Genomic DNA, 234,901 nt, shown 5'->3' with positions numbered 1-234,901 from the left:
AAGGAGGAGTGTTGCAACGGTCAATGATTCCACATACATTAGAAACCGCCGGTGACTGATTTTCTTTTTCTGGTAAACTGATGATAGATCTTTTTGACTTACCCCCGTATAAGGGTTTAGAGGAGCGTTTTCCGTCTAAGTTTAATCTGTACCTCTCAGAATCTGACTCACTAGAGGACGACACACTTGAAGTAGACATATCACGTTTGGAATGTCTTTTACTACGGCCCATCGTAACAGGAAGTATCCAATTAAAACTTACAAGCAAAACTATATATACCTAACCACTAACAAAAATCCAAATCCCGTGAAAGTCCAAACAAAAACAATATATACACGTAACGTAACACGGAATTAATCAAAGTCAAAAGTCTATACTAATAAACGTAACAAATTATAGAAAATATTAGTTAACATCGAAGTTCAACCCCGCACCTGAACTGTAAACGACCAAAATTTTATAAATAAGACACGAGTGCTCACAACAAATATAATTATATTCCAGACTACCGAGCTTTTCCTTATTCAATACATTCTACCAGATCTAAAGTTTGTCCAAACAGTTGGATAACAGATGTGGCTAGATTCCCACCATAGTTCGAAGGCTCATTAGTATTCTTATCACGTCCCAGCCTAGGGTTGCTTTTAGCACCATGTGGTCTCATTTTGGGCTCGGTACTTTTCCGTAGATTACATTTTCAATATTGCCAAATACCCTATCAGCTGGCAAGAAGGAATTACCAACTACCGGAAAAATTACCTCTATGGTCTCAACATGTTTTGGCTCTTTTAATAAGAGTAGTATTCTTGTTTTGGCCACTACAACCATCTGTCATTAATCTAACGGTGTGGACCTCAGGTTTAAAGTCAATTTTGTTAAGCTTGTCGAATACTGCTGAAGAAATTTCGTTGGAACCTTTGCCGAACTCGTTCTCCGTCCAATAATACGAAAAGACATTTTTTTGAGTAAGCTTCGATTTAGATGTCTCCTGGACTATGGTAAAATTATACAAATAGAGTTGCCTGGAATAATACGCAGTTTGATCTGGCACCTTTGGAAGCACGAGGTTTTTTTGGCAATCGAAAGATAGTGGTATTAAATCATCCCGTGACTCCTTAAGCAATTCAAAAAAGGCGTTAGCTCTTAGCTTATGAATTTTTTTGTCAGTAGCTAATTTTTTTTCCTCCTCGTCTGTACATCTCTTAATCTTTTCTTTTAGCTCTTTCTGTTAGGCCGCTACGAGGCGTCTTCTTATTGTCAAAGTGGAGATTGGCGCTTTTGATTCTCATGACCACCTTTTTTGTAGAGAGCTTTAAAAAACGATGAGTTTGATGTAACTAACTCATTTTTCAATAATTTTTTAGGACCTCTCAATTTTTAGGCTCATTGTCAACATAATTAACACATCATTGAATTCAGAATTTTCATTATTTCAGAGTATAGCGGATGTAGTATCGCAGAAAAGTATTTTCACCCGCCTAGGACTAAATGTGATCATCAGACAAACAAATTCTCAGCCCCTGGTCAAAATGACCGCCAGGGAGTTTATGTTCGGATACAAAAGTGCACTGATGACTTTGGGAAACACTTTTATGCCCTCGTGGGTTTACTTTGACAATTAATTAAGATAGGTTTTCACATATGCGTTCACTCATAAGTCTGAAAAAGTGTTAAATTTTAAGTTCAAGTTCCTGTACTCATAAAAGTTTATGTTTGCTAATTTTACAATTTTAAGATGAATTTGTAAATTTAGGAATGTTAGGATGGAATTTGAGTTGACGGACATATTGTGTTATTTTGTAACTTTGGCCACACCAACCATTTTTATTTTTGTATAATGAACCAAACCTAATTTACTTGTACTTGTTCTATTGTTGTAAAAACGGAAAATTACTTTTTTAAAATAAAAAGTCAATATAGAGAAAGAGGCAGGTAAGCTGGGGTTGAAAATTCATTTATCAGTAGAATAATAAGATGATCGTAGGAGATAGAGACGCAATATTGAATACGGCTTAGACTCACCGAGAATTGTAAGTCCCGAAAATAAGAAGAAGAAAAACAGGTTTATATTTTTGAGATATTAGGTAAGCCTTCATCATATTGGATCAACGCATTTGGTGGTAAAAAGGTAGAATCTAGATCCACTATACAGTTTGATCCAGGTCAAAAGATGCTAAGACAGAATCACCCGGCAGTATTAGTTTGCAAGTGCAATGAAAAAAAAACGCCTCATAAGAAAACGGGAGCTAATATTTAAAAAGCGAGAGATATGTAATGAAATAACATCAGACAGTAAATGTTTAAAGCCTATTTTATTAACAATTATAAATTACCCTATTTCTGTACACTACGTTTCCTTAAAACTGGTGCAACAACACTTTTATTTATTGAGCATTTTCGAGTTATTAAGGTGAGGTCACTTTTAGAATGAAAATATACACTATTTTTTAACTTTCGACACTTTTTACAATAATTAATATAAAATCTCTAATATTTAAAATATATCATATATATCACTAAATAAGTCACATTTCGTTTTTAAGCTACCGCTTGTAGCCTGGCAGTGTTGTATTCCCTATCGAACCTCTTCAGGGTTTTGATCGGTGTGGCGAGCACGTTGTCGATCCAATCTACGTCCGGAGCTACATAACCTCCGATTTGACCTTGTTGTTTGCATCCGGTGTCCCAAGTGTAGATGCCGCTTAATGTGTAACGGCCCGATTCGTCTGCGCAGGCCATTGCGCTACCATAGTCAACCTAGAAGATGTGAATAAAGTGTTATGTGAATTCACCTTTAGTAAGGTACGCTTGTGTCAATGATTATACTGCTCTGCTTAGGCAAGTTGTCCTAACTGCTTAATAGTAGTTTGGAGAAATCTCTCATTTTAAAGTATTTGTATGCACTTTTTTTACTTATTTAATCCGATTTAATTTTTTTTTAATGAAATATATGGTAAAAAATAATAATATACGTCAATTTAAGGTTAGGTTTATTAACTCTCTTTATTCTCCAAAATATTTGTAGTTAGGACAATTTAAACTAGAGAAAAATACAAAATCCTAAGCTCAAATATCACAAGTGAAAAACAAATAATTGCAACTCTAGAGTCTAAAACAACTTAAACAAAAATAGATGACAAGGTACATATACAGGGTGTTGGGTTCATTAATTGCTAAATTGAATTGGCTAAAAGAAGGAGACGTTTTTTAACTCTTCTTTCAGCCAATTAAATTTGTCAAATGATACACCAAACACCCTGTAATTTTTAAAACTATTCATTTTCAGTTCATGTCACCAGTATCATCAATTATTGAAATCGGTAGATTTTCCCAAAATAAAAGCCTGCTTGGTGGTATATGATCCTTTAATTTACTGATTAAATTAATTCCCTTAGGAGCATTTCTTTGTTTTGGCGTGGTTCACTAATATTTGCAAAACTTAGCCAAAAATATATTGTCTAACTGTTTAAGTTCATCAGAAAAATTTTCTTTATAATATAAAAATTTACAACCTCTTTCAAAATTTATTTGAATTATATTTTTTAAATAAACGCTGTCATTAAGTTTCTGTAGCTTCTGCTTTGAAGTACAATCAGTAAAACTAAAAAAACTATTTAGAGTCATTTCCAAGACATTAACCTTCCTTGAATTGGCATTTTGAACTCAGTCTCTAAAATAAGACAATTCGTTTTAGGAATCCTTGCAGTTTTTGCAGTCAAGCCAAAATGAATAGTACTGTTTCGGGTATTTCAAAATAATACACATAGGATTTTCTCGTTTAGTAGGCCGAAAGATTATTGCCATTTACGTGCAACCGTCTTAACCTTAAAAACCATTTTTTGCAGTTAGGGGACAACTTGCCTTAGCAGGGCAGTATACTAGGGCAAGATTATGACGAATTATGTTTAAATGAAAGGTTTTCAGTTATTAAAGTGTGTTGTTAAAGTTAATTACTAGCGTATTATTTACCTTAAGACTAAAGTAAAAAGTCTTCCATAAAAAGAGTGCTTTTTCAATGATTTTAAAATTAAAAAGGCTTGTGGCTCACATTTGGGAACTAAATTTTGTGAAATTATTACGCTTTAGTCCTAGGATTAAATCAGATTAAGAATCACAGTCAAAACCTGGGACAACTAATTTGTCCTTATTTTCCAAAATTTTCTAATATTATTTAACACTCGTATTTTGATGAAAAAACTGCTGAGATAGCCAATTATGAGAATAGTAAATTGGTTTTTATACAGTGTGGCCCAAACTGGGTGTACATGTATGGGTATCTTGGAAACTATAAGAGATAGAAAATTGGTTAAACGGGGAAAGTTGTAGGGCAGTTAGTTACCAATTTAGTGCCGCTTTTAGAACGATTTTATCTTTTTCCAATTTTGAAATATTTGGAAAAAATCAAAATCAAAAAATCAAATTTTTGAAAAAGCCTTCCATTTTTTTTATTTCAACGTATTTTTAAAATCTGTAAAAACATTATTAGGACAACTTTTTAAGGACAACACATACCTGAATTCAGTTTTTATTTTCGACGTTTCGGTTCTTAGATTCCATCCTCAACTTCTTTTTTTTTATGTCGGCCATTTTATTTTTTTGCTAAATTAAAAAAAAAACCTTTTTTCCTCTTTAAAATGATGTATAATACTTTATGACAATATTTTATTCTTATGTCAACTTTTTGATTTTTAATTCAAATATTTCAAAATCGGAAAAAGATAAAATCGTTCTAAAAGCGGCACTAAATTGGCAACTAAATGCTCTACAACTTTCCCCATTTAACCAATTTTCTATCTCTTGTAGTTTCCAAGATACCCATACATGTACACCCAATTTGGGCCACACTGTATAATGAAGCAAAATTAGTAAATATAGTCGTATACATTTTTAGAAGATGGTGCAGTGTAATACTTTCAATCCATTCATATCTCCATATCAACAGTAGAACCCCCAAATTTATGGTATTTCTATTACTCTCTCTTGCGTCTACACTACTATTAAGTACCAGAGCATCCCATATTTTCAAACACGATATCACGTTAACCCGTTTTTTCCCAGAGTTCCGATATTGGAAATGTCATTATTGTGTCGCGGTCGTGTTGGTGTCGTTCTGGCTAGCATAAGAGAAGATTTGATGTGCGTTTTTGCAAATTTACCGCATTTAGTGTGCTAATTACTGATTTTTTTTTAATTTCACAATATGGCGTTAAAAAAGTAAGTATAATTTTTATAGTTTTGATATGATTCAAGATATTTTATATACCCAATACGAATATTATTGAAAGTTACTAAATGATTTGATCATTTTAGGTTATTCCTATATTGGAACACTGGGAACAAACGGGGACATAATTTTTTATTTTTATTGTAGGTATTACGCGACCCAAGAACTAACTGATTTAGTTGAAGATGAGCAGTTTTGGGCTGCAGATGTTTTTATCACACCTCCAAATGATGGAAGGGATTCTGAAGAGGATCCTGATGATGATGAAGTTCCTTCAGCTAAGATAAATCACCTTAGTGGTCGTCAAATGCAGTCAGAAACTTGTGCTAAAATAAAGAACATGATGGAGTAGTTTATATTGGAGATAAAGATCAGGATAAAAATATTGAGGAAATCTTCGCAATCGATTCGCAACCAGGAATCTCAGGCCATTCTATCGTAAACGATAACTCTCCTGAATTATCTGATGGTAATGCAAGCGACGATAGCGATAATATACCTTTAGCTCGCTTGGTAACCCAAGCTAATATAAACAGAACAAATTTAGAAAGAAGCTGGAAAAAAGTGGAATTGAATAACTCCTTCCCACAATTTGTTTTTCCGAAAGAGCCTGGCGCAAACGTTGACCTATTTCCAGATGCTGTTGCGTGCTTTGAATAATTTTTTGATATGGAAATATGTAATTATTTAGTAGAAATGTTTAATTTGTATGCCAGACAAAAAAGCAATCATAATTTTAGTACTGATGCAGGAGAACTAAAATGCTTTATTGGTATTTTATATTTATCCGGGCATTTACAAGTTCCAAGATGGCGTATGCTTTGGGAGGTGGATACATACAATCCATTAGTAGCAAACGCAACGCGAAGAAATCGGTTTGAATTATTAAAAGAATTTGCGCAATACATTTGCGAAGTTGCAACCACTTTTCAACATGTTGAATGACCGATTTTTGTCTTATGCTCCGCTTAACGAAAAACTGTCTATTGATGAAAGTATGGTACCATATTTCGGAAGGCATGCAGCGAAGCAGTACATAAAAGGTAAACCTATTAGGTACGGGTATAACAAGCAAATAGGCGCTACATGGACCTAGGATTGGAAGCATCTGTACTGATGACCCTTTTGGAGAATCTCCCAAAAAATGTCTCATTTCAAATTTATGGCGACAGATATTTTTCCTCTCTAAAATTAGTCAATTCGCTCCAGAAGATCGGAGTAGGATATACAGGTACAATCGACGGGAATAGATTAGGGAATTGTCCTTTGCGCAATAAAATGCAAGAAAAAAAGGGTACAAGAGGCAGCTTTGATTATTCTACAGACGCTAATTCTCAAATAACAGTTACCTTATGGAATGATAACCGTCCTGTTCTAATTGTAAGGAGTTGCGATCCGGTGAATCCTGGTGGTCAAGTTAGTCGGTGGATTTCCAGTGAGAAAAAAAATGCCTGGTTCCTCAGCTTTTTGTAGTCGTGCAATACAATAAATATATGGGAGGAGTGGACCGAATGGATCAAAATGTACAAAACTATAGAATTGGGGTCCGTTCCAAGAAATGGTTCTTCAACCAAATGGCGAAAAGTGGATTTTTTAAAGTTTCGAAGAGAAGTGGTGCAGGTATATTTAAGAAAATATGGAAGGCCTATTTCAACTGGAGGACGCCCTAAAACATCAAAGCCGTTAGAGGCTCGGAACCATAATCAAATTAGGTAAATTTTAATTTATATAACATAACAGGTAATTTTAATTTATTTAAACTTGGGAAAAAACGGGTTAAATCTTACGATTATTATTATGCTGTCTTCGTTCACATGGAGAGTTATATTTAAATTTGTTCGTATGCTAATTTATTTATTAATTGAGATTGATCCATTTAAGTTCATATGATTAATTTTGTCTAATCAAACGAGTTAGATGAACCATTAATGTAACTCGTTATGCTGATTCAATTGAAATAAAAGCGACATTTAACAAACATGCTGTTTATCTGGAGCCACTTGTTCCAGGCCATAATGTTCGTCATTCATGCGGTTTGTCTAAGATCACTTTCTCGAAATCGATTTGCAATTGACTCTCGGGTTCTGATAAGGAAAAGGGTTGATGATATCGAACAAATTTTTAGATTTTTTTGATCCTTTTTTGGAAATTTTTGGTAAGGAATATGTAATACAAAAAATACTAAAGCGTGAAATAATAATAAGCGTAAGTTTAGGAAAACATGCCACAGTAAAGTTGCTGAATTTTTTAAGCGCCATAGTTAAAGGTCAACTTTTTTAATTTACTGAAACTTCACAATTTAATCTTTATTTCTCATTATCTTCGAAAAACGAAAACGAAATCTTAAAAAATGAAAAAACATTTGCAGTAAAGAAGGATCACCAAAAAAGCAAAAGTTACCTAACCCAAATATTATTTATAATTTGAAATAGGAATCCTTAATGAATTAAATCCAATAACCAAATTGAATGCCAAGAAGTAAGAATTAGATTATTTAAAGAAGAGGTACTATAAAAGACACCTTGTATTAACTAGGAAACTACAATTATGTACGAGTTATAAGAGTTTTGGGCAATAATTTAATTCGAAGAAAGCATCACCATGTATACAGGGTGTGCCAATAAGGTGTTCGGGTAATATAGCGCCCTAACTATACGAGGTAGAGCAAAAAGTTCTACAGCAAAGTTGTAGGGTTGACAAAAACCTATGAACTAAAAATATTTTTATGTATACTGGGTGTGTCACAAAAAAGTTACTATAAAATATTATTTTTTTTTAAATGGTACTAAAATGTGAGGCAAAAAGAGTACTTTACTTTGGTACAACGTTTTTAAAATTTCCGTGCGGCGTTGCAACGTAATTAATTTTTTTATGTTATTTTTTGTCTTCTAGAGGGTTCGTTTAAAAAAATCATAATTAACTTAAAATTTATTCTGCGCCTATGAAACTTGTACCACAGTTAGTCTAGGGTACCTCGTCTAGGCTGACTATGATAATTTGTAATTTTTCAATACAGGGTGTTTTTAAAGAACTTTCAAACTTGCTGAGATTAAATACGCAATTTCTCAAATTTTTCAAATGGAACACTGTATATTTTTATCTAATTAAGTTTGTCCCTCAAATACCTTCATTTTTTATTTAATATCTTCTATAGCTAAACCAAGTACTTTTTGAGATATTTTAACTTTTCTGTAAAATACTATATGCATAAAACGAGTTTTCTTTAAGTTTTGATCAAGATTGCTTAGAAAAAATTATTGAAGAATTAGAATTATTACTTTTCCTACAATTATTATTATTATTATTATTATTATTATCATTATTATTATTATTATTATTATTATTATTACATACTTGAAAAATTAACCAACACAATTATTCACCTAAACTACTAAAAAAAAACAGCAAAATTAAATTACATACTAGGTAGGTACTTAAGTATTTTTGCATAAATGTACATCGTTACACTAATTTTAAATATCAATTACAATTATTATAAATTTTGTTCAATATGACCTCCTAAATTTTGTACGCAAGCGTTTACCCTTTTTGAGAATGAGTCATTAACCTTTTCCAACATAATTGGCGTGATTGTTTGAAAAATCTCCCGAATTTTATTTTTCATATTTTCATATTTCATATTTCATATGTGGTAGGAGTTGTTTGATAGACTTTTCCTTCACATATCCCCACAAGAAAAAATCCATTTATCTTGAACATGGTCTTATCTCGAACATGGTCCGGCAACGTTTGTAGAAGGACATTAAAATCGTTTTGTAAAAAGTTTAAATACATTTAACCTGTAAGATGTCCATTAAAAAAGTGCGGTCCAATAACTAATGTCCTATTATTCCTGCCCAAACATTAAGCGACCATCTATGTTAATGATGAATTTCTCGGATGAAAAATGAATTGCTGGTGTCGTAATAATGAAAATTATGTTTATTAACACTGTCATTAATATGGAATGTAGCTTCATCCGAAAAAAGCCCAAAATTAAAAAATTCAGGCTGACGAATCTTATTTTGCGCCCACTGACAGAAAGCCATTCTTCTTTCATAATCCTGCGGAAGTAATTCCTGCAACAATTGAATATTATGGTAAGGATGGAATTTTTCGCTTGGAAGCATGCGAGATATTGATGTTGCACTAAAGGGTAATTCTTTAGCAAGCTGCCTAATGGTTTTATGAGGATATTCAACGACATTTAAAGCCACTGTCATCCTGTTTTCCTTATTTGTAACTGGCTTCACCCGTTCATGTTTTTCATAAATTATACTTTCTGTTCTCTCAAATCTTTCTTTTAGTTTTTGAAACACTTGTGCGTACATTTTAGATGCCAAAAGGCTATTTCTTTTATCAGCTCCAGCGCCATATATCATATCAACAAATTCCTCACGAGGAAAATTCATATTGATTACAAAATGCACAATAAAAATTAAAAATCGATTAACTAACTCACTGATAATAATTTCTAAAATGGTTTTTGAAGAAAAAACATTGATCTTGTCTATTGCTGTCATAAAACTCATAATCTGACAATTATTATTTGACGTTTCAACCAATGTTTCTAAGCGATCTTGATCAAAACTTAAAGAATAACCGTTATATGCATAGCATTTTACAGAAAAGTTAAAATATCTCAAAAAGTACTTGGTTTAGCTATAGGACTTATTAAATAAAAAATGAAGGTATTTGAGGGACAAACTTAATTAGATAAAAATATACAGGGTGTTCCGTTTGAAAAATTTGAGATATTGCGTATTTAATTTCAGCAAGTTTGAAAGTTCTTTAAAAACACCCTGTATTAAAAAATTACAAATTATCATAGACAGCCTAGAAGAGGTATCCTAGACTAACTGTGGTACAAGTTTCATAGGCGCAGAATAAATTTTAAATTAATTATGATTTTTTGAAACGAACCCTCTAAAAGGTAAAAAATAACATAAAAAAATTAATTACGTTGCAACGCCGCACGGAAATTTTAAAAATTTATACCAAAGCAAAGTACTCTTTTTGCCTCACATTTTAGTACCATAATGTACAGGGCGTACCACTTAAAAAAATCATATTTTATAGTAACTTTTTTTGTGACACACCCAGTATACAACAAATATTTTTAGTTCGTAGGTTTTTGTCAATCCTACAACTTTGCTGTAGAACTTTTTGCTCTACCTCGTATAGTTAAGGCGCTATCTTAGCCGTACACGTTGCTGGCACACCCTGTATATTTAATCAACTTCTGCTGTAGAACTCTGTTCTAGTCTAGTTTACCGTAGTATAGTCTAGGCTTTAAATAATTTTTCAAAGTTTCTTTTTTTTATCATTTTTTCTAATGCGCGATGCGTAAAAGTGCTAACAAGGAAGTAAGTCCGTTCAGCACAAACCAAAGGAATTTAGAAATTTAAAGGTTATCGTACACACGCAGATTTGTTGTTGTTAAGACTTAAAAAAAATATTAATTAAATTGGTTATAATTAAATGTAGTTAATTAAATTAAAATGAAATGGTAGTTTTAATTTGGAGAGAAAAACGAATAAATATTATAAAAAGAAAAAAATTTAACTATTTGGACATTTACAAACCAAATGTGGACGGACCACATTGACTTTCAATAAGATGGCATTCAGTTAAGGTGACAGTTTTCGTAAATTGTTTCTGGACTTTTTGTACAAAATAATAAAGCATTTTTTTAAGTGATGGTATGTATTTGAAAGTTATTTCGGACAAGAGCATAATGAGTTTCTTAATTTAAGGGTTTATTATTGGCAATGGGATTATAACAAACCTATCTAGAGTTTATTTCGTCACAATGGTTAAACCATAAATTGGTGGTGGTAGAAAAAATTTAAATACCTTTAGCTCTTTTTAGATGATCAATTGTAAACTGGTCTAGATATAAATCTCGCATTTTTGAACTAAAATTTTGATCATTCTTTTGTGGGTTCATAGATATACCTAACACTGATTAACCCTAATAGCAGAGATCATTTAGAGAACACCACTACCGCAGTACTAATGATCAACTGTTTTAAACCTATTAAACCTTATAATTAATATGTAATAATAAGTAAATGTATGTAAATAATAATAAAAATATAATTATAAATAATAATAATTACCGGCAGGTGACTTGCATTAAATAAAAAAAAATCAGACACTTTAATTAAAATAGTGCCTCAATCGCCTGGAATAATTAATTAATGACATTTAAATATTAATAACAGATAGTTTACATTAATTAATTGTATTTAAATAATAATACCAGGCAGTAAACTTGGAGCAAATTTTATTGAAAATTTCAAGCATTTTAATTTCAAATTATGCAACAACTGCCTGGAATAATTAACTAATTAATTATTGATATTTAAATAATATTTAATTTTAATATTATTTACATATATTTTATTATTTATATTAATTATTATTTAAATATCAATAATTATTAATTAGTTAATTATTCCAGGCAGTTGTTGCATAATTTGAAATTAAAATGCTTGAAATTTTCAATAAAATTTGCTGCATGTTTACTGCCTGGTATTATAATTTAAATATAATTAATTAATGTAAACTATCTGTATTTAATATTTAAATGTCATTAATTAATTATTCCAGGCGATTGAGGCACTATTTTAATTAAAGTGCCTGATGTTTTTTTTTTAATTTATTGCAAGTCACCTGCTGGTAATTATTACTTTAATTTCATTAATTAAAGTGCATGAACTTTCGAAAAAATTGGCATGACAACTGCCTGTAATTAAAATTTAAATATCAATAATTAATTAGTAATTTACTGCAGGTAGTTGTTGTATAATTTTAATTAAAATACTTGAAATTTTCAATAAAATTTACTGCAAGTTTACTGCCTGGTATTATTATTTAAATATAATTAAATAATTATTACAGGCAGGTAAGGCATTAATTAAAATTTTAATTAAAGTGTCTGTCTAAAATGGATTCGGTTAATTTCCAAAGAAATATTCCAGGTATCTCCAATTTCCTGCAACCTCATTTCAAGAGTAAAAATATTAATACATTTTTTCGTATTCATTCAACATTCACTAAATTCATGGAACTATTTAAGCAGATTACTTACCTTACATTGATCCGTATTGGAGAACCCACATAAAGTGTTTGTGTTATAGTTGGGAACCATGTTGGTAAAGTGCTCGTTTAATACTTGTTGGCATTGAGCCACTTCCATTACGTTTACGTCGATTTTGTGCATGAGGGCATTCTTCGCATGTACTGCAAAAGAAATCAATTGGTAAAGAATAACATTTATAAATTTTACAAATCTTGCAAAACTTCTCGTACTGTAGTAATAAAGACTAAAACGGTCAAAGACTTTTTGATACTATAATAATCAGTTTAGGTAGATTTGCGAAAGAGTTTTAAATATTAAATGAATATGCGTCTCTAAGCGTCAGTTCAATTAAATTTTTAAATTAAAAACACAGAGTGTCTCAGATATATATTCGTTTTTAGGGCAGTCCATCTGGTGGAATTTCGGAGAAACGAGACAGTTGACAAATGTTGGGCAACATTGTTAAATTTTGGACTTGTTTTTTGTGTCCATTCAGAGTTTTATAAAAATAATAATTCTTACATTCTTGTACAACAAAAATCATTATAATATAGCATGAAAGAAACTGCAATAAAGCGAGGCAGGAAAATAAAGCGGACTGGAAAATTCCACCAACCTGGAATTGCATTTACAAGAAAATGTTGCCAACCTAGAGATTAAATTGATAAGAAATTCTGTGAAACTAGAAGAAAACTCTGCTACACTAACTTATTTAAAAAGTGAATTTGGGGAAAAACTAAGAGATTTTAAGTCCAGCTTGTTCCAAAACATATGTAAGAGGCTTGGAATCAAGAAAACGAGAGGTACCTCATTACACCTGCTGTCCATCCATGCCATCTATGAAAACACAGGCCAGTTTCAGTAGTGAGTTGTCAGTTCAGTGAAGTAGAGTTTGGAATATTGGCGCATGATTTAAATACTTGTAAATAAATACAGTATAAATAAATATCTCTAGTAGTCATGGGCGATTGTGTTTTTGTAGCGTATGTATGCGTGAAAATAAATTAGTTGTCGATTTTTGATTGAAAAAACCCTACGTTTGAAAATCAAAATTTTAAGTTATACGATCTAAACGCAAATTTTAAATAAGACAACGTTTTTGTATCTTATTGTAATTTTTAATTATTACTGAGATAAACTAAGCGTTTTCGGTTAATTAGACCTTCTTCAGAGCTGCTCTGGGATAACAAGCGAAAGGATTATAAAATGCCCTAATATAAACAAATTTGTAGAATGACATTTAACAAATACACAAATTATTACTTGTAACTTATAAATCCATAATTTCGTATACATATGTAAATTAATCTGCTAATCGAGTCACATCATAATCTCTACTTGTCAATTCACATCACTCATGCCAACCTAACAAAACGTAATAACTGTCAATTCATATGACGTATAGCTGAAGACGGGAAATTCAAATTTTAAAATTAAATACTTTAAATTTAACAAAATTACTTACTTGTCAAAGAGTATACAGGAAAACACATCACATAAAGATAGGGACGCAAAAAAAATGGACTGATGTACAAAGGTTTAAAATAACAGAATAAACGGAGAACTGGTAAACATATTTCGAAAATAATTAGAAATTGAGAATGAGATGTTAACGTTTACATTGGTAGACAATCCAGAAGTAAATGAAAAGAATATCTCATCTCGTCATGAAAAAAAAACAAAAAAACAAGAACAATGTTATTGCAGACTAGGAAGAACATGGAGTCGTTATTTATGTAAGATCAAGTTTAAGGGTATGTAAAGTGGAATTGGTAGAACCGGTTGAATTTATTGAAGAACGATGGTTCATTTTAGAAATAAATAAAACTAAAATAGGCTTTGGAGTTTTCTATCGTCCGCCTCAGTTTAATGTTTTTGTAGCATTGCAGCATTTAGAAAATAGAGACAATAGAGAATACATAAACAATAATAATGGGCGAGATCAACATAAATCTTCTAGAACATGAAACTGTTACTGATCAGTTTGACGTTCTCTTAGACTCTTTTAATTTTAAACAAAACAGTAATAAATCCAACTAGATTTTCAAGGCAGAAAGCGAGTCTGATCGATGTCAAGATTCTGTGAAATGAAAATTTATTAATTGGTAATATTGAACATAGAGACATGCATGAGCACTCAAATTATTTATTGCATCCTTGGAATAAATATTCCTAAAATTTCCCCAAAGTTTGTTGATTATAGAAATTTTAGGAATTACAGTAAATTGGGGAGAGGTATTTAGTTTTACAGAACTAAATGATAAGGTACAAAGTTTTACGCATAATCTGACGCAACTATTTTATAGTTGCACAGTTAGGGTCAAAAAGCCAAAAGCACCTCGGTTCACAGACACTCTTAAGGAAATGAAAAAATACAGAAATTCCTTGCTTTCTAAATATAAAAAAACAACCTGCCTGCTGACTGGGAAGGTTATAAAAGTGTTCCTAACATGTTTACAACCGTAGTTGTAGGAAATGAAAAAAGAGAATATCTGAATTTTTTAATCAGTTTTTTATCGAGTCTGTATGTCGGGTGTCTACGTCAGTTTCTCCAGATACCCTTCGGGAATACCTGAGTAACAGAGTAACAGATCAAGAGTTTGATTTGGAATTGGTGGATACTGATGGTGAATTTGAAGCTATTTCGTAAATAAAATCGAATGCCAGTGGGATGGACAGTATATCATTGGAAATGGTTAAGATGTGTTGCCCTACTCTTACACTGCTGTTTACTCTGGTTACTGGTGCTGTCTCTGCCCATCAAGGTATCTAACCCGAATGATTTTTCTGATCTGCTGTCAGTAAGTCTACCATCTGTGTTTGCTAAGATTTTTGAGCAGCTTATATATAAGCAGATGATTGAGCATATTGTAAAAAATAAATTACTTTCAGATAAGCAGTCGGGATCTGAAGCAATTGAACAAACGAATAAATATGAAGCTTTTTTTTCCATAAAATATGATATTATATAAAGCAGTCAACAGTTAAAGTTAAATAAATGTAGATAACGTCTCTATATTAGAGAAAATGGTAACTCTTTTGAATTATTAATTTGTTTATGAACTCTTTATGCATTTTTTTCGTACGCACTTCAATAGAGTAAAGGTACTTATTTAATAAAAAGCATTTATATGGAAATTAAATATTTTATGTTTATTATAAATTTCTTAATAAGTTTTTTTATTCTACGTTTATGACGACGGTTGTTCTTTGATATGCTGTTATGACAATAACGGTATTTACTTGTGAAAAGTTCGATTTAAATCGCTTTTTTCCCATAGTGCGGCACAAGTTTTTACTATTATCACAAATTAATTTATTAAATTAATAATAATTATTAAAGTAATTTACAAAAACACTGAAATGACTCAACTTCATCCAAAAATTAAAAAAAAAAACACAGAACTTCTCAAATGCAGAATTTGCTTTGAACATATTATTTTTGCGCTTAGAATAACATATATCTATTTCTTCTTTATTTTTAATCTAAAATCTAACATCAATAAGTTAAATTAACATTATGATATGTATAGCTAAAAATTTCCTCTATTGAAAATGCTTGTAAACTTGACAACAGAGAATCGATGAATATGTTTGTAAACAAAACACCCCTTTTGCCCCTGTGCACATGTTGAACTCAAACAAAGTTGTTGTTTACTAATTCTAGCCTTTCAATGTTCTATGGTTGATAACGTGTACTCTGAGCCGGCCGATTTAAACAGGGGCGTCCCTCAGGGATCCATTTTGGGACCTTTGATTTTTATACTCTATATAAATGACTTGAAAAATAAAATTCAAAACTGTCGCCTAGCTCAATACTGTGATGAGGCAGAAATTTATAATCGCAATTTACTAAGAATAATGTGAATGTAGGAATGGAATCATTAGGTCGAAATTTAAATGCAGTATGGTCTTGAATGAACTGTGAGATTCTAATAGATCATGAAATAATATTAAATGTAAAAGAAGACAAAAACTTGGAGGTTGTTTTTGATACAAATTTGAGATTCAACGCACAGGTATGTAAAGTAGTTCAAAAGACATACATGTCCCTAAGAAACTTGTATAAGAGTAAGGATCTATTAGATGTTGCGTTAAAAAAGCAGCTTTGTAAAGCTCTTATTTTATAATATTGTAATTACTCCAATTTTATTTATGGCCCAATGACTTGATGTTTCCAGTAGGTATAAATTACAAAAAATACAGAACTCTTGAATTCGCTTTACTTATGGCTTAAGAAGACGGTATCATAGGGAAAAAACGTAACTACTGCTGTTTCATGTTCTCTTAAAAAACAGTGATCCTCCTCATTTATATAATAAACTCAAATCAGGATCCACTAGACATATTCAACACGCACGGTTCTAAAGTTCGATACACCTCGACATCGCACTCCGATTTTTCAGAGATCATTTTGTTTTTGTGATCCAAGATTCATAAATAATGATATTGATCAGGGGATTCCTTTTTACTCCTTTAAAAGAATTTAAAGAAAATATTGCTTGAAAGCCAACAATAAATAGAACAGTACATGCAGTAGCTTTTTAGTGATTTTGTTTCATCTGGTATTTTATTATCATTTTTTAGATATTTTATTTTATTTTTCTTAGTGTAGGTATTTTAATGAACTGTAAAATCCGTATGTTTAGTAATTGAATGTTCCAATAATTATTTTTTTATATTTTAAATTATTTGTAAATTTTATTGTCTATGCGCTATATTACCATTCTGTAGAGTTGTTTTTATATCCCTTTTTTCACTTTTTTTAGTAAAAGATTTAATTAAGAAGTTGTGGTAGTTCTTTGTAATTCACTTTATAAGATAAGACCTGTTGGTGCTCTTAGCCAACAACAGAAGTTTGAACGTCCCTATAACAAGAAAAATGCAATTTTATAAATCCCTTTATTGCTCCATAGAATTGTTTATATTGAGCGCTACTTTAGGATATCTATTTGGATTTCCTCCTTAAAACTTACGTTGTAAAATCCGTTTTCCCCATCCGGTGGCTAAACAGTTTTGCGTAGGTATCAAATTCGGTTGCGGCAAACAAATCGACCCGATATTCTTCGTAAACCGAAAGTTTTCCTCCAACACCAATACGGCCAAGTCGTTTTGTAAATTGCCCGCCTTAAAGTCGGGATGTCTCGCTATCGCGGCCACTTTCACTATTTGGAACGGTAAAGGCTCCTCGTCGATTCCTAGTTTCCATTCGCCCCCTTTGGTCAAGATATCGGATGTTTCCAGACTAAAAATGTCAAGATTGGTTGTTTTTTGTTTTTGGTGAAAATGACTAAATTTACCCTTCGACGCAATGCGCGGCCGTCAAAACGGCATTTTTGGCAATAATTGCGCCGCCGCACAACAGGCTCTGGTTGGACTGTCTCAAGATCATCGCCTGCCAGGATATTTCCGCGAAATCGGCATCTATGGGGATACGGCCTTGGGGTGTTGAGTTCTATGTGAAAAAATATTTTTTTATAATGAAACTTTCTTGTTCAGTATAGCAAGATTAATATTTTCCAACAAGCAATAATAAAAATGATTAAATATTAACTTACGATATTTCTAACTCCACATTCTTCTGTCTGTCGTTTTGTTCTGGATCGTTTGGCCTTAGCTGACCCAGAGAATCGGTTATATTCGGCTGAAACAATTAAACTATTTCAATTCAACTATTTTTCTTTGGCTCTCTAATAGAGAAAGTGAATAAACATCCACTAAGTCAATATGCCAAACGAAGAAAATGAAGGGACAGAATAATACAAAATATATCCATGAAACCTATAATTTTAAACGCATTAACTAGTTTCAGAACATAGGAACAGCTATAACCTCAGATAACAATAATAATATTTTATTATTTAAGTGTTGTTGCATGTTAGATTTGATTTAATTTTAATCTTTCGCTTTTTTTTATCATGTTCTCTATGTTAGACTTAGTTAATGGTTAAGTAGAGTAGCTATGTAAAGCTTAACTTCGCCTTTTTTGTCGAACATATATGTTTACAAGAATAAAGACATTTATTATTATTATTATTAAATGCTGATGATCAAAAGGCACTCCAATGATAGAAAATTACTAGATTATCAAGTTAACTAGTAATTTTCTGTGCTTAGGAATCTAGCAGATTTCTTGTCATTAGCAATCGAGTTAAATCATGTCTGTTTTGAATAAAAGGTATTTTATTAAACTGGCTTTAGAAAACTTCTATCTGAAACGAAGATCCTTGACATAAAAATATGAAATCAGATACCTAAAGTAGGAATAAAGCAGTCATCAAAAATGTGGAAGCTGAGTTAAAAGACTGGCGGTTAATAAATTGTTGTAAAGAATTATAACATGACCTAGAAACCGAAAAGGAAGACCGAACGTTCGATCAAAGTAATTGTTAAGAGATAAATGTATAAACAAAACTTATAATAAAATAAAACTAAATAAAGAAGAAAGAGGCTTGCACACGAAGATGGCTGGAATGAGCTAAATATATTAATAATGAACGAGTTTTTTTTTAAACTTCTACCTGCTTACCCAAATTTAATAAGCTTACGATAAATAAACTACTACTATTGTTTAAGTGACTACAAAACTCTAACTTAAATTATCCTATCACGATTGTAACCTATGCCCCCATTAGATCATCCGAAGAAACAGCCTGACAATAAAGTCATTAATCTGTCAAAGAAATTACGTAATTTCAGTAAATTTTTGCATAATTTCAAGGCCATTCTAAGCGATACAACATGGCTTTTGGTCATTCGTTATTTTCAATTTAATAACTGCCTCCAAGCGAAATCTTAGCTTATTAATCTATTGGCCATTAAATTATTTCACGGTGATAAAAATATCACGAGTGAAATAATTATAAAAAGTCGTTTCTTTTTATGGCAGTGTTATAAAAAAAAGTATGTAGGTAAATAATAAAATAAATTATTTTATTATGGTATAAAAAAACACATATATTACATTACAAAAGTTACAGCCATTTTTTGTTTTGTTTAAATTACTATTGTAAGGGCAGTGACTACAGGTAATGACAAAAAAGCCATGTGCTTAATATGAAAAATTACACTTTTTTGCTTAAAGTGCCATTTTAACAGACCTGACCACTAAAGACAAGAAGCTAAACATGTACACAAATATTTCTATAAAATAACAATATTTATATGTATATAAGTACAAAAATATGAAAAACATTTTCTTTCTAATGCTACAGCTCTTAAATACTAAATATTTCTACGATATTATTATGTAACTAACACACTCCTTATTTTCTGTTACCTTTGTACTGGCCTATAGAATCATCCTCGGCATACTGTCCATCATCGACACCATCGACCAAATTCGCTGAGGGCCAAGCGTCTTGGTAATCCTTGTCTCTGCAACATTTTCCTAAAGTTCCAGATTCGAGGTCTCTGCAAACCTGGAAAAGGAAAAAGAGAATTTTGACAATAAGCAAACAAGATCTTACGTTGATAAGTAACACAATTTTTTGACAAGAAGAAAATCTATTTTCTTTGATTTAAAGCCGCAATAGTCCGGGCGCTCATGACCTTCTAATGTATTTGGTAAATTTAAACTTCTAGTGCCCAAAAGTGTGACTAACGTTTGACATTTAGGTTAAATGCCGTAAATTAATAAATAGGCATTCATTGACAAAAAAAAGGCAATTTCGTGTGTATTCGGGAATTTCGGGATCGACGCACGGTTGTCGAGTCTCGGTTAAACTATTTAAATTCCAGGACTAAAAAACGTTTGACAACGTCGACTATGATAGATCGTTTCGATTTTCTAAATACAGGCAAGCAGATCTAAAAAACACATTTTAAAAAGGAAAAATGTCCTGTTAATAATTATAATATATCGAATCCAAAGAAATCTACACTTTGACTTCGGACTAAATAATAAGCAAATTGACAATTTTTGTAAAACCCTTCAATTGTTGCATTCTCAAACGCTCACGATCTTTCTCGTAATTAGTTGTGCCTGTAATATAATGAATTATTTATGATTTTGATCTGAATGCCCGGGCCGCCACACTTAAATTCCATAATAAAAGTAACTTGTTTCAAGCATCCTGATAAAATATTGTGATCCTCAAAAACCTAAGCTCTAATGTAATCAGAATCTTTATGACTTCACAACATTATAGTATCATCAATAAACTGAACCACTGTGCCCTGCAGTCTCAATGAGCCTAAGTCATCGACATACAACAAAAACAATAGTGATTTTAACACCTATGAACCTTGAATTACTCCAGACACAGATTTAACTAGCTACGCTCCAGATAACCACTCCAATGTATTTCATTTGTCCCCACTGAGAAAGCAGCCGCTTGCTCGCGATTCAGCCGAAAACGGATATTTCGCTCCGATTGTGGCCCTGCGTTGCAAATTTTAATTTTTGTCGGTAGGTATGCTTCCGGGTCTTCGCTTCAATCATCGCATCGTAGCGTAGCATCGCTTTCGTCGACCACTGACGCACTTTTTCTTCCTCGATGCGACGCCGACGCGACGGGGTTAATTTTATTGACTAAGTAGGTACTGTCACAGATTTTACATTTTAAATCTGTAGTACTGTGACAATAATAATTGATGAATTTTTAAAGAGGTTTGTTTTACTTGAAATTTTTTTTTTTGCGATTAATTATTCGATAGTTTTATATTTTACAGCAAATATAAAAAAATTAAATGAAAAGTATAAAAACGAGCGAAAAAGCTGTTCTTTTATTTTTTTGCTTCTTTACTGTATTATTAATAAAAAGATCTTTTTTATGTAAGACATTTTTTTTTTATGTAAACAATAAAGGATATATCCGAAATATTTAAACTATAATAATGTAAGTTTTATGGTATATTAAAGATAATTAAAAATTCTTAAACGATAAATTCGAAAATAAAAAAAAATTTTTTCGTTTTTGTTTTTAATCTATAGATTGATAAGATGTATAGATTGATACATTATATAGCTATATAGATAGTAGTACTTTTTTTTTAATAGTTAATAAAATAAATTATTAGACTGAGGTAAGATAATCTTTAAACTATATACTTAAAATAAAGTCCAAAATGTTGTTTTTATAGAAAACGAAAAAAATGCTCTCGGGAAAAAAATATTTTAGTACTAAATATTGGGACACATATAACAGTAATGTTTTTAAGAGGAGTGAATATTTGGGGTGATAGAGTTCAGTGTCTTTTATATGATGAGGCCATAATCGCGTTTTCGAAAATTTTGGACTTATGTTGTTTTTAAAATAAACGCCTCAATTATTTAATTTTCGTAATTAGTTTTTATTTCAAAAAGTATTCGCTATTTTAAAAAAACGGCAAAACAAGTCAATGGTATTTTTAAGTTTTTACCTTATGTAGCAAATTTTTATATTCAGGAGAGGATGGCAATGGCTGAAACTAAAGGATGATGGTTACTTTTTATGTTATTTCTTATCTTAATTTCATTGATAAAATACAAATTAAAACACCGTACCAAAATGTAACTTATAGCTTATATAATTATATTTTTGCAAGCAGTTACATTATAATAATTGATGGCTACGTACACCTATTATAAAATAAGTAAAATTTTTTAGAATATCGTATATGTACATACCTAATCCTAAATAATAAATTTGTGGTCGATAATAATATAAAATTGAAAATTCTTATAAAACTGTTCCAACACAAATATATAGCTATAATAAAATTTAATTTTACAACTACTATTAACAAGAGATAGAATTATACAAGATCTTTTAACGAAGAGGAAAAATGGTATTATTTGATTCCCCCTGCCCCCAGTAGGTATTTCTCAAAAAAATCAAAATAGCTAATCGATGTATTTTAGCTCGGAGAATTCGAAAAGCATAACAATAAACCAATTGCATGAGAAACAAAAGACTTTTTGTTCAAGATTTTCTTCAAAATTTTTGTCCAATTTTAAAATTTTTTGACAATTTTTTTTTACTAAGTTATTTTTAATTATTATCAAATAAGTGCCCAAATAAATAAAAATTTAATTCAAAAATATAATGAAAATGTGCTTTCTCCTTCATTTTTTTAATGATTTTTTTTTATTGTACTCGAAAGAAAAATGCTGTCAAAATATTTAAAAAAAATTGAGGGTGCCATTTGAAATAAAAAATAGGGGTAGTTTCTCGGGGGTAAAATACGCAGGGGTAGTTTTGAATACATTTTTAGAAATAGCATTGTCTCCCATAAAAACCGCATTTTGGGTTTTTTTTTCTTCAAAAATGTCCAAGTTCTACGCTGTTAACGTTGTCGTGAGACACGCTGTATAGGACACAATAAAACTTTTGTTGTACGAAATAACACTGTTACCAGCAAATACCATTAAAATGTGCACGGTGTTATTGATAACGTACATCAAAAGTTATATGATTTTTGCTATAGAAAAATTTTGCATTACATTTTTGATACGTTAGAAAGTAAATTGAGTGTAGGGCATCAGACATGCTCACCATTGGACATTGCTCACCATTCACCATTCACCAACGGAGAACTTTCTAAACGGAGGGAAAAAGAGACAGAGAGAGTGACAAAATCGGAGAAAAAGTTGCGTAATTTTAAGCTCAATAACATTCCATTTAAAATTTTTTTAAAATTCGCACGATTGTGAGGATCGAAAAAAACCGAATCTTTGAAAAATCTATTTTACTTTTTTCTGAGCCTATTTTTATTCGATTTTAAAATAAATTACAGTTTTGCATTGCCCCTTTTTTCCGTGCTACATGATGGTATTTTTAGATTTTCAATACGACGTTTCGTCTTTTGCTGACCATCATCAACTTTCTTTTTTCGTAGGGACGCCATATTGGATTTTTGAATTTTTAAAAAGTACATACCTACTTTTTATTACCATTTTATAAATGTATCACACTTATATATTATTGAATATGCGATTTGGGTACTTGGTGTCATCAGTCTGATATGCAGGTACGATACATCAATGAAAATGTATTAAAAAGTACTTTTTAAAAACGCAAAAATCCAAAATAGCGCGCATAAGAAAAAACAAAGTTAATGATGGTCGACCAAAGTCATATTGAAAATCTAAAAATACCACCATGTAACACGGAAAAAGTGGCAATGCAAAAGTGTGAATTATTATAAAATCGGAGCAAAAATAAGTTTAGAAAAAAATGTTATATACATACTTAAATGTTTCAAAATTTTTTTCCACCGTAATTTTTATTTAAAAGAAATAGTTGGGTAGGCTCATTTAAATGGCCAGTTGACCTGAGGGAAGTTGCACAAGTTGCTCAATTATATTTGTCCAATACTTTTTTGCTTAAATACCCGGCGTAATAAGTATTTGCACAGTCCTCCAAGGGATTGAATAATAGAGTACGAGAGGTCCCCGCCGTATTTTTAATTTCGGGTGAATCCTCAAGATTTTCAGCACCTGTGCTACCTGTTTCGACAACTTTCTCTTGGATTTGACCTACCTCTGTTACAAGCTCTGCTTCTTTTTTTCTTCTATCGTCAAAAAGAAATTGTTCATCCATATCGTCAACTTCACAATTTGACCTTTTTGAAGGAGTTAGTAAACCACTAATTGTTTTAATACGGAAAAATAAACGAAACGACCTTGCTGTTGGGTTTAGGTTCCAACCCCCACGCTGTCGAGCCATGGAAAAAAAAATTTTAAGGAAATCTTGGTTTAACCGATTTGTCAGTAAAAATGCATTATTTTGGTTTTTTTGGTCTTCATATAAACCTAATATTGCGTTAATGGTTTGAACCAGTCCATCGAAACAAGGTGGCCTATTTCTAACCATTTTTTTTTGTTTTTTTTTTTTTTATTTTTCACTATACTCAATTTTTCTAACGCTTCAAAAAGGTATTTGCCCCTTTGCAATGTACTTAAAACCTGCATGTTTTGAGTACTAATACCGCAGTTAAAGGGATTCTTAGAATAGAGTCGTTTACTATTCAAAGAATCAAATAAATTGTTCATGTTTTTAATAAAATCTGTACTATTAGTACCCATTTCATCATTAATCAAACGTTTTGTTACACACGTCCTCTGTTGTTACTGCCCTGGTCACAAACTAAGGCAAGAGGCAAAAATCCCATGGAATTTAATCTGGTTATTACATATATAAGTAATTCTTTCAAATTATCTTTTACAACCGAATTTTGAGAAAAAAATTGGTCAGAGGAAACTTCCAATTGGAATAAATACCCTTAATACAAAACACAAGAGCATGGTTTGCTGTTTTTTTGCTCCTCCCTAAAGAACCTAAATCCTCAAAACCCTCTATAAAATCTAACTTCTTGTTAAACTCTAAGTTTTCCTTCAAACTCATTTCATCAAATGACACTAAGCATTTTTTTTCGTTTTGGGTCATAACAGCACATTTTTGTTTTAAAAAAAAAATCAATATTTTCATCTATACCCGTAAGTAAAACCAAAGAAAATAATAGTAAACTATAGAAAATCCATCCCGTGTAAATTTTTTGACCACCTAAAAGGATCCCCGCTTTTCGAGCGAGGATCCATCGGTGAAATTACGCGTTGAAATCTGGCCGATCACTTGGCTGTGTTGCAAAATTTAATTCGGCGGCTGCGACTCGGCTGAGCAACACAATATTATTTTTGTTATTCGCTCTTGTGACGGACGTAATTCTGTTATTTTTTTTAAATTTTGTCATTGGTTCTGTAATACATAATGTCGGGCAATGTATGACAATATTATGACTATAGGCGAACTAGAAGAGAGAATCCTACGTTAAAGATGTTTAAATTTCCTTATAAAAATCCAAGTATTTGCGAACGTTGGATTTTAAATTGCGGTAAGTCCTAGAGTTCTATAAACATACTCAACCTTAACAGTGCCTTAGTAAGTAAGTACAGGGTGTTCCATTTAAGAGGAAAAACGGCATATTTTTTGACTTTCCCGGTATATTTTTAAAAAAATTGAAGATAGCCAATCGACGTATTTTAACTCGGAGAATTTGAAAATCGTAATAAGAAAACAATTTCATAAAAACAAAAAAGACTGACGACATTGTTTTCTTATTACGATTTTCAAATTCTCCGAGTTAAAATACGTCGTTTGACTATCTTCAATTTTGTAAATATACGGAAAAAGTAAAAAATATGCCGTTTTCCCTCTTAAATTGAACACCTTGTACCTAAAGTTCGTTTCATGGGTCTTTAACTGTGGCTCCTAGAAGAGCCAGGTATAAATACGTGGATTTTTACGCAAAGTTACAGCTGAATACCTGTGAAATGAACATCACCTACAATCTATATCTATCTCAAGTTTTAATTGGGAACTATTCGGCAATGAAAATTACAGTTAACCAAAAACTATAATTTTCTGACTTTTAGGTAAATGAAAAATGTCTAAGGTGGTAAAACTATGAGGTGATGTACAAAGTTAATTTTTGAATACTAAAAATTAAATTTAAAGAATAAAAATAAATAATACCGATTTAAATAGTCAAATTACTAAACAATAATTACTTTGAGATAAAACCTTAAAAATAGTACCATAACAAATAATAATAGTTATTTATTAGAGTAAAATAGGGGTTTTAAAATTACTGCCTTCGCTAAAGCTCGTGTAGTAAACTTCATCATTTTACTCCCTATTAATCATTTTACTGCCTCATCTGTAAAAGTCAATAAAGTGAACTTTTTGAGTGAAGGCGAAAAATATATTATTTTATTTTAATATACTGAATCTTCTAATCTTGACCAACTTTAAAGTATACAAACTCAAAAATTAGCGAATCGTCGAATTTAGATCATCAGGTTGACAAAAAATATAAGTTACGCTTTTCTTTTTAAATAGGTAGGTATTTATATGATACCGATTTTGGGGAAGTTTGAGGATCGTTGATATAAATATTTTTGATAGAATTTCTCTTTTGCGCGCCATCGTTTTTTTGTGCTCATGCAGTTTTGTATACTTAGTGTTGCCATTGCTAAGTGGGACACAGGAAATCCCATGTTATTTTTTATAGGGATTGGCTTTCCTCTTTAACTTAGAGAAAAAAGTATTACAATTTATTAAAAAGCACTGAAATCTACAGCCTATAAAATAGCACGTCACGCACAGACATTTTTTACTTATTTAAATAGCTTAAATCTCTACCACTTATTACTTTGATAGTCAAAATACCTTTGACACATATATCAATTCACGCCGGTTCTGTGAGCTTTATTAAGCTTTATAGCCAAAAATCTATATAAAAATTAACAAATTATCTTTTTTTATTGCAATGTATTTACAGGTAACAACCAACATTTTTTTATCTTGACTAGTGGACCGTTAAATAAGTTTGTCATTTTATACATGACTACTGTATTGGTAGTAAATATAGTAGTTCAGTCCAAAAGATGTTTATTTTGTCCAAAAAATATTTTATTGAATATAAAGCGCAAGATTGTTTGAGTCTCAAAATAAAGAACAAAATTATTGCTCAAAAAGAGATTTCTACTTGGCTAGGAAGTAAGGACGATTCTTGTTACTCACACAAACTTTTTTTAGTGCATCATTTGGTTATCACCAATATATTTAAATTTTGCAAATGGGACGAGCCTTTAAAAAAAGAACAAAAACAAAAACTAAAAAATTTAAAAAATAAGTAGTTTTTCGTACTATTTGTTATTATCAAGCTTTCTTCATTATACAGGGTGTCCCACGAACTGACGCGATCGATATATCGAAAACAATTTTTTCAGTTGGTAACATGATAAGGCTAATGGAGACATATGATTAAAATATGTTCACGATGATGGCATTTCCGGTTATACCATAAGTTGTTGCTAACTTCCTTATTTTAAAAGGCACGCTCTACACTTCATTTAATTTTTTGATTCTACGTTAAATTTGATCTACGAAAAACATTCATGAATGAATGTTTTTTACTATTGAAGGATATCTCTAAATTTTGTGTTCTTAAGACGCATGCCAATTAGCCAAAATATTTAAAAAATATTCGTATTTGATTAAGGATGTTATTGCGCCTGTTAAAAATTTGACTCCAATTTATTTCAACACCCTGTACCAAATTTGGTACACTTATGTTTTAAGTGGTCCTGAACAATAATCCAGTACCATTTTTCAAAAATAAATATCGCTAATACTACTTCCCGATTTTTCGCACTTCAAACTTGAATACAGTAGGCCATGACCTGCTTTCATTAAATGTCAAACTTGCCATTTTTGACCATTTAACCTCCCTATCCAACAAAAAAAGCTTTTGAAAATTGGTCAAGAAACAAAAATTTTAGAGGGGTGGCTAACCTTTAAGTGGGACACACTGTATAGACATAATTTAGTATAAGCTAATGAGCATTAACTTCCTGTGTAACCGGAAGTGCCACCAGCATAAAAATATTTAAGTCGTATGCCTCCCCATCCTTATCAACCCTATCAAATTGCGAGATTTTATAATTTCTTGTTTTCGAAAACAATTCTTTTGTAAATGGTTTTCGACTACGTTCATCCAGGGACACGCTGTATTAAAAATGTGCATATTTTATTTGCAATTTTTTTGTCAACCGCTCATTTTTTTAACTAGTTTGTGGATTTTTTAGGGAGAAAATTAAGAAAACAATACCCATTAATTGCATCAAAATGTATGTTTTTTTAATCTGAGACACCCTGTATTCTCATATTTATGAAAAATCCTACAATTTGAGTTTGAACACTTAACTGTATCAATTATATAGCTGTAAATTAAAATAATTCGTATTTCTATTGTATTAGATTATATATACAGGGTGTACAGGTATATTAGAGTATATACCTAGATTATATGTATGTGATGTACATATAAGTATAAGTATTAGAATAATCTTTTTTGTTATAAAATATAGGCAATTATGCACCAAAATTCAACCAGGCATTTTGTCCTGTTTAATTAGCTTTAAACCATAACTTTAAGCTTTTTCATAAAAATAATATAGGTACTAGTAATGTTTCTTTGATTTTATTATTTAAAATGTTTGTGAGATATATTTTCTATTAAAACATATTAAAACATATTCCTCCACTTTGTTCCTAATTAACTTCAAATGTCAACTTTAAAGATTAAGGCCTTATCAATAATAATTTTGCGATGCGGTACAAAGACAAATCAATGCAAAAAATGCCAAAAATTAAGTCTTTATAGATTTGGAATCATTTCATTTTTCTAGGCACGTGCATTTTTTTTTTAATTTTAGCGTTTGAAATAATAATGGAGAAATTTTAATGCGAACAAAATCAAAATGATGACTCAACAATTTTTCGCGATTTTTACAAATTTTTTCAATGCAATAATATGGTAGGTGTAAGATTTTATGTAGTTTTACAGAAGCAAATAATGTAGGCGACAAAACCTCACTATATATTAAGGCCGAAGCAATTTTATCTCAGTGTATCTAAATAAATAAGGTGAAAAACATAGTCACAAGTTTCTAATAATAGGTTAAATCAATATGTTAAGAATAAACTAAAAATTAATTAAAACATCCATTTTCTCAAAACTTAATTTTTGCGAATACCTCGTTCTGCCTTTATATGGCGCGGCGCGGTTCAAGAAAATTATTCACTAACAGATAAAATTTAAAATGTTATCAGTAATGGCAACGTCGCTTCGATTCTTACACGGTTAGCGCATAAAATATTCTTATTTAAGGAAGTATTGATGTCTCCTTGTCGGTTCACAGCTTTCCATTTACGTGGGTTATCTATTCGTTAGTATAATTATCTTTGGTAAAACCACAAAACAAAAAGTGCAACACTGCAATTTACAAAATAATAGTCAAAATCAATTTAAATGAAGTATTACTGGATTAAATTAATCAATAATGATTAAATTAAATTAAATTAATGATTAAAATTAAATCTGTGATACAAGAGGCTCACCGCAACCCCCTTAAATCCTTAAAACCCCTACCGCCGTACGCCGTAATAAATTTATGGTCGCCCGAGGTGATCGGTATGGGCGCCCGGGTCTTATTACATTTGGCAACAGAGCGCAACAAAACGTGCTGTTGGTCAACCGGCTTGAAAAGTCGGGCGATATTTCGGGTGACGTTTCTGCCTATGCGAGTGTTTATCTGGAGCGTAGCTAGTTAAATCTGTGCTCCAGACTTAAGAACTCTAGAATCAGACCCAGTAACTCTCTGAGTACAGATTTGATAGAATTTCAGCCACTGCAATGCCACTACGCTCAAACCAGTACTTAGACAACACTTACAACAACTTGCATTCATACTCATCAAACCTGAATCGAATGGACAATTACTCTTAATAATAATTTCAAATTTTTACCGTAGTGGGAGCTCTCAACAGCTCCTGCTCCTTAGTCAACACCACCGGTACGGGACTGATAAATCCGTCAACGGTACAATAGATTTCCTGGACACATTTTAAAGCGGCAGCACACCCGACAGGAATCAAATCCTGGTCATGCTGGGTCTCACCGGTGGTATGGTTGGTTGGTGACCTCACGGGTAATGTTGGCCTCGGAGGACGTTCTGTAGATGGTCGGTTTGTGCTGGGCCTCAAATAACTTGGAACGTGACTGTCTGGTTCACCGGTCCTATCTGTTAATATTCACACAATATTCAATCAAAACATTGTCCAATAAAAATAATAAATTACCCACCTGGTTCGCTGACATCATAGATATCTTCTCCCTCAGTAAATTTCGGTGTGGGTGTGGGATAATGATATCCGGGCCTCGGCGAAGTCAGCGATGACGGTCTAAAAGTTGGTTTCGTGGGTGTTACATTCGGTTTAAATGTAGATGGTGGTGAGGATGGTTCGAATGTCGTTGTTGCTACGCATGCATTTTGTACAAGTGAGTAAAACTGTCCGGGCGGACAGCCTTGTGGTGGTGTCGGTGTACTTGGCCTCTCGCGGCGTCTTTGGCAGCCCCCTGAGGGTGTGGGAATGGTTCCGGGAGGACACGAGGACAAGGTAGGAGGTGGTGGTAGTGTACTAGAGGTGGACGGATAGTAGCATCCTCTAGGGCCAGACACTTGACCCGGAGCGCAGCTTAAAGTAGACTCGACCGGTTCGCAAATTTTCGATACGCGATTAAATTTAGTCCCCGGAGGGCATCTGCGTGGTTTCGGGGGTACCGTGGGAGTGTCAAAGGGGATTGACGGCTTGGGGTAAGTATATCCGGTCCTTGAACGTTGCGTAGTTGTTTCGATCGGTTCACATTCTCCTGTGACCGCATTTAGTTGAGTTCCAAAACTACATTTTCGTGGAGGTGTAACTGTTACAACCTTTTGGCAGATTCCAGATGGTAAGAGAGTTTCACCTGGAGCGCATCCTCTTGCTGATTTACGTTCACACTGATTTGTAGCTGGGTTCAAGACTTCTCCGAAGCCACATGCTGGTGCACTAGGAGTGCTTGGCGTTTTTGGTTCACATTCTTGAGTGTTGACATTGAATCTTAATCCATAGCCACAGGCCTTTGGGCGTCCTGGAGTGTATGTCACAGTAGGTATCGTTGGTCGGGGGTATGGTAACTCACACCTTCCAGTCAAAGGATTTCTACTGGTTCCTCTAGGACATGGAACTTTTGCGGTAGGAGTTACAGATGATACTGTCGTGCCAGTAACAATTTCCACACAAGTTCCTGTAACCGAATCTCGTCTTGTACCAGATTTGCAGGGAGCCACAGTTGTCGGAACGAACTCGCAATTACCTGTTTCTGGATTAAATGTGCTACCGGGACGACATTGTGCTTTTACTTGAGGCACACATTTATTACTAAATACGTCAAACCTCTCACCAGCGCGACAGCTAAGTGGTGAAGGTTTTGTAGATGTCTCTATTAATTCACATTCACCTGTTCCGATATTCAGTTTTTCACCAAAGCCGCAAGTTTTGGGTCTGGATGTTGCAACTCTTTCACATTGACCTGTAATTCTATCAAAAGTTTCACCAAACGCACAAGACTGTGGTGTGGGTATTGGTCTGGTAGGTGTCTGAATAGAGTCACATCGACCAGTAGACGGATTGAATCTTTGTCCGAAACTACAAACCTTTGGCCTTGCTGTTGTAACTGTTTCACATTGACCAGTAACTGCATTTAAAGTTTGACCAAATCCACATGATTTAGGTGTAGGAACTGGTCTGGTCTGCGTTGTAACAAGCTCACATTGGCCCGTGACTGAATTGAATACTTCGTTAAATTTGCAAATTGGTCTAGAGCTTTCTACTGTTTCACATTGGCCTTTAATAACATTATATCTTTGACCAAAACTACATCTTGGCACAGAAGGTGTTGTACTAGATTTTTCCTCAAATGATGTTGAAGGTTTTGGGTAAGTATAACCGGTACTTGGCCTGAAAGTTGTACCAGCTGCCTCACATTCTCCAGATTGCGGATTCAATATTAAACCAAAGGCGCAAGATTTTTTTGTTTGCGTAGTAGTTACTGACTCGCATTGACCAGTGATCCCGTTAAATCTTTGGCCAAAACCACAAGATCTTTGAGTGGTTACCACTGGTCTTGGAGTCGTAATTGATTCACATTGGCCAGTAAAAGAGTTGAATGATTGTCCTGATTTACAAGTTTTCTTAAAGGGTTTTGTTGTTGGTTCCTCAAAGGGAACTTTTGGGGTGGGGTAACTGTAGCCAGTGCTAGGTTTAGGAATTTCTTCGCATTGTCCAGTTTGATAATTTAGTCTTTGACCAAAGGCGCATGTTTTTTGTGTCGGTACAGATGGTCGAGGAGTTGTTATAGAGTCACATTGACCAGTAATGAGATTGAGACTTTGGCCAAAGCCACAAACTTTTTGAGTGGCTGGAGTGGGTCTTGGGGTGAGTTCTCTTTCACATTGGCCAGTAAAGCTATTCAATTTTTGCCCAAAGCCACAAGTCGTCTGAGTAGGAATACTTGGGCGTGGCGTAGCAACGAGTTCACATTGACCAGTAAATTGATTCAATTTTTGTCCAGTTCCACAAACTTTTTCAGTTGGAGTTGGTCGTGGTGTCGTTACAGATTCACATTCGCCAGTAAAAGAATTAAGTCTTTGACCAAATCCACAAGTTTTCTGAGTCGATACTGTAGGTCTTAGCGTGCTTTCTGTTTCACATTGGCCAGTAAACCTATTCAACTTTTGTCCAAAGCTACAAGTCTTGTGGGTGGGAATATTTGGGCGTGGTGTAGTAATGCGTTTACATTGACCAGTAAATTGATTCAATTTTTGTCCAGTTCCACATGTCTTTTGAGTTGGAGTTGGTCGTAGTGTCGTTACAGATTCACATTCGCCAGTAAAAGAATTAACTATTTGTCCAAATCCACAGGTTTTCTGCGTGGGCAGTGTGGGTCTTATGGTGCTTTCAGTCTCACATTGGCCAGTAAATTCATTCAGCTTTTGTCCAAGACCACAAGTCTTTCGAGTAGGAATACTTGGGCGTGGCGTAGCTATGAATTCACATTGACCGGTATATTGATTTAATCTCTGTCCAGCACCACAAGATTTTACTGTAGCTTTGGTGGTCGGTCTTTCTTCAAAAGGTATTGAAGGTGTTGGATAGGTATAACCGGTACTAGGTTTTGAGATTGGCTCACATTGCCCGGTTCGTATATTCAAATTGTACCCAAAAGCACAGGATTTTGGTCGGGGCGTTGTAGTAACTGATTCACATTGACCTGTTATCGAACTTAACTGTTGTCCGAAGCCACAAATTTTTTTGGTTGGAACTGTAGGCCGTGGCGTTTGGATTTGTTCACATTGACCGGTTAAACTATTCAGTCGTTGACCAAATCCACAGGATTTTTGAGTGACCACGGATTCACACCTGTTAGTTTGAGAATTAAATACTGTGTTTGCGGGGCATTTAATTTGCGATCCGGAAGTTGTAGGGCGTACAGTTGTAGTAACCTCACATTGACCGGTAAAAGTATTCAAAGTTTGTCCAAACCCGCAAGTCTTTTTAGTAACAAACGTTGGCTTTGTAGTTGGACGTTCTTCAAACGTTACTGATGGAGTTGGATAGGTATATCCTGTAGTCGGAGTTAGCGATTCGCACTGTCCAGTTCTAACATTTAATCGCTGTCCAAAACCACACGTTTTTTGAGTAACAGTAGGTTTGGGAGTTGTCAAACTTTCACATTGGCTAGTAATGGTGTTAAATCGTTGACCAAATCCACAAGTTTTTTGGGTAATAGCTGGCCTAGGTGTAGTTACTGCTTCACATTGACCTGTAATTGTATTTAATCGCTGACCAAATCCACAAGTTTTTTGCGTTTGAACCTGCTCACATTGACCAGATTGTGGGTTAAATTTTGAACCAAATTCGCACGATTTTTGAGTTGGGGTAGGTCTGGGAGTAGTAACTGATTCACATTGACCTGTAAAAGTGTTAAGTCTTTCTCTAAATCCACATGTTTTTTGAGTAATAGTTGGCCTGGGGGTAGTCACTGCTTCACATTGACCAGTATATCTATTTAATTTTTGTCCAAATCCGCAACTCTTTTGTGTTACAATGCTCGGTTTTGTAGTTGGGCGTTCCTCAAAGGTAACAGATGGAGTGGGATAAGAATATCCAGTGCTCTTAGATACTGATTCACATTGACCGGTTCTTGCATTCAATTGCTCTCCAAAACCACACGCTTTTTGTGTGGGTTTCGGAGTAGTTACGGCTTCACATTGACCTGTAAAAATATTCAATCGTTCTCCAAACCCACATGTTTTTTGAGTAACAGTTGGTTTTGGAGTAGTAACTGATTCACATTGACCCGTAATTGTATTTAATCGTTGACCAAATCCACAAGTTTTTTGCGTTTGGACCTGCTCACATTGACCAGATTGTGGGTTAAATTTTGAACCAAATTCGCACGATTTTTGAGTTGGGGTAGGTCTTGGAGTAGTAACTGGTTCACACTGACCAGTAAAAATATTTAATCTTTCTCCAAATCCACATGTCTTTTGAGTAACAGTTGGTTTTGGAGTAGTAACTGATTCACATTGACCTGTAATTGTATTTAATCGTTGACCAAATCCACATGTCTTTTGGGTAATTGTCGGTCTGGGAGTAGTTACTACTTCACATTGACCAGTATATCTATTTAATTTTTGTCCAAATCCACAAGTCTTTTCTGTTACAATCGTTGGCTTTGTAGTTGGGCGTTCCTCAAAGGTAACAGATGGAGTGGGATAGGAATATCCAGTGCTCTTAGATATTGATTCACATTGCCCAGTTCTGGCATTCAATCGCTCTCCAAATCCACAGCTTTTTTGAGTAATGGTTGGCCTGGGAGTGGTTACAGTTTCACATTGACCAGTAATTGTATTTAATCGCTGACCAAATCCACAAGTTTTTTGCGTTTGAACCTGCTCACATTGTCCAGTTTGTGAGTTAAATCTTGAACCAAATCCGCATGTTTTTTGGGTAATTGTCGTTCTGGGAGTAGTTACTGCTTCACATTGACCAGTGAGTGTATTTAATTGCTGACCAAATCCACATTTTTTTCCCGTAACTACGTATTCGCATTTATTAGTTTGAGAGTTAAAAACTGTGTTTGCAGAGCATTTAATTTGCGATCCGGAAGTTGTAGGGCGCACAGTTGTAGTAACCTCACATTGACCGGTAAAAGTATTCAAAGTTTGTCCAAAGCCGCAAGTCTTCTTAGTTACAATAGTTGGCTTGGTAGTTGGTCGTTCTTCAAATGTTACTGATGGAGTGGGATAGGTATAGCCTGTAGCCGGAGTTACCGATTCGCACTGTCCAGTTCTAACATTTAATCGCTGTCCAAAACCACAAGTCTTTTGTGTAATAGTTGGCCTAGGTGTAGTTACTGCTTCACATTGACCTGAAAATGTATTCAATCTTTCTCCAAACCCACACGTCTTTTGAGTAACAGTTGGCCTAGGCGAAGTTACTGCTTCACATTGACCTGAAAACGAGTTAAATCTTTCTCCAAACCCACATGTTTTTTGAGTAACAGTTGGTTTTGGAGTGGTAACTGATTCACATTGACCCGTAATTGTATTTAATCGTTGACCAAATCCACATGTCTTTTGGGTAATTGTCGGTCTGGGAGTAGTTACTACTTCACATTGACCAGTATATCTATTTAGTTTTTGTCCAAATCCACAAGTTTTTTCTGTTACAATCGTTGGCTTTGTAGTTGGACGTTCCTCAAAGGTAACAGATGGAGTGGGATAGGAATATCCAGTGCTCTTAGATACTGATTCACATTGCCCAGTTCTGGCATTCAATCGCTCTCCAAATCCACATGTTTTTTGAGTAACAAATGGTTTTGGAGTAGTAACTACTTCACACTGCCCAGTAAAAACATTTAATCTTTCTCCAAATCCACATGTTTTTTGAGTAATAGTTGGCCTGGGAGTAGTTACAGTTTCACATTGACCCGTAATTGTGTTCAATCGCTGACCAAATCCGCAAGTTTTTTGCGTTTGAACCTGCTCACATTGCCCAGTTTGTGAGTTAAATCTCGAACCAAAACCGCATGATTTTTGTGTAGGAGTTGGTTTTGTAGTAGTTACTACCTCACACTGTCCGGTTCTGATATTTAACCGCTGCCCAAAGCCGCACGATTTCTGAGTGGGTCTTGGACTGACCTGACATTGACCAGTAAAACCGTTAAATATTTCTCCCAATCCACAAGTTTCACGGGTAGGTATTGGCCTTGGTGTAGTCACTGCTTCACATTGACCGCTAAAGGAATTTAACCGTTGCCCTGACCCACAAGTTTTCGGTGTTGTTACAATGCTTGGTTTTGTCGTAGGACGTTCCTCAAACGGTACTGACGGAGTCGGATAAGAGTATCCTGTACTCGCAGATTCGCATAAGCCAGTCCTAACATTTAATCGTTGTCCAAAACCACACGTCTTCTGAGTCGACGCAGGCCTTGGAGTGGTCACCGTTTCGCATTGGCCAGTAAAACTATTAAGTCTCTCCCCGAAACCACAAACTTTTTCAGTTACAGTAGTTACGGCCTCACATTGACCGGTACGCGCGTTAAATGTTTGCCCGAACGAACACGATCTGGGTGTAAAGGGTGTAGTTGGTGTAGCAACAGGCTCGCACTGGTTAGTAAACTGATTCAACTTGAATCCGACTCTACAAGTTTTAGATGATGGCGTGGTGGTGCTAAATACCGGCTGACATTGGTTAGTAATACTATCGAACTTAGATCCGAAGGGACATGCTCGGGATGTTGGAAAGGTGGGTCTACTGGGAGTAACTGTCTTTTGACAAGTGACCCCATCGAAAGCTAAAAACGACCCTGGAGGACACTTAGTGGCACTAGGTGTGGTTAGTCTACCGGTGCTAGGTGTTGTGGTAGTGGTAAATGGTGCAGGTGATGGGCGAGTGATCGGTGTTTTGGTGGTGGGTACATACGTTTTAGGCGGAAGATAGGTTCCTGGGGTGGTTGAAGGTGGTGGGGGTCTTACGCATGTGCCGGAGGGTCCTAAATAACTTCCCGGTGGACAAGTGATCGGTCTTGGTGGGGGCGGGGGTGATTCGCAACGTCCCGAAGGAGATTTTACGGTGCCGGGAGGACAAGTTCTGGTGGGCGCTTGAGTTGGTGGTGGCGGTGGTGGTGGTGGGCGTTGGCAGCCACCAGAAGCTGTTGGAAACGAGCCGGGAGGGCAAGTTGGTCTTGGTGCTGGCGTTGGTCTTGTTATATCAATGCAACCTAGAAAACAATTCAAATTTTTTCAAATATTTGATAGTCGGGAACGTAGTCGGTATACAAGTGTTAAAGCCGCACATGTTTACAATTGACAATGGAATGGAGTAGTTGCGTTCTAATTTTATAACCAAAAATTTCGAAATGGAGTACGACATTTGTAAGCAAGCTGTGCGAACTGTTTAAGGAGCTTGTGCAAGGGTTGTGCGATACTTACGTCCTCTAAAGTGAAAGTAATAGAACTAAAGGATCGTATTATGAAGTTCTTTTGCAATGACTTTCATACACTTAAACTTTTGAATGATCTTATATAAAGCAAGCAATAAATAATATTAAGTAAGGATGAAATAATTCCATTCCTTAGGCAAGAAGTGAAAAGCTCGAAACCGTCCAAACTTGACTAGTACAATCATTTGAAGAGGTTGTTAACAGCAAATACAACAACTCAAACATACCAATAAAAACAAAAAATCGACACAAACCTAATTATAAAACCAAAGGGCACACAGGACTCTGAAGATAAAAAAAGCGATATAATAATAATAATAATAATAATAAATATTTTTTATTTGCATAGAAGAAACAAAAAAAATACAAGTTTACAAAATCTAGCAATAAATTTACGCAAATAAAAGGCCTACAAATTCAGAATTCTGCCATGACAGATTCTGGTTTTTAACATTGTGGCCCCACACTTCATTAAAAAAAAATGGTAATTTCAGTAACGCTCATTAACAGTAACGCTTAACTAATAACTGATTAAATACAGCTTTTCCTTTAATCATATACCTAATAAACCTACATATAGGAGTTCTAAATTCCAAATTTGACAGTTTAACATCAAGCAAAACAATACACACTGCAAATACCCAAAAAACAGATTAAATTTTTTGTTAAATAACAAAAAATAGAAAAATTATTGCAGACAATAAATAAATAAATAAATAAAATGATCCCAATACCAAAAATTGTAATAAATTACTCAAGAAAACAACCATTCAAAAAGTTAAAAAAAAAAAAAGAACTTAAATTATATACCCTGCTGATTCATTAGATTCACAATCATCCTCCTACGAAAAGTATTACAAGAAATTAATAATCGGTCCGGATCCAAATTTAAAGAATTTATTTGATAAGCAAAATTGTAAGAAAATGATCGTTTAAATAACTGTGTTTTATGTCTCGGAATGAGAATAGTATTTCTTCTTAAATTTAAATGGTGTACATCATTTCTAAAAGTTATTTTTTGATAGAGATAGGGCGGACTACGATATATTAAAATTTTATAAAAAAATGTTAAAGAATGAGCAATTCTTCGATTATGCATATTAAGCCAACCAAGTTCGTGAAATTTATGGGAAATGCGGTTTCTCCTACGAATGCCAAATATTAGTCGAATGCAAGAGTTTTGGAGCTTTTGCAGTCTACCCCTATCCTCATAATCAAGACACCAGCCATACACTGCATCACAGTAATTACATTGTGAAAGGACCAATGAATCACATAAAAGCTTCTTAATATCTTTACTTAAATAGTGTCTATGCAAATAAATTAATTTCAAAGCAAGATATGCCTTTTTAAGAATATTAGACACGTGATATTTAAAACGAATATTATTATCTACTATAAGGCCCAAACTCTTACATTTGTCAACAACTGGAATTCTTTCGTCCCCCAATTTAATGTTTATACCATTTAAAATATTATTTACATTAGTTCGATTACCTATGAACATTATAGATGACTTCGAAGGATTTAATTTTAATAAATGCTTTGAAGAAACATCACAAATAGCTTGTAAATCTTGATTAATTTTAAACTCAGCCATTTTAAAATCTCCTGGTAAAAATGAATAATATAACTGCGTGTCGTCTGCGTAAAAATGATGGGCACAATGCTTTAATTGAAGATAAAATCTAGACGTGTAAATGATGAAAAACAAGGGTCCTAAAATACTACCCTGAGGCACACCACTTTCAACTTCCAAAGGATCAGATATGTCGTTATCTATTTTAACACGTTGAATCCTATTATTTAAATAAGAGGCAATTAAATTAATAGCAGCATCAGAAAAGCCAATATAATGAAACAAAGACTTTAAAATTGAGTGGCTAACGAAATCAAAAGCTTTAGCATAATCCAACAACACCAGAGCAGATCTTACCCTCATCCCTAGCCCGAATTACGTCATCAATAACGTCCGCCATAGCCGAAGTACAACTATAATTTTTTCTAAATCCAGATTGCTTAGGTGGTAAAATATCATTATTATTAAGAAAGCTATGAATTTGAGAGTCTAGAATGCGTTCGAGAATTTTTGAAAACGTTGGTAAAATACTGATAGACCTAAATTGACTAAAATCTGTTGGATTATGCACTTTCGGCAATGGCAACACAAAGGCTTCTTTCCAGCATTTGGGAAAGTAGTTTTTATTAATACACTCGTTAACAATATGTAAAATAAATGGTATAATAAAAGGACAGCATAGTTGAATTAACGTAATATTAAGATTATCCACCCCGAATGCTTTAGACTTAATACGTAATATAATTGCAGAAATAGTATTATAATCAGTGGGATGAAAAGAAAACTTATTTAAGGTTGGTAATGCATTCTGATCATAAAAATTAATTAACTCATCACAATTATCAATATTTGTCACTCTTGTACTATCTATAAAATATGAATTAAAATTGTTGGTATTTACAAAAGATTTAGGAATTTGCTTCTGCTTTGATGGCAATATTTTTCTTAGTTCACGGAGAACATGGAGAACATCAAACCTTGCAGTTATTCATATAAGTATTGATAACACCTGAGCATCACACCATGGAAGTTTAATTATTAAATACAATGATACAGAAAGTATCACGAAAATTAAAAATGAAATACAACAAAAATTGAGCGATTAGTATGAGGTAGAGAAAACAAAATTACTGAATCTGCAAATCAAAATAGTTTGATATCCTGCCAAGAATAAACCAACAACCGAAGAAATTGAAAAATCTATAAGAATGCAAAAAACTTATTTTAATGATGAAGATTCATTTAAAATTAACTTTATAAGAAAAAACTAAATTAAATACCTTAACTATATTTGTCAACTGTTTCTAGAAACATGATGTGGAATAAAAAATATACATGAAATGATATTCTGCATATGAGAATCTAATAGTAAAAAAAAAATGGCTTGATGTACACAAATTAACTTTAAATGTCCAAAAAACTAACTACATTAACTATAATAAATCGACTATTATTTTCGTACTTAGGTATTCAAAATCTACTAGATAAAATTCAAGTATCAAATTTAAAGTATTTGGGAATCATCATCGACAGTAACTTAAAACGGGATTTACATACTGCACATTTAACAAAAAAAACTAAATTTTACAGGAGTATGCTTATACCCATATACCAAAGTCTAGTGGAATCAATACTCGGATATGGAATATTACTCTGGGGCAGTGTGTATCACAACTCTTTAAGTCCTCTTCAGATAATGCAGAATGAAATACTAAAAATAATTCTTAAAAACCATATTTATACCCTACTTAAAAAATTTATAATAAAACCTATATAAATATAAGAACTTTATTCTGGATAACTGTTACAAAAAATTAGATATCCAATAAATCATAGCCAAAGCACTAGATCTAACAAAGATAAACAACTGATTCTTCCCATATGTTATAGTGAGTTCGGAAAGAGAACTATTGAATTTTTAGGGCGAAAATTGTACAATTTATTACCTAGGCACATCAGAAACATCAAAAGTAAAAAAATTACTAGAATAGTAACCAAAAAAATGGAAATTGTACTTTTATGTATTTCTTCCCACACTAGTTCAGATCCTACTATTATAATAACTTATAACTATGATTTAATAAATTGAACTCAATTGAATTTACTTAATATTTTAATGCTTACCGCCATAAGGTCCAAGTTTTTGTCCAGGTCCACAACTAGGTGCGGGTGTTACATCGATGCACTCTCCATTAGGCCCCACTCTTTGACCACTAGCACAGTACTTTGTTGTTGGACGAGTTGGTGGTGGGGTGGGTGGTTGTACCGGAACACACCCTCCATAAGGCCCCGGTTTTTGACCCTGTGGACATTGCGGAGACGGTGGTCTAGTCGGTGGTTGCGTTGGAGGAGGAATACATTGGCCGAATGGTCCTTGAGTATAACCTAAAAACATGAAAATATATCGAATGAACTAACTTTTCTTTTAAATCTTTACCTGGGGGACAAGTCTCAATTTTAATACATTGACCGTTAGGACCTTCACGTTCACCAGCTCCACAATACGGTTTTTCCGGCTGTTCGGTAGTGATTGGAGTCCTCGGGATATCTTCACATCCTCCAGAAGCGCTGGGTCTTTGTCCGAATCCACAGCTAGGAGTAATTGGCTGACAGCTTCCATAAGGTCCCAGCTTTTGACCAGGAGGACATTGTGGAGGTCTAGTTGGAGGTGGTCTAGTGACAATATCTTCACACGTACCGAAGGGAGTTTCTCTTTGTCCGGGTTTACATCTCACTACTGGAATGCATTGTCCGTTTGGTCCCTCGCGTTCTCCTGCTCCACAATATGATTTTTCTGTTGTTGTCGTGGGTGGGGCTACTGGCACGCAACCTCCATATGGCCCTTGTTTTTGACCAGGGGGACACTGTGGTGGTGGTGGACGAGTTGGAGGCTGAGTTGACGGTGGAACACAAGTACCATAAGGTCCTAGTTTTTGACCAGGAGGGCATTGTGGCGGTGGTGGACGGGTTGGAGGTGGTCTAGTGGCAATATCTTCACACGTACCGAAAGGAGTTTCTCTTTGTCCCGGTTTACATCTTACTACTGGAATACATTGTCCGTTTGGTCCCTCACGTTCGCCTGCTCCACAATAGGGTTTTTCTGTAGTTGTCGGGGGTGCAATTGGGACGCAACCTCCATATGGCCCTTGTTTTTGACCAGGAGGACACTGTGGAGGTGGAGGACGAGTTGGAGGCTGGGTTGGTGGTGGTGGTGGTGGAATACAAGTTCCATAAGGTCCCAGTTTCTGACCAGGGGGACATTGTGGAGGTGGAGGTCTAGTTGGAGGTGGTCTAGTAGCGATATCTTCGCAAGTACCGAAAGGAGTTTCTCTTTGACCAGGTTTACATCTCGCTACTGGAATACATTGGCCATTTGGTCCTTCACGTTCGCCTGCTCCACAATATGGTTTTTCTGTAGTGGTCGGGGGTGCAATTGGGACGCACCCACCATATGGTCCCTGCTTCTGTCCAGGAGGACACTGTGGAGGTGGGGGACGGGTTGGAGGTGGGGGTGGTGGAATACAACTTCCGTAGGGTCCTGGTTTTTGTCCAGGAGGGCATTGTGGTGGCGGTGGACGGGTGGGAGGCTGAGTAGGCGGTGAAATACAAGTTCCATAAGGTCCCAGTTTCTGACCAGGAGGGCATTGTGGTGGTGGAGGTCTAGTAGCGATATCTTCGCAAGTACCGAAAGGAGTTTCTCTTTGACCAGGTTTACATCTCGCTACTGGAATACATTGGCCATTTGGTCCTTCACGTTCGCCTGCTCCACAATATGGTTTTTCTGTAGTGGTCGGGGGTGCAATTGGGACGCAACCTCCATATGGCCCCTGCTTCTGTCCGGGAGGACACTGTGGAGGTGGAGGACGAGTTGGAGGTGGTGGTGGTGGTGGAATACAACCCCCGTAAGGTCCTGGTTTTTGACCAGGTGGGCATTGTGGTGGCGGTGGTCTTGTTGCGATATCTTCACACGTTCCAAATGGAGTTTCTCTTTGTCCCGGTCTACATTTTTGAATCGGAATGCATTGGCCATTTGGTCCCTCGCGTTCGCCTGCTCCGCAATACGGTTTTTCGGTAGTAGTTGGTGGTGCTATTGGCACACAACCTCCATATGGCCCTTGTTTCTGACCTGGAGGACATTGAGGTGGTGGTGGACGAGTTGGCGGTGGGGGTAGAGGTACGCAGCCTCCATAGGGTCCCGGTTTTTGACCTGGAGGGCATTGTGGGGGTGGTGGACGAGTTGGTGGCTGGGTTGGCGGTGGCGGTAGAGGGACGCAGCTTCCATACGGGCCTAGTTTTTGACCTGGGGGACATTGTGGTGGAGGCGGTGGAATTGGCACACAACCGCCGAACGATCCGGGTTTTTGCCCTGGCGGGCATTCGACTTTAAGTTTTTCGCAACCGCCAGAGGGAGTTGCTCGCGTGCCAGGTGGACATTCGGTTCTAATGCTCTCGCATCTGCCATAGTTGTTAACGTATTGCCCTGGTGGGCATGTTGGCGCCGGGGGCTTAGGGGTGGGTAGGGTACCAGCTAATATTTATTTGTTTAAGACAAAATTGTTACAGAGAATAGATGTAATACTTACGAACTGGGGGCAAGTAGTCTAGACCGTCAAGGTTTGAAAACCGGGCTTCGCTACCGAAGTGAACATCCGAATAATCTGGCGTGCTTGAAAACACTGGACCACCTGCAGCTGTTACATCTCTAACTGGTTTAATGGTGGAAGAACCTTCGAATTCACCGATAGCGTTAGGTTGGATTCTGATGCCTTCTTGCCCAGAATGAATGATCTAGACGTGTTGACTCATTAATATATATCTTTTGTCATACAAGGAATGTACCTACTTGAACTTGCTCTGGAGTTAAACCATCTTTTCCAGCAATCTTTGATTTTCCAGGTGAAAATACCAGTTGGTTAATGTGATCTGCCAAGGTGCTCTTGCCACCAGATAGTTGACAACAAATTTCGTTTGCCGCGCATGATTTACCCTGAAAATTAAAATATGCGGTGATTTCTCTCGTCGAACCGAAATGCCAACAAGGTGTTAACTTCTTATTTGTCTCGTAATAACATGCGTAGGAGTAGCGAAAACATGTAAGACGTCCTATTTACCAAATAAATAAGAGATTTTTGGTTTTTTATGGGTTCGTTTTCGGGCCGACATAAAAGGCCTTATGACCTATGACCACTTTCCCATATCGCGCCTAATTATTCAAACTTTGTCATGCTCGAAGAAGACACGGATGTCGTAACAAAAGCCGAAGAAAGCGGTAGCGCAATATATTTCTTTTTCGCGGTGATATATTGGGAAAAGTAGCGATGTTTACCTAAAGGTTACCGAATATTTTATTATTTCGTGACATTCCGAAGGCATATGCGTTTTGTACCGTTTTCGTTGTAATCGCACGTTATCTTCTTTAATGTAAAAAAAAAGAACCGTGGATCGTTTTATTGTAAATATACTTCCTTCTTTTTTTTTCTCTTTAAATGAGAGGTAGAGTATAAAAAGATAAGTTGTAACAGCCGTCAAATATACAGGCTGTCACAAAATTCTGTCTAAATAATTTAAGAGCGTATTATTGGAGATAATATGCACATTTTTAAAAGATGTGACGCATAACTGTAGTTAGTGTTCAAATAATCGATTTTCTTCAAGCAATTTGTACGGGCTGTAGCTCTGAGGGGGTGCATTTTAGGATACATGTTTATAGGAAAAAAAACTCTTATTTTAACGCTTTTAAAATATTTTGCACGGAATTTTGTAACACCCTGTATGCTATACCGAATGATAAAAAAACCGCATCCATCACGAAATGAATATTCTGAAGATGAGCGTGTCAAGTGCAAAACATATATAATAAGCACCTTTCTCTTCAAACTAAATTATTAATATTGTTTTACGCGAGTCATTATGACCTACACACCTTAAAATGTGAGACCCTGTAGCCATATTTTTAGCAGGTTTTTTTTTTTTAAAGTTATAATGCGAGGATCTTGAAATTATATATACAATAAATAATTCCGGGTTGGGTGTTAATTCGCTGATCATCGAACGTAAGAAGCTGTTATTCGTTGTTAAGCAATCATATTTTATTTTTTATACCGGGTGAGCCTTTTATTAATATTTAGTATAGGAATGTTACACTTTAGAGCAGGTAATTGAAGTTTTATGAGTACTATTTTGCTTTCTTTTTAAGGTCACCAAAAATAATGCCAGTTTTTAGAACAAGTAGGGAGGTTTATTTAGAAATTTAGAAATGTTTTTTCTGGATTAGCTAAAGGCAGTTTAAAAAAAATTAGAAAATCAAAGGAAGTTTCTACTTAGCATGAAGGAAATGGAGATCATAAGTAGAAATAAGGTTGACGATCCTGACAACAAAAGAAAGAATCATTTCATAGAAATAGAAAGATTGTTGATTGTTCAAGAACTACAACATATACAATTTTTATTACCAAAGCCTGAAAGACATACCTATACAATATTAAGTTCTATAAGATATACCATAAAACAATAAAATTTTATAGGACTCACAAGAGAACACAGAAAAGGTTTTTGCAAACATTTTAAAATTCTCAATACAACAAACACTCAATGGCAAGTGGTTATATATTTTAATGCCTATATAAATAATGTAGTTCTTGATGTAACTAAAGTGAGAAATAGGCAAACATAAGCCATGTTCCTAGCGTGTTTGATAAGTTCGGGCATTTGAGAAATTAGAAAGATGTTTGTAAACAATACATAGTTTCCAAAACAAAAAGAGTTGCTCAGGTCCTTATTTTCAAATGTGTACATGGATGTACCAGAAACAATGACCGAACAGTTCTTTTTTGTAGAACGAAAGAGGAATGAAAAAGATATTGGGGACAGAAACCCCAGAATGGAATATAGTATCTTAAACGTGATTCCATCAAGGCAAATTAACTAATTCGTGCAATAACGAGACCAAGTTCAATTACCTTCACGCTATAGCAACCAGAAGCCAGCTTCCTATTTAGACAGCTCACATGACAGTCAAACTTCAACCTGTAATCTATGTTCAAACCCAGATATTTAGAGTTTTTAACAACCTTCAAAATTTCTCAATGACAATATTTTCCAAATTAATATTGTCTAAATTTAACAACATGGGTTTTTGATAGGTTAAGAGGTAGTTGATTAAGAGTAAGTTGTTATTAATGTATTGGGTTCACTACACTGCAGTTGGTGCCATCTTCAATTTTCGAGTTCACTACCTTTTGTACTTAATGCGATAAATTGTTTACTTGATGAATTCACGTTTTAATAGGTTTCTTAAAATCGTTTAGTTGACTTTCTAATAAAAGCTTATCATTATTGTAGTTGTATTATTCTGATGCAGTCAAATTTATACCATCTGCACAAGGTTTGCTTTCACAGCCATCGCATGGCCAGAGCTGACTTTGGGTGGTCAAGTGTAAAACATCACATGTTTGACACTTGCTCATGTTTTTGGGATGTTACATTTTTCTTATAGCCCACCAACATTGATCACAAATCCTTGATCTCTTGAACGTCAAAAGCAACAATATATTCCAGATCGAGAGGGTTGTCCATGTCTAGTGACCAAATCATAAGCAAAAACTCCAATCTCTCCTGAAATATCAAGGTTTAGCAAATCATTGATGTAAATCAGGAAGAGAGTTGAGCCCAACACAGACTCCTGAGGAAGACCACAAGTAATAAATTTGCTATCCGATGTTCTGCCCTTGATAGAAATTGACTGTGTCCTGTCTGATAGATAAGACTTAATTTATACAAGCTCAGCACCTTGGAAGCCATACTTATAAAGCTTAGACAGCAATATACTGTGACACAATCGAACGCTTTTGATAAATCATAGAACACCGCTGCCGAAAACTTACGCTGGTTCAAGAAATAAGAAGAGTCTTCATAAAGTGGAAAACAGCATCTGTAGTGTTCTTTGGACAGAGTAGAAAGCAATGAAATTGGTCGAATTGGTTCGACGGATCAGAGGAGTTAGCACCCTTGTTAAGGCAAGATAGGATTTATATTTTATCATATTAGGATTTTTAGAGAAATACCATCATATCCTGAAGCATGCTGATTTTTCAACCCACTGAGAACTCTACAAATTTCAATTGAGTTGGTGGGTTGAAAAAAGAATGGTACATTTACATTAACTTGGTAGTCAAGAGGATCTTTTTTAGTGTGAATAGTCTTAGTTAGGCTATCACTTATTGAATAGTAAAAGTTCTTGGGATCATTTGGATCCAATAAAAATATCCTGCTAGTTTTGGCTTGTTCTACCTGGCAATTCATTCACAATTTGCCAGGATGTACGGAATTTGCTACTTGATTTTTTGAATTTAGAAGAATAGAATTGTTGTTTGGCCCTTTGCAATAGCTTCCTACATGTCCTACGATATTTAAAAAAGTATGTTTTTTAGAAAGCTGTTTTACTAAAATGCTTACGCAACGAATTGAGGCAGCGCAGATTTTTTGCAGATGTGTGGATACCCTTAGTTACTTACGCATAAGTTGGAATAGGATTGATAAGAGATTATCTTCAAAAAAACTAAGATTCAATTTTCGTCTATTGCATTCGTTGCGAAATCTAACATAATTGCCACGACTGAAGATCCATTTAAAAATAGTGTGAATTACTTTTATAATTTTGAAATTAACTAAAAAAAATCTATCGATGGCACAGTGGTCAGAGATATCAGCATCTACTAAATTACACAGTATATATTCATATAATTTAGAACAGATGTAATCAATAGTAGTAGCAGAATGCTGATGGTAAGTAAGTAAAGGAATTTATATGCATAGTGAGGTTGAATGAACGTTGAAGAGATTTGCAAGCATAGTTATTGCATATATTAAAAAAAATAACTAAAGATTTTCTATCATAACACAAGAGCCTAATTTTTAAGCAGGGAGGTTGAGGAAATGGAGGAAGTCATTAAAGAAGAAGATAGAGAAATGCTATTTGTTAGGATATACAGGATGTTTCAAATTCGACCCTTAACATGGGGAGCTCGGAATCTATAAGAGATACGAAGACGGTTAAATTAGGGCAAACTTAAGAATTTTTAAGTTTAGCAATACGCCGTTAATAAAAATTTAAAATTTCGAATGGTTTCGAAGATATTTGAAAAAATACAAAAAATCGATTTTATTTTTTTCTGAGAATATTTCTTATTCGATTTTAAAATAATTTGCACTTTTGCATACTCCACTTTTTTCGTGCTTGTGTTTTTAGATGTTTACACACGACATTTCGTCTTTTGACGACCATCATTAACTCTGTTTTCTCTTATGGGAGTCATATTAAATTTTTACATTTTTAAAATTACCTTTTTAACAATGTATCACAAGTAATATTGATTTTTTGTAAAAACACAAATTTTTCAAAAAAAACTAAATTTGCCGCAGTAATAATAATAATAATAATAATAATAATAATAATAATAATAATAATAATAAGTCTTCTTATCCACCAGGATAAGCGACTAAGGAGAACCACGCTGATTGACGTTGCTATACCTAATAACAATAACCTCCAAGGAAAATACAACGAAAAGATCATCAAATATCGAGATCTTGAAGGGCAAATCAAACGGCAATGGGAGATGGAGCATGTTCAAACAATTCCGATAATAATCTCGTGGATCAACTGGACTTATACCAAAAACCCTTGTAGAGAACCTCAAACAACTGGGACTAAGTGAGCACCACTACAAAAACATGCAAAAAGCGGTGCTACTGGGGACAGCACGGGTCGTCAGAAAGTTCATGGGTACAGAAGACCGAACACCATCCAGAGCCCGACAACCTGGAAAGGGTCCCCTCAGAGCTTAATCCTTTTGATATCTTAGATATCTGGGATAAGTGAATATTCCCCGTAAAACGGGAGTGTGATTGCCGCAAGGCAAAAATCATAATAATAATAATAATAATAATAATAATAATAATAATAATAATAATAATAATAATAATAATAATAATAATAATAATAATAATAATAATATTAATAATAATAATAATAATAATAATAATAATAATAATATTAATAATATTAATAATAATAATAATAATAATAATAATAATAATAATATGTCTTATTCAGCAAATGTTACAATAATGCCTATTTGCTTATAAAGGCCAAGATTAGCTACAAGCTACTCTTAAAGTCTTAATCTTCATTCAAAAAATTAAAAAATAAATTTGTTAATTAATTAAATAAATAATAATTGCTACGATACTTAAAATAATACAACTCAAATGTTGTAATGTGATCTGTGTAGGTCCAGGCCTGATGATGCTCCGATAGGAGCGAAACACGTGTAGCTTTTAAAAAATTATATGGATTTGATGAAACCGTGACTTTGTGTTCTTACCTTTGTTTCATCTTCGTATCTCTTATAGATTCCAATATATCCATGTTAAGTATACATGTAGACCCAAATTATGGAGAGTAGTTTCAATTATAGGCTTGTAAATCACTTAACAGTTAGTGTCAAATTTTTCCAGTTGTTTTAACTGGAAAACAACGGAAAGACAGTCGGCCACTACTTGTTCTCAAGTGATATGTTCTACGATTTTTGAAAAAATATCGAAGATACATTTACATAATACCAGAATCTAATTTTCGGCCATAAAGGAGATAAGGGAAATTAAAAAAAAAATTATACTAATCTTAAGAAACAGAAAAAACATTCTGAAACGCCCGCGTAAAATGTTCCTAAATATTGGTCTGGTATACATCCATACAATAATCATGTTTATCTTTTTCAATACTGTTAGTTATTCTAGAAAAATATCCTTCCGAGTACTTATTTGGTCAAACTTTTACCGATTTTTTATCAAATCTTACATCAATTTATCATCACGAACGACAATCAATTATATACTCGATATCAAACTTGCTTAATCACGCACATCTTCAATTTCATTGTTGACCCCCGTGGTTACTTAGAAAGTTGACACACAAGAATAATAATTCGTCGTGCGACCTTTAACCTTTCTCTTTAGACGAGTTTAGTTTCGATAAAAATAGCTACTGATAAATCGTCAAGGTCCTCTTTTACCCATCATTATTTTTATGGACGATGACAAAATACGATTTTATAAGAGGCCTTCAAGGACGACTGGCGGCCATCTGACCAAAATGCGGTTTTGAAATTTTCCATTTTAGTATCGTCTTCGTTTTTTTTATTCTTGTTTTAAGCTATCGACTATTACTGAAAGAGCTTTAAAGATTAAGTTTTATGATTATGTGTTTAAGCAAAATGTATTGCCAATGAAACTCCAAGTAACACATCATACAATCGATAAATATATATTTATTTGATGAATTTTTAGTAAATTTTCGGTTTTGGTATATTTATTAATCGTATATGGCCAAGGCATATTTAATAAACTGTAGAATATACGTATACGATACACGATTCTATTTATAAAGAGGAGCAAATTTCAGCATTTAACCAAATTGACACGGCATACTACACCTCAAATATTTGATAAAATTTTTCAGAAAAATCACTCTTTTTCGTTCATATTATCCAATCTAATAACGCTGTTTTTATACTAAATATTTATATATAAAATTGTATCAAATTTAAATAAACAGTGTTATTAAATTAAATATTGAATATATATTTTCTGCAAAAACATTGTTTTTTTTATCGACATAACCCTTGCAACCCCCCACCCACCCCGCCCATTTGATCAGTAAGAAATTCATTTGAATAATCACCGTTTTTCGTCCATATTATCCAATCTAATAGCACTGTTTTTTTGTATTAAATATTTAGTAATATACATATATATAATTCTATCAAATGTAAATAAACAAAATGTGTTATTAGATTAGATATTAACGAAGAAACCGTATTGGTGTATGCGTATTATTTTGGAAAATAATGATTTTTGAAAACAATTTCTTACTGGTAAGTTATGTGGGGTGGGTGGGGGGGTAAGGGTAGGTAGAATAAAAAATGTTTTTTTTGCAGAAAATAATTGCCTGAGAAAAAATGCTTTTTAAGAAAATTATAGGTGATAAAAAGATCTATAATTTTTGTACTAATACCTTTTTCACATAACGCTTACGCTACCCGATGTCACAATTTTATTGTGACTTTCTTATTTACTAGTGTTATAAGGATCAAAAAATACGTATCACGTTAAATTTTACAAGGAATATTTATACCAATTTTCAAAATTGTATCTACTAAAATTTTTTAATTTTGGTCAACTTTTAAAACTAAAAAAATATATTTTTTCAAAAAAAAAAAATTCCTAAATTTCTGGACATTTTTTGAAAATATATTAACTTTGTCTGAGGCACTAGACGTTTAACTTTGACAGAACCCCTTAATCGTTAACCCTGATGATGGACATGTTCTATGTCCGAAACATGTTGGATTAATGGTTTTTAAATAAATTTAGTGAATGAAGATGACCGGAATAATTTCAGTTATCCATTGATAATTTTTACAGTTAAAATTTACAACAAATATTTGTTTAAATTTTGAAAAGTGTATCTAGTCAAATTAGCTTATCGCTTACGCTACCCGATGTCACAATTGTCACTTCCTTATTTACTAGTGTTATAAGGATCAAAAAATATTTAATCTGGGTGGAGGACCGTGCGACATGATTGTGAATAGTGCATTTTATATCGTCAAATCGTTTATTTTGCCGGGAGTGCATTCTTGTCATAACCTGAAAAGTTTCAGATTATTTTCAACAATGGCTCGTGCAGGTAAGTTTTTATTTACTTACAGAATTAAGGGGAAAAAAGAAGTGCTTAATATTAAATAGGTATAATAAACTTCAATTAAGTGTATTGTTTTTAGAGATTGAAAATATCTTTAAAATTATTGATTTCAAGAATGGTTTTGTTATGTATATCACAATTGTGAGCCACGGGAGTTAACGTGGTTTGGTTTTAATTAAGTTGGATACAATTAATTCTTTGTTACAGGAAGAAGTAAGGAAATTATTGATTTGGACCATCTAAGGGATGACGAGGAGGCATTGTTCCAACTTCTAGACGAAGTTGGGTCGGATTTAGAGTCCGAGGATGAAAAAGATGAGTTTAAAATTTACGAAAAGATCCCAATTGTAGCACCAAATGAAGCTGATAGCTCTTTAGATTCAGAAGATTATTTACCCCTCATACATTTCCAGACTCTCCAGTGGAAGCAAGGATTTTCCTGTAAAAGAGGACTATACTCCATCCATCGTAAAAACTCCAAACGAATATTTTACTACATATTTGGATGATGATTTTTTTGAGTCAGCCACAAATTTCACTTCCCAGTATTTCTTGAGAAATAAAGGAGTTTTTCGGAATTAATGCTTTGATGGGATTTATTCATCTTCCAAGGATACATATGTATTGGAATGGAAAATATAAGTTCCCATTAATTGATGGGGTCACCCGACAAAGGTTTTACATAATACGCGTAAATTTACATGTCGTTGACAATCTTAGCATATCAGAACAGCAACAAAAAAAAGAATAGATTGTGGAGAATATAGCCGGCAATTGATTTGGTTCGCAATAGATGTAAAGCCATTGAAAGAAAAGAAAAGACAGCTTTTTCTATTGACGAACAAATGATTCCTTTTTTGGGAAGATGTCCGTGTTCGACAATTTGTTAGAAATAAACCAAGACCAGTGGGACTAAAGAATTTCGTTCTTACGACGTCCGACGGACTGGTATTGGATTTTGAAATCTACCAGGGCAATACTACCCCAATAAAAGATAGGGATTTAGGCTTGGGACCCTCTAGCAGAAACATTACCTCAAAATAGTTACCTGTATTTTGGCAGATACTTTTCAACTATTGCTTTGATGAACAAATTGACGAGTTTGAATATAGATGCAACTGCTACAATTATGTCCAACAGAGTGAAACGGTTTGATTTTAAAAAAGACAGTTTAATGAATAGGGGAGAGTCAGAAGAAGTCGTTAGAACCGATAATAAACTTTGCATTATAAAGTGGATAGATAATAAATCTGTTTTAATGATATCCACAGCTTTTGGAAGACAGCCGGAAACTGAGGTGCAAAGATGAAATAAAATAGAAAAAAAAATGTTCAGGCATAGCATGCCCAGCTGTTGTTAAATCATACAACGAAAACATGGGTGGTGTAGATGTTTGCGACCAAATGATGGAATACTATCGATCTTTCTTTCGAACCCGGACATGGACTCTTAAAGCCATCCTACATTTGTACGACTTAGCAATAGTAAACAGCTGGATGGAGTATCGAAGGGATTGTTATAGTCGAAACCTTCGAAGCAAAGATATTATGGATCTTTTGGAATTTAGACTTAATCTTGGGGAATATCTGATTGCCGGTACTAAGAAGCGTGTATTGGAGGAAACAGAATGCTAAGAAAATATAGAAAAAGAGACTAGCGTTGAAGGATATGAAATAAAAAAAAGAAGAATGCCTTCCAGTTTGCCTTGTGCAGACAAACGCTTTGATGGTTTTGAACACTGGCCAAAGAATGAAGAAATGAAGAACCCAGTTAAATGCAGGTTAGAAGGATGCAAAAGTCGGTCCAGAATGCGTTGCCTAAAATGTAATGTTTTTCTTTGTTTAACCAAAGATAAAAACTGTTTTATTTCATTCCATACGAAGTAATAAATTTTGTTTCACCATTGTGCTTTTCTAATGTTGGCTCCCTTGACACACAATTGTGTACTTCCTAAATCCCTCCCTTAACCCTTTCGAATATTTTTTAAAATAATTTTCCGTACCTTTTGACCCAACTTTATCGGCGTAAAATAAATATAAACCCCAAACTCGATTTTTTTTTATCTCGGTACTGTAAGGGATAACCTTAAGGTTTTCGAGTAAAACGGAAAAAAAAACCCTATTTTATTTTTCGAAAACTGCAACAGTTGTAGGTACCATTTTCTATTACAAATAAGTGAAAATTAAGTTTTTTTAAAATAAATTCAGTGTTTTTTTGTTCTAGACAACTTTCCATTATCTACGTTCAAAAATTGAATTTTTAAATTAAAACTATTGGTATATTTATTAACCGTATAGGGTCAAGATATATTTATTAAACTGTAGAATATACGTATATCATATACGATTACAAAAGGGAAAAAATTTCGGCATTTAAAAAAATTGACACAGGATTTACATAATTATATAGATTTTATACTCGATTAATACATCTCAAATATTTGGTGAAATTCTTCTGAAAAGTCACTGTTTTTCGTTCATATTATCCAATCTAATAACGCTGTTTTTATACTAAATATTTATATATAAAATTGTATCAAATTTAAATAAACAGTGTTATTAAATTAAATATTTAATATATATTTTCCGCAAAAACATTGTTTTTTATTGACACAACCCTTGCATCCCCCCACCCACCCCAACCATTTGACCAGTAAGAAATTCATTTGAAAAATCACCGTTTTTCGTTCATAATATCCAATCTAATATCACTGTTTTTGTATTAAATATTTAGTAATATACATATATATAATTTTATCAAATGTAAATAAACAAAATGTGTTGTTAGATTAAATATTAACGAAGAAGCCGTATTGGTGTATGCGTATTATTTTGGAAAATAATGATTTTTGAAAACAATTTCTTAGTGGTAAGTTATGTGGGGTGGGTGGGGGGGTAAGGGTAGGGTTAATAAAAAATGTCTTTTTGCAGAAAATAATTGCCTGAGAAAAAAATGCTTTTTAAGAAAATTATAGGTGATAAAAAATCTATAATTTTTGTATTAATACTTTTCTCCCATAACCTTAAGGTTTTCGAGTAAAACGGAAAAAAACCCTATTTTATTTTTCGAAAACTACTACAGTTGTACGATTTTTCATTACAAATAAGTGAAAATTCAGTTTTTTTTGGTTCTAGGCAACTTTTCATTATCTACGTTCAAAAATTGATTTTTTAAATTAAAACTATTGGTATATTTATTAAACTGTAGGTATATCATATACGATTTTGCTTACTAGCGTCGGTCGTCAATCATCCTGTATACCTAGCAAACTCTCATACACATTATCAAGCGACGAAATGCACCGTTGCCGCATCATACACTCATTAAATATAAGACTATTAAAAACGCATTAGAAATACCGTGAAAAATAATTGGATTATTGAAGAATGCGGTTCTATTGGCAACGTTATCGCTGGTTTCACGGTTTAGAGCAAATAATTCTCGATGAATCCTTAAACGGGGGTCCGAGCCAATTTGAAATAATTGAAATATCTAAAATATGCCCGGCACATTCGCCAACTCGTTTACGATTATTTTAAATGGCATCTTAGATGCGGTTTTGTCGCGTTGAAATATACGCCTTCGCCAATCTATTAGCATTATTATTTCAAATTATTGTTCCAGATATAATTATGTAGGTTTAAGGTTTTTGCTTGATGGTGATGAGTCACTCGCTTGAAATTTATGCGTTATGTGATTTTATCTATTTATTTATTTAATGTAAATAGTAACTTTGTGGGTGTTTAGTGCGTATTTGGACGGGCGGTTTTGTTTGTTTTATTCGCGGGGAATTTTGCGTTATAGTAAGATGAATACGGTGTAAGTGTCTTTGTGATTTACTTTTATGGACTGGTTTAAGTTAGTTGGGTTTAATTACAGTTTATTTCTTAGTCCAGAGGCTCGATAAATAATATCTTGAATTAAAAGGTTTGTAATCGCTATTATAGGCTTTAGGGATTTTAAAACCAAATGCCTTTAATTAATCATTAATTTCTTCAAAAATGTTTAGTTAAGGCATTAAGCGAGATATTTTTGATTATTCTTAAAATAAAACATTGTTTTCGGTAAAGGTCTAGTATAGTCACTTTTCTGGAAAAAGTACCTAAAAAATTGTTGACCTACCCACAAGACAGTAACCAACCTAATCCATCTCAACCCAACTATAAAAGCATCGAAAAACGATTGCTGACCCTATTTTCCCATAATTTTTCCTGTGTTCCTGTGTACACTATAAGATATACTGTACGTGTATGATTAGTATATCGTATACTACACAATGAAATATACGTATATATGGTATCGGGGTCACTTTATCACACATTCGAAATGTGTGATAAAATGACAGATCACAATTCAGATAGTGATCAAATTTAAAGACTGGATATGTAAATCCCTTGTTGATTTTTTTAAATGCCGAAATTTTCTCCGATTTGTAAAAAAAATCGTATATTATATATGTATATATTCACCTTTAATTTTCCTAATAAGCATTTTTCTCTCGGGCAATTATTTTCTACAAAAAATTTTTTTTTTTTATTAACGGTACCCTTACCCCCCCACCCACCCCACACAACCTAACAGTGAGAAATTGTTTTCAAAAATCATTGTTTTCCAAAATATTATGCATGAATAATAGCTGGTTTCGTCGTTACTGTTTACACAAAGGAGAAAATTTTGGCATTAAAAATTTGCAAGGCATTCACTTAGTTAGTCTATACACTCGATCACCACACCTCAAATATGTGATAAAATGACCCGATATGATTTTGGGTACATGCCACTGTGTAGAATATGATATACTTTTCATACATGTATGTTATATCAGTGGTCTAATAGGACAACCTTGTTATATCAGTGGTCTAATAGGACAACCTAAGTTATCCCTACAACGCAATAGATCTTCAAAACATCAACAAGTCGCACAGATATTAGATTACTTCTAGAACAAAGGACTATTGTTCTAAATCATAAACATCTTTAATTACTTCAATCGTAGAAGAACTAGTAAACAGTAAATAAGGCGTAGTTTCCCACGAAACCCAAGAAGCTTGTTGACGATAATTCCATTTATTTATCCACAACGCCACCAGGACTCTACGTGACCTAAAATGCAGCATCAGCACCACAGAAACTATTTAAGCTTGACCATGTCTCCATTATTATTATTATTATTATTGTTGTTGTATTGTAGTAATAATCATATCTTTTGTTTAACTCTTAATTGTTTTAAAATCCAAAAGTTATAATTGTATTTTTTTTTTATTTTATAATGTAATTAAAGTTTTTTTTTAAAAAAGTAAATTCAGTGATTGTGATTTAACATGTATATATCTTATACTGTAATAATAGAATATCATACACAAAAAAAAATAAATGCATTAACGTGTATGAAATAATAATTATACCAAATAAGATATGGGTAGGTACAAATAAAAAAACTCAAGAATGCAAATTTGCTCAAAATTAAACAAATAATTAAAAAATTAAATTTATTTTAAAAAAATGCAGTGGTGTATTTTTTTTATTAAATAACAATTGCAATAAATCATTTATGGACACCATTGGAAAAATTAATTTTTTTCTTTCCACGTCGAAAAATGCCTCATGATTTGCAAATTTAAAAAAATTATCTACATTAGATAGAAAGTTATTTAAAAAAATTTCATTCCATTAAACGCATTTTGTAAACATCTTTAAATAGTATACAATATATCATACTTAAACGTATATCTTTTAAGAAATAATAATTGTATATTATTAACATGTAATAAACCTTCTTGTTAAACGCGAATAAAACATAATTATAATATTAAATTCCTCAACGTAAATCACGCGGACATTTAATCCGATATTTATAGTTCAAGTTCAACCACAAATGTACGTCTGCTGTAAACCAAAAATAAACGTTTATTTAAATATCGTGTGCTGAATACAACTTATATGTCTCTTTTAAACAAGCCCAAATTGAACAAAATTTTTTAAAAGTTATTGCTATGTAAGCAATGACACTTTCACTACCTTCCCATATTTATGAAAGCCTTTCTATTACGCCTCATAGTGGTCAAATTTTGACTTAAAAAATAATTTAAATTATTACTTTTTAATTATAACTAAAAAAACCTAGACTTAGGTAAAAAGTGTAATGTATGAAAAATATTTTTTTTTTTAACGGATTGTACCTGAATGTAATTTTAATTGTGTCGTGGTTTTTGTTTTTTTTTTGGTTGTTTTCATCTTTGTACATACACGTAAAGAACATTTATTTTAATAGTGTTATTTATGTACTTTGTTTCATCTCTGTGATTACTTGAATCCATTTCAGTGTCCTGAGGATGACTTGATATAAGTCGCAACGGCGACATTTAAGCAAACAGGTTTCTGTTTTATTTCTGACCCCACCCAACAACCCTCCGCAATATTGAAGATATTGGGTCACGAACACGAAACTGAAAATTAAAAAATAATTTACAGCAGGGTCAGATTAACCACAGTTTCCAAAATATAGGCGCAATCCATGATTGGTGAAACATGTATTTAAAATTTGCGTTTTTACCGATATTTTTGGTAAACAGTTTTAAGAGGTAATGAATCTGTAGCTTGCTCTAATATTCCCTTTGTTCTTTTCAATTTGATAATTCCTACCAGTTATTTCTGGTTTCTTGGATTGTCCTTAGGATAGGATCATTTGCTCTTCCACGATGATTAATACATTCTGCTTTAAAACGTTTAGATTTACTGCATATCGTATGAGAGAATCACTTTAAAAAAAACAAAATTTCATATTTAAATAACCATTGGTACACCTACACTCTAGGTCACACCAACAACACGTGGAGCTAACATAATTTAAACACCGACCTCACTATACGTAACGTATTGAATGCATATTAGAAACTTCGACGTTTTTTAAAACATTTTGAATCTAGACATGTATTACTTTCAAATAAAACCCAAATCATACATTCAGTTTGATCAATAGAAAACAAATAACTTAACCTAATTATTTTACATTAAACGTGTTTGTTTTCAAATCTTGTTCTTAAGGCATGTTTTCGTGGTTTACTTGAGATCGCGTGAAAACCTTTTTTTTTGCTTTATTTGCTTTATCTCCTCTATCCCTATAGTTGAAAATTACGGTTTGTGTTCTAATTTATTTCAGACATTTCCAACATGATTTATTATTAACAATGAGATTCATATCATCTAGTCGCATTGATAAATCAACATATTCTTACAAATTCTCTGCTAATCATTCCTCTAAGATATTTTACACCTAACAAGAATATTTCGTTGCAATATGAATTATCTTTGTAGAAATGAACAAAAATCTTACTGCTTACGTAGCTTAATAGCTCTTCCAGTTATTAAAAAAAAAAATACTATTATACTACTGTGTGGCTCTTAATTGAACTTTAGGTAACATAGAAATGTAAATATTTCACTACAACAAAAAAAAATGTGCATCATGAACCTTAATACAGTAAAACAATCTATTGGAGAACTCTTTATGAACATTTTGGAAAGTGGCCACATCAATATTGCGACATGCATCAATTATTCTTTGTCGATGTTTCAAGTAGCCCCATAAAAAGTCAAGAGGCGGAAGATCGGGTGATCTGGCTGGCCATTCGGAGACCAATCCACCGATTATGCTACGTACATCAGTCAAATATTTCTGCTTAAGTGAAGCGGTGCCCCATCTTGTTAAAAAACTCAAATTCGTGAGGATTTTCTTCAATAATCTGAAGGATCAGTGGTTCTACCGCATTTTTCATGGTTAAGTTTTTTTTTTACACCTAAAGAGGTGAAGTCTCAAAAAACCTATTGGTGCTAAATTTGTCTTTTTATCCAATACTTGCTTTCTATTTTTTGATGTTAATTTTTGTTTATCGCAGCCTATACATATAAAAATATCATTTGCTCATCTATATACAACTTCCACTTTTGCTTAGGGTTTAAAAAAAATTATTCATTAAAAAAAATCGCAATTTATTCACCTACACTCTAGGTCACGTCAACAACATAATGTGTGGCGTTAACATAATTTAAACAACGATCCCACTATACGTAACTTATTGTATGCATATTAGAAACTTTTTGTAAAGATTACAATATTCCGTTTTTTTCTGCAGCCGTATCAGAAATTTAATTTAAGCAAACCTAATTATTTAATTTTACTTTAAAAGGGTCCGTTTTCTGACCTTTGAACTTATAATATGATTGAAACAACAATAGCAAAGATCGCAATATAGAATTAGATGATGTTGTGTCCCACATAGATTTGCAATTAAATGTTATCCTTAAAGTCGATTGAAGACATTTTATAGTATATTTAACAAGCGAGGACCTTTAATTGTAGAAAGCTGCGTTGGGCAATTGAATATAATAATAATTATTATTGGTGGTTGCGTAATGCGGTATATAAGTAAGTATACTTTTTATTTTGTGATCAGGTGTAAATAAGAAAATAATTGAAAAACTTTTAACATTGTAATCCTTATTGAGCATTTCTCGTTAAAAATAGATTTTTTTAAACAGTTTTTTTAATTTTGTAAAGAAGTTTATATGACAAAGGTGCATAACAACGGAGTGGTTAAAACCAATATATTTTTGATAATCCATATTTTTTGATTTACACGTATTTTTAGTTATATCGTACACTTTTAGATTATTTTGATTGCAAAAAAAGAAAACGTCTAAAATGGCTATTTTTAAATTAGCTTATAAATACGTTACGTTAAATTATTAAGGGTGAATTATTTTGTCCACCCCGTATATTTGCTGTTCTCTCCTTAAGGTGACATCATCTATGTTTTTCTTTGCATTAGAAAGCAAATGTAGGCTCACGAAAACAGGTGATTCCAATGCAAAATAAATAAGATTTTTCCTTGATTAGCGAGTTACGTAAGTAGTAAAGCCGGAGGCTGTATGCTAATGATAGGTCATGAAATTCAATGGAACATCCATATATACACAAGCCATATCCAAACTGCTCAGTGATGTTATTTTTGCAAATTATCAAAGTTAAATATTCTCTAAATAAACTTCGACTATAAATAACTTGAATGTACATACATCGAAAATTGGTCTTTTTAGCGTATGGACGAATTAGGACGTCACCTTCGCATATAGTTATCACGTCCGCAAGTTTTCCTTTTTAATTATTATTTATCGAGTATCGCATTCTTCGCTTGGGATGATCGGTATAGGCTCTAAGGTTAAACCAGGTATGCTAATTTATTAAATTATTATTTGCCGAACTAGGTCATACAGTTAAAGGATTATTTTATAGATGTAAACAAGTTTTTGATCGTAAGGTTAACCGTAGAACTCGACAAATCCTCTGTTACCATTTTTAGGATGTATTATTATTAGTAATAATTTTAAAATATTCAAAATTTTTAAAGGTATTTGTTTGGGTCCTTTTATATACATACTTCCATTTTTATTCCATGTAATTGTAGTACTCTATTTTTGGATCTATTGGAATACCTATTTTCTATCTTTGGATTTTTAACGTTTTTCCATATTTATTTCTGACAGTAATCGCCATTTTTTCTGTTACAGGTGATATTTAAAGTACTATTTTTTCAAGGCATATGAAATCATGATTCAGTATTTCCTTCAAAATTCATACTTAAGATCATTTGAGATTATCCAGGTTTCTAAACATATTTTCTTATCCTTGGAATTTTAACGTTTTTCCATATTTATTTCTGACATTAAAAGCCATTTTCCCTGTTACTGCTGATATTTAAAGTATAATTTCTTCAAGGAATGTGAAATCATAATTCAGTATTTCCTGCAAGTACTCATAAAGGTCATTCGAGATTATCTAGATTTTTGAAAATATTTTCTCATCCTTGGATTTTTAATGCCTTTCCTTATTTATTTCAGATATTAGAACCTGCTTGTCTTTTATCTCTGGTACTTATTGGTATATTTGAAGTATTCCAGGCTCCTGGACTGATTTTTTTATTTATTCCATATATTTCAAATAATTTCTAATGTATTTAATTGAAATCATTTAAATCTTAAAGTCATTCCAAATTTTATTCTTGTTTATTTGCTTGTTTTTTTTTTTGGTGGATATAGATCAAAGAACTATTTTAGATGATCAATTATATATTTTTGTCGACGTTTCGGTCTCTATTTCGGTCTGGATTTCATTGATGAATACAATTTCATTGAAACATTCCCCTTAGAAAAAGTCTATGTGGTACAAATCAGGTGAGCGCGGTGGCCATTGGTTGCCTAATCTCCTTCCAATTAATCGATTATTAAAATTAGTATCGAGATGTTGCGGCCACATGTCTTGGCGTGTTACTAGAAATACGTTTTCAAGTAAATCGTTCAAGTTATTTGACACCCGCCCATAGATTGACTAAAAACTGATGCTGAAAACGATAATTTCTCACTATTTTAGGGTAGACTCAGTTCTTAAAGTGTCTATTAAATATCCTCGTACTTTTAAGACTGCTTTCGTCACGACATAAAATATAAATTAAGGATCTTGTCTATTACGATGTAGTTTTCCCGAAAAATCTTAATCGATATCTATAAGAAATTAATTTAAAGAACATTTAACTTAAGGGTGCTGAAATCAGTGCCAGAATGTCCAAATGTTAACTATAGTCGAAAAATTTTACTATGTGTACAATTTAAGTTCTCTTAAGTTCAGTTTGCCATATTTGCTAGGATGTCCCCCGGGACGCCACTGGACCTTATATTTTAATCTAATTAAGGCTAAATTAGCCTCTTAATACAACAAGTAATACTGCCAGATTTCAAGAGAATCGAATACATATTTTTTTTAATATTAATAAAAAATGTATCACCCTGTATCTTGAAAACTGTGCATTTCCGGACCCATGTTTATAGAAACTTTTTCTCATAATTATTTTTTTTACAAGGAATCACAATTCAGAAATTAGTTCTAGTTAAGTCACTATATAAATAAATAAAGTTACTTACGTTACTCCTTGGGGCACCCTCCTTGGCGACTCCGTTGACGCATTCCTCCTTGGTGACGCATGCGCCCGTACATCCTTTAGACCCTGAAACAGCGTCATTGCGTGACTTCTGGTTGTTTTTAAACGGGATCCGGGGCTGTACCCCGATAAAGCCGTTCTCGTTACGGATTAAATCCCCATTGGCTGTTGACAAACAGACCAACTTTATTGGATTTAGAATGAGAGAGAGAGAGAAGGCAAGAAGTTTTTTTTTTTTTGAATCATGTTTGACAGAATTTATATTTTAGCAATTTATTGAAAAAATCGCGTCGTTTTACGAACGAATTGCTAGTTGCTAGTTGCAACAAGTCAACAGACAGATAAGCCCAAAGAAATGATTGAAAGAAGTCGTCCATATTCTCAAAGAGACAATGATATCGATAAATCAAAAGAGAACAACACAAAGTCTCGGTCTCAAAAAATTCGTTTATTGGTTAAAGTGGTGACACGTGTTTCGCTCCTAAGAGCATCATCAGACCTAAAAAATAACGCAAACAAAACCGAATAAAATTAGAAAAAGACCTTAAAGTAAAACGAAAAAGTATATCTTAAGAATGTTAAAAACACGCCCGACTGGGTCAATTATACACACACACACACTGAACTGTAAAATATAAGTTTGAAAAACTTACGTCACAAATATATAAAAAACTCAATAACATAGAACTTGAATAAAAGAAAATAAAGTAAAAAAGGGAACTATCGATTTTCGAACCTAAATTTATTTTTTTTTACTTTTTTATTATTCGATGACAATTCTCTGAATGTGAAAGTCAGAGATTCAGTGATGAAAGTATCTCAATTACGCAAATACAAAATAATAATTATTAAAATGTGGTTGTACATGCCCATTCAACGATGCGTCTCACAACCCTTTAAACGTTCCTTAATAATCACTGGATCCACCTCGAAAATCAGGATTATGAAGATATTTGTACTAATGTCAATTGATTAATTATGAGCCGAATATGTAGCTGAAACGTGTGCTCTAGATGCTGCTTCTTGGTAAGAAAATACATATTCGATAATAGCAACTGAAGAATTTGTAGCTGAATCTGTTTTATTATTAATTAATTTTACTTTGGTAATGATTGAAGGATACCTTTCGCTTGAGCTATTTTGACTTGATCCAAGACGTCTAGAGAAACCCGAAGTATTTCATAAAGTGGAATTTAAAAGTCCACTCAGGACTGTTTCCTTGGTGGTTATATTCCTTGACTCAAATGACGAATTATTGTAAGTTGATTCTCTGATTTTGAAGCAAAATCAGGCACCAAAATGAGCATTTTTACAAAATATGCTCCGGATTAATTTTTTTTCTGGTAAAAGGCCATTCAAAAACTATTAAAAAAGGTTCCATAGGAATCTATGTATGATGATAAGACAACCGGGTTTTTTCGTCAATTTTTTTCATTTTTCAGTCTTATCTTACAAGGAAATTGTAATTAAATATAAAATGAACTAACAGGAGGTGAAACAGGAATAAAAAAAATCATCAACGAATTGAATCGAAGCTATAAATGCCGAGATATTAATAAAAATGAGGGAAAAACTCGTATTTTCCATGGTACCATTTTTTTCTTAAAATGATTATTGACAAATTTTAAATTAAGCCCTAAACTGGGGACGTTTGCATTAAAGTTCATGAACAAATTGCAAATTTTGAAGTAAAAAAACTCATTATGGGGAACTTTGAGAAAATACTTAGATGCTAGACTTAACATTGTGAAAATGTATGAAATGTTTACAAGCGACTTGACTTTCTTCAATTTGACTTGAAAATATATATTTGGTAATGATCACTGAAGCAATCGAATTTGAATCTAATTCAGGGTATACAGAAACATAGTTTTCTTTTATTGGGTTACCTTGGTCATTTAAAATCATATATTATCACTATATTATTTTTAATTTGCACAATTTGATCAAGGGAGTTATTTACTATATTTGGGTAAAAAATATTTATTATGTAGAATGTTATCTAGATCAGCATTAAAAAATTTGCCATCTATAACCACGGATTTAGTAACAGTCACTGTCTTTGTTGCTATATTATCCTGAATTTGCACTGTTTGACTTATTTACTCTTATTGGTATGCCGATGTAGCTCTGTCAAAGAGCATATTGAAGTAGATTCTGATTTTTAATGACTGTTACTATAGATTTTGGTGTGAACATGAACAGTTCTTTTTTGAAAACCTATTTAAAAATTGTTTTTAAGATTCCCTAATTTAATTAAATTAGCAGAAGTAAGAAACCTAATTATTTGATGCAACCAAGGGCCTATGAGAAACATTAATTTTATTACTTAAACTTACTGGGGTGAGTGCATTATTTTCTTCATCTAATACAACGGCTTTCACTAGAACAACAATTAAATCGAGATCAATTATAGAATTGTATAAAATATTGTTTAAAATTTTATAGAGGTAATTTCCGTAAAATATTATTAAGTTTTCTATAGCCTTTTCTTATTCCAATATTAGATCAATAGTGCGAATGTATTTATAGAATCTTGTCAATTCAAGGCTTTAACAGCCCTTTCTTTGTGTAAAGAATGGAAGCTGAAAATGCCCTTTATTCCATGGAATTTTGGTTTTTTTTTGTATATAGCGTATTATTATTATCTTTTTAATATTGCATTATTTTTATGGAATAATAAAAGTATAATTATTATTAATTTTTTAAATTGGATCTACACTTTCATTTTGGTATTCATTCTTTATTGCTTTAATTGCTTTTCTGAATAAATAAATCCAGTATTGGACATTTGCTCATTGAAGAATTAACGCAGAAGTATGTAATTTATTATTGTTCAAAAAAGTGGCATTAAGAATTGTTCTGTTTGGCTGTTTTTAATATTGAACCTTGGCTTAAATATAACTGTGTGATAAAGTCAACTGAATCTGTACCATATTTAATAGCTGTGACTCTTTCTTCATCATTTTCATAATTGAAGTTGTAATACTACCAGAACCATCAAAATGTAACTGCCATTTTAAAATTGTTGAAAAACTCTTAGCCAGATCATCGGAACCTAACGGAATCGTGACATCATTAGCATTAGCAGAAGTAAACACGGGTACATTCCGCTTTAAGGTGGAATTAGATTGTGGAGGAAAGGAATAGTTCCTTGATGGGGAATAATAAGAACACGTTATTGGGTTCACTGGATCCTGTGAAATAACGTTCGTAGAAGGAATGGTGTGAATGTGCGACTGAACTAAAAGTGTGGTCACAAAAAGTTGGTGCGGTTCGAGTGAACTGAATTGAAGCAGGCCGAAACGAACAAGAGGGACCTGGATTTACAGATACCGTCGAAGGAATCACATTGGGTGAAAGATGGTGTGAGACTTCTGTCTGAGCCTAAGAGGATGATCCAGAAGGGAGTCCTCTCCAGGGGAAGCCTCAATAATAACCGGCACCTGCAAAATTTCTTCTACACTCGTTGTCGAAGTTCACTTAGCCATTTCTAACCTATCAATAATAGAATTTAACTGAGTAGACAAACTCATTACTTCTTCAGAAAAATCAGGGTGAAATTCTAATATTCTAACTTCTTGAAACGACCTTGGATATGTAAGGCCTTAGACCGCAACCTACTATACTCTTTATTAATATTTAATTCACTTAGACCTGAAATAGTACTTTCCAATAAATTACACTTTCCTGTACAAATATCAACTTCGTTATCAGGGTCCACTTCTATTACCTCAAATATCGGCAAGCTATTAAGTTTCTCTAATTTCAAATATAACCTTAAACGTTGACACTTTTTTATAAGAGTACCAGCAGTGGTAGCACCTCGAGATGATAGCTCGTAATCAAGCTCGTCCAGCTCCAATTTATTTATATCCATTTTCCCCAAAAATATCTCCGCCAATAACACAAACCAAAAAAAAATAATAATAATTGTTTTTTTCTTTTTTAAATTTTAGTAGTATAGTAGTCAACAGTAGTTGGTAACTGAATTTTTATTATGACTAAAATTTAGGAAGATAATTTTGTTTAAATCACTTAATTTCGTGGATATAAATCTCAAAGACCACTTTAACTTAGTTGCTTTTTATGGTGAGGATATATTTTTTATATTATTTAGAAAGAAATATTTGCTAATCTCAAGCTGTTTCCATTACTGAACCCTTTACTATTGCTTGAACCTTTATGTTTTTTATTGAAATTAAAGTCTATCTAAGTAGTTTCTATTAAAAATAGAGGTTTTTGAGCACTATATTTCAAATATGGTGCTAGGATCATATTTCCTATTTATCAACATATGTATTATTCCAAATTATACAGTTAATACTAGCCTTGATCGAATTAAGATATCTCAGCATGTTCTTCAAAATTTTTATTTATTTATTTATTTATTTAATAGACGGGATCAACCCCATTACAAAAAAAAATATTACAAAGTTCAATAGTTACACCCAATCATAACTTAAAATAGCTAAAATACAAATATGTTTTTACAGGCAAACCAACATAAAATCAACAGAAGAGTGCATAATCTCTCTAATTTGATTCCTGAAACTAGACAAGCCAATGTCCACAACTTCGATATCCTCATGGTCGATAATATTTAAAGTTCTTTCGATAGGGGAGTGAGTGGCATAGTTGGTATTATGAAAAGGCAAAGCAAATAGTTGGTTTCGTCTCAAGAGTCTTGAGGGCACATTGAAGCTAATTCTACCGAGAAGGTCGAAGCATACAATCAGACCATTAAGAAGCTTAAATACAAAGGTTAAATCACCACGAATACGTCTTTCTCTCAATGTTGTCATAGCCAGTACTTCCCGTGCATTATCATAAACATGATCGTTCGGTATTTCCAAATTTAATTTAAATAGACAAAATCTTAAAAACTTATTCTGAATCCTTTCAAGGGCCAGATAGCTGTTCATGTAATAGGGGGACCATATCATTGAGCCATACTCCAATATTTACATGCCTGATAGAAACTTTATCTTTAATGGAATTAATATCAGAATGAGCTTCAACTAATTAATTTTATTGCAATAGTTTAAATTCCATCATGCCTATATACGTAATTTGTTAACCTTGAATTATTTAGGGTATTAAACAAACTCACCCTTTTTTAAATAATTATTTGGTAACTAACCGATTTAGAATGCTTACTTACCGGCATGCGCAAATTGACCTTTTAAGAAAGGATTGTTGCTCAGATCACTGTGGACCGACTCGGTTTCTCCACCTGATGCTGAGACGCTTTCTGAGAACGAGGCTGATCCTTCTGAGGAGGCGATACCTCCGTTAAGGAAGACATTCTTTTGCAGATCGATTGATCCCGAAGGACATTTACCTGAAAAGAAAATTGGGTCTTCATACAGTTTTTAGAGATATGTCTATGACGAATAATTTTACTGAAATGATAGTTGTCGTGTGAATGTCAAGTATGTCTTTTTTGCCTATATCTCTCTCTCACTCTGATATATGACAAATATTTTTACTGAAATGATGCGTTTCGTATGTGACCGCATGGATTACGTGAGAAAAACATTATTTCCAAATATTCCGGAGAGTAATAGAAATATTATGCAAGTATGCACGTTATAATCGATGATGATATAGGAAATGGGTGGAAAATTGGACTCCCATTCATATATCTTTATCTCAGTTTAATAAATAGAAGATTATGGGAACAAAGTGACGTTTTCCTGGTATAATTGGACAAATCATGCCGAAAAAACACTATTTGCAGACGATCCAAATACTATTAAATAAATGAAACGATGATATAGGAAATTGGTGAAAAGCTGGACTCCCATTCATATATCTTTATCTCAGTTTAATAAATAGAAGATTATGGAACAAAAGGACGTTTTTCTGGTATAATTGGACAAACCATGCTAGAAAAACACGATTTCCAGGCGATAATTTATTTGGCATTTTTTTGCCTATATCGCTCTCTCACTCTGATATACGACAAATCATTTTACCGAAATAATGCGTTTTCTGTGTCACCGCATAGATTACGTGAGAAAAACATTATTTCCAAATATTCCGGAGAGTAATAAAAATATTATGCAAGTGTGCATAACATAATCGAAATTGAAGCAATTAATTTAATAAACTCTATACTAATTTTATTAGGAGGAAGAAGAAGAAGAATCGTCATCAGGAGATGACTCCTGATGACGATTGATAAACTTGTGAAAATCTTACTAGCACCAAAAATCATGCCTATAGTGCATTTACAAACAATGGTGCTAGACATAAACAAACTTGCAACACTTCTGGTCTGAGCGGTCAATATATATATATATATATATCCTAAAGCTACTACTTAAAAACAAATTATATTATAATTAGCGGTAGTTATAAGAGACCTAAATAAAGCGAGTAACCACTAATAATTAATTTTAATAGATCAAGTTTCTATAAAACTCACAGTGATATTTCTATTCCGTTTTTTCAACTTAGGACTGACTAGATCAAATCAGACTTTATGTGAAATTAGGGATTTTTTTCAATTTTGAGGCACTTGTTAGAAGTTGTGAATATATTTGCGAAGCTTGTTGCCTCACCACAATATGTAGTCTTTAATTAAGCTCGGGGACTATTTTACTATATCACGGGGTGGTAGCCCCGTAAGCGCACATGGGACTATGTGGTTAGCGCACATGTGGAGTTGGGATTGTAAAAAGGGATTGGAACCTTGGGTTGACGCTAAATAGTGGGTTAGGTAGTCGTTTGAGCCCTATGTAGGGACTGGGATAATAGTTAAGAAAAGAGGAATTATCGGCACAAACACGTGTTTGTGCCTGTGTATACACAATTAGAGGTGTGCTTGTATATGCGTGTATACATACAAAAAAAATGATTAAAACACAATTTTTTTTTTAAATTGTACTCGTACAGTTGCCACTCCCAATAAATAATAAAATAATATTTTGTTGACGTGACATTAATTTGACAGTCTTTGTTTATTTATGAATTAATCCGTATTTACATATTTGAAATTCCTAATGTGTTTATGACCTAAAGAAGCTATGTAAATTCTTCTAAGTTATAGAATTTGGTTAATTAAAGCTTTAAATTTGAATTAATAGCGTATATAATGATCAACGTGATGGTTAGTCGCTAATAGAGTGCAGTTAAGCGGGCTCAAATTGTGCATTATACATAAGTAAAAAATCCTTTATAATTTTTAAAATTTTGCATTTTTTCACTTCATCCTCACTTTTTTATCAATAAAACGTTCAAATTCAACATTCTATATAAACATTTTCAAAAAAAAAATCGAAAAAAATTGAAAAATGTAAAATTATACAGTGTGTTCCATTGAAAATAACGAAGTTGACACCTACTTCCGGTATAACCGGAAACGTCACAACTGTCAAAATATTTTAGTTGTGTGGCCCCCATCAACTGTGCCATGTTGCCAAATTTCCAAAATTTTTGAATAATTAGTTTCCGAAATATTGATCGCGTCTATTCGTGGTGAGACACCCTGTATATCAATAAATATACCAAAAATCTTACCTGTAGCAGCACACTTCTTATAATACTCATACGAAGCTTTCAAGGGACTATCGTCTTGCATCCACCAGAAATCTTTTGAGGTCTTCTCAGCGAAGGCCCCATTGATCTCGTGGGGGTCTGTGGGAGGTTGTGCTTGCCCTTGTAGGACGTGACTCACGTCCGCAAGGACACTCGTGAGGAGTGTTATCCCCACTAATATTAGTGGAGACATTATGGCCTAATCTGAAAATTTAAAAAAAAAACAGATAAGTCCTCTATTTTTTTCAATATATTTAAGAGTAAAGAAACTAGTTTAAATAAGCAATAATAAAAACTAATATTAGACACAAAATATTCGCTATGTGGAACAAGCTAGTGATTTTTATCATCCCGTGCATTTTGCGTCCCTGTTCGAAGGATCCTTTTCATATCTTATTGCGAAAGGTCTAAATGACTTTCCTGCATGTCTCCAGTTAATTTCAAAAATATGTAGTTAACAAGTTACGGGCAAGGTGTATACAGTGTCCCAGGATGAGCGATTTTATACGTAAAAATGACAAAAAATTTTATAGTTGAAATGTTACCATTTTGCATCCAGCCCTGCTTGATTAAAAATATAATTTAGCAATTTTTTTATTTTTTTAAATCAAGCATGCCTTGATACGAGCATTTTTTGAATTTTATGAGTAGGGAAAGTAGTATTTCTAGGCAAGATATAAAAAAATTTAATAAGAAAAAGTTGTTTTAATGCAAAATTATGCCCGAATACCGAATTTCATAACCATAGACCTACTTTGATTTTTACGTTTTGTGTACCAATTAATTTTTTTATTCATATTTAATTATTAAATAAAAACTAACTAATTTATTTATCTTATAGTTAAATCACTGATCTAAGAGTTACAAACCATCCTCAAAAATATGTTTGTAATAAAGTGTACATAGTACGTCTAATTTAACAATTTTATTTACTTATTTTAAATTTATTCAATGTAGATAGAATGATTGTAGAGAAAGAATAGAATGTAGATGAAATGACTTAAACTGGCTGGAAAAGAAAGAAAATTGTTCTAAGGGCCTAAAGGTAAATAGTAAATGACTTCAGTTGTATGGAAGAAAAAAAAAACAATGACGAAATTTAGGCAGTTTGTTTTTAACAACCTGAGAAAATTACTTAAATTACATGAAAAAAAGAAAAAGTGACTTCAATTGCATCGAATTTAGTCCTGTGAGAACAAAATATGCAGAAATGGAAATGACTTTTGGAAATGACTTTGGAAATGAATTTTTTTGAGCATTGTAGGGCAAAAATTGTTATTATCATAGTTTTTTTTGTAAAAAAATTAGTAGATATTTTTGGCTTTTTTTTCGTACATTCGTATTTTTCTTTGACAACCAAAACTGCAGCATAAGACGACTTTACTACGTTCATGGTGGTTTACTGGTGCACTTGATTATCGTTTTCACACTAGGAACCTTTACTTTAAGACCTTGATTTTATTCCATTAAAAGATCAACTTTTTGGTTCAATTCGTTTTTTCAACTAAAAATCTCAAAGTAGCACTGACCTCATGCGCAAAATCAGAAAGTTTCCAAACTGTCAAAATTTGACAGGTAAAAAAATTTAATGCACAAAAATTCTTTTGAAAAATCACTATTTTTCGTTCATATTATCCAATACGAATTTATACGTTTTTATACTAAATATTTATATATTAAATTATATCAAATTTAAATAAACAGTGTTATTAAAATGGTCTAACAGCACTGTTTTTGTATGAAATATTCATTAATATACATATACATAATTATATCAAATTTAAATAAACAAAATGTGTTATTAGTTTAGATGTTGACGATGAAATCAGCTATTATTCATGGGGATTATATTGGAAAACATTGATTTTTGAAAATAATTTCTTACTGGTAAGTTGTGTGGGGTGGGTGGGGGGTAAAGGTTGGGTTATTGAAAAACGGTTTTTTTGCAGCAAAATATAGATGATAAAAAATCTTTAGTTTTTGGATCTATTCTTTTCTTACATAACCTCATTAATATTTTAAATGCATTAACTTGTATTAAGCAATAATTGATGCATAAAACATATCTGCAAATTTAAAAAAAATCTACATTGGTAGCGTATTAAATGCATTTTATAAATGTCTTAACTTTTATGAAAGAATAATTGTACATATTATTAAATTCCTTAACGTATATCACCTGGATATTTTATCTGATATTTATATATTAATCTTTCTGCGAATATGAGCTTTTGGCACCAATCTGTTTTTATTGTATTGTAGTTAGAAAGGGTTTGAGACTCGATATTTCGATCGTAAATTGAAGTTTTGAATGAAATTTATTAAATGTGTTAAGAAGAATATCAATTTCAACCTGCTGATCAATAAGTAATAATGTCATCAATATATCGTTTGAAAAAAGGTAATTGATCAATGCATGTTTTTGAAGTTCACTGTTATTGCACACAATTACCCATGCCTAATCCAAAAACTTATTGGTTGGTAGAAATGACTATTAAAATTGGAATATTTATTTTAAAAAGCGAAATTAAAGAGCTCTATAACTTCTTGCAATGATACTGTACATCAGTTTTTTATTAGGTCTCACTTTCTTATTAAAATTAAGCAAGCTTACAAACTGAGGTCACTAGAAATAATTTACATTACATATACCAAAAGGTATTTTTTTATCATCTAGTATAGTGATAGTATTAAAGAAATATATTTTTTGAAAAACCTGCGTATCAGAATCGGTTGCGTAAAATTGTCAGAAAATGCGTCCTTTAAAGATTAAAAAACATCTTCTAGACCCTTACAATCGCATCATCAGATTTTCTTATTAAACAGTGTTTTACTTGAAAAGCTTAAACTTTCAGAAGTTCTTTACCCCAATAAAACCAAACATTATGAAAATATTGCCGGAACAATTTTGAGATGAAATTACACCATTTGTCGTGAAACAAGATTCGTCCGAGAATATTATTTTTTTATGAAAATCCCTGTTCTCTAAAATTTTATCGCCTAACCAAGCAGAAAATAATAATAAATGCAAGTACTTTGGTTTGAATGATTTAATATTATTGGCATGTTAAATTCTTTGCAATTCAGATTTGCGTATGTTTAGCACCGCCGACCTAGCTCTCAATGACATCTCAACACTACCAGTGGCCTTAAAAAGTTTAATTAGTCATCTCGGAGAAGATATTGTTACTTCGACTTGCGGATATTTTTCACGAAAAAGATTCAAAACATACCTTCAATTCAATTCAAACGTATTTTCTGCTCCAAATTTAAAATTTTTCTCTAAATTCTAATAATATTACAATAACTTTTTTATACTTTACATAAGTACGTTTTTTGAGCATAACTTTGACAGTGACAATGTTTTATAGTAGCTGCCACATTAAATTGAAAATGCTTACATTTTAGAAAGTTTGACAGAAACTGGTAAATGCAGCAAAAAATAACGCAATATAATAAGCGGCATGCATTTAAACGTAAAAATCAAAGTAGACCTAACTTTTTCTTATAAACTTTTTTTATATCTTGCCTAGAAATACTACTTTACCTACTCAGAAAATTAAAAAAATGCTCCTATCAAGGCATGCTTGATTTAAAAAAAATAAAACTATGATAAATTTTATTTTTTAACCAAGCAGGGCGGGATGCGTATTGGCATTCTATACCATTATTCAGATCGGCACTACATTGAATCGTGGTAGACTATGGCCATATGCATTATCTAATTTCATAGGCCATCCTATACTACAATTCAGAGCTTCGCTATTACTTTAGCGCACTGAAATACTGAAATGCAGTACGCATGGATGTCAATTGCTGCGCCTCACGTAGCCGATTTATACCGCGACTCAGATTCGGTGATGCATGTGGGATAAAAGTTGGGTTATATTATTTGTTATTGTTTTGTTTTTTACGTGATCAAACAAGGTTTATCGGGAGTTTATCTTTCGTTTTTTTTTAATTTAGAATGGATCATAAAAATATATTAGTGGAAATGTGTAGTGAGGACGATTCTATAATCGAATATCTTGAACTCACAAATGATGGTTTTAAAGCTAAAATTCGATTTAGAAAACCAGATGTTGAAGACAATAGTATTTGTTGTGGCAAATGGTTAGCTATATTTAGTGATAAAACAAGTACTAACTGGATTGTGCGTTATACATACCCATCAGCAAAGAGATACGTATATTGAAAAATGTTTAAATGCCAGCACAGCGGTTTTAATAAAGCTAAAACCAGAAAAAGGGAAGACACTAGAGTTAGAGAGATTTTTTAATAAAAATTATCTACAAAAACACTATAAAAAACGATCGGTATGTGACACGAGGCTAAAATGGATGTGTTACGGTAAGTGTTATGTTAATTTACTTTACCTATGTACATTCACACTAAATTACCCTTAGTATTAGCCAATGCACAAGTAAATCCCACGGAACGGCAAGTAAAACATTTGTATGAAAAGTGGAGGTAAGTTATTTTTTGTATATCTACATCGCCTTGCCTTGAAAATATCTATAAATTTTACCGATTTTACGTAGAACTTTCTCCTTGTTTTAGAAATTTAAATTTTGGAGGCCGAGATGAATCTTTAGTGGCCAGGGTCCTAAAAGAAAAGGCTGAATTTTACCATAAAAAAAGGACAGAACATAATAGCGGTTAAGGAGAATCCTTTGATTGTAATTATACTCACACCAATCATGATGCGTACTTATAAGGAAGATTTTTCTAAAGAAATTGTGTTTGTGGACTCTATATAGTGCGCTTCCAAAATTGGAGCCTTGCCATGAGCTTGTGTATTACATACAGCTCAGACGGAAGCAAATTAAACATTAGCCTTTAACTTGCTTAAAGAAACATTGGGTAATGAAGGTTTTGGTAATTCTGGCTGTCCTAGTATATTCATGACCGATGAAGTTCAGCAGAAAGAAATGCGCTGACATCTGTGTTTTCATCGGAAAATGTAAAGCCAAAGCTCCTTCTTTGTATCTTTCATGTTTGCCAAGCTTTTTGGCGTTGGTTGTGATATAGCCACAATGAAATACCCAAAGAAAATAGGAAGACTGTAATGATTTTATTTCGTGCCATAATGTATGCATCAACTTTAGAAGAAGCAGAAGAATCTTTAAACGATCTGATGAAAAATGATATTGTTTTAAAGTACCCACATTTCAAAAATCATATTAGTGCTCTTTGGCAATGAAGAGAAGAGTGGTGTTTATGTTTTCGGGCATCATTAATCACTAGGGGAAATAATACAAATAACTTTGTAGAAGCGTCAATTCGTATATTTAAAGATATCGTTTTGCAAAGATGCAAGACATTTAACATATATGTGCATTATGAATCTTATCATAAGAGACGTTTGCTGTTATTTGCTAGTAGTCGATCATCGAAAAATTAAATTCTGTATAGTAAATTTTGCGATAAAACTGAAAAGCTCTACTGTGAAAAAAATAATGAAAATATATATTATGTAAGAAGCAGTAATGATAACACACTTATCTACACTGTAGATACCACTTTGGAAACGTGTGATTGTACATTCGGAATAGGCGGCAAATTTTGTAAGCATTTTTGTGCTGTGCAACAAAAATTTGGACTTTTTCTTTTAAATGCTCCTTTACTTACTGCAACTGACAAAAAAATGTTAGCAAAGCTAGCTCTTGGACACAGTGTTTCAAACGGTTTTTTTTTGAAAATATGGATTTAGGTGATCATTCTGAAAGCCATTTAAGTAATGTACCATGTCACAGTGCAACGCAGCAGAGCATTGCAGCAACTGAAAAAATATATGAATCTAATGTTCTTGACAAAGAATCAAATGATTCAAAAGCTGGCAAAAAACACTCTTCAGCTCTTAATAATTTAAAAGATAATTTCGACAGGCTGCTAAAAATGGTATCTGAAAATGAGTCTGTGGAGTTAACAAACTGCATTATCAAAGGAAATGCTGAGTTAAATAAAATTACCACACCGACAAAACTGGCGACATTTTTCTGCAATTTAAGAAAGGGCCTTTTTTTAAAATATATAGGCGTGCAACCTACTTCCATTAGTAAAAGAAGAATAAGACAGGGATTCGTAACAAGGAACTAAAAAAGACCATTAAAAGGAAACATAAATTAGAAGAAAATATTTTTAGGAATCAACCAAATGCAAAATGTCACGAAAGAAAATAAAATGTACATTAATTTTTTTTGTCATTATTTTTATAAATTTTCTTTAGAAAACTGAGTTACAGCAGTATATGTTAATATTTCTATTAAAATGCCTTACATTTTAATTTTCCTTTGTAGCTAGTTTTGATAGCTGTTAATTTTTTTGCTCTGTTGTTATTCTTTTTTAAGGCAGAAAACACTATTGATATCTAAAAATACCATTTTAAGGTAAATACATAGATAACATAGTTTAGGTTTTCTTATAAGTACGAAAATGTATATTTTATTAAAAGTTTCAGAATTGAAAATTTTTGCATTTTAAATTGTTTTATTTACATTTGATCGAATAATTTTTTTTTCAGATTTCTCCGAAGAATAATGAATGAAAAAAGTTACATTTTAGTTACCTAATAGTTTCATAAATTAATATTTATGTTATTTTACTTAATGTCATTTGTAAATATGAATAAACATATTTACAAATAAATTTAATTAACATTTTTTAACAGAAGAAGAATAATTTTAATTCATGTTTTATGTAATAATTTTAAAATAAATAATACTGTTTTCTTACTTTATTCAAGATGGCAATATTATGGGTAATAAAACATAACCCCTAAAACTATTTAGGAAAACAGAGCAGTATTCTGTATCGTCATAGGAAAGAAATAAATATCTTTTTATGCCATATAAATTTGTATTGCATAGAACGAAATTTCCTTCCTAGGAGAATACAGAACACGCGCTCTGTTCTTGTTTTTCTGAGACGTAGTATAAATTGAACTACAAAACTGCTTTTAAAATGAAACCTATTATATACTGCATTTCAGAATACTAAATATTACCTACGCTCTGAATCGAAGTATACAATGGGCTTTAAAATTGTGGTATATCACGTAGACATAGTCTACCACGATTCAAAGTAAGGCCGATCTGAATAATAGTATAGAATGGCAATACGCGGGCGGGATGCCAAACGGTAAAATTTCAACTACAAATTTTTTGTCATTTTTACATATAAATTCGCTCATCCTGGGACACACTGTAGACATTTGAGAGCGTTTATAAATAGTAATCTTCTTCTTTCATTTTATTGTATACTTAAGAATTATAAAATTATTTATATGAAAATTAATGAAATCAAAAGATTTTTTAGTATTTACTTTTGTAGTCTTCAATTTAGGTATTAGAGTTAAGTTAAGGTTAGTTGAACAGTTGTAAGATTTATAATCTGACAAACTGAACCTCGCCTTTTTGAATATTCACTTTTATTTTGATTTGTCAATTTGAAATGTGAATGTACAAATAAAGTCATTATTATTATTATTATTTGAAGCGTTTAATCTTAACGTCACTGGTTTGTAAACCTACCTAGACACGGTTATCTTATTTTACAATTTTTTTACCATCTCTAAAGATATAAGTAGTAACTAACGCAAAAAAAAATTAACTGGTTAACCTGTCGCTTTTTTTTCTCTCCTGCTCCCATATTATAGAAATCTACTTTCGCCGATAGTCGTGATCTTAATTAAGATAGGCCCGGGGTATCAATTTGGACGATCGTAAATTTGTGGTCATCATTTTTTATCACGTATTAGATGGGCGAAAAAATATTATTTTTAGCGTCGATCATAAATTCTTTAATGGTATGCGGATCTTCTTATAATAATTTCAACAGGTGCTTACGTAAGAGGTAATCTTATGGGTTTGTGTGGGTTACTGTTTGTTTTATTTCATTGTTCGGTATTTTTATGGTTGTTTTTATCGTACGGTGGTCACATCTAGATTTTTTTGTATGTACAGGGTTATTTCTTATATTTAGATAAAGCCTACCTCGGTTATTATTATTATTATTATTATTATTATTATTATTATTATTATTATTATTTTGTGCAGAATTAAAGACATATGCAGGGCATTCGACAAATCTAGTTGCTCTTTTTCAAATAAATTTATTTTTTCCAATATGATTTGTTGATTAGACTTAATTTTTTCTAAATTTTTAGCAAGTTTTTGTGTAACAGCAGATAGGATTGACTGTTCTTTATTAATTTTTTTTTAAAGATTTCTTGATTTTTTGTCAGAATCTCAAAGTAATAGAGTGCCACAGCGCTATTTATCAACAACTTTGCCTAGTAGTGCGTTAAGTAGTCCTCTTTTTACTCGATTAAATTTGTGAAAAATTTTAGTATTTCTTAAAATTGTCTGCAGTAGTAAGTCAATTCGTAAGTTTGATTAAATTTATAAGAAGTAAGGATTGAAAAGCTTTCGGATTGTTGGGTACTAAAAATGGTTTTGTTTACCTGAATTAAGATGTTTTGTATATTAATAAAAAAATTTCTATTTCGGTTAAATTTATGGAAAAAAACTTTAAATATAAAAGTTATCGAGTTTACCTCAAATCGCCAGGAAATGTTCTAAAATATAATACAGGGGTATCGCAAAGTTAATAAAAAATTCAAAGTATGTATTTTTTAAATGGAACCTTATATATTTGTCTAATAAATAAATAATATTTTTTTCCTGAATAAAAAATATAATATAATAAATCTACGAGAATAAGGTATACAAAGTATTTTTTTTAAAAGTGCTATAAGAATCATTAAATCTGTTCTAAAAACTTCATGATTACTTTCAGTCAAACTCCACAGGGCCACAATCTGTGTATACTATATATTGTGAGCTGTCTGAGGCCTTCGACAGTGTATCGCACCCGATAATTAAATCACAGTAAATGGTTACTGCGTTTAAATATATAAAAAATGCCTGGAAGCTATATGGTAGTAACCCAAAAAAAAATTACATTAAAAAAGCGTCTGGACTAAGTGCATTCTTAAATATTAATCCGTCCCTTCAGAATTTAAATTACTTAGAAATTATTTACAGGCACTTAAATTAAGTTAACTAATTAAATACTTATTCCCGGATCTCGGATCTTTAAATTAATAAATTTAAAATCTTCTTGAAAATTTGCTTTCTTATAGATTTCGACCCGTACATTACAAAAATTGTATTCATTTTTTCCAAAAAAATTATCTTTTATTTTTTTTCTGACCTCAAAGTTTCAAAGTTACAAAAATAGGTCATCTTCTGATAGCCATATTTTTTGTTTCTCATCTAGTTGGATGAAGCCGAGTATACTGGCATCTAGCTTCATCCTTTCACTATAACTAACCGCAAACCGCATTGTCGAAGTCAGCGATGCAGCTGAGTTATGGCTATCAGAGTGGGACAGGTTTTCACCATTTAAAAAAAAAACTTTGAGGTCAAAAAATAAGTATAAGATAATTTTTTTGGAAAAAATGAATAGCATTTTCGTAATGTACGGGTCGAAATCTATAAGAAAACAAATTTTCAAAAAGATTTGAGAGATTTTTTTTCTTCGAACTTTGAAAACTTTGACGACCAAGAAATGTTGCATTTTTTTTAATTTTCTTGAAAATTTGTTTTCTAATAGATTTCGACCCGTACATTACGAAAATGCTACTCATTTTTCCAAAAAAATTATCTTTTATTTTTTTTTTACCTCAAAATTTCAAAATTACAAAAATAGGTCAACTTCTGATAGCCATATTTTTTGTTTCTCAACTAGCTGGATGAAGCCGAGTATACTGGCATCTAGCTTCATCTTTTCACTATAACTAGCCGCAAACCGTATTATCGAAGTCAGCGGTGCAGCTGAGTTATGGCTATCAGAGTGGGACAGGTTTTCACCATTTAAAAAAAAAACTTTGAGGTCAAAAAATAAATATAAGATAATTTTTTTGGAAAAAATGAATAGCATTTTCGTAATGTACGGGTCGAAATCTATAAGAAAACAAATTTTCAAAAAGATTTGAGAGATTTCTTTTTCTTCGAACTTTGAAAATTTTGACGACCAAGAAATGTTGCATTTTTTTCAGGGAATTTTTTTTTTTAATTTTCTTAAAAATTTGTTTTCTAATAGATTTCGACCCGTACATTACGAAAATGCTATTAATTTTTTCCAAAAAAATTATCTTTTATTTTTTTTTGACCTCAAAGTTTCAAAATTACAAAAATAGGTCAACTTCTGATGGCCATATTTTTTGTTTCTCATCTAGTTGGATGAAGCCGAGTATACTGGCATCTAGCCTCATCCTTTCACTATAACTAGCCGCAAACGTATTGCCGAAGTCAGCTATGCAGCTGAGTTATGGCTATCAGAGTGCGACTAGTTTTCACCATTTAAAAAAAATATATTTTTTGACTTTGAAGTCAAAAAAAAAATAAAATATTTTTTTTTGGAAAAAATTAATAGCATTTTCGTAATGTACACCTGAAAGTAGCCTTTAAGTGATGCAAAAAAGGTGCCTGTAAGAAGAATTTATGAGCTTATATCACAAAAACTACCGCAGCTAAAAATGTCAAATCAACAGCTTCTTAATAAGAAAAGAGTGTGCTATAAACGTTGTTCCAGATTCAAATCCATACATGTAAAAGTTTCCAAGTTATGCAAGGTCCAAAAGTGCCAATAAAAATTTATTCTGTGTAGTGAGTGTAAGAGTCTAAAATGTAATTTTTTTCTGAGTTTTAACCGTATAATTTCCAGACATTTCTCATGCATTTAAAGGTAATTTTTAACGAACATTTCATTGATCACTCGTCCAGGCTTTTTAGATACTTTATCCAGAATGTAAGTTCTCCGAAAGAGTTAAATAGCCTGGACCAAGTGCTTTCCTAACTTTAATCGGTCAGAAGCTAAATTACTCAGAAATTACTTTAATAAATAAAAACTTATTCCAGGTTTTCGGATTTATCAACAAATTTCTTCCAGACATTTGTTATTGGTCACTTATTCCAGGCTTTTTAGAACTTTACTTAGCGGTTATTTCCAGGCAATTAAAGTAACTTAATATCCTGGACTAAGGATCTGACTAACTTAAATACCTGATCAAGTGACACAAAAAAAGAGTCAAATCCCAAAGTCCCACCTGATAATTAAATCACAGTAAATGGTTACTGAGTTTAAATATATGCAAAATGCCTGGAAGTTATATGGTAGAAACTCACAAAAAAAATTACATTAAAAGAGTTTAAGCGCCTGGACTAAGTGCATTCTTAAATACTAATCTGTCCCTTCACAATTTAAATTACTTAGAAATTATTTACAGGCACTTAAATTAAGTTATGAATCTTTTAACTAATTAAATACTTATTCCTGGATCTCCAATCTCTAAATTAATAAATTTAAAATCTTTTTAAAAATTTGTTTTCTTATAGATTTCGACCCGTACATTACGAAAATGCTATTAATTTTTTCCAAAAAAATTATCTTTTATTTTTTTTTGACCTCAAAGTTTCAAAATTACAAAAATAGGTCAACTTCTGATGGCCATATTTTTTGTTTCTCATCTAGTTGGATGAAGCCGAGTATACTGGCATCTAGCCTCATCCTTTCACTATAACTAGCCGCAAACCGCATTGTCGAAGTCAGCGATGCAGCTGAGTTATGGCTATCAGAGTGGGACAGGTTTTCACCATTTAAAAAAAAAACTTTGAGGTCAAAAAATAAATATAAGATAATTTATTTGGAAAAAATGAATAGCATTTTCGTAATGTACGGGTCGAAATCTATAAGAAAACAAATTTTCAAAAAGATTTGAGAGATTTTTTTTTCTTCGAACTTTGAAAATTTTGACGACCAAGAAATGTTGCATTTTTTTTAATTTTCTTGAAAATTTGTTTTCTAATAGATTTCGACCCGTACATTACGAAAATGCTACTCATTTTTCCAAAAAAATTATCTTAAATAGGTCATCTTTTGATAGCCATATTTTTTGTTTCTCAACTAGTTAGATGAAGCAGAGTATATTGGCACCTAGCTTCATCCTTTCACTATAACTAGCCGCAAACCGCATTGCCAAAGTCAGCGATGCAGCTGAATTATGGCTATCAGAGTGCGACCAGTTTTTACCATTTAAAAAAAAATAATTTTTTGACTTTGAGGTCAATAAAAAAATATAAGATAATTTTTTTGGTAAAAATGAGTAGCATTTTCGTAATGTACACCTGAAAGTAGCCTTTAAGTGATGCAAAAAAGGTGCCTGTAAGAAGAATTTATGAGCTTATATCACAAAAACTACCGAAGCTAAAAATGTCAAATCAACAGCTTCTTAATAAGAAAAGAGTGTGCTATAAACGTTGTTCCAGATTCGAATTCATACATGTAAAAGTTTCCAAGTTATGCAAGGTCCAAAAGTGCCAATAAAAATTTATTCTGTGTAGTGAGTGTAAGAGTCTAAAATGTAATTTTTTTCTGAGTTTTAACCGTATAATTTCCAGACATTTCTCATGCATTTAAAGGTAATTTTTAACGAACATTTCATTGATCACTCGTCCAGGCTTTTTAGATACTTTATCCAGAATGTAAGTTCTTCGAAAGAGTTAAATAGCCTGGACCAAGTGCTTTCCTAACTTTAATCGGTCAGAAGCTAAATTACTCAGAAATTACTTTAATAAATAAAAACTTATTCCAGGTTTTCGGATTTATCAACAAATTTCTTCCAGACATTTGTTATTGGTCACTTATTCCAGGCTTTTTAGAACTTTACTTAGCGGTTATTTCCAGGCAATTAAAGTAACTTAATATCCTGGACTAAGGATCTGACTAACTTAAATACCTGATCAAGTGACACAAAAAAAGAGTCAAATCCCAAAGTCCCACCTGATAATTAAATCACAGTAAATGGTTACTGAGTTTAAATATATGCAAAATGCCTGGAAGTTATATGGTAGAAACTCACAAAAAAAATTACATTAAAAGAGTTTAAGCGCCTGGACTAAGTGCATTCTTAAATACTAATCTGTCCCTTCACAATTTAAATTACTTAGAAATTATTTACAGGCACTTAAATTAAGTTATGAATCTTTTAACTAATTAAATACTTATTCCTGGATCTCCAATCTCTAAATTAATAAATTTAAAATCTTTTTAAAAATTTGTTTTCTTATAGATTTCGACCCGTACATTACGAAAATGCTATTAATTTTTTCCAAAAAAATTATCTTTTATTTTTTTTTGACCTCAAAGTTTCAAAATTACAAAAATAGGTCAACTTCTGATGGCCATATTTTTTGTTTCTCATCTAGTTGGATGAAGCCGAGTATACTGGCATCTAGCCTCATCCTTTCACTATAACTAGCCGCAAACCGCATTGTCGAAGTCAGCGATGCAGCTGAGTTATGGCTATCAGAGTGGGACAGGTTTTCACCATTTAAAAAAAAAACTTTGAGGTCAAAAAATAAATATAAGATAATTTATTTGGAAAAAATGAATAGCATTTTCGTAATGTACGGGTCGAAATCTATAAGAAAACAAATTTTCAAAAAGATTTGAGAGATTTTTTTTTCTTCGAACTTTGAAAATTTTGACGACCAAGAAATGTTGCATTTTTTTTAATTTTCTTGAAAATTTGTTTTCTAATAGATTTCGACCCGTACATTACGAAAATGCTACTCATTTTTCCAAAAAAATTATCTTAAATAGGTCATCTTTTGATAGCCATATTTTTTGTTTCTCAACTAGTTAGATGAAGCAGAGTATATTGGCACCTAGCTTCATCCTTTCACTATAACTAGCCGCAAACCGCATTGCCAAAGTCAGCGATGCAGCTGAATTATGGCTATCAGAGTGCGACCAGTTTTTACCATTTAAAAAAAAATAATTTTTTGACTTTGAGGTCAATAAAAAAATATAAGATAATTTTTTTGGTAAAAATGAGTAGCATTTTCGTAATGTACACCTGAAAGTAGCCTTTAAGTGATGCAAAAAAGGTGCCTGTAAGAAGAATTTATGAGCTTATATCACAAAAACTACCGAAGCTAAAAATGTCAAATCAACAGCTTCTTAATAAGAAAAGAGTGTGCTATAAACGTTGTTCCAGATTCGAATTCATACATGTAAAAGTTTCCAAGTTATGCAAGGTCCAAAAGTGCCAATAAAAATTTATTCTGTGTAGTGAGTGTAAGAGTCTAAAATGTAATTTTTTCTGAGTTTTAACCGTATAATTTCCAGACATTTCTCATGCATTTGAAGGTAATTTTTAACGAACATTTTATTGATCACTCGTCCAGGCTTTTTAGATACTTTATCCAGAATGTAAGTTCTTCGAAAGAGTTAAATAGCCTGGACCAAGTGCTTTCCTAACTTTAATCAGTCAGAAGCCAAATTACTCATAAATTACTTTAATAAATGAAAACTTATTCCAGGCTTTCGGATTTATCAACAAATTTCTTCCAGACATTATGTTATGGGTCACTTATTCCAGGCTTTTTAGAACTTTACTTAGCGGTTACTTCCAGGCAATTAAAGTAACTTAATATCCTGGACTAAGGATCTGACTAACTTAAATACCTGATCAAGTGACACAAAAAAAGAGTCAAATCCCAAAGTCCCACCTAATAATTAAATCACAGTAAATGGTTACTGAGTTTAAATATATGCAAAATGCCTGGAAGTTATATGGTAGAAACTCACAAAAAAATTACATTAAGAGAGTTTAAGCGCCTGGACTAAGTGCATTCTTAAATACTAATCCGTCCCTTCACAATTTAAATTACTTAGAAATTATTTACAGGCACTTAAATTAAGTTATGAATCTTTTAACTAATTAAATACTTATTCCTGGATCTCCAATCTCTAAATTAATAAATTTAAAATCTTTTTAAAAATTTGTTTTCTTATAGATTTCGACCCGTACATTACGAAAATGATATTAATTTTTTCCAAAGAAATTATCTTTTATTTTTTTTTACCTCAAAATTTCAAAATTACAAAAATAGGTCAACTTCTGATGGCCATATTTTTTGTTTCTCAACTAGTTGGATGTAGCCGAGTATACTGGCATCTAGCTTCATCCTTTCACTATAACTAACCGCAAACCGCATTGTCGAAGTCAGCGATGCAGCTGAGTTATGGCTATCAGAGTGGGACAGGTTTTCACCATTTAAAAAAAAAACTTTGAGGTCAAAAAATAAATATAAGATAATTTATTTGGAAAAATGAATAGCATTTTCGTAATGTACGGGTCGAAATCTATAAGAAAACAAATTTTCAAAAAGATTTGAGAGATTTTTTTTTCTTCGAACTTTGAAAATTTTGACGACCAAGAAATGTTGCATTTTTTTCAGGGAATTTTTTTTGTTTTAATTTTCTTAAAAATTTGTTTTCTAATAGATTTCGACCCGTACATTACGAAAATGCTACTCATTTTTCCAAAAAAATTATCTTTTATTTTTTTTTTTACCTCAAAATTTCAACATTACAAAAATAGGTCAACTTCTGATGGCCATATTTTTTGTTTATCAACTAGTTGGATGAAGCCGAGTATACTGGCATCTAGCCTCATCCTTTCACTATAACTAGCCGCAAACGTATTGCCGAAGTCAGCGATGCAGCTGAGTTATGGCTATCAGAGTGCGACTAGTTTTCACCATTTAAAAAAAAAATATGTTTTGACTTTGAGGTCAAAAAAAAAATAAAATATTTTTTTTTGGAAAAAATTAATAGCATTTTCGTAATGTACACCTGAAAGTAGCCTTTAAGTGACGCAAAAAAGGTGCCTGAAAGAAGAATTAATGAGCTTATATCACAAAAACTACCGAAGCTAAAAATGTCAAATCAACAGCTTCTTAATAAGAAAAGAGTGTGCTATAAACGTTGTTCCAGATTCGAATCCATCCATGTAAAAGTTTCCAAGTTATGCAAGGTCCAAAAGTGCCAATAAAAATTTATTCTGTATAGTGAGTGTAAGAGTCTAAAATGTAATTTTTTCCCAGTTTCAACCGTATAATTTCCAGACATTTCTCATACATTTAAAGGTAATTTTTAACGAAAATTTTACTGATCACTGGTCCAGGCTTTTTAGACACTTTATCCAGAATGTTATTCTCTAAAAAAGTTAAATAGCCTGGACCAAATGCATTCCTAACTTTAATCGGTCAGAAGCTAAATTACTCAGAAATTACTTTAATAAATAAAAACTTATTCCAGGCTTTCGGATTTATCAACAAATTTCTTCCAGACATTTGTTATTGGTCACTTATTCCAGGCTTTTTAGAACTTTACTTAGCGGTTACTTCCAGGCAATTAAAGTAACTTAATATCCTGGACTAAGGATCTGACTAACTTAAATACCTGATCAAGTGACACAAAAAAAGAGTCAAATCCCAAAGTCCCACCTGATAATTAAATCACAGTAAATGGTTACTGAGTTTAAATATATGCAAAATGCCTGGAAGTTATATGGTAGAAACTCACAAAAAAATTACATTAAGAGAGTTTAAGCGCCTGGACTAAGTGCATTCTTAAATACTAATCTGTCCCTTCAGAATTTAAATTACTTAGAAATTATTTACAGGCACTTAAATTAAGTTAACTAATTAAATACTTATTCCCGGATCTCGGATCTTTAAATTAATAAATTTAAAATCTTCTTAAAAATTTGCTTTCTTATAGATTTCGACTCGTACATTACAAAAATTGTATTCATTTTTTCCAAAAAAATTATCTTTTATTTTTTTTCTGACCTCAAAATTTCAAAATTACAAAAATAGGTCAAATTCTGACGGCCATATTTTTTGTTTATCAACTAGTTGGATGAAGCCGAGTATACTGGCATCTAGCCTCATCCTTTCACTATAACTAGCCGCAAACGTATTGCCGAAGTCAGCGATGCAGCTGAGTTATGGCTATCAGAGTGCGACTAGTTTTTACCATTTAAAAAAAAAATAAAATATTTTTTTTGGAAAAAATTATTAGCATTTTCGTAATGTACACCTGAAAGTAGCCTTTAAGTGATGCAAAAAAGGTGCCTGTAAGAAGAATTTATGAGCTTATATCACAAAAACTACCCAAGCTAAAAATGTCAAATCAACAGCTTCTTAATAAGAAAAGAGTGTGCTATAAACGTTGTTCCAGATTCGAATCCATACATGTAAAAGTTTTCAAGTTATGCAAGGTCCAAAAGTGCCAATAAAAATTTATTCTGTGTAGTGAGTGTAAGAGTCTAAAATGTAATTTTTTCTGAGTTTTAACCGTATAATTTCCAGACATTTTTCATGCATTTAAAGGTAATTTTTAACGAACATTTCATTGATCACTCGTCCAGGCTTTTTAGATACTTTATCCAGAATGTAAGTTCTCCGAAAGAGTTAAATAGCCTGGACCAAGTGCTTTCCTAACTTTAATCGGTCAGAAGCCAAATTACTCATAAATTACTTTAATAAATGAAAACTTATTCCAGGCTTTCGGATTTATCAACAAATTTCTTCCAGACATTTGTTATTGGTCACTTATTCCAGGCTTTTTAGAACTTTACTTAGCGGTTACTTCCAGGCAATTAAAGTAACTTAATATCCTGGACTAAGGATCTGACTAACTTAAATACCTGATCAAGTGACACAAAAAAAGAGTCAAATCCCAAAGTCCCACCTGATAATTAAATCACAGTAAATGGTTACTGAGTTTAAATATATGCAAAATGCTTGGAAGTTATATGGTAGAAACTCAAAAAAATTACATTAAAAGAGTTTAAGCGCCCGGACTAAGTGCATTCTTAAATATTAATCCGTTCCTTCACAATTTAAATTACTTAGAAATTATTTACAGGCACTTAAATTAAGTTATGAATCTTTTAACTAATTAAATACTTATTCCTGGATCTCCAATCTCTAAGTTAATAAATTTAAAATCTTTTTAAAAATTTGTTTTCTTATAGATTTCGACCCGTACATTACGAAAATGCTATTCATTTTTTTCAAAAAAATTATCTTTTATTTTTTTTTAACCTCAAAGTTTCAAAATTACAAAAATAGGTCACCTTCTGATAGCCATATTTTTTGTTTCTCAACTAGCTGGATGAAGCCGAGTATACTGGCATCTAGCTTCATCTTTTCACTATAACTAGCCGCAAACCGTATTATCGAAGTCAGCGGTGCAGCTGAGTTATGGCTATCAGAGTGGGACAGGTTTTCACCATTTAAAAAAAAAACTTTGAGGTCAAAAAATAAATATAAGATAATTTTTTTGGAAAAAATGAATAGCATTTTCGTAATGTACGGGTCGAAATCTATAAGAAAACAAATTTTCAAAAAGATTTGAGAGATTTCTTTTTCTTCGAACTTTGAAAATTTTGACGACCAAGAAATGTTGCATTTTTTTTAGGGAATTTTTTTTTTTTTTAATTTTCTTAAAAATTTGTTTTCTAATAGATTTCGACCCGTACATTACGAAAATGCTACTCATTTTTCCAAAAAAATTATCTTTTATTTTTTTTACCTCAAAATTTCAAAATTACAAATTTAGGTCAACTTCTGATAGCCATATTTTTTGTTTCTCAACTAGCTGGATGAAGCCGAGTATACTGGCATCTAGCTTCATCCTTTCACTATAACTAGCCGCAAACGTATTGCCGAAGTCAGCGATGCAGCTGAGTTATGGCTATCAGAGTGGGACTAGTCTTCCCCATTAAAAAAAAATTTGACTTTGAGGTAAAAAAAATATAAGATAATTATTTTTCCGTAATGTACACCTGAAAGTAGCCTTTAAGTGATGCAAAAACAGGTGCCTGAAAGAAAAATTTATGAGCTGATATCTCAAAAACTACCGAAGATAAAAACGTCAAATTAACAGCTTCTCAATAAGAAAAGAGCGTGCTATAAGTGTTGTTCCAGATTCAAATCCATCTATGTAAAAGTTTCCAAGTTATGCAAGGTCCAAAAGTGCCAAAAAAACTTATTCTGTATAGTGTAAGAGTCTAAAATGTAATTTTTTCCCAGTTTCAACCGTATAATTTCCAGATATTTCTCATACATTTAAAGGTAATTTTTAACAAAAATTTTACTGATCACTCGTCCAGGCTTTTTAGATACTTTATCCAGAATGTAAGTTCTCCGAAAGAGTTAAATAGCCTGGACCAAGTGCATTCCTAACTTTAATCGGTCAGAAGCTAAATTACTTTAATAAATAAAAACTTATTCCAGGCTTTCGGATTTATCAACAAATTTCTTTCAGACATCTGTAATTGGTCACTTATTTCAGGCCTTTTAGAACTTTACTAAGCGGTTACTTCCAGGCAATTAAAGTCATTTAATATCCTGGACTAAGGGTCTGACTAACTTAAATACCTGATCGAGTGACGCAAAAAAAAGAGACAAATGCTTAAAAGAAGGATTTATGAGCTTAAACTAGCACCTTATATCCAAAAAACTACTGAAAATAAAAACGTGAAACTAACTGTTTCTTGGTAAGCAAAGAGTGCCCTATAAATGTTACTTAAGATATAAAGCGATCCCGGCAAAAATTTAGAAGTCATTCAAAGCCGAAACAATAGTTGTCCGCTAAGAGCCAAATATTTTAAAAACTACTGAACTTAAAAATACGACACGAACAGTTTCATAATGAGGAAAGAGTGCTCTATAAAAGTTGTTTAACATACAATGCGATCCAGACAAAACTTTAAAAGTTATCCTGGTCCAAAGTGCTTTAGAACCATAAAAAGTCAACAGTTACTTTCACGATCCAAAGTTCTTCATCTACTGAAGAAAGTTAAATAAACGAAGTTTCTGTCCTAACCTCCCAGCAGTATCTAATGAACCACACAAGGCAAATAGTTGAGTAAATCATTAAATATCTTATATAAAACAAATAGCAAAAAATATCAAGTACATGTTTCTAATTAAGAAAATACATAAATGACACCGGTTCCTAAAAAGGCTCGATTAGATATTTCACAATATTTAAATACGCGTTATTGCACTTAATAATTGCAAACGACTGACTGGTGCAATCCCCCCAATGTTAGTTCAGCGTGTAAAAACTTAATTCGCATAAGAACTTAACAAAAGATCCATTACGTTTCGTTCATGAATAAATTCATAAATATCGAGTCAGACGAAAAGAGAGTTTCAAGTCATGACCATCCCAAATCAGAAGCACACGATTTAAAAAAATGAAACCCGAAGATTCGATGGGTTATTAAATACAACATCCTGTTGAACAACACCTTTAAAGGTTGAGCATTCAATAAATTTTAAACAAATTATTAGAAATTAACGATCGTAGGCTGACATTTACGTTAGAAGATTTAAGAGAAAAAAGGACTCAAAAATCAGACGTCAAGGTAACAACAACGGTTAAAGTATTCTCACGATTATCGTTCATGAAGTAACTTGTGTGTACATTAAATTATGATTAAAAATTTGATTTATAATTGTGAATTAATCAAAGGTTAATAAACGTAAAGAGACAAAGAAATTGGGACAACAAAGAAGCTAAATATAATGGCCTTAGATACGAGAATTTTTCAAATATCTTACTATTATTATTTAGCTATAAAAAGCCTTATAAGGCGCTATAAAAACATGCAGTTGTTGCTCGTTATAAAAAAGTGGAATGCTTCTTTTTGGAATGACTTATGGTCATTCGTTTACGAAAAAGGCTCGCTATAAGAGGCAATTTAAATACTTTTATGGCTTATGAAATAGTTCTTAGGGTGGACTTTTGTCAACTAATTGTTTTATTAGATCGATGTGGGTTTTCATAAATATGGCTATTGAAGATGTAGGTATGTGTTTTGTTGGCCATATACAGGGTGCGACAACAAGCCAAAGATAACGTGTAAAATATGAAACATAGAGTAAAAATTTCTATAATAAAATTGTAATGTTGCCAAATGAGTACAAGCTAAAAGTACTTTTACCTAAATAGGGTGTTTCATAACAATTTTTTATGAAATAATTTAATTCCCAAAGATTATTATCGTTTAGTAGGCATTTTTACTAGTAATTCTGTTTTTCTTTTGTAGTTAATCAATCTATTATACATTTTGAGCATCAAAGTTACACGCGTTTATTCGGCTTAAAATAGGTGTCCAGACGGTTAATTTTTATATATTTTATTCATTTTTAAAACGATCTTGTTGATTTTCTCTAGTGATAATTTTCGTTTTATTTCAATTAAGTTAATTATAACAAAGTTACAAGTATTTTTGATTAATTAAATGTTTGAAATAATTACAGGTGTCCAGAGAATAAAAACAGCCATAACTTTCTTATTCGTAAGTATATTTGATGAAATTCTTCTGAAATATCACTGTTTTTCGTCCATATTATCCAATCTAATAACAGTGTTTTCGCATTAAATATTTATTAATATACATATATAATTATATCAAATTAAAATAAACAAACTGTGTTATTAGAGTAAATATTAACGACGAAATCAGCTGTTATTCATGCGTATTATTTTGGAAAACAATGATTTTTGAAAACAATTTCTTACTGGTAAGTTGTGTGGGGTGGGTGGGGGGGTAAGGGTAGAGGTAATGAAAAACGGTTTCTTTGCAGAAAATAATTGCCTCAGCAAAAAATGACTTTTAAGAAAATTATAGGTGGTAAAAAATCTATAGTTTTTGTGTCTATACTTTTCTCACATAACCTTAAGATTTTCGAGTAAAACGTGAAAAAACTATTTTATTTCTCAATTTTTTATATCATGCGGACAGTTGGAGTTCAACCAAAAACGTACATCTGGTGTAAACCATAAAATAAACATTTATTTACCTATCATATGTTACTTGGATGGGGTTCCTTATGTTACTTAAAGCAAATTTAATATTACCTCAAATTTCTTATATAAGCTTTTGAGCTCTTTAAATCGCCTATAAGTCGCTATTTATTTCATGGCTGCAACTGTCATATTATAGCCACACAAAATTCCATTTTTCTTACAAGATTCTTGATTAGGAAGTTAGATCTTCAGGACATCTACTTCATGTTACTTAAAGCAGTGTCAATTTTTTTAAGCTTCTTATATTAACTTGAAACCTGTTAAATAGCTGATTAGATTATGTTTATTTCATGGCTATGGTTCTACCACATCTATAAAAAATAATGTTTTTCTTACAAAAGTTCTTCAATAAAGAGTTGGACTTTTGGGACTTCTACCTCATTTTAATTAAAGCCAATACATATTTGTAAACTATATTTAACATAAAAAAGCCGGCATTTGAGGAAAAATATTTTTAATTGTATATTTATCACTGAAATATATTTTCTTAATTTATTATAATTATTTAAATTTTTTCAGACAAATTCAAACAAATTATTTAAATCTCTAGTGATGGCCCTGAGGATCACTTTATAACCCGCGAAACGTCGGTATTTAAATAAAAAGACTCTGGTTTCATTTAAACCCCTGTGCAATAATACCTTTTATATATAGAATATTGGACAGCAAAAATACATTAAAAAAATATAGGTAATTTTAAAGTTTATTTTAAAATCTACGCGTGTTTCTACTCAAATCGGAGCACCATCAAAAGTGAAACTCTGATATCTCTTCGAAAGGAATGGATGACGGATGGATGACAAAGGTTTTAATGGCCTACATTTTACTTGACCCCATATCCAACTTAACCCTCAAAACATAACTTTAATATTTTATATATTCCAGTTTAACAATAGTTAACTAAAATATATTTCTTGATGGATGAATTGAGCAAAAACGGATAAATGAGGTGGCTATCCCGATTGCGCAATTTAATGATTCTGATTTTTTATCCTTAATAGCTATTTAAACCAGAATAATGGTCAAAAAAGGTAGGCTCAACTAAATAGAGCTCTAACGAATTATATTTTTTAGTTTGATTATAGATAAATTTCGTAGTGAATGAATTGGGGAAAGCAATGGCCAGCCCGACTGCACGATTTGACCCTTCTCGACTTTTTCTTTTATAGCTGTTTTAAATAGAATAACAGTCAAACGGGTAGACTCAATCAAATAGAGCGCTAATACATGGCATCTAAAAGTTTTAGAATGCTACTAAAATAAATTTCTTAATAGATGATTTGGGCAAAGAGGGGCAATGAAATGGCCATCTCGATTGCCCGATCTAACGCCTCTCGACTTTTTCTTTTATAGCTATTTTAAACCGAATAATGATGAAATAATTAGACTCAACAAAATAGAGCTCTATTATATTTGGCAATTTAACAATGGTACTAAAATTAATTTTTTAATAGATGCATTGGACAAAAAAGGAGAAATGAAATGGCCATCCCGATTGCTCAATTTAATGCTTCTGGATTTCTCCCTTTGTAGCCATTTTAAATAGAATAATGATAAAACCATCAGACTCAATTAAATAGAATTATAATCATTACAATGGCAGCATGAAATAATCAAAAGATACACCAATGTTCTACCTTATACTGTCAAACAAAAAGCCTTGATTTTTTTTGTTCGCCCTAAAGAAGGTCTAATATAAGCTGAAACGCTGGCAATAAAGAGACAAAGGTTTTAATGGCCTACATTTTACATGACCCCATATCCAACTTAACCCTCAAAACATAACTTTAATATTTTATATATTCCAGTTTAACAATAGTTAACTAAAATATATTTCTTGATGGATGAATTGAGCAAAAACGGATAAATGAGGTGGCTATCCCGATTGCGCAATTTAATGATTCTGATTTTCTTTCCTTAATAGCTATTTAAACCAGAATAATGGTCAAAAAAGGTAGGCTCAACTAAATAGAGCTCTAACGAATTATATTTTTTAGTTTGATTATAGATAAATTTCGTAGTGAATGAATTGGGGAAAGCAATGGCCAGCCCGACTGCACGATTTGACCCTTCTCGACCTTTTCTTTTATAGCTGTTTTAAATAGAATAATAGTCGAACGGGTAGACTCAACAAAATAGAGCTCTGATATATCATATTTTCTAGTTTAATAATGGTACTGAAATAAATTTCTTAATCGGTAAATTGGGAAAAGTCCATCTCTCTAAGGCCATCCCGCTTACATGAATTAATGCTTTTCGAGTTTTTTTATGTAGCTATTTTATTTAGTAAAATACATGTCTTATTATATGAATGGGGCGAATAGGAAAAATGAAATGACTATTCCTATTGCACGATTTATTTTACCAATACTAAACCCCAGTTCTGCGTACTATGAATACAGGATTTCTGAATCACCAGAGGTAATATCAAGTCATTTTTTATAATTATCAATAAGTTTCGATACAAATATTGTTAGTATATAGGATTCTTAAATCTTGATACCATGATTGTCGATCCTCTTACAGAATCCTACTCAGTTTGTTATCCTTTTTTGGCACTACCTACTTAAGGTAAGTATATTTAGTAAGCCTATCAGGAAATACCAGAATATTTCTATTATTTTAAAGTATTTTAATGTGTCCACTAGTAAAAGTTCTAATATCTAGAAGCTTTTCAATTACCTTGGTTTCTGGAACCTCAGAAAGAGAGGATTTGAAACGAGTATTGAACCAACTTGGTTATGGTGAATTTTTATATTGCAAGAAAGAGGGAAAAAAACCAGAGGCAGTAACTAGATCGCTTGCAAAGTTGATGTATTGAATGAAATTCCAAAGATCCGAGAAAACCAGAAAGTATTATATATTATATAAAATAAGAAGTATTGACAGTCAGCGAGAGTGTGGGAAGTATAGAGAAAAAAACACTTATTTTGAAAACGTAAGTTATCCGAGAAGTACTAAATATCCCATCATTATCGTTTAAATTGGATAACACTAAATACAGATTAGACAGATACAATAGATTCACTAGACTCGAATATTAAGTTGATGTGCCATGATTAAATCTAAATATTAATTATATAAATGAGAAGAACCCTGAGAATTAATTGAGTTGGATTATGCTAGATACTGAATAGATAAAGAATAAATCTTCGCTATGAAGTACATATGTCCTTATATAAAAAGAACTATGCTGCCAATAGAAAGACAAACACCAACATTGCATTAATTCAAGGCATCAGATCTTTACAAAATTTTCATCATAAACAAAATTTCTCTTAGAACCATTAGAAACCTGCACAATGTCAAACGAAGTGTCAAAGGCAAACGAGACCCACGCACCATTATTATCATCGTCGGCATATGGAAAAATTACAGATTGAAATTTCTCACTTTCGATTTCATCTCTTGTAAATGATTACGTAGGTACACGTAATGCCGCATCTGACCTTCCAATTAGATGAATGTATATGCGTTCCTCCTAAAATAATGTTTCAAAAACTGAATTCATGGTCGTATTAATTCATATTGCACCAATAAAACATCGGGAATAATAATTACCGGTTGAACTTATGAAACATATTTCTAATCGAATGAAATATCTTTGAAATTACATCGTTCATCACTGAAAGGTCGCATGTTTATATTGTATTTTTCCCGTATCACTCACTAGGTGGCATTTTGCCATTTATCAAACAAAGCGATCATCATCGGATATATTATGCAAATGCAAAACACATAAATGAGCTGTTATTTATAGGTATTTAAGAATGGATTAAGCACGTGCTAATGTACTAAATTCACTGTTAGAAATTTAAAAAAAAAGAAAGATTTTTGCGTCATTACTAATCCACAAGAATCAAGATACCATCAACCAATCGATATAGACCATCAAGCTTAACCAAACACAATGGCTCAGTGACATTGTGAATGATGATTAAAATATTCCATACCTGTCACTTAAATACTTTCACTTAAATAACATATTTATTGTAAATAATTGAGTGTGTAAAAATAAGATTGTTATTACAAGAGATCCTATAAGATGAAGTTTTTATGATAAATGGCTGTTTTAGACGAGGATATTTTTCTTAATTAATTAACATACTAAAAGCGCGACCAATCTGAACGTAACCAACGTGGATCATAAACAGAAGATCCTGATAAGTGTAATTACTTGGTAACAATTAGCGTGGTCATGTAGCTTTAATGTGAACTAACGCTCGTATCCGCAATTATTATCCTATTTATATCATTAATAAAACGTGCGGGAGCATGTGTGAATTTCTTAAAGGTTGTATAATAACTTTTAGCATCATATTAATGATGTATAATAAAGAGGTCCTGAAGGAAACAATAGCAAATGTATTAAGGTGAGCAGAAGTTATATTACGAGTATTAAGAACGGAGCTATATTAATTTACGCATTTATAAATTTACACATCAAATATAAAAATGTGTCTGCCGGTAATTGTGTTTTAGCTTATTTATGGAACATTTACGTAATAAAAAAACTATTACCTACTTAATCTCTTCAATATTGAATGCTCAATTCATTGCTAAATCTGCGTGATAGCCAAAAAATAAATTATAAATAAGTTTCCAATGTTCAGTGATTTTTTTTGTTTGGTACCTAGAAAACTAAATTTCTGTATGTGCTAATTCAAAAATGCTAGAATTCAGTTTACCTTGGCCTGGAAAGCCAGCTACATATGATACATTCTTAAGCTAATACAATAATTTAATGACTAGCTTATTAAGATTAACCTGAAAAACCAATTAATTAATTATTCAGAAAACTTATTACTAAGTAAATGGATTCAGAATAATATTTTTAAAAAATCCAAATTCCTACTAATATATCCCTTACAATTAAGCATAAAGGCTTTATTTTTTTTTTATTATTGCATCAGGTAAATTATTATAGAAACTAGGACCAAGGCATTCATTTGATTTCAACTTCAATATTTGTCATACTATTTGGTGTTCTTAAATTACGATCTACATTAGTCCTAACTGAAGATGAATAATCAACCAAGTTCCTAATAAGGGTTTTTGATATATGAAAGAACTCACATTTAAAATATACAATGATTTTACCGGTAGGATTTTTTCGTTATAAAATTTACACGTAGTTGTTCATATTTTATCTTTTCTAAATATTATTATTTTTTAAATGTAGTTTGGATAAATTGGTATGTAGCAGTGTATCCTCATATATGCTTTTCATACTATCACTGCATATCTAATCAAAGATTGTGTTGTTTTTCTAAGTATCCGATGCTTCACAGGGTGATTTGATTGTACTAAAATGCTTCATGTATGATGTTTGATGTACTAAAATACTGTTTACACAGCCGAAATGCATAATACATTTACCTAAGTGACTAACATGCATTTTTCTTGGAGATAAAGACTTCCCCTATTTGTAATCTTTATATGCACATTCTCCTACAAAATATGGACTTCTATTCAACTATATATGATTCTGTTTGTACAAGGAAATTTTTTTTAATCATATGAAATCATGGTTTTTAATGCCTCTTTTGATCTGTTTCAAGTTGTTACAGTCAATTCCTAATTGATTTCAGTCATTTGAAACCATTTTAAATATCTTTTTGATATTTGAAATAATTTCTTATGATTTAATATTTTTCTTTTTTAAATTGTCTAAACATTTTTATTTTTTGAAGGTTTTTGATCAATATACTGAATTATATACTGAATTACTATTTCACCTTAAAAATTACAATAAAAAATATGCGTATGAAGAACTACAAATACAGTACAAAAAAAAGTACTATGTACACAACTTATTAAATACTAAAATTTTTTGACATAAGAAGTTTGAATCTATCCTTAATTTAACTCTTACTTGTAGAGGACGCTGCCTATGTGCCTTTCAAAGGCTCATGACTTTTTGTACAACCTTTTATTAAACTTTTGGTCAAAGAAATTAATTCCTTAATCATTTTTACGCGAAAAAGGTACTTCATTAGATGTCGCCAAGAGCAACCGTTTTCGCAACATTTGAGTTTGAAACAATCGATCTTAATTCTGTAAAATTACTTTTTTAATCAAAATAAAATTGAACAGGCGGACACTAAATAAAAACGGGGTAAAAAGCCAGATTCTCCACGTTGATCCGCGTACTCTTTGGAAAATTCCTGAGAGCATTTTGAATCGTTCCACTATAGCATAGAATCTATTATAGCAATTAGGTAGTATAGATAGCAATTTTCGTTCAAAAATCGGCCTTATTTAGAAAATTATGCAGAAAAAATAAAAATAAATCTTTGACACTTCGATTACCAAAATTGAAAACTCATATAATACTATACAGGGTGTTTCAGGTTGTTCAGTGCAACAGTAGAATCCATTTGAGTATAGGAACCCATGTCCGGAAATGTGTCACTAGCCACTACGGCCCTAAGACGCGTTTAAATTTAGAAAAATATTAATTACAACAAAAATAACAATTGTTGTTATGGTATCATGTACAAAAGGTAAAAATAAATGCAGCAGATCCTATTTAGGTAATTAATGTTTTTTTTAAGGTACTGTTGGGTAATAAGGCCGGGCAGGTAATAAAGCCAAAGTTATCCCAACGGATACCTTAATATTCTGTGGTCCTAGTGGCACCATCTAGGTGTAGACAGATCTAACACAAAACAGTTGGCGCTTTGCGAGCTAGTATACATTCCTCCATTTACCTACATGCACGTGTTTAAAAATTTGGAAGTGTTTTCGTGCCCGTGTTGTAAAAAATACCTGCAAAAGGTGAGTAACATTTTTTGGTAGTTTGATTAGAGTATTGTTTGCATTATATTTTCCAAATTGTGTTGGTATATAGATTAACTTAACATAGTTGTTTCGTTTTATTTACTCTTTTTTTGTTACATCTAACCTCAAAAAGAAAATGGATGCCAGACTTGTAACAAGGCCGCGGCCTTATTACCTGCCTTACCATTAAATTTGTTTGCAGATAATAAAGCCGGCTACAAAATAATGCGTAATTTTTTGTAAATTTATCTTAATTGTTTACGCTGGCAAAAGTCTTAAAAAAATAATCCCACTACTTATATATTTTTTACTTACTTATATATTTTTTTAAAGAAATTTCCCACCTTATCTCAATGCAATGAGCTCCCGGCCTTATTGCCTGCCGAAATGGTTACCTTTAAGTTTCTAGCCAGGTAATAAGGCCTATTACAAGATGGTCTAAAAGTGGTTTTTCCATGTAGGATTCCTGCGGAAGTCTTAGAAAATAGTTTTTTATACCAACGTGTCAGCAACAGTTACAGCGCGAAGCAGTTTTCTAGCTTAGGTAAGTATTATAGCTGTAGCTATAATGTTCCGGCCATATTATCTGTCTCCTACATACGCAGTAGAAAATACTTTTTTATTTTTCAGTTATGGGGAAAAAAAATCGAGGAATACGAGCAAATTGGACCGAAGAAATGATGGAAGAGGCTCTGCAGCTATTAAGGAGTGGTCGGTCTCAAGAATGGGTGGAACAGCAATCTGGGATTCCGCGTCGTACCTTAAGGAATCACCTTAAATCCGGTTCCTCAAACAGGTCATTGGGAGCAAAACCAGTATTAAATATGGAACAGGAAACGGACTTAGAAAGGAAAATATTGAGATTTTCTAGCAGAGGCTTTCCGTTAACTTCGAAAGTTTTACGCCGAAGTGTTTTCAATTATTATGAGAAAATGAGCGTTAAACATAAATTTAACCGGGAAAAAAAATTGGCGGGTAAAGAATGGTACCGTGCCTTTCTAAGACGTCATCCACAAATAGCTCAACGCAAAGCACAGCAATTAAATCCTGCCCGAGCTCAGAAATTGAATCATTTCATTGTAAATGATTATTTTGATAAATTGGATGCTCTGCTGTGTAGAACCGGATTAAAACATAGCCCCGAAAAAATTTACAACATGGATGAGAAGGGTTGCAGATTAACCCTTCCTCACCAGCAGCTAGTACTAGCCCAAAAAGGTGCCAAAAGAGTGCACTTAGTGGCGCCTGAACATGCGGAAAACGTCACAGTAGTCGCTTGTGCAAATGCCCTAGGCCATGTCATACCACCTATGATTTTATTCAAAGGGCAACGTGGAAAACCTTGCTATTCTGATGGTTTACCAGCAGGCTCAGCTGTACACATGACCGCAAAGGGCAGCATGACGACTGAGATATTTATCAAATGGCTGGAGCACTTCTCACAATTTATGTCTTCCCCTCCAACAATTTTAATTTTTGATGGAGCGTCAAGTCACCTAGATGAGTCCATTGCTGAAAAGGCAGAAACTTTAGGAATTGAGCTTTTATGCCTACCCAGTAATACGACTCACGAGCTCCAGCCAATGGACAAATCCGTTTTCCGGTCTTTTGAATCCCAGTGGGATCAACAGCTTCTTGAATATTGGAGTCAACATCCTGATAGAAGGTTGAGTAAAGAGAGATTTTCTGATGTATTCACGCCAGTCTGGGGAAAGTGCATGACTATTAATAACATCTGCAATGGTTTTAGATCAACTGGTCTACCCGTTCAGTAGAAACGCCATTCCTGAACATGCATTCGCCCCAAGTCTTCCAACTCATCGTGGTCAAAATATTGCAGCTGAAAATAGTGAGGAAAGTGCCATAGTAAGGGAAGAACTTTGGGATTCGGAAGATGATATTCCATTAGCAACATTATTTAAGACAACTAAGGATAATTCAACAGTACATTCCAGTACCAGCCCTGCAGATCAGTCTCAGTCTCAATCAACTCAGTCAGAAGATTTAGCTGAAAAAGGAGAAACTTCACATCAAAACTCTTTCTCTGTAGTTTTAGTTACACCTGATATGGCACCAATAAAAACCTCCAATCGAAGAAAGGCTTTGAATTATCGTGCTCAAGAGGTCAAAAGGCACATATTTAAGGATCGTAGTTCTGGTAAAAAGGTTACCAATATCTCAAAAAAGGGTTCTGTTGTGAAGAGGAAGTCCGCCAATACGCCAACTACGAGCCTTTCAGCTGTATGGATGTGTTCTGTTTGCCTGCTTGACTTTGTAGCCGATATGAGAGCATGTTCATCTTGTGGTACTTGGGTTCACGAAGAATGTGTTGGACTAACAGTTGAAGATAAAGAAGCATTTATTTGTCCTGAATGCATGCCCTGAGGAAATTTTAAAAATCGGCCTTATTACCTGCTACAAATTTTACTCCGTGGCCATATTACCTGCCTATGCTGGTAATAAGGCCAAAAGAGTTGTTTTTATTTTTTTGCATTATGAATGTTTAAAAATTCTTGTTTTCATTTTTTAGTTATGTTTTTTAAAAGAATACATGTTGATTTATCTTTTGTATCTTACTTTGTAATAAAAATATTTTTTATTTGGTTATAACAAAAATATTTTTCTTAACCCGGCCTTATTACCCAACAGTACCTTATAAATTTTAACGCGGCCGTAGTGTCGTAGTGACGCATTTTCGGACATGGGTTCCTATACTCAAATGGATTCTTCTGTTGCACTGAACAACCCCCAGAATATTAATAAATTAATATAGTATTTTTTATTAATTTATTATATAGTTGTCAGAAAACCAATTTGGAATTATCACAATTTACAGAGAGACTGAGTACTAAACCTCCTGTCTACAAACTCACTTCAGAAATAACAAAAATTTGTGCAATGACTTTAGGCATATAAGGGACAAGTTATGCATTCAAAAGCTTATAATCAACATGGGAAAAACAAATTGCATTGCTCTTTCTTTGATAAATGTTAATAGATCACATTTCAAAAAAAAAACATTTTAGATGAAGTCAGTAAAGAAGGAATCTTTAAAGAATTTTAGAATTATTCTAGTTCAAAATCTTAAATAAGAAGAACATATTAATTGTCTTACAGGCAGAATCAGGCATTTAATTTAAAATATTTATCTATAAATTCTTAGTTGAATCTTTACTTACATAATCACTTGTGACTTAGGGCTACTTGTGACAACCCTTAAACATACTTCAGAACTACATATTAAAACTAATAAAAATAGAATGTGCCACACAGAACTTTTGTATAATAAGAACATATGTGACGTGAATCAGCTTTTTATACAACATGTGTACACTTTTGTCCAAAACACCGACATAGCTAAAACGATGCATAAGTCATTTAGGTGACACATATCATAGAATACCCAGACAAATTATAATAAAGATATCTAAATAATTATTTGTTAAATTGAATTGTTAAACTATAAGGAACAAGACTTTTTGAACGTGGCACTCTAATGAATGGCTATTGTTATCTTATTCTGACATTGACGATATTAAAATTATGAGTGATTTGCTCGAAAAATGAGTCTTTCCTTAAGAGAATTTGCAGCTGGTGTATTGTAAATTATTTTCATTAAACATAATTCTAAAATACGAACATCTAAAATTCTACGCTTATCTATTTTGAGCGAGTTAATATGATACAAGTGAGACACGAGACTAAATTTTTTATTTTTGGGGGTTTTTTAAATTCCAACTCCGAAACTACAGTCAAAAGTCTTCAAGTAGATCTATCATAGAACCAAACCTGATCCTGGACATACTAAAAAGAATAAAGAGTTAAATTATTCAAAAACATTTTTAAACAGATCGATTTGATATATTTAAATCATAGGTACAATTTTTTTATTATATCGCTTTTAATTATATACAGGGTGTCCCGGTTCATGTGGGAAATCTCTCGGATCCAGGTAGAACATCGAAAAATAATACCGAACGTTCCTATAAAAAAAATTCCTACAGGCCTTCTTCACGAAGATACAGCCTCCTAAAGGACGCTGCTGGAAATTGGTTTTTCATAAATTACTTTTAAACTACCCGGTAGAATTTAATAAAAATTTTAGGTGGTGAACATAATAAACTTCATATTTTGACGTAATTTAAATTAAAAGTTACCAAAAAATACAAAAATTAAAAAAATATTCTCAAATAAAGGATGAATATGTTGACAAAGATTAGGTTTAAACGATAGGTATTTGCTAAATTCGGAGTATAGCAACGTTTGTAACAAAAAATTCCGATAAATAAGTCAATTGGTTTACATTATTTTTTTAGTTTTTTTTATGTTTAGTTTTTATCTTAAGAATAACAAAAAAGAAATAAACGTATAATAAATAAGAAATATTTTGTAAAAGTATTTTTTAGGACACCACTGTATTTTTAGGAACATGTATTATTTTAAATTAAATGACTTACATGGAAATTTTCTGGTCTTTGAATAACTGGCGTACTTATCTCATTTAAAAAAATTAAAAAAAAAAAAAACATTGGCTCGTTTATTATTTTTTTTCTCCAAAACGGTTCATTTTATCGATAATGATATATCGATAAAATATACGCATTAAAGTGTACAACCTAGTCCGCCCCTGGTAAAGTTAACAAGGTAAATGTATTTTAAGGATGTCATTTTAAGAGGTCTCTAATAGTCTGTATCACATAAAATTTTTATTAGATTCTACCGGGTAGTTTAAAAGTAATTTATGAAAAACCAATTTCCCGCAACGTCCTTTAAGAGGCTGTATCTTCGTTAAAAAATTTTTTTATAGGAATGTTCGGTATTATTTTTCGATGTTCTACCTGAATCCGAGAGATTGCCCACATGAACCGGGACACCCTGTATAAAAAAATAATATATTACAAAATAATTACCTAATTAAGTGGTGATAGGTATATACATTTTTATATGCCTATTCTATACTACATTTCAAATATGTAGAGAGTAATTAAATGTAATTTAGAGCGTAGGTAGTAAACTTATAGTATCTAATTAATGAAGAAAGGTAGGGATCAAATTCTATAAAAAGAGTATGTATATGTTCAAGCTTAATGCCGCTAATTTTTTATTAGTTTATATTTAGCCTCGTTATAATTGTTTGGAAAAGATAAATTTGGATATCATAAGATCTTTAAAACGAAGAAAGGATTTATAAGTTGGAATAAAGCTTTTTTTAATAGAATAATTGGATACCAATTTCCGTATCTATGAAGGAAATGTGAACTATACAAAAATTGATGTTTCTGAGACAAAAGTATCAGATTCTTTTGATAAAATCATTGGGGCCCATTGCCTTTTTTTTTCAAAAATATTAAAAAATGACTTTAGTGATTAGAGTCTTTAAAAATCTAAAACCTATACAATAAATTTTATTACTTAATTTTATTATGCTGGCTCACCTGCACCAATAAAAAAAAACCCAAACACAACCCAAGACAAAACCAAATCTTCTAATTCTTCAAATTACATAATTAAAAATGATTACGAAGACCTTTGTGGGTCATTCGAGGCATTAACGATCGATTCATTATTCTAAATGCCACGAGAACAGCCGTGTCGGTTTACACACATAACATTATTTTTATATTTTTAATAACGTGTAATGTATTTTTCGATTCGATGCGTTTTTATTGTTATTAAATAACGTTTTGTAATCTTAATAACCGTGTTTATAAAATTTTTTAATTAACTTAATCAACGTTAATTCGCGACTGGTCATGAATGGCATTCACTTCACGATTTTTGAATAAACTAATTATTGGTTGTGCAGAATTGATGCGCTAAAATATTTATTGGGCCTATAAAAGTATTTTTTTTTAATGTTGTTGTTCAAGAATACATTAATAATTTTCAGATTAAATTTGCATAAGAATATTGTCTGGTATGTCCAAAAATAATATTTACATAACCGTGAATTGTTAATCGAAGAACTAATAAAGCTTCTGCGTGAATTTACATAATGAATACGTGATTTTTTAGGAAAAAAAACTGGTATTTTTGCTATAAGTGTCTGACGTAAATGATCACTTAAAAATAAGGATTTGTCATGAAAATAAGCGAGTTTGCGATTTGAATTTAAAAAAATAGTAAAAGTAGAAACCACGTATATATAGTACAGTAATTTGAGTATCATTACGAGAGAAGGCATAGCAGAATTTGAGGAATTTTTGTTCGATTTTTACTGGGTGCCTTGTAAGGGTCCTAATGTAGCAAATTTTTCCTTGGAGTTTGCAATGGGTATAATTTTTCTTAAATTTCTCTTAAGTATCTTAAAGTGAGAGGAATTTTTCTTAGATTTCTTTTAAGTGGAGGGATTTTTGATTGGATTTCTCTTCAGTATCTTAAAGTGGGAGGAACATTTCTTGGATTAATTTTAAGTATGTTGAATTTTTCTCAGATCTCTTTGAAGGGTCTTGAAGAAGAAGAAATTTTTCTTTAATTTCTTATGAGTGTCTTAGAGTGGCAGGAAATTTTCTTCTGTTTCTTTTAGGTGTCTTGAAATGGGATGAATTTTTATTGGGTCTCTTATAAGTGTCTTAAAGAAGGAAATTCTGCTTGGATTTTTCTTCAGCAACTTAAAGTGGGAGCCATTTTTCTTGGGTGCCTTGAAAGTATCTTAAAGTAGGGAGAATTCTTCTTAGAAATCTTTTAGGTGTCTTGAAAAAGGAAAAATTTTCCTTGGATTTCTTATAAGTATTTAAGAGTGGAAAAAAATTTCTTGGATTTCGGTTAAGAGTCTTGAAATAAAGGAAATTTTTCTAAGATTTTTAATTTTTTGAAAAGTGAGAAATTTTTCTTGGATTTCTTTTAAATAAATTGGTGTAATGAATTTCTTGTAAGTGTCTTACAATATCACAAATTCTTCTTGAATTTCTTGTGAGTGTCTTAAAATAGCACACATTTTTATTGAGTTTCTCCAAGGATTATTGGAACTGGAAGAAATTTTCTTGGATTTCTTTCAAGTGCCTTGGAGTGGAGGGATTTTTTCTTCAATTAACCCCTGGGTGTCTTGAAATTGGATCTCTTATAAGTGTCTTACAGAAGGAAATTTTGCTTGAATTTCACTTCAGTACGTTAAAATGGAAGGATTTTTTCTTGGATCTCTTGTTAGTGTCTTGAAATAGGCAAATTTTTCTTAAATATCTTGTAAGTGTCTTGATTTGATCGGATTTCTTATAAGTATCTTCGAGTGATAGGAACTTTTCTTCTATTTTTCCTAGATGTCTTGGAATGGGATGAATTTTTATTGGATTTCTTGTTAGTGTCTTGAAATAGGCAAATTTTTCTTGTATTTCTTAAAAGCATATTGAAAAAAATTTCTTGGATTCCTTTTAAATAGATTAATGTGGGGAGAATTTTTCATGAATTTCTTGTAAGTGTCTTGAAATAGTACAAATTTTTCTTGAGTTTCTCCAAGGATTTTTGGAACTGGAAGAAATTTTCTTGGAATTCTTTCAAGTGTCTTGGAATGAATGAAATTTTTCTTCGATTTCCCCTGGGTATCTTAAAATGGGATGAATTTTTATTGGATCTCTTGTTAGAGTCTTAAAATAGGCAAATTTGAAGTAGAAACAATTTTTCTTGTATGTCTTGAAGTAGGATTTTTTTTTCTTGGATTTCGGTTAAGAGTCTTGAAATGAAGAAAATTTTTCTTAGCCTTTTTTAATGTCTTAAAATGTGAGAAATTTTTCTTGGATTTCTTTTAAATAGAATAATGTGGGAAAAATTTTTCATAAATTTTTTGCGTCTTGAAATAGCACAAATTTTTCTTGAGTTTCTTCAAGGATTTTTGGAACTGGAAGAAATTTTCTTGGATTTCTTTCAAGTATCTTGAAATGGACGAAATTTTTCTTCGATTTCCCCTGGGTGTCTTAAAATGGGATGAATTTTTATTGGATCTCTTAGAAGTGTCTTACAGAAGAAAATTTTGTTTGGATTTCTCTTCAGTACCTTAAAGTGGGAGGAATTTTTTCTTAGATTTGTTTCAAGCATCTTCGAAACAAAAGAATTGTTCTTAGATGCCTTAAAAGCATCTTGAAGTAGGGAAATTTTTTCGTGGATGTCTAGAAGTAGGAAGATTTTTTTCTTGGATTTCTTTTATATGTTTTGGAGTGCCGAAAATATTTCTTTGACCCCTCTTAAGTGTCTTGGAATGGGTGAACTTTTCTTAAATTCCTCTTCAGTGTCTTAAAGTGGAAGGAATTTTTCTTTAATTAATTTTAAGAATTGAATTAATTTTGAAGTGGGGAGAATTTTTATTGGATCTCTTGTTAGTGTCTTGAAATAGGCAAATTTTTCTTGTATTTCTTAAAAGCATCTTGAAGTAGAGAAAATTTTTCTTATATGTCTTGGATAATTGGAAAATTTTTTCTTGGATTTCTTTTATATGTAATGGAGTAAATATTTCTTTGACTCTTCTATAAAGATTGTTTCTAAGTGTTTTAGAGTGAGAGAAATTTTTCTTGGATTTCTTTTAAATAGATTAGTGTGGGGAGAATTTTTCATGAATTTCTTGTAAGTGTCTTGAAACGACACAAATTTTTCTTGAGTTGTCTGTGAAGCAAAGGGTTTTATTTAATGTGTATCTGTTTATTTTTAAACTTAAACATAATTTGTTACCTAACTATTTGTGTGATGGATTGAAGGTATTTAGTGATATTCATAGTTATCATACGAGAAATCGTACAGATTTTATTTTATTGGAACAGTGCAATTCGAGCCAAATGCAAAACTCGGTTTTCTATAAGGGATTATCTGAATTTAACAAATTACCTGTGATAATAAAAAACTGTGATAATCTAAACCGGTTCAAAAGGTTCCTAAGAAAATTTCTTTTAGATAACTGTTAGTACAGATAGTTATATTTATTTATTTTAATTTTACAGATTTTAGCCCGTTTTTATTTATACATCTTAGCAATGTAGGTTTATTCTCGTTTCTTTTGTTTCTCGTCCTGTATATAAATATATTTTACACATTTTAGCCCGTTTTTAATTATTTTATTTATTATTTGTTAATAAGTTAAGTTTTATCTTTGTTTAATTTTATTGTTGCCCCCTGGTATTTGCATTAATAATGTTTTTGTTAAATTAGGTACTGTAGGTTTATTCTTGTTTCTTTTTGTTTGTGTCCTGTACCATACATTACTTTTTTTATTTTTATTTTTATTTAATTTTCACATATTTACTAATGTTGTTTTTTTTTTCTATTTCTACTATTCTAATAAGACTAATAAGACAAACTTGTACTTATATGTAGCTTTTTTATGCCAAATAAATGCTTTATTATTGAGTTTCTCCAAGGATTTTTGGAACTAGAAGAAATTTTCTTGGATTTCTTATAAGTGTCTTGGAATAAATAAAATTATTCTTTAATTTCCCCTGGGTGTCTTGAAATGGGATGAATTTTTACTGGATCTCTTGGTATTTGTTTTTGTATTAAATTTGTATTTGTATTAATAATGTTTTTGTTAAATTAGGTACTGTAGGTTTATTCTTGTTTCTTTTTGTTTGTGTCCTGTACATACATTACACTTTTTATTTTTATTTTTATTTAATTTTCACATATTTACAAATGTTTTTTTTTCTATTTCTACTATTGTAATAAGACTAATAAGGCAAACTTGTACTTATATGTAGCTTTTTTATGCTAAATAAATGCTTTATTATTATTATTATTATTCTTGTTAGAGTCTTGAAGTAGGCAAATTTGAAGTAGAGAAAATTTTTCTTGTATGTCTTGAGGTGGGAATTTTTTTTCTTGGATTTCCTATATTTTTCCTAGATGTCTTGGAATGGGATGTATTTTTATTGGATCTCTTGTTTTTCTTAAAAGCATCTTGAAATAGAGAAAATTTTTCTTGTATGTCTAGGGTTAGGAAAATTTTTCTTGGATTTCTTTTATATGTATTGGAGTGCAGGAAATATTTCTTTAAATTCTCCTAAGTATCTTGGAATGGGTGACCTTTTCTTAAATTCTTCTTCAGTATATTAAAGTGGGAGAAATTTTTCTTGGATTTCGATTAAGAGTCTTGAAATGAAGAAAATGTATCTTAGATTTTTTAATATCTTGTAATGTAAGAAATTCTTTTATTCCTTTTAAATAGATTAGTGTGGGGAGAATTTTTCATGAATTTCTTGAAATAGCACAAATTTTTCTTGAGTTCCTCCAAGGATTTTTGGAACTGGAAAAAAAATGTCTTGGAGTGGAGGGAATTTTTCTTCGATTTCCCCTGGGTGCCTTTAAATAGGATGAATTTTTATTGGATCTCTTCTAAGTGCCTTAAAGAAGGAAAATTTCGCTTGGATTTCTCTTCAATACCTTAAAGTGGGAGGAATTTTTCTTGGATTCGTTTTAAGCATCTTCGAAAAGAAAGAATTTTTCTTGGATGCCTTGAAAACATTTTGAAGTAGGGAAATTTTTTCGTAGATGTCTAGGATCAGGAAATGTTTTTCTTATATTTCTCTTATATGTATTAGAGTGCAGGAAATATTTCTTTGACTCCTCTTAAGTGTCTTGGAATGAGTGAACTTTTCTTAAATTCCTCGTTAGTTTCTATAGTGGGATAAATTTTTTTCTTGGATTTCTTCTAGGTGTATTAGGAAGTCAGGAAATTTTTTTCTATTTTTTCTAGGTGTCTTGGATGAATTTTTATTGGATCTCTTATTAGAGTCTTAAAGTAAGCAAATTTGTCTTGAGTTTCTTAAAAGCATCTTGAAGTAGAGAACATTTTTCTTGTATGTCTTAAAGTGGGAATTGTTTTTCTTAAATTTCTGTTAAGAGTCTTGAAATGAAGAAAATTTTTCTTAGCCTTTTTTAATATCTTGGTAAATATGAGAAATTTTTCTTGGATTCCTTTTAAATAGATTAATGTGGGGAGAACTTTTCATGAATTTCATGTAAGTGTCTTGAAATAGCACAAATTTTTCTCCGAGTTTCTCCAAGGATTTTTGGAACTGGAAGAAATTTTCTTGGATTTCTTTCTAGTGTCCTGGAGTGGAGGGAATTTTTCTTCGATTTCCCCTGGGTGTCTTGAAATGGGATAAATTTTTATTGAATCTCTTATTATCTTACCGAAGTAAGTGTCTTGGAATCGGTGAACTCTTCTTAAATTTCTCTTCAGTATCTTAAAGTGGAAGGATTTTTTCTTCGACTAATTTTAAGTATCTTAAAGTATAGAGAAGAATTCTTCTTAGATATCTTGCAAGTAGACACTTGCAAGGGAAAGGAGGAAAATTTTTTTCTTGGATTTCTTAAAAGCATCTTGAAGTAGAGAACATTTTTCTTGGATGCCCAGAAGTAGGACATTTTTTACTCTGATTTCTTTTATATGTAATGGAGTAAATATTTTTTTGAAGATTTTTTTTTAAGTGTCCTGGAGTGGGAGACATTTTTCTTGGATATCGGTTAAGGTTCTTGGAATGAGGAGAATTTTTCTTAGATTTTTTTAAAATCTTAAAATGTATAAACTTTCTCTTGGATTCCTTTTAAATAGATTAGCGTGAGGAGAATTTTTCATGAATTTTTTGTTAGTGTCTTGAAATAACACAAATTTTTCTTGAATTTCTCCCAAATGTCCTGGAGTGGGGAGGAATTTTCCTTTAACTCATTTTTAAATATCTTGAAGTTTCCAAAAAAAACCAAGGGAACATCAGAATTTTGTTAACACTTACCTATTTCTCAAAATTTACAAAAAATTTTTCAAAAGTCAAAATAAACTCATCGACATGATACTCATTTTTAACTGTTTTTTTCTAACTAATTTACTACTGCAATTAAACTTTTAGTGCCTTGAATTGAATAGTTTTCTCAAAATCAAAACCCTTTATTTTTAGTTTAAAATAAACCCTTTGGCATGATACTCATTTTTATCTAGAACAATAGTAGTAACAAGGAAACGACTTAATTTGGTGATTTCAACCAATTCAAATTAATTTTAAGATAGTAAAGTACCTGGATATCATCATAGATAACACATTGATGTAGAAAACATACATTATACAGATTCTAAAGGTAAAAACTTATTCACATCATATACTGTATAAGTTATACGGAATGGTATTAAATTGTGGATAAATAAAATCATTTATTATAAATGATCTAAGTGAACTGGCTTATTCATAGTCGCTATTAAAGATTAGCTAAAAAATTTAAAGAATTAGAGGGTTGTATCTCTTTTCCTTGTCGTTCAATTTATTTCCTGGATATTTTGGATCTTAATAAAATTATACGAAAGTTGTACAAATGTTTTATAAAGGAAATTTAATTCTTGCAAATTTTTATATAAACAAAGCTAGAAAAAAATTTCTAGGACGAGATTCCTCGCAGGAATTCATATTGCGCCAACTTAATTCCTGGATATCTTGGATACTGCTGAAATCACATTAAAGTCATATGAGGGTTTAATCAGGAAAATTTAATTCTTGTTAATTTTTATAAAAGATAAATTATCATACGAATAAAGGCAACTGCTTGCGTAATAAGGCAAAATAGTCATTAAGCACTCTGGAAGAATTTATTTGAATAGGAATTGGATATATTGGATATTGTTAAGACTACATAAAGGTTATATAAGAAAAAAAAAATTATTTTAAATTTTATATAAGATAAATAATTTTAGAAGTAAAAGCAGCCGGTTTATAGGCAACATATTCACAATGACGCCCTTGAACTGATTTTTTTTTTAAATATAATGCCTTAATATCTTGAATATTCTGAAAATTACGTGGAAATTTTGTAAGAGAAGTTTAATTTTTCTTAACTTTTATATAAGAGAAATTACCAGGAGTAAAGGCATTAGAGTTATGGAACAAAATAATTAAAAGGACACCCTTGGAAGGAAATCATATTGACCTAATTAAATGCCTGGATATCTAAAAGAACGCCTAAACTACATTAAAGTTGTATAAGAGTTTTATAAGGAAAATATTATTTTTGTTAATTTTCATGAGACAAATTGGTATAAGAGTAAAGCTAATTGAGGTATAAGGCAAAATATTCAGGATGAAAGCAACTTTATGTACGGAAATTTAATTCCTGAATATCTTGAATAATACTAAAATAATTAAAAAGTTCTATAAAGATTTTATATGGGAAATTTAATTCTTGTTAATTTTTATTTAAGTCTAATTATCATAGCAGTAAAGGTGTATTAAGAAATATTTAATATAAAAACAGTGCTATTAGATTGGATATTATCAATGAAAGACAGTGATGTTTCAAAAAAAATTCTTTATGGGCAAATATTTGGGGTGGGTGGGGGGTTAAGGGTTTTGTTGATGAAAAAAAATTTTTTTTTGGAAGAAAAATCAATATTTAATTTAATAATACTATTTATTTAAATTTCATAGAATTTTATATATAAATATTTAGTACAAAAACAGCGTCATTAGATTGGATAATATGTACGAAAAACAGTGATCTTGAGGTGTAGTAATCGAGTTTAAACACTAGATATGATCCCGTATCAATTTTGTTATATGCTGAAAATTTTTCTCTTTTATAAACAGAATCGTATATGATATACGTATATTCTACAGCTTAATAAATATACTAAAACAAAATTTTTTTAAATAAATATATATTTAACGATAATAATGGGTAATAATAATTGGGTCGACAGCTTCAAGAGGCATTTAAAGCACCTTCTGAGGTAAAAATATTTAATTAAGGCATTGAGTTATAAGTACCACATTTACACATTTATTTTTTCTTATATTACATATTCTTTCCTATCGTATATTATCACAGTTTCTCACTATTAAGGCGTGTATATTTTTTCTTATTATATTTAAAATCCGTTTTAAGGATAGGTTAAATTAAGTTTAAACTCTATTTGTCATTTTACTTTTTTCATTTCTTTTTCTCTTTTTATTTTTAATGGGTGGTTAGCTATAGGAGTAGCTTTAAGTTAAACCTCGCCACTAAATTTAACTTCTCTTTATTTATAAATATGTAAATAAAAGCCGTTTATTAGTATTACCATTATTACTATTAATATTTTTAACAATTATGAGCTCGTGCAATAATAATGATACTTAAAACTCCATTAAATATTTGCATTAATTTTTTAACAGTAGTGCCTCCTTGACACTCCTTTCACCCTCCAAAAATTACGAAAATGCGATGTAATTCAAAAATTAATCGGATCTAAGACTAAGTTTAAAAATATAAGAATATTATACAGTTGCTCGTCTAATTGTGTCGTTCAAAGTGCTAATAAGTTCCAAAAAAAAAAATCTTCAGGCTAATAATTTTGACAAATATTCTGCCAACGGATTTTCCAATAACATTCAATATATTATTACGACATTAATGTGTTAATAAGTGCTCTTTACGGCTTCTATTTTTGGCCATTTTCGTCATTTATATTATAGTTTTAAAATTAATTTATTTTTATGGCGATTCTATCAATCGATGAATATTTTCAGCAACCAGTTACGTAACCAGCAAAAATCCATAATAAAGGAATAAAAATAAATTCTTACGTAATACGTATAAAACCCCAAAACGGTCCGAATTTTAATAAAAATTCTCCCGTTTAAAATGTCAATGTATATTGAAGATCCGCTCATTTTAGCCATAAAATTTACATAATCGGGTGAAATTAACATTTCGGTTAAATTTACGATAACCGCAAATTGGGTTTTCATACTTTTCCATAGAACCTTGGCCCCTATAAGTTTAACAGAAAAAAAAACAACTTCATCATAATAAAGAACACAAACGTGGTGTTGCTTCGCGTGTTTTTTTTTTTAAATAAATTTAATTAGGTTTACTTAGTGTGTCTATGATTACGTTACGTAATCGAGAGAAGGGCAAATGTTAAGGCCGATTGGTATATTCTTGAAAAATACCTTAAAATCCACAAGTGAAACAATGATTAAATTGGGAAATCGTGTTTGTTTATGCAAAACAAAAAATACAGTTTTAGGGTAATTAAGGCTCGAACGATTTGTTTACTGATATAAATTGTTCGGGTTTTGAATAGCAATTGTGTTTTATGTATACTATGGTTTCGAAAGGCTCTCATGTTTCATTCATTTGTTTGTTTTATTTTTATTAACTAACGGTCTAACACTATTAAGTATTGATTTTAAGCGCATTTAACATATCTATAATATACACATCAAAATGGTCTAAGGAACACTTAGAAAAATAGTTTTTTTCGCCTTATAAATTTTTATATATTTATATTTTTATACGGAATACATACTACTTTTAATATTAAGATACCAAGGAAGTATTTTTAATATTAAGAACAGCGTTTTTTGCTACTTGGACATTTTGTCGAAATAACGCAGATTATAATTTTTAAATTCTAACGCAATATCGCATTTTCTGTGGTTCCAACCGAACAATTGTGATTTAGTTTTTATTCAATAAAAATAGAAAGACGACATTTAACTCGAGAGGAAGTGCTAAGAGCAGTCGGAATGCTTGAGACAGGAACAAATCAAAGAGACGTTGCAAGAGCTTTGGATACATCTCCCAGTGTAATTAACCGTTTTTTGTGGACAACATATAAGGTTTGTTCTCACAGCAGTAAGAAACAAGTTTTCGACAAATACACATGCGCAATAGAGTAAAATGCGTTCGCACAGGAACTTCTGATCGGTTTCAAATCAAAAGTTTGATGTTCTTACACAAATTTCTGATCGTCATCTGATAGTCAGACTTGTTTTCGGATTTATTTCAAGCAAAGTGTCAGAGAATTCGTGTAGCCAGTCAACGCCGATCTTCGGAATATGAACATAACCTCTAAATTGTTGTTTCTATTTTGTCGTTTTGTATAGTCCTTGATATTCGTTTTGAAAATTGTATTTTATATTTTTGGATTAGTGTAAACATAAACATTAAGGAAACAAGTGCTTTTGAATCGTCGGAAGAATCTGATCAGAATTATGTTGATTCCGACACAAACTTTTAAAGAAGATTTAATTAAAGAACGGATAATGCCCAAAAGTCAAAACTATTTTCATGAAACTGAAAGAATTTCTCGAGCATTTTAGAGTAAGTCTTGAAGTAGCAAATAATCACACAATCTTAAACTCTATTAATAATATACAGCTATTTCAAGGTTGTAGTATAATTTTTGTTTTGTTTATGTTTTATTTATTTTCCCATTTCCCACTTCAATTCAAGTACCACCATATTCAAGTTGTAATATTTTACACATGCGCATCAAGAATGGTTTGGAAACAGTTTCAAACTTGCAAGAAATTTGCAGTGAAAACAAACCTGTAGAGAGACAAATGATGTTAGAGAACGGCATCAAGGCCCGTCGCGAGTTACCACACCTGCCCAAGACCGTTTTATAACTTTGCAAGCTCAAAGAAATCCCAGGGTAACAGCCTCTGTTTTGGTTCAGCAGCTCTCACGAGTGCATAACGTCGAGGTTTCAGGTCAAACTATTAGAAACCGTTTGCATGAGAGAGGACTTCATGCCAGAAGACCTCTAAGGGTTCCTCGGTTAACTTTCGGAAATCGAGGTGCAAGATTAACGTGGTGCCAAGAACATGTTAATTATTGGAATCAAGAAAGATGTGGCCCATCAGTTCTTTTTACGGATGAGTCTCGATTTTCATTTTTCTTGAAATCCTGATTCTGGTAGAATTCGTGTCTGGAGAGAGGAAGGAAATGAAAGTCGTTTGCGTCATGCCCGGGAAGTAGTAAGGCAACGTGGTGGATCACTAATGTTTTGGGGTAGCATTAGACTTGACAAAAAAACGAACCTCATTTTTGTGGAAAATACAATGACTAGAATAAGTTGTAGGGATAATGTACTACTGCCTGTAATTGTTCCATATTTACGCGAAATTGGCCCAAAATCGAGCACGGCTTGTACGAATCGCTATTGAGGAAAATCAAATCAATCTTCTACCCTGGCCCTCTACCTCACCGGACCTTAATCCAATTGAGCATGTTTGGGATTGGTTAAAAAGGCAACTTCTTCAACGATTTGACTTTTTTCAAAGCGCTCAGGAGCTTCGTTTTGCTGTGACACATGTTTGGGAGGAGTTGCCCCAAGAATTAATTAATAATTTAATTTTAATTATGCCTAGGCGATCCCAAAGTGTTATTAATAATAGAGGTGGACCGTCTGGCTACTACTTATTTTTATAATTTTTTTTAATAAACGATAATAAATGGGAATTTGTTCTTTATTTTTATTTGGGCCCTAAATTATGAGTAAATCATGATATAGAAAAAAAAGTTAATAATTATATTGTTATTTTATTCGAATAATGTAAAAAATAGCAATAATTTACTTTTTTCCAATCTTCTCAAAAATATTAACATACGAGTATTTGTATGTGTTCCCTAGACCATTTTGATGTGTGTATGTACATTTTTATGTATATGTAAAAAAATGATTAATTTATTAAAGTGTTTGCTGCATGTTTTGTCTGAAACTAATTAAAATTAAAAAAAATATTTAAATAAAAAAAAAATCTAAATCTTCAAAAATATATAAGATATAGACTTAATAAAATATATAGAAATACAGAAAATCTTTTATTTGTAATAAAAGTTAGTATCATAAGAAAATTATGTATTTATTAAAAAAAAACAAATACTGCCATTCCATTTATTATAAAGGAATATTTAGGATATTATTTCTTTTTATAGGCAATTTTTGTCTTTCTTTTTTTTTTGTTTAAATTGATTTTCTTAGTTCAATTTTTAGCATTTTAAAATATAAATAGTGTGATAAGAGCCAAGTTATTTATGATATTTTTGTATTTATTTAATAATATTTTGCATACATAAAAAAGATCTTAACAAATAAAGTAAATGTAAATGTATGTAATAAAATATATAATAAAATATAAATGTAAAGTAAATGTATGTAAAAAGTTTTATTAAAATTGGGTTGTCTAATTTTTGATTCACCATCAATATCACATTTATTTTAATATTTTTCAAAAATCCAAACTGGGCGTTAATTAACTCAGGAACGAACATTTTCTGTGTTAAATGTGATACTAAAATCTATCACATTTGTATATTTTGAACAATAACTAATAACAATTGTTATTCTGGAATTTCTATTATTAACTTGTCTATTTTGAAATTTTACTTAGATTCTTAAAAATTAATTTCCAGTTATTTGGAATAAAAAATAGCACAACCACTGTAATATTGGTACACCTTGATTTCGAAAAATAAAAAAGAGCTTTTTCACTTTTTACTCTAAAACCTTAAGGTTATGTGAGAAAAGTATAGATACAAAAACTATAGATTTTTTTATCAGTTATAATTTTCTGAAAAGCGTTTTTTCCTCAGGCAATTATTTTTTTCAAAAAAAAAGATCTTTCATAAACCGTACCCTTACCCCCCACCCACCCACCCCACACAACTTACCAGTAAGAAATTGTTTTCAAAAATCATTGTTTTTCAAAATAATATACACTAATAACACAGTCTGTTTATGTGACTTTGATACAAGTATATATATGTATATTAATAAATATTTAATACAAAAAGAGTGATATTAGATTCGATATTGTAATGGGACATGTTTGGGATGGGTGGGGGGATATTAAATATATGAATTTCTTTTATTTACTCGTTTATTTTGAAATGTACATATTACTTGATATATTTAATCATGCATGTGGATTGCACGTATTTTTTTTTTATAAACATTTCTCTTTTTTCCATAAAGGACCTTAAAAAATTTATTTCAGTAAATTAAACGATAACAAAATCAATGTTTTTTGTCCAAATTGATTTGTGTTGTATTTTATCTCTTATAGCTTACGTAATAAAGACCATGAATATTCTTTTATAATAATATTAGCATTTAAGAGTTCTCTTAAATTATCAGATTTTCCTATTATTTGAAATAGAAAAGGTTATAAAAAATAAATATCTGATTATTATATATGACATATTAAAGATATTTCTTATTAGAATTTTTGTTTTTCTGCCATTTCACCAGAAAAATCTGAGATGATAGTTTTTTATTCGAAATTGGACACACACTCTAAAATCACTTTTATGCATAACTTAAATGGATATGATTATTAGATCAGTATTTGTTAAAATTACCTCTTGCTTTTTGGCTCATTCAGTGCAGAAAACTGATTGTGTGTAATCAGCTTTAGTACCTTCAGTTTTGAAAGAAAAATACAGCATCTAATACAATTTTAACCCAAGTTAATATATTCTTAACGAAAGAAAGGTAGAAGTACTAGAGCTGATTCTTCAAATCCGTTTTCTTACATTTTGTTTGTCTCTTTTTACTTTGGTTCTTTGGTTGCCCGATCCAGAAGAAGCCAAAAAAAGCAGAAACACGCGTTGGCAAGTACCATTTTTATTTCTGGTAATTCACTTTTTGTCTGGAAATATTTTTTTATATACTTTATAAATTTGCTTATAATAATACTCTCACAATTACCAACATCCTTACAAAAAGAATACTCCAATTAGTGATTTAAAGAAAACATAATTCGTGGTGCATTTTCAAATAAAAAATATCTAAATAAGTAAAATATAAGATTGTTTTAAGGAAAATATATATACGCATAACTTAAATAGGTATAAATAGGTATAAAAAAATAATGTCTTCTTCTACTTATACGTGGTTTTTGTTCTTTCTTTTTAAAGGCATTTATTTAAAAGAAGACTGTCAAGAGAATTGAGGTAAATTATTATAATTTGATATTAGAATTCGAAAAAACTTTTAAAAATTTAACGTAAAAGCGTGAAAAGAAGTCAAGCATTTAAATTATAAACGTAAGAACACTATATACTAAAAAGGAGCAAAAATACCCTTAAAGATTGTTGAATAACAGTAAAATATGACAAAAAAGGTAGTTGTTATTAGTACGGTTTTCCTAAATTTCTGGAATTTATTCAGATTTAATCTGCGTATTTACAAGACATTATTACGTTATCCTGTTTTAAAAGTCTTCGTTTCACATGGGACATAACTACCAGATACTTTTAGCAATTTATTAATTTTATTCGTAGTAAATCTCTTTTGGTCCTAATTAATTCATTAATAGAGTTCAAAAATAAATATTTAAATAAATACTTAGTAATTTCGAGATCAATCATCAATAAATTTAGGAATATAAAATTTTCAAAAACTATCCAAATTTCCAAGGTTTTATCTCTATTTAAAAAAAGCGTGCAGTATTTCATAAGGTTAGTGTTTCTTTTGTATTTCTATTAATTTGGATGTAATCGCTTGATAAAAATACCCTTTAAATGTGTATAAAACTGTAAAAAACCTAGAAATAATAAATATAAAAAAACATTTTATAAATTATGTGTATACCCAGCGATACCTAAATGTTTTTTAAGCATATAGTTGTTATCAAAATAAATAAATAAAAATAAATCGAAATAGTAAAATAAATTGTGAGTTCTCGTGTCGGTTTCGTTTTCTTATAATTATAATTTACAATTTTTGAACTGTAAGTAATTAGTCAATATTTATTTGTTAAATTTAGTTTTGGTTTTGAATAATGCAGTATCCTTTGGATAACCGGGATGCTACTGTTCCTGGTAAAACCGGGGCGTTGCAAGTGTCGGGAATCGGGATACCTAGCATTTGATATTTATTGCTTACTTATATGGTACTCTTGCTGACTAAATATGTTGTTGAATTAGGTTTATGAACATTAATATTAATATTATATGTATTTTTATTATTTTTTTTTGGGAAATTTGTTGTTTTTGTATGTAGCTATTTATGCTAAATAAAGATTATTATTATTATTAATTATGTTCATAATACAGAAATAATTCTACGATTTTTATATTTAAAACCTTAATAATCAGGCTAAAATTAAATCGAGAAATAATGAAAGAATATTATAATTAATAAAAAAATAACCTAAAATCAAGGTTAAAAATGCCAATGAAAAATTATAATTTTGTGTGCTCTTTTAACTAATTTTCGCGTTTTGTTCTTTTTACTCCCATATGTTTATTATTCGCTGTTAATTTTAGCTTAAGTGTTTTTAGCATTATTTAAATTTATTAGAAAAAAATAGAAAAGTCAAACTAAAAAAATAGAGACAACACTAACAAAAACAAAAATACAAATAAATTAAAAGAGAAAAAATGCGATTGAAAAATAATTTTAATATGTTATTACTTGTAATAATTTTTTTCCACTAATAATTTAATTTTATTTGATTAAATGATTTGCTTTTTAATTTATATTCAATTTATTATTTTAAAAGTCTAAAATGTACATTATGTGTTTTTTTTAAATATTGCGTACAAAATTTTAATAAAAAAAAATTTTTTTGTTAAATTTTGTATGCAGTTTTAATTTTCGTTTTCTGCAATTTTTAATAAAAATTAACTGAGAGAGGAAACTCTTTTGAGATAATAATTTTTTATTCGAAATGGGACACACACGCTAAAATCACTTTTAGGCATAACCTAAATGGATATGATTATTAGATTGTTATTTTTTTAAATTACCTCTTGCTTTTTGGCTCTTTCAGGGCAGAAAACGCTTCGGTTTTAAAAGAAAAATACAGCATCCACAATATCTATCTAATACAATTTTAACCCAAGTTAATATATTCTTAACGAAAGAAAGGTAGAAGTACTAGAGCTGATTGTCCAAATCCGTTCTCTTACATTTTTTTGTCTCTCTTTACTTTGGTTCTTTGGTTGCGCGATCCTGAAGAAGCCAAACAAGCAGAAACATGCGTCGGCAGGTACCACTTTTACTTCTCCAAATTCATTTTTGTCTTGTTTTGGAAATTTATTTGTTTATATTTTATAAATTTGAAAGGATCAGTAGTAATAGAAATAATGCAGTAAGTAATAGAGCTAATACTTGTACAATTACAACAACCTAACAAAAAAAAAAAAAAAAAAAAAAGTTTTAGGTTAAAAAAAACATAAGTGCATTTTCAAATAAAAAATACCTAAATAAGTAAAATATAAGATTGTTTTAAGGAAAATATATATACGCATAACTTAAATAGGTATAAATAAATGTCTTCTTTTACTTATACGTGTTTTTTGTTCTTTCTTTTTAAAGGCATTTATTTAAAAGAAGACTGTCAAGAGAATTAAGGTAAATTATTATAATTTGATATTAGAAATCGAAAAAACTTGTGAAGTGAAGCATTTAAATTATAAACGTAAGAACACTACATACTAAAAAGAGGCAAAAATACGCTTAAAGATTGTTGAATAACAGTAAAATATGACAAAACAGGTAGTTGTTATTAGTAAGGTTTTCCTAAATTTCTGGAATTTATTCAGATTTAATCTGCGTATTTACAAGACATTATTACGTTATCCTGTTTTAAAAGTCTTCGTTTCACATGGGACATAACTACCAGACACTTTTAACAATTTATTAATTTTATTCGTAGTAAATCTCTTTTGGTCCTAATTAATTCATTAATAGAGTTCAAAAATAAATCTTTAAATAAATACTTAGTAGATTAAAGATCAATCATCAACAAATTTAAATGAATTTAGGAATATGCTATAAGTTCCCATGTCGGTTTCGTTTTCTTATTTAATTTACAATTTTTTGTACTTTAATACATTAGTCAATACTGATTTATTAAATGTTATTATTTAAATTTAGGTTTAGTTTTTTTTTTTTTTTTTTGGGGTCGGTGGTGAAATTTTTTATGAACACTGGTTACGCGGCGCCGCCCCCAGTAGTGTGGGACTCAGTGTCGAGTCTAGGTTTAGTTAATTATGTTCATGATGCGGATATAATTTTACGATTTTTACATAAAATATCTTAATAATCAGGCTAAAATTAACGAGAGTCGAGAAATAATTGAAAAATACTATAACTAATAAAAAATAACCTAAAACTAAAAATAAAATTAGGGATAAAAATGCCACTGAAAAATTATAATTTTTTGTACTCTTTTAACGAATTTGCGTGTTTTGTTCCTTTTAGTCTGATATGTTAAGTTCATTATTTGCTTTTAATTTTAAGTGTTTTCAGAATTAAAGATATTTATTAGAAAAAAATAGAAAAGTCAAATTAAAAGAACAGAGAGAGAGAGACGACGCTAACAAAAACAAATATACAAATAAATAAAAAGAGAAAAAATACTACTAAAAAATTATTTTAAAATGTTATTACTTGTAATAATTTTTTCTTCTAATATTTTCATTTCATTTGATTAAATGGTTTGCTTTTAATTTATATTCAATTTATTATTTTAAACGTCTAAAATGTACATTATGTGTTTTTTTTTAATATTGCGTACAATAGCTTTAATAAAAAAAAATTTTTTTTCGTTAAATTCTGTATGCAGTTTTAATTTTCGTTTCCTACGAATTTTAATAAAAATTAATTGAGAGAGGAAACTCTTTTAAGATAATAATTTTTTATTCGAAATGGGACACACTCTCAAACAAATTTTACGATTTTTATATAAAAAACTTTATTAATCAGGCTAAAATTAAATCGAGAAATAATGGAAGAAAATAATAATTAATAAAAAATAACCTATAATCAGGAATAAAAATGCCAATGAAAAATTATCATTTTGTGTGCTCTTTTTAACGAATTTACGTGTTTTGTTCTTTTTTACTCTAATATCTTCGTTATTCGCTGTTAATTTTAGCTTAAGTGTTTTTAGCAATAAATATATTTATTAGAAAAAAATAGACAGGTCAAATTAAAAGAACAAAGAGAGAAAGACGACGCTAACAAAAACAAACATACAAATAAATAAAAAGAGAAAAATACCATTAAAAAATTATTTTAAAATGTTATTACTTGTAATAATTTTTTTCTTCTAATATTTTTATTTCATTTGATTAAATGGTTTGCTTTTAAATTATATTTAATTTATTATTTTAAACTTACAACATTTTTTTCATTAAATTTTGTATGCAGTTTTGATTTTCGTTACCTACAAATTATAATAAAAATTAATTGAGAGAGGAAACGAAAATCAAATTATATTTAATTTAAGCATCAATAAAATGAACAAAATTTGAAATAACACTTTTATAAAATTAACTTTATTTGACAATATCTTTTTAATTTGACTTATTATTTTAATTTTAAATTCTTCGTTATAATTTATTTCGTGCTTACGGCCTTAGGTCTAAAATAATCGGGTAAGATGTACGTATTGTGTTTATTATAGAAATCATAGAAGTGATACTATTATGATACATAGTACATTTGATCTAACAAAAACTAGTAAAAAAATAGTGATAAAAATAGGTTACTTGATTATTGCTGATAACTGACTTAAAAAAACTTAAAAAAAAAACATAATTCTGAATTATCAGCAACATTCAAAGTAATCAGCCATATCCACAAGGTAATAATCCTTAAGGCTCCTTAGGATCACCAATAATAATCACTATTTGTATCACTATTTTCCACTAAAATAAACAAATCCATGAGCACTAATAAACACAACAGTCCATCATCAAGTCCATCTTCCTTTAGGGTAAACGACTTACATTTAACAAAAAAAAAATGTCTTGTGGCACACCTCGTTTTTTCTTTTTTTTTTTTTTGAACACTCTCACTTATTGAGTTTTGGGTACTGATCTCTCGCCAAAACGGGATGTTCGTTTTTATACGCCGATGATGATGATCATCTTTTCGCCATCGCGTTTGACTCATTGTCGGTACGGTACCACCTCCATTTATTATGTTCCTCTTCTTCTTCTTCTTCTTGTTGTGGTATTCCTTGAGCGCGAGAGGATGGAATCTCCTGACGCTTATTGTAGTCGTCGTTTTGTAATTAACTACCGAATATGTTTTCGTCTCATTCTTTGGCGGAATGTTTAATTAATATTATGGGAATCTTATTTTTTTCTTTTGAGTTTTGCGGATTTTTAATGCAGGCAGCAGGATACGGTACCGGATGTTTGAATAGATAAGTTGCAACTGGTCGGTTTATGTGGAAGATTATTTTATTTGATTAACGTAAAAGAATATGTAATAAATCAAGGTCACTGAAGGAGGTCAGTTTCAAAAAGCGCCGAAAATTTAAAAGCTAGCGCACCAACTCTTGCAATGATATCAAGGGGTGAATTCTGAATTCGGTAGTGGTAGGTTAAAGCACGGTAATTTAAAGCTTAAAACTAACTTAGGTTAAACTAACTTAAGGCTAATTAGCCCTTTTATCGAAGAAGAAATAAAAGTCTCTTAAGGTTAAATACCAGGAGAAGGAAACGAAAAAATTTCGCAACAAAAAACCAGGTAAGTATAGCAAAAAAAAGGTGTATTTATACAGACAAATAACATAAAATAAGAAATAAGATAGCAAATAAAATAAAAGTACAATGCATACAAATCCCACACGGCATTTATACAGCAAATGTGGAAACGAAATTGCACACGTTAATTTGGTAATAAAATTCTTTGAAAGACAGATAAGTAGGTCTATTGTACTATACCGGGTGGCATATGCTACCGGGTGGTGCGTCGCCGTGCGCAACATAGGAAATCCCATGTATGTCCATGGGTCAATTATTGGCTTTCCTATACATTTTACAGAAAAAATGTAAGATAACTTTTTAAAGAGACCAATCTGGCAAAACCTCGTGCAAAGTTTCAAAAAATTTTATTAAGCGAATCTTAAATTATTCAATTAAATGTAATTGCAAAATTACCAAATTTTCGGTTCAGGTTAAACCAAACGGGCACCAGTAAAATGAATATTGTCACTGACGTGAGGAAAAGTGTCAATAAATCAGCGACAGTCGATATTTGAAAACAAGTATGAATTATTCAATCGACAAAAAAATAGCCATAATTAAGTAGCATTATGCGGAAAACAGTTTTAAAGCAGTATCTGAAATGTTTTCAGTTTATTTTAATTTTAATTGAAGAATATTTGTACAAATTTTCAACTCTCTAACTTTCTTCTTTTTTGAGTTATGGACATGTTGTTAAGAATTTTTTGAAAAAAATGTCACATTTTCCCAAAAAAAAATATTTTTCACCTCCCTGTATATTTCTTTGAAAAACGCTAAAATAGGTGTCTAATAGTTTTAATTGAAGAATATTTGTACAAATTTTCATCTCTCTAACTTTCTTCGTTTTTGAGTTACGGACATGCAGTTAAGAATTTTTTGAAAAAAATGTCACATTTTCCCAAAAAAAAATATTTTTCATCTCCCTTTATATTTTTTTGAAAAACACTAAAATAGGTGTCTAATAGTTTTAATTGAAGAATATTTGTACAAATTTTCAACTCTCTAACTTTCCTCGTTTTTGAGTTATGGACATGTTGTTAGAATTTTTTGAAAAAAATGTCACATTTTCCAAAAAAAAAATATTTTTCATCTCCCTGTATATTTTTTTGAAAAACGCTGAAATAGGTGTCTAATAGTTTTAATTGAAGAATATTTGTAAAAATTTTCATCTCTCTAACTTTCTTCGTTTTTGAGTTATGGACATGTTGTTAAGAATTTTTTGCAAAAAATGTCACATTTTCTTAAAAAAAATATTTTTCATCTCCCTGTATATTTTTTTGAAAAACGCTGAAATAGGTGTCTAATAGTTTTAATTGAAGAATATTTGTACAAATTTTCATCTCTCTAACTTTCTTCGTTTTTGAGTTATGGACATGTTGTTAAGAATTTTTTGAAAAAAATGTCACATTTTCCCAAAAAAAAATATTTTTCATCTCCCTGTATATTTTTTTGAAAAACGCTGAAATAGGTGTCTAATAGTTTTAATTGAAGAATATTTGTACAAATTTTCATCTCTCTAACTTTCTTCGTTTTTGAGTTATAGACATGTTGTTAGGATTTTTTGAAAAACATATCACGTTTTCCCAAAAAAAAAAATTTTTCATTTCCCTGTATATTTCTTTGAAAAACGCTAAGATAGGTGTCTAATAGTTTTAATTGAAGAATATTTGTACAAATTTTCATCTCTCTAACTTTCTTCGTTTTTGAGTTATGGACATGCAGTTAAGAATTTTTTGAAAAAAATGTCACATTTTCCCAAAAAAAAATATTTTTCATCTCCCTGTATATTTTTTTGAAAAACGCTGAAATAGGTGTCTAATAGTTTTAATTGAAGAATATTTGTACAAATTTTCATCTCTCTAACTTTCTTCGTTTTTGAGTTATAGACATGTTGTTAGGATTTTTTGAAAAACATATCACGTTTTCCCAAAAAAAAAAATTTTTCATTTCCCTGTATATTTCTTTGAAAAACGCTAAAATAGGTGTCTAATAGTTTTAATTGAAGAATATTTGTACAAATTTTCATCTCTCTAACTTTCTTCGTTTTTGAGTTATGGACATGCAGTTAAGAATTTTTTGAAAAAAATGTCACATTTTCCCAAAAAAAAATATTTTTCATCTCCCTGTATATTTTTTTGAAAAACGCTGAAATAGGTATCTAATAGTTTTAATTGAAGAATATTTGTACAAATTTTCATCTCTCTAACTTTCTTCGTTTTTGAGTTATGGACATGCAGTTAAGAATTTTTTGAAAAAAATGTCACATTTTCCCAAAAAAAAATATTTTTCATCTCCCTTTATATTTTTTTGAAAAACACTAAAATAGGTGTCTAATAGTTTTAATTGAAGAATATTTGTACAAATTTTCAACTCTCTAACTTTCTTCGTTTTTGAGTTATGGACATGTTGTTAAGAATTTTTTGCAAAAAATGTCACATTTTCCAAAAAAAAAATATTTTTCATCTCCCTGTATATTTTTTTGAAAAACGCTGAAATAGGTGTCTAATAGTTTTAATTGAAGAATATTTGTAAAAATTTTCATCTCTCTAACTTTCTTCGTTTTTGAGTTATGGACATGTTGTTAAGAATTTTTTGCAAAAAATGTCACATTTTCTTAAAAAAAAATATTTTTCATCTCCCTGTATATTTTTTTGAAAAACGCTGAAATAGGTGTCTAATAGTTTTAATTGAAGAATATTTGTACAAATTTTCATCTCTCTAACTTTCTTCGTTTTTGAGTTATGGACATGTTGTTAAGAATTTTTTGCAAAAAATGTCACATTTTCTTAAAAAAAAATATTTTTCATCTCCCTGTATATTTTTTTGAAAAACGCTGAAATAGGTGTCTAATAGTTTTAATTGAAGAATATTTGTACAAATTTTCATCTCTCTAACTTTCTTCGTTTTTGAGTTATAGACATGTTGTTAGGATTTTTTGAAAAACATATCACGTTTTCCCAAAAAAAAAAATTTTTCATTTCCCTGTATATTTCTTTGAAAAACGCTAAAATAGGTGTCTAATAGTTTTAATTGAAGAATATTTGTACAAATTTTCATCTCTCTAACTTTCTTCGTTTTTGAGTTATGGACATGTTGTTAGAATTTTTTTGAAAAAAATGTCACATTTTTCCAAAAAAAAATATTTTTCATCTCCCTGTATATTTTATTTTTGAAAAACGCTAAATAGGTGTCTAATAGTTTTATTTGAAAAATATTTGTACAAATTTTCATCTCTCTAACTTTCTTCGTTTTTGAGTTATGGACATGTTGTTAGAATTTTTTTGAAAAAAATGTCACATTTTTCCAAAAAAAAATATTTTTCATCTCCCTGTATATTTTTTTTTTGAAAAACGCTGAAATAGGTGTCTAATAGTTTTATTTGAAAAATATTTGTACAAATTTTCATCTCTCTAACTTTCTTCGTTTTTGAGTTATGGACATGTTGTTAGAATTTTTTGAAAAAAATGTCACATTTCCCCAAAAAAAAAATATTTTTCATCTCCCTATATATTTTTTTGAAAAACGCTGAAATAGGTGTCAAATAATTTTAATTGAAAAATATTTGTACAAATTTTCAACTCTCTAACTTTCTTCGTTTTTGAGTTATGGACGTGTTGTTAGGATTTTTTGAAAAAAATGTCACATTTTCCCAAAAAAAATATATTTTTCATCTCCCCGTATATTTTTTTGAAAACGCTGAAATAGGTGTCTAATCATTTTATTTGAAAAATACTTGTACAAATTTTCAACTCTCTAACTTTCTTCGTTTTTGAGTTATGGACATGTTGTTAGAATTTTTTTTAAAAAATGTCACATTTTTCCAAAAAAAAAAATTTTTCATCTCCCTGTATATTTTATTTTTGAAAAACGCTGAAATAGGTGTCTAATAGTTTTATTTGAAAAATATTTGTACAAATTTTCAACTCTCTAACTTTCTTCGTTTTTGAGTTATGGACATGTTGTTAGAATTTTTTTTAAAAAATGTCACATTTTTCCAAAAAAAAATATTTTTCATCTCCCTGTATATTTTTTTTTTGAAAAACGCTGAAATAGGTGTCTAATAGTTTTATTTGAAGAATATTTGTACAAATTTTCACGTCTCTAACTTTCTTCGTTTTTGAGTTATGGACGTGTTGTTAGGATTTTTTGAAAAAAATGTCACATTTTTCCAAAAAAAAATATTTTTCATGTCCCTGTATATTTTTTTGAAAAACGCTGAAATAGGTGTCTAATCATTTTATTTGAAGAATATTTGTACAAATTTTCAACTCTCTAACTTTCTTCGTTTTTAAGTTATGGACATGTTGTTAGAATTTTTTGAAAAAATGTCACATTTTTCCAAAAAAAAAATATTTTTCATCTCCCTGTATATTTTTTTGAAAAACGCTGAAATAGGTGTCTAATAGTTTTATTTGAAGAATATTTGTACAAATTTTCACGTCCCTAACTTTCTTCGTTTTTGAGTTATGGACGTGTTGTTAGGATTTTTTGAAAAAAATGTCACATTTTTCCAAAAAAAAATATTTTTCATCTCCCTGTACATTTTTTTGAAAAACGCTGAAATAGGTGTCTAATAGTTTTAATTGAAGAATATTTGTACAAATTTTCATCTCTCTAACTTTCTTCGTTTTTGAGTTATGGACATGTTGTTAGGATTTTTTGAAAAAAATGTCCCATTTTCCCAAAAAAAAATATTTTTTATCTCCCTGTATATTTTTTTGAAAAACGCTGAAATAGGTGTCTAAAAGTTTTAATTGAAGAATATTTGTACAAATTTTCAACTCTCTAACTTTCTTCATTTTTGAGTTATGGACATGTTGTTAAGAATTTTTTGATAAAAATGTCACATTTTCCCAAAAGAAAATATTTTTCATCTCCCTGTATATTTTTTTGAAAAACGCTGAAATAGGTGTCTAATAGTTTTAATTGAAGAATATTTGTACAAATTTTCATCTTTCTAACTTTCTTCGTTTTTGAGTTATGGACATGTTGTTAGAATTTTTTTGAAAAAAATGTCACATTTTTCCAAAAAAAAATATTTTTCATCTCCCTGTATATTTTATTTTTGAAAAACGCTAAATAGGTGTCTAATAGTTTTATTTGAAAAATATTTGTACAAATTTTCATCTCTCTAACTTTCTTCGTTTTTGAGTTATGGACATGTTGTTAGAATTTTTTTGAAAAAAATGTCACATTTTTCCAAAAAAAAATATTTTTCATCTCCCTGTATATTTTTTTTTTGAAAAACGCTGAAATAGGTGTCTAATAGTTTTATTTGAAAAATATTTGTACAAATTTTCATCTCTCTAACTTTCTTCGTTTTTGAGTTATGGACATGTTGTTAGAATTTTTTGAAAAAAATGTCACATTTCCCCAAAAAAAAAATATTTTTCATCTCCCTATATATTTTTTTGAAAAACGCTGAAATAGGTGTCAAATAATTTTAATTGAAAAATATTTGTACAAATTTTCAACTCTCTAACTTTCTTCGTTTTTGAGTTATGGACGTGTTGTTAGGATTTTTTGAAAAAAATGTCACATTTTCCCAAAAAAAATATATTTTTCATCTCCCCGTATATTTTTTTGAAAACGCTGAAATAGGTGTCTAATCATTTTATTTGAAAAATACTTGTACAAATTTTCAACTCTCTAACTTTCTTCGTTTTTGAGTTATGGACATGTTGTTAGAATTTTTTTTAAAAAATGTCACATTTTTCCAAAAAAAAAAATTTTTCATCTCCCTGTATATTTTATTTTTGAAAAACGCTGAAATAGGTGTCTAATAGTTTTATTTGAAAAATATTTGTACAAATTTTCAACTCTCTAACTTTCTTCGTTTTTGAGTTATGGACATGTTGTTAGAATTTTTTTTAAAAAATGTCACATTTTTCCAAAAAAAAATATTTTTCATCTCCCTGTATATTTTTTTTTTGAAAAACGCTGAAATAGGTGTCTAATAGTTTTATTTGAAGAATATTTGTACAAATTTTCACGTCTCTAACTTTCTTCGTTTTTGAGTTATGGACGTGTTGTTAGGATTTTTTGAAAAAAATGTCACATTTTTCCAAAAAAAAATATTTTTCATGTCCCTGTATATTTTTTTGAAAAACGCTGAAATAGGTGTCTAATCATTTTATTTGAAGAATATTTGTACAAATTTTCAACTCTCTAACTTTCTTCGTTTTTAAGTTATGGACATGTTGTTAGAATTTTTTGAAAAAATGTCACATTTTTCCAAAAAAAAAATATTTTTCATCTCCCTGTATATTTTTTTGAAAAACGCTGAAATAGGTGTCTAATAGTTTTATTTGAAGAATATTTGTACAAATTTTCACGTCCCTAACTTTCTTCGTTTTTGAGTTATGGACGTGTTGTTAGGATTTTTTGAAAAAAATGTCACATTTTTCCAAAAAAAAATATTTTTCATCTCCCTGTATATTTTTTTTTTGAAAAACGCTGAAATAGGTGTCTAATCATTTTATTTGAAGAATATTTGTACAAATTTTCAACTCTCTAACTTTCTTCGTTTTTGAGTTATGGACATGTTGTTAGGATTTTTTGAAAAAAATGTCCCATTTTCCCAAAAAAAAATATTTTTTATCTCCCTGTATATTTTTTTGAAAAACGCTGAAATAGGTGTCTAAAAGTTTTAATTGAAGAATATTTGTACAAATTTTCAACTCTCTAACTTTCTTCATTTTTGAGTTATGGACATGTTGTTAAGAATTTTTTGATAAAAATGTCACATTTTCCCAAAAGAAAATATTTTTCATCTCCCTGTATATTTTTTTGAAAAACGCTGAAATAGGTGTCTAATAGTTTTAATTGAAGAATATTTGTACAAATTTTCATCTTTCTAACTTTCTTCGTTTTTGAGTTATGGACATGTTGTTAGGATTTTTTGAAAAAAAATGTCACATTTTCCCAAAAAAAATTATTTTTCATCCCCCCGTATATTTTCTGGAAAAACGCTGAAATAGGTGTCTAATAGTTTTAATTGAAGAATATTTGTACAAATTTTCATCTCTCTAACTTTCTTCGTTTTTGAGTTATGGACATGTTGTTAGGATTTTTTGAAAAAAAATGTCACATTTTCCCAAAAAAAATTATTTTTCATCCCCCCGTATATTTTCTGGAAAAACGCTGAAATAGCTGTCTAATAGTTTTAATTGAAGAATATTTGTACAAATTTTCAACTCTCTAACTTTCTTCATTTTTGAGTTATGGACATGTTGTTAGGATTTTTTGAAAAAAATGTCACATTTTTCCAAAAAAAAATATTTTTCATCTCCCTGTATATTTTTTTGAAAAACGCTGAAATAGGTGTCTAATCATTTTAATTGAAGAATATTTGTATAAATTTTCATGTCTCTAACTTTATTCGTTTTTGAGTTATAGACGTGTTGTTGGGATTTTTTGAAAAAATGTCACATTTTTCCAAAAAAAAATATTTTTCATCTCCCTGTATATTTTTTTGAAAAACGCTGAAATAGGTGTCTAATAGTTTTAATTGAAGAATATTTGTACAAATTTGCAACTCTCTAACTTTCTTCATTTTTGAGTTATGGACATGTTGTTAGGATTTTTTGAAAAAAATGTCACATTTTCCCAAAAAAAATATATTTTTCATCTCCCTGTATATTTTTTTGAAAAACGCTGCAATAGGTGTCTAATAGTTTTAATTGAAGAATATTCGTACAAATTTTCAACTCTCTAACTTTCTTCATTTTTGAGTTATGGACATGTTGTTAGGATTTTTTGAAAAAAATGTCACATTTTTCCAAAAAAAAATATTTTTCATCTCCCTGTATATTTTTTTGAAAAACGCTGAAATAGGTGTCTAATCATTTTAATTGAAGAATATTTGTATAAATTTTCATGTCTCTAACTTTATTCGTTTTTGAGTTATAGACGTGTTGTTGGGATTTTTTGAAAAAATGTCCCATTTTCCCAAAAAAAAAAAATTTTCATCTCCCTGTATATTTTTTTGAAAAATGCTGAAATAGGTGTATAATCATTTTAATTGAAGAATTTTTGTACAAATTTTAAACTCTCTAACTTTCTTCATTTTTGAGTTATGGACATGTTGTTAGGATTTTTTGAAAAAAATGTCACATTTTTCCAAAAAAAAATATTTTTCATCTCCCCGTATATTTTTTTGAAAAACGCTGAAATAGGTGTCTAATCATTTTAATTGAAGAATATTTGTATAAATTTTCATGTCTCTAACTTTATTCGTTTTTGAGTTATAGACGTGTTGTTGGGATTTTTTGAAAAAATGTCCCATTTTCCCAAAAAAAAAAAATTTTCATCTCCCCGTATATTTTTTTGAAAAACGCTGAAATAGGTGTATAATCATTTTCATTGAAGAATTTTTGTACAAATTTTCACGTCTCTAACTTTCTTCGTTTTTGAGTTATGGACATATTGTTATAACGTTCATTTAGTATCAATTTTAAGCAGTTCAGATTATCTACTCTTTATTTATTGAGTATCTACGAAATTATGGTAACATTCCTGTTTACATAAGCCTCATAACAAAAATAGTCGACTTTATCTGTACGCGTAGAATTGATGCCACCACATTATTTCGTTAACAAGGAAGAAATCTCATAATGCGGATGCTAATTTGTCTTCATCAGACGTCGATAATAATATTATATAAAAAAGCCAGGACCGTTTAACCTTTGAAAAAATTTGATAATGTAAAAATCATAATTAACGATAGAGGATGACCTTTTCGAATAAGTACTAAATAAAAGGAAGAGGTGAGTCGGTAAAATCAGATTTTTATTAAAAAAAAAATACCCTTGAAATTGTAATGTAATTAGATGGGATAAATAGGCATATTTCTTGACGGTGATTTTTTGTTGTTTTTGAAGATGATTATTCATATTTCCTGATAATGCTCTTAACTTGATGTTCAAACATAATTAATTAACTATAATATATATTTAATGTATACTTGAGCTTCACGTCTTTTTAAAGGAATAAAACATCAAACTCCTCAGAAATTATATAAGACACATTAATTTTAAGCTAAATTACAACATTTTGAGGTGATATTTTATTGTTTATTTTATTAATTAGAACCATGAGGCGCCCATTACAAATTAAAGTTATTGCGTCTGAGTATGACAACATGACAACGATGATTTTAGTTATAAAATCTAATTAAAAGAACTACAATTCTCATCTGAGTGGTTGAAGATTATACAACGATTTCAGAAATTATAGTAAATTACTTTTAGAAAATTCAAATACTTGAGGTACTAAATAATTTGTATTTATTGATGACTCAAAATCCCTTATTTAATTTGTAATAATTGAGTTTGTTTCAATTGACTTAAGTTGAGGATTATATTAGGCCATCCTCAGAGCATTACAATGACTAGTGGATTAATTAATGATCGAAATTAAGTGGCTATTAAATTAAATCTGAATCCCAAGGTTAATTTATAGTCGACATTTTGTTATTGGCTGGATTTAATCAAATAGGGATGATAAAAATTTGAATATATCGAGGGCTTCATAACATAGGGGCGTATTAACGAAATTGATAATGTGCAGGAAACTAAAAAAAAACGTTTTAAAAATTCTGTGGTTTAGGAAACTTTGTGAAATTTTGCATGTAACTGTATTATAAAATTGTTGTTATAAGCTTGCATAAGTCTTACCATTTAGGACTACCAACACAGACTTATAGTCGATACGCCCCTCTGTTACGCTGCAACACTGGGCGTAGTGTTATTTTAGTTAATATTTTGCCTGTAAAATTTGTCGATACGCCTTTATTCAATTAAACCAAGTCAAAAAAATTATTTATTTTTCCAAAATGACAAATCAGTTCCATTCTTACTACAAAAGTTCATAGAAAAAATTAAAATTAAACTTTAACTTAACATTTAACAAAAACAAACTTGAATAAACTAATTTTTGCGGCTACTGCGCTTGTTTGATCGTATCCTGTTTTTAAGAGTTGCCAGGCTTACTTCATCATCCGAAGTATCTTGATTTCCGTCATGGGGTAAATCTTTATAATACTGTTGGTATACTCGAGGTATAACCTCATCTTTGCATAACTCTTGTAAATCAGCGTATTTCTTTTCATTTATTGGTAGAAGTTCATCCCAGTGTTCATTTTTGAAGAAAAGCAACCTTGGACACTCTTTTGTAAATTTTATTGCTCTAACATTCTTCCAGTTTAAAGTTTCTCCCTGTTCAGCAACTGTGCAGTTAGGCATAACATTTTCGCGATAAATCTTGAAATTTTTGAAGTCGGTATATTCTAACACATGAACTTTGTATAGCTGACCTTTTCTTTTTGCTAAATGAATAACGTTAAACCAGTCGCTTGAAATATAGATTTTGCAATAATGCGATGCAGGCTCAATTGTTGAGTGCATAGAGTCGCACTCCATGTGAGTATGACCGACTTCTTAAAATTTTATTTCAATGCTCTCTAGAGAGGGATGTTTAAAAAGAGCTTGATGAAACATAGAGAGACATGTAGAAATTTCATTTGGACCACGTTTTCCATTGGTCTCATCCCAAATATAAAAATAACCTGTCTTGTCTTTTGTCGCATAAATAGTAAAATTATATGCAGCTAATTTTCGTTTATAAAATAGCGGCTTAGCAAAAAAAAGTGGGCTTTACAAAATTGCTTCCAAGTCAAAATTACAAGTAAAATAGGTTGGGTCACTTCTTGATTTCTCAGCATCTTGTTTTTTTTTATGACATTTATGGTGTTTTTTCTTTTTATGTGCAGCTGGTATTCAGGTTCACGTGGAAGTCTGGCATCTGCAGCTTGAAGGAAAAATTCGTAGCACCAACACTGATCTTTTCTTGGAATATAAAAGGCAATCTTCTTTTCTATCAATCTTTCCTTATATTTTCACTTAGATACTGGTTTAACCTCAAGTCCCTTGCAATATTCCAGATAAAGTCTATACATTCTTTCTTTATTTAAAATACTTTCCAAATATTTTTTAGTACTGTCTTTTCTACACCAATCAACTGGAAAGGAATTAATGTGGTTATCCATTATTTGAATAGCATCATCAGGAAGTTTGATACCCGGAGCATGTTTTCCCCTGTTATCTGGAGATGGAAGGTTTACATCATTACGAAGAGATTTTTGCAATAAAGTTCGCGTCATTTTTTCAGAAATACCCAATGTAGATAAGAAAAATTGCTTGCAAACTGAAATTTCCACATTAAGGTATAAAAAGCTCTAAGTATTTGTGTACTTTCTTCGAGATAATTGAGCTGTAGTTGCTTTCGTTGTAGTTGCTTTTCTCTTCACCCTTGAACTTATAAAATCTCTTTGCCTTGAGAGATTTTTAAGTCCCCAAAAATTATTAAAAATAATTTGTCATCCCGCGTAATTAATTTTTTCTTTACATCTCAATTTGCAATTATTGCATAGATTTTTTAACGTTCTTGCAGGAACTAAATTTCCCTTAGAATTAACATTTTCCATGCCACTGTTTCTTTTGAGTTTTCGGACATTTTGTTTCCATGATGTAGGTTGTTTTCGTTTTTGTCGTTTAATTGGTCCTAAAACCAAAAGTACATTATCATCAACAAACAGGAATAAAAGAGGTACAAAACTATTAAGACCAATTTAACATTTAGTCTTAAGTAATAATTAATAATGCTCGTGCTTAAGGCAAGCTAATTAAAATTTTTATTTCGTTAAAATAAATGCATTTTAAAGTGACAAAACCTTATAACTATTATAATAAAAAACATTTAATTTTTTTTTAATATTTTATTAAATTTATAAAAAAATAATAATAATTTAAAAAAATAAAGAAAAAAGTGCACTTTAATTTCAAATATTTGCCCTTATTATAAATAAGCACTTACTTTCCATTCCACCATCTAGGAATTCATCTTGTTCTGAATTTACTTCTTGTACGCTTTGGTTATCTAGTTCAGGAAAATCGTTTTCAAAAGTCGACACGCCAAAATTGTCTTCTTCGCCACTGTCAACATAATCGGGATCTCTGAGAGAATCATCGGAATCAAAGGCATTCGACGGGTCCTTAAACCGATATAAGCTTATTAAAATGGTTAAAAATACGAGTATTGTTTATTAGTCCGGTTGTTTTTTCCATAATCTAAAAAAGTTTCTTCATTTTTTTTCATTATTATTTCGGTAGTATAAAAAAGTACCATTTCTTTTAAACTCGAGTAATAACTCCTAAGAAATGTAAAAAAAAATAATTATACTATTTAAAAAAATTCCGTGTTATGCCAATTGAGGAAAACAATTTTCAAAATTTTTTGAAGACGTTCGACTTTGAAAAATAAAACGACTAGTTTTAAGAAAAAGGCATTTTCAAAAATCAATTTAAAAAGAAATTATCATGTTTTTATAAAGGCAAACATGCGAGAATTTGTGATGTGACCATTAGATATTTTTGTGAAGGTGAATGTGATTTAAAATGAGCCATTATCTGCTTACACAGGGATTAAATATAAATTAACCACAGAAAACTTAAAATACTTACCAACATCTGTATAGCAATAATTTTTTTAGTTCTCGAAGACATTTTAGCAACAAGAACACTCTTGTAGTGTTCGTTTCCGAAAGTTAGGAAACGAACACTACACGTTGAATAAAACATGAATAATAAAGGAATGTATAAATGTAAAAGACTATTATTTTAATATACCAATTATTTTAAGTTATTACGCCCTTCTGTTAAAATTTAACCACGCTGTTACCCACGCTAATATTATTAAGGCGTATGTTCATACGCCAAATAGTTTTTTTTATTCCTATTATAATATACAGGCGAATGAACATACGCTTTTTTGTTAAACTGCATAGCTGTCAGTTTGTTGTTACGCCGAAATATTATAGCATTTTTCTCGGAAATAATTATCCGTGTATATACGCGTTTTACCAAAAACGACAGATACGCCTCTATGTTATGAAGCCCTCGATATTTATTCAGCGATTTTTTAGTAAATTTTTGATTTTGGTATATTTGTCATGGTACATTTATTAAACTTTAGAATATACGTATATCATATACTATTCTGTCTATACAAAAGGGAAAAAATTTAGGCATTTAAGAAAATTGACACGGGATTTACATATGTATTTAATTATTAACATTAGTTTATACTATTAAATGAAATATTAAAAATATACTTTCTGCAAAAATATTGTTTTTCATTAACACAGCCCTTACCTCCCACCCACCCCAAAAATTTTTTCAATAAGAAATTCTTTTGAAAAATCACCATTTTTCGTCCATAATATCCAATCTAATAGCAGTGTTTTTGTATTAAATATTTATTAATATATATATATAATTATATCAAATTTAAATAAACAAACTGTTATTAAATTAAATATTATCGAATAAACCAGCTGGTATTCATGAGTATTATTTTGGAAAACAATGATTTTTGTTGAAGTTGTGTGGGGTGGGTGGGGGAGGGTAAGAGTAGGGTTAATAAAATAGAATCTTATGAAAATCTATATGGTCAAGGTATATTTATTAAACTGTAGAATATACGTATATCATATACGATTCTGTTTATAAAAAAGGAGAAAATTTCGGCATTTAAAAAAAAATTTACACGGGATTTACATATCAAGTTTTTAAACTCGATTACTACACTTCAAATATTTTATGAAATTTCTCTAAAAAATTACTGTTTTTCGTCCATATTATCCCATCTAACAATGCTGTTTTTATACTAAATATTTTTATATAAAATTATATCAAATTTAATTACCCAGTGTTATTAAACTAAATATTGAATACCTATATATTTTCTGCAAACACATTGTTTTTCATTAACAAAACCCTTACCCCCCCACCCACCCCATACATTTACCCAGTAAGAAATTCTTTTGAAAAATCACCATTTTTCGCCACTGTGTAGGATACGCTATACTATACACGTATATATCTTATAGTGTAGTAATGGAATATAATACAAAAAAATTTAGAAAAAGATAGGAAATGCGTCAACGTTTATGAAACAATGATTATATCAAATAAGATGTACGAATAAAAATAACTCAAGAATACAAATTTACTCAAAACTAAACAAGGATTTAAAAAATAAAACTTAATGCAGTGGTGTACTTTTATATTCTTAAATAATAGACGATAAATCCCTTATGGACGCCATTGGTAAAAATTAATTTTTTTCTTTGTACGTGGAAAAATCCCTCTAATGCATAAAACAAGTGTGCAAATTAGAAAAAAAATATCTACATTGGTAGTAAAGTTATTTAAAAAAAATCTCATTACATTAAACGCATTTTATAAACGTCTTCAAATAATATACAATATACCATACTTAAACGTTTAACTTTTATAAAATAATAATTATATATTATTAACATGTAATAAATCTTCTTGTTAAACGTGAATAAAACCTTGTATTGCTATTTAAGGGTTAACTGGTTAAGAGTAATTGACCCTACATCCAACTTAACCCTTAAAAGTTATGAATTAACGCTTAGATCAGTAATAATATCATCCAATTAAAAGAACCAGTGCTAATTCGATATTGGAAGCGACTGATTAATTTAATAAAAAAATATACATCAAATTGTCAATTAAATTTCGAGATAAAATTCAATATTTTGTTAAATGTTAATATATAAATTAAGTTATGAGATACTCATTAAATTAATCATCATTGGGCCATTACAATGGAGATTTTGGTGAGAAATTTTAATTAAAAGAGTTAAAGTTCATATTTGATGATTCTACATTTTGACTAATTAATTAATTAATTACCTACTTACCAAATTTATTAGAAAATTATACAGCAGTGGTCTAAACGATTTCAGAAATTATATAAGACAGTTAGTTCTTGATAAATTAGTTTTGAAACAAGTTGCAATATTTTCTAATGAATTTATATTGTTTAATTTATTAATTAGTGCCACGAAATGCCCATTATAATCAATTTAATTTCTGTGTATCTGAGCATAATGTTTGTATCTATATTGGACCATCTTTAGTGCACTACATTTTTGTGTGTAGTGCACTTAAAACACCGGGGGCGTTAACTTTTTTAAAATGTTGCTTTCCAATGAAAATTTATTAATTAATCATCAAGGTCATTAGAAAATTATCCGCAGCAGTGGCCTTAACTATTTAATAAATTACATAAGACATATATGTATAGATATATTCAATTTCGATATAAATGGCAATATTTTCCATTAAATTTTATTAAACAAATCCATGGGGCAGCCATTAAATTAAATGTAAGTTATTGTATCCGGGTGTGTATAATATCAAGGTGAATTTATATGGAAATTACATCGGAATCTTCTTTAAAATTCAAAATATGACTCATTTTACCAAATTCTTTTATCGACTGGGTTTTTCTTTTTTAAATCCTTTACACAGCATTATTACAAATCATTCGGATGCTAATCCTTTTGCAAATACTTCTCGTTACTTGGTTTTGCCAAATCGTGACACAAATATGATTTTTGCAGTGGGTTTTATCAATGGTTGGAAATACAGTAGCAAAAATTATTATTAAAATATTAGAAAAAATTAAAACTGTATTGTCACAGCATACTTTTATCTACTAAATAGATGGTGAGACTACAAAGATTGTGTACAAAATCTGATCTTGTCTTACTAGTTTTAAAAAATTAAAGCTAAATGTAGATGAAAATGCTATTCATGAAGTCGTGTCAAGACTAATGAAAAATTAGGCAATAAAATAAATAAATTTAGAGATAATTTCCAAATATAAGCTTTGTCATCTATAATGACCTGGTCTAATGTACCGTTTTTCCTAAAAATGTCTTGTACCAATAAGTCAGAAATTATTCGAATAATACATTTTTAGTTAATACATTTGGAAGTTAAATTATTTGAATTTTATATTTAAGAATATTGGTCCTGAATACTCTGGCTTGTCACTGCAAAGGTTCTTGAAAGTTTTGTCACAGATTTTTTATCAGAGAAATTTAAAAACATAATCTCAACTAAGCACCATGGGTTTGTCAGGGGTAGGTCCATTACCATTAATTTGTTGCTTTACCAAACAGCTTTGTCGGGGGCCTTGGAGAATGGTACGTCGGTTGATTCCATATATACTGACTTTTCCAAGGCCTTTGACAGGGTTAATCATTCTCTCCTGGTTACAAAATTGTCACTCTATGGCATCGGTGGTTGTCTTTTGGCCTGGTTGAAGTCATATCTGTCTGGAAGAACACAGATTGTAAAGATAAATAACTTTTATTCTAGTCCTTTTCCAGTGACTTCTGGGGTTCCTTAGGGTGCCCATCTTGCCCCTTTTTTATTAAAGAAGTTGTTCATTGTTTTGATTTTTATAATGTGTTACTTTTTGCTGATGATGTTAAGATTTTTAGAATTATAGACAGTAACTTGGGACATCATGAACTTTGTTTTGATATTCACAAATTTGAATTATGGTGCAAGAACAATAGAATGGTCCTAAATGCTAAAAAATGCAAGTTTTAGTCCACCATACCATAAGTACCATCTAATGGGTTCACTTATTAAGAAGGTATCAGAGATACGTGATCTTGGGATGATTTTTGATTGCAACTACTAACTTTTTCAAAAAATATTGAAAACCTGTGTAATAAGGCTTATAAAATGTTGGGTTTTATTAAGAGGCACACTCATGATTTCAGCAGTATTGATTCCATCAAATTCTGTATTTTTCATTGGTTCGCAGTCAACTTGAGACGAATTCATGTATATATGGTCACCTTATTATGCTAAATACATAATGTGTCTAGAAAAAGTTCAACGTAAATTCATAAGATACATTACTTAGATAATCGTCAGAGAAGTCAACAAGCCACCTGAGTCTGTATTTTAACCCAACAGATGCTATAAGGGACTTGCATCGTAAGTAGCATGACAACTATTCTCAGTGTGGGTCTCACCATTCTGACGCAAAATACTTGTCACCAAATACAAATACTTCCAGTAATTCTGCATTAAAGCTACTAAACTACAACGTGCAAAGCTTAAACAATAAGACATTCTCACAATTACTGAACATTGGCAAAAAAACCAGATCATAACACTTGTAAAGATACATGGGTATAACCTCTCAAGTTACTATGGTCGCTCTTGTTCAAAAGGAGGCGGCACTGCTATATTTTATAAAGATGATCTCAGTGATCATGTTAAAGTAGAGGAAGTAAACAGTCTACAGACCGGCACAGAAAACGACTTTGAACTTTGCACTTCTAAAATTGTTATTAATAGCAATAGTGCCATAATAGTTGTTTGTGTTTACAGATAGTGGTAACAATCTTGCTAACCTACTTGATGAGATGTATAATAACAAAATTTCCTTTATTATTTCAGGAGACTTTAATTTTAACTTTAGTAATTCTGATGACCATGGACGTGATGGCCTTGCTTGTACTAATGCAGACCTTTGGTCTAATACTTTACGCTAACTCCAACACTAGAATCACTGCTCATTGTGCCTCTCAGTTGGACAACATCTTTACAAATATGAATCCAAGTGCTGTCATATCTTCTGAAGTCCTTGTTTCTAATCTGTCTGATCATTATCCTCAAATTTTTGTTTTTAAGAGACAGGTGGAGGTTACCCAATGTGGCATGGTTGTGAAGCGACGAAAATTCTCATGTCAAATATGCTGATGTCTGAGGCATGGGAGGAGGTCTATTCTGCTGAGGGAGTTGAAGAAAAATATAATACTTTCTTTCGTATTCTCTTCTATTATTTTGATTTGGCTTTTCCAATAAGTACAACTAGGTTGAAGAATAAGCCAACCTGGATTACACCAGAGATAAAAAGATATTCTAACTACATAAAAGATCTCTATGTTTGGTACAAATTTACTAATTCTAGGGAACACTACGTTACATACGAACGTGAAAGGAAACAATATCGATGCTACATCTCCTCTTATAAAACGTCTATAAATGATAACAAAATCTAAAATTCAAAAAACAAGATAAAATCGGCATGGTCAATCATAAAATCTAAGTCAGGTAAAGATAAAACTAACAACAATATTGTTTTAAGGGAAGATGGTCAGTCCATTGAAAACCCAGCTTTAGTCACCGAATTATTTGCTCAACATTTTACCCTTGACCATCAACAAAGCTGTAACTCCAATATACATGACTAGCATAATGTATCCAATATATAATCCAATATATCTCTCAATCCTGTTAATTCTCAGGATATCTTTAAGATATTGATGAATCTTCTAAATAAATTTTCCTGTGGCTTGGATGAAATTCTGGTATTCGTTTTAAAGTTTGTTGGGATTCACTTAGCCGAACCCATTTCCAATGTGATCAGTGAGAGTCTTGCTACCCAAATTTTCCCTTCTGCTCTTAAGCGGACAAAAGTAGTGCCTGTTTTTAAGAAGGGAGAAAAAACGAATATTGCCAATTATCGGCCGTTATCCGTATTACCATCAATATCGAAGATGTTTGAAAGGGTCATCTATCAAATAGTTATGAATTATTTAACTCACCATGAAACAATAAATAAACACCAATACGGATTCGTTCCCAAAAGATCGACCGAAATGGCCATTCATAGTGCAATATAATATATCATGGAAAATCTTGAGAGAAGGGCCAGTATAGCTGGACTCTACTTCGATTTGTCTAAGGCGTTTGACACGGTTGACCATTCTTTACTGCTGGACATCCTGGAACGGTATGGCATCAGGGATGCAGCATCTAAGTTACTCAGTTCATATCTAGAGCAAAGAGAAGAAATCGTTCGTGTGACACATTCCGGCTCATCAACGTTTTCCCGCCGCCAAATTATAGGAAAAAGTGTGCCTCAGGGTTCAATCTTGGGACCTGTGCTCTTCCTATTATATGAGGACCTGGTGTCTGGACAGTAAGTTGTCTTTGAACTCGAGTAAAACGGAGTTGATTAATTTTTCGAAGGCCACTGTTGTCTCAGAATCTCTACTTGTGTGGTCTGGTGGGCAGTCAATTCCTGTAGCCAATAGTATTAAATTCTTAGGAATACACATTGACCCCAATTTAAATTGGGAGAAACATACTAAAAACCTTTATTCCAGATTAGCTAGCTTGTGCGAATTGATTAGAAGATTAAGGGATGTCTGAGGTATCTCTTCGCCTATTTTATTTCGGACAGGTACAGTTGATCTTACAATATGGTATTTGTTGCTGGGGATCAGCAAGAGGAGCTCTAGATATATTTAGAATGCAAAAGCGTATCATTCGTTGTTTATTGGGCCTGACCTACAGAACTTTCTGTAGACCTTACTTCAGCAAACTAAAAATACTCACCCTTCCCTCCTTATACTTTTCTTCCTTGGTGTTATTCGTAAAAACACAATCATTTGTTTGTTGAGAATAGGGCAATGTACGCTGAGCATGTGACTATGACTACATGACACAGCAGCGATCTCCGCATTCCATTGCATAATTCAGCTTACTATGAGAGGGGTTTTCATTATATGGTCATCAGGGCTTATAGAATGCTACCTGCTGATATTAGAAGCATTGAATCTACAGTCAAATTTAAAAAAGCTGTTTACCACTGGTTGCATATTAAATGTTTTTATAATTTTACTTTTATATAATAATTGTAACTTATGTTAGATATTTAGAATATTTATTTTGAATTCTGTTATTTTGTTTATATAAGACTATTGCCTCTATGAATTCTAGATAAGCAAAATTAATGTATTCTATGGGAGCTAGATCCTTTGTATGACGTTACTTTGTCGTCCTGTATACGATTTTGTTGGCAAATAAAGGATATTATTATTATTATTATTATTATTATTATTATTATTATTATTATTATTATTATTATTATTATTATTATTATTATTATTATTATTATTACAAGCTTAATATTCCTTGTATTGATATTAATTGCAATGAAACGTATAGATTGCTGAACATTGAAAAGTTAAAGACTCGACGTAAAAACTGCGATATTGTCACAACATACAAGATTTTTAACAATGTAATACAGAATTGACGAAAATACAAAGAAAAACACAAAGTCACGGTCTCACAACATGTAATTAAAGGGGCTACACGTGTTTCGCTCTAGACGTACTGTGAAGCGCGTGGATGGCTTCTTAAGGCCTGATGATGCTCTAACTAGAGGGAAATACGTGTAGCCCGTTTAATTACATGTTGTAAGACCGTGACTTTGTGTTTTTCTTTGTTTTTTCGTCAATTTTGTATGTTGGTCTCTTAGAGAATAATGGATGAGATTTTTGGAAATGTAATACAGTCTCCTGAGTTGTTCTATCAGCTTAATTTAAATGTTCCTTCTACTACAATGCTCAGACAGACTAGATTATTCTACCTTGAACAAGATCGTACACTGTATGGTAAAAACCGTGCAATAGGTAGAATGATGATTAACTCAAATAGTGTCAATATAGATTTGTTTCATTGTTCTCTGAGTTCACTTCAACGAATTTAAAAAACTGCTTAAGTGCAATATAATTTTATATCTTGACTTTGATTTTATTGATGTTACCTGTTATCTGTTATTTATGCTAGATATTTAATGATAGTACCAATACTTCAAGTGCATTATTGCGATATAAAATATTATTTAATTGAATATTTTTTATACTATATTTATTTTGTAAATTGGTTAATTACCGTAATATACTGAATTGAATAGTTAAATATTAATCAACATGAATAGAAAAAGATACTTGCATTTCAGTTATCAGATAATTAAATTGAAAATTCATCTTGTGATAAAAGAACCATCTAGCTATTATAAATTTTAAATAATTTTTTTTAAATGAAATTTATTCAAGAATTATTTAATCCGGTTAAAAGGTCATTTGGTGCTCATTAGAAATCCTACACAAATTGAATTTGATTTTGGTGACCTAAGAATGGTGAATGGTGACCTCCGAAATCGACGAGATGACCTTAAAAAAAGTCGGTTTTCAGTCTTGAAATTACCCATGTTTTGGGCTAAAGGAGACCATCCTCAAGGTACCATAATGATGATTTTGTAGTTATTTAATACAATCTCATTTTAACAAAACAGTTCAAGGCTTGTTATTTATACAAAAGTATTTAAAATGAACTGGAAAAATGAAAATCATATTTTGCTAATACTCTTGGATAATTTATATATTTTGATAAAATTTGAGTGCTTCTAATAAAATTAAATGATAAAGTTTCTATGTCTTTAGTAAGACCTAAAAAAATACATGTTATCATGAGCGCAAATAGACATTTAATATCGACTTTAAGTTTTTTCTTAAAATTTAGCAAAGCTCAATCAATTTTAAGCCACTTTTACTGCACTAAACTCGATTTTGCAGGAATAATCAGTTTCATTTGCATTTGTGGAACTTGGAATTTGGATGTTTACTTTAATCTGCGATATTACTGGCAATAAATAAGCATAATGTGATATACAAAAAAAAAACAAGAAAAAGTGCAATATTCATTTGTATATCATTATTTTTTTTAAAAAGTTGTCGTGCGAACTTTGCGGAAAAACATAATTTTCACAAAATCGAAAGATGCAAGAAGAGGTCAAGTTTTCGAAGTTTTTAACGCAAAATAATTAATTTTATATACTGGGTTTATATTATATTCAGTCTGACGTTGAGGATCCAACAAAGTAAATTATACAAATCATTAATTGTTAAATGTTAAGGTTGTATCAAGTGACATCAGCAACGAAATATTTTATTTGTAATCTTGTAAAATAATACTAGTTGTTTTTGACTATTAAAAATGTTAATTTTCGTTACGTACGATTAAGGATAAAATTAACATTTAGGAGGACAGACGGAAAATATATTACATTATATATTACATTACACATTATAATATATTACAAGAGGTTTATGATGAATATAAATTAAATGAAATAGTTGACAGATTTTTGTTAAATTTATCAAAATATATGCGGATTAAGGATTCAAAATAATTCAAATCTGGTGGTTGTTTTCCAGTAGAAATGCTATCAAATTAACTAAATTCTAATAGACAGTTCTTTTATGAATCCTTTTACTTATTTTTTTTATGTAATAAAAGTTTCCACTACTGTCATTAATAGAATATGTACATACATGCATAATGAGACAAGGCATAGTTGAGAGGAAAGAAATAAGGAAAGTAATGAAAAGAGATAAGAAAGTTAATGAAAATAAAACTAAAGAGTAATTACAGGAATCAGACACGTATGCGTACACGTACGTACACGTACTCCAGGAGATCTAACATTGCTGCGAGGTTGAATTGTCATTTCTGCAACTAAATTCAAAGTTCTTTAAAAGTTGGTTGTTGTCAAAATAATCGTATGAAGTTTTATGTTCAATCCGAAATCCAATACAAATGAGTTTTACATTTTTCAAACTTAGAATCAGGCGAATTTAATGAAAATTATTTAGATATATGCTGAAAATACGACTCCTATAAGGACTTTACTTCAATTTCGAAAATAAAAACAGTCGTTTTCATAGGACGTTAAATAAATTATGACTTAACGCAGCATTTTCGTAATAATTTCAAATTCTTAGTATAATAATAAAATGAAACAAAAAAGTAGAGACAATTAAAAATGTAGATTTCATTTTATGATACTTAAGCCCACATATTTACCTTATTATATAAATTTTACATCTTAGGGAATTAACATATTGCCAAAGAAAGACACCCATCTAGTTTTAATATCTGGGCTAATTCGTCTTGCACACTTGCATAAAATTTAATAATATTGTTTGGTGGATCTCGTTCCAACAATCGATAAATATTAATTACTTGCCGAAGACCTATTTTAGCTAATTTCGCAAGAGATGGTTGTTATTTTGCAAACCTTAAGCGTCCGCCGCATATCTGACATTCAGTTTATTATATTTTAAATGGTTCTTGCGAAATATGACTTAATAAACGTAGAGAAAGGGTAAGTATATGCTGTATTTGTGATCTGATCGGTGATAAGTAATAAATATATTATATGTCCCGGTTTATAAGTACACTGATCAAAATGAAAGGGGAGTTTCTAATATACGAGTGAATGATCTAAACTGCATTGAGGAAAATCTGAAACGGCGAACAAAAACGTTGAAGAAAAATTTTTAGAAACACTAACAAAAGAAAAAGAATAATAGATAATTGTTTTTACTTTAAATTTAATACGACGTTTCGGTTAATATCCTACCAACCCAACCATTATTAGGTGTAAACCACGAAGTTAATAAATATACCTGGAATGCCAATTCAATGAAAAGTAAATGACCATATTACGGGGCCGCCATTTTGCCTGATTGTGTCATTTCGATGTTGGTTACTCTGACAAATTGCAGTTATGCCAACTGTAAGAAAACAAAACAATTAAAGTTTTTGAGAGGTTATGTTAACAAATACAAAATATAAAATTACATTTAGTTAAGAATTTAAGAGAACTGCCTTAGATCTGTGTTTTTTCTTGTACTTATTTAAGAATTTCGTTAAGATTTATGAAAGGAAGTAATTCTCACCTAAAATGAGTCAAAGTTTCAATTAACTTGGGATAGATGCATACACTTTGAAATATTTGTTTTATTATTCTGATAAATTTAAATCTTATAAGTCTTCATTTACATTTTTGCTTGTGTTTACTTAACAAATTTAGTTAAGAACATTTTTATTTTCTTTCTATTTTTACTTTACTACTTCTACTTTCCTTCTATAAACAGAGTTTTCACATTAATAAGTACAACCATCTATAAAAATCAAAATATACATGATTTTATGAGGGTTTGCTATACTCACAATTGACGATGTTATTTAGAATCAGTCGTATGGAGTGATCGTGTCGAGAGTTTAGTGCGTGCTTTTGAAATCCCAATGATGGTTTAAAAACAATGTCAATAAAAAAGATAAATTTAGTTTGTAACAGGTCACACGTCAAATGTCAACGTCGTCAACTATTATTTAATATATTTTTTGTTGGCAACACTGAATATGTTCAGAGTGACCAACATCAAAAAGGACACAGGCACTATAAAAATGGCGGCCACCAGACAGTAGGAGGCATTAACTGGCGTAAATATATACGAAGGTGAATAATGTGAATCTTACAACTTAAGTTTAGGATAATGTTAGGTAAATGTGATAAACTGGTTATTATAGTATTATTCTTATCAATAATACGTAATGACTAATATTTCTGGCAAAGAAATGTGATAAATTATTAAGGATTTTTTACTGTCTTTGGCGCCTTTTTATGTATAATTTTCAATTTAATGCAATGGTAAATTCAATAAAAATTTCTTTATAAATTGAGTACAATGTATCTACTGCTACATTTTTTTAAGTAAATATTTTAGTCTAAAATAAAACACATACTATGAAATCAAAACCAATAATAAATTTTCATTGCAAATATATGTAATAACATTTTTAATCGGAGCAAATTTAAAAAAAACAGCAAAATAAAATTAAAAATAACTGTGATCATTGTTTGCATTGCTTGAATTAACCAGATCGGAATTAACAAACTCTTTAATTATTTTGATATCTTCCTCGCCACCTTTAGAATAAATTGTCTTTTTTTGGAGACATTTCTTTTTAGTTGAATGGAAGGATTTTTGTTTTGTTATATTTGTGTTAGCTGGCTGTTTATTCGTTTCTATATCTTGCACTACAAATTTATTTTCGTCATGAAGAGAGCTTAAAGCTAGGCAGGTTGTTGTATGACTTAACCAGAGATCTAGTTGCTCATGTTAAGATCTCTGGCGTCAAGTTTTTGTAACCTTTCAAATAAGTTACTTTTAATACATATATTACAAAAAGGCATAACATACATTTCCAGATTCTTTGGTAACAATGTATTCATTACCGTTATTTTTTAAAGACCAAGTAAATGGATCATTTTGGATTAAATCAAACGTTGATGTAATGGCAGTCGTAATAATCCTCTCTACAGCCTTATCTCTTAAATAACTCATTAATTGATGAATTGATTTATCCAATCTTTAAATTTTTTTTTCCATCAAGGTAATGATATTTGATAGTTTAGTGGAAGCTCTCTAGGTGCAAGTTGGTATTTAAGCCACATCCACTTCGGTGGCAATAGGCCCACTGCTCAGATATTGGTATATAATACTTTTCTAAGTACTTACCAAATGTGTTTGTTTCCGGATCTTCAATGAGTGCCCAAGATAATTTTGTAATCTTTGTTTCAAAAACTTCAGTATTGGGAATAGTTTGTATGTACTTCAGTGTTTTGTAGACCCAAGATCTCTTTTCAGAATTGCTTATTTTTGAAAGATTTACCTGCCAAGCTCTATCAATATGCCAGGAGCACAATAAACGATGTTTCGATGGTCTGATTATTTGACACCATGCCGTGTAATATGTATCCGTGATATCTGACATAAACACTGAACTTTCAATAAGTCCAACAGCCTCTTTTATTTTTGCAAAGAAAAAAAGATTAATGGAAGTATCTTTTCGATTGCTAAACATGAAGGCTACTGGAAAGCCTTGCCTATACTCATCTAATGTTAACAAAGTTGTGAGCTCAAAATCGTAAGTATTGAGCCCGTGTGTTCCATCTATTGTGATAACTTTACTACCAAACCGTTTTAATATACTTTTTTGAATATCACTCATTATATTCAAACAAAAACCAGTTAATTCAAAATTGTCAATTGCGCTGACTTAATCGGAGCACTCTGTATAATTACATATATATTCTAAATTTACTTCTGGCACCTAGTTTTGAAACTCGTTAATAATAATAATAGTTTATTCAAAATAATAATTAACAATATTACAAAATGTCTATAATAACGATCAAGAGAATAGTGAATAAACAATGATCACAGAAGTAGCGAGATTACTACTTGTACGTGAATATGAATTTAAAAGTTTTACAGAGTTAATCTTATCTAAAATTTAATGACTACGATATAATGTTCAAAACATAGATCAAGATCGAGTATGTCCAATTCGGTAATTTTTAAGGTCTATATCGAGGTAGTATGTCATGTCCAGGTTTGTGTGATTTTATTTGCTTTCTTTTCAATTTTACATGGATTTGCTAAAGATTATGTTTAAAAGAAAAGCATATTTATATATCATAGTATGTTACATATTATGATTTAATATATTATTAAACGTTTCTCTGTCCGTCCGCTGTATCCAGTCTTTCACATAAAATTTAAAATTTTTTTGATTTATTTTATCTTTTATATGCCCCGGAACCAAATTATAAATCTTAGAGATATAGAATCTAAAATATCGCTGACCAATAGTTTTTTTTATTTCGTGGAACTACAGCGCTTTGATTTTGAGCTCGAGTAGCATATGAATGATTCACATGTTCAACTGTGATTTTCCTTTTATGAAGATTTAAAAGTAACTTTTGAACATATAATTGTTTTAAGTCAAATATACCAGCAAGATTGTATAGCTGATCAGATGGAAACAGTTTGTCTTTATCATAGATTATTTTTAAAATCCATTTTTGAACAACTTCAATGGAGGACATATGGCAATTTCTTAATCCACCCCATCCGCTGAGTCCATAATTTAAATGTGATTGTACAAGAGCAAAGTACAATGTTTTTAAGTGTTTAATATCCATAAAATCCTTAAGTCGTTTAAACTTAGATATCAAGCCTCTTAATTTGTTTGTAAGTTCACCTGCATGTATATCCCATTTTAAGTGCCGGTCTAATGTTATATCTAAATACTTTATGGAATTTGCTTCTGGTATCTCAAAATGGGAGTTTATATTAAGAGGACCCATCAGAGGCAAGTTATTAGTGTAAGATGTAAATGTCAAATACTTTGTTTTAGAGGCGTTTAAAGACAGTCTGTTTGATTGAAACCAAGAGGAAAATTTTCTAAAATCAGCTTCAGCGTTCTGTTTTAAAGAATTCCATGAATTTCCTGAATAACATATGGCAGTGTCATCAGCGTAGCTTACTATTTCCCCCAAAATATCAATCTTAAGTAAGTCATTTACATATAATATAAATAATAATGGGCCAAGTACAGTGCCTTGGGGTACCCCACAGGTTATGTCTGCGAAGGAGCTTTGTACTTCATCGATCTTGACAAGTTGTTTTCTATTTTTTAAATAACTTTTAACTAGTTTATGAACTATTCCTCTAATGCCGTAACAATTTAGTTTATCTAACAAGATTTTGTGATTAACAGTATCGAAGGCTTTAGAGAGGTCAACAAAGATACAGAGTGATGGTTTAGATTTATCTAAGTTTTCATATAAATAATTTGTTAAATGTATAATTGCATCTTCTGTTGACATTTTTTCTCGAAAGCCAAACTGTTTCAATATTATAAATCAATAATAATATAGGTACTGACAATGAATAATAAGTACTCTGCCTTTGAATGGAATCCCTAACATTAGTTTGGAAGCAATCATTTGCTTGTCGCTTTTTGGAATTTGTAAGTGTTCTAGCTCATCTGGTCCATGCAAATATTGTGATTTATAATATGTAATATCGTATTCATTTGATTCAATGTTCTGGTTAATGCAAGACTTTTTTAACTTGCAAGATTCTTGTGACTTTACATTCCGTTTTCGTTGTATAAGTGGAATAAGATTCTGCTTCTTATAGGAGCGACGACTTTCAAAATAAATACGTTCACAGTTATTTCGAAACTGTTTTCCAGAATGTTGGACATATTGGACATTGTTAGCTTTTTGTATCTCAGAAAGCCACATGTTAAATTCTAAAAAAAAAAATAAGAAATCATTACCAAAAGTATAATAGACACAATATGTAATAGGTATAGGTACGTATTTATTTTTTTTGGCACTGCTGTTTAGATTTAGTAAATTACAGTCTATATATTTTATTTGCTCCAATATTCACCCATCGCATATCAATACAATCTAATAAATAATATTATAAAGAGGTACTTAGCTAATACTTGTTTTGTACTCACCTTCAAAGTTTTTGAAACGTAAATTTTCTATATCATTTTTAAGTCATGTTTTTGCTCTAGATGACTTCTCAAATCCCTATTGAATTTAAAAAAGAGATTGAACTATACACCCATATATATTTCATTTTACAGCCATATTCAATCCATTTAGATGTCTCATTATGAACAGTCATTAAGTGTTTATTTATGTTAGATTGGGATGATAAAACTTTTTCACACTTGAAGCAAGATATTGACATTTTTAACACAGCACAACTATAATAGGTCAACTATGTTATTACAAAATAAATACCTATCTGAATCAAATTTAAAAAAAAAATATTCCTTTGTTTACAAACAAAATCCAGCAGAAAGTAAGGTTAGAGATCCGAATAACAGACATGCGCATAACATGGAATTTGTTACGCTTGTTAACGCCTCCTCCAGACAGTGGTCATTTTTGGGTATTGTGGCCCTATGCATTATCAGTCCAGGTATATTTATTATGTGGTGTAAACTAATAACAATAGTAATTCTACAGGCTTATATTATGCACGGGTATATTTTAACCCTTGCTACAAACCTATGTTTTGTATATTATTCTTACACAAAAAAAGTGTACACCTGACTATTAGGTCCGAGGCTGTCAGGGCTAAGTTCAATTTTACAATCATTCATATAAAAGGACTAATTATCCCTTATTTTGTATATGCTAGAAATCTGAGAATTGTAATGGATGTTTTGAAGAAGCTATGCTCTGTTTACTTAAAATTAAAGAGCCTTTAGTCTTTTAAATGTTCTTGCCATTTTTATTGTGTGACATCCTTAATCCTGCCATGGCTAGACTACTACTTTAACTCGGTTTACTATAGGTACTTCACAAAAAAGTGTATAACGAAAACGCAATTAAGTCAAAATGTGGGAATTTTGAATTAACGATCGAACTGGCAGTTGACTGATGCGTCTGAATCTAAGGCCGATTGTAGACGTTACCGTTACGCCGTTTCTTTATTTTTCTGTCATTAGTTTATTCCATTCGATGTTTGTTCTGTCATTTGTCTTTTATTTAGTTGAGGATTCCATGTGAGGTGAAAACACATATATGAAGCTTGTATGGTGAAAATCGGAATCGTATGTCGGCCATCTTGCTTGGCAAAATTAACAGGGAGCTGACAGACAGTTGTTGACATTGACAGATAGACACACATGGCATCGTTAAACCCATTGTTGTTAGAACTATTACGCAATTAACAATCTATAAAATCAGAAAACCTTAAATAGGATGGCCCTGCAAAAAAACCAAAAAAGATCTGTCAATCAAAGATTCCAAAAAAAAAGGTAAATAAATAAAACGATGATATAAGAAACGGGTGGAAAGCTGAATTCTCATTTATATAAGTACAGAAATGTATTTTTTTTAAGTTGCCTGTAGATTTAAGTGGTTATTTTGTTTTAAAATAACTTATATATTTATTTAAAGTTAATATTTAATAGTTAATTTATTCGTTAAATTTACAATTAAAGAAAATTTCAAGTTCCTGTAAGCCTACAAATTATTTTCTTTTAAATTTTAATGAAGATTTAAAAGTTTTATCTTTTTTTACAAAAAATTTAAGTAGTATTTAATGAATACAACTGCTAAAATAAACACTATTATATAAATAACGTTTACTCGTATATTTGTTTACCGGGAAACAAAAAAAATATATATATGTGTGAGAAAAACACGCGTAATTAGACATTTAAAGGATGCAATTCATAATGATAAACTTGCACTCTCTCATATAAATTATTAGGAAGACTTACTGCATTTTTATGCAAAGCATTTAATTATAACAACAAAAGTACCATCGGCACTTAATTAATTAATTCCATTCCATCATAGAAATTGGCATTAACTGCTTTAATAAGCAAATCTGTCATAAATATCGTTAAGGTCACATATAGGATGAATTTCATCAACTATTATAGCGGAACGAATATCTGCAACAATAATGCTCTAATTTCAAGGCCTTTCTTTGAAATTAATTTCCATTGTGAATCAGACATATTTTCACCCAAGACGTATGCAGGGTCATCCGGTAAAATGATGATTACAAATTCCAGGTGGGTGTCACTATTGAATCGCGCTATACTTTATAAGGTCTTCGAGGCTAATCGAGTTTTCTATGAAAATCACACGAGAGATAAAAATGAAACTTATGAACCGGATCTTTACACGACGATGGCATAATATTAAATTTACCCACGCTTTTCAAAACCGCGTGCAATTTTATTATCAGCCCGGTGGTAAAGTGTGGGCTTACGGGTCAGAATTTTTGACGCGACCAATAATTACATAAAAGTGAGAGAAAATCCGCGTGACTTATTATTAGATGAGGTTATTTTAAATGTCATTTTAGGTCAGTTTAATGGGTCTAATAAAAAAAAACAGGCATTTTGCAACATTCTTTGTCAGTTTCCTTAGTCGTTTTATTTAATTGCTTTCTTGTTTTCTTTTTAAAATTAATTTTTTCTGTCTAGTCTTTTATCATTTTTTCATTTATTTTTTTGGTCCAAAACTGACAAATCACCATATGAAAATCTGGGTAATTGATGATTTTTGCAAAGGATTTATGGTAGCCTGCTTATAGGAAGGTGCTATGTTTCCATTTTAGGTTTACTCTTCACTGGCTTGAAAATATTTCCAAAAACCCTTCAATTGCCTTGAAAAAAAAATAAAATTGAAGGAAGCAGAATCTATCTTAGTTTCCTCAATTTTCCTATTTGAATTTCTTACTGTCCTTAAAGTCTATATATTTCCTGTATTTTTCCTTCCAAAAAGATATAAATTCGTAATATTTTAATTTTTTCCTGAATTTCCTATTCCAACTGCCTGGAATAAATACATTTTTTCATATATTCAAGCAATCTAAGGCAGAATCAATTATTAGATTCCAGTGAAAGGAAACTTACCAAAATCGTCCTTTTAGGCTCTTTATTTTGATTTTTATTGGTGATTTCTTAATAATTTTTTAGTTTTCTTGATTGTCTTCCCTAATTTCCTTATTATTTTTTTTATTGTTATCTTTTGCTATATTTTTAGTTTTGTTCTACAAAAAAAAACGTCGCAAAAGGGCATTAACATGAATGGGAATTACTTGTCTTTGGCTTTCGGACTAGGAAAATTTCACTAATTTTTTTAAAAAGGAATATGTTGTTAAAATATTCACCATTATTAATAGGACACCCTGAATAAGCCGAAAATTATTAGGATTCATACACTAGACATTCTGATGATTTTTAATTAATTCAGTTAAAAGTTTTCTTATTCAATTATTCTTATTGTAGCACAATATACCCTGACGGCTTCCTAAATAAGTATTTCTTCATCCTTGACCGTTTAGCGCCACTTTTTCTATATTATTATTAAAATTACATAACGCGCGTAAGAAAAAATCCGATTCGTAAGGTAATGGGAGAAATCTGCAATCGAGTGCCGTATTACAATTTTGATAAGATTACGAAATTGCCGCATCTTCGGCCGGCGGCACTGTAATCTCATCATATACTTACATAAAAAAACACACATAATGAAACTACTGTATGCGTTTGTTTTTTTTTTAATGCACAACCCCATTTTCGTCGTCATGTTGTCACATTTAACATTCAAACACAATATTTGCAACATCATGTTAAATGTTACTTCCATTATGTGTCAATTGATCATCTGGCATACGATCTTGAGCGTTTGGACAACGATTGGTAAACTAAGTTAAAAGGTTTGTGAAATTTTCGGATTGACGTCGCCAAATTTTAAATTATTTTCCATTTCTATGATAATAAATTCGAAAAAATGTTGTAACGTAATACGAAGAGGAGCCCGTGTCAAGGTTAAAATATTCTCTTCACTGGCAAACGTTAAATAATTTATTTATATGTTAATAACTAATAAATGTAAAGTTATAGTTAAGAGCGAAGATCGGTGACATGAATTAGTTTGCAGGTGTGCAAAAAAATACTTTTAAAATATATTTTTTTTTAAGAAAATTTGTTGCTACATTTGGAGCATCACTATTTAAAAGTAAAATCCTTGGCTCAAGACATGACATTTTAAAGAAGATTTGCTTAATTTTTAATTGTGGTCTTGTAAGGATTTACCCATTTGTTTAATTAGCACAACCTTGGCATTAAAGCACGATAACTAATATAACATTGTATATTATTGCATTATATATAAAGCTTTTAGTTGTTATGACCGACCAGTTTTATTGTTTATTTTATTTAGTTATAAAAATCATCTTTTAAATTATCTTAAATTGATTGTGTTTTCTCCTTTATACTAAATTATGATCTTGCTTATAACATCACAGAGCTTCGGAAATTTTCAACGGAATATTTTATTAATAAAGAAAGCACCCTTTATACTTTGAATATTTAAAGTTGAATTGTCCAGTCATAACATATGCACGGAATAAGACATAAGTATAAATAAAATCTTGTATAAAAGATGGAACCAAATTTTTTCAATATAAATTAGAATCTAATAAATACCAAATATTGCAAGTAATATTAAGATTATTTAGGGTTCTAATTACTTTTAATTTATTACTTTAAATTATTTAATATAACACTATTGCCTATAGTGTCTAATTTTTAATTAGTTCATCTTGTTTGAGAGCCCTATTTGAACCAAAATGTAGATTATATTAGGTTATTGTAAAACCTTGTATTTTATATTTCCTATAATTAGTCAACTTAATTGCTGGGACTGACGCAATTCTCTCGAAATTATTAATATAAAAGGAGTGTGTTTCTGAGTTTCGTTACAATATAGAAAAAGGTGGAAAACTCGAATTATCTCAGTTTAAAAATTAAAATAGGATGGGAATAAAGTGGTATATTTCGAGTATAATTAGACACTTTACGCCAAAAAGACACTAATTCCAGTCGATCCAAACAGTGAAAAAGTCGAATTTTCATTTATATATCTCTATCTCAGTTTGAAAATTAGAATAGGATGGGAATAAAGTGATGTTTTTCCAGTCTAATTATACACTTTACGCCAGAAAAACACTATTTTCAGTCGATCCAAACACTATTAAGAAAATGAAACGATGAAATAGAAAAATGTGAAAAAGTCAAATTCTCATTTATATATCTCTATCTCAGTTTGAAAATTAGAAGAGGATGGGAATAAAGTGATGTTTTTCGAGTATAATTAGGCACTTTACGCCAGAAAAACACTATTTCCAGTCGATCCAAACACTATTAAGAAAATTAAACGATGATATAGAAAAATATGAAAAAGTCAAATTCTCGTTTATATATCTCTATCTCAGTTTAAAAATTAGAAGGGGATGGGATTAAAGTGATGTTTTTCGAGTATAATTAGACACTTTACGCCAGAAAAACACTATTTCCAGTTGATCCAAACACTATTAAGAAAATTAAACGATGATATAGAAAAATGTAAAAAAGTCAAATTCTCATTTATATATCCCTATCTCAGTTTAAAAATTAGAAGAGGATGGGAATAAAGTGATGTTTTTCGAGTATAATTAGACACTTTACGCCAGAAAAACACTATTTCCAGTCGATCCAAACACTATTAAGAAAATGAAACGATGATATAGAAAAATGTGAAAAAGTCAAATTCTCATTTATATATCCCTATCTCAGTTTAAAAATTAGAAGAGGCTGGGAATAAAGTGATGTTTTTCGAGTATAATTAGACACTTCACGCCAGAAAAACACTATTTCCAGTTGATCCAAACACTATTAAGAAAATTAAACGATGATATAGAAAAATGTGAAAAAGTCAAATTCTCATTTATATATCCCAATCTCAGTTTAAAAATTAGAAGAGGATGGGAATAAAGTGATGTTTTTCGAGTATAATTAGACACTTTACGCCAGAAAAACACTATTTTCAGTCGATCTAAATACTATTAAGAAAATGAAACGATGATATAGAAAAATGTGAAAAAGTCAAATTCTCATTTATATATCCCTATCTCAGTTTAAAAATTAGAAGAGGATGGGAATAAAGTGATGTTTTTCGAGTATAATTAGACACTTTACGCCAGAAAAACACTATTTCCAGTCGATCCAAACACTATTAAGAAAATGAAACGATGATATAGAGAAATGAGAAAAAGTCAAATTCTTATTTATATATCTTTATCTCAGTTTAAAAATTAGAAGAGGATGGGATTAAAGTGATGTTTTTCGAGTATAATTAGACACTTTACGCCAGAAAAACACTATTTCCAGTCGATCCAAACACTATAAAGAAAATTAAACGATGATATAGAAAAATGTGGAAAAGTCAAATTCTCATTTATATATCCCTATCTCAGTTTAAAAATTAGAAGAGGATGGGAATAAAGTGATGTTTTTCGAGTATAATTAGGCACTTCACGCCAGAAAAACACTATTTCCAGTCGATCCAAACACTATTAAGAAAATGAAGCAATGATATAGAGAAATGAGAAAAAGTCAAATTCTCATTTATATATACCTATCTCAGTTTAAAAATTAGAAGAGGATGGGAATAAAGTGATGTTTTTCGAGTATAATTAGACACTTTACGCCAGGAAAACACTATTTCCAGTCGATCCAAACACCATTAAAAAAATGAAACGATGATATAGAAAAATGTGAAAAAGTCAAATTCTTATTTATATATCTCTATCTCTGTTAAAAAATTAGAAGAGGATGGGAATAAAGTGATGCTTTTCAAGTATAATTAGGCACTTTACGACAGAAAAACACTATTTCCAGTCGATCTAAACACTATTAATAAAATTAAGCGATGATATAGAAAAATGTGAAAAAGTCAAATTCTCATTTATATATCCCAATCTCAGTTTAAAAATTAGAAGAGTATGGGAATAAAGTGATGTTTTTCGAGTATAATTAGACACTTTACGACAGAAAAATACTATTTCCAGTCGATCCAAACACTATTAAGAAAATGAAACGATGATATAGAAAAATGTGAAAAAGTCAAATTCTCATTTATATATCCCAATCTCAGTTTAAAAATTAGAAGAGTATGGGAATAAAGTGAAGTTTTTCGAGTATAATTAGACACTTTACGCCAGAAAAACACTATTTCCAGTCGATCCAAACACTATTAAGAAAATTAAACGATGATATAGAAAAATATGAAAAAGTCAAATTCTCGTTTATATATCTCTATCTCAGTTTAAAAATTAGAAGGGGATGGGATTAAAGTGATGTTTTTCGAGTATAATTAGACACTTTACGCCAGAAAAACACTATTTCCAGTTGATCCAAACACTATTAAGAAAATGAAACGATGAAATAGAAAAATGTGAAAAAGTCAAATTCTCATTTATATATCTCTATCTCAGTTTAAAAATTAGAAGAGGATGGGAATAAAGTGATGTTTTTCGAGTATAATTAGACACTTTACGCCAGAAAAACACTATTTCCAGTCGATCCAAACACTATTAAGAAAATTAAACGATGATATAGAAAAATATGAAAAAGTCAAATTCTCGTTTATATATCTCTATCTCAGTTTAAAAATTAGAAGGGGATGGGATTAAAGTGATGTTTTTCGAGTATAATTAGACACTTTACGCCAGAAAAACACTATTTCCAGTCGATCCAAACACTATTAAGAAAATGAAACGATGAAATAGAAAAATGTGAAAAAGTCAAATTCTCATTTATATATCTCTATCTCAGTTTGAAAATTAGAAGAGGATGGGAATAAAGTGATGTTTTTCGAGTATAACTAGACCCTTTACGATAGAAAAACACTATTTCCAGTCGATCCAAACACTATTAAGAAAATTAAACGATGATATAGAAAAATATGAAAAAGTCAAATTCTCGTTTATATATCTCTATCTCAGTTTAAAAATTAGAAGGGGATGGGATTAAAGTGATGTTTTTCGAGTATAATTAGACACTTTACGCCAGAAAAACACTATTTCCAGTTGATCCAAACACTATTAAGAAAATTAAACGATGATATAGAAAAATGTAAAAAAGTCAAATTCTCATTTATATATCCCTATCTCAGTTTAAAAATTAGAAGAGGATGGGAATAAAGTGATGTTTTTCGAGTATAATTAGACACTTTACGCCAGAAAAACACTATTTCCAGTCGATCCAAACACTATTAAGAAAATGAAACGATGATATAGAAAAATGTGAAAAAGTCAAATTCTCATTTATATATCCCTATCTCAGTTTAAAAATTAGAAGGGGATGGGATTAAAGTGATGTTTTTCGAGTATAATTAGACACTTTACGCCAGAAAAACACTATTTCCAGTCGATCCAAACACTATTAAGAAAATGAAACGATGAAATAGAAAAATGTGAAAAAGTCAAATTCTCATTTATAAATCTCTATCTCAGTTTAAAAATTAGAAGAGGATGGGAATAAAGTGATGTTTTTCGAGTATAACTAGACCCTTTACGATAGAAAAACACTATTTCCAGTCGATCCAAACACTATTAAGAAAATTAAACGATGATATAGAAAAATATGAAAAAGTCAAATTCTCGTTTATATATCTCTATCTCAGTTTAAAAATTAGAAGGGGATGGGATTAAAGTGATGTTTTTCGAGTATAATTAGACACTTTACGCCAGAAAAACACTATTTCCAGTTGATCCAAACACTATTAAGAAAATTAAACGATGATATAGAAAAATGTAAAAAAGTCAAATTCTCATTTATATATCCCTATCTCAGTTTAAAAATTAGAAGAGGATGGGAATAAAGTGATGTTTTTCGAGTATAATTAGACACTTTACGCCAGAAAAACACTATTTCCAGTCGATCCAAACACTATTAAGAAAATGAAACGATGATATAGAAAAATGTGAAAAAGTCAAATTCTCATTTATATATCCCTATCTCAGTTTAAAAATTAGAAGAGGCTGGGAATAAAGTGATGTTTTTCGAGTATAATTAGACACTTCACGCCAGAAAAACACTATTTCCAGTTGATCCAAACACTATTAAGAAAATTAAACGATGATATAGAAAAATGTGAAAAAGTCAAATTCTCATTTATATATCCCAATCTCAGTTTAAAAATTAGAAGAGGATGGGAATAAAGTGATGTTTTTCGAGTATAATTAGACACTTTACGCCAGAAAAACACTATTTTCAGTCGATCTAAATACTATTAAGAAAATGAAACGATGATATAGAAAAATGTGAAAAAGTCAAATTCTCATTTATATATCCCTATCTCAGTTTAAAAATTAGAAGAGGATGGGAATAAAGTGATGTTTTTCGAGTATAATTAGACACTTTACGCCAGAAAAACACTATTTCCAGTCGATCCAAACACTATTAAGAAAATGAAACGATGATATAGAGAAATGAGAAAAAGTCAAATTCTTATTTATATATCTTTATCTCAGTTTAAAAATTAGAAGAGGATGGGATTAAAGTGATGTTTTTCGAGTATAATTAGACACTTTACGCCAGAAAAACACTATTTCCAGTCGATCCAAACACTATAAAGAAAATTAAACGATGATATAGAAAAATGTGGAAAAGTCAAATTCTCATTTATATATCCCTATCTCAGTTTAAAAATTAGAAGAGGATGGGAATAAAGTGATGTTTTTCGAGTATAATTAGGCACTTCACGCCAGAAAAACACTATTTCCAGTCGATCCAAACACTATTAAGAAAATGAAGCAATGATATAGAGAAATGAGAAAAAGTCAAATTCTCATTTATATATACCTATCTCAGTTTAAAAATTAGAAGAGGATGGGAATAAAGTGATGTTTTTCGAGTATAATTAGACACTTTACGCCAGGAAAACACTATTTCCAGTCGATCCAAACACCATTAAAAAAATGAAACGATGATATAGAAAAATGTGAAAAAGTCAAATTCTTATTTATATATCTCTATCTCTGTTAAAAAATTAGAAGAGGATGGGAATAAAGTGATGCTTTTCAAGTATAATTAGGCACTTTACGACAGAAAAACACTATTTCCAGTCGATCTAAACACTATTAATAAAATTAAGCGATGATATAGAAAAATGTGAAAAAGTCAAATTCTCATTTATATATCCCAATCTCAGTTTAAAAATTAGAAGAGTATGGGAATAAAGTGATGTTTTTCGAGTATAATTAGACACTTTACGACAGAAAAATACTATTTCCAGTCGATCCAAACACTATTAAGAAAATGAAACGATGATATAGAAAAATGTGAAAAAGTCAAATTCTCATTTATATATCCCAATCTCAGTTTAAAAATTAGAAGAGTATGGGAATAAAGTGAAGTTTTTCGAGTATAATTAGACACTTTACGATAGAAAAACACTATTTTCAGTCGATCCAAACACTATTAAGAAAATTAAACGATGATATAGAAAAATGTGGAAAAGTCAAATTCTCATTTATATATCCCTATCTCAGTTTAAAAATTAGAAGAGGATGGGAATAAAGTGATGTTTTTCGAGTATAATTAGACACTTCACGCCAGAAAAACACTATTTCCAGTCGATCTAAATACTATTAAGAAAATAAAACGATGATATAGAAAAATATGAAAAAGTCAAATTCCCATTAATATATCCCTATCTCAGTTTAAAAATTAGAAGAGGATGGGAATAAAGTGATGTTTTTCGAGTATAATTAGACACTTCACGCCAGAAAAACACTATTTCCAGTCGTTCCAAACACTATTAAGAAAATTAAACGATGATATAGAAAAATGTGGAAAAGTCAAATTCTCATTTATATATCCCTATCTCAGTTTAAAAATTAGAAGAGGATGGGAATAAAGTGATGTTTTTCGAGTATAATTAGGCACTTTACGCCAGAAAAACACTATTTCCAGTCGATCCAAACACTATTAAGAAAATAAAACGATGATATAGAAAAATGTGAAAAAGTCAAATTCTCATTTATATATCCCTATCTCAGTTTAAAAATTAGAAGAGGATGGGAATAAAGTGATGTTTTTCGAGTATAATTAGGCACTTTACGCCAGAAAAACACTATTTCCAGTCGATCCAAACACTATTAAGAAAATAAAACGATAATATAGAAAAATGTGAAAAAGTCAAATTCTCACTTATATATCCCTATCTCAGTTTAAAAATTAGAAGAGGATGGGAATAAAGTGATGTTTTTCGAGTATAATTAGGCACTTTACGCCAGAAAAACACTATTTCCAGTCGATCCAAACACTATTAAGAAAATAAAACGATAATATAGAAAAATGTGAAAAAGTCAAATTCTCATTTATATATCCCTATCTCAGTTTAAAAATTAGAAGAGGATGGGAATAAAGTGATGTTTCTCAAGTATAATTAGGCATTTTACGCCAGAAAAACACTATTTCCAGTCGATCCAAACACTAATAAGAAAATGAAACGATGATTTAAAAAAAAGTGAAAAAGTCGAATTCTCATTTATATATCTCTATCTCAGTTTGAAAATTAGAAGAGGATGGGAATAAAGTGATGTTTTTCGAGTATAATTAGACACTTTACGCCAGAAAAACACCAATTCCAGTCGATCCAAACACTATTAAGAAAATAAAACGATGATATAGAAAAATGTGAAAAAGTCAAATTCTCATTTATATATCCCTATCTCAGTTTAAAAATTAGAAGAGGATGAGAATAAAGTGATGTTTTTCGAGTATAATTAGACACTTTACGCCAGAAAAACACTAATTCCAGTCGATCCAAACACTATTAAAAAAATAAAACGATGATATAAAAAAATGTGAAAAAGTCAAATTCTCATTTATATATCCCAATCTCAGTTTAAAAATTAGAAGAGGATGGGAATAAAGTGATGTTTTTCGAGTATAATTAGACACTCTACGCCAGAAAAACACTATTTCCAGTCGATCCAAATACTATTAAGAAAATGAAACGATGATATAGAAAAATATGAAAAAGTCAAATTCTCATTTATACATCTCTATCTAAGTTTGAAAATTAGAAGAGGATGGGAATAAAGTGATGTTTTTCGAGTATAATTAGGCACTTTACGACAGAAAAACACTATTTTCAGTCGATCCAAATACTATTAAGAAAATTAAGCGATGATATAGAAAAATGTGAAAAAGTCAAATTCTCATTTATATATCCCTATCTCTGTTAAAAAATTAGAAGAGGATGGGAATAAAGTGATGTTTTTCGAGTATAATTAGGCACTTTACGCCAGAAAAACACTAATTTCAGTCGATCCAAACACTATTAAGAAAATAAAACGATGATATAGAAAAATGTAAAAAGGTCGAATTCTCATTTATATATCCCTCTCTCAGTTTAAAAATTAGAAGAGGATGGGAATAAAGTGGTGTTTTTCGAGTATAATTAGACACTTTACGATAGAAAAACACTATTTTCAGTCGATCCAAACACTATTAATAAAATTAAGCGATGATATAGAAAAATGTGAAAAAGTCAAATTCTCATTTATATATCCCAATCTCAGTTTAAAAATTAGAAGAGGATGGGAATAAAGTGATGTTTTTCGAGTATAACTAGACCCTTTACGATAGAAAAACACTATTTCCAGGCGATCCAAACACTATTTAGAACATGACACGACTATATATTTGTTCCACAAGGGTCGATCCTAGGCCCATTATTCTTTCTTATATATACTTCAGATTTACCTGGTCTAGTTGAAGATTCTGAAATACATCAGTGTGCTGATGACACTCAAAACATACATTATTTTGACTCTGCTAATTTTGATAACGGGGCTGATACTTTTAACGCTGATTTGAATGTAATAAATCAATTTTCCAAAGAGCATAACCATGTTGTCATTAATCCTAATAAAACAAAAATTGTTTTGTTTTCAAACCGAGGATCACATAAAAATATAATGGAAACTGTTCAAGTCAATTGGATAACGAAACTATTTTGTTCTCTGATACTGTGAAGGTTCTGGGACATTTTCAATTCTTTAAGGTTTAAGGAACATGTTAATACTCTTCTGCAGAGGTGTTATTTATGCATGCGTATGCTTTATGCCCATAAACACATTTTAAATTTTAAAACTAGAAAAAACTTGTAGTGGCTCTTGTTTTATCCATTTTAAATTACTGCCTTATAGTTTATTATCCTTGCTTAGACCAAATCAATGGTTACCGTCTGCAATGGAACTCGGAAAGTCTGATCATGTATCAGACTCTATATTTCAGTTGAGGTGGTTAACGCTACCTTACTTATTCAAATTCTTTACTTCTACTTTTCTTTACTGATTATATTTTAGTCAAAGTCCTGAATATCTTTTTGAAAAGTTAATACCAAGAAACCAGGTTCACACTCGAAATATTAGATACAATATCTTGACCATGCCGCACCATTCCACAGCTCTGTTCGAGCGATCTTTTACTTATAATGCCGTTAAATTCTTTAATACTTACCAATATTTAATACGTCCTTTAATATTTATAGGAAATATTATAGATTTTTGTTTTTAAATCAAGCCAAAGTATAGTCTAATTTTCTAGAAGATAAATGCTTAATAATAATTAATACTTGTTACTTTTTTTTTCTCGTTTTTCTCCATTTAAACTGTGATACTTATGTGATTGTTATATTATTATTATTAATATATAGAAAGTAGGTGGAAAATAGAATTCTCATTTATACATACCTATCTCAGTCTAAAAATTAGAATAGTATGACAATAAACGATGTTATAATTAAATTCAAGTAATAATTTTTAATCTTAAGAACTCTCAAAAATATTTACGTCCGCGTAGTCACCCCTCACAAATTGGTTTTCGATTTACCTTTGAAAAATTAAAAAGCGGGAATTGATAAATATTGTTTACAACTAAAACGTTTGATTAATACTCTTTTAAAATCATCAAGACATTAAAATTTTATTATAAACTTAATTTAATAATAAGTCTTTTTAAACCGGATTTGGCTATCAAAAAACAACAGACCAAAAAAATCCTTAGTTAGCTAAAAATATCACATATTACATAAATGTATATTCCCGCCCACGTGTTTGCATAATATTATAATTTGTGAAAAATTTAGAAGACATTTATCTTGGTGTCTCTGGTGGGTGCCTGAATACATTTTTTTTTGTTTTAATCTCCTTAGATTTATTACTATATTCTTCTTAATATCCGAAATTTATTATTATATTGCATATTATAATATAATGGCGAATACGAAATAAAATGCGGGTCAAGGCGCACGTTTTGCCAACAACACATCAGGGATTTCCACTTTGAAAATCAAAAAATTCAACAACACTTTTAATTTATTTATATCTATTAAAATATAAACAATATTGAAAATCATGTTTAACCAGTGACGAATAAGGTATTTGATTTATAACATGTTTATAATCTTCTATCAATAAAATTCACGTATTGTTTGTTCAACCCGGAACAGTTTATTATTAATATTTATACATATAGTAATTTTAGATAAAAAGGACGTACATCAGGGCATGTTTTTATCACCCTTTCGCATTTAGAAATTCAAAATTCTCAATGTGTGAGAAGCACTGAATAACTAAGAGATGAATGAAAGTGAGTAGAACATAATATTTATAAAAAAATTACGTTTCTTGGCAATACTCTAGGGTAAATATCAATGGCATATTATGTCAAAGGTGGGAGACAAAAAGTACAAATTTAAGTACGTGGTACTTGTTGCTCTAAAAACATCTTAATAAGATCTTGTATTTTCATTCACAGAAAAGATTAACTTGAGACCAATTAATTGGAATAGTTCAGGAAATAATCCAAGTTTGACTTTTTTCAACTTTGCGACGAAATCGTAAAATATATATTTTTGTAATTGCAAAATAATTGTTTATACACATTTTTGTGAATAAGTCGAAAAATCGTAAGAATTATAATAAATAAAAAAGGAAAACAAAAAAAAAAGTAACGTTAGGCCCCGACGAGATTCGAACTCGTGATCTCCTGTTTACTAGACAGGCGCTTTAACCAACTAAGCCACGGCGCCTCACATTGGCGTTTGTTAATCGGCAGATAAAGTGGCAAAAATCCGTCTATAGATTATAGCTGTTGTAACCTATAGACAGTGCTATTACTAATATAAATTTAATAAAATATCCTTATTATCGTTAATATTAAATATTCTTCAGTAATTATTTACAAAACGGTTTTCAGTTTTTTGTAAATTTAAAATGCTCGTGTAAACTTCGTAGTTTACCAAGTTTACACGAGCACCGTAATGTGGTTTAGTGGAAATCGGTTTAACATAATTCGCGTGTATAAACACCCGTAAAGCGCTTTAGCGATCGTACTTAGCTTAAATCGATTTTATAGGTATAGGTGGATGATCCGGGTTTATAACCGATTCCAAGCGATCTATCGGTTTTAACCGCGGTTAAGCCCTTGGTTCACCTTGAACAGTCCCTTTATAACATAACCAATCGTGTCCGCTTGGACGTGTTTGGTTGAAGTAACTTCGTAATTTGTCAACTGTCACTATCATCATTTTGTTTGTTTTTAAATAATACCCCAGACGCCACTAATATTATATGTAATTAGTTCTTAAACATAAATATAAAAAAAGAAAACTTATTAGCCATAATAAATTTTGTATCATTTTTAAAAAGGAAATAATTTGTTGTTTGTTTTTATTTTTCCCGCACTTATTTCAATATCTTTGACATTTGACGTTTAGAAAACAGCTCCGGACGTGGGTAATTACTGTTCCAAATTGATGACGTATAAAGGGCTAATTGGTGACGTCACGTATCTCAAGCCGTTATAACTATAACCGCTTGGACGTGTTTGGTTAATACCATTTAGGAACGGTAATTACCGGTAGACCGCTTGGAATCGGTTTTAGTGTAACCGTAAACGTCTAAGCTAAGTCAATACTGTCATTTGAGGAGTAGTGATGTAGTATATATATACTTACTAACTACTAGTGCTGAGCTATTGATTGAAGCACCACATACTTGACGATTGTCTTTTTCAAGTTCATTTTGGGTGGAAAACAAGCCAAGCCTCATGATTTTCTTCCAATTTAAAGTTTTTACGTAATTCTATAGCTTTTTGTAGTTTTTTTGTGATTTTCCGGTGTCATGGCTTGATCTCACGAACTTAATATATACCTGGACTGCGAATTTAATGAAAAGTAAATGACCGCTACTAGGTGGCCGCCGTTTTGCGTGATTGTATCTATAATAAGCAACATAGACAGTGAATTCACAATAATTCGGTTTTGAGAAATAGTGAAACAAATACGTTTAAATAAGGATGCTGATTCATTATTCACATATTAAATAAGGAGGAAGCGATATCGCCTGATGCAGACGATATGCCCAAGCGTGTCGTTGACAAATCGCCAAAAACTAGGCAATCCGGTATGCTCACAATTGAAAATGCTATTTAGAATCAGTCATATCGAGTCATCGTGTCGAATCGTGATTTTAGAATACCAAATTCCCAATGATGGTTTAAAAACAATATCAAAGACAAAAATAAATTTAGTTTATGATAGGTCACACGTCAAACGTCAACGTCGTGGAGTTCATTACCGTTATTTAATATATTTTTTGTTGGCAGCACTAAAAGTGTTCAGAGTGACCAACATCGAAAGGACACAACTACTATAAAAATGGCGGCCACTAGGCAACGGTCATTTTTGGGTATCGTGGCCATATGCATTAGCAGTCCAGATATATTTATTAAGTTCGTGGTTGATACACTATTTTACAAACGTATCAACATCCAATCATCGTGCAACTATACATAGAGGAGGGGACAGGTAGATTTCAATTATGACATACCTTAAGCTTGGTTCACAATAAGGTACGTACCATGCAGGTACGTTCCATGTAGTAAGGATCGTGCGAATTCATACATTAAAAACGTAGGTCGTCAAAAAACGTAGCAAAATTCATGCTGTCTCCCTCTGAATATTCCTTTCTCTAAAATGCCTGTCAAATATCTAACAAAAATTAATTGCCAGCTTAGCTATCAATGTCAACCTTATTCTTTATTCTACTAGCGTACCCTTTTGATTGGTTATATTGGCATATAACCAATCAATTTATTATAGCGGGTTATCCAATTCGAGGTTGGCTAAGTACAACCCTGCCGTTTGACACCTGCCACAAATAAACTTCATGTGAAGCGTTTTTTTTTTTAGTCGAAGGTTTGCCATTTATAAATATGGATCGTTTAACAGTCGAACAACGTACTAAAATTATTAAATTGTTCTATAAAAATGGTGATTCTCCTGTGTTAACGTTTAGAGCTTTACGAGCTGATTACGGTCGACATAATTAATCGTCCTACAGAGCAAACACAGTAAGAAAATTTGAAGAGACTGGATCGGTTACTGATATTGTGAGGCACTTTCATCAACGTAACGTTCGTTCAGCTGAAAATATCGCTGCTGTAGTTCAAAGTGTGGTGGAAGACCCAAATTTGTCAATTCCTCGGCGTGCTCAAAATTTAGGTTTGTCTTACGGCTCACTGTGGCGAGTTTTGCATTTGGATTTACAGCTTCATCCGTACAAAGTCCAACTCACTCAAGAACTTAAGCCTACAGACCATAGACAACGCAGAACATTCGCAAATTGGGTGCTTGAACAACAAGCTGCTGATGCTCATTTTTCGAGCAGAATTTTCTTCAGTGATGAAGCTCATTTTACGCTGTGTGGCTACGTAAATAGACAGACTCAGGTGATCGTAGAAAGGCCTTTGCATCCCGAAAAAGTGACTGTATGGTGTCATTGGTCCGTATTTTTTTGAAAACAATCCGTGGGAGAGCCTTAACAGTAAACTCTAAGCGGTATGGAAGCATGTTGACCAATTATTTTTTGAGAGAAATCGAAGAAGAAGATCTGGAAGATATGTGGTTCCAACAGGACGGGGCCACAAGTCACACAACACGGGCCAACCGAGCTCTTTTGCAAGAGAAGTTTCCAGGACGTTTAATTTCAAGTTTAGGTGATCTATTGGCCCCCAAGATCCTGTGATCTCACACCTTTGGATTTTTTTTGTGGGGCTATGCGAAAGATCGTGTCTACGCCAATAACCCTGTTAGAGGTCCCGCGGTGGACATTTAAATGATATTGTGTTTCACATATAATGGAATGATTCAATCTTTAAAACAAAATAAACATTTCGTCTCCATCTGAATATCTTGTGTGTTTTATTTAACTTTACTTTCCCAAGCATAAAATGGATAACCGTATATTAGGAATATGATGCAAGAAATGAAATTGAACCATTCCATGCGTCTTACTTCTTTTTGCTTACCGTACGGAATTTATGAACCAGGCTTTAGTGTTTTCTAATAATGTTCCGACGCATTTTGGATGTATTATCATTTTCCAAGGAATTATACATTCAATCTTATTTTGGACATATCTATGTCACTGTTCTCAATTTAAATTTTTTTTTTACAATTCAATCTTTATTCTTGGACCTCCACTGGAAAAATGTCCAATATTTCCTTTTACTTGTCTTCATCTAGGTTAAGAATGTCACGATTTCGTGCAAATATCCTTTAGGCACTAGTTTGCATATTAATAATTGCCCAGACATTCACAGAAATCATAGATTTTTTAAATTTCATTGAATCCATCCTTACAAAAATCTTGGAGGGAGATCTGTCATATAAGTGCTACTAAAAATATGACCAATTATCGAATTTGCTCCAAACACTTCTGATTCTGATTTTAACAACCTCGATTATCCTGTGGGACTTAGATGGGACGCTGTACCACGGTCACCACATAAAATTGAAATGCAAAATGAGCATAATTACTCAATGGCTCCTAATTAAAAAAAAAAGTCTATTTGCCACCCATTGCCAAAGGGTGTTTCAAGATGTATTCATTGATGTTTGTCGGATTGAGAGAGAATGTTTACTCAGTTAGTAAAGAAGCACTAAGTTTATTTGAAGAATGGAAATCCTCAAAAATCACGGTTGCAAAGTTCTAATTCACCAATCATCTCTTCAGACCTTGCTTCAGACACTGTGAATCTGGATAGCACTCCAATATCCTCCAGCTCTGATTTCTCTAGTTTGAAAACTAAGAGAAGCCATAGTGAAAAATACTCTTTTTTTCTTCAGAATCTGGCATTCTTGCCATGGCAGGACAGTCCTGCCTGCTAAGGATAATCAAGAAAAGTGTACAATGCACAAGAAATTATGTACAATGCATGTAAGTCAGTGATGTTTAAGTTATTCTAAACTTAAGTTTCTTCTCAGTGAAAGACCTCATGTTGCATCCATAAAATCGCTGTATAATGATGGTAGGTTTCAGTTTATTGAGCAAAACTTTAATGGACAGAATAGGACAGGAACACATGGCAAAAATGCCGAAAAGAGAGTTTCAAACAAAATAAGAAAGATAATACTATAATAGTTAAGAAATATAATGAAATTTATGCAATCAAGAAGCGAAAGTGAGGGTGAAATATCAGATTGAGCAGATAGCGATACTTCCAATAGAGAGATTTTGGAATCAGATGAAGACATTGTGGAACTGGGTGAAAACTTGAACAATATTCGTAGGAAGTGCTTTGTGTTAGTTTAGTTTGCAACAAAAAAGACAGTTGTTTTCTATGTGGGTCAAGTCGAAGGTATTGCATACCATGAAGATAGAGTAAATTTCTTAAGGAAGAAAGGTAATAAGTTTGTTTTTCCTCAAGTGAAAGACGAGGCAAAAGTACTAGTGTTTGATAGCCTCTTTAAATTATGGTTGTACTTCTAGATTGCATTCCAATATAATGTAATCTTTCATAAATATAAGTTTTAATCTGTATTTCTTTGTTAGTAGCCAGTGCGCCCCAATGTTGCGGCCACTCTACCCTTAGTGCGGGGTACAGTAACCAAAAATCAAGGCTGATAAAAATGTTTAACTTTTCTTAAGAATATGTCATTTAGTTTTAGTCTAAAATCTATTATTGTGTTATTAGTACAGATTATGTTCTTTATTTCCCTAAAAAAAAAAGAGAGCTCAATTTGTATAAAAATCTTGGCAACAATAAGTAAAAGGTGGCCACTGTGACCAGGTCTTCCCTACGTATATTACCGAACCTATAAATATATGTAAATTCCCTAGTTTTAGCATTCTTATTTATTCATTGTATTGTTGTTAGTAGTAAATCTATTCTTTATATGCTTCTTTGAATAAAATATTTTTTTTCAAAAAGAAGTTGTTTCGGTCAGTAAACGTATTTCGCATCAGCTTCTGTATATCTTCAAATGTCGCGCAATAGATCAGGCTTAAATTTCCCGCCACGCGTCAGCTAAGATCATCGCGTCCGTCCTTGTCAACAACGTCAATAATGCTGTCAACAGAATTTCAGTCTGTTCATTAGGCAACACGCATTTCTCTACATCTGTGTTCCGTGATTGACAGATCAAATGTCAACATGAGTAATTTTGCAACAATTCCATTACAAAAGTGAAAACAATAAAAATGTAATTTTTTAATTAAAATCCATCGTCTTAGTTTAATTATTATGATCGATAGGATGACTCCCTTTCGCAGAAAGAAAAATGCCAAATCGTTTCCGGTCAAAGTTTGCACCCTCGATGCGGAATTGGAATTCAATTTGGAGGTTTGTTTTTGGTATTTTGTCAGCCAACAACTCCTTATTTATTTATTTATTTATTCATATCAGTTGTGGGCTGATATCTTTTTTAATTATAGAGCCATTAACGTAAGGATAGATGACAATAATTTATTAAAACAATAATGTATCCCTACATAAAATAATTTTCATTAAAATTTCAGTGGAGAGCAACTGGAAGAGATCTTTTCGAGCTAGTTTGTAGGACAATAGGCTTAAGAGAAACTTGGTATTTCGGACTACAGTATGAAGATTCCAAGGGATTCATATCATGGCTAAAACTAGACAAAAAAGGTGAAAATAAATCTTGTGTAAAATCCCAAAATTTAATGTCATAATTTATGTTTAGTGCAAGATCAAAGCATTCAGAAAAACCACCAGACGTCATCATTTATGTTCCTTGCCAAGTTCTATCCAGAAGAAGTTGCAGAAGAACTAGTACAAGAGGTGACTCAACACCTGTTTTTTTTACAAGTTAAACAGGCGATCCTTTCTATGGATATTTATTGTCCTCCGGAAGCTTCAGTATTATTAGCTAGTTATGCAGTTCAAGCAAAGGTAAATTACACGAGTTTACAATATTTTGTCTCATATACTTTTAACAGTTTGGTGATTTTGACGAAGACACTTATAAACCTGGAATGCTTGCTAGCGAAGATCTTTTACCTCAGAGGGTTATTGATCAGTATCAAATGACTTTGGAAATGTGGGAGGAAAGGATCAGAGTATGGTATGCTGACCATAGAGGTAATTTTTTTATAAGATTCCTATTTATATGTGTTACAGATTAGCGTTTTAGTGTTTTCTTGAAAAAGTTAATTAGATTTTAACATAAATTGATTGAGTTTAATGCATGGCATTTTTGAAGGTATGTCTCGAGATGAAGCTGAAATGGAGTATCTAAAAATTGCTCAGGACTTGGATATGTATGGTGTAAACTATTTTCCTATACAGGTATGAAAAAAGAAGTTAATTTTTAACTTAAGTTTTTGTGTAGTTGAAGTTATAAAAGTTTTATATGGCAAAAATATCCTCTTTAAACAGATAATACAAGACCGAATAATTATATTTATTTAGAAAGACTTTACAAGCACCATAAATGAAGTAATAGTAATTATATGTAAAGCATATAATGAAGAAAAGAATAAAAATCTAAGGAATACTTATGTTAGACCTAAAAATACACCATAATATAAAAGATAAACCATGTTCTGTAGAACATATCCTGATATACAAGCAATATCTTAATGTCTCATGTTAATATTAAGTATATATATGCCTGTCATTTATTTATTTAGAAAACTAATACAATTTCCCTTTTACAACATTAAACTCCAGTCAAAAATAATATGTATGTATAGATTATAAAAAAAACAATATAATATTGCACATTTTCACTAAAGTTACATCTAGAAAGGAAGAACAAAACCCATATATATTTCATTACATTATACATAGAAAAACATTTAAAGATCAACCATCAAGGGTTGTCAACAAATGGCTTGTTATATCATTTTTCAATTTGTGTTGGCAACATATAAAGACCACAGGCAAAGAAGGCGTTATGTCAAAAAACGGGATTTTGAGAAAACCCGTTTTAAAGCATTGAAACCTTTATTTTTGTTCGTTGGGGTGAGTAATATTCCAAATAAATGATACACAAATGTAGCTTTTATGTTTAATATTAATGTTTATCTAGTAAATTAAATCAAATAGTAAATAAATCAAAAAGAAGAAAAAGACACCTCATTACAGAAAAAAAAAGGTAAAAACGCACTTTGTCATATTATAATTTATTACAAAACATTATGATTTTTATCCAAAGTTTTTCATAAAAAAAAAATCGTAATTGTCTAAAAGTATTAATAGTAGCAATGATTAATTTTTGTGGTGGCCAGTGTCAGTTTCTTGAAAATGGAATGCTGTCAAAGTATTGCTGAGCCTCGGGTCCGCAAAATTTTTTAAGATCTTGTAAATCTTTGCACTTTGCATGACTCAATCATTGACATCAATGGTAATGGACCTAAAATCTTAAAAATTTGTCATACACTAAACTCACCATCAAATAACAAATCGGGTAGATTAAATTCTCCAGCTTTAAGCAGTTTATTAGGTCGAAATTTTCTGTCTGTTATGGGGCTTGATTCCCACATCTCATTGTAGCTGTTTCTGAAGTAGATTAATTGGGGATGTTCTCTCACAATCTTCAGTTCTCTTATAGGTCTTGTTGAAAAATGACATTTTCTTCTATATCTGGGCTTCAAAAAGGACGTCCAGTTTCTAAAAAGATCTTGTTTGGCTTCAACAACTTCAAAGGGCATAGGCCTTGCCCTAGCAGATTTGAAGTGATCATACCAGTCCGTCGGTAATTCTGCACGTATTTTTTGGTTAATGAGACCAAATCTTTGTCACATTCCATGTAACTATGGCCTCTGATTGGGAATGTTATTTTAACTGAATCTAGTTTCTTTTCAGTATGTATTATGTAATGAAGAGCACGAATTAAAGTGTAGTTTTTATTTTGGCCTCCACACGAGTCACAAAAAATCTCCAAATGTCGAACATATTCACCAAGAAAGTTAAATAAAAAATGATGGAGTAGAGAGCTAACGGAGTCACTACCTTTATTTCCAGTCATTTCTGGAGTCATGTAAAACACTGAATGGGATGTGGATAAAACATGAATGTTGAATGAAGAGATGGAAAGTTGTCTTTTGTAATAAACATCATTCGTTGTTATATTAGGAACTGGCAGATTTTTTGCGTAATCTAACTCAAACTCAAAAATGCTTTATTGTCAATATAAACATAGAAGTTGTAGACAAAGCCAATAGACTGTACATTAAAAGAATAAAAACGAGAAACTAATTTAAAATAAAATAAAATTATATAAAACTTTGAAAAATACTTAAATGCTAATCATTAAAAAATTCACTTAAACTATAGTACGCTTTACTAGCAAGAAATGTTTTCGTCCTTGTACGTAGGCTTTTTTCAGTCTTAAGTTGTCTTATTTCTAGTGGAAGTTTATTAAACAGCTTTCTACCTCCATATATGATAGAGCTACGGACAAGTTCAAAATGAGGCATGGGTAGGGTAGTCTCAACAAATAATTTTGTCGCGTATTATAGTGGCTTCCTAAGTGGAGTTCCTGTTTATATAAGAGATTCTTGTAAACCTCTCTTTATATCTCAAAAAAATCCTAACTCTTTTTTTCTCTTTTTATCTTAGAAACAGCTACTCTTATTCATAAATGTCCTAAACATCCCTCCAACACTGGTCATATGACTCGCCACGTTAACGATTTTCCCTTACCAATCCCTACATCCTCCCTCACCAAGAACTCACTTATATACCTTAGCAAAAAAATTTACAACCATGTTCCTCTATGTATCAGACAAATTTTAGAAGTTAAGAGATTCAAAAAGGAATTAAAATCACTTTTATTATCTAGGGCATATTATAGCCTTGACAATTTTTTTAATGATACCTTTTAACCTGTGCTCTGACATCATTTTAGTGTTTTAGTTTTGTTTCCTGTTAAATAATTTAATTTACTTCCTCTAAATTCTGTTTTATTGACAGCTTTACTTATTTTTTAATGAAATTTATCAAAAAGATGCTTTTTTTTTTTCTTAATCTGTTTTGTTATGATTCATTTTGGTAATGTGTGTAAATTTTATGGTAAAGTGTTTTAGATGTTATGTTTGTTTGAAATTTGAAATTTAAAGTGAATTTGGAATTTTTTAGTTTTTAGGATGCTTGTACACAAGATTTTGTTGTCTTACGTAATATAGCACATTTTCTTTCTTTCTATTTTCTAAAAACTAAGCAAACTGTTTCCAAAATAAAGATACAACACAGGGTTAAAATATTATGACTTACAAAAAGCGGGCGACATGAGTCACGAGGCTTGGCCCCACATAGATATCTAATGGCCCTTTTCTGGAGTACAAACACTGAACTAAAAAGTGAATTTGAACATGAACCCCAAAAGCAAATTCCATATCGAAGGTGCGACTCGATAATCGCGAAGTATGCAGATCTGGCGATGGAGAAATTAAGACTGGTGGCAATAACCCTTAGGGCGTAGCAGCCTGATGAGACTTTTCTACATACATTCACAATATGGTCTTCAAATTTAAGGAACTTGTCTATGGAAAGACCCAAAAACTTACTGAACGGTGGCATGGTGATGGCTTTATTATTTAAACATATATCATTTGTATTACATTTATTGTATTACATCTAGGCAGATAGCTTCTGTAGAAATGCTTTTCTGGCTGTTTTTTTATGTCTCTTTCTATTTGTTTATATTTTACAATCAAGCTTTACATTACAAGCTTCCAATCCTTTTATTTTCGCCAAATGTGTATCACACTCACTGCAGGTGTCTGACCTTGGAAAGCCGAAAGCTATATTGAATTCTGAACTAAATATAGTTCGATATGTTTCATATGAAACTTTTATTAGGGGAAACTTCTCTTCAAACATTTTAAACATCTTTGTAATGTTCAAGTCTTCAGGCAAATAAACCTTGGTGGTTTTTCTTAGGCTATAGTGCGTCTTACGCCCTTTAAAAGATTTAATATGATCCCGGACTAGGTTTCTGGAGTTCTCTGAAAGCTTATGAGGACGATTCAAGTGTTTGCCCCTGCGGTCACGTGGAGCCTTTTTGTTTTAAGGACCTTTGAAGTACTTCCAGTTTTTTCCTTTCAATGCCATGCATCGCCAAAAAAGCTTTTTGACACACCTGCTTTTCTTGTATGCTTCCATTGGCAGAGAATCTTATTCTATAATGATAGGAGGCATCGTGAAGTATAGCAGCTTCTTCTGTTTTGCGAGGCCTTCTCTGTTTTATTGGTAATACTGTGATTAAACCGCATAAGTAGATATTTTGCTCATCAACCGAATTTAATTCGTTAAACCGCCTAATTACCTGTAACCTTTCTACTTCGGGCACATTTTCAAAGCACTTGTAACGTTTGCAACCACAATCTTTGCCAATAACATGGCTTCTTAAGTTGATTTTTTTCATAACATCACTTAATTTTTCATACCGTTTCCTTTTTTTAGTTGAAAAATTCAAGGCAGGCACTACTACATCACTACTTTCAGATTCCGACATAATTATTTTTACATCAAGCACCGCGTGTTGAAATAAACAAACTAAACCATAATTTACTACGAAATGCAAAAAATTTTAAATTAAATAACAAAAAAGCAAAGGTTTAGTCTGACTAAGCGCCTTCTTACCCAGCACCGCACTGACATGACGCCTTTTTAGGCTGTTCGTCAATATTAAAAATTGAAATTACTCCTGACTGAGCGCATTTATAGCCTGAACGATAGGATAGGGTTAAACTTTTGAAATTTTTCTAATAGATGGCACTGATAACTCAATTTCCTTAAAAATTGACATAGCGCCTTCTTTGTCTGTGGTCTTCATATTATATTTACTTGAGTTGGCTCAAGTAAAAATAATATTATTGGTAAAAAGCAAGGAATTTTTTGATCACATTCTTGTGGTAACTTGTGATGTATGAAAGTCCATTCTTTTACAAGTATTATAACTGTGAATGTTGACATTTTTATGAGACCTTGCTCAACAGGTACTGTAATGTTTGACCAATCTTAATTTTGTCGATAATAATGAGCATATTAACCAACAGGTGGTTTTTAACTGGCAACCATTTTAAAGTTTCTAGCATTTTTTTTATAGGAGTCGTATCTTTTTCTAGTATTACTCATATTGCTCTACTTTTCAATTTTCGTAGCCTAGATAATTCCATTTGTGTTAAAAGAAATTAAATAATTCCACTGCAAGAGCTTTAAAGTTTAAATCCTGATCTATCCAAATGCACTTATACTTGCTTAATACTCTTTTTATAGTATTTTCATGCACCTATATTTTTAGGTCTTATAATAGCTGTTTTCGAAATAATTCCCTTGCTATAATCATGTACCTAGTTTTTTGCAATATTAAGCCTTAAGTCATTTAAACTACACCAATTATATACTGAATTCATAATTTCAATTAATGTTATTCGCAGACTAAGTGTGAATGATGTTGAAAAATAAAACAGGGAAAAAAATTAAGCTGTGCAATCTTTAACATAATAAATTAAGTCATTTATACAAGGTGTTTTAACATAGGTACCTGGGAATCTGTAAGAGATGCGAAGATGGTTAAATTGAGACAAAATTACAACATTCTAAGCTTAACAAACTTAAGGCAACAAGCTGCCTAATAAATTTAAAAGTTACGAATGATGTTTTTAGATTTTTAATACGACGTTTTTTTTTTGCTGGTTTTAAGTATCATATTTAGGTTTATGGAGTAATATCCGGTGTTCTCATTCTCATAGATATCAATCAATTAAGCAGTCCTTCTATAGAACAGTTCAGGTGGATATGCTGATATTTATTTTGAGGTAATTTTACCAAGGTTAATTTAATTGAACAGTAGAAAAGTTTTGGCAATTTGAACATGTTGGGAATAGGAAGGTCTTATCGTCTACAAGCTTTGTAAGAAAATATTCTGAAAAGTCTATTAGGACATTAATCAATGCTCAATATCAAGTAGATTTACCATTGCAATGGCGCAAATGGTGCATTTTATTTTTTTTTTTTTGAGGAATACTTAGAAATCAATTTATATTTATTTCTAGACTTACATCTTGACTTGTACAAACATGTATTAATAAATATGTGATTTAATTTGTCTTCAATACTTTATTCTAAATTTCTAGAACAAAAAAGAGACTGAACTATGGTTAGGTGTGACAGCCCTCGGCCTGAACATATATGAAAAAGAAAACAAGCTACAACCAAAAACTACGTTCACATGGAGTGAAATAAGACACATCAGCTTCGACGATAAGCGTTTTATTATTAAACCTGTAGATAAAAACTCTCCAAATTTCGTGTTTTTCAGTCACAAAGTTAGAATGAACAAATTGGTAAGACATTCGCTGCTTCAATCGACTTCTAATATAACATTACGTCATTCCCGTTAAGATTTTAGATTTATGTATGGGTAATCACGATCTATTTATGAGAAGACGAAAGCCGGACTCGATGGAACTGCAACAAATGAAGGCGGCCGCTAAGGAGGAGAAACAGAGGCGGCAAGTGCAAAGAAATCGACTGGCCAGAGAAAAACAATTGAGAGAAGAGGCGGAACGGGATAGGGCGAATATGGAGCAACGATTGTTGCAATATCAAGAGGAAATTCGCCTGGCAAACGAGGCGCTTCGGAGATCTGAAGAGAGTGCAGACTTATTGGCGGAGAAATCTCGCGTGGCCGAGGAGGAATCCGCTTTGCTGAGCCAAAGGGCCGCCGAAGCCGAACAAGAAATCGCCAGGCTGAGGCTCACGGCAATGAGAAGGGATGAGGAAAAAGTAAGTTTGAATATCGTTTTGATTTTTAACAGTATTTTCTATTCTCCAAGTGGAGACATTTCAAAAAGTAGCTTTATTGCCCTAAACAGAGTTATTGGCAAAGCCCTTAGAACATTGAATGCCTAGAATAAGCCTAGCTGCAAACTATAGGCGAGGTTGTTTGAGTTCACCATCTCTCAGACAATGAGGTCAAATCGACTTTCCAATTTTTCATTTAATATATAATTTTCTTAATCCACTACATATTTTTTAATGTGTTGTATTTTATCACAGGTATAAAAATGTACTCTTTAAAAGTTTCGTTTATTTGCTGACTAATAATATATATTTTGAGAGTAATCAACAATTTTTCCAGAATAAAAAAAAGATTCCTGACAAAAAAGTTAATGGAATAAAAAGCAACTTGGCAACGTAGAATACCTCTATATTTACAATGCCCGTATCCGATGTTGCCACTTTGTGTTATTTTTCTAGATATTTTTTCATATCTGTGAAGCTAGCGCCCGATCGATATCCAGAAACCAAAAATCTAGAACGCAGCATACACTATCGTTCATATGTAGAGCAACTTTTTAAAAACAATAAATAAACAAAAAACTATTATAGAGCAACTAAATTTGATTTGAAATTCTGTTCAGTTCCGTTTGTACTCTTCAGATACTCTGTGGTGAATTTAATAATATAAAGACTTAAAATGCCAAGGGGTGTACATTTGTCATTGCAAATAAAGGAAAAGATTATGGAAAAAATAAGAAATGAAGAAAAGCAGTCTTAAATAGCAAAAGACTTAAATTTAAATAAATCCATAATATCCAGAGCTGTTTCTTATTTTAATAGAAGGGGTACTTTGAAAGGAGTTCCTAAAAAGTGGCAGGAAAAGAAAAACTGATGGTGTGGTGGATAGAAATACAAGGTGTCCAAAAAGGGTATCAGCAATGTGATGTTTGCATAAACCCAATACACCATATTTCTATGATCATTTATTTATGGCAAATAAATGTACAGTCAATGGAAATTTATGAACCAAAAACAATATTGTCTAAATGGTGTCTGTTGCGCTGTATGCACTCTTCAAATCGAGAACGAAGAATATTAATAACCCATCCACACATTTCCCTTGATATTAATCTTATTTGCTCCTGGATATTTTGCTTTAATTGATTTGTATCAGCTGGATTATTCTCGCAGACCTTACTTTTGAAGTAACCCCATAAGAAATAATCAAGTGGCGACAGGTCCGAGCTCCTAGGAGGCCAGCTAATATTGTCACCGTCTATAGATTTAGTGTTGGGTTGCTATTTAGCAGTCTGCTACTTTTTCACTGCTATTTGGTTTATAGTAGCAACTGCTATCTGCTATGAGTTTAAGAATCGCGAATTTTTTTTACGCAGGCACCTCGGCAGCTGATTGTCTGGTGTCTCGTTGGTTGCAGCGACAGTGGCACCAAAGCCATATTTTAGCGAGTAAGCGTCTTACTGGGTTGCCTTACAATGTCTTAAGCGTTACGTCATTATATGGTTGCGCTCGAATGACGTCATGTCTAACAGCTGTCAGAGTCTAAATATTAGCTATACCTTTCATCGGTATTCCATTCGCTTTGGAGACTGACCTAAACCATGAAAACACCCATTTGTCTAAGTTTTCAAAACGTTTTTAGTCTAATTACTAAACTAACTAAATCCGATCTCATACATTTTAAGGATCAGATCAAGAGGAAATACAATAAACAAAAAAGTCACTGGCTTAAACATAACCTCACTCATATTTTTTGCACACAGAAATAAACCCAAACTAATCAAAAATCAATTTAAAAAAAATACCCGCAACCTCACCTTTACGTTCTTCACTGTATTTTTTGCAATTCTATTCGCTCTTTTGATAATTTATTATTTTCTGCATTTTTATTTGGTTTGGATGTCTTAACTGTTAATATATATATGAGACATTAATATAAAATAAATAAAACTAATACTAAGAAATATAATGCTTCTACTCTAAAAAAATATCAAAAAATTGATATAAATATTTATTGTTTATTATTGTTTGTATAGCTTTGACTTTGACATATCGAGTTTATTAGCGGTCTCGGGAGACCGCTAACAAACGCTTAAAGCGCCTTATACGGTGACGTCATGACTTGATCGCTCGAATGAGATGTCTTAAAGATGCTTAAAGCCGCTTAAAACCGCTTACTCGCTAAAATATGGCTCAATATTTAGTTAGGGTCATCATTGATGACCGCATTTTATTAAACTGATTCCGACTGACGCCGACACTCATCGGTTTTTTCACCCATTTTTTATCTTTATGGTGCGGCGTCGGCTATAGCGTTATCGGAAAGAAGTCGGCTTTTAATATTTTAAAAATTAAGGAATAAATTTAAAGCTTTTAGCGATGTTTCTTTGTCCACTCGGTCTATTTATATTTTATAATAATTATTCCTTTTGCAAATTCGCTTATGGCTTTTTACAGTATTTTACAGTTTAAAATTTAACAGTTTAAAGTTTACACTGTTTACAGCTAGGACTAGCTATGTACGACATGTACGTATCGAATAAAACTCAAATAGCACCTGCTATTAAATAGCAGCTATTTTCGACTGCTATTTTTGATTCGCATTAGCAAAAGCATTTGCTATACGAAAATAGCAGGTTTGTCCCAACACTATATAGATTACAACAAGTCAGACCACTCGAGCGGCCCTGAAATCGATTACCCCACCCCCCGTTCCTCACCTCGCCATGCATCGGCTGGGTAGAACCCAGGTTTAGTTTTCGCAAGTACGTTAACTTGTGTGCATCCGTTTCGCGAGAGAGTTTTTGCTTGTAGCGTTTTAGACAATAATTTGGTTACATACTACTTGTATAAATATAATTACCCAATAATAAAGTAGTATGTATTTCATCCCTATATGTTAAATATTTTGTTCTGTATTTTGTGTTTTACACAAAAGCATTATGATTTTGAAAACATAATATCTTAGACATTTCTTCAGGCAGATATACTTTTGTACCTGGGAGATTTTAACATCAACTTTTTTAATTTATCTAATCCTATACTGGATACTTTTGAGTCTTATGGTCTGCAACAGCTTATAAATGAGCCTACTAGAGTGACGGAGACCTCAAGCACTCTTATTGATCCTATATTTATCAATAATTTTGACATAGTAAAACAATGTGGAACGATATCTTCAAATGGAATTTCTGACCATAATTTAGTATATGTTAATATGTCTCTTAATATTAAAAAAGCACCTCCTAGAATATTCTCTTTTAGATCATTTAGAAATTTTAATCAACTAAATTTTGAAAATGATCTTTTAAATATGTCGTGGCATCAAATTTTATGGGAAGAGAATTTAGAAAGTAAACTAGAACTTTTCAACTATTTCATTATAGAACTTTTTGATAAACATGCTCCCATTATAGAGGTCCGAGCAACAAAACCAAAAGCTCCCTGGTTAAATGATGACATTCGTCACCTAAAAGTATTGAGAGATAAAAGTTGGCAAAAGTATAGAAAGACTAGATCGGACGCTGACCATTTACTCTATAAAAATATTCGTAACCAGACATTATCTGCCACTAGAGCTGCAAAAAAGAGATATATTATAAATACTTCTCAATTAAACAATACAGCTAAACTCTGGAAAACTCTTCAAGCTTTAAATGTTCGCTCACAAAAAAAACACATTATACCAAGTAACCTCTCAAATCCTAATGAAATTAATAGTTATTTTACATCCTTTTTGCAATCCATATCAAATCCTTCAAATAATCAAATTTTATATTATAACACCCATATATTCAACCCAGAAATAAACTTCAAATTTTCTTTAGCTACAATAGATGAAATACACTCTGCTCTACATAACATCCGAACTAACGCTGTTGGTACAGATCAAATTAATGCAAAAATGCTAAAAATATGTAGCCCTTTAATAGATCATATAATTTTACACATTATTAACACGGCCATAGAGAAGAAACAAGTCCCAACAATCTGGAAAACTGCTCTGGGAATCCCACTACCAAAGAATAGTCAACCCTCCCATTTTTCTGAGTTAAGGATCATAAGTATTCTTCCCACCCTGTCAAAAATTTTTGAGCGAATCCTTTATAACCAAATATTCACTTATTTCGCTGTTAATAAAATCCTGCCTGATAATCAATGTGGATTTCGAGAGAATTTTAGTACAGTATCTGCTTTAGCATCTGTGCTTGATGATAATATATTCAGGGCCTGCGATGAAGGCTACATAAATATTTTGGTACTTCTAGACTTCTCCAAGGCCTTTGATACTCTGGATCACCGTCTCCTATTAGCTAAGCTAAAATATTATGGGTTCGACGCGGACTCTGTTCAATTAATTAATTCATTTCTAAGCAAACGGTCGCAAAAGGTGGTCTATAACAATATTACGTCGAATGCATTGGATATTCTGTCGGGTGTGCCACAAGGAGCTATTTTATCACCCCTTCTATTTATTATTTACACTATTGATATACTTCTCGTACCTAAATACTGTAAAACACAAGCATACGCGGATGACACACAAATCTATGTCTCTTTTGATTATAACAAATCGCAAGAAATGGTCGATAAAATAAACGCTGATCTTCAGGTAATTAAAGAATTATCTGCCGAACATAACCTAAATTTAAATTCTGACAAAACTAAACTATTATGTATTGGCAGCAAAATCAAAAGAAACTCTATTAAAAATAACTTAAAATTAAAAATAAATGATACTACATTAAAATTTGTATCCAGCGCAAAAAATCTTGGCTTAACTATCGACGAAGATCTCAGATTTAGTGCACACGTTCAGAATATAACAAGAAAAAGCTTCTGTGCGCTGAAATTATTATATAATAATCGGCACATTCTTAACTACTCGTTGAAAAAAAGTTTATGCGACACATTAGTACTCTCACATTTCAACTATGGTGACTTTATATACGGTCCATGTCTTACTGCTCTCGATAAACAAAAAATACAAAGGGTACAGAACGCATGCTGTCGATTGATATACGGAATTAGGAAGCATGACCATATTACTCATAAAATTGTAGAATCTAACTGGCTAAATATGGAAAGCCGTAGAAAACTACATCTTTTAAATTTTGTGCATAAGCTTCTCAATACCACTAACACCTCGAATACTCTTAAAAATAAATTTCTGCCAAGGACAAGCATGCATGGACAAAATATTAGAAACAAAAACAAATTCTCCATCCCGTTACATAAAACATCTATGTATAAAAGATCCTTTTCATATAATGCAATCACCTTATATAATTCCATACCTGATAATTTTAAAATATTTAATATTAACAAATTTAAATACAAAATGCGTTTGTTTTTATTTAATCAACAAATTCACCATGAATAAGAAAGGATTTTTTTCTTTCCTTCTTACTAAAGACAAAAAGACACCTAAAATGAGCATGTTGAGGCAATACTTAATAAAAAAAATAAAGGGGTAAATTAGAAAAAATGGGAGAATAACCAGGAAAAGTGTATCAGACTTGTGTAATAAACTAACCTTATAATATATTTGAAGAATTTATAAACAGGTATTGGCATTGTATGCTAAACTGGACTAGGCTTTGAAATTATTTCAAAATATAACTATCTACTTTTTAAAGAAAATCTCTACCTGCTACTGGAGCTATATTACGGTCTTTTGTATCGCACAGTTTGTCGTTGTCTATAATAATTCTTTAAGTAACTTTTCTTTTCTTTCTACAATATGTGCGTACATTTAAAGAGCTATTCGCTAATAAGTTGCATGATATTGTTTTATTTTCACTTCAAAGGGATTAGGTAGGTTAAGTAAGAGTAGCCACATGGCTAGACTTCGCCTCTCTTATATCTCTATAGAAATGTATGTATAATAATCACAACTGTAAACTATTTGTTTGTTAAATAAAAGACGTTTATTATTATTATTATTATTACAATCTTAAAAAGTTTATTATTTATTTTCTCCCCGTAATGTTACTGGAATAGTTTTAGCCGATTTTACAACCTATTATCCCAAACCAACACACCCCACTTCTTTTTGTCGGCCACCAATGTCGGCGTTTAAGACCCGGTAAATTTTGATATTTTAACATATTTTATACATATTTACTATATCCACAAATGAATACAAAGTATATAATTTACAAAACTACTTATTTAGCGCTTATTATGATAATTGTTTGTTATTCTTTTGCGCTTTTGTATTTTTAAAACGACCTAATTCAAAAATTAAAATATCCCATACCGTATTAAAATTATTTTATATTTTCTAGTGTGTTTAAATGTGTTTTTTAATTGTTTATTTATTTTAACTTTAGATTAATTTTTTGAATATTCATCTCTAAAATTAAAACAAATATTAAGTAAAAACTTGTATTTTTTTATAAGACTCCTAAAAATGTAGCAAATTTAAACAATTCAACAAGTAAGGTTTTTTCAAATTCACTTTTTATATTTGACTTAAAAGGCAGCCATTTTGAATCCGCCATATTAAACGCTTCCAATTTATTTAAAAGTTCAAATTCATTGAACTGATCAAAACTTCTAGATACACCAATTTTAGAAAAGGGAAACTTAAAAACATTTTAAAAACTGTCCTTGTTATCGAAAGCCAAGCACCTACAAAATTTGAAAACAATCTGACAAGTAGAACTTATAGTTTAAATAGAATTCTTAGATTTGTTATATACATACATACAAACATTGCTACATAAAGGCAAAGAAGTGAAGCTAATATAAAAAATGTGTAAAAACGTTAATAATTAAGAAACACTGTCATATAAACACATCTATTCCAGTCCTATAAAAAAAGTTCTTATTTTATGACTTAAAATACTTCTTATGAATACTCCTCGTATAAAAATAATCAGCGCGCCTCAGAATTTGCTTTCATCGATATTTACGATAAACCCTGGTAAACGCGCGTACGCAGCAAACAGCGGGATTCAAGGTCAGTTTTGCTTTAACGCGGGCGGTATAGGAAGTGGTCTGACTTGTTGTAATCTATAGACGGTGATATTGTCTCTTCTTGAAATGACTTTATTGGGGAATAATTGTTGAACATCTTCAATTGCCCGATTTGACGTATGGCATGTCGCACCATCCTGCTGAAACCAGGCTTCTAAGTTAAAACCTTGAAACTGCCGGAGCGATAGTGCAAGGAAATCTTGTAACATTGCACAATACCACTCGGTATTAACGGTAAGTGCCCGTCCGTTTTGATCTTCAAAAAAATACGGCCCAATTATGCCATCAGCAGATATAGCAGCCCATACGACCACTTTGGGGCTATGCAGTGGACGTTCGTGTTTTCTGAGAGGATTAACGTCAGACCAGTACCTGCAATTTTGCTTATTTACGTGGCCATTCATGTAAAATTAGCCTCATCACTGAATAAAATGTTATTGAAATCGACGAATCGTTCCATCATTTCATTGACAAATTCTAACCGTGTATTGTAATCCCTCGGTTTTAATTCCTGCACTAACTGTATCTTATATGCATGCAGATGCAAGTCTTTGGTCAAAATGTTATGTAAAGATGATCTTTTGAGAGTAGTCGTCTGACTTCGCTTCCGTACAGATAAGGTTGGATTCTCTCTGACTGATTGACGTACTCGTTCAATGTTTTCTGCACTTAGGATTCGTGGGCGGCCTGGATTATGAATTTTCACTGTAGATCCAGTAGCTTCAAACATTCTGATCCATTTCCTAATAACATCAGGGCTAGGTGATAATTGAATACCATGTAATTGGTAATGAACGCGATATAGACGGCGTGTTGTCACGATTGAATTATTGTTTTGGTAAAATGCACGTACACAAAAAGCGCGTTGCTCTCCGGTAAATGGCTCCATTGCAACTGAAATTCCTTGAACCCGTTTACATTTTGACTCTCACCGTAAGTGGCGGCGTTGCCACGTCTGAGATTAAATGCACATATAAGTGCTGATACCCTATTTGGACACCTTGTATAAAGAAATTATTTGTGCAAGATCCCTTTATTAGTGCTTCTCGAGTTAAACAGCAGTTAGGACTTGTTTCAATATCGGTAAGTACTATAAAACGAAGACTTATGGAAGCTGGTTTACATGGCAGAAAGTTCGCAAAGAAGTCGTTTATCTCAAAGAAAAACAGAGGGTCTAGACTTCGATTCGCAAGAGAGCATCTTAACTGGACTTACCAAAAATGGTAAACCGTAGTATTTTCTAACTAGTTAAATCCGATAGTATTTGCTGGGTAAGGAGACTGGTGAATGAAAGATTTAACCCTAAGTATGTATACGCGACCCACCGTAAAACACGGTCGTGGTGGCATTATGGTTTGGGGTTGCTTTGGCGGGTTTGGTATGGGTCTATTGGTGAAAATCAAAGATGTTATGGATCGTTTTTTATACCATAGACAGGAGACAACAAGAAAGGAGACAATCTGCTTAAGATGTATTTTTCCACATGACAGCCCAAAACACACATCAAAATTAATTAAAAATTGGTTATACAAGTGTTAATAAACTTGGTGTTATGCTTTTTCCAGCCCAAATCCCAGATCCCAATCCCATTGAGAATTTCTGGGATGAAATTGATAGGAGAATTCATAAAAAAAATTATCAAAGGTGAATGAATTGCATCAGGAAATTCAAAAAATCTGGATTTTGAGAAGAAATTTCTCAGGACTATATTGGTGGACTATTGAAATCAGTGAAAAAGAGGCATGAAGCAGTTATTAGAAATAAAGGATATACTACCAGATAACTAAATAAAATCTAAATTTATTTAAAAGAAATAATTTAAATTTAAGTTGCTCTACTTTTGACCGATACATTTTAGATTTCTTTTAGTTTTTATATATACAGGGTATTGAAAATAAAAATTGTGATATGAAATACAGCTATAATAATACAAAACAATAGCTGTATTATTATTATTACAGAACCCCCTGGAATATTAAGCATGTTATCAATAGGTACTAAACATGGACAATATGGGATCTACCGTTTTTCTAAAATAGTGTCGTTGCTTTGAAAATGTCTTGAACCCTGATGATGGCCGAAAGCGCTAGGTAGCAATGTTTAAATTATTATATACGCTGAATAGAAGTACTGTGTTTTATTCATTAAGCAAACACAGCGTACAACTGATACGCTCATTCTATTTTAATGAAGAGTCACAATGTTTCAGTCAAAGTTTCAAGTTCATGACTCATCAAAAGAAGATTTTGTATAAGGAGATTAGCGACCTACGAAAGAATTTAAATCAAATGGCACTTGCAGTTCCAAAATTGACAGCGGCGGTGGCCAAAAAGAAGAACGTCTGCAAACCTATTGTAAAAAAATCGGTTTCTATCCAGACATGCAGCTCTAACAAACCAGTCCCAAAATTTTGATGCTTCAGAAAAAGTTTTTATTCCACCGACACCTAAATCTCTCAAATTAGATGACTGGCATTATGTAGTAGTGTCTAAAATACGAACTTCTTACCCGGCAAACCAAATTGCACATTATGTAAAGGAAAAACTGGGGACAACCGACTTTATTCTATGCCGCCCTATGCTAAAAAATAATGACAGATTCCGAATTTAAAGTTGGCGTAAAGGACGAATGTCTTCTGGAGAAAATGAAGAACCTTAGCATGTGGCCACCAGTTATTTTAGTTGACAATACAATTTCTGCAATCCAATCTGGCACTATGGAAAGAAGAACTATTAAAATTGGTTGTGATAAGAAAAAAATAGCTTTTGTGGCAGAAAAATCTGTTATCAGTGTAGGGAAGAGGGGGGCACATTCGGCCACTTAATGGTTTTTGATTTACAAAATTCTGAAAAGTCCACATTTTTTACCATTTTTCAGTGTAGGCACAATATTTACACTTTTTCTTAATGTTAGCATCGAAGTATTGTTTAATTTAACTTATAATATTTTTTTTATTATAAATCCAAAACAAATCTCTATAAGGGCTGAATCTGCCTCATTGCGGGGTACAATCGGCCAGGCAAAGGGGTACATTCAGCTATACATAAATTTACCCAAAAAAACGGTCCCCCTATTCTTTTTAATATGGTTTATTTAAAATATCTTCTTAACTGTTATTCCTTCAAAGTTATAAAAAAAAGTTACACTTAAATCCCTACGAGATTTTGAAAATTTTGAAAGTTTTGCATAAATGTTTCCCTGTTTACAAGACCCGATATACCTACTTTTGGTGCCATTTTGCCGTTAGTGTAAAAACACAGTGGACACCGATTTCCTGCTTACCGGCAGCCAGCGCCGATCGGCGCCTATAAGCTTCTATAATAAATAATGCTTTCAAGTTAGCAATAACACAATAGAGACAGACTCAGGCTTGTTGGCGCTGGTAGTCGGCGTCACCGGTTTTACCGGAATGATTATTTAGTTCTTTCTAGCCGGTTGTTCGTACAGGCAGACAGATACAGCTATGGATATAGAGATTTTAATAGCATCAGTGTATAAGAAATGCCCAATATGGGATAAGAAAAGTAAATTACACAGCAATATAAATGTTGTTGACAAATGTTGGAAAGAAATTGCTGAAGAAATGAAAGAGGATGGTACGTATGAAAATATATATCTATTGCTTCGTTTATTATAATATTATTGTTTTTATTTCTCTAAAAATATGAATAAATAGATTATTATTTATCGTATGACAGAGTGATGTTGGAAAAATATGTTACAAATATATCTCTAATCGTTTTGGCTTCATTTAATGGTCGTCCTGTTACTTGCCATCTATTGTGATCAGGAATATTTAACCTTACATCAATTACTTTACCTTACAATTATATGATCTGCAGTAGCTATGTCAGTTTCAATGCACTTTAAAAGTAGTCTCCATCACCGAACATAAACTAGAATAGAAGGATCACTCTAAGCGCCGCCCAAAATATTGCCTTTCTCACTCGCTTTCTGATGCTACTCTTTTTTGTTGCCCGGTGGCGACTGCGTTATACGGGGGCGTCTTCAATATTAGAACTATGTTAGCGTTGTGCGGAAATTTTGTACATTAAAAATGCCGGCGATATGTTGCGTAGATGGCTGCAGGAGTAAAAGGGGATATACATTTTTTTAAAAATAAAAATGGATTAGTTTACAGAAAAAAATACACGCTTTTCTTCGGTATTTCTTAAATATCTCGGAAAATTGAGATCCTACAAAAAAATCTAATAAACAAAAGTTGGTTTAAAAACAAAAGATTGGCTTTTGCTTGATTTATCTAGGTGCTATAGGCGCTAAGATACAACTGTGTGAACATAACCCCTTTTTTTAGATAACAAAATATAATGACGTAAAATAATAACGTGAAATAATTTAAAAAAAAAACGTTTTTTAGACAAATATCTAGCACATTTTTTCAAGTATGTACTATCAAAAACTTTAAAAATAAACTTGATTGTAAGTCATTAGCATAAAAATTAAAAAAGTTAGGAATAAAATAGAAATAATTGCAGTTTAAAAAAAAATTATCATAAAAAATTATGTATTTATTTCAAAAATTAAAGCGTAGCCTTCTACAATGGACTATATATAGGTACCAATAATATGTTCAAAAAGTGTCAGCGATTTAGAGCACATATTTTTTTTAAATCGTGATTTTAATCTAAAAAAATGCAAAATTTTTGGTAATATTCTGTTATTAGTGGTGGTTTTTAATAGTGAAAGCTATCCGATTTATTATTAGTTGCATTGCAATCATTTGAATGATATAAATTTTAGCCACTTATACCGTCTAACCATACTTAAAACTGCATTTTTTTCGTCATTAAGGGTGGTTTTTAAGGGTTTAAGTTTCAAAATATTGATGTGTACTATAATCCCCAATGTAAAACTATTTTATTAGAACGTGGTTTTGACGTTTTGATAAATGAATGAATGATTACAAATGGTTAGTGAGGGGTGTAAATTAAAATTATCCTGAAAGTATATTTTTAGAGATGGTAAAATCATAAGATAATGAAAGCAAACAATAAATTTGAAAAAATTATTGAATTTTGAATAATCAAGATATTTACAAATTTTTGATACTTATTATTTTTATTTCATACTTTTTAGTGCATTTTGAATTTCGGCGTCGCGTCGGTGCAATTTTTTACTATGTAATTTTGTTTCAGAAAATAAACTGAGGAAAAAATGGAAGTATATCAGGGATCAATTTTCCGTAGAATTAGGAAAATTTCCTCCTCCACGTTCAGGTGATGCCGCAAATGATACTCCGACATCCAAGTGGCCATACTTCAAACTGCTCTTATTTTTGAAAGATACGGTAATGCCTAGAAAGTTGAAAGGAAATTTGCCACAAGTAAGTGGTCGTACTGAAAGCTTTGCAGAAAGTCAAACTGAAGCAGAAGAGTCGATTCAGTCATCGATGGAATTAGACGAGACCAGCTTTTGTTCCACTGAAGATGTTGTACCTCCTCAACGAAATGCTGGCGATGATATCGTAGAAAATACAAGGCAAGAAAATATTGAAACACCTTCGAGAACAAAAAGGAATACTGATGTATCTTCGACACCACAATTTTCATCTAAAAAGAAACGAGGCCCAACAGAAATATTTAACGACTCATTATTAGAAATTGAGAAACAAAAAGTAGCATTCCTAGAGTCAAAATCTAAGCGAGCAAATGAGAAAGAAGATGAACACCTCTTGTTTTTTAAAAGTCTTCTGCCTCATGTGAAAAAAATTCCTGAGTCACGCGTATTAGCTTTTCGATGCCGGGTTCAAGAGCTAGTTGAACAATTTTCATACCCGCTAAATAGGTTCGAATCTGTTTCATCTACGATCCTTGGTCCTTCAACTTCCAACTCATCTATTTCCAATCAATCACTGAATTAAATCGTTTCACTGCAGAAGAAGAATGTACAAGTCTCATTTTATCAAACATGGAACAACCTGAAACGGTTTCTGGTACTTCCGAATGTCCCCCACCACTGTCCTTCTTTTTGAAATAAAAATTTAATCAACCATTTTAAGTCTTATTTTTGTTGAAACAAAACCAACATATGTAATTATTTGCTAGACGTTTTGTTAATAGTAAATGATTTGTTTGTTAGTAACCTACTTAAAATATATACTCGTAAATATTATAAAGATACTTACCTCAAGGTAATGACTAATCTTTCTTCTGGTAAAATGGGCTGACTGTGAAGGTTACACCAGTTTTTAGTTAGAAGATGTTTAACTTTTTCTAGAATATATTTGAAGGTTTCATGGTTCATTCTGGTGTACTGAAAAAAGCGGTCAGGGTCATCTGTCAACTTCTTGAACAAATGATGATATTCACCATAAAGTACCCTCTCACGATTTATAGAGTGAACACCAACTTTTTTTCTAGTAATTATTTTAGTTACAAGGCTATCTAACGCAATAAATTCATCGTCAGATGAGCTAGATGCCATGTTGACGCGAAGGTTAACCTGGAACTGACAAAAGGCTGGTTTTTATTTGCTTTTTTCTCGTCGGCACTGTGTCCGCACTAAGTGCCGAAATTCGGAACCGATCGGCGCTGGTTTCCGGTAAGCAGGAAACCGGCTTTCACTGTGTTTTCGCCCTTAGGGTGCATTAGGTTCAAGGGGTCCAACTCTATAACAAAAATATAGTGGTTGTAGTTCCTCCTACTTGTATGACATTTATATCAAATTGCGCTTTTCTAACTTTCTTAGTTTCAGAGATATTTGCATTGAAAGTTTTCAAATTGCCACCCTGTGTACATACGTCAGACCATATTACAACTGTATTTCGTAATAGGTTACACTGGAAAGGAAGACGAGGGAAGCGGAGTTACTAACTGCAAGATTGGTGGAGGAATCCGAAAAAAGGGCAGCTGAAGCCAATCGGTTAAAAGAGGAATTACTGAAGGCTAGAGCAGCTGAGAAACAAGCCAAAGAAAAACTGTTGGATTTTTTAAGTCGCAGTACCCTGAACGGGTCTGCGTCGCCCACCTCGCCTATATCTGTAAGTTTCATTTTATTTATTTATTTTTCTTAAATATTGTATTTTTATTGAGCAAACAATTTGTTTATTTGTCTTAGGCGATCCTAATGAAAAGACGTTTATTATTATTTACGTATGTTTTGTCATGATTTTAGTCTGTTACTACGTTATATTCCGCGCCATTGTCGCCAAACAACGTTCGTTCCGAACTATCCCTGCTGGATAACGATTCGACCCACACGCCCGACTTTAATCTGAACCTAAACTCGTACGATCTCATCGCCCACGGAGATGCGGATCAGTTATCGTTAGAAATCGAAAAAGAACGGTAAGTGGACTTTATAAAGTTCAATATACGATACTATTAACTAATTTTCAGGGTCGAGTACCTGGAAAAGTCAAAACACTTACAAAACCAACTAAGAGAACTGCGTACCGAAATAGCGGTGCTCAAAGTTTCCGATAAGGCGTCCGAATACGATCAGTTACACGACGAACAAGTTAAATTAGGTGAAAATAAGTATTCCACCTTAAAAAAAAGCAAAAGTGGCAGTACAAAAAGTAGAGTTGCATTTTTTGAGGAATTGTAGCTTGCGCAAATGTATGGAATCTGTTTTGTACATATCGCCATCCAGTTATAAGAATTTTAACCAATTTCCAGTGCGTTATACAACAATATTTATAGTGCCTTAATAACTTACCTGAGTGATTTGTCTTAATAATGATAAAGACTGTCTCGAGTCGACGTAGAGTCACTTACGGAAAGTTTGTAACAAGATTCGCTCCATTTTTAGGTTTTAAACATAGTTTAAGTGATAAAGAAGCACCTGTTACGATGATGCCTGAAATGACACTTTATTATATTATACATAAAAGAGATATTAAAATATTTTTAAAGAATGATGTGGCTTTATTCCAGTTTAAAATTAACTGAAAAATAAAGTAATAAGAAAAGATGAAATGGTAATGGTTTTTCATTATAGGGTAAAATACGTTCAAAATCTACAATTTCTAAAAGATATAGACAGTATTTTAGAAAAAGTATGCATAGGAAACGTGGAAACTTTCACTATTATAGCCCCTATATTTGTTTGAGGTAATAAAAATGTTTGACTCATTGCGTCTCCATGAATAAGGCAAATAGTTCGTTAATCGTGAGTTATGGGAAAATTCAATAAATTCAAAGAAATTGTTGTTAATTTAAATGTTCGGAATGACCACCATTATTTTGTAACCATTTGGGCGTATTGGTTACAATTTTTCTTTGAATATTTTTGAATGTAGTAGCGCGTAGTTTGATAAACCTGGTTCCTAATAAAACCCCATATGGAAAAATCCATGGGTGTTATATCAGGCGATCTTGCGGGCCAATTTATAGGACCGTTATTACCAATCCAACAAATATTAACATGAATATAAACTGGCGCGAAAGCTTAATGACTTCTGTCAAAAATATTTTTTTTTTTTGGTATTCATGACAACGTAGACTTCAACTACTGTCAAAGCCAACTCAATTGAACAGATAATAACATAGGATAGGTTCATCGGGTTTAACGCTAATAACCACTAGTTTAAAAAGCTTAAGCTTTTATTTAATTAAATTTTAAATCACGAGGAAAAGAATAAACATTTAAAAGTATTTAAGTTTTTTGGCAATTAAAAAAATCAGATCCGCATTAAGGAAAAATTCCTGATGATGGTTATTAATACGTTGAAAAGTCGGGAAACATATAATAATAATAATGGTTTATTTATTTCCAAATATACATTATAAGCATGTGCAATATTAAGCCTCGATTTTTAACTGCGTCCTTAAATTCTATTATATTGTTGCCTAGTTTAAGTTTTATACTATTCTGTAAGTGGTTTTTGTAAGTTTCATTCATATGAATGAAATACATCGTTTTAAAGGGAATAAAAAATACTTCAAAATAAGTTATAAAACATGCAGGTTCGTATTTGTTGATATCAAGATACCAAACGTCATAAAAAAAATTAAAGGTAAAGTGTTGCAGAGCACAAAAAATTATAAAACTTTGTAATTAAAAGTAAGTTAAAACAATAAAAAACCAATAGTTTTTTAAAATAAAAATTTGGCGTTTTTTTAAAAATCAGCCTGTAATTCACAAACGAATAAACATTTTGCAATGCTGTAAAACTCATTATAAGCATCAAAATTGGCAGATTTTTTCTAATTTAACTGCCCTCGTATTTCCTATAGTTTCGGAAATAGCAATAGTCACACATAGCAAATAGGACACTCTGTATAATATAATAATTATAATAATCGTTTTTTATTAAATCAAATTAAACATAAAATTTTATAAACTGGTTACAACAATATTCCAAGAAGGCGAAGTCTAGCCTATGGCTACTCGAACTTAACCCTGCAATGGATTATTTTAATTTAAATTACAAAAAAAAGTATTTTGCACTAAAACACGCATGTAGAAAAAATAACATTATAACTTAGCAGTTCCTTAATAGATACTGCATTTAAATAAAAATACTAATAAAGTCCTTAATTATTCCTTACAAATTTCCTTACATATTTCAATCATTGGGAATAAGCAAAAGGGCTAGTGATGGGCCAAATCATAATTATCTACTTGTCCCTTAAAAATTTGAGACTTTAATTCATACTCAAATTGTAGGATGAGAATTGGTTTACATAGTAATTAGTACATTGGAAAGCAATGGATTAGTACCATATAGAAGAAATTTTAAAAGGCAAGAACGATGTATTAAAGACTTAAAACACAGTGAGTACAAGAACTGAATCATGTTTAATAAATAAGTGGAGGGAGATTGCAGGATTTTCATTTCGTTTCTGGATTCTGCGTATATAGAAAGACTTCAAAGAAAGCAAGAATCTTATTAACTTATGATATTTAGAAAACGACGAGGGCAGCCTGAGTTCTGCAAATTAAGGAAATCACACCATAACAATAACTGACCGTAAACTTAAATAAAAGATTTAGTAGAATTTAAATGAACATACCCCTAAAAATAATATTTGCCATAGTCTTAGCCAACCACAGTTATATACAGTGCATCCCAAAAGTTATGTCTAAATTCATTTAAAATTCAGTGATGTGTTCGAAAAAAAAACGCTCGGACCCGTCGATTTTTATTTCCAGTTGTGCATGTTACGAATAAATTACGACTATCAACTTAATTTTTTCAAATGAAAGCAGCTTTTTTTAATTTAATTTTTGAATTTCGCGTGGAATTCTACGTATGTTTCATGCATCCTGTCCTATACCTAAAGTCAACAGTTATCGAAAAAAAGACGAACAAACATTATTATTGAAGTTCACCTTACGAGTCACCTTATCTCTGAGACTTTTTATACAGAGCAAAATTCCATTCATTCGTGTTCTTTATTGTTGGCTGGTGACCGTGTATTTTCATAGAAACTGTATGACAGTTGTACGCCAAACAGATATTGTCAAGTGTGAAGTGTACGAGCAAAGTTGCGGTTTTCACAATGGTAAAGTTAACGGAACGAGAAAAAAATAGAAAATCTGTGCATGGTTGGGTTTGGTGATAGAACACGTACTCAAAGAGAAGCTGCTCAATTATTCAATGAAATCCATCCTGATTGTCCTCCGATATGTCAAAAGGTGGTGAGTAGAATAAAGGCTAAATTTAGAGAATTCGGTCATGTTAGAGATCTGCTCGTCCTGCTCGAGATGAAAATGAACAACTTGACGTTTTGCTTTCTTTGGAAGAAAATCCATGCACTCCTCTGTCGCAGATTGGGGCAAATTTACACATGACGCAATCTATAGTTCGCCGAATAGTTAAAAAGCACAAATATCACCCCTACAAAGTTATATAAAGTCATGCTTACAAAACATGTGCAATCTAAATAATAATTTATTAACAAATATTACTTTTTTTTCGATGAAGCCACGTTCTGTTTGAACGGTAATGTGAACAGACATAATTGTCGATATTGGGCAACAGAAAATCCGCATTGGATGATGGAGGTAAACACCCAGTACCCTCAAAAACTAAATGCGTGGTGTGATTATAGTGCGCGGAAGAGTAATAGGTCCCTTTTTCTTTGAACAGACTTTAACGGGACAAGTGTATCTCGATTTTCTCCAATTTGAATTAGTTCCAGCATTACTAGCTTTATTTCTAAATCCATTGGACCCAGACTATCCTGACGAAGAACTAATTTTTCAGCAAGATGGCACTCCTTCGCACTATGCTGCCACTGTGCGTACATTTTTAGATGAAACCTTTTCCAATCGGTGGATAGGAAGGAGAGGACCCATCGAATGGCCTCCTAGGTCGCCTGACCTAACACCAATGGACTTTTTTTTGTGGGGATACCTCAAGTCGAAGGTATTTGTTAATAGGCCAAATAATCTAGACGACTTGAAAGAGAGAATTCGCAGAGAAGTGCGCGCCATAACTCCGGAAATGATTGAAAATGTGCAACGAGACTTTATTGATCGCCTTGGACATTGTCAAGCCGTGAATGGCAATCATTTTGAATATTTAACTTAATTTTTGTTCTTTTTTTATTTGTTACATGAATCGTCTTTTTATCGATAACTGTTGACTTTAGGTATAGGATATGATGCATGAAACATACGTAGAATTCCACGCGAAATTCAAAGATGAAATGTAAAGTTTATATTATTCTAAATATATCAAAAGCATATTTTCAACAGTTTTTTTACTTAGACCTAATTTTAAAAGTTTTCAATTTAATTAAGTACATTTTTCTCATTTGCTTTTAAAAGCAGTGATTATTTTTGCCTAAATCTATAACTGACTAGAATTCGTTGAATGTTTGGGAAAAACTATTAAGATAATATTTTGTATTATAACTTTTATGAGACTTTGATAATTGACTAACTTTAAAGATACGTTTTTACTGATAAGATTACTTGATAAGAATTACGGAGATGTGTTGACGTATACATTTCTTAGATTTGTCATAGTTCTGTGGCTAGCAATATGTAAACGTATCTTTAGACTTCTGTCATTAATGTCAATGACAGTATTGTCATTCGTAGATGTCTTTTTTAGGGCACGAACTTAATAAATATACCTGGACTGCTAATGCATATGGCCACGTCAGAAAAATCATCTATATTTTGATTTTTATAGATGGTTGTACCTATTAATGTGTAAACACTGTAGATAGAAGAAAAGCGAAAGTCGTAATAGTAAAAATATAAATAAAATAAAAGTGTTTTTAACTGAATTTGTTAAGTAAATACAAGCAAAAATTTAAATAAAGATCATCATTTTTATAATATTAGGATTTATAAGATTCAGGTTTAAGTTTGGATTTATAAAATATAAGATTTATAAGATTATCAGAATAATAAAACAAATATTTTAAAGTGGGTGCATCTATCCCAAGTTAATTAAAACTTTGTCTTATTTTAGATGAGGATTACATACTTTCTTTTATAAATTTTAACGAAATTCTTCACAACTGAAATTTGTCAGAGTGACCAACATAAAAAGGACACAATCACGCAAAATGGCGGCCCCCTAGTAGTGGTCATTTACTTTTTATTGAAATGGCAGTCCAGGTATATTTATTAAGTTCGTGGGTTTGAATCTTAGTTGTGCTCTCTACCATGTTTTTCGTTATCTTTATCACTTTATAAGTTGTATATTAAAATAACTCCTCTAAAATCGAATGGTGTATTTGTGATAAATGCCATTTGATATACGTATGTAACTCTACACTAAATATCTTCGAAATTCCATAAATTGACAATGCAATCGTCTTGAGGATGCAGTTTTTTTATAAGAAAATAAGCATTGACAATCGTAGCTTGAAATATATAGATGAAAATAGGCCAACTTCATTTACGCAATCGCATTCTTATCCTATAGTACGCTATCAAATTATGTATTTTATCGACTCCTCTCATTCCTTTGTTGTATTCGGCAGATATATCGGGTTGCGGTACTATTATTTAATTGTTTCTTCTTTGGACCATTTTGAAAGAGATTTGTCTTCCCAAGTAGTAAACATTCTAGAAGTGCAAACTCTATTGTCATCACCAGTGGTCTGAAAATCGTACAAATCGTCTAGTTTCAAAACCTGGCGAAACCATTCAGGTCAACTGTCCAGAACTGCCAAAAAACTATTTTGTTACGAGACCTATGTACTATCTAGGATTTAATATGCTTTTATCTAGGAAATAGTTAAATAATTTAAAACGGCAAGTTTTTTTTACGAAAGAGAATAAATTACGTCAAAATAGTAGTAAATTAGTAGTAGATTTATCGGTTTTTGATTTTGACCTGTGGATATGGACTTATGCCTGTAAGTTTATCAAAGTTTGATTTATATTTTGGCCAAAAAAGTCATATGTTAGATGATGAGATATGTAAGATATATGTATAAAAATAATGTAGTATGAAGTTATTACAATGATAAAATGTGTTATAACAAAATCATGAATGAATAAACCAAAATGAAAGTCAATACATTTCCTGATGCACTAAAAGATCTAATTATCGACTCACTGCTCTCACAAACACTATAAGTAAGATTTTAAAAAAGGGCATCCAGTCTAGAGTGTATACTTATTTGCCATAAAACCAATATAGTTTTAGAGAAAACTGTAGCACAGTGGATGCATTAATATATTTTTGATAGAATATTTAATAGTTTTAATACCAAGAATAAATGAATGGTTGTTTTCCTTGCTTTAGCTAGGGCTTTTGACACTGTCGCATCTTATATTACCGGAGATTTGTTTACAAAAGGGAAAAATAAATTAAATTATGTCAGGTATTAAAAGGGACACTTCGATCCAGTGCTTTTTTAATATTATGTTAGTGGTAAAAAGTTAGTTTGCTGATTAAGTACCTATTTTCCCTAAATACAGAGAAACCCCTCTTCATCTGCTTTACAATGACTAAAGCCACATTACCTCAAATTCTAACAACTAAAGTACATAAATATAAATTTAATTAATGGCCATCAAAATTGTGATTGCAATGATTTAAGGCTGTTAGTAGTACCTATTAAATATTTATTAGAGTTGGTTTTTATTTCTAGGATCTAAAATTGTTGCCGCTAATAAATAAACCTGTTAAACAGTCCCAAATATCGTTTTTAAGTCTTTAATAATCAAAGTTCCTCTTTTAGTTCCAATGTAACTTAAAATTTTCATCGCAATATATGTTTCTGTCAAACTACATACAATTAGTATGATATTTCTAGTAGTAAAGTACTCTTCTGATATTCCTTTCTTTTATATATCTATTCTTTTATATATTATAGTTGTCTTGCAGTTAGCATCGTCAAACGATGAATTTCCTAAATAGGATTTGATGCATTTAATTTTTGACGGTTGTACATCACAATAATTGTTGAAAATGTCGTTCTCTAACCTCAATAGACCAAAGATTTTACATGTAAAAATCTAGGGACGTTAAATCGGGTGACCGGTTGATCCCATAGTTTTGAAACACCCTGTATAGTATCTGTTACTGATGTAATTGTAAGGTGTAATGCAATTTCCAAAAGACCAAGATAACTATAGAAATTAAAAGAGGATATACAAGAAAAGAGTTGAATTTTCATTATTACATCCCCTTGTCGCTCTTAGGTACGTATCTAAAAAAATGGCAGTAAACTTAAATAACATGTAAATTAAGTAGGGTATATTAAAACTCTTGTTTCAAATAACTAATAGTTATATTGGGAAAGTTTCATTAACAGACATTTTAATTGAATAGAATACTACGTATCTACAGAGCCTAAATAGGTTAAATTTACCAAGTTAACAATTGTTGATGTATATTAGAATGTCACTTTAAAACTTGAGCTAAATTACTTTATTAATAGATGCTCAATTGCAAGACATTATTATACATTTATAAATTCACTATCTAGTAGACTATAAAGACCTATAACAAAGAATAAAATAGACTTTAAAGTAACAAAATCTTACGTATTTATTATGCAGTATAACCTACACAGCCAAATTTCGTCCTCTTCATATTTACATAAGTTTAAATAGATCTATATTAGTACAAAAAAATAACAGTTGGATTAGGAATATTAAAACTTCAATTTGTATTTTATAGAAACGAGTTTTTGTACATTATTTATGTTAGAACAAGTGTTTTAAAATGTGCTTTAAAGGTTTTAGGGGCCGTACATAAAAAGAAACAAAAAACGGCCAAATAGAAGAATCATTGAGGTCCGTATGAACTTCAGAGCAGAGTGAAGATAATTATGTTGACCAACTTTCTTTAATTTTTTTCTGTATCTATCTCTTCATCTCATATCTAAGAATTTTTATGACTTTATTGGTACTGCTCTAAAAGTATTTAAAAGTTTGAATTCTTATATTATAATGAATTAAAGACATTTTTAAGACATCTTTAATATGTTCATTATAAAAGTAATAAAAATAGTAAACGATATAAACCAGATAAATGTTCTTGTCTTAAATATTTAGACAAAATAGGGCATCTTAAGATGACAGATTTTACAAATGAAAGCCCTCGAAGAACCTAATAAATAACCAAATATACAATAGCCACTTAAAACCCTTTAAAGACATTTTAAAGAACACCCATCTTAATCAGTTCCAACCAAATCAACCACTTTTTGCTTCTGATGGTGATTCTCATATTCAACCACCAAACCCTCATCGTTCGGCTTAAGGGTGTCACCGTCTATATGTAATTTTATCTCCGTAGGGGCGGCTACCATGGAACCATGAGGGCCCTTTATCAGATGTTCAACGCTCAACCCTAAAAATAATAATCCTAATTATGAAGAACTCTTTTTGAAAATATGCTCACCTAAATGTTGTTCTTCGCCTAAATGGTGATGGTGATGATGCTCGCTGGAATCTTTGCTGTGATGGTGATTGTGGTGGTGGCTATGGTGGGTCGGTTTCACTTCGTCGGTGATGGTTTTGGTGTCTGGGTCGACCACGTCGTTTGGATGGTGGGATATTCCCATGCCAATGTGGGATCCTAATGGGGAATTATTTGTTGGTCAGTGAAGAAGATAATTATTGGTAAAAGTAACTCTAAATAAAAAAAATATATATACAGGGTGGTCCAGTTTAAACGTCATTAATTAAACTTTTAAACTACCAGCTCAATTTTGATTAAATTTCGCATGCAGGTTATTGTAGTGAATTGTCAATTACTGATGAAGCCAATTTAAAAAAAAATTACCAGTGGCGTAACATACAGAGGGACTTGGTCCTTTTTTGCCTCAAAACTGCGAGGCGATATAAATTTTTTTTTATAAGAAGTCAACTATTAGGTTCTCCATTTAATATGGAAAAAAAAGTTACTCTTGCAAAATTTTGATTTAAGGCACTGTTTTTAAGATATCTTAATTTAAATGTTTAGAAATATCTGCTAAAATGTTACCAAAATTTATAAAAAAAAAAAAATCGGGCGTTCGGAAATATTTCTAAGAAAAATTTTATAATAAAAGTCTATTTCTTTTATCACGTATTAAAACTAATGACGTATAAACTGGACCACCCTGTATATGTATATATAAAGAAAATATAAAATAATTTTTCTCTAAGAATTGTGAAAATATATCATATCTGCCGACCAGTTATATTTGTAACTTATGAGTCTTTTTATCGCTCTGATAGAACTTAATAAGAGGAGTAAAATACTTAAGCTGAGAAGAGGTATGAGTTTGACCTCTCGGTTAAAAAATGACACTCAAACGAGATATCTAAAAGCTTTTATGACAAAGCCTTGGATAATTCTGAGACAATATTTCCAAAAGCAAAAATCGGATGAGAGTTCTGGATATCGTTTTTCTGGCTACATCTTTAACAACAGCAAATAGTCTTTAAATAGAGATATTTTAAAACATTTGTGTTACAGTCGTATTTCCAACAGTTAAAGGAAAATACTGAAGTTTCTGAATCTCACTTTCAAAATTCCCAATGGAACTACGATAAAACTCTGGAAAAGCATGATACGTTAGTTGCAAAACTTGATGAGACATTCTAAGTGTTTTTAATTAAGGTCCATTGGATGCTATGGATCAGGGTGATATGATATTTTTAAAAATCAGAAATGAATTCTTAATTTTCTGAATTAGTTTGCCAAAATACTTATATCTTAAAAACAACAAAAATTTTCAAAAGAATATGTTAACATAGGGTAGGATCGCACAAGAGTACGCAGTCGCCATTTTTCCATACTTATCCAACTCTTTCAGTTGTCATTTGGTCAGCAGTTCATTATCAGCCGTCTGAAAAGCGTGAGTGTTGTTCTTGGCCATTTGCAATTAATACATCAAATTATTCCCAAAAAAAAAATTTCTGTATTTATTTGTAATTTTTGAGATTCCTAAGGTAAGTGACATGAGACACACTTTTTTTTCGGTTAAAAACTTTAATATTATCATAAATAATGATGTCTTCACTCCATTTTTACAGGCAAAAATCGAAGTTTTGCTGGTTGTCTAAATTTGTATTTAAAATGTTGGAAGTTTTTGCGTCTGAGTTCTAAGAGTACGCACCCAAAGAGTACGCATGCGAACTCTTAAGAAAGAGTACGCATGGATTTATGCGATATAGGTTTTATTTTCTATAATTTTTTTTTAGTTTTTCATGATTCGTAAATACAAACGTAAGAGTAACAGAACGTTAAAATTCACTCAAGAAATGCTTGATGAGGCGAGAGATCGTATTTCAAAAGGAGAGAGTAAAAGATCTTGATGTAAATAAGTCATTACGAAAAAGATTGCGAGAAGTAATAATGATTTTATGTTTTTAAGATACAAATAAACCGTTCTTTTATTTTTATTTTAGGGCCCTGTTCCTTCTAGTCTAGGTAGGTTCAAACCCATATTTTTAAAAGAGCAAGAAAGGGAGTTAGCTGACCATATTTAAGATTTGAATGCAATGTTTTATGGTTTGCGTATGAAAGACGTCAGGTCAATGGCGTTTCAATATGCCATTGTAAACAAAATTCCGCATAGGTTTAATACTGAAAATAAAATGGCGGGAAAGCATTGGCTGCAAGATTTTGCATTAAGAAATAATGTATGCCTTAGAGCTTCGGAAAAATATAGTCTGGGTGGCGCAATCGCATTTAATAGAGTTCAATGCGAACGATTTTTTAAAAACTTAAAAACAGTGTACGAAGATTTAAAATTCCCACCACATAAAGTTTTTAATATGGATGAAACGGGACTATCTACCGTCATAAATAAGCTTCCTAAAGTTTATGCTACAAAAGGCAAGAAAACCGTGTCAAAGGTAGTGAAGTAATTTTATAACTTTATTAACTTTACCGCCCCATGCGATTCATAAGATTCAACCATTGGATAGGGGATTTTTCTTTCCTTTAAAAAGGGCTTTTTCAAATGAATGTGATAAAGGGATGGTTATCAACTCTGGGCGTGCTATTACATTAAAAGAAACGGCGGGTCTTTTCCATTTTGCTTATTCCAAAGCAGCCACTATCCAAATTTTCAAAAAATCTTTTAGCTGCACAGGAATATATCCATATAATCCCAACGTTTTCAGTGATGCAGACTTTGCGCCATCGGAGGTCACAGATAGACCGCAACTGGAGGTGGTTCAAGAAAAACAATCGGAAATTGAAGCAACCCGTTTGCCTATCAATAACTCATCTGATAAAGAGAATAATAGTACTCTTGCGGATACAACATCAAAAATTGCTCGAAAAAAGGCAACTAGAATGCCTAGTTCACAATTAGCAACTACTTTTGAGAAAGTGGTTGAACAATGTAAGCCCGGTTCAAGTGTTTCACGAGTTATACCTAAAATAATTTGGTCACTTCCGAAAGCAACTCAGGTGCAAGTAAGAAGAAACAAGTCAAGAAAATCCGAAATTTTATGGTCAAGTTCTTAAAAAGACAGTTTATTACAAGAAACGGATGGAAAGAAAATAAAGAAGGGCGCAAAAACAAAAGTTCTGGCGGATTCTGATGAGCAAAATAGCGAACCTGGTGTTTTAGTAAAGAAAAAAAAGCTGACATTAACGACCCTACAATTTTTGCTGGGTGTTTTGAACATTATTCTACATCTTTTTGGTTAAAGTGCAATTCCTGTGAAAACTGGTGGCATGAGGACTGTTTAAATTATTTCGGCTGTGGGCAATTTTTATGCGAGTTATGTTCTTAAGTTTTTTAACTGTTGCTTTTATTAAGCCATATAAAAACATATAATAATAATTTTTTGGGCAATATTTTGTTTTGCGTACTCTTAGGGTACCAAGGATGTTCTTCATATTTCCGTTCAGTGTTAAAACTCATCGTTTGGTCTATATTTAAGGGTACGTTAATATATAGCCCATAATATTTTAAATAAAGTTTTGGTTTAAAACAGTTTAAAGAGTTTTGATTAAACAAAATTAATTAGGTGCATACTCTTGGGCGATCCTACCCTATAAGGTTTATGGTAAAGCCATGAAAAAACTTGAGACCATAGATTATTGGAAGCTCTAGATAAGCCTGGAACTGTTTTGTCAAAATTACAAATTGCTAAACACACAAATGTCTCTTGTTACCTTTTTGGTGACTGGACGCACCCTCAACTCCGAAACTCTTCGGCAAACCCTCCAAATCCTTGTTGATTTTTTCGTTTTTCTTGGCGATATCTAAACTTAGATCTGCTATTTCCGCATTCTAAAACACACCTAATAATATTAGTCGTTTGAGTCATCACACCTATTTATATTTACTCACCTTATTATCGCTGTTTTCACTTTGGTACGTCTCGAACCATTTCTTCAAGGTGTTTTTTAGCTTTGTGTCGTTTTCGATGTACTGCTTTTGTGAGTTTTGTGCATCAATTAGATCTGAGAAATATTAAATTATTGTCGATCCAATAAAGTTATTTATGTGATGAGTGTGTAAAATGATCGTTTTTTTATGAATGGGAATTTTATCTTTAGAACATTGAATGTAGCATACCGGGGAACTATGGGCAGTTTTTTGCTTGCAATATCTCTGATGCGTAATGCTTATGTAGAAATTGCAAAAAAAAACACCTTATAATATCATAAAAATTTGTCACTTAATTTGATAGACACAAAACTATACTACTGTTCCTCCTATGATAAGATACTCTTTAATGAAGTCTATGTTCAACGTTAAATGAAGGTAGATCATGTATTTTAAAGAAAAAGGTAATGACATGGCAACGTCGCTCGATGGCACGGAGACAAGGAATCGCTACCAGTGGCGTCGTCAAAAATGAATGTTAAATATTTATTAATAATAAAGTATGCTTTAATATAAATAGTTATAAGTGTTTATGAACTATTTATGGGTTTTTTCAACGCATTTCATTAGAGTATAGGTATTACTTACCTAATAAGAAGCATTTTTACATAAGTTAAATATTTCATATAATTCTTAACAATTCATGTTTTGAGAAGAATTTTAAACGTTTTTGCATAATTTTATTGTATTAAACAAATATTAATTTCACATATCATCACTTATTATAACTTATAACTTATCATATAATAATCAATAAATCATATTGAATTCCAAAAATAGTTTTATCATTTTTTAAATTTGTGCATAAAAACACCGCGTGTGGTCGTTATTATTATCTCTGCATAACCTTAAAACTTTATTAATACCAACATTTATTTTATCCCTTAGATTTATTATCATGAAATTTTATAATATATTCAAAACTCTTTTTATTCTTGTAGGTGTTGGCAGCAAAACTTCATCGCAGGCTCTTCATCAGGCTCATCTTATCTGTCAAAATTTGGCCCTAATTCTCATCATTTCGTTATCGCATGCTGCACGTCTTCAACATAAATACTTTTTGTTTAATAATAAAAGCATGTAAAAAAGCCATTCTTAAGCATTAATAACAATATTGTTAAGTTTGTGTAACTAATGGATTCTGGTACTCCTACATTAAATGAACGGAAAGGAAGGCGAGGTCTTGAAAAAAGTTCCTTAAGATAAAAAAAGATAATAAAATGTTGATAATATTGTCTCTACTTACAGTCAAAACAATTTTGAATGTTGATTTTTTCCGTATTTGCTTGCATGCCAAATAAGCTAAAAAATAATTCCTATTTACATATTATTTTATTGAAAATTCTTTTAATAAAATACTTTAATTAATTATTAATAGAACCCGTTTTAAAATTATTTACAGAAGGTGACCCAGAGGATTACCAGAACCCGCCTTGTGTTTACAAGAAAGGAAATTTCCAATGCAAGTTATACGGCGATTTCATGCAGAATTTTACTCACTGAAAAGGTTTTACAAGACAGTTTTAGTTTGAAACACACTTCACAAAATCTTCCCAGAAGATAGCGACCAATTATCGGTAACTCCAAATTTAGAATACAAAATGTATGCAAAAGACTTCAAGCCACTGGACAAGCATCTGAGGAAGGGCGCGGGGGTGCGACACTAGATCAAAAAAATATCCAAACAAAAAAGTAAATATTTATTTAAACTCGAGTCATTATACCCGGGAACACACTATTAGAGAGTAGCGATTTTAGCGTTAAAAAATTATGGAGGACATTTAATAACCAAACAGAAGTACAAATCAAAGTAACATGTCACTTTTGGGATATTTTTATGGCTTATATATATTTTAAAAGTCCTGCAAGCGATTGCATGAAAATAAAGTCACAAATTAAATATTTCAAGGACCAAAAAAAGCTCAAGCTATTGCCAAACATATAGTACATAAGATAAAAGCCAAAACATTTCACAAGTTTTTAAGAAATAAAGCTGAGCTGTAGTCTTTTTTTGACTGTCAAGAAAGTTTGGTCTTGCCAAAAGATCCAGATTAGTGAGCATACTATTCTAGGCAATCAGCATAACATGACTATTTGTGAGGGACATTACAAAAATATTCAGAACATCGAAACAATCAGCATTTTCATATGATCAGAAGATCAGCGCTATAAGGGTTTCAATCATGCATAGTGTGCAACCAATCTTTAAGTAGATTCGAAAAAAATGTTTTTTTCAACGACTGTCCAGACCAGAATAAAAACATAACAATGATAGGCATTCTGGCTCAATTATCAAAACCCGATAGTGTCCAATTGTATTGAAAAAAACGACATAAACATTGAACCACGGGAATACGTTGTCATTTTGTCCAAATATGGACAAGTAAAACTTTTGGGGCCAGATGTGAAAGTGTGTGATTTGAAATATTCTGTTGCAGCAAATGTCAAATAGCCCAGTCAGTTACATTTTCAGTTTACTGCAGAAAAAAGAATAATTTTCTTTAAAAAAAAACAACAGAGTAGTTTGTAGGTGCCGGGTTACCCACAAAAAGCGATTTAGGATGTTTTAAGTCATTTCTTAAGAATGACAAGTATTTTCATTTTGTGCCAAATAATCTTCCATGGAGAGTTTCAGTTAAACCTGAGAAATTAAAAGGGATTTTAAGCTGCTGCAGCAATATTTCGGAGTGAATTGGCAATAACTTAATAAATTGCAATAAATATTACAAGGAGGTACTCAAGAACGAATCAAGAGACTTAATAAAATACCCTTTGAAGCAGATACTTTAGTAGTTTAAATCTTTGGATTTCGTTTTTTTAATAACATACTTCACTTTCCTCATCTCCCTGGAATGAAAATTGACTCTTTTTTTCCAGGAATTTAAAGTAATTTTTTGTAATAATTCTGACTAATTCATTTTATTTCGATTATAGGCGATTTTATGCAGAATTTTACACACTGAAAAGGTTTTACAAAACAGTTTTAATTTGAAACACACTTCACAAAATCTTCCCAGAAGATGGCGACCAATTATCGGTAACTCCAAATTTAGAATACAAAATGTATGCAAACGACATCAAGCCACTGGACAAGCATCTAAGGAAGGGCGCAGGGGTGCGACACTAGATCAAAGAAAACATCCAAACAAAAAAGTTAATATTTATTTAAACTCTAAAATGCATCGAGTCATTATACCCGGGAACACACTATTAGAGAGTAGCGATTTTAGCGTTAAAAAATTATGGAGGACATTTAATAACCAAACAGAAGTACAAATCAAAGTAACATGTCACTTTTGGGATATTTTTATGGCTTATATATATTTTAAAAGTCCTGCAAGCGATTGCATGAAAATAAAGTCACAAATTAAATATTTTAAGGACCAAAAAAAAGCTCAGGCTATTGCCAAACATATAGAACATAAGATAAAAGCCAAAGCATTTCACAAGTTTTTAAGAAATAAAGCTGAGCTGTAGTCTTTTTTTGACTGTCAAGGAAGTTGGGTCTTGCCAAAAGATCCAGATTAGTGAGCATACTATTCTAGGCAATCAGCATAACATGACTATTTGTGAGGGACATTACAAAAATATTTAGAACATCAAAACAATCAGCATTTTCATATGATCAGAAGATCAGCGCTATAAGGGTTTCAATCATGCATAGTGTGCAACCAATCTTTGAGTAGATTCGAAAAAAAATTTTTTTTCAACGACTGTCCAGACCAGAATAAAAACATAACAATGATAGGCATTCTGGCTCAATTATCAAAACCCGATAGTGTCCAATTGTATTGAAAAAAACGACATAAACATTGAACCACGGGAATACGTTGTCATTTTGTCCAAATATGGACAAGTAAAACTTTTGGGGCCAGATGTCAAAGTGTGTGATTTGAAATATTCTGTTGCAGCAAATGTCAAATAGCCCAGTCAGTTACATTTTCAGTTTACTGCAGAAAAAAGAATGATTTTCTTTAAAAAAAAAATTAACAGAGTAGTTTGTAGCAGGTTACTCACAAAAATTCATGTCATTTCTTAAGAATGACAAGTATTTTCATTTTGTGCCAAATAATCTTCCATGGAGAGTTTCAGTTAAACCTGAGAAATTAAAAGTGATTGATAAGCTGCTGCAGCAATATTTTGGAGTGAATTGGCAATAACTTAATAAATTGCAATAAATATTACATGGAGGTACTCAAGAACGAATCAAGAGACTTAATAAAATACCCTTTGAAGCAGATACTTTAGTAGTTAAAATCTTTGGATTTCGTTTTTTAATAACATACTTTACTTTCCTCATCTCCCTGGAATGAAAATTGACTCTAACTTTTCGTTTTTTTTTCAGGAATTTAAAGTAATTTTTTGTAATAATTCTGACTAATTCATTTAATTTCTTATTTCCGACATCTAATGCAATTTTTCGCCTCTTTCTGGTTCATTTTAAATAAATTACTGACATTTAAATACCGTTGTTTCAAAGCGGTGTCTAGATATAAATTACCAATGCCTGAAATAAAAAATAATATTTCCAGCGAAATAGAGCATGTAAAACTTAGCAGAAATAGTACGGTATTGGAAACACCCCAAAATCGTCTTTTTACCCACTTTATTTTCAATTTTATTTGGGATTTTCTGATTGTCTGTCAGTTTTCTCGGTTGTCTTATTTAATTCCCTTCTTGTTTTTTTTATATAATTTTTTCTGTGTAATCTTTTATCATTTTTTGCTTTTCTTTTTTGGCATAAAGCTGAGTGCTTACCATATGAAAATCAGGGTAAATTGAGGATTCATGTAAAGGAGTTATAATGGTTTGCTTACAGAAATGATTGATGTTTTCATTTTATGTTTATTTTTCAAATTTCTTGAAAGGATTTTCTAAAACACTCCAATTGCCTTGAAGAAATATGACGTTCTTATATTTTTGTAATTTTAAGTTTTTTTTTCTCGTAATAATAGGAATAACAGCTATCCTTATCATTTATAATCATAGTTGATTAGTGCTTCTTTCTTATTCATGCTTTTGTAACAATACTATTCTTATTTATTTTATTTATTTAAATATCTCTAATACCAGTGGATAAATTTATTTTTCAGATTAAAAGATGCAGCTTTTTTGTGATTTCCCAAAAAATTAGATTTTTGGATAAGGTAACTTTTGGAACTCACTACCTCATATATACAGGGTGCCAACTTCAAAGGGAGAGTATTATAATAACCCATTTTGAAGATTTTAACCCATTCATAAAGTAGTAAATGTAAGATTTCCAGTATTTCATTATAATTATCATAATTGTTCACGGAGTTAAATTATTTACATGTACATAAAAAACATTTTACTCATTTGTGAAATTAATCCACGAAAAAATTAAATAAACGCAGTTTTTGTAGAATTTTATGAGGAACACAAAAATGGTAAAAAAAATAAGGGTTGCCATTTAAAATGTTAGGGGTAGGTGCACTAGGTAGGTGCAGAGGGTTGAAAGTAATACGACAACAAATGCCTCAAAAATTGTGCTCCTTGATATGTAAATTGACGTGTTGCGCCTAATTTATATTAAATGCTGTTCGTATTCAAATTATCACTCTGTATATTTTTTTGCATTATCAGTAAAAAAAGCAAAAATTACGAGGATGATTTACCATTTCCTGGTTCGGCATTTTCAAGTAATGAACATGCCATTCTTCGTAAAGTTGCCTTCGTGTCTGGTAAGTGTTCTTATCGATTACTTCACTACATACCTATCCTGACAATATTTTTTTTAGGAAAGTGCATTTTTTGCATACATGAATGCTTTTTTAATGTAATCAAATACTTACTCGCCACTCATTTATATCCTGCACAAGCGAAATTCATGCGAAACAGTTTTTAGTGTATAAAATTCGAAACATATAAATATGATGAATACGAAAAATTAATTCATAGTTATATAATACTATACTGATCTATGTGGGGTCTTAAAAAGATTTAAAACCCTTTTTCTCTTTTTCCAATAGCACCGAGAGCCGATCGTGCAACCGCAAACGTTACAACACCTTATCCCCATTAAAAATGAATTTAAAACGATTGTTATCAAAAATCTCTTTTTGAAAACGTCAAATTGACGTTTGAGTGAAATAAAAGCAACGTGCAGAGTGACCAATCAGATCGAGGTACACTTCTGACCAACAGCGCCGAGGCGGCTACTTTGCGAACTCCGCAATCCTTCACTTTTGCGTATACGTCACCTCATTTGGGAAGATTAGGGTCCTTATATCCAGTCTCCTTGACTCAAACAAAGTTGTGGGTTACTGAGGGCGCGTTTTTAAATTTAGCAGTCGATCCACGGCTTAAGCAAAATTTGCTATTTGCGTTTCTAAATTATCTGCTTTCCATCACATCACGTTTCTTTATTATATGATGGGTCCATCAATTGGCTGATGGCAATCACTGGTCCATCGTATTCTCGTTTTGGTGGAATGGTGTGATGGAAATGTTGACGTTGACTTTGACATTTTATTTTTTTTTTTAATAATGTTTGATTTGACCAAACAGACAAGATAAAGATTTTTCTTACAAAGTGCAAGGTGCAAGGGCATAAGGGTAATATTTTTTCGCACCCTGGCACGTTACGTGAAGTCCTATTAAAACATAACAACAAAGAGGAAATCTAAGGAGGAAAAATAAATTTGAAAATCAACTGAAAAGTCAAATCAAAACACAGCAATACAAAAAAGCGTTTCTTTTTTCATCGTTCGATGTTCCATCACAAATCAGCTGTTTTACGTCATCAGTGAAGCAGCTGTCAATCTGTCAATCATTTAATGGAATCCATAAAAAAACCTGCTGAATTCAAAAATGCGCCCTGATTCTAGTATTTTAATGTTCTAAGGATTTGTCATGTCAATTCCCAAGAATAAAAAAGGCGATTTTACACGCGTGTAATATTCAAAATTTTTTCTACTACCGAACAAATATTAAAAACCAAATATACCAAATTACTTTTAGTGCATAAAATTTTTAACCTTAAAAACCCTGGGAAGTGTGACTAGTGAGTACTTTGAGAAAAAGATTTGTAAGGGTTTTAATAATTACCTGGATGAATATTATCCTCACTGGACCTATTCAAACTTTCCGGATCCGCATACAAACTCAACGGCAATTCAATACTATTAGTGTGATTAATGCAATCCTCACTACGCACTTTATCGCAACTCTGACAGCTACAGTTCATAATAACCTCGACGCGTTTTTGAAGTACCTTTGGTACCTCTAGGTTGCTGTCTTCCGCTTGTAGATTAACCTAAAATTAATGATTAGAACAATTCAGTTATTTTTAAGATATCATACATGATAACATGTAATCTCGGATGGCTGGCAGCTGTCGCAATATGGACCGATCAGTTCTCCCGGTTCTGCTGGTTCGGTTTTTGGTATGGAGTAACTGAAACACGCTCCCACGCAGACATTGTTCTGGATCGTGACCGATTTGTAGCCGGGGGATGAAACTACTTGTTGGATCGGGGTGGTTTGGCACCAGGAGTGCCTTTCTGGGTAAAGAACTATGTTGTGGACCTAGGATAAATGTGTGCTACATCCGTGTGGAGTTGGAAAAGTTGTTTATTATACCTTGTGTTCTCGCTCACAGCTAACTGCTGCCAAGTATCCTAAAGATACTAGGGTTAATGTGTGCAGCATAACAACCCTGAAAGGCAAACACGACAATGGATTTTAGCTTTTTTATGATTTTTCAAAACTTCCTAAATGCCAAATTTCAATGAAATCGGACCAATAGAAAAAAAAGTTTTGATAGGCACGTGACCTTAAAACCTAATATTTCAAATATTTGCAATGAATTAATAATTATATCCTAAGTGAACCCCGAGATTTCAATGAAATCAGACAAATAACAAAAAAAGTAAAAAAAAATCCCACATAAAATAATATTATGTATATTCATTAGGACCCACTGTATCGTAATTTTTGTCTAGCAAAATGCCTTGTATTGGTCCACTGTGTCTCATGAATAATATGATAATACACGGTAAATCCTTAAACGTCAAAACTTGCCGAATTATCACGGCTAAACGAACCTGATTTGATTAGAGATATGCACGTATTCGGATGGTCCAGAGTCTTTTGAATATTTCCATACCAACTTCTGGAAGTATTAAGCTATTTTAAGCATTTTATCAATGAAATTAGGAAACATGTTCGAGCCAATTTATCCGCTTTGACGCCACGTTGTCAAGACTTCCGTAAAAGACGCCATTAAAATTGAGCATAGACGTCAAAATCGACCATTTTCACACGATGTTTTAGAGTATAAAAAAAGGTTTTTACCTTATGATTTATACATAGAAAAATAGTAGAAAGCTTTAAGAACAGATTAACACTAATTCTGGACCGATTCCAATCGGTCTTAGTAGTTAAATTTGGATTATGAAAAGGGTCCTTTTTCGGCGAAAATCCCCCGTTCTCGTTGCCATGGAGACGCGGCCATATTTGCCTTGAGAATAACCGGTATAGGGTGATTTTAAGCGATTTAAAGTAATTTTAGTACATTTAAGTGCACTAAAAGTAATTTTAAAATAGTACTTTTAGTGCACTTTAATAAAAGTTAAAAAATTTGATTTTAGTATGTTGTACTAAAATGAATGGCGCATTAGCTCAAGTTGTGGTTTATCTGTGACCTACAGGGTGCGCACAATTAAATTCCAAAGTAAAAAAATGTTAAGAAATTCATAACTCAAAAACGGTTTTACTTGGAAGTACGGTTGATATTGGAAAACATTCTTCTTATTACAGGCTACAAACCGTCTATAAGCCATATTGCTCTAGGTGGTGCCACTAAAAAGTTAAAAAGTAGAAAGAAAAAAGTGTGAAAAGGGGTATTTTCAAATAAACAGTGTAATAAACACCCTGTATAAATGATAGCGTTAAACTTGATACACCGTTTTATTTGGAAAGAATGCAGGATTTTGTTATTAACTTATATTTTTTAGTTTTACTATAATAATACTACTAGTAAGAAACGTTCATTCATTGGTTTAAGAGTAAAAACTTCCTTCAAAGCGAATTAAAAGAACGCAAATCCGCCTCTACAAGGTGCGCCACTGTTAAAAAATGTCCCCGATTCCGTGTAACATAATATTGTCGTTCCTTGCACGTACTACTACCATGGAAACTAGTACTGCAAGTTCTAGTTTTTAGATCATAATCGATGAAAACAAAACGACACGTCCACGGGCACCGGTCTATTATTAAACGAGACCGTCAGCACTGAGGTGTTATCAATTCATTTCCCTTTTCATGAATATTTATGTAATTCGTTAGTATGTATACAGGGGGAAGTTTAAAATAATGAAATGTGCGTATGGACATCGACGTAGCGAAATTTGAAAAAAAAAATGTTTAGCCAAGCGATTAAATAGGCAATTATATGTTTATATATAAATTTAAGACCTCTTAATTACGATGCTAATATATGCTAACTAAATTTAAGTTGTTTTCCTTCGAATGATGTTAATTAATTATTTTTTTCCTGTTGAATCGGTGTTATTTGGCTTGGAGTGATCTGTGTAGAATCTGAATATAAGAATTTTAGCAGAGAAAGGATGTTACAGTTTTTACTGTATACTTTTATATTACTTACTCCATTCTTTTTTACCAATTATTGCACATGCACCCTGTATATTGAGCACAAGTTTTTGTACTTTCAGTTTCAGTGAGTATTTTCTAGTCATTAATTTTTGACTTTCTTCATTTTTCCCCTATTCTTCTCAAAATGTTTTGCTTTCATGGTGTATAACTATAATTTCTATGCATTTCTGTTGCTGCTTGCATGATTTATCATACATTATCTCTATCCATTGCTTTTCTATGAACAAACCTGCAACGCCACTGAATATCTATTTAAATGTAAAAAAAAAAAATCACCGTTGTCATCTGATTTAATAAACACTTAAACAAAAATATAAATTAATATTTCAAGTCGATACACACCTGGGTTGTTGTTGTTGTAAACCTACGCCGTTTTTAATTTTCTAGGCGAGACTAGCACCTGCGAAATATTATCGACGGTGTCCCATTGTTTCTGTTATTTATTAACGTTTGTTGCTTTCGCACAGATGTAAGCAACAAAAGAACATAATTTATTTTTAAAATATGCATTAAGTTCCAACTTCCTCTACATAGGATTGAAATCAGTCACTATGCATTAAATTCATCCAAACGTTTTGGATAGACGAATGTATACAAATAAATTAAGCGGCATTGCAGCAGTGTAAACGTTTCTTACCTCATCAGTTTTTTCCGATGAATCTGAGGCTTTTCAAATCAAAAAATGCTTTGACATCTTCTGATAAAATTATTGGAAAAATCTGACATTGTCAAAAAAAACGGTAAGAGGTAAGTTTTCAATAGAAATTTGAATGTTTTTAACCACAAACCACAATTATATCTTATAAATTGTTCAGTACAACTCAGTCCAGTAACATCCAAAGAATCGTCTATGAATAAAACTCTTTTTAGAACCTTAGGATACCTGACAATCTGGATGGATGTTGTATATGAGACTTCGAGCCAAGATTTTCATCTGAACTGATAAATCCATGAAAATCCTGATATAAATGAAAAGTACTTGAAAGTAAAACCCGAATGTGTGGTCTCCTCGAAATTCTGCTTTCATATCTTCATTATCTTTTTTATTATTATTATTATACGGGATCAACCTAATTACCAAAAAAAGAAAATAAAAATTGTAAAGAAATCGAATATTCTAAACAAAAAATTTAGCATGGTCCTAGAGGTTGATGCTACTACGTATGGTGTTTTTATCGAAAAAGAAAGAATGAATATCGGATGGAACCGCTGTATAGTCTTCAACGAGTATGGAATTCGGAGATGCTTTAGATGTTGTCGATATGGTCATTTACTTAAGGATTGTAAAGAGAACAAAGTATGTGCAAAATGTTGTGGAAACCACGATGTTAATGTGAATTTTGTTAAATGTGTAAATTGTGTGTTGTCTAACGAAAAATATGGTCTCAACTTGTACATTCAATCATGTTTGATGGGATGTGAATAAATGTGAATCCTATAAGAGAATAGAAGAAATTCAACGTAATAAGTACATAAAATAGCAACTAGACTCTAATATTGTACTAAACTCCAACATTATTTATTTTAATTGTCAAGGTTATTTGAATAATAAGGATAATATTATTTTGCTGGTTAACGATTGGAGGCCTAAAGTTGTTCTTTTGAGTGAGATTCACATAACACCTGATGTCGAACCATGGGAGCTGGACATAGATGGGTACAAGTTGGAACAGTGTAACAGTAATAACAGTAGAACAGGAGGCTTTGATAAGATCTGATATTAGATATAGAAGGAAAAGTGTCCTTTTTGTTAATTCTTGTGTCTGGTTATTGTCCTTGGAATCTGTGTGTAATATTAAGTATTTGTGTTCAGTGTTGTGTCATCCACCAAACCAATATGACGCCAATTGTTTAGACTTCCTCAAAGAATATTTAGATGAAGTAAGCAGTTTTAATGATACTAACATTATTGTTGGCGATTTTAATTTTGACCTTCTTAAACATACCTTTTATGGCAATGAAATAAAAAATCTTATATATTCAAAAGGATTTGCACAAATAGTGAAAGAGCCCACCAGAATAGTTCATACAAGCCAAACTCTAATAGATTTTATTATTACAAATGATAAGCAATTGGCACGTAAGGTACATCTGACCCCTAATATCAGTGACCACTCAATTATATCTATTTTATTTAACCAGCAAGAAAAACCACCTGTTAATACCGTGATTTATCAAAGATCTTTTAAAAATTATATTTCTAATCATCTACAGGAAACGCTGCTTGCTATTGACTGGAACAAGGATAGTTCTGATATAAATTTGCTGGCAGACTCTATGATTGGGAATATTAAGACGATGTTAGACCAAATGTGCCATAAAGTCAAGATTATCCAAAAGCAAAAATATGTGATAACGTCTGACATTAAAAACCTTATGCATGAAAGGGATATTTTATACAAAAGGGCTGTTCTTTATAGGTGTGTGCCTGGGATGAGTATAAGGTAAAAAGAAATATTATTGTTAATAAAATTAGAGTAGAGAAGGAAAAATTTTATGCAGAATGCATAGATGAAAACAAAAACAACCCTAAGGAATTATGAAAAAATCTTAAGACTCTACTACCTGGTAAAAGTCAAACAGTGCCCAATCAAATAAACTTTGAAGGCGAACTGGTAAATCAAGAAGTGGTGATTCTACAAAAATTTAATAAATATTTTGTAGATAGTATCGACAGTATGATTCAAAATACTCCACAATCTCCAAATATGATAACTCATTTTACCAGGGCCCCTGAACCTAATAAGATCTTTTCCGAGTTTAAAAAAATTTCAATGAAAAGAATGAAAGAAATTCTAAAAAATCTGAAAAACGTAGGAGGAGGTGAGAGTGGTATATCCAAGGCTGTGCTGTCTGATGTATCTTATGCTGTAGGTGACCGTCTGTTAACAGTTCTTTAAGCAACGGTATGTTTCCAGAGTCCTGGAAACTATCTACTGTTATTCCTGTTCCAAAAGTACAAAACACCATTAATCACAATGAATTCAGACCCATTAACACCGTACATGCCTATGAAAAGCTCCTTGAGGTCTGTGTAAAAGAGCAACTTGTTGATTTTTGCAACCAAAATTCAATAATCGTTTCCAATCAATCAGGTTTCCGTCAGAATTACTCTTGTGAATCAGTGGCTTTCGATATTTGTGATAATTTTCTCAGAGCCATTGACAGTGATAACTATGTTTTAGCCGTATTTTTAGACTTTAAAAGAGCTTTTGAAACCATTGATAGGAATATTTTAATTCAAAAATTAGAAATATTAGGAATTAAGGGTACAGTCTTAAACTGGTTTAAATCTTATCTATGTAACAGAGTCCAACGTGTTAAGTATGTTAGTTGTTTGTCTGGTGTTCTTGATGTTATGTTTGGTGTACCGCAAGGCACAGTGTTCAAAAAATGTAAAATTGTTTTGTTTGTTGATGATTTACACAGTTGGTAAAAATCTTAATGAAGTGGTATCTTATATAAACACTGATCTTGCTAACTTATTTAGCTGGCTCTGCCACAATAAACTGAGTTTAAATACCAATAAATCAAAATTCTGTGTGTTTAACAGAAAATCAAGATTAAGCCTGGTGGACATTGACATTATTGTAGATGGAGAAAAAATTCTTTTTTAAAAGGAAATAAAATACTTAGGGACTATATTGGACGCAAGCCTAAACTTCCATGCGTATGCTTATTACATAATGAGAAAGTTTTCAAAGAAAGTTGGATTTATAGCACGCATAGGAAAAAATCTATCAATGCATACAAAACTAATGCTTTATAATGCTATTACCCTTCCCCATCTGCAATTCTGTTCGACATTATTATTTAATTTACCCCAATATATAATAAACCAGTTTGAAATAATACAAAATAGAGCTATGAGACTGATCCTTAAACGTAATCGTTATACCCCAGTTGTGTCTATGTTAAACGTCCTAGGTATGTTGTCTGTGAACCAAAGAATAATGTTTAATGTTTGTCTGTTTATTTTTAAATTAAAACATCTAATGATGTTCACAATTATCTTACTCACAACCGAACAGATTTTCTAGTTGACAGATGTAATACAACTCAGTTGCTCAAGTCATTATTATATAGGGGCTTAATAGAATTCAATAGGTTACCGGCTAGATTTAAATCCTTTGATAGTTTTAACGTGTTTAAAAGGCTCTTGAGAAAATTTGTTCTAGATTTTTAGTATTTGTCTTTTTTTTCTTTATTCTGTGTTATTATTTATTCTTTTACGTTTAGCTTAATATTTTATTTATATGATTTTATTTTTACATTGTATATGTTTGTTTTTCTTACCTTTTTTTATATTCCTACTCATATGTGAATACATAATCTTAAACATGTTCAGCCTCATACCAGTACTATTATTGTAATATCCTTATTTTTTGGTTTTAAATTTTAGTTTATTGCTTTTTAATATTATATTAAATCCATTACTATGTATTTTATTTTTATGTAGCAGATTTTGCTAAATAAAGATTGTTATTATTATTATTATTAATAATACGACATCACAATTAAATTAAAACCTACCCAAGCAACACATAATATATTATCGTTAAAAAAATGATATGTATTCAACTATTTTTTAGTAAGTTTTTTGTTTTGATTGATTGATATACGTATATCATATACGATTCTGTTTAAAAAGGGGAGAAAATTTCGGCAATTAAAAAAATTGACACGGGATTTACATATCTAGTTAGTAAACTCGATTGCTACACCTCAAATAATTGATGGCATTCTTTAAAAAAATCACTGTTTTTCGTCCATATTATCCGTTCTAATAACCCTGTTTTTATACCAAATATTTATATCTAAAATTATATCAAATTTAAATAAACAGTGTTATTAAATTAAATATTGAATATATATTTTCTGCAAAAACATTGTTTTTTATCGACACAACCCTTACCCCCCCCCCGTCCACCCCAAATATTTGCACAGTAAGAAATTCTTTTGAAAATTCACCGTTTTTTGTCCATAATATCCAACTTAATAGCACTGTTTTTGTATGAAATATTTATTAATATACATATTTGTATATAATTATATCAAATTTAAATAAACAAACTGGGTTATTAGATTAGATATTAACGACGAAACCAGCTGCTATTTATGCGTATTATTTTGGAAAACAATTTTTTGATTTTTGAAAATAATGTATTACTGGTAAGTTGTGTGGGGTGGGTGATAAATGAAATAAAAAACGGGTTTTTACAGAAAGTAATTGCCTAAGAAAAAAATGTTTTTTAAGAAAATTATAGGTGAGAAAAAATCTTTAGTTTCTGTATCTATACTTTTCTTATCCTTAAGGTTTTTGAGTAAAACGTGAAAAACCGTATTTTAGTTCTCTAAAGCAAGGGGTACCGCTACGAAAATAGCAGTAGTTGTGTCATATTTTAGTGTAAATAATTGGAAATTTAGTTTTTTAAGTCAATAAGTCTTTAAATAATTTAAGTTTTTTTTTGGCTTTAGACAACTTTTCATTAACTAGGTTCAAAAATACAGTTTTTAAATTAACTATTATATACAGGGTGTCCCAGAAAAGAGTGTCAAGTAGTGGCGCAGAGGTACAGGATCCCTCGGGAATCCGAATCACCCCCTGTATACAGGGTGTCATTGAAATGGTGTAAAAAAATTCGGGGGGTGATAGTACTCCTAAAAATTTAAAAAAAAGTTCCTATAACTATAGGGCGGAAAATGCATATTAAGGGAGTTAGGGGCACTGAAAGGGTAAATTTAAAAAACGGTTTTTTGAAATTGTAGGCTTAAAAAACGAGATAAAATTTCGAAAAAAAATCCTCTGCCATAAATTTTGACCCAAAATCAAATGGTGATACTGAAAAATAATTTGGAAAATCGGAAAGGGTAGTTTTTGCAAGGGTAGGGGGTTAATTCGTGAATAACTTTTTTTAGGTTATTTTTTTCGCAACGTGGGTTCATTTTTTAAAAACTACATACTTTTTCCTACAAAAAAGGTACTCTTGTTGCACATCGCCCAGAACGATGGTTTTCGAGAAAATTGAAGGCAAAAAGTTTGCTCTGATGGGTTGCTAACTGGTTAAACAACATAAACCTATGAAAGTTATGGGGTTTCAAAAGTAAACACGTAGTTATTAAATAATTAATTGAAAAATCTAAATTTTATGATTTTTAAAACATCTTATTGCTTTAAAAAACGAAATAAACCAATTACCAAAATTCCTTATTAAAATAATGCATTTCTTAATTCATTCATAGTAAATGTTCAAAGTGACCACCATTCATTTCAATGCAGACATCTGCTCTTCTTCTCCATGATCTGCGTACCCTGTGGAATATCCCTGGGGTTGTACGAATTTGATTGGAACAGTCGATAATGCGTTGACGTAGTTGCTCTTCAGTATTAATCGGCACTGAGTAAACCAAAGTTTTCAAGTGGCCCCAGAAGTAGAAATCTAATGGATTAAGATCTGGTGATCTTGCTGGCCAAGCTTGTGGACCACCACGTCCTATCCAACGCCTCTCAAAAACTTGGTTTAAATGATTCCTTACCGCTAGCGGAAAATGAGCTGGTGCACCATCACGCATAAAACACGTGATCTGCCTCTGTGCTATGGGAACTTCCTCCAAAAGTGCTGGTAGATCATGTATTAGAAAATTAAGGTAACTTTGACCATTTAGCCTAAAATGTTTATTATTATAAATAACAAGCGACTTTTCAAAAGGTGTCAAATTAACCTCGGGGGTAGAAAAAATGGTCTAATAAGTCTATCGCCAAGAATTCCCGCCCAAACATTAACTGAGAATCGAATTTGGTGTCGACTTTCCACAACAGCATGAGGGTTCTCATCGGACCAGTGATGTGTATTATGGTAATTGAAAATTCCATTTCTTGTAAACCCAGCTTCATCCGTGCATAAAATATTTGCCAAAAAAAGGGGATTGGGTCCGCGTATTGAATATTTGGTACTCGCGGTGTAAACTAGGCTAATGAATCAAATAAGTATGCATTTAATAAGGAATTTTGGTAATTGGTTTATTTCGTTTTTTTAAAGCAATACGATGTTTTAAAAATCATGAAATTTAGATTTTTCAATTAATTATTTAATAACTACTTGTTTACTTTTGAAACCCCATAACTTTCATAAGTTTATGTTGTTTAACCAGTTAGCAGCCCATCAGAGCAAACTTTTTGCCTTCAATTTTCTCGAAAACCATCGTTCTGGGCGATGTGCAACAAGAGTACCTTTTTTGTAGGAAAAAGTATGTAGTTTTTAAAAAATGAACCCACGTTGCGAAGAAAATAACCTAAAAAAAGTTATTCACGAATTAACCCCCTACCCTTGCAAAAACTACCCTTTCCGATTTTCCAAATTATTTTTCAGTATCACCATTTGATTTTGGGTCAAAATTTATGGCAGAGGATTTTTTTTCGAAATTTTATCTCGTTTTTTAAGCCTACAATTTCAAAAAACCGTTTTTTAAATTTACCCTTTCAGTGCCCCTAACTCCCTTAATATGCATTTTCCACCCTATAGTTATAGGAACTTTTTTTTAAATTTTTAGGAGTACTATCACCCCCCGAATTTTTTTACACCCTTTCAATGACACCCTGTATGATCCTTTTTTTAATGAAAAATGCCTTTAATTTTATTGGACATTTTTCCCTCTTGTTTTTTAAAGCAATTTATTTTTATTTTTGAGCGCATGATTTTGATTGGTAGATCTAGTCGTTTTCATGTTAGTTAGGCCCAAGTTTTAACTAAATATTTAAATAAAAAATCAGGCATTATTTACCATGATTATAGAAAATTAGCTAAGAAGGTGAAAATACTGAAAAATCACAACAAAATCATAACTCCTAAACAAAACAAAAAAGATACGGTGTGATTCGGATTCCCCGAGGAGTGCTCTACCTCTGCGCCATCCTTTGACACTTTTTTCTGGGACACCCTGTATATCTCCTATTTCTATTGGTATATTTATCAACCGTATATCAAGGTGTATTTATTAAACTGTAAAATATACGTATATGATATACGATTCTGTTTACACAAGAACGAAAATTTCGGCATTTAAAAAAATTTGACAAGAAATTTACATAGCTAGTTTTACACATGATCACTACACCTCAAATATGTGATAAAATGACCTCGATATCACATATATGCCAATGTGGATACGATAGACTTTTCATACACGTCTATATCTTATAGTGTAAGTCTAAAAAAAATAGGAAATGCATTAATGTGTATGAAACAATAAATAAACCAAATAAGAAATACAAATAAAAAAACTCAAGAATACAAATTTGCCATAAATGGAGTAGTTTACTTTTTTTATTAAATAATATTTACAATAAATCCCTTATAGAGGCCATTAATAAAGATTAATTTTTTTCTTTCTACGTCGAGAAATGCTCCCTGATGCATAAAGCATATCTGCAGATTAAATTAAAAAAAAATTTCATTTTATTAAACGCATTTTATAAACGCCTTTAAATAGTATACAATATGCCATACTTTTAAACATTAATTTTTCATAAAATAATAATTGTATATTATTAACATGTAATAAACCTTAAATATTAAACGTGAACAAACCCTAACATAATATTAAACTCCTCAACGTATATCACGCGGACACTTTATTTATTTATATAAACGGGCAAAGCATAATTAGAATTTTGTTAAACTTTTAAATTCACAACGGTAATACATAATATAGGTAATATACAGAAATATAGAAAATCATTAAGTAATAATAATTAATAACATCTAACCTAAGCTTACTAAAACTAAAGTTTCAAAAAAGTCAATATCATGATGTTGGCTTGCTAATCTCATTGTTTTAGTGAGGAAGTTATTAAGACCATAGTTAGTACGGCGCATTGGGTAATAAAAGCTATCAGTGGCTCTAGTTCTTAGTGGAGCATGAATATTGATTTTTCGGAGTAGCTCTGAAGCTCCAGATTTCCCATGTAAGGATATTGTAAAAAGTAATAAGATCCCTCCTCTTATGGCGGATGGGAGCCATATGTAGCATATCAAGTATATCTGCATCATTGTAATTATCCAAGATATTTAATTTATATGCAATTTTTGTTTAACTAGTTGAAGAGCATCATTATGTAGGTACCCCATAGAAAGGAGATATATAGCGTACTCCATACTATAGATTAGGACGGACCAGGACACAGTAGTGTTTTCAAAGCGGCAATACTTGTGAAGTCTTGAGTACATCTCCTAGCAAAACCAAGCATGCGGAAAGCTTTATTGATAGCATTATCTAAGTGATGAGAAAATTGTAAACTTGTATCGAAAGTGACACCCAAATCCTTAAAAAGAAGAGCTCTTTCAAGGGTATAGCGACCGCTCTTGTAGCCGAAATTAATAGTATTTCTAGAACGACAAAAGGTCATTATTTTACATTTAGCCGGATTAAGTTCCATACCATTTCATTCACACCAAACTACCAAATTATTTAGATCATATTGTAATATGTCACAATCATTAGGGGACTCGATTATACAACTCAATTTCTGGCGAGCCTTGCGGCACACAGATGATACCTGAATAGTTTTAAAAAGAAAATTACCAATTTTAACAATCAGGGTACGATCAGATAAATAGCTCTTGAACCTGGACAATAAAGGTTCATCAATACTAATCATTTTTAATTCATGCAATAAAATGTTGTAAGGTACCTTATGGAATGCCTTGGAGAAATCTGTGTGAATTGTATCCACTTGATATCCCTTCTCCAAGGCATCCAACAAAAAGTCCACCTGAGTAAGAAGGTTCAGCTCTGTAGATTTGCGTGGTCTAAATCTAAACTGCTGATCAGTTAGTAGAGGTTCAAGAAGGGGGGGAAACGATGTCATATACTAAGCTTTCAAAAACTTTGAGAACTGCACTGAGTGTGAGTATAGTGAGAGGACGATAGTTGGTAGCATTGGTTTTGTCGCCCGACTTATGAATAGGTTTTAGGAAACTCTTTTTCCAATAGTCTGGGAACATTCCAGTTCAAAGGGACAAATTGAATATGTGGTATAAGGGTCTGGAGAGATTAAAGCTACATTTTTTAGGAATAAAGTAGGCACACCGTCTGGTCCAGGACCCTTGTTAATATTCAAGGATGAGAATTTAATAAATATATCAGATATTCTTATGTGAAGGTGAGGGATATGGGTATCGAATGCAGATAATGCATGAGTATGGGGACGTTAACACTATGACGGTGTGAGTATACTGTAGAAAATAATCAGCAAACATTTTATCCGATATTTATAGTTGAAGTTTAACCAAACATGTGCATCTGGTGTAAACCAAAAATAAACGTTTATTTAATTATCGTGTATTGCTTGGGTAACCACTACTATTAAATTCTCACAGAATTAACAACTATATTAACCATTTAATTTATGGTCTGTGCTCGGGGGTTAAATCATCTTTAATTTTGTGTGTATATGTACTTCTTTCGCAGTTTTAAAAAATAGTTATTAAAAATTTCATACAGTGTTCCCTAAAATAAAAAGGGTGACAACAGCAGGGAGTTTAGGACATTAGCTTTATTTGAACTTTTTTCTTAAAATTACCTAAGGATCAGCATCTAACCCTCTAACAACCTGTATATTATACAGTTATATATTTTAATATGTGATTAGAATTCGTAGGTCCAAGGTATTTGGAATATTAAAGATGTAAAGAGGTGACGAATTTTTGGACAACTTTCGCTACAAAAAAAAATTAAATTGAACTTATTGGAAAAATTTATTATTAATGTTAAAACTTTTGTTGCGTTTTTTATGGAAACCCGCGGACACAAAGGGCCATTCTATAAATGAAAACTAGGTCGCACCTCTCTTTGTTTTCGTATCGATCCAGTTTCGTCGACAGTAAGGTTTATTTTCAAATAACGTCCATCCTAGTGTAAATCCCATTAAAACCCCACTAAAAATTCATTTATTCCAAGACAAACGATTGCGTCCGCAGAACAACTCCTTAATCTAGTTTGTTATGATTTTAGTAAAACATCATGTAGGTATTGTTTCTTTACTTACATGATTCTTCTCAATATGGGGACGAGAAAATAATCAGAATGGAAATCGGTAGGTTAAACAAAAACTACCATCCTGGCGAGCAAACGAAGCGAAGAAAAAGACAAAAAAATCACGGAACAACAGGCGCGATCGCGAGCGAAATCAACTAACTATATTATAACCAACAACAGAACAAAACAGCGAAAGGTCAACCCGAGACTCGCGAGAATCGGAGAACTGCCGCTCTCGCAAACGTATATAACTCGATCTCTTGGTAAAAAGTTACCACCTGTTCCAAAGGTGCTAGCTATAGTCGGTACTGACTGATCTGTTGTAAGAATGAGGCGGGAACATTTGAAAGTTTCGCGAGGATAATCGTTTTATGCGCCGGACATGCTCGAAAATACAATCGCATAAATATAATCGATTCGATCGATCTTTCTCTCGTTAAATATATGCACCGATGCGGTCGAATGCATTTGCGAGATGCAGTGGTATTACTTGCGTATATACAGGGTGTCTCCACTATAACTAAGACTAATAATCTTGACTGAAGATAAGCTTAGATTCATATATCCGCAATAACAACTAATTTTATTCCAGAAAACGTATTGGTGTTAATTCAATGCCAAAAATACGTTTTATTTAAATATTAATAATCTTTGTCTTAGTATAGCGATACTCCGCAGAATCCGTTTGCAAATATTATTACAATAGCATAAAAGCTTTATTTAGGAATAGTAATCTTTTGATACAAGTTTTTAAATTGTATTGTTAGTTAGAAGTAACTAAACTTAAAATAAGTATAGCTTATACTTTATTAATAATGTGCTATTCTTAAGTAGATTAGTATTCTTAACCATATTTTTGAAATTACGCATCATCAAACAAAACTCTAGGGTTTTTATTATAAAGAATAGTTACGCTTGTATATTTTATTAATAAGAATATAAAATTTGCTGTATCATCAAGTTGAAAAATGTGATACAATTTAAAAAAAGAAAAGGTATTTTCGCTTACTAGCTAATTTTCAACAGTTCTTCAATAGATTGATTGATGAATTAGGTTAGGTTAAAAAACTCAAACCTTATGGCATTTATTTAAGTTTTTTTTTGTCAATCCGTCATTAATACAAATGATAACGTTAGCGTAAATTTATAATTTAGGTAATTTGGTTAATTTTAATTTAATTTTACCCTATACCTTGGTCTCCATCTGTACATTAATATAATAACATATGGGTCAAGCTTCTTATTTCATTATGGATCAGAAGCAAATAACAACGTAAGGGTAGGTAACAAAAACTCATATTAACATTAAAAAAATATTTATTCTCTTTTATACAGTAGGTATATCATATAATATACGTGGACTGAATAATTACATTACACATAACAAAAAAATGTTATTTTATTCTAGGGTTTTGACAATGAATGTGCATTAAAACATTTTAAGGTGAGGTGTCACTCTTCTCATGAGGCATTTACATGCAGCAAAGAAATTTTAAAAATGAAATAAACAATTAACAACTTTCCAATCCTAGAGTGCATAAAAGTCCTGAAAAAACTGGTGCAGGTTGGCTGCAGGGTCCAGCTCGTCTGGATACCTGGCCACGCAGGCCATGCAGGTAATGAGGAAGCGGACACTCTTGCCAGACTGGGATCCGCGAATGTGCCGATGGTGCCGGAACCCATAGTTGGGTCTTTCGCCAAATGCGTTGCGGTCGCGTCAATGAAGGGTCTGCTGGACAAGTGAACCCACCGAAGATGGACTGAGTCCCCTGGTATGAGACAGGCCAAAGCGCACATAGGTGGGCCCTATGCCTGTCTCACCAAAAATCTACTACGCCTAAAAAGACGCGAAATTCGGCTAGTGACAGATCTTTTAACCGGTCACTGGCACTTAAGACGCTATCTCCATACTATCGGTATTGCAGTATTTGCCCAACCCAACCCGGAATGCCGATGGTGCTGTGAGGAGGATGAAACCGTTGACCATGTAGTCGGGGAGTGCCCAGCACTCACGCGCGCCAGGTTCAAATACTTGGGTAACACTTTCAGTGTACCGAGCGACTTTAAGTCCTTCAGACCAGAGAGCCTTATCGGTTTCTCTAAGGCCGTTGGACTCTGGTAACCCCCCCACCGGGGGTCATTAGGAGACCTATATGCATAACTGCCTTGGCAGCCCACTGTTTCGACAATTCATTCATTCATTCAACTTTCCAATTAAGAAAGAATTTAAATTCCAAAAAAAAAATATTTATAATTCCTGAGCATTTTTCCAACAAACTAATTTTATCAAAAAAAAAATAGTACCTACACACTTACTATTAAATAATGGATTTACATAATATAGAACACAATTAAAATATCATCTAAACACTTTGAACAGAGAACCAGAATAATGTAAATGGAGGTATTCAACTAACTATGTAACTGGATTCATTCACATACCTCTGAAGAATTAATTGCATTAATGGGATCAAATAACGCTCGTGAAAATCACATATCACAAACTACGTTTGAGGCAAATCATTAAACAAACAATTTGAAAAGGAAAATGCGAAGCTATCGAATCGAGCCTAAATGAAATTTACTCGCTTCTGCTATTGATTGAAGTTCGAAACACGTGTTACGATTTTTTGTTCATACGTGTTACGTGATGTTACCCTTAACTGGATCCAAGTATAGCAAATATCGGGTGAAATAGTTTGGCATCTTGTAGATATAGTTTAATTAATCTGGTGTGCATTTCAAGAAAGGTTAATTATTTTCGCTTGAAAAAATTTAATTCTTGATTTAAGAAAAATGAATATTCTGTGTGAAGGCACTGAAAATATATTTGTGAGAACATTATATCTAATTATAAAAACAGGAACTTACAATTGATTTAACTGCAATATTTTCCCTAATGTTAAATATAGCTTGTTCTTGAACCATTACAAATTTATTTTGATTTAGAATAAGATTTACTTTAAATTTTAACACAAGCATACATTTGAAAATAAGATTAAGGTATTCTTATTTCAATGTTGTTACATTAGATCTAAACATAATTACAGTTATTTCAAGATAATTTTTTCAAGAGGGGCTTTAGTTTTACATATAGAATATATATACAGGGTGTTCATTTGAAAACTTCCCACCACGGGTTTATCGAAAACCACTGTTTAAAAAAAAAACGCCGAAATACGTCAAAAGGTTTGTCAAGGGGGATAACTTTCTAACCTAAAATTACTTCACCCCCTTTCCCCAGTGTCACCCATTGCCCCCCAGGGTCATCCCCTTAAAAATCATAAATGGCAAGGGGTATCGAGTAATAGCTTGTTTAAAAGGTCTTTTATTTCGACGTTTGATTTTTCGTTTTCGAGAAAATTAGAAAAATCTTAGTTTATCTTAATTTGTTCAGATAGAAAACAAAAACATGAAAATATCAGTTTTTATTTCAATAAGTGTTCAAAATGTTGGATGTTTTTGGCCAAACAATGATATAGGCGATGTTCAAATTCCTGACGGACATTTTCAAAAACATGTTGTGGAATATCATGGCAGCTGTCGATGATGCGTTGACGAAGTTCATCCAAACTTTCAGGTTGGAGAGTAAACACAATAGTTTTCAAATGACCCCATAGAAAAAAGTCTAATGGCGTTATATCAGGAGATCTAACAGGCCATTCTAGGCCCCCTTCGCCCTATTCATTTATCTGGAAACTCGTCGTCTAGCCATTGCCGAACGAGAAGAACATAGTGAGGAGGAGCGCCGTCTTGCTGGAAATATATTTCACCCTCATCAAGTATAGGGTTTCCATCATCATCGATTTGGTTTTCAATGGATTCAGTGATAAGCGGATTGATGGTATTTTCCAACATATCCAAATAAATATCTCCATTTAAATTTCCGTTAATAAATAATGACCCAATCACTTTATTTCCTAAAATGTCTGCCCATACATCAATTCACAAAACTCAACTCGCCTATCGAAATCGTCTTCGGTTAACTCTTGCAATATTTTCATTTTGAATGGATGGAATTTATGAAGTTTGGTAACTGTGTGAACAGAGCCTAATAAAATACCAGTGACAGCAACAATTTTGCGTAATGAAGTATTAGGATTAATTCCAAAATGACCCAAAACATCAACTTGAGCGGCTTCATCCAAAATTTGCCGATGATCACGTTTTTTATTTGCAACAGATTGCAACAGATCCAATTTCAGTAAACTTAGTAACGAGGTCTAAAACATGCATATACGAAGTTATCTTCTCCGGATGTCTGGCGTTAAACGTGACGGCAGTTTGCCGAGCACATTGATTTTGGGCACCATAAATTAGAATAATTTTCACTCTTTCGGCTAGTGTGTAAACCATTTTCCAAGACTGTCACAAATGTAACTGACGGCAAAATAAATTCTTTATTTTCCTTAGTAACTATAAATAACTAAGCAGGTATAACAATAAATACAGTTCGCCCAGGATATCTGTGTTGTTGAAAAGAATGCGGGAAAAAATGCAGGTTGTTATTTAGTTTTTTCCACGTCTAGTCCAAACCCTAACGGGGAATCTCATTTGACTCTCTCTTTAACCCTAAAACGGTTTACCCTTAAAATGCGACATTTTCTAGTTATTTAAAGAAATTTTCACAACAATTAATGTTTCACTTAAATTTTAATATTTACAACAGACGTTTTTTATCTTTTTGAAAAATGTATGTAGAATCCTTGGCAAAGTTTATTTTATCTTATGAAATTCAAAAATTGATTTATTTTTATAATATGACGTAGAATCCTGCGGAAAGTGTGTGTGAACGTCCTATATACGACCATAGTACGTAATACCTCTTTTGGTACGTACTGTGTACATACATTATGTCGCGGAGTACATAGAAAATACGTCTTTAATTCGTATCTGTGCTGTTTGGGCCATTACCAAATTGGCGTGTGATATGTTTCCTGACATTTGCACTGAAGTGAACTTGTGCACCTGTAGACCCCTCTGATGCCTTATAAAGTCGGGAAGCGCGGAAAATCCTCTCTTAAGAAATTTAAAAAAACGTCTCCTGTTACACAATTTTCAAAAAGTATGAACCGAATAACAAGATCATGTACTATTGCACCCCAATTGCATTGATGCTGCATCTGTGTTGAAAATTATTGATAAAAACTCGACGGGGATTTGCTGTGTCTCATTTTCTGTTGCTTGATTTTGTGCCCATTGACAAGAAGTTATTCTTTTTTCAAAATCATTTTCAGCAAGTTCTTGAAGAAACTGCACATTATAGGGATCATATTTGTTTTTCTTGGAATATTTTCCCACGGACGATTTCCATACTTCTAAGTTCTTACTTATTTGTCTTACACTAAATTCCGGTGTTGCAAGAACCGACATGGTAATTACCAATTGGTTTTCTTCATTTAAAACTGTTTTAAGTCTAGTTTGCTTTTTGTACTCTATGCCTCCAGTACGCTCGAATCGAATCGTTCTTTTAATTTCGTCAACACTCTATCATCAGGATGCCCGTTATTAGGAAATTTTTCCTAATAAACCCCTAAACAGTTCCCAAGGCATCTACCGATAACGTAAATCATATTTACTAATTCTTGCCGAGATAATTTATTTTGACACAAATCTACTTGACATGAATGATAAGTAAACATTATAATTGATGTCACACAACAAAGAATAAATGAATTATGGCCAACTTTTTACTTGTAAGCAAAAATTTCTTATTTTTAAATGAGATAGCATCAGGAATTGACATTATTTGCTTCTACTACTATTATTTTATTATTGTTATTACAACTATTGAATTTTTTCTTACTAAAAAGTTTTCGAAATAGAATTGAACAGAAGGACAAGCACTTTGTCTTTTATTCCATAAACTAACTATTAATTGTTTTCGGTCGTATGTATCGCAATACCTCTAAAAAATATGTGTCACTCTTCCTTTAAGAACAAATGTTGAGAAAACGGTTAGAGATAAAGGCAAACTTGTTAGTATCAAATTGAAGATCAAAGAATACTTTATCAAAACGCGTTAGTAGATATAGGGTGTTCCATTTAAAAAAATAGCGCCAAATTGACTTGAAAATATCACTCTGATATCACCCTGTATAAAAAAAAATAAATTACTTAAAAAAATTAAAAAAAGATAAAAAACGTCTGTGTTAAATATTAAAATTTAAGTGAAACAATAATTTTTCTGAAAGTTTTCTTAAATAACTAGCCATCGTCGCATTTTAAGGAAAAACTGTTTTAGGATTGAACAGATCATCATATAGGCAGTTCCATTAAAAAAAAATCAAATTATGTACCACGCTTTTTTGGAACACCTTGTATCAATCAAACTAATTTTGAAAAGTAACCTGTTTAACTCAATTAACATTCCCTTTTTTAAAGTATTTTTCCGCTTCGAAATTTAGCCGCAATTGAGCACCGCGATATTAAATGGACACCCTGTATATATATATATACCGACCTAATTTGGAGACTGCGAACCGATCGTGGTCAGCACTTCGGTTCGGTATTCGTACGGTACCTAATTTATGAGTTTGTGCCAAAATGAGTAATCTTGACCAGGCTGTTTTTTTAGGTTATAAGTAGGTCGTGGAGTAAAAGTTTTTTGAGCAGTTTTTTAGATGCGCGATTTATTTAAGTCGTTAAAAAATAAATGCGAGGATATATTAGTTGTCATTACAAATGATTCAATTGTGTTCAATTCCCGTCGTTCAATTCTGTGATAGTTCGTTTCTTGACCCATATTTTTAATAGTAGCATCAAAAATTGGATTTGTCCTATTTACTTGTGCTACTATTATATAATTAATACAATTAAATTGGTTTTTTTGAATAATGTCCCAAAAATTGTGGATAAACACTAGAATCGTAAATAATTATGTAACTTACATTAATACTATTAAAAATTATTTTTACTTGTAATCGGAATCATTACTACATTCATTTTTTAACTGTAATACTTTCTTTAGATGTCTGCAAGCACATCTTCAATTTAAGATCTATCAATTAAGGCACTAAAAATCTGTTGAAGACGTGGTCTCCATTTATTTAGCCGAAGCATCAGAACTCTGTAACAGAAAAATTTAAGTACCAATAACAGGTAACTCTACTCTGTCTTTATTATAACATTATTGTACTATGATTTACTATTCACGGATTTATCTAATTCACTGTTTTTACTATTTATTTGTAAACTGTATATTCTGATTTAATTACTTACCAATATTAATAGTTTTTTCTTTTTTAGAAATAAATACTCTTGAAAGCCAGCTTTAAGAAAAATAAAACATAGAATAAGAAAAAATGTGACTGAATGTTCTTTATTTTTAGTTTTTATACACTTAAATATTTATAAATATACATAATTATATCAAATTTAAATAAATGAACTACAACGAAACCAGCTGTTATGAATGCATATTATTTTGAAAAATAATAATTTTTTAAAACAATTTCTTACTGGTAAGTTGTTTGGGCTTGGTGGGGGGCAAGGTTAAGGTTAATGAAAAAACAGTTTTTTTTTGCAAAAAATAATTGCCTGAGAAAAAAAAGGTTTTTTTGGTTCTAGACAACTTTTCATTATCTGGGTATAAAATTTTTTGCGACCAATAAGTGTGTTTTATACAAATAAATTAAATATGTTGGGCGCCAAAATGTATCCAACTAACTGAATTTGCATACAAAGGCTTACATAATAAAATTGAGGCGATTTATTTAAGTCGGTAAAAAAATAAATGCGTAGTTGTCATTATAAATGAT

The 234,901-nt window shown here is 31.3% G+C and overlaps 3 protein-coding genes, 1 long non-coding RNA gene and 1 other non-coding gene across 9 annotated transcripts; 2 read left to right on the top strand and 3 right to left on the bottom strand.

Moving 5' to 3' along the window:
• Positions 1–2,296: 2,296 nt before the first annotated feature.
• Positions 2,297–123,250, bottom strand: LOC126746632 (nascent polypeptide-associated complex subunit alpha, muscle-specific form-like). Of its 3 annotated transcripts, XM_050454982.1 has the most exons (18): positions 123,086–123,250; positions 70,058–70,279; positions 67,695–67,874; positions 62,514–62,695; positions 43,617–43,760; positions 43,357–43,561; positions 41,748–43,301; positions 41,211–41,441; positions 40,898–41,158; positions 36,675–36,972; positions 29,947–30,044; positions 29,610–29,884; positions 19,592–19,733; positions 17,871–17,956; positions 17,613–17,767; positions 17,289–17,557; positions 12,322–12,473; positions 2,297–2,758 (listed from the first exon to the last, which is right to left on the bottom strand). In XM_050454982.1, exons 2-18 carry the CDS (start codon positions 70,266–70,268, stop codon positions 2,540–2,542), a joined length of 4,662 nt encoding a protein of 1,553 aa, XP_050310939.1. In that variant the 5' UTR covers positions 70,269–70,279; positions 123,086–123,250; the 3' UTR covers positions 2,297–2,539. The 3 variants fall into 3 exon arrangements, with proteins under 3 accessions (XP_050310939.1, XP_050310924.1, XP_050310930.1); XM_050454967.1 differs by having other exon boundaries at positions 41,211–43,301; XM_050454973.1 differs by having other exon boundaries at positions 41,211–43,301; positions 62,514–62,596.
• On the top strand, positions 55,321–194,611 carry LOC126746753 (merlin). Of its 2 annotated transcripts, none has more exons than XM_050455098.1 (10): positions 55,321–55,466; positions 172,494–172,623; positions 172,679–172,887; positions 172,935–173,076; positions 173,198–173,283; positions 179,082–179,291; positions 179,350–179,733; positions 193,526–193,732; positions 193,867–194,039; positions 194,091–194,611. In XM_050455098.1, exons 3-10 carry the CDS (start codon positions 172,723–172,725, stop codon positions 194,299–194,301), a joined length of 1,578 nt encoding a protein of 525 aa, XP_050311055.1. In that variant the 5' UTR covers positions 55,321–55,466; positions 172,494–172,623; positions 172,679–172,722; the 3' UTR covers positions 194,302–194,611. The 2 variants fall into 2 exon arrangements, with proteins under 2 accessions (XP_050311055.1, XP_050311046.1); XM_050455089.1 differs by lacking the exon at positions 55,321–55,466 and adding an exon at positions 172,114–172,317.
• Positions 166,647–166,720, bottom strand: Trnat-agu (transfer RNA threonine (anticodon AGU)). The gene has a single exon. It is a non-coding gene; the product is annotated as a tRNA-Thr (tRNA).
• Positions 194,612–201,385: 6,774 nt separating the features above from the next.
• Positions 201,386–227,469, bottom strand: LOC126750241 (uncharacterized). Of its 2 annotated transcripts, none has more exons than XM_050459790.1 (8): positions 227,152–227,469; positions 214,071–214,146; positions 213,792–214,016; positions 213,537–213,744; positions 206,427–206,539; positions 206,249–206,366; positions 202,526–202,702; positions 201,386–202,474 (listed from the first exon to the last, which is right to left on the bottom strand). In XM_050459790.1, coding segments are annotated over exons 1-8 (1,095 nt in total). In that variant the 5' UTR covers positions 227,154–227,469; the 3' UTR covers positions 201,386–202,298. The 2 variants fall into 2 exon arrangements, with proteins under 2 accessions (XP_050315747.1, XP_050315745.1); XM_050459788.1 differs by lacking the exon at positions 227,152–227,469 and adding an exon at positions 216,742–216,782.
• A 5,961-nt stretch (positions 227,470–233,430) lies between these two features.
• Positions 233,431–234,542, top strand: LOC126733568 (uncharacterized). Its single transcript, XR_007659765.1, has 2 exons — positions 233,431–234,242; positions 234,390–234,542. It is a non-coding gene; the product is annotated as an uncharacterized LOC126733568 (long non-coding RNA).
• Positions 234,543–234,901: the final 359 nt, after the last annotated feature.

Source organism: Anthonomus grandis, chromosome 2 (assembly GCF_022605725.1).
Source record: "Anthonomus grandis grandis chromosome 2, icAntGran1.3, whole genome shotgun sequence".
NCBI classification, from domain to species: domain Eukaryota; kingdom Metazoa; phylum Arthropoda; class Insecta; order Coleoptera; family Curculionidae; genus Anthonomus; species Anthonomus grandis.
This window is presented reverse-complemented; position numbering and strand designations above follow the sequence as displayed.

What these genes read in the sequence shown, in the direction of transcription:
- LOC126746632 (XM_050454967.1), bottom strand. Translation starts at nt 70,268, where the DNA reads ATGTCTCCACTAATATTAGTGGGGATAACACTCCTCACGAGTGTCCTT. An exon ending in TAACTCCAGAGCAAGTTCAA is followed by an intron (nt 43,562 to 43,616) that starts GTAGGTACATTC and finishes CAACACGTCTAG; the next exon opens with ATCATTCATTCTGGGCAAGA. An exon ending in TGTTGAGAGCTCCCACTACG is followed by an intron (nt 19,734 to 29,609) that starts GTAAAAATTTGA and finishes TTCCTTTTCCAG; the next exon opens with GTTTGCAGAGACCTCGAATC.
- LOC126750241 (XM_050459788.1), bottom strand. An exon ending in GCTGTGAGCGAGAACACAAG is followed by an intron (nt 214,017 to 214,070) that starts GTATAATAAACA and finishes CATTTATCCTAG; the next exon opens with GTCCACAACATAGTTCTTTA. An exon ending in CCGAGATTACATGTTATCAT is followed by an intron (nt 213,745 to 213,791) that starts GTATGATATCTT and finishes CATTAATTTTAG; the next exon opens with GTTAATCTACAAGCGGAAGA.
- LOC126746753 (XM_050455089.1), top strand. Translation starts at nt 172,219, where the DNA reads ATGATCGATAGGATGACTCCCTTTCGCAGAAAGAAAAATGCCAAATCG. An exon ending in AAGTTAGAATGAACAAATTG is followed by an intron (nt 179,292 to 179,349) that starts GTAAGACATTCG and finishes ATTCCCGTTAAG; the next exon opens with ATTTTAGATTTATGTATGGG. An exon ending in TGAGAAGGGATGAGGAAAAA is followed by an intron (nt 179,734 to 193,525) that starts GTAAGTTTGAAT and finishes ATTTCGTAATAG; the next exon opens with GTTACACTGGAAAGGAAGAC.